Source organism: Salmo salar, chromosome ssa20, assembly GCF_905237065.1.
Source record: "Salmo salar chromosome ssa20, Ssal_v3.1, whole genome shotgun sequence".
Classification (NCBI taxonomy): domain Eukaryota; kingdom Metazoa; phylum Chordata; class Actinopteri; order Salmoniformes; family Salmonidae; genus Salmo; species Salmo salar.
This window is the reverse complement of record NC_059461.1, coordinates 52,481,589-52,728,616: the sequence shown is the minus strand read 5'-3', so window position 1 is coordinate 52,728,616 and position 247,028 is coordinate 52,481,589. Positions and strand designations below refer to the sequence as shown.

The following is a 247,028-nucleotide window of genomic DNA, read 5'->3' as shown; positions in this document are numbered from 1 at the left end:
CCATTAACAACCTGTGTTTACTCGTGTTGGTCTGATGGAACAGGTTAGTAGCAACCCCAGCAAGTCAAACCAGTGGCTCAGCCTTCAATAAGCTAAAACAAGACTACAGCAACACAAAGAATCCATCCATTCCAGACCTACCTTATTCCACTATCAAGGTCAGGTCAGGAGCAACATGAAACTGTGGATGCTACTATTGTCAACCACCTATGCTAACTTCATCTCGCTGTACGTCAGAGGAGGCTGGTGGGAGGAGCTATAGGAGGACAGGCTCGTATTAATGGCTGGAATGGAATTAAACACATCAAACATATGGAAACCACATTTGACTCCATTCCATTTACCCCTTTTCAACAATTCTAATGAGCCTGTCTTCCTATAGCTCCTCCCACTAGTCTCCACTGCTGTACTTGTGTAACACCCTATTACCATAATGATTTTAGATGAGAGTTGAAAACATGCATTGTTACAGTATTATGCTTTTCACTTGAATGTTAATGTTTACTTGAATTACCCCACAGCTATTAATCCCCAGTGATCAAGCAATTATCAAAAATGCATAAATGTTTTTTTGGGGGGATCACGTTGTTCTTTTTTTAGGTATCACTTCAAGTGTTCTGCAACAGAAACATCCAGTTCTCACTCCAACTCTCTTAGTAGGTGTGTTGACGACACCCAAGACTAAATCGTTTGAATTGGGCAACTGAGATCGGGTGTAGTAGTAAAATGTAATAGCCTGTCCTCTGGTGGAGACTCGAGACTCAGCAGCATTACTTTATAATGAAACACCTCCTTTATCAGTAAAGGCCCTTTTTCTTTTTGGAAAGTTGCCAGCCCTTACAGACATGATTAATGTAATGTTGCCAGCTATTACAGACATGATTAATGTAATGTTGCCAGCCCTTACAGACATGATTAATGTAATGTTGCCAGCCCTTACGGACATGATTAATGTAATGTTGCCAGCCCTTACAGACATGATTAATGTAATGTTGCCAGCCCTTACAGACATGATTAATGTAATGTTGCCAGCCCTTACAGACATGATTAATGTAATGTTGCCAGCCCTTACAGACATGATTAATGTAATGTTGCCAGCTATTACAGACATGATTAATGTAATGTTGCCAGCCCTTACAGACATGATTAATGTAATGTTGCCAGCCATTACAGACATGATTAATGTAATGTTGCCAGCCCTTACGGACATGATTAATGTAATGTTGCCAGCTATTACAGACATGATTAATGTAATGTTGCCAGCCCTTACAGACATGATTAATGTAATGTTGCCAGCTATTACAGACATGATTAATGTAATGTTGCCAGCTATTACAGACATGATTAATGTAATGTTGCCAGCCCTTACAGACATGATTAATGTAATGTTGCCAGCTATTACAGACATGATTAATGTAATGTTGCCAGCCCTTACAGACATGATTAATGTAATGTTGCCAGCCCTTACGGACATGATTAATGTAATGTTGCCAGCCCTTACAGACATGATTAATGTAATGTTGCCAGCCCTTACAGACATGATTAATGTAATGTTGCCAGCCCTTACAGACATGATTAATGTAATGTTGCCAGCCCTTACAGACATGATTAATGTAATGTTGCCAGCCCTTACAGACATGATTAATGTAATGTTGCCAGCTATTACAGACATGATTAATGTAATGTTGCCAGCCCTTACAGACATGATTAATGTAATGTTGCCAGCCCTTACAGACATGATTAATGTAATGTTGCCAGCCCTTACAGACATGATTAATGTAATGTTGCCAGCTATTACAGACATGATTAATGTAATGTTGCCAGCCCTTACAGACATGATTAATGTAATGTTGCCAGCCATTACAGACATGATTAATGTAATGTTGCCAGCCCTTACAGACATGATTAATGTAATGTTGCCAGCCCTTACAGACATGATTAATGTAATGTTGCCAGCTATTACAGACATGATTAATGTAATGTTGCCAGCCCTTACAGACATGATTAATGTAATGTTGCCAGCCATTACAGACATGATTAATGTAATGTTGCCAGCCCTTACGGACATGATTAATGTAATGTTGCCAGCCCTTACAGACATGATTAATGTAATGTTGCCAGCCCTTACGGACACGATTAATGTAATGTTGCCAGCCCTTACAGACATGATTAATGTAATGTTGCCAGCTATTACAGACATGATTAATATAATGTTGCCAGCCCTTACGGACATGATTAATGTAATGTTGCCAGCTATTACAGACATGATTAATGTAATGTTGCCAGCCCTTACAGACATGATTAATGTAATGTTGCCAGCCCTTACGGACATGATGAATGTAATGTTGCCAGCCATTACAGACATGATTAATGTAATGTTGCCAGCTATTACAGACATGATTAATGTAATGTTGCCAGCTATTACAGACATGATTAATGTAATGTTGCCAGCCCTTACGGACATGATTAATGTAATGTTGCCAGCTATTACAGACATGATTAATGTAATGTTGCCAGCCCTTACAGACATGATTAATGTAATGTTGCCAGCCCTTACGGACATGATGAATGTAATGTTGCCAGCCATTACAGACATGATTAATGTAATGTTGCCAGCTATTACAGACATGATTAATGTAATGTTGCCAGCCCTTACGGACATGATTAATGTAATGTTGCCAGCTATTACAGACATGATTAATGTAATGTTGCCAGCCCTTACAGACATGATTAATGTAATGTTGCCAGCCATTACAGACACGATTAATGTAATGTTGCCAGCCCTTACAGACATGATTCATGTAATGTTGCCAGCCATTACAGACATGATTAATGTAATGTTGCCAGCCCTTACAGACATGATTAATGTAATGTTGCCAGCCATTACAGACATGATTAATGTAATGTTGCCAGCCCTTACGGACATGATTAATGTAATGTTGCCAGCCCTTACAGACATGATTAATGTAATGTTGCCAGCCTTTACGGACATGATTAATGTAATGTTGCCAGCCATTACGGACATGATTAATGTAATGTTGCCAGCCCTTACGGACATGATTAATGTAATGTTGCCAGCCCTTACGGACATGATTAATGTAATGTTGCCAGCCATTACAGACATGATTAATGTAATGTTGCCAGCCATTACAGACATGATTAATGTAATGTTGCCAGCTATTACAGACATGATTAATGTAATGTTGCCAGCCCTTACGGACATGATTAATGTAATGTTGCCAGCTATTACAGACATGATTAATGTAATGTTGCCAGCTATTACGGACATTATTAATGTAATGTTGCCAGCCATTACAGACATGATTAATGTAATGTTGCCAGCTATTACAGACATGATTAATGTAATGTTGCCAGCCCTTACAGACATGATTAATGTAATGTTGCCAGCTATTACAGACATGATTAATGTAATGTTGCCAGCCCTTACAGACATGATTAATGTAATGTTGCCAGCCCTTACGGACATGATTAATGTAATGTTGCCAGCCCTTACAGACATGATTAATGTAATGTTGCCAGCCCTTACAGACATGATTAATGTAATGTTGCCAGCCCTTACAGACATGATTAATGTAATGTTGCCAGCCCTTACAGACATGATTAATGTAATGTTGCCAGCCCTTACAGACATGATTAATGTAATGTTGCCAGCTATTACAGACATGATTAATGTAATGTTGCCAGCCCTTACAGACATGATTAATGTAATGTTGCCAGCCCTTACAGACATGATTAATGTAATGTTGCCAGCCCTTACAGACATGATTAATGTAATGTTGCCAGCTATTACAGACATGATTAATGTAATGTTGCCAGCCCTTACAGACATGATTAATGTAATGTTGCCAGCCATTACAGACATGATTAATGTAATGTTGCCAGCCCTTACAGACATGATTAATGTAATGTTGCCAGCCCTTACAGACATGATTAATGTAATGTTGCCAGCTATTACAGACATGATTAATGTAATGTTGCCAGCCCTTACAGACATGATTAATGTAATGTTGCCAGCCATTACAGACATGATTAATGTAATGTTGCCAGCCCTTACGGACATGATTAATGTAATGTTGCCAGCCCTTACAGACATGATTAATGTAATGTTGCCAGCCCTTACGGACATGATTAATGTAATGTTGCCAGCCCTTACAGACATGATTAATGTAATGTTGCCAGCTATTACAGACATGATTAATATAATGTTGCCAGCCCTTACGGACATGATTAATGTAATGTTGCCAGCTATTACAGACATGATTAATGTAATGTTGCCAGCCCTTACAGACATGATTAATGTAATGTTGCCAGCCCTTACGGACATGATGAATGTAATGTTGCCAGCCATTACAGACATGATTAATGTAATGTTGCCAGCTATTACAGACATGATTAATGTAATGTTGCCAGCTATTACAGACATGATTAATGTAATGTTGCCAGCCCTTACGGACATGATTAATGTAATGTTGCCAGCTATTACAGACATGATTAATGTAATGTTGCCAGCCCTTACAGACATGATTAATGTAATGTTGCCAGCCCTTACGGACATGATGAATGTAATGTTGCCAGCCATTACAGACATGATTAATGTAATGTTGCCAGCTATTACAGACATGATTAATGTAATGTTGCCAGCCCTTACGGACATGATTAATGTAATGTTGCCAGCTATTACAGACATGATTAATGTAATGTTGCCAGCCCTTACAGACATGATTAATGTAATGTTGCCAGCCATTACAGACATGATTAATGTAATGTTGCCAGCCCTTACAGACATGATTCATGTAATGTTGCCAGCCATTACAGACATGATTAATGTAATGTTGCCAGCCCTTACAGACATGATTAATGTAATGTTGCCAGCCATTACAGACATGATTAATGTAATGTTGCCAGCCCTTACGGACATGATTAATGTAATGTTGCCAGCCCTTACAGACATGATTAATGTAATGTTGCCAGCCATTACGGACATGATTAATGTAATGTTGCCAGCCATTACGGACATGATTAATGTAATGTTGCCAGCCCTTACGGACATGATTAATGTAATGTTGCCAGCCCTTACAGACATGATTAATGTAATGTTGCCAGCCCTTACGGACATGATTAATGTAATGTTGCCAGCCATTACAGACATGATTAATGTAATGTTTCCAGCCATTACAGACATGATTAATGTAATGTTGCCAGCTATTACAGACATGATTAATGTAATGTTGCCAGCCCTTACGGACATGATTAATGTAATGTTGCCAGCCCTTACAGACATGATTAATGTAATGTTGCCAGCCCTTACGGACATGATTAATGTAATGTTGCCAGCCATTACAGACATGATTCATGTAATGTTGCCAGCCATTACAGACATGATTAATGTAATGTTGCCAGCCATTACGGACATGATTAATGTAATGTTGCCAGCCCTTACAGACATGATTAATGTAATGTTGCCAGCCCTTACGGACATGATTAATGTAATGTTGCCAGCCATTACAGACATGATTAATGTAATGTTGCCAGCCATTACAGACATGATTAATGTAATGTTGCCAGCTATTACAGACATGATTAATGTAATGTTGCCAGCCATTACAGACATGATTAATGTAATGTTGCCAGCTATTACAGACATGATTAATGTAATGTTGCCAGCCCTTACGGACATGATTAATGTAATGTTGCCAGCTATTACAGACATGATTAATGTAATGTTGCCAGCTATTACGGACATTATTAATGTAATGTTGCCAGCCATTACAGACATGATTAATGTAATGTTGCCAGCTATTACAGACATGATTAATGTAATGTTGCCAGCTATTACAGACATGATTAATGTAATGTTGCCAGCCCTTACGGACATGATTAATGTAATGTTGCCAGCCATTACAGACATGATTAATGTAATGTTGCCAGCCCTTACGGACATGATTAATGTAATGTTGCCAGCCGTTACAGACATGATTAATGTAATGTTGCCAGCTATTACAGACATGATTAATGTAATGTTGCCAGCCCTTACGGACATGATTAATGTAATGTTGCCAGCTATTACAGACATGATTAATGTAATGTTGCCAGCCCTTACGGACATGATTAATGTAACATCCTAGAATCACAAACTTTTACAGATGCACAATCGAGAGCATCCTGTCGGGCTGTATCACTGCCTGGTACGGCAACTGCTCCGCCCACAACCGTAAGGCTTTCCAGAGGGTAGTGAGGTCTGCACAACGCATCACCGGGGGCAAACTACCTGCCCTCCAGGACACCTACACCACCCGATGTCACTTGAAGGCCAAAAACATCATCAAGGACAACAACCACCCAAGCCACTGCCTGTTCACCCCGCTAACATCCAGAAGGCGAGGTCAGTACTGGTGCATCAAAGCTGGAACCGAGAGACTGAAAAACAGCTTCTATCTCAAGGCCATCGGACTGTTAAACAGCCATCACTAACAGAGTGGCTGCTGCCAAAATACAGACTCAAATCTCTGGCCACTTTAATAAATGTAATAAATTGATTTAATAAAGGAATCACTAGTCACTTTAAATAGCGCCACTTTAATAATGTCTACATATCCTACATTACTCATCTCATATGTATATACTATACCATCTACTGCATCTTGCCTATGCCGCACTGCCATCGCTCATCCATATATTGATATGTACATATTCTTATTCATCCCTTTACATTTGTGTGTATTAGGTAGTCGTTGTGAATTTGTTAGCTATTACTTGTTAGATATTGCTGCACTGTCAGGAACTAGAAGCACAAGCATTTTGCTACACTCGCATTAACATCTGCTAACCATGTGTATGTGACCAATAACATTTGATGATTTGATTTGATCCTGACCACAAAAATGTGGCTAATATGAAATCCACAATAGCCTAACCCTGGGAAGTGGGATTTCCCCCTAGGCTGGTTGGATTTAGGAATGAGGTGGCATCTGCAGGCTTCCGCCACTTAAAGCAGACCATCCATGTTTTCTTCTGTCCATTATATTGCATACAGCTGTAACATGGGATATGTCATAATATAGGTTATTTAACACATTTTGCATTAATAGTGATTGACAATCCACCACACTTTGAGGAAACGTGCAAAAACGTCAAACAAGGTCAAATAATTACAAAACGGACACTTTATCTTACAAATTAATCTGTTTCTGTTTATTCTTTCATATATTGATTTTTTTTTCTTCTCATTTAGACAACGACTCAAAATGTCAATAACAATGGCTATAATGTGATAGAAGACAACAACAAAAATGAGCTCCAATATACAGCATATAGACATTAAATACATATTGAAACAAACACCAAAAAGGAGAATGTAAAACAACAAAATAAACATTTCAGTAAAAAAATAAGGTACAAGTCAGGGAAAAACATTGGTGTTTCAGCTGAAGTTCCCGATCAATGTCTAAAGGTGACACACAATCATTAAAACCTTCTATCCAAAAATCATTGCTCGTCTTTCGTCGTCAGAGAATAAAACAGTCAATCAATCACACTTTACGTCCAAGGGAAGGGGATAGTAGTAAAAAGATGTCACGTCTAGAAAAGAACTACGGTGATGGCATTCTGAGTAGAATGACAGTTTAAGGTATGGCAGTGTAAAAAGTGCTGATTCTCCCATACTGAGGGAATGAAGATCATCCCAACCCCACATTCATTGTGCTGGAGTACAGTATAGCATCATTATCAGAATCCACCTGCAATCTCTAGTCATATGTTCAAGCCACAAGAACCAGTCTATCCAGGGCTATACATGAATTCTCCCCACAAGTCTTTCCTCCTTTTGCAAAATAAATTCATGTAAACGACAAGTAGAGTGATGTTCAATGTAAGGATGTTGAGGATGCCTAGACCTGTTTCTCTATCAGTGTGTGTGTGTGTGTGTGTGTGTAGATCCTTGAAACCAAGAGACCCAAACAGACAGGCCCAAAGAGCAGTAGCAAGGAGCCATTCTACATTGCGGGACAGGGACCTACTGGACAGGGCATACAAGAGGAGAGACTAAGACCACTCAAGGTAAGTAACTTTGACTGAATATAAAAATAACCGTTTCTTGCAGTTCCAATGTCATTTCTCTATGAATAAAAAAACAGACTGGGAATACATTCTATGCTAACATGCAGAACTAGCAAGTGGTGCACTGTCTATGTTATATTTCAGTGCAGGCCATTCAGAATAATAGCAATGAGATCCTGATAAGAGGACTAAGGTGCATATGTGCCATTCAGTTCTCACTTATTTCATTCATGAAGCTTTTGGGGATTCTAGCATTGTCTCTCAGTTCCGTCGCCAGTATGTGAAGGATCTCTTGGGTGGGTGGTTGTGTTTGGGTGAGACTGCAGTAGAGAAACAGGTCAGGATAGTGGTTTGGACATGGATGGATCAACGTGATGGGTCATGATGAGAGAGGGTGGGGCACCAACATCTCAAATCATCTACACACAGAGTGGCAATCTGCTGGTTACATGGCTGTCTTTGGAAGTGCTTCTGTGAGTGACTGAGGAAAAGCAGGTGTCCCGTCCAGTCTAAATACTGCATCGGCGGACGTAGAGCTACACCAATCAAGTTGTCACGCTCTCTCTCTCCGGTATATGTTAATCGCAACAGATCATTCAGGAACATAAAGTCCTGTCATGACCTGCCTGCCCGCCCACCTGGGTCCCACGATCACACTGTTCACAACAGCTGCAAGAATGTGGATTTAGAAACAGATATCATATTCAAGCATCTCTCTGTCTCCCTTTCTGAATCAAAAAGTGAATCAAACTTCAAGTTGGAATTCAATAATTCAAGTAATTTGTCACCACAAAGTGAGGCTTTGTAGGTGAGACCATAGCTAGATTGATAGATAGATGAACTAGTCTACGTTCCTGTCATTGAGAAGCACCTTTGTAATAAACATTGCATTATATCAATCCACATTCTTGCATTGTGTGTCTGTATGTGTGTGGTTGGACAACAGTGTTTGTTCATAGGGTTATGTGTTGCCGGGAAAAGTAGAGGATTGCTCAGCAACTCAGAGAAGTACTTATTGCTACAGCAAATCAGAATTGAAATGCATCAATGTAATTCAGGTAGTGTAGAACAGTGCCATGTAATAAGCCCATAGCAACCACAGTTCACCTTAAACTACACATCTCCTCTCTATCTAAAACCATATCTCGTCAAACCATTTGTACCAAAACACATTTGTCTTGAAACAGAACAAAACCTTGAAGGGTATGTCAGTATCATATTGCAGGTAAAATACAGTTGATAAAACTATTACTTTTTCAATAAGAAATTCATTCTGCACTACAAAGAGGACTGCCAATACAAGACCAGTCAGTGTATCCGGTGAGAGTGATATAGGCCCATGCATTGGAGCTTGATAACCAAGCCTACACTCTTAGAAAACAAATGATTATCATTCTAGAACCTAAAAGGGTTATTCGGCTGTCCAAAAGGGTTCTACCTGGAACCAAAAAGGGTTCTAACCTGGAACCAAAAAGGATTATCTTATGGCGACAGCCGAAGAAGCCTTTTCGAACCCTTTTTTGTAAGAGTGTAGCTGTGCTGTAGCCTATGTTGTTGTGGCACATTATAACTGGTAAGAGGTTTGTTTCAACCTGTGCCATGCTTTTGCTTGACGCACAGCCACTAGCACAGTCACATAGTATTCCCTAGAAGTAAAACGCTGGCCTGCACACTGGAAACCCGTTGGCCTAATCACTTACTCAAATGGGCTCAAAGCACAGCTATCGACTCAGGCTTTTATCTAGAGTGCTGATGTTACAAAAAAACAAGCCTTTGCTTTCTTGTCTCCCTAGAGCTGTTGGAACAGTCTTCAAACGACAGCTTCTCTGTGGCTTTAACCCTCCACGCCTCTGTTGTCTTCAACAACAAAACTCGAAGACTGAGTCACCAGGTTTGGTCTTTGAGACACTGGAAGGAACACTCGCTAGATGAGAAGATTACGTCGACTAGCTTCTGAAGGTTGTATGAGGTTCCATTCTTACCAATTCATTTACAATGATGACTATCCCCAACATTACGGCAACGTTACAGAACCTAATGGGAACGTTATGGCGGTATGAACTCTTAGCACCATTTACTTCTAGTTCAAACCACTTGCGACGATAGAGAGGCATTGGCGTGTAACAACCACGGAGAAAAATACAGACCTATCGCCAATAACGCTCCAATAACGCTCCAATAACGCTCCAATAACGTCCTAATCATAAAACCAGTTCTCAGGGTGTGAAGTAGAGGACCTCCAGTGCAGTATGAAACTAAGTTGAATCAGAATTAGAAAGTGAGGCGATGTCGTTACTGGCATCACTGAAAACACACGTAAAAACACTGGTGGTGGGGGATCATAACTGTGAGGAGGACTTCAACATGGCGTTGAATGCTTGCTTCCTCTCTGGTTCTTTTTGCTGGGCGACACGGAGAACCAGTGTCCTCTTTTTGCACTGACAGGCAGGCAAGAGTGAGCATGGCATCGTTGACAAAAATGAAATAAAAAAAAACAACAGAGAACTGAAAGAAAGGGGAGACTGGAAGGGAGGAGAACGCCGTGAAGATCCTCCTCCCTTTTCTCTCCTTTCTCCTCAGTTCACAGACCAGCGGTTGTCCTTTCTCATTCCAGTTGTGAGAAGATGAACAATGTCCGTTTAGTGGTGTGTCCCTGGGAAAGGAACCGTGGATGTGTGTGTTGTTGCGTTTCTTTCACAGTGTACATAGTCGATGATGTGTTGGGGAGTGTAAAGGTGTGTGTGTGTGTGTGTTTATCATAGTAGTTCTCTGAGATTTGTGATCATATACTGTATGTGTCATGTGTATGTGTGTGTGTGTCATGTGTATGTGTGTGTGTGTGTGCGTGTATGTGTTCGTATGTGTGTCTGTGTCTGTGTGTGAGGGGGGAATGTAAGGGACATGAAGTGTGTGTGTGTGTGTGTGTGTGTGCGCGCGTGTGTGTGTGTGTGTGAGAGAGAGTATCGTCTGAGTGCAAGTGCAGACGGTTAGAGGGACCGGAGTTGGTGGGTGAGGTTGCGATTCATCATACAGTTCAGTCACACCTGTGACCTCTCCCCTCCTCACTCTCTCCGTTCCTCCTTCTCTTTGTTGAAAAAAAAAAAATCTCCGTCCGTCAGTCGGTCTCTCTAGACGAAGGCCTCGGGCGTGCTGCCGTTGTTGATCTGGACGTAGATCTTGGGGTCCTCCTCGCGCTCCTGCTTCTGGCGTTGGAGCTGGCGGCTGTAGCAGAGCAGGTAGAGAGGCAGGCAGAAGCCCAGCACCGTCAGCCCCAGCAGGCCCACGTTGACCTGCGCACAACCACACACAGGAAGTGACGTCATCAGTCAGAAGAAAGGAGCGAACAGCTCTGCTGTTTTCACCACGGGACAGCAGTGTGTGCTATGACACGTACTCAGGGCAGATTACTTTAGAACAAGGTGAAATTTCAACAACAAAAAAGGAAAAAAAGGTTGTGGCTCTCTTACCCATAGGGGGTCTCCCTTCAGAGGGCCCATCATGGCCATGAAGAGGGGCTGCTGCAGCAGGGCAAACAGGGCACTGATGAGGGACTGCATGCCTGTCAGACTGCCAAACTGAGACGACGGGTACCTAAGGAGGACAACCAGCATGAGGAGCATGTGTGGAGGGGACTGTGCGCACACACACACACACACACACACACACACACACACACACACACACACACACACACACACACACACACACACACACACACACACACACACACACACACACACACACACACACACACACACACACACACACACACACACACACACACACTTACACAGCAGCATAGAGCCCTCCAACTGCAGAGTGGATGAATCCTCTCACAATGGTGTGCAGAATAAACGATAGAATCTGAGAGGGCAGAGAAGAAAGGAGAAAGAGAAATAGTTCAACATGATGTGTTGTAGAATCTACAGACCCAGGTCATGCATGGTGCCCTGTCCCTCCATCCTAAAATGGAGTCCATGTTTAATAAATAATGGCTGGACTGAGATGTTCCCAGAACTGGGTTGGAAATAACTTGCATAACTTGAAATGACACTTCTGTCCGCCAGGAGACACTGTTGCATTAAATAACTGCTCAGCTGCAATAACACGTGAGTCACTCTCCCTCTTTCTTTCTCTGCACCAAGATCACTCCCTTTGGGTCTAGGTGGGCTTTACAAAACACTGGGATACACGCAGTGAAATGTGCGCTTCTCCACCGCCCCTGGAGCAAAGAGAGAGAGAGAGAGAGAGACGGAGGAGAGAAAACAGAGGGACGAGTTACCTGGAGAGGGAGGCTGGGGACGAGGCAGGTGACCCCGAAGCCTATCAGTAGCAGGTTGGTGAAGATGAAGGCCCGGGTGGCGTTGGTGATCTTCTGGATCTGTCTGTCCCGACGCTTGGGCTGGGTGAGATCTCTATCAGAGGGGACATCACATGTTACACACAGACTTATACTCTCTGGTTATACAGATTACAGTCTTGTGGATGCTAGAGGAGTATGTGGGAGGCAGGGGAATGCTCTTTTGGAGTGTGTGTGCATGAGTGAGCGTGTGCGTGCGTGCGAGCTTGGGCGCGTTCGAGCGTGCGAAACTCACCTTGTGCCCGGCTTCGCGTTCTCATCCTCGCACTCTTTGAGCTTCCAGTCCATGATGTACCCGATCACAGGAGCGGTCATCAGACAGAGCAGCTGCAGCACTCCGAAAATGGAGGTGTACACACTCACTGTGAACGGCAGGAGAGACAGAGACATGTTATTCCCCAGGACTACTGCCTCCAAAAGCAAAATAGCATGGTGTTTACAGCAAAATGGACAGGGTTGCAGTTTAGGTTATGATTCATGGGGTAGGCCAGAGTCTTGAGTCAAAGTGAATCAGTGTCAGAGGCAGAGAGGGGAATAGATGGGCTGTGCTCATCTAATCTAGCCTGAAGTCTTACCTACTTCCATCTTCTCCTCTGCAGAGGCAGTAAGAAGTCAGTGTGACAGGAAGAGGAAGTGGAAGGGGAAGAGAGACAGACCAAGAAGAATTAGCCGAAGCAATTCAGAGACTGAAATAAGGGCAGTGTGAAACAACTCCAGGGTGGGCGAGATTACAAAGGAGGTTACAAGATTGCAAGAATGACAAAAATCGCAATTATGTGACGAGTCGTGAAGTAAACTACTATATCAACACTACAAAGGATCGATAGCTTTTCATGTCCGTGTTCCAGGCACATTTTCAAGACGCGCACGCACGCACACACCTGTGCTGAAGTCTCTGTCGGACAGCGACTCGAGGATGTTGTTCATGGCTCCCATGTAGAAGATAAGCCTCAGCTGGGTGACACACATGGTGATCAGGCTGAGCATGAAGATAGGACTCAGGATACTCTTCATGAAGGACTGGGCTGTGGACACACAGGAAGAGAGACAGATAAACAACAGCAACAGAACATGGAGGATGACACACAGGACTATTCTAATATTTAGCATCAGATTGGAGTGAGGTTTCACTGTGTGTACTGTACAGGATAGACCTTCTTTTCATTTCCTCCACATGCTGTGACGGAAAACTACCAAGGCAAGCTGCTTCACCTCAGAATCAACATGGAGGTAGGGAAATAGGGAAGCTCGAAGTCTAAATAGTCCACGGGTCCCTGGATGGCAAGGTAACATGTGGGGGCCCGCGCTGTAAGCAAAGGGGCCTGGGGCCATGGTCCGTTAATCATCTACTGATCTCAAAGCTGTAAAAGCTGCGGAAGGGCAGTGGAAAAGTCTTAATGGTCACGCCACGGATGTGTCCGGCGTTTATTACCCAGTGCTGCAGGTATCTCTCCAATGCTCTGGAGACTGGACCATAGTTGACATACCGGCTGGACAAGGGGCTAAGAGGCTGGTACATGAGAGCAGGTGGTTCTAACAGTCTGTCTCCGTCTATAACACTGGGTCTCCCCTGTGTGCTGGACCCAAAATATGTGCAATTCACAAAGGGTCTCAGAGTAGGATCTGGGATCAGTTTGGTCTTGCAGATCGTAATGAATAAGAGGGGGGGATCTGATCGGCACACTACAGTATGTGACCACAGCGGGATCAACAGTCGCATGACACAAAACAGTCTCGTAATGGGTTGGTTGATACAAGAACCAATCCACAAAAAGAAGTCCCTGGCATCATCCTTACAACCAAATAGATCACCACCATCACATACATCAGAATGATGAGTGGGCAAACACAGAGAGAGACAGACAGACAGACAGACAGACAGACAGACAGACAGACAGACAGACAGACAGACAGACAGACAGACAGACAGACAGACAGACAGACAGACAGACAGACAGACAGACAGACAGACAGACAGACAGACAGAGAGAGAGAGACAGAGAGAGAAAGACAGAGAGACAGAGAGACACAGAGAGCGAGACAGAGAGAGAGGGAGAGAGACAAAGAGATGGAGAGAGACAAAGAGAGGGAGAGAGACAAAGAGAGGGAGAGAGAGTGTGACAGACAGACAGACAGACAGACAGACAGACAGACAGACAGACAGACAGACAGACAGACAGACAGACAGACAGACAGACAGACAGACAGACAGACAGACAGACAGACAGACAGACAGACAGACAGACAGACAGACAGACAGACAGACGGAGAGAAAGGGAGAGAAAGGGAGAGAAAGGGAGAGAGAGGGAGACGGGCCCCTTGAAAACCTCCTGATACGTGGAACTTGTCCAGCAGGGTTACAGAACCGCGGGCATCCATCCTGTGTGTATAATGACCCCCCCCAGAACCCTTACTGACTGCTACCTGCCCTCTGGCCCCTCTGGCCCGCCCCACCACCGCCACTTGAGCAGCACTTCTTGGAATGCGGTCCGAATCGATTGCACGGTCCATTTGGTACCAAAGAGAGCCTGCAGAGAACCACAGGGCGCCCCGCTGGGAGTTTGTGACCCGAGGGCCGAGCCCGAGGGGGAGAGGGGGCGTGGAGGGGGCACAGCAGGGGCGTGGAGGGGGCACGTGGCTGATTTGAGGGTGTTTTGGAGATTTGTGGCTAATTGCAGTGTACAAATCTGGGTTAAGGCAAAGTTCACAGCCAGTTGCGCGTTTGCAGGATTTAATTTGGGAGAGGGAGGATGGCCTTGGTGACCTCAGAGCCAATGACAGCACTCCCTCAGACAAGCTGGCGGCTGGGACCTAAACACTGGCTGGTGGACGAGCCCACTCTGAAACATCAACATTGCACCGTTGCAGTTAGAGTCCGTATTTACAAAGAGTTATAGAGTATGGAATAGAATCCATCATAGAGGAACAGTCGACCATATTCTAGATCTGGGCCTGTGTCTAGGATCAGTTGAACCTATTATATTTATGATTATATGAAAAAGTGACCCTAGATCAGTACAAGCTACAGGCCCAGATCTAGCATATGGTCGACTGTTTACCTCTGTTTACCCATAAAGCAGGGCTACAATGATCCATTGTATTGTTGGATCTATTTTTCTCCTATCTAAATTCTACACCATGGCTGGAGCAGGATGTTGTGTTGGACAGTTTTTGTGGGTCTTTTAACATCAGACAGGTTTCTGGCAGACATGTCCTTTGTTGTGTCCAAATGATGTGTAACAATGAAACTGGCAAGATGGCTTTTGGCCTCATGGAGTATGGATTTGTGGAGGTACAGAGCTTGAAACCCATTATGGCAAATCCATTTTGTGAATGAACCCCATCACACTCACAGTGTGCACAGAAAATGCACAGTCATTATTTATTTTCCTACTCTCCATCTGAAAGACATCAAATGCATAGTGTTCTCTGGTCTGGGATGAACAGATGTGGTCTGGCCAGACACTTACATTCCTCCTGGGACTTGCACTGGACCTCCAGGTCAACGGTGGAGAGACACAGCTTGTTGCCCTCCTGTAGGGCCAGCTCCGTGGGGTTTTGCTTCATGCTGTTCCCCACGCTGAGTCGTCTCCCCACCGTGGTCACCTGGCGGTAAAACTGCTTTCCAGTGATCTTATGGTCAAAGCCCAGCCAGCTGAACTTGATCTTCACACTGAGGGAGACAGAGAGACAGAGAGACAGAGAGACAGAGAGACAGAGAGACAGAGAGACAGACAGACAGACAGACAGACAGACAGACAGACAGACAGACAGACAGACAGACAGACAGACAGACAGACAGACAGACAGACAGACAGACAGACAGACAGACAGACAGAGGAGAGAGAGGGAGCAGGGGAAGAGGCCAAAACAGAGGAAAGGATGAGACTAAATCCAGCTGTATGAGAGCAAAGCCAGTTGAACTCCTCATCTCATTAGCTTTCCTGTACACAGGGCCTCAAGCCTTCGCCATGCTGCAGAGGAATGTGTGCTGGGGATGTAATGTACTGAGCTCCAAGGAGAATGGAGACTCTATGGACGGCCTTAATATTCCTACTCCAGCTTAAGTAGATGAACCTCAAGTCCTAGTATTATCCCCTAAACATGTTATTGTTGGCTAATATTAGGTTAGAACTAATGCTATACTGTAACTAATAACATAAGTCATATCACATAATTCATGATATAAGTAGCAAATACTAGTAATACTAAACTAGCATTAGGTTACAGGGATGTCTGCTATTTTTAGGTTACCAGGAATGAAAAAATGCTGTAAAACTAATAATAACTAAATGAACTAATGTTAAGGAGTGTGAAGTTTAGGAGTGTGAAGTTTAGGAGTGTGATGTTTAGGAGTGTCTTACGTGTAGTCCATATCCTCAGGTCCAGGGAAGGGCTCCAGGGGCCAGTTGAAGAAGCAGTTGATGAAGACGAGGCCAGCGCAGGCAGCCCACACCAGCAGGATGGTGATGAAGGTGGCTCCTAGGTCATAGATCACCTGACGAGAGAGGGAGCAGGGACCAACAACCACAACATTAGCCTCTGTGTCCGACCTTCACACTGACATGAGGGAATAGGAAAGTAGAGTCAAACAGGTAACCCTGATAGTAGAAAGCATAGTTAGCCTTGATAGCTAACCTCCATAATGGTGTGCATTCATAATGATGTGCATGAGTGTGTAGACTAGCTAAGTAGATGTGTGTGTGAGTAAGTTACCTTGATCCCAGGGAAGGTGACAGCGGAGGATGCATACGATCCAATCATGAGAGCGATGAAGGTGGAACGAAGGTCACCAAACATATTGGGAAGCTGAGGAGAGAACACAAGAAAGAGACAGGACATAAGATTAGGCCACACTTGAATCAGACCAATGCAGTCACGTGCATAAAGTCTGAGTTTGTCTTCCTAATCTACCTGGCCACAGTACAGTGATCCAATTTCGGAACACTTCCTGAATTCTACTCCATCAGGCATGACTAAATACAGTGTCTAGATGCAGAAACAACAACCCAGGGCTAGTTAATGTTTGGCCAACTCTTTTCTCTCTAGGCCAATCTCAGTTAACCTGAGACATTACCTGTTCCATGAATACTGTCTCTGGATACATCCCAAATGGTACCTGTTCCCTACATAGTGTACTACTTTTGACCAAGTCCCTATGGACCCTGGTCAAAAGTAGTGCACAGTAGGCTTCCCGGGTGGCGCAGTGGTCTAAGGTCTAAGGCTGTGCCACCAGACACTCTTGTCTAAAAACACGTGCATAAAGACTCTTGAGTAAAAACGCATGAATAGCCATAGAGACGCTCAGTCATCGTTTTTCCAAAAATGTAAGGCATGACATTATATTAGGAAATCGTAAAATATGTTTTTGGGAGGTTGTTGACAGAGAATGAGTGATGTGGGTGGAGTCTTGGTGATGCTTTCCCCACACTATTTATGACAGAGTGAGAGAAAGTCCAGAGCAGCTTGCATATGTAGCCCTCTTCTTGAGCTTAAAGCACAGTCTGTTCCCAACTAAACTCCTAACTGTAAACAACTGTCCTTGAGAGAAGGAAGGAGAGAGGGGGAGGGGAGGAAAGGAAGCAGGGAAGGAGTTAGAGGGAGAGAGAGTAAGAAAAATACAATTTTAAAAAACAACATATATCCACTGTGTGTGCACTTGAATCTCCCATGACGGGTCGGGGAAGGGAAAGAGAGGGAGAACAAAAACGCAACTGATAGAAACACCAGCACAGCAACTCCTGAACAGAGCTGTTTCATGGCATATTTGTTGAACTGGGTCATAGTTCAACAGTTCGCCAAGAACTCCTCCGAAACCAATCTCTCCATCCGTCCATCCACCCTCACCACAGGTTTCCTGCTTGTCTGAGCCATGGAGGAAATCTCTCACCTCGTGCCATGGCCTCCTCAGACGGCATTACCCTTGACCACTAATTTGAACAAAGGTTAACGGCAGAATCAAAACGTCCTACATGACAGCTACACTAACAATCACATTCTAGTCCTCCTGGAGAAGTGAAATGAGCTGGGACCATCTCTATTATGACACCTACTTCCTCCTACTGTAAGACTCTACTGCAACTCAGCACTGGTGCCTCGTTGTCAGGACAAGAAGAGGTGTGTGTGTGTTCGTGTGTGTGTGTGTGTGTGTGTGTGTGTGTGTGTGTGTGTGTGTGTGTGTGTGTGTTTTGTTTTACTATCCTTGTGGGGACCAGAAGTGGGGAACATTTCTCCAGTCCCCACAAGGAAGAAGGGTATTTTAGGCTTAGGTGTTAGGGTTACAATTAGGGCTAGGGCTTAGGTTTAGGGGCTTGGGGTTAAGGTTATGGGTAAGGGTTAGGTGTAGGGGTTAGGGAAAATAGGATTTTGAATGGGAATCAACTGTTTGGTCTACACAAGGATAGTGTGTGTGTGTGTGTGTGTGTGTGTGTGTGTGTGTGTGTGTGTGTGTGTGTGTGTGTGTGTGTGTGTGTGTGTGTGTGTGTGTGTGTGTGAGAGATCAGGCTGGCAGATAGAAGAGAGAAACACTGGTCTTATGCAAGGCTACCTCTCCACCATCACTCCAAGCACCCGACCAACCTCCACTTAGCACAGCTTCAATCAGCAGTGTTAGCTGTGACATTGCCCTGGAATAAACTCATATGGAATATGCTGAATAATGTGCTTGAGCGTCATCAGGGATGTGATTTCCATTGCTCTGCTCTCCTCAGTTCCCCTATCTATCTGTCACCACCAGACCATCAGTGTGTCATCAGACTATCACATGACTTTCAATGACCTCACTGAGTCAGTTACAGACAGACAGACAGACAGACAGACAGACAGACAGACAGACAGACAGACAGACAGACAGACAGACAGACAGACAGACAGACAGACAGACAGACAGACAGACAGACAGACAGACAGACAGACAGACAGACAGACAGACAGACAGACAGACAGACAGACAGACAGACCAAAGCAGTCCAAAACAGTTACTAACCCAGGTTTGGATGTAATGGAACGAGTCACACCTGCCTTTGATCAAATTAAGGACATGGGGGGGAAGGAAAAATAATGAATTGTCAACAGAAGGTAGAGCCTAAAACATCAACAGCATCTGAAGGTCCAAACCAGCTCCCAGCTTAAGTGCTGCAATTACTGTAGTTGCCTCATTAGTTTTAGTGGTCTGAAGTCAGTTTGACTGAGAGTTACTGTGGTGGTTCCCAAAACAAACCACCACAGACAAGTTTCTCGTTCACGTTCAGAAATCAAACCACATAATTATGTCGTATAACTCTGACATAATACGAAGGATATCCAACTGTCAATGTAATGAAGGAGGTAGATTTACAGCTTGTGAGAACAGGCAAGATCAGGTTGGGAAACAGGATCTGGGTCACTTAGTTAAAAAGTCCAGGGGCGCTACATTGTAGAACATTCAGATATAAATACTTTATAGGATGTAGAAAAAGGAAATCACGTCAGCACTAATAATGACATTTCTCTCTGCAACGTTGAACAATGTTTGCCTACTGACCCTGGCCCTGATAGCAGTGCAGCCATGAGTTTGTCTTCCTAATCTACCTGGCCACAGTACAGTGATCCAATTTCGGAACACTTCCTGAATTCTACTCCATCAGGCATGACTAAATACAGTGTCTAGATGCAGAAACAACAACCCAGGGCTAGTTAATGATTGGCCAACTCTTTTCTCTCTAGGCCAATCTCAGTTAACCTGAGACATTACCTGTTTCATGAATACTGTCTCTGGATACATCCCAAATGGTACCCTGTTCCCTACATAGTGTACTACTTTTGACCAAGTCCCTATGGACCCTGGTCAAAAGGAGTGCACAGTAGGCCTCCCGGGTGGCGCAGTGGTCTAAGGTCTAAGGCTGTGCCACCAGAGACTATGGGTTCGAGCCCAGGCTCTGTCGCAGCCGGCCGCAACCGGGAGGCCCACGGGGCGGTGCACAATTGGCCTAGTGTCGTCCGAGTTAGGGAGGGCTTGGCCGGCAGGGATATCCTTGTCTCATTGCGCACTAGCGACTCCTGTGGCGGGCCGGGCGCAGTGCACGCTGACCAGGTTGCCAGGTGTACGGTGTTTCCTCCGACACATTGGTGCGGCTGGCTTCCGGGTTGGATGCGCGCTGTGTTAAGAAGCAGTGCGGCTTAGTTGGGTTGTGTTCCGGAGGACGCACGGCTCTCGACCTTCGCCTCTCCCGAGTCCGTGTGGGAGTTGTAGCGATGAGACAAGACAGTAACTACTAACAATTGGATACCACGAAATTAGGGGAAAAAGGGGGGGGAAAAAAACACAGTATAGGGAATGGGGTGCCATTTGGGGCACAGATCCATCTCTGTTAGCTATGCTAGAGCCAGGAAGAAAAGGTCAATACAAATGGTGGACTGTCTGCATTCACCTACCAATCTCTATTTGGCTCCATTTTAGGATCTGAACAGTCATGGAGATAAAAGTCTGTTTGTAGAGTGTTGGACTATGAACAGTGTCTAACTCTATAGGATGTACTGGAAGCTAAACAAGGTTGCTATGTAATCCCATTCTTTTACTTTTAGATTTGTGTATTGTTGTCAATTGTTAGATACTACTGCACTGTTGGAGCTAGGAACACAAGCATTTTGCTACACCCGCAATAACATCTGCTAAACACGTGTATGTGACCAATAACATTTGTTGTGGGGGAGCAACAACATGATGGGCAATCCAGTAGTCTTTAACCGATACGGGCTGATAACTATGGCTCTATATCCTGCAGTCAGTGCCGTGTTTGTGCCCTGAGCAGATAACAAAATGTCTGCAATACACGTTCAGACACTCACAGCGGTGAAACTAGGCTACGTGCAAGTAGATATCACTTGAGAAAATTGAGAAAATCCCTATCTGAAATGCTGAGTGATGTTTGCAGACAGTAAAGAATGCCTGTGGTAGGCAGTTTTCCTCTAAAGCCATTTAAGGACGCAGTCCTATCCTATTCCTATCTAAGTAAATACTACACATTCTACACTTTGCATATCAACATGTTGCTTACAAGGAGAGGTGCATGAGTGTCTCAAATGTGTGCACTGCAGTTCCACTTGAAAAACAAACCCTAGCCAGAAAACAACCCATTGCTTCTGGGTTCATCTGATTATTTTGTGTGACGGCAGCAATGATTGTTATCTTTAGTGCAGCAGACAGAGACAGAAAGAAGTGGGAGAGAAAAGAGGAGAGTGGAAGAGTGGAATAACTAAAAGCCTCTGAGGCACAAAGACCAGAGAGAACAGACAAGGAGGAAATGGGCGGAAGGGGGGAAACAGAGAAGTGAAAGAGAGAAGAGGGACTGCTGTTGCGTAAAAGCTGTAGTGCTTACTGGGCTGGTTCTCAGCAGCCAACGGGAACCAGTACAAACCAGTCCAATCCTGACAGGACACAACTCCATCATAAAATGAGTCAACATGCTGTGTCCCTGACCACCACACGCAGACAACACCGGCCTGAATATCTCCATCTCTGTGCCATCACTCTACCACTCTCTCTCTCCCTCTTTCTGTCTCTCTTTCTCTCTGTCGTCAACACTTTGTTTTGCAGTACTGGCCTTGTTGTGAATCCCAATCCACTCCTACTGGACATTAAACCTAAAGCTGAGTGTTCAGTGAAAGCAAAAACAACAGCATGTGCAGCAGTTGACTGCCTCTACGATCCATCCATGTCCTTTAATAAGGAAATCAATATGACCCTGAGATCAGTTCCTCCACAGTCGAATAGTGTCATCAAGCACCAGTTAGCAAGTCAACATCTGATGCTAGGACATTTTACAGGCAGGGGGGTGTCGGTGTTGGTGGTGGCGACCCTGTCTGAGTAGAGAAGAGCTATTGTTAGTCTAGCATGGTCCAAGATCTGTTTGTGCTTTCCTGGCAAGAGAACGACATATGCAAATGTGGGACTAGCACAAACAGATCTGGGCCCAGGCTATCATTAGTCCACCTCAGCTTCGGCATTCATCTCTCTACCCCTTCCATCGTTCTCTTTCCAAGTGCCAGGAAGTAGTAAATAATCATGTAGGTAAATCGAGCCAGACTGAAACTTAATTCCCCCCGAGGACCTAATGACATAAATCCCAGAGAGGGATTGGGACCAATGAAGAAGTCCTAAAATAGAAAGGATTAGTGTTTCATGCAAAACATGACTCAGAGATAATAGAACCATCTTAACACGTGCTGCAATGTACAAGAGGGGGAGCGCTGCGTGTGTATGCACGTGTGTGCGTGTGTATGCATCTGTGCGTGCGTGTGTATGCATCTGTGCGTGCGTGTGTATGCATCTGTGCGTGCGTGTGTATGCATCTGTGCGTGCGTGTGTATGCATCTGTGCGTGCGTGTGTATGCATCTGTGCGTGCGTGTGTGTGCATCTGTGCGTGGTGTGCGTGTGTGTGTGTGCATCTGTGTGTGTGTGCGTGTGTGTGTGTGTGTGTGGGAAGAGTGCGGAGAGAGGGGCTGGGGGAGGTCTGGTTGAGAGAGAGAGATGGATAGAGAAAGGTTAGGAGAGATATCTGCAGTGGTGATTACTAATACTATGGCTGACTGAGGGAGAGACTGAGTTCAAAGCTATTAAAGAGAAGAGGGAGGGGGGGAAGGAGAAGAGAGAGGGAGAGACTGACAGCCTGCTGCTGGTAACCGGAGAAGGGCTGCGGGCAGACAGAGATCGGCTAGGCACTTTACTGATAGAAAACAGAGGTGTGTAGAGGAGAGCTCTCTTTTACCGCCTTGGGTTCTCCTCCACTTGTTTACTGCAGCTGTACTGCCTGGGACACAGAGTGCTGAGTGTGCAATCATAGGGAGAGGGAGGGAGTGATGGAGGGAAGGAGGGAGGGGGCAAGCTGCCAAACCACCCCCTTTCAGTAAATTAGAAGAACCAGGAAGAAGAAAACACATAGAAACAAAGAAAAAAGGTGATGGAGTTGGGGTATCGCGGTGCATACCTTTCCTTTTGTGTAAACCTACAACCCAGATGACTTCAAAACACAGAATAAACCTAAACATAATCATACCAACTGTCTGTGGGGGACAAACTCAATGAGTTCAGACTGATTGAATGAGTTACAATGTATCCATTTCGTCTTTTGTGGGGAAAAAGGGTACATTTGAATATTTTTTTTGTTTTTTACAAAATCTTCTGTGAAAACCTTTGACCCCCACACCCGGGAGGAGAAGAAGAACGTTCAGAAGAAAAAAGGTCCCGCTGTACAAGAACAACATGAACCCAGACCAGCAGTGTAAAACACACTGTTAGTCAGAGCAAGGAATTACCGCAGTGAGGTTACTGCAACAGAACAGCTGAAACAATGCCAGAGGCCAGTTCTTTGGCACTCACACAAGCACACACACACACGTGAGGGAACTAAACAGCCATAGCAGGACAGGCTGAGACATGCTGGCGTGGGGAATGAATGAAACCAGAGAAAATTAAAACACCTACAGTGTGGGAGTGGGAGTGGGAGTGGGGGGGGGGCAGAAGAAATCAGCTGGGCAGCTTCTGGGTGGTAGTGTGTGAGTGTGCCAGCCAGACAGACAAACAGACAGAGCCCCTCTGAACCCCTGCAGTGGGGGGTGGTGGGGAGGCCAGGGGCAGGAAACTGCCAGGGAGGGGTTGAACGAACCCCAGCAGCGCTAAGTGTGACTGCCTTCCTACTTCCTGTTTGTCAGCTCAGCCCCCCGTGTCTCTTTTCTCTCAAAATTCTTGTGCGTGTGTCATTGTCTGTTTTATCTACGCAGATAAACAATGAAACAATGAAATCACGTTATCTGTAAACACCATTGTGTCAGTGAAAACCCGGCCGGTCCTAAGGCAAGAACAATCAGAACATTTAGTCTAGCTGCCTGTGAACCCTGGCGGTCTGGGCCACCCAATCAAAGGGCTGCGTCCCTGTCAGGAACATGAATAAGTAATGAGGAGGTGTCATTTTTAGGCTCTCAGCTGGACCAGAGCACGGTTGAATAATTGATTTCTAACGCAGGGTCTGTCTCTCTCCCTTTCCTTCTGCACGTGGCCTCCCTGTGATGCAGCACTTTCTCCATGCTGATGACACCCCCATGGAAGGGTTTACGACATGTCCCGCCCGCCCACCCCTCTCTCTTCGCTCCCCTCTCCACTCCGCTCTCCACGCCTCTCTCCTCACCCCTCTTTCTGCTCCCCTGGCTCCCTACTCCACCCTAGCGCTCTCCCCCCTCCTCCGCCACTGTCCCCAACTCTCTCTGCTCACTCTCCTCTCTCCCCTCCCTAGCCTCTCCCTGCAGTACAGGAGAAGACACCACTTACCGTGAGGGAAGTAAAGGTCATGCACATTCCTCCGAATCCGTTCAGTGCCAGAGCAAAGAATATGAGGATGGACAGATCTGTACAGGGAACACACACGTGTTAAGGAGACAGGGTGGAACAGACATACACACTGTACTAGAATAGAACGTTGAGTAAATAAAGAAAGAATGAAGAAATATACATACTCTTGGGGTCGCTCGATCCATAAGCGATCAGGATACATGAGAAGGCAAAGCAGGTGCTGAAATAACAGAACAGGTTGAATATGAGGAAGGCTTTTCATACGAAGACACACCCAAGTCAGAAACAGAACATAAAAACATATGCAGCAGGAAGTTGCGGGGACTAAAAAGTATTAAACCCTGTACTGAGGTTTTTGTGACAATCTCAATAAAACTTTAGAGTGCCGTGTTTGCGGCAAATATATATAGCGAATTTGGGGTCCAGCCCCTGCCGGGACTCAAACCTGGGTACAGAGACTGTCACCCCAACACCTTAGCTTAAATGATAGTGGCCGCAACTGTACATACCACCTTGTCTCTGTTCTCTTACCTGCCGAGCAGCCGGAGCTTGCGGGGGCCATACTTGTCCATGACAATGCCCAGGGGAAGGGTGATGGCACTGAGGAGGAAAGAGCCCACGGTGAAGGCCAAGTTCAGCATCTCATCCTGGTCCTTACAGATGGGCCAGCCATTCATCTGGAGGTACTCCTCCTCCACCACGAGGCTCTGGGTGATCCCCTCTTCATCCCCAACCAGGACTGGCTCAGACTGGTTTTGACTGGTGCTGTTACCTGGAGGCACAAGAGAACTTTATGGAACCTTCAAATTCAACTTCATGATCCCAGAGGGAAATAGATTTAGCATCATACATAGAAGATATCAAAACATACATTAAAAAGAGATTCCTGATGTTTTGGTATAGAAATTAAGCATGATCAGACTATCAAGATGGGATTGGAAAAGACAGTCATGCTCATTTGATCAGAAGACCCACAGACGAAACAATCACTCTAAAGTTCCTTCCAAAACTTCACATTCTAGCTTGATTAGATAGAATGTGCCTATTGGGAGAATGTTATGGGCCATCTGAATGATGAAAACATTCTGAGAGTGCAGATTGTTATAAGGACTGGTTATGAGGCTTGTTACTGTTGTTGTTGAGGAGAGAACAGTAGACAACACACTAGTCTCCATGAGTTTAACTCAGACATAACAGATAAAACAAAAGACTATGATGACAGCCTTGACAGTGACAAGTCTCGTAAAAAAATGATGTTTGGTGGCCTAGGGGAGCTAGTAAGGCATTGAGTAAGGGCCTGGGCGAGGATAGGACGCAAGACAAACTGTTATTTTTTCAGTGTTTTTTTCAGGTGATGTGACTTTGGACAACCTCTCTAAAAACCTTTGGTAACAATATGTTTTTCAAGCAGTCTTGAAAAGCAGGTTGTTGTTTTCTTGAGGATGAGGCTGTGAGTAGACATGGCTGTATTATATAATATGTAGGTTAAAGGTCATGGTAGATGGTAGTTAACACATAGGTTAGCAGAAGGCCAACGGCAGCTGAGCCTGCCTGGCTGGGGGGCTCTTACTGCTGAGTAATCCAGACAATGTGAGCCTGTACTGCTGCTGAGTCAATAAGGGAAGTTCCCTGAGCGATGCAGAGCACAAACACTATGTTAGCGCAACAATGGCCTTATAATGCCTTCAAACAAAACACAGTTCCACTCTCTGTTCTGAGGGTTTACACCGTGATTCTAATGACTCGCAAAGCATCCAGTTTCATTGAAATCATATGACACAAAAATGACTGCGACGTTATTGTTCTGATACTACAGTTCACCTAGCCTAAAATATTAGAATAAAACTTTTTCCGCATTTATCTAGCTGGGGCCTGCAGCTATCTCTAAGGCCAAGCTCCAACAAGATTATTACATCAGCAACATAATGAGAACATAATGTGTTATTTGTCATCTTTAACCTGATCATCCATCAAGGGGAAATGGATGTGTTTCTTACTCATGTCAAAAAAAAAATTGCTTTGTGTAATAATCAACTAATCAATCTTCAACTAATCTATCATTCGATCTGCCCATAGATGCTGTGTCAATCTCAATGCGTCTGACCCGATCACTTATCAGTGATACATGTAAATGACTGACAGAATCAAGCGGACTAGCCTTGTTGCTAGAAAATGGTTGCCATCGGCGTAGAATGTCTGCATTTCCTCACATTGACTCATCGGAGGAAGCCAGAGATAACCAACTGACAGTATTTTCCATCATCATCATCATCAGCATTTAAAGCTCTATCTATTTCAAAGCAGTGAGCAGACAGAAGATTCATCAACTCCAGATAATGTCATCTCTGTCCTCCCTAACACCACAAACATCCCACTGTTACTGAGCGCTAATAACACTGAGACAACACTGATAAAAAATAGTTGGCTGATAAGAGCTGGAAGGAAGCTAGCCTGGTGCCAGATAAAAAAAAGGAAACAATTATGTTTTAATGTCACATACACCGGATAGGTGCAGTGAAATGTGGTGTTTTACAGGGTCAGCCATAGTAGTACGGCACCCCTGGTGTCACGCCCTGACCTTAGAGATCTTATTTATTCTCTATGTTTGGTTAGGTCAGGGTGTGACTCGGGTGGGAATATCTATGTTTTCTATTTCTTTGTTTTTGAGCCGAGTGTGGTTCCCAATCAGAGGCAGCTGTCTATCGTTGTCTCTGATTGGGAATCATACTTAGGCAGCCTGTTTTACACATGAGTTTTGTGGGAGGTTATTTTCTGTTTAGCGTCTGTGCCTGACGGAACAGTGCGTTTTCGCCTTTTGTTATTTTGTTTGAGTGTTTCTTGAAAATAATGAACACTTATCACGCTGCGTTTTGGTCCCCTTCTCATTCTAACGACGAGCGTGACAGAACCTCTCACCAAAAACGGACCAAGCAGCGTGGCCAGGATAGTTGGACATGGGAAGAGATCCTGGACGGCAAAGGACCCTGAACGCGGGTTGAGGAATATCGCTGTCCAAGGGAGGCAGCAAAGGAGGAACGGCGACGCTACGAGGAATTAACACGGTAACAACGGAAGCCCGAGAGGCAGCTCCCCCAAAAAAATGTAAGGGGGGGGGGGGCACACGGGGAGATTGGCGGAGTCAGGGTTGAGACCTGAGCCAACTCCCCGTGCTTTCCATGGGGAGCATGTGACCAGTCAGGCACTGTGTTATGCGGTGATGCGCACTATATCTCCAGTGCGCATTCATAGCCCGGTGCGCTCTGTGCCTGTGCATCGCATTTGCCATGCTAGAGTGGGCATTCAGCCAGGACGGATTGTGCCGGCTCAGCGCTCCTGGTCTCCAGTACGCCTCTTCGGTCCAGGATATCCTGCGCCAGCTCTACGCACTGTGTCGCCAGTGCGCCTTCACAGCCCAGTTCGTCCTGTGCCAGCACCCCGCACTTGCCGGTCTAAAGTGAGCATCCAGCCAGGACGGGTTGTGCCAGCCCAACGCTCCAGACCTCCAGTGCGCCTCCACGGCCCAGTATATCCTGTGCCAGCTCCACGCACCCGGTCTCCTGTGATGATCCATGGCCCGGAGCCTGTAGTGATGATCCATGGCACAAAGCCTGTAGTGATGATCCATGGCACGAAGCCTCCAGTGATAATCCATGGCACGGAGCCTGTAGTGATGATCCATGGCACGAAGCCTCCAGTGATAATCCATGGCCCGGAGCCTCCAGTGACAATCCATGGCGCGGAGCCTGCGGCGACGGTCCCCGGTCCGGAGCCTCTGGCGACTGTCCCCTGTCCGGTTCCTCCGGCGACGTACTGCGGTCCGGATCCACGAAAGTGGGGGGAGCCCCAAGCGGAGGGGGGTCTCCGTCCCGCACCGGAGCCTCCACCAAGAGGAGATGCCCACCCGGACCCTCCCCTATAGGTTCAGGTTTGCGGCCGGAGTCCGCACCTTTGGGGGGGGGGGTACTGTCATGCCCTGACCTTAGAGATCTTATTTATTCTCTGTTTAGTTAGGTCAGGGTGTGACTCAGGTGGGAACATCTATGTTTTCTATTTCTTTGTTTTTGGTTCCCAATCAGAGGCAGCTGTCTATCGTTGTCTCTGATTGGGAATCATACTTAGGCAGCCTGTTTTCCACATGAGTTTTGTGGGAGGTTATTTTCTGTTTAGCGTCTGTGCCTGACGGAACTGTGCATTTTCGCCTTTTGTTATTAAATAATAAATATCATGAACACTTACCACGCTGCGTTTTGGTCCCCTTCTCATTCTAACAACGAGTGTGACACCTGGAGCAAATCAGGGTTAAGTACCTTGTTCAAGGTCTGTTTTTGCTGTCTTGGCAACTCCTATGGGCAAGCCAAACAAAAGTTGTCAAGAAAGCACAAACAGATCTGTGACCAGGCTAGTTTAAGGAAGCCAGTAAGGCTGAGTTCTGTCAGGTAAGTGCTTTGGGTCACAAGGTGGGTGAGGTGAGGGTTAAGCGGGGAGTCCTCTCTACTCTCTCAAGTCTGCTGAAATAACAGGAAGTGCCCTGTCTGACAATTTGTTCTCCTTCTAGGGCATCTCTATCAAAAATACAGCATCTCTGCTGTAACGTGACATTTTCTAAGGCTTCAATTGGCTCTCAGAAGGCACCAGAAAGCGGAATGACGTCTCTGCAGTCTCTGGGCGAAAAAAAGCAGGAGTTTTTGTGAGTGGTGAGGCAGGGAACAATGACAATGGAGTACGCGTGCACGAGACGACTCCATGTTTTTCTTTCAGTCTATGAATGAATATAACGTCGCCCGGTTGGAATATTAGCGCTATTTTACGAGAAAAATAGCATAAAAATTGATTTTAAACAGCGTTTGACATGCTTCGAAGTACAGTAATGGAATATTTGGACATTTTTTTGTCACGAAATGCGCCCGCGCGTCACCGTTCGGATACTGACATGAACGCACGAACAAAACGGAGCTATTTGGATATAACTATGGATTATTTCGAACCAAAACAACATTTGTTGTTGAAGTAGAAGTCCTGGGAGTGCATTCTGACGAAGAACAGCAAAGGTAATCCAATTTTTCTAATAGTAAATCTGAGTTTGGTGAGGGCCAAACTTGGTGGGTGTCAAATTAGCTAGCCATGATGGCCGGGCTATGTACTCAGAATATTGCAAAATGTGCTTTCACCGAAAAGCTATTTTAAAATCTGACACCGCGATTGTATAAAGGAGTTCTGTATCTATAATTCTTAAAATAATTGTTATGTTTTTTGTCAGTGTTTATCGTGAGTAATTGAGTAAATTCACCGGAAGTTTGCGGTGGGTATGCTAGTTCTGAACATCACATGCTAATGTAAAAAGCTGGGTTTTGATATAAATATGAACTTGATTGAACAAAACATGCATGTATTGTATAACATAATGTCCTAGGAGTGTCATCTGATGAAGATCATCAAAGGTTAGTGCTGCATTTATCTGTGGTTTTGGTTTTTGTGACATATATGATTGCTTTGAAAATGGCTGTGTGATTTATTTTTGTCAGGGTACTCTCCTGATATAATCTAATGTTTTGCTTTCGCTGTAAAGCCTTTTTGAAATCGGACAATGTGGTTAGATAAAGGAGAGTCTTGTCTTTAAAATGGTGTAAAATAGTCATATGTTTGAGAAATTGAAGTTATAGCATTTTTGAGGTATTTGTATTTCGCGCCACGCTATACCATTGGATATTGGTGAGGTGTTCCTCTAGCAGAACGTCTGTCCCTAACAGGTTAAAGCAGAGGAGGGGGAGGGGGAAGGGGGTCAAAGACAGGGACACCATTTAAAAATATATATATATTTAACCAGGTAGGCTAGTTGAGAACAAGTTCTCATTTTCAACTGCGACCTGGCCAAGATAAAGCAAAACATAGTGGTGAAATAATTACAATTTAGCAATTAAACACTGGAGTGATAGACGTGCAGGAGATGAATGTGCAAGTAGAGATACTGGGGTGCAAAAGAGAAGAAAAAAAATAACAGTATGGGAATGAGGTAGTTGGATGGGTTATTTACAGATGGGCTATGTACAGGTGCAGTGATCTGTGAGCTGCTCTGACAGCTGGTGCATAAAGTTAGTGAGGGAGATATGAGTCTCCAGCTTCAGTGAGTTTTGCAATTCGTTCCATTCATTGGCAGCAGAGAACTGGAAGGAAAGGCGGCCAAAGGATGAATTGGCTTTGGGGGTGACCAGTGAAATCTACCTGCTGGAGCGCGTGCTACGGGTGGGTGCTGCTATGGTGACCAGTGAGCTGAAATAAGGTGGGGCTTTACCTAGCAAAGACTTATAGATGACCTGGAGCCAGTGGGTTTGGCGACAAATATGAAGCGAGGGCCAGCCAACGAGAGCATACAGGTCACAGTGGTGGGTAGTATATGGGGCTTTGGAGACAAAACGGATGGCACTGTGATAGATTGCATCCAATTTGCTGAGTAGAGTGTTTGAGGCTATTTTGTAAATGACATCACCGAAGTCAAGGATCGGTAGGACAGTCAGTTTTATGAGGGTATGTTTGGCAGCATGAGTGAAGGATGCTTTGTTGCGAAATAGGAAGCCGATTCTAGATTTCATTTTGGATTGGAGATGCTTAATGCGAGTCTGGAAGGAGAGTTTACAGTATAACCAGACACCTAGGTATTTGTAGATGTCCACATATTCGAAGTCAGAACCGTCCAGAGTAGTGATGCTGGACGGGCGGCAGGTGCTGGTAGTGATCGTTTGAAGAACATGCATTTAGTTTTACTTGTGTTTAAGAGCAGTTGGAGGCCTCGGAAGGAGAGTTGTATGGCATTGAAGCTCGTCTGGAGGTTAGTTAACACAGTGTCCAAAGAAGAGCCAAAAGTATACAGAATGGTGTCATCTGCGTAGAGGTGGACCAGAGAATCACCAGCAGCAAGAGTGACATCATTGATGTATACAGAGAAAAGAGTTGACCCGAGAATTGAACCCTGTGGCACCCCCATAGAGACTGCCAGAGGTCTGGACAACAGGCCCTCCGATTTGACACACTGAACTCTGTCTGAGAAGTAGTTGGTGAACCAGGCGAGACAGTAATTTGAGAAACCAAGGCTGTTGAGTCTGCCGATAAGAATGTGGTGATTGACAGAGTCGAAAGCCTTGGCCAGGTCTATGAATAAAGCTGCACAGTATTGTCTCTTATCGATGGAGGTTATGATATCGTTTAGGACCTTAACCATACATGATGAGGAAAGAGTTATGAAAAATGTGCTTTTCCAAGTTCCATTACAGAAAAATAAAGTTGTTCTATTATATTCTATTGTATTGACTGGTATGCTTATTGGTACACTTAAAACCTAATGGGGTATTTGGTGGTAGTTGTATTATTTCTGGCACTGGATGCTTCATACTAAGAATAAAAACAAGAGGCTTGATATTTCCTGTGCAATATGTTCTGTCCACGTTGTCAGTGAACCATGTCTTTAACTAAACTGAGTGTAAACCGAACTAAGGCAACAGTACACACCTTGCAGTGTTAAACTAACAGACTCTACCAAGATAAATGCAATGGGGGCATGGCGACAGGCTAGTTTATGTGACGAAACACAAGAGCTGCCGGAGAGAGAGAGATGAAGGGACTGGGAGTCAACAGTGTTGCATGTAGGAGGAATGCGAGCCTCACAATTCACAGTTTCAGCCTAACCACACACTTTTCCATTAGCAGACCAAAACAGAAGCAGCCCATTGTCCAATCTCAGATCCTTTAAATGGAACCAATGATATGGGGACTAAGGTCACCATGACACCAAACACATAAAGGACTCTCAGCAATCTGTTTAACAGATGCCCTTTGAACACATTCATATTTTAAAACATAAGACAAGAAAAGGATGAAAGAGTGTAGAGACTGACCTGATTTGCATAAATGAAAAGGCCTATTCACATGTTAAATGCTGCCTGGCAAATAGAAAGCATTGTGGCAGATGATCAAAGGACTCTTGAGTCGATCACAGGCCATGATCTATCAATATTATCATGTCATCTAGTCCATCACAGGCCATGTTTTAATGATATTAGGTTACGACCTACCTAATGATGATGTGCTTTATTTGTCCTGTCATCTCAAGGTCTCAGTGATGACACATATTTCTCTCTCTCCCTCTGTCTCCCCCTCCCTCTCCCTCATGCCCACTTCCGGCCCACTGCCTCCCTAAGTGTCTGTGTGTTTGAAAGATGAAAGGAGGACAGATGAGTCATAGACTATGAGAACAGAGCGAGAGAGAGTGAGAGTGAGAGAGAGAGAGAGAGAGAGAGAGAGAGAGAGACAAAAAGAGAGAGAGGGGAGAAAGAACCAAGTCACCGGTTCACTGTAGCATTTGGATGCAAATAAACCAACAAAACAGATACCCTTATGAGCACACAGAAATATACCTGGTACTTTCACCCCAGATCCCTCGCCCACCAACCCCTGGTTTCATCCATCATCTCTGTGATGTGTATGATTTAGTGGAACCATCAAATCCCCACAGAGAGACAGAGACAGAGAGAGAGAGAGAGAGAGAGAGAGGCTCTGAACCATAGCTGCATTAGAGGCTTGTTAAACAGGCTGACCACTATTGACGTGTTCGTTTTTCTCAAAGCTCAACTTTGGCGGAGATGAAAACAACGCAATAGTCTTGGCCAATGATCTAGTAAAACCCCCTCACACACTTTCAACACTAGCCAGGCTGTATAGGTGCATAAGGCCATTCCCTCTCCTTTATGGCAACGTCATCAATAAAACTGCACAACAACCCCAATTTAGGTAATCATCTGCAGCAGTTGTTCTGGGCCTGTACTCACGAAGCATTTCAGAAGTGCTGATCTAGGATCAGCCCCCCCCGTCTATGTAATCTTATTCATGATCTAAAAGGAGAAACTGATGCTATATCAAATCAGGCTTTATTTGTCACATACGTCGAATACAACGAGTGTAGACTTTACCGTAAAATGCTTACTTACAAGCCCTTAACCAACAGTGCAGTTCAAGAAGAAGAAAATATTTACCAAGTAGACTAAAATAAAAAGTAATAATAAAAGTAACACAATAAGAATAACAATAACGAGGCTATATACAGGGGGCACCGGTCAGTGTGCGGGGGCACAGGCTAGTTGAGGTAATCTGTACATGTAGGTGGGGGCGAAGTGACTATGCATAGGTAACAAACAAACAGTGAGCGTACAAAAGGGGGGGGGGGGTCAATGTAAAATGTCCTGTGGCGATTTTATGAATTGTTCAGAAGTCTTATGGCTTGGGGGTAGAAGCTGTTGAGGAGCCTTTTGGTCCTAGACTTGGCGCTCCGGTACCGCTTGCTGTGCGGTAGCAGAGAAAACAGTCTATAACTTGGGTGACTGGAGTCTCTGACAATTTTATGGGCTTTCCTCTGACACCGCCTATTGTATAGTTCCTGGATGGCAGGAAGCTTGGCCCCAGTGATGTACTGGGCCGTACGCACTACCTTCTGTAGCGTCTTACTGTCAGATGCCGAGCAGTCGCCATACCAAGCGGTGATGCAACCGGTCAGGATGCTCTCGATGGTGCAGCTGTAGAACCTTTTGAGGATCTGGGGACCCATGTCAAATCTTTTCAGTCTCCTGAGGGGGAAAAGGTTTTGTCGTGCCCTCTTCATGACTGTCTTGGTATGTTTGGACCATGATAGTTTGTTGGTGATGTGGACACCAAGGAACTTGAAACTCTCGACCCGCTCCACTACAGCTCCGTCGATGTTAATGGGTGCCTGTTCGGCCCGCCTTTTCTTTTCAGCACTCCTACTCTGTGATTCTTTGTGAATGTGGCCCTGATTTCGTTTGCGTTGACCCTCATGGGGGAACTGATCATGTCAAATGTAAGTGGAAACTCATACAATTAATCTGCTCAATGTGATTGGATTAGAAACCCCCATCACTTCATCCCATCCTCGCCCACAGAATATCCATTTGATCTGAACATTCTATCACACCATTCTATTGTAACCCCCAATGAAAGAACTTATGGTATTGTTCTAAAGAGCACTATTGAAGTGTTGGACCGTTCCAACCAACGTGATTGAATTAAAACTACACAGACACATAAAGTCATCTTTGTCTCACAGTAGTGAAATAGAAACACATTTTGTTGCTGAATTAAATAAGCATAATAAGTAGGATTGCTTAGAACACACTTAATACTTGTCAGACCTTCCAAGCCCAAGTGATATCCATTCACATGTCTCACTTGCTGAGTGAGACTGCAATAGTATGATATAGAAAAAATGTCATAAAAACAAATGTTGCTAAATGTCACAATGAAACAAGCCTTTAAAGCAACATAAACCAAGCATTCATTGAAGCAAAAAAACCTTCCATCATTTTCATATGTACAATACTTGTGTAATAACACAAGTATAATACATATAATTATGGCATCCTTTTTGGGGTTTCTTATTCATTGTAGTAAAAACGGTCTACAACATAAAATATATTTTAGCACCTTGAATAGTGTTATACTGTATAAATCCAACCATTTGTCTTCATTTCCCAACCCCCTATATTGAAAAAAACAGGATATGTAACACAGAGCATTATGGGTATTGTAGTGCATCATGCTACACAGCCTTACCAGGTTCTCTGCAGAGGTAGGAGTAGAAGCCTTCAGACTTGAGCATGATGAGCAGGGAGCCCCAGCCCAGCAGCACAGCAGAAAACAGCAGGTTCTCTATGACTGCAGTCACAGCCATCCACCAGCGCCTGGAGAAGGCTGTGGCCAGGGAGGGTGCCATCTTCACAGGTAGAAGAGATGCACAACGGGAACGTAGAACAAAGGAGGGCTGGTGGCCTGGAAGATAAGGTTGATACATGGTAAGGGCCAGGCCTAAGAGTGTGAAGAGACACATTTAGTAGTTGTTTGACATGAGTTGTTGAGGGATACTTCAGAGGTAGCCTATACATAAGGGGGATATACCTACACAAGGATGCAAAACATGAATTTCCATTGCAAATAACAGAACATTACGTCAATTATGGTATGTGTACAGTAGAAGACGAAGCTATCCGTCTTTAAGTCACTGGGCATCCCTCGTCTTTGTCCTGTAGGATAATAATTTTTCACTATTACAAAACAGCTGAGCTCTTACAGGAGCGTGCCTGGACCACAAAACCCCTCCTACTAATGTCCCAAAACCCCGCCCTAGCTCCTTCTGATTGGCAGGTCGTTTTCTGGACCTCTACCATTGGCTGCATATTAACAAAGCTACCAAGAATGACTCCACGTGAGGGCAAGTTCCAGCCGGTTCGAACCAGTGCGGCGCGAGATTCTCAGCGAGGACATCTCCTTTTTTGTTCCCATCGCCATCTTCATCCGACGTAAATACATGCCTATGGGCTAATAATGGAACGTTATATATAATGAGGATCATTTGCCTCTACTATGCCTATGTATCACGAAATGTAGCCTAAAAAGTGTTTACATTTTTTTCAAATTCATTCACAAATAATTGTATGACCAGCGATGAACAACAAACCTTTTATTCATTAACACAAACCCACACTGGCCAATTAACTATTAGACATGCATGGCATTTTATATTAGTCTATGAGGTCGTATTATTTTCTCCTGATTTCACTGTAATTTTATTTTCACTGCATATTTGCTTATGTGTGTTCGTTATTTTATCGATATGTGTGAAGGTCAGGTCCTCGGTACTATGGACAACGTGTATTAAGCCTATATTTTCATTCGCCTTGTCCTTATGGGATTCTTAAACAATAACAGTATGGTGCGGGAAATGAGCAGCTCTGTAAACTGGTCTGAACTGGACTGAAATCATCAGCGGTCTCAATGCGCCTCAGCCTCCTCCTGCACCCCCACCCCAATCTCTTTCTCATGAAGCTCAGCTGTTCAGTATCGTAAACACAGCACGCCGCGCATATGAATAGTCTCACCATACGCACCAAAGCTGCAATTAGCCTACAGCTTCCATGCAATTCCAAAAATCTCTCTGTCCTTTATTGGTGCTGTTTTGGTAGCAACGACATTTAATGGTTTCACTATTAACATGCAGAACATTTCCCCGCAATGTTAATGTTATTATTAAAAGAGGAATACATGGACGCACAAGTAAGACAGTATTACCTAATATGGCTGTACTTCGTTGCAAAGAGCAAATTTCTCTATGGACATTAAAAATATATATTTTTTACTATTATATTCTATTATTCCATTCTAAACTCGTAAACTCAATCTGCAGAGAAGCAAATAAAATGATAACATGACACTGTGAAAACGTCGACATTTAAATACATTTTATAAGTTATCTGCATGCTGTTATTTCCCTATAATAATTGTAACATTTCGAGACGGTGTATAGTCTACTCAAGCAAAACACTATAAACAAAAACATAATTGGGATGGTCATCCCCCTCTAAAATCATGTTGACTACACATCATATAACAGTAAAGTTGCTATAGGGAAAACTAACACCACTGCAATCAACAATAAACACATAATGTGACATCCAATTCATTGTGTAATTGACTCATACTTTCCTTGATCGCCTATACACACACTATCATCTTAAGATAAGTTTCCATTGAAACATTGTTGCATGTTTTGTCTAGGATAATCAGTCTACATCATTTCAGGGTCGGCTACGAAGATATGACAGAATAAAAACAATGTTGCTTTTCTGCACACTCAGTGTAACATAGCTTATATCTTTTTTTTCAGTGATCAATTCTCAATAAATGCAAAAGTAGAGAGTTTACAGATTCCTCCCCGTAGAATAACAGTAGCGCATCCCTGAAGTGCAGTACCATACCTGAGTGTCTGGAACCACGAACAAGGTCGCCTGCCTCTCCACTGACTGGACTCTGTCTTTGACTTAAAATCTGTAGTTGTTATTCTCAAAAAACAAATAACAGCTATATACTGTAGACTTTAGACTATACTCAATCTTTTGTTTCTTTGCATCAACATCTCTCTTCAGCGCAGATTCCTGCTTTTATTTTCGCACCGAAAGCTGCACAAACAAGCCCGGGTCTCCATTGGCCAGGTCCTGAGCTAGAGACGAGCGCAAACCAATCAGAGAGCTCTTAAATGATTAAATTAAATAATTAATTGGTGACAACAGCCAGCTAATGTTTTGACACAAAGACAGGGTGGGGTGGGGTGGGGTGTTATCGTAAATACGATGAACTTAAATAGGGGGGGTTATGACAAATACGATTAACTTGAATAAGGACCGGTGCACTCATTATTTATTTTCAATTACATTTTGAGGTTTGTACATCGCCTAGTCTATTTATAGATAAAACAAAAACAGTAGTAGTTGTTTAATGTTTTTTTTTTTTTTTTTGACAAACTTTTTCCAAAGTGCATAACAAGGGTAATATGAGTTTCTAACTTAACAGGTGAGAAAATCTAGAATTAGATGTGTAGTAATAGTAGCACTGTCCCTCATTAAATAAAATCAAAGAGTGGGCATGAAAAAAAATGACCTTATTATTCAGGTAACGTGACATATTGGGAAACAAAGGATAATGCCATGTCCCTATGGACCAGACTAGGAAGGATGCAAACAAAAACACTGCAAAAATGTGTATATTGAGGGGGACATCTTGTGGTAGAATAAAGAAATACTCTCAACTTCGTTTTTTCACCCTCAACTTCATACATTTCAACATTAATTTTAGGTAGTGAAATTTAGTTGTGTACCAACTAATTATTGTTAACCATTAATGCCCAGCTTTGTTAGAGAGGAAACATGATCATTTCATTTGCACATAGTAGACTATGACCCTAGCCTTCCAGTAGGTAATGTGTATGCAGGTATATTGCTCTCTGCTGGCAATCCATGGAAGTGTTGTTTAAACGTTTAAGCTCTTTACTTGGAGGCATTTCTGACACACAAGAATGCAAACTATTGAAAAACCGTGTAAACCTATTGCAGACGATTTCATTGACCAATGGCTATATTCATTGACCTACTAAAACCTGACAACCAAATGTAAACTCTTAGTTGATTGAACAAAAATAAGAATGAAATACTAATAACATCTTTCATACCACGTATATGTGCAAAAGTACCATACGACACAGATTATAAACTATATCATCCACCAATGATAAAGTACTTGGAGTCTTATCATCAGCAACAGGAAAGGCAGATGAAATCAGATGCACACTTTGATGTCCAGATGAGAGGTGCCCCTGGCGAACTCCTTCAGCTTCCTGACTCCCTCCTTCGACAACTTGTTGTCAAACATCCTGAGCAAAGAGACAAAGTCACAATGAAATGTCAACATATGTAAAAGACTATCTTGTTCAAATAGCAGGAAATTGAGCAGATAACAGTATCAATGCGGAGTAAGCTAAATTACAAATGTTAAGGTTGCAGACGCATACCTCTAGATTAGAATTGGAATGCCTCAATGTTTTATAAGAAATGTATTAATTACAGCATTTACAGTACATGGTGTGTCACTGTGTGTGTGTGTGTACTGCTCACCAGAGATATTCCAGAGTGGTATTCTCAGTCAGTGCTTCCAGGAGGAGTTCTGCTCCCTTATCAGTAATCTGGTTGTCACGGAGCCTGAGCAACACAAAAACAAGTCTGTTGCTAACATTGATTTCTTTGACAAAAAGCCTATGGTCGAGGGTCAATCCAAGACAGATTAACAACCTAGGTACAGCAATAGTGCACATCTGTGTTTGTTTGAACCAAGGCCTTATTCTTGTAAATACCTAGTGTGAACTGACATGAGAATATGAGAGAACTTGACCACAGATGTGTAACTAGGCTGTTTTTAACCGCAAAGTATGATATCTTTCATAGCAGTGCTTTCTCATCTTCACCTGATATCTTTAAGTGTATGATTGGTCCGCAGTAGATCCGCCAGACAGCCCGCTCCCACATCGCCAATGTGATTGATGGCCATCCTTAAACCATGGAATGATTGCAGACAATGATTGGTGAGAGACTGCTTTATAATGAGTTTTATTGACTACCTGTAGCCTATCAGAGCATTGATATCCTGTGTTACCTGAGGTCGACCACTGTGTGGTTGTCTTTCAGTCCTTCTGTAAGCACCTTGAGTCCCTTACAACCCAGTCCTGTTCCCACCACCCTGGAACCAGAACAATTACACAGGGTCGTGTTCATTAGGGCATGCCATGGAAAACATTTCAAACCGCTTTGCAACAGAAAATGATTTTTTTTTGTTTTTTTATTGTGCCATGTAGTCTATGTAGTCCTTCCAAGGTGGTGATGTCATTTAACCCATCCAACTATTCTCTCTGCATCAATTAGCCCTTATACTGTACTCACCACAGTCTCTCGACACGGCAGTCTGGGCTCTGCATGGCACAGGCTAACACAACTGCCCCCTCTGGACCCAGTGGATTCTGCCCTAGCCTTTATGAGGAAAGAATACAGGAGATAAATTCACAGGGTTTTCATTCTCATGTATCAAGAAACAAATACAGTTGGGAAAAAAAAGATAACTTCCTTTTTTGTGTTTGGAATAAGCATGATTTAAGGTGTTACACGTCTTAGCCCACCTGAGGGTGCTGAAGAGAGGGAGTACAGGCAGCAGTCTGCGCAGGCCCTCTGCGTCCAGCCCCTGGGCCTCCAGATTCAGATCCTGCAGGTCTGGGATCAGCTGCAGCAGGAAGGCCAGCTCGCTCCAGTCCCTCTTGGCTGGGCCAGACTGGTCTGGGACCTGTTTTTGGGCCAGGACCTGCAGCCAGCCTTGTAGACGCTGGGCCAGGCCTGGGTCCTGGGCCTCGTACAGGCAGTGGCACACGTTGACCTGCCTCTCTGGACTCAGTCTGCCATATTGGAGCTGGGAGTGGAGCAGGCTCAGAAGAAAGGGAGGGGTGGGAGGAGGAGGAGAAGAGGGAAGGGACAGAGAGGAGGAGGGAGATGGGAGTATTTGTGATCTGCCTCGGAATAGTCCATCCAGGATGACACGGGTTTGAGGTACCAATAAGCCAGATACAAATCTACCCAAGGAGATAAATGCAAAATAATGTACAATTAATGGAGGGAGAAAAATAAATTAACAAAGAGACATTTTCTGAACGTTAATATGGGATGAAGTGAATGAGAAAACACAACACTACTTTTGCCTATGTATTTGTAGATATATATATTTGTATGTACACATTATTTGACCTACCTGCAGAAGAGGTCCATGTGACCAGACTGATGGTGTCCACCCCAGGAGAAAGCCTTCTTGACATATCTGCGCAGGAGCCGTCTGGGCCTCAGCAGCTTATTAGCAGTGGAGGTTAACACTTTGTGCAGGGCGACTGGAAACAGGGCTACACCAACGGCTGACTTGAGCCCTGAGAACGGGTCTGAGCCGGAGAGGGCCTGCAGGACATAGTACAGAGCAGCCAGGAACTCCTGTACACTAGTGTGGATGAAATGGAAGCTCCTCTGGCAGGTGAGCGAGGCCCGGTCCTCTCGGAGGATCTCCACCAGGAAGGTCTTGGACAGCCCACTGCAGTCCAGGGAGAAAGAGCTCAGATCAGCCTGGTCAAAGAGGAAACGTCGCTCCAGCAGGCCCTTGAAGGCAAGGGCTCCCAGGTTTCTCAGCGTGGGCTGCATCTCCCGTAGGACCCGCGGGGCCTCCTGAAGACACTGAGGGCTGCAGCCTTCCTGACTGTGGCCCTCTCCGTGGAACACCAGGATGGACTTGAGAAAGCAACAGTAGATCTCTGTGATGGTGATGGGCTTGACATGGCCGCTCATTAACATCACCCTGGGAACAGTGGAGGAGAAGGTTGAAGGTGTTGGAGTGGCTTCTTCAGCCCTGTTGTTGGAGGCGGAGCTATCACTGGAGCCTGCTGGCGTTGTCCTAGCTGTATTGGGCAGAGTGGTGGTGGTGACTTGGCTAAGGCAGCAGGGGGCTCTATCACAAAGGGCAGTGGAGACGATCCAGCAGAAGGCTGGTATACGACACATGAGCTGGAGGGGCTGGTAGGAGGAAACGTAGCCCCACACGGCAGATGCCACCAGGGGAGAGTTGCAGCTCTGCTCAAAGTAGTGCCTCTGCTGGTCTTTAGAGAAGCCCAGGATGCTGTAGAGCTGGGTCACCAGCAGGGGAGGGACCTTGGAGACGGCGTGGGGCCGCGATGTGACCAGGATGGAGATACCGGGGAGGAGGTGACCCTTGATCAAGTTCACCACCATCTCTCCCATGCCCAGCTTCCGCTCTGGGTCCGAGCACTTGGGGCTCCGCTCAAATTCCAGGGGGAAGCGGAACTCATCGAGCCCGTCCAAGATGAGTAGGATCCGGCCAGGTTGGGAGTCAATGACCCAGGGCAGAACAGGTTTGAGGTGGCTGTAGTGCACCAGGAGAAGCTCCTGCAGGCTCTGAGGCTCACTGAGCAGATTGAGCTCTCTGAAGGATAGGGACAGGACTATCTTCTGGGATCCAGAGTCCTTTGCCCATTCATGAACCAACCGTCTCACCACCGTGGTCTTCCCACTGCCAGCCACCCCCGAGAGCAGACTCACGTCCTCTGCTGGAACAGACAGCAGACTCTGGCAGACATCTTGAAAGGTACAGACCTGGTCCTGGCTCCGGAAGGCGTCACCCACCATGGCTACCTCGTGCTGGTGGTACTGCAGGGGAACAGTGTAGCCCACGCACCTGGACAATGTGATATCTGTAAAGGAACAAGACTCATCACTACTCTCTGAACTACTACACCTAATTGTCCTGATACTAAGGTAATCAACGGGACTGTGCTGCCTGCCTAATATGTCCTTGTGTTTCGTCAAGTGCTCCTGCATGTTGGTTGGACCAGAGCCACTGCTGCTGGGTCCAGAGCCCTCAGGTGGGATAGCTGCCACCATAGACTCAGACTCCTTGTTGGCTCTCTGTGACTGTAGAACATGAAAGAAGGCTCGACAGGCTTCCTCTCCACGCCCGTGTAACACATCCAGCAGATTCCTCATGGAGTCCCTCACCCCCAGGCGACCTCCCCCTCTCACCAGGCTGAGGTCCTCCTCAGTAAGAGCCCCTACCTGGTAAAGAAGCTCCTGGAGGTGGGTGACATTTTGGCTCCAGCTCTCCACCAGTTGCACACGACGCTCCTGTAGTGCTATAGTGCATGGCCCCACCGCCATTGTGGGGACTGGGGAGACTCACTCTTGCGGTGACTGGTTTAACAGAATATATTTGTCTATTGTCCACTTATTCAATAACACACAAGACTCACAAGCAAAGTGGTTTGAATATGGCAGTGGTTTTAATAAGTGGGTGAAGGTCTTCTTTCCCTTTCCTTTCCATAAATTGAGGAATTGTTTTCAGCATAAAGTGGCACAATACAGATCCACATGGCCTAAAACAGGAAATATCATTAAGAAATTCAATTATTATGACTTCAAAACTTGATGTAAGCCTAAAAATAATCATGTGACATTGTAGCTTAAGCTATAAAACAAACTTGTCAACTATAAATGTTGCTGTATGTTATTCTATTCTAATTATTAAGTCAACATAAATAGAAAATAAATAGCATAAATATATTTGTTTATGTGATATTGGGCTTCCCAAAACAAAGCAAGATTCCATAATAACCTACGATGCCACTAAGATCACAAGAACTTAACATGTGTAATTACATGATTATTACAAAACAAAGCATGGCATCAGTGACATTAAGGCAGCACAAAGTGTAAAATGAATGTAAAAATATGTAATGTAAAATATACAAATAAAGAGTCCAAATATAAATATAGAACGATTACTAAAAAGCAACTTACCCCTCCCTTTTGAAAGTGAAACTAACAAGCAAAGACTTGAAAACTTCCCCAAATGATGAACCACTGATATGAACCACTGAGCTAGCTAGCCTATAAGTGAACATTGATTGACTGCCGATGCCACATTTTTAAATAACAGTTCAAAAATATTATTAAAGCCTGGTGTGTTGTTTTTTTATACACCGATAAAGCAGAGAGACTATTCAAACTCATGACTAGAAATGATGTCAACTTCCTCATCAAATCAGAGGATTGCATCACTTCGTACAGTCCCTTGAGATCAAAATCCCATTTCAACATGTTGCAAGATGGTACGTTTCAGCTGTTCTGGCTTGGTACTATAAAGACTGCACAGTAAAAATCAGAGTAGGCCTAACTTTACTTGCATAATCTAGTTAGGGTACATTTCTGATGTGCCAGAAAAGGCTGCATATTCTGTCCAGAGTTTGGATTTAATCAAAACATTGAACTCCTGATTAGGTTTCTATCAAATACACTTAAAGGGATAGTTCCCCCAAATTAGAAAATGACATAAGTTTCCTTACCCTGTAAGCAGTCTCGGGACAACGTATGACAGCAAGCCATGCTTTGGTTGTGTACCTGGTCACTGTTTAAAAAAATGGAACTTTTTAGCATTTGAGGCACAACCCAATGCAAGTAACTGGTACCCATATTAGCAAAACTAACTCATGGATTGCTGTTATACCTTGTCCATTGACTGCTTACACGGTAAAGAAACCAATATGTCATTTTGTAATTTGGATGAACTACCCCATTTAAAATGCACCAAATTATCAAGGAAATACGTTTGTAATGAAGGACCCAGACAGAATCAATAAGTTTATTTTGACATTTTAGTAATTCATCTTTAGTGTGTTGGTCTAATTCTACATGTTTGTGCATACAGTAATTCAGGACTGAACTTGTGTATTGTAAATGATTAAACATGGGGAGACAGGCTTTACAGAGAATCTATGACATTTTAAAGGAGGAATCAGATTTTTGGGTGTATATATACACTTTTTTTACTCTGGAATAAGTGACATCGTCAAGGAGGTATTTGTCACTGAATTTCATACAAAATTGGTTGTATTTCTATTAAACTCAAGGCACATTAGCAACAAAGTTTTTGAAGAAGACAAAATGCATGTTACACTTCTACAAATCCTCACTTGGCTCAAATTTCTTATTAGTGCACAGAACACAATAGTCTGGTCACAGATCTGTTTGTGCCGTCTGGCATTGGAATTGGCAAGCGAGCGCAAACAGATCTGGGACCAGGCTAACCAAACACATCTCCAACCAGGAAAATAACACTTTAATTGACATATAATCATTCAACAGACAATTAACAGACATTGCATCCACTATTGCTTCTTTGTCTAGTGTCAGTGCTGTGGCACACCTTTATTTAGGCATATTGCACCTGTCTTACCGCTCATTCATTGGGTTGTCAGCTGGACACAGTTCAGAGGCTGGGTCATAGAGGGAGGAGGATGGGAGGGGCACTCGAGAGGCAATGCAAAGAAGAAGCAGCACAGAAACGTGAAGAGCGAAACGTAGCTCAGAAAGTCACAGCTGGGGAGAGGTGCGTAGATTCAATCTATGAACTGTAGTGTCACTCACGTGGGTCATACCAATAGACCTCTGGTTTGTTACAAAGATTGATAAGTGTTCCTAAGGATGTTACCATTGATCCATGTGCTTTCTGTGAAGAACACCCTTGGCTATGAGTATAACCTATGATGTAGGTATTAAACACCAGGAAAATACTTAACTGCACTTGAATGCTGTGCCTAGGGCCTCATCGCTCTTGAAGACCTGGGTTTGGAAGTGCCAATCAAAACAATAACCGCATGTTGAGAGGGCTAGGCTGTATTTTGTTGAGACACCAGTATCAGCTTGGCTGTATTATAGCCTAACACTGTGAAAATGCTATATCAAATCTGTAGTGCATTCGTCTTTAGCATTGTCCCTGTCACAAAGCTAGCACAAAAATCCTCATCAGGAAAGTAAAATGGTAAATGTGGTAAAATAAGTAATGGATGTTGTTCTGACTACTACTATATCCTGATGAGCTGCTACACATAACCAGAGTGTGGAAATGGCAGCCTGGGAACCTGACACAATGGAAAGCAAATGGATCATAACATGTTTCCAAAAACCTTTTACTCTACGGGTTTAACTTGGGAGTGAAACGTGTGTGTCTGAAGTATTTTTCGTAGGCCATCCTGAGCGTATACGAGACATATCTGTCTCTAACAACAGTGGACTCAACGTCATCCCCAAAGTGTCATTGTTTAATTGGTGTATCGACATAAATAATCCATTAACAATAACTTAGTAAAGGAGAAAGGCACAATCATTGGGAACAAACAAGCGATAAATGGAAAGACAAAACGGTTTTCTATTCTCCCCCCCCATTTTCATTCTCACACCTTTTTCCTAATTTCTTTCTCACTTTCTTTATCTCTTATATATTGTAAAGGCCATTCACTATGGTGTTTCCATTATAAATCTATTATAAAATCTCATTTCAACATTCTGCTCACCAAAATGCTTTGGTTTCCACTTTCATTTGGGCTACATGACATCTACATCAAAGAACGATTTAGTGATCTATGGCACAGACCAAATTCTGACCACATTCTGGACAGTATGCTCTGGGTCAAAGGTCACACACCCACATGACTTCTCTGTTGATATCCTTCGGTTTCAAAAACCTCAAGAGTATTGCGTCCGAGTCTAAACAAGTTTGAAAAAAATAAACTATTCTTATGAACTTCTCTACCAGATTCCCTGCTCCTCGATAGTTTATAACAAACCTAGCCTACATACCATCAGCCATGTACTGCATCTCAACTTTAACAAAAGCTTCTTCCCCAAACAGTTAACAGAGCAGTATCAGAGAGGGTGTAAAGTCTACACTGCTGAACAGAGAAAATATTGTGAAAAAAGAATGACAGAAAGAAAAAGCAAAGGAGACCCTTGATTGCTTGGTCATGTTCCCAAATTAAGCAAGACAGGCATAAGTAGTGCAGGCAAAAATGCACCAAAACATTGTTATTCCTTGGCTTCATATATAAAATCGTGATATTCAAATAACAAGTATTAATCCCAAAAATATATAAACATAAATATCAATTAGTTTCGCTGGACTTTTTCTTAGTTGGAAGCACATGCCGTTCATGTAGCGAGAGCTGGCATTTGATTGGCTTAGGCAGAGCCTGGTCTGCGGTTGTGATTGGTGAATGGGAGCGTATTCTAGGAAGGACTTCCTTGGCGTGGTCAGATGATCAGTCATGGCTATCATCTTGAGTTCAGTCGAGGGGCAGTCTAAAACAGTTCAGGGAAGACATCAGAGGTAACCCTTACAAAGACGTTACCTTAACCACCCAAGCAATCAATCAATGATTGATTGGTTATCTTTACAATGTAAACATGCAGAACAAATGGTCTCTACCTGAGATAAACTGTACATTGATTTTCATTGTAGGTGTAACAGGGGGCGTTAACAAAACAATCATGTCCTACACTGTTGTATACTTCCCACAACAACAACCAGCTTAAAAAGTAAAGTACAGTTAGCTTATATAAATACTAGTGCAGGACTCCAACAATGAATCAATCAACTCCAATCATGCAGTATTGATGTTCCAACCTACTGTCTTAGTCCTGTAGGGGAGGACTGATGCTTTATATCCCTCCGTTATTCCGACTCACCACTGAGAGGTGGCCATTCTTCGCCTTGGCAACCAGCAGCTCAGAGCCAGAGGTGAAGTCTATGATCCCTTCTTTACCTTGGCCCATGGTGAAAGTTATACTGGGAGAGAGAGAGAGAGAGAGAGGAAGAGATGAGCTGCAGTTCATTTACAGCCCCCCCCCCCCAAAAAAAAACGATAATTAAATGAAACTAATCAGATTGCAGATGGTGATGTATCACTGGTGTCTATGAATTCAGGTCCTGACAACTGATGGTAGTATTCCACGTAAGCCCCTTTAACCCCTTGACGAACCCGTGCGTCATGAGCGTGTTATATATTTATATTAATAAAATCTGAACCGGAAATGTTAGGAACGTACAGCTGTTTTTAAATGAAAGCTGACATTCCGCTGATTAACACGGTATATGGCTTATCTAGTTCCAGGTATCTGTGTCAGGGCAACAACTCACCTTCCCTGGTTGATGTTGATGCTGTTGACCTTGTCAGCACAGATGGCCACTTTGGTCAGGGTCTCGATGATGTGGTCACTCTGTAGCACCACATCTCCCTACAGACCAGAGGAGGCAGGAGAGGAGTTACAGAGATACAGCTTCACTACTAGCCGGTCCCAGGTCGATTTGTGTTTGGCGTGACAATGTCGATATGTGTTGGCAAGACAGCACAAACAGATCTGGGATCAGGCTACTTCACATAACATCGGTTAAGTATGTAATAACCAGTGTGTAATGGGGTTATGACCATGTTATGACTGTGTAAGATAGAGCTGAGGTCAGCCTCACCTTCTGTTTTTTGTCTTCAGTGGGCACATGCAGTACGAAGACGCCATCACTGAGCGAGCTGACTGAAATGCCTGAGGACAAGACAGACCGGGAAGAGAAATAAATGGTCAATGGGAGAACTATGAGCATCACTCAGACCAATTCAGTACGGCCTCTGTAAGGACCCCAGAAAACAACTCCCTTTCAATTCAAGAAGTAAACAAAAATGTCATTTGAAATGCTATTGACCCCCCAAGCATCCTCTCCCCATGACCCTGTGACCGCTGACCTTTGAGGGCGGCGTAGTCGATGCGCTGCTTGAGCTTGGCCTCCTCTACGATGACGGCACTGTTGGAGGTGAGCAGCAGCTGCCTTGGTCGCGCCTTGTAGCCCTTCCTGTCGTACTTGGTCACTGGGACTGCATACTGAGGAGTGGGAAGGGGACATTATTAGTGGGGGTTGTAATATATCTTGAAGGATTTTGTATTTTATTGGACGGAGGAAAGACAGTGTGTCAAAGGCAGTGGGCTGGATTCAAACATTTGAGCTGTAGTCTGCGGCACTAAATAGGCTAGACCAGCCATGATCAGAGTTAAGAATCAATAACACATTAATATACTGTATTGACTATATATTAAGACAAATATCCAACCTTACATAAATCCCAAGTAGAGAATTGAATGGCCATATTAACACGCTAGTACTGTACTGACCTTCATCTTCTCACTGCCAAGTGACTGCAACACCTTGGGGTTAATCTCCTCTCCATCTGAGGAGAGAGAGGCACAGGAAGAACGTTAGGTGTGTGTGTGTGTGTGTGTGTGTGTGTGTGTGTGTGTGCATGAATGCGCGCGCGCGTGTCTGTGTTAATCAAGGCACTTACTGAGTCGTGTGCCCACAAAGAGCTTTGGGACACTTTGGGGGTAGTTGTCCTTCTTGTTTTTGAAGATCTCACTGGCCACCATTTTCTGCTCCAACTTCATTGACAGACAGTGAGAGAACGGACAAACATAGTTTGGAGAAAAGTTGTATTGGTGAAGTAGGAGAAGACCACTCCACATTGACAGTCTTTAAAGTTCTGAACTCTGCGGATTGATGAAGAGCTATGAATACATTTGAAAGATATCAAATGTACTACTATACTATCGTATCCTGTTTACCTGGTGTTTCCACTCTGGGTTGATCCTCTTGCAGTAGCTCCACACCATGTTCTGCATGTACAGTTTACGTAGCTGTTCCGACGCCTATTGGACGGAGAATGACTTGTCACGTACCATTTTAACTACTCAAACATGTCATCAAGAAAAATGCCTTAATTCAGACCATTTCAAATGTAGCCTACAGCAGTGGTTCCCAAACTGTTGGGCGCGAGGGGTCGGCGGGGTCCCCCCCCCCCCAAAATAAAATATTTATATCAGTCCTGCTTTCAACTTACTCTTTAAAGTTATAAGGTGCAATTTAGAAATTGGGTAGTGCACCATCGGTTTTCCTCTTGTCAGTCATTACATACAAGTTATAAATGGCTCTCTAAGGTAAGAAATACCCAGATCAACTAGCCCATGCCAGCTAGCGTTTTTTTAGCTAGGTTTTCTTAGCCCATAGATTTTGTTGTAATGTTTGAGTCAGTCAAATATCACACGAATATACATTAAACATGCAAAATGTTCTCTCCAGCAACAAGAGGGGTGTGAACAGTTTGTGTCATGAAGATTCCTTGTCCCCAGAGAAAGACGTGGCACGCGCAAGGGGGACGCTGGATGTTCCCCAAAGCAGGAAGTAGGGCCTGAGTGCAACTTTACACAGTGTTTCGTGTAAAGTTGCGTTACCTCGATGAGGGCGGTTGGGGGCGTGGGCCAGCTCTTGTCCAGGACTGTCTTGGGGAGGTTCCTGCGCAGCTTCATTAGGAAGGAGTAGCGCACATAATCCAGGAAGTACTCATTCTCAGGACAACGCTCATTATGGCGGTAGATGAAGCCCTTGATGAACCTGAGCGAGAGACAGGCAGACAGAGAGACAGAGAGAAAGACAGGGAGAGACAGAGAAACAGAGAGAGAGCTTTGTAAACACTCCTGCACACATGAATCAACAAATTGATAAGAACTTCTATACAGCCACACACATCACTGCCAAAACCATAGGTGTCCAAAACATGTGTGGATATTGTCTAGGTAAATGATTTCCACTAGTTTCTCCATATGAGTAGAACCCGTATAACTTCAGTAATCCAAGGGAGCCCATTGAGCCGAAAGCAGTGTCACAATAGGCAGTGGTGGATAAAGTACCCAATTTTCATACCCGAGTAAAAGTAAAGATACCCTAAAAGAAAATGACTCAAGTAATAGTAAAAAAAAGTCACCCAGTAAAATACTACACGAGTAAAAGTCTAAAAGTATTTGGTTTTAAATATACTTAAATATCAAAAGTAAAAGTATAAATAACTTAAAATATATATATTAAAATATATTAAGCAAACCACATGACACGATTTTCTTGTTTTTTAAATTTACGGATAGCCAGGGTCACAGTTCAACACTCAGACATAATTTACAAACGAAGCATGTGTGTTTAGTAAGTCCACCAGATCAGAGGCAGTAGGGATGACCAGGGACAATTTTCCTGTCCTGCTAAGCATTCAAAATTTAACAAGTACTTTTGGGTGTCAGGGAAAATCTAAGGAGTAAAAAGTACATTATTTTCTTTGGGAATATAGCTGAGTAAAAGTAAAAGTTGTAAAAAATATAAATAGTCAAGTAAAGTACAGATACCCCAAAAAAACAATTTCAGTACTTAAAAGTATTTTTACTTAAGTACTTTACACCACTGACAATAGGGCAATCTAATGAATAGTCATGAACCTTCTTTCACCATCCTAGTTAAATAAATCTTGTGTCCAGAAGAGCCCCACCTGCGGATGGTGTTGGCCGCCTCCCTTCTACGCTGTGCCCTCCTACAGGCCAGGATGCCCCTCCACCATGCCTGGACCACCACCGCTGGAAAGGGACGCACAATTTATGAATCTACTTGTTATTTAACAAAGTTCATTGAGATCCATTGAAGAGAGAATCGAGACCTACAGTGGGGTAAAAAAGTATTTGATCCCCTGCTGATTTTGTACGTTTGCCCACTTACAAAGAAATGATCAGTCTATAATTTTAATGGTAGGTTTATATGAACAGTGAGAAACAGAATAACAACAACAAAAAATCCAGAAAAACACATGTAAAAAATGTTATAAAATGATTTGCATTTTAATGAGGGAAATAAGTATTTGACCCCTCTGCAAAACATGACTTAGTACTTGGTGGCAAAACCCTTTGTTGGCAATCACAGAGGTCAGACATTTCTTGTAGTTGGCCACCAGGTTTGCACACATCTCAGGAGGGATTTTGTCCAACTCCTCTTTGCAGATCTTCTCCAAGTCATTAAGATTTCGAGGCTGACGTTTGGCAACTTGAACCTTCAGCTCCCTCCACAGATTTTCTATGGGATTAAGGTCTGGAGACTGGCTAGGCCACTCCAGGACCTTAATGTGCTTCTTCTTGAGCCACTCCTTTGTTGCCTTGGCCGTGTGTTTTGGGTCATTGTCATGCTGGAATCCCCATCCACGACCCATTTTCAATGCCCTGGCTGAGGGAAGGAGGTTCTCACCCAAGATTTGACAGTACATTGCCCCGTCAAATGATGCGGTGAAGTTGTCCTATCCCCTTAGCAGAAAAACACCCCCAAAGCATAATGTTTCCACCTCCATGTTTGACGGTGGAGATGGTGTTCTTGGGGTCATAGGCAGCATTCCTCCTCTTCCAAACACGGCGAGTTGAGTTGATGCCAAAGAGCTCCATTTTGGTCTCATCTGACCACAACACTTTCACCAGTTGTCCTCTGAGTCATTCAGATGTTCATTGGCAGACTTCAGACGGGCATGTATATGTATTCTTGAGCAGGGGGACCTTGCGGGTGCTGCAGGACTTCAGTCCTTCACGGCGTAGTGTGTTACCAATTGTTTTCTTGGTGACTATGGTCCCAGCTGCCTTGAGATCATTGACAAGATCCTTCCGTGTAGTTCTGGGCTGATTCCTCACCGTTCTCATGACCATTGCAACTCCACGAGGTGAGATCTTGCATGGAGCCCCAGGCCGAGGGATATTGACAGTTCTTTTGCGTTTCTTCCATTTGCGAATAATCGCACCAAATGTTGTCACCTTCTCATCAAGCTGCTTGGCGATGGTCTTGTAACCCATTCCAGCCTTGTGTAGGTCTACAATCTTGTCCCTGACATCCTTGGAGAGCTCTTTGGTCTTGGCCATGGTGGAGAGTTTGGAATCTGATTGATTGATTGCTTCTGTGGACAGGTGTCTTATATACAGGTAACAAGCTGCGGTTAGGAGCACTCCCTTTAAGAGTGTGCTCCTAATCTCAGCTTGTTACCTGTATAAAAGACACCTGGGAGCCAGAAATCTTTCTGATTGAGAGGGGGTCAAATACTTATTTCCCTCAGTAAAATGCAAATCAATTAATAACATCTTTGACATGCATTTTTCTCAATATTTTTTTGTTATTCTGTCTCTCACTGTTCAAATAAACCTACCATTAAAATTGTAGACTGATCATTTCTTTGTCAGTGGGCAAACATACAAAATCAGCAGGGGATCAAATACTTTTTTCCCCCCACTGTAGGCCTGTATGTATCAAGCGTCTCAGAGAAGCAGTGCTGATTTAGGATCAGGTCCCTTCTGTCAAAGCAATCTTATTCGTTGTGATAACAAATAAAAAAATGCTAAAAACTGATCCGAAGTCAGCACTCCTACTCTGAGACGCTTAATAATCCATCGACCAACTGAACAAGACGAGCGTAATCGAATAGACATGCACGGTGAATATAGAGGAAGTATATGCTTGATGACACATGGGTCTATAGACGTAGGTGAGAAGAGAAGAGAAGCCTTCCTACCTGATGACCTGAGTTTGCGGTATTTGGTCTTCTGGCTGTAGCCCTTCCAGGATGACTGCAGTTTGCTGGCTGAAGAGAGAGAGAGACAAAAGATGTTCAGAGTGTTCAGATACTCTACTTACTGTATCTTCGAGGAGAGACTACAGTCCAGACAGACAGCAGGTGATGGGCGTCAAGTAAGACCACGTGATGTGACTCTCTCTCACCAAGGCTGTGTTTCCTCGTTTCTAGCGCGTCCTCTGTGGCGAACAGGGTCTTTGGAAAACGGATGAAGATTTTGGATCTGGAAAGCAAACGGAGCTCCAGTAAGCTGGCAGTGTGGCTTTATACAACACACAGGGGCAGTCAGAGTGTTCAACACCGGGGGGGATTTAGTTCAGCCCTGACGAGATAATTGACTTTGGTCACTTAAGCCTTCCCCTGAGAGTAGACAAAGTTATGGGATTAGATCAACACTAAGTGGGCACTGAACTTGTTAGGGAGATGGGATGTAGATAAACAAATGGGAGATACATGTACTGTATGTCACTAGAATTAACACGTGTGTGTGTTAGTCTGCATCTGTGTGTTTGCGTACCGCCTTGACTGTTGTCACCGGATAAGGGTCTCACCTGCCCAGCTTGTACTCCTCAGGTTTGTAACCCAGGTGTTTGACCAGTGTGGAGACTCCATCTGCCAGCTTGCCCTGCCAGCTAGGCCAGGTCTCTGGGCACAGGGACTTATACCTGCCAGGGACGGACAAAACAACACACACAGACACTGGTATATTATATGAAAAATATTCAATTTAGGTTATATCATTAACTTTGAATAGTTGTGGAGATTGACTAATCACTTGCAGGTGTATTGATTTTCTAACATAATTCATGAATCTGCCATTGAATAAACCTATAATGTCAGGGAACGACATTCAAGCCTGATAGGGGCAGGACTAGCTCCGAGCCGGGCAGGACTAGCTCCGAGCCGGGCAGGACTAGCTCTGAACCATAGTCACCTCTGGAGGAAGGTCTCATAGTGGCGGCGGTAGGCAAAGCCAGCTCTCCTCACGCGGAGGTTCTCCATCAGACCCAGGTACTTCACCTGATGCCTGATGAGAACCTCGTCGAACCGTCCTGAGACAGAGAAACCACAGCCTGAGTTAGTACATAACTGGTGAGATTGCAATACATTGTTATTGATGTTTTCTGGGGTTTTTTTTGTTAAATGGTTTGGTGTTACAGTTGTTAGCATACTGGAGCAGTAACGCGTGATGCTTATGCAAATGAAAGAAATAAAACACAATTGATTCGACTTATTCCCAGAAAAGTAGACAATGGACAATAAGGAAGGATGGAGTGAGGAGAGAAATAGCAACAGTAGCAAAGACACAGAAGGCCATCTATTGACAAAGGGCAGCTCGATATACTGAGAAACAGTGTGAAGTACAGTGCTGCCATTGATGTTACTGAACACAGTCAAAACACATGGTCAGATTTAAGAATCGTAGATCCAAGACAGACAAGATGTTAGAAAAAGATATAGAACTGGCACAGAAAAACTAAGTGTGATAGCAGTTTTAAAGCTAATTTCCTGCAATTCTACACATTTTGTCATTGGACTGAGAGAAATTGCAGTGTCAAAGCTAAATTTCCTGCAATGGCTTTTTCCGTGTTTTTATGCTATCTGAATTACAGTTGAAGTCGGAAGTTTACATACACTTAGGTTGAAGTCATTGAAGCTCGTTTTTCAACCACTCCACAAACTTCTTGTTGACAAACTATAGTTTTGGCAAATCGGTTAGGACATCTACTTTGTGCATGACAAGTCATTTTTCCAACAATTGTTTACAGACAGATTATTTTACTGTATCACAATTCCAGTGGGTCAGAAGTTTACATACACTAAGTTGACTGCGTTTTTAAACAGCTTGGAAAATTCCAGATAATGATGTCATGGCTTTAGAAGCTTCTGATAGGCTAATTGACATCATTTGAGTCAATTGGAGGTGTACCCGTGGATGTATTTCAAGGCCTACCTTCAAACTCAGTGCCTCTTTGCTTGACATCAAGGGAAAATCCAAAGAAATCAGCCAAGACCTCAGAAAAGATATTGTAGACATCCACAAGAAAAAAATTGTAGACCTCCACAAGTCTGGTTCATCCCTGGGAGCAATTTGCAAACGCTTGAAGGTACCACGTTCATCTGTACAGACAATAGTACGCAAGTATAAACACCATGGGACCACACAGCCGTCATACCGCTCTGGAAGGAGACGCGTTCTGTCTCCTAGAGATGAACGTACTTTGGTGCGAAAAGTGCAAATCAGTCCCAGAACAACAGCAAAGGACCTTGTGAAGATGCTGGAGGAAACAGGTACAAAAGCATCTATGTCCACAGTAAAACGAGTCCTATATCGACATAACCTGAAAGGCCGCTCAGCAAGGAAGAAGTCACTGCTCCAAAACCGCCATAAAAAAGCCAGACTGCGGTTTGCAACTGCACATGGGGACAAAGATCGTACTTTTTGGAGAAATGTCCTCTGGTCTGATGAAACAAAAATAGAACTGTTTGGCCATAATGACAATCCTTATGTTTGGAGGAAAAAGGGAGAGGCTTGCAAGCTGTAGAACACCATCCCAACTGTGAAGCACGGGGGTGGCAGCATCATGATGTGGGAGTGCTTTGCTGCAGGAGGGACTGGTGCACTTCAGAAAAATAGATGGCATCATGAGGAGGAAAATTATGTGGATATATTGAAGCAACATCTCAAGACATCAGTCATGAAGTTAAAGCTTGGTCGCAAATGGGTCTTCCAAATGGACAATGACCCCAAGCATACTTCCAAAGTTGTGGCAAAATGGCTTAAGGACAACAAAGTCAAGTTATTGCAGTGTCCGTCATAAAGCCCTGACCTCAATTCTATAGAAAATTTGTGGGCAGAACAGAAAAAGCGTGAGTGAGCAAGGAGGACTACAAACCTGACTAAATTACACCAGCTCTGTCAGGAGGAATGGGCCAAAATTCACCCAACTTAATGTGGGAAGCTTGTGGAAGGCAACCTAAACGTTTGACCACAATTTAAAGGCAATGCTACCAAATACTCGTTGGTTGTATGTAAACTTCTGACCCACTGGGAATGTGATGAAATAAATAAAATATGAAATAAATAATTCTCTCTACTATTACTCTGACAATTCACATTCTTGAAATAAAGTGGTGATCCTAACTGACCGAAGACAGGGACTTTTTACTGGGATTAAATGTCAGGAATTGTGAAAAACTGAGTTTAAATGTAGTTACCTAAGGTGTATGTAAACTTCTGACTTCAACTGTACTTAAACATAACAAAATCAAATTGGGGGCCCACACACCATGCCATTTTTTTATTCTCCGACTGTCTAGTTTTTATTTTGGTGATTGTTAGTTCTCAGAGATGATCTTATTTAAAAAATATATTGCTACATATTTTCTACATACTTTATATCTGGTTTTAGTTTTAAGTTTAAGCATTTTACATCCCGAAAAAAAAAACACACACACATACATACATACATACATACATACTTTATTTCAACGATTTAACAGCAGCGGTGCGCCACTGCTAAATAGATATAGGGGAAACATTGTATTCATTAGGCACCAAACGGAAGCAAAGGTACTGAAGCAAGGAGGGTCTACCACAACCAAATCAGAAAAGCTCATTTTCGTTCGCTGTCGAACAACGTTTTGAAACATTTTGACCCGGTTGCGCCCTAATGAATACAACCCCGTTGACAGCACGTTATGAGCAAGGCATCGGTTCCATCCTACCTGCTTGCTTGGCATCGTTGGGCTTGATGCAGCGCACATACGACGGCTCCTTGGACATCAGGATCTCCATTAACTTCGCCAGGCTGGTCTTGAACTGGGTCGCTGCCTGGAGGCAGAGACAGAAGGAAAGAAGAAAGAGTGAGCACCGAGCGAGGGATGTAGAGGAGCAGAAAGAGGAGAGGAGCAGGGAGGACGGCTGCTGGCCAGACTGAGGCTGAGACCGGACAGAACACAGGTCCCAGTGTGCTGGTCACATTGCCCAGGCAGTGACAGGGTTGGGGGCAGGGCCGGCGAGAGAGAATGCGTCGTCAACAATGCACACAAACAGCCAATGGACTCGACACCAGCGACCCACGCACCCTCGACCACCGTGCGTGTGTGGAGGGCAACCGAGTGTCAGGGCATTCCTGAGTGTGTGAGCGGGGAGCAGAGATTCCCCTGTCACTCACTTGACCCCACAGTGTGGAGGAAGGAAGATCCACAGAGCGTAAACAAGTGGCTGTTTGTAAGTGTGTATGAGACAGGACATGTATATATGGGTCTGTGATTGTGTATCGGTATACGCGTTGGGATACATTGTATGACCTTTGCACTCCGAGTGGCTGTTCTCACCGTCTCAGGTCTCTTGTTGTCCTTCAGCTCCGCCCGGTCAAAGCACTGGGTCAGAATCTTATTATCAGACATACACATGACCTGTGGATGGACAACACATGGAGAATGAGTACAACTCACTACGACTAGAACTACCACACTGCTCTTCAAACTCACACATTGCGCACACACACACACACACACACACACACACACACACACACACACACACACACGGAGAGAGACAGAGACAGAGAGACAGAGACAGAGAGACAGAGTCTACCACAGTGACACAACATAATCTTAGAGTCTAGTTTCCAATGATATCATCCATCTCCCATCTAAATCATTTTGCCATTGTCCTGAACTCTCTCTCTCTCACCTCTTTCAAGTTCCTGAAGAGGAGGTCATTGTTCTTGTCCAGAAAGCCTAGAGGGGGAAGAGAGAGAGTAAGAGAACATGCACACCAAATATGGTTTGCGGATGAAAATGATTACACACACACACACACACACAGTAAACAGACCACTACAAGAAGTACAGGAATATCCAAGGACAAACGTAACATCCTTCCTCTCCCTCTGGTCATCTCACTCTCGCTTCCCCCTAACAATTGATCCTGCTGCTCCATGCGCGCGCACACACACACACACACACACACCGTTGACGTTGTAGTTGACCTCGCCAGCGTAGTGCAGCAGTCTGAACTCCTCTCGGCCCATCACCTTCCGGGTCTTTCCATCGGCCAGCTTGTGACTACGAGGATTACACAAACATTAAGTGACAAATTATTAGGGCACACCATAGCAAACATTATGCAATGGAAAACCAAAACAAGCTTTTCTTATTAAAACACGTTCAGGTATCCCTCCCTGTTGCAGTCTGTTTTCTTCCATTTGGTACCTAATGAACACAACATAAACTCAGCAAAAAAAGAAACAGCCCTTTTTCAGGACCCTGTCTTTCAAAGATAATTCGTCAAAATCCAAATAACTTCACAGATCTTCATTGTAAAGGGTTTAAACACTGTTTCCCATGCTTGTTCAATGAACCATAAACAATTAATGAACATGCACCTGTGGAACGGTCGTTAAGACACTAACAGCTTACAGACGGTAGGTAATTAAGGTCACAGTTATGAAAAGTTAGGACACTAGAGCGGCCTTCCTACTGACTCTGAAAAACACCAAAAGAAAGATGCCCAGGGTCCCTGCTCATCTGCGTGAACGTGCCTTAGGCATGCTGCAAGGAGGCATGAGGACTGCAGAAGTGGCTAGGGCAATGAATTGCAATGTCCATACTGTGAGACAGCGCTACAGGGAGACAGGACGGACAGTTGATGGTCCTCGCAGTGGCAGACCACGTGTAACAACACCTGCACAGGATCGATACATCCGAACATCACACCTGCGGGACAGGTACAGGATGGCAACAACAACTGCCCGACTTACACCAGGAACACACAATCCCTCCATCAGTACTCAGATTGTCCGCAATAGGCTGAGAGAGGCTGGACTGAGGGCTTGTAGGCCTGTTGTAAGGCAGGTCCTCACCAGACATCACCGGCAACAACGTCGCCTATGGGCACAAACCCACCATCGCTGGACCAGACAGGACTGGCAAAAAGTGCTCTTCACTGACAAGTCGCGGTTTTGTCTCACCAGGGGTGATGGTCGGATTCACGTTTATCGTCGAAGGAATGAGCGTTACACCGAGGCCTGTACTCTGGAGCGGGATCGATTTGGAGGTGGAGAGTCCGTCATGGTCTGGGGCGGTGTGTCACAGGATCATCGGACTGAGCTTGTTGTCATTGCAGGCAATCTCAACGCTGTGTGTTACAGGGAAGACATCCTCTTCCCTCATGTGGTACCCTTCCTGCAGGCTCATCCTGACATGACCCTCCAGCATGACAATGGAACCAGCCATACTGCTCGTTCTGTGCGCAAATTCCTGCCAGATAGGAATGTCAGTGTTCTGCCATGGCCAGCGAAGAGCCCGGATCTCAATCCCATTGAGCACGTCTGGGACCTGTTGGATCGGAGGGTGAGGGCTACGGCCATTCCCCCCAGAAATGTCTGGGAACTTGCAGGTGCCTTGGTGGAAGAGTGGGATAACATCTCACAGCAAGAACTGGCAAATCTGGTGCAGTCCACGAGGAGGAGATGCACTGCAGTACTTAATGCAGCTGGTGGCCACACCAGATACTGACTGTTACTTTTGATTTTGACCCCCCTTTATTCAGGGACACATTATTCAATTTCTGTTAGTCACATGTCTGTGGAACTTGTTCAGTTTATGTCTCAGTTGTTGAATCTTATGTTCATACAAATATTTACATGTTAAGTTTGCTGAAAATGAACGCAGTTGACAGTGAGAGGACGTTTCTTTCTTTGCTGAGTTTATGTTTACATATTTTCTGTTGTGTACAGCTTAAAAGAAAACTCCACCCAAAAACTATTAGTCAATTGTTGACATAAGCAAAACATTTTGGGACAGTCACCAATCAAGTTTTCAAGATATGTAACATTCAACAGAGAAATCATCTCCTTATGATGCAGGGATGATTTCTGTATTTTGAAAGTTTTCCATGAATTCGCATGCATTTTGTTCCAAGTGCATTTTTTACAGCCAGCTCTCACGACAACTTCTGTTGCTAGGTTAGCAGAGGGAGGTTTGGGCGTGTGCGTTTGTATGTGCGTAGACTCACGTTGTCAAGTGGGCGTGGCCTCCCACAGTATTCTCCAGCTTCTCCAGGAAGGTGATGTCACTGGCGTCACCTGGCCTCAGGCACTCCTCATCCTGACAGAGACAGAGAGAGACAGAGAGAGACAGAGAGAGACACAGAGAGACAGAGAGAGACAGAGAGAGACAGAGAGAGACAGAGAGAGACACAGAGAGACAGAGAGAGACAGAGAGAGACACAGAGAGACACAGAGAGACAGAGAGAGACAGAGAGAGACACAGAGAGACAGAGAGAGACAGAGAGAGACAGAGAGAGACAGAGAGAGACAGAGAGAGACACAGAGAGACACAGAGAGACAGAGAGAGACAGAGAGAGACAGAGAGAGACAGAGAGAGACAGAGAGAGACAGAGAGAGACAGAGAGAGACACAGAGAGACAGAGAGAGACAGAGAGAGACACAGAGAGACAGAGAGAGACAGAGAGAGACACAGAGAGACAGAGAGAGACAGAGAGAGACAGAGAGAGACAGAGAGAGACACAGAGAGACAGAGAGAGACAGAGAGAGACAGAGAGAGACACAGAGAGACAGAGAGAGACAGAGAGAGACAGAGAGAGACACAGAGAGACAGAGAGAGACAGAGAGAGACAGAGAGAGACAGAGAGAGACAGAGAGAGACACAGAGAGACAGAGAGAGACAGAGAGAGACACAGAGAGACAGAGAGAGACAGAGAGAGACAGAGAGAGACACAGAGAGACAGAGAGAGACAGAGAGAGACACAGAGAGACAGAGAGAGACAGAGAGAGACAGAGAGAGACAGAGAGAGACAGAGAGAGACACAGAGAGACAGAGAGAGACAGAGAGAGACAGAGAGAGACACAGAGAGACAGAGAGAGACACAGAGAGACACAGAGAGACAGAGAGAGACAGAGAGAGACAGAGAGAGACACAGAGAGACACAGAGAGACAGAGAGAGACAGAGAGAGACAGAGAGAGACAGAGAGAGACACAGAGAGACACAGAGAGACAGAGAGAGACAGAGAGAGACAGAGAGAGACAGAGAGAGACAGAGAGAGACAGAGAGAGACACAGAGAGACAGAGAGAGACAGAGAGAGACAGAGAGAGACAGAGAGAGACAGAGAGAGACAGAGAGAGACAGAGAGACAGAGAGAGACAGAGAGAGACAGAGAGAGACAGAGAGAGACAGAGAGAGACAGAGAGAGACAGAGAGAGACAGAGAGAGACAGAGAGAGACAGAGAGAGACAGAGAGAGACAGAGAGAGACAGAGAGAGACAGAGAGAGACAGAGAGAGACACAGAGAGACAGAGAGAGACAGAGAGAGACACAGAGAGACAGAGAGAGACAGAGAGAGACAGAGAGAGACACAGAGAGACAGAGAGAGACAGAGAGAGACAGAGAGAGACACAGAGAGACAGAGAGAGACAGAGAGAGACACAGAGAGACAGAGAGAGACAGAGAGAGACAGAGAGAGACAGAGAGAGACAGAGAGAGACAGAGAGAGACACAGAGAGACAGAGAGAGACAGAGAGAGACAGAGAGAGACACAGAGAGACAGAGAGAGACAGAGAGAGACAGAGAGAGACAGAGAGAGACAGAGAGAGACACAGAGAGACAGAGAGAGACAGAGAGAGACAGAGAGAGACAGAGAGAGACAGAGAGAGACAGAGAGAGACAGAGAGACAGAGAGAGACAGAGAGAGACAGAGAGAGACAGAGAGAGACAGAGAGAGACACAGAGAGACAGAGAGAGACAGAGAGAGACAGAGAGAGACAGAGAGAGACAGAGAGAGACAGAGAGAGACAGAGAGACACAGAGAGACAGAGAGAGACAGAGAGAGACAGAGAGAGACAGAGAGAGACAGAGAGAGACAGAGAGAGACAGAGAGAGACAGAGAGAGACAGAGAGAGACAGAGAGACAGAGAGAGACAGAGAGAGACAGAGAGAGACAGAGAGAGACAGAGAGAGACAGAGAGAGACAGAGAGAGACAGAGAGACAGAGAGACAGAGAGAGACAGAGAGAGACAGAGAGAGACAGAGAGAGACAGAGAGAGACAGAGAGAGACAGAGAGACAGAGAGAGACAGAGAGAGACAGAGAGAGACAGAGAGAGACAGAGAGAGACAGAGAGAGACAGAGAGAGACAGAGAGAGACAGAGAGAGACAGAGAGAGACAGAGAGACAGAGAGAGACAGAGAGAGACAGAGAGAGACAGAGAGAGACAGAGAGAGACAGAGAGAGACAGAGAGAGACAGAGAGAGACAGAGAGAGACAGAGAGAGACAGAGAGACAGAGAGAATGAAAGAGAGAAATACATTAGCTGGACAGTTGACTATACCAGATGCAGAGGGGCCAAGAGAGAGAAAGGTGAAAGGTCAACTTGAAAAGCTCAGGGTTACATTAAAGACTGACACGGACTCTCACCAGAATGGAGATGATGCCTTTGAACTTCTCCTCCACCAGATCACAGATGATCTTGTTGTTGAAATATTGCACAGGCTCCCACTGCGAGACAGCAAGGAACACAACGGCATCTTTTAATGGCTTGTTTAGAAAACGGAACTGGTGTACATGTTAACGGTTGTAAAAGAAAACATTCACAGAATGCTGAGAATCCAGGACAAGAAGGACATTCTGAACCCACACTTTATGCACATTGTCAATCAAACCTTTATTGACGTTTGCTGCCGCACGCACACACGCAGTTTACCGCCACATTATTATCACAAACACCACAGAACACGGCCCACGTTACACATTGTACAACAATGTCCCCTTTGACGGGTGTCTAACTGGAGGCGAATCTCTCTCCCACGGCCCTCTGCACTCAGCTCCCTCACGGGCTCAGAGTTAGAGTGCTGACGTATGATCAGGTTCACCCTTTTCATATAATCTCAGTCATTATGATCTAAAAGCCAAAACTGATCCTAGATCAGCAGCACTCCTGTTCTGAGATTCTTTGCCAATATGGGCCCTGAACCGTAGTGGAGTGGCCCACCAATCACTGTGTAGAAGGATAGGACCGGACAGAGAAGAAAGAGAGAGGTGGAAAAGGACTAAAAGGAGAGAGAGGGAGAATGAAAAGAGGAAGAAGTGGGAAGAGAGAGAGCGAGAGAAAAGCTAGAGAAATGGAGGAGAGCAGTAGAGGGAGGGTAAGGTCCCTCCAAGATGGATAGAAGCGTCGAGGCAGAGGGCTGAGGGGAGGCAGAGTAAGGAGGAGAAGGAGAAGATGGACTGACAAAACAAAGAGAGCAGTCTCACCGTGATTCCCTCCGCTTCGTACTCATCCTGCTCGGACTTGAGGGTGAGCTCGATGAAGAGCTGCTGCAGCTTCTCGTTGCAGTAGTTAATGCAGAACTGCTCAAAACTGCAACACACACACGATTACAGATTATCTTTTCACGTGACAAGATATTCAACGTAAACTTGACATTAATATATACCGAATCGTAATGACAGTAAATGGTAAACGCTGTCAAAAACACACAGGATTATGGGAAAATGAGTTATATATATATATTCCACTGGTACCTGTTGTGCTGGAAGACTTCAAAACCATAGATATCAAGGAGACCAATGACAGAAGCATTCTTATAAGTCTCATCCTAGATGAAAGAGAACGGTTAACGCTTCATAATAGCTTTCATGAAGAAGCATTCATAAACTGTTTCTAAACAGTGGACAGCCAACAGACTAGGAATAAATGAGCAGGCCATTAATTGTTAACATATATACCTAATAAAGCACGATAAGCACTGTCTAACGATGAACTCACTACAGACATGGACCAGACGCATTACACTATCTCACAGCTCAAACATGCAATAACCTAACCCCTATCAGACAATAGTGTACACAGAAACGCATTGTTGTGGAACCAACAATACTGCTCTGTCAAACACGTAGTATTACAACACATCCACAAGGGGGAGTCCTACCACTGTCTATAAACGGCCAGCTAAGAGGTCAAAAGCGCAGGCTGACAGGAGGGGCAGAAGAATGGGGTAGATATAGGGATATCATGCCAACGAGGGGGATCATCGATCGGTAAGAGGGGAGTTAATGGGGCGTTAGTTAGTTAGGGGCGTGTGGTGTTACCCTGTAAGCCAGGGAGACGTTGATCTTGTTGACGAGCCAGGTGAAGGTACGGCCGTACACGGCCTTGGACAGGGCGTCCCGCGCCGACGCTGCCTGCTCCAGGTTCAGAGGGCTCTTCAGCTAGAGGACAGACACACACAGATCAGACAGAGAGAGAAGAATGGAAACAGTTCTTCTACAATTTCTCAGTTGCCGAGGTACAGAGGAGCCGATTTATGTTGAATATAGAATGTGGAAACGTTCTCATAGAGTTCATTATAAAGAGCATTGACTTAGAGAAGGTTCCAGCCTACCTCTTCCCCTTTGGCGATGATCTTTTTGTGTGTTAGCGCTTCTTTCAGGACCAAACCATCCACACCTAGTAACTGCAACGTCGACAACAAACCTTTAACCCACCTCCAAACTCATTCAACACCAGTATCAAATGTTATTTATCCTATTGAACAGTGATACTACCGAGTTACGAAGAGAGTAATGTGTTATGAGCATCGACAGGGTACATGAGCATCGACAGGGTACATGAGCATCGACAGGGTACATGAGCATCGACAGGGTACATGAGTGACTGAGTGCAGTAAGAGTAGTGTCCCCATGGGTACACTGTAGTCAGGAGGAAGAGGTCCTACCCTAGCCAGGTATTTGATCTGTGTGTCTGTAGTGATGTAGGCATTGCCGCTGTCCTCTCCTCCATACTGAATGTTCCCCAAGTGAAGAACACTGGCAATAATGTTTAACAGCTCCTACACACAGAGACAGAGAGAGAGACACAGAGAGAGAAAAAAAGCCATGTGAACATTAGACATGAGATTAAAGACATTTTATTGTGATGTTCTGAAGATAGTTATCTTGATGACCACAAGTATTAGATTAGGGTATCTTGGACTTGAAGAGTTATAAAATATAATTCAACTAACCATCCTCCCCCACATGCATGCATATACAACATATAGTGAAGTTGGCCTCTTTTTGTGTGTGTGTGTGTCATTGGTGTAGAGTACTTAAGTAAAATACTTTGAAGTACTACTCAAGTAGATGTTTGTGGTATTTGTAATTTACTATTTATATTTTTCACAACTTTTACTTCACTACATTCCTAAAGAAAATAATGTACTTTTTACTCCATACATTTTCCCTGACACCCAAAAGTACTCGTTACATTTTGACAGGAAAATGGTCCAATTCACACACTTATCAAGAGAACATCCCTGGTGATCCGTACTACCTCTGATCTGGCAGACTCGCTAAACACAAATGCTTCGCTTGTAAATTATATCTGAGTGTTGGTGTGTGCCCCTGGCTATCCATAAATACAAATAAAACATAAAAAATTGTGCTGTCTAGTTTGCATAATATAAGGAATGTGAAATGATTTATACTTTTACTTTTGATATTTAAGTATATTTTAGCAATTACATTTACTTTTGATACTTACATATATTTAAAACCAAATACTTTTAGACTTTTACTAGAGTAGTATTTTACTGGGTGACTTTTACTTTCACTTGAGTCATTTTCTATTAAAAAGGTATCTTTACCTTTACTCAAATATGAAAATGTGGTACTTTTTCCCACCACTGAGTACTGTATACATATAACCACCTGCTCTCTCCCTCTTCCCTCACTGAACTGAGAAATACTGAGCTCTGGCCCAAAGCCCAGACTACAGTCATGAAAATGCAAAAGACATCCACACAAAGCACAAATCAGCCCTCTCACCACACACACAAACACACCCTCTCTTCACCCCCTGTCCCAACACACTCACATATAAGATAAGACCACTTTATTGGTCAATATAGACAGTCACACAACCTGCCTATGTACACAAGACTGCAGTGAAGGGGCATACAGCATGCTACTGCACAACTACAATAACAAAACAGAGGGTTGCACCCAAAGCACAGACAGTGATTGGTCAGACAGTCAAAATGGAATAAGTATTCAGTAGTAGTTTTTAAGGTAATCAACAACACACTACCTAAGTGGCTAACATTGTCTGTGTGTCTGTGTTGTAATAACAGGTTCTTACCTCCACCTCGTCCTCGTTGAAGCCGATGACAGACAGGGCTTTCCTCACCACCTTCCAGTCGCTGCGGTCGTTGATGGAGCTCACCTTGGGACAGTTCCCCTGAGAGACCCACACAGACAAAACACTGTTGAAGCCAAAACACCATAATTCTACATTGCAAGTAAAAACATTCCTCAACAAAGCAGCCAACATCTAAATCAGTGTTAGTAAGAAGTACAACAGTAAGGTGTTAGTTAAAATCATCTACCAAGCTGCTCTATGAAGACATGTTCAGACGTTTTTGAAAGATCGGCAGGTTCATGTTTTATCTCTTCCGGCCGTATGCGTACTAATTGTAGGTCCAGCAAACACAGACACGTGCACTCATTTATGCACGCGTGTGCACGTCAGATACTGAACACCCACACATTCATTGGCTGACTAAATAAGTGTTTGTGTGCGTGTTTGCAGAGATATTGTAGGTCTCAGTGGGGGAGTGAGTAGGGAGAGACTCCTTCACCTGAGAACATCTCTATAGCAGCACTAATAACACACTGGGTCCATTAAGCAGGACTCCCACTGGGACAGAGCCAACACACACACACACACACACACACACGAGAGCGAGAGAAGACACACACCTCTTCCTGCTGTAAAAGCAAAAAGGAGAGACTTGGGAATACATCTGAAAAAACACACGATTGCATAACTTTTGACCTGAGCCCCAAACAGCTAGACACATGCTCCGGTCAGAGGTTGGAGACTAGGGAAGTGGCCCATTCCAGACCCAACCACAGAGTGAAAGTCTGCTGCGTCCCACCTTGACGAGGTACTGGTACTGCTGGGGGTTCCTCTCCAGGCCCAGGCGCCGCAGCAGGTCCTCCTCACCCCCCTCAATCAGCTGGTAGAAGATGTGGAAGTTCCTCTCTCCGTGGTTCTGGTGCACCACCCGTGACTTCTCCAGCAGGTAGTTGAGGATGTGGCCCCCTACCGGAGCACCCTGCCGCCAGGAGAGAGGGAACCGGGGAAAGGGGGAGGAGGAGAGGGTGGTGATGCAGGGATACTGAGACAGACAGAGAGCCACATGCAGGTGTACACGCCCCCAGGAAACGAACGCGCCCCGTGGACAGTACAGTAACGTAGGAGTGGAAAAATAAACATATTGTACAAGTTAATATGGAAGGACTGGCAGTGTTTATGTACTGGTTTCCCCCTTATAGGAACATACTCTGTCATTGGTGTGTGTGTGTGTGTGTGTGTGTGTGTGTGTGTGTGTGTGTGTGTGTGTGTGTGTGTGAGTGACCACTCACTCACCTTGAAGTCAAACTGGATGTCCATGTATTTACCGAAGCGGCTGGAGTTGTCGTTGCGTAACGTTTTGGCGTTTCCAAAAGCCTGGGGTCACACATTGGGATGAAGAGGTAGACAGAAGAGGGAGAGGAGTGGGGAGGGTAGACAGGTGTGTTAAAGTGGTGACAGAGGCTCAGGAGGTGTGCTGGGCTGTGACTGTTGCTGAGACACGGGGCTAGATTACAGGGCAGTGGGTCTGTCTGTCTGGACCGCTCTGCTGTGATCCTAACACATCTGCTCCCCATCTGTCTGGACTCCACTAGTCTACAGCCCATCCAGCCAAAACACACCACAGCTCAATACAGTACACCAAATGAGTAGAGAGCCTGCTTACACTCCAGGACGCGCACGCACGCACTCACACATACACACACACGCACAAATATGATGTCTTGTTTTAGACTGGACCGAGCTAGACACATGCAGTGGACGACATGGTATTTCCCCCTCCAGTATTGACCTCTAGGACAGGGTTGGACTGCAGCAGGCGGTCCTTGACCGTCTCCACCTGGTCGCTGGCGGGACAGGTCACGGCGTAGTACTGCAGGATCTTCTTCGAGGCCTCCGTCTTGCCGGCACCGCTCTCCCCTGAGATGAGGATGCACTGGTCCTTACGCTCCGTCCGCATGGACCGGTAGGAGTTGTCAGACACCGCGTAGCTGGGAGGAGGGACAAACAAACAGAGAGAGAAAGAGCATGAGTCAGTGAAGAACTGTAGTGGAGTGGGACAGCTAGCAAACAGAGGCACTTTGTGTCATCCTCATAAACCTTCAATTTGGAGTGGAGGGGATACAGCAGAGGGGATACAGCGGAGCGGATACAGCGGAGGGGATACAGCGGAGGGGATACAGCGGAGGGGATACAGCGGAGCAGAGCGGATACAGCGGAGCGGATACAGCGGAGGGGATACAGCGGAGGGGATACAGCGGAGCAGAGCGGATACAGCGGAGCGGATACAGCGGAGGGGATACAGCAGAGGGGATACAGCGGAGGGGATACAGCGGAGGGGATACAGCGGAGGGGATACAGCGGAGCAGAGCGGATACAGCGGAGCGGATACAGCGGAGGGGATACAGTAGAGTAGATACAGTAGAGTAGAGTGGATACAGTAGAGTAGATACAGTAGAGGGGATACAGTAGAGTAGATACAGTAGAGTAGAGGGGATACAGTAGAGTAGAGGGGATACAGCAGAGGGGATACAGTAGAGCAGAGGGGATACAGCAGAGGGGATACAGTAGAGCAGAGGGGATACAGCGGAGGGGATACAGTAGAGCAGAGGGGATACAGCAGAGGGGATACAGTAGAGCAGAGGGGATACAGCAGAGTGGATACAGTAGAGCAGAGGGGATACAGTAGAGTGGATACAGTAGAGTAGAGGGGATACAGCGGAGGGGATACAGTAGAGCAGAGGGGATACAGTAGAGCAGAGGGGATACAGTAGAGTAGAGGGGATACAGTAGAGTAGAGGGGATACAGTAGAGGGGATACAGTAGAGTAGAGTGGATACAGTAGAGCAGAGGGGATACAGCAGAGGGGATACAGTAGAGCAGAGGGGATACAGTAGAGTGGATACAGTAGAGTAGAGGGGATACAGCGGAGGGGATACAGTAGAGTAGAGGGGATACAGTAGAGTAGAGTGGATACAGTAGAGCAGAGGGGATACAGCAGAGGGGATACAGTAGAGTAGAGGGGATACAGTAGAGTGGATACAGTAGAGTAGAGTGGATACAGTAGAGTAGAGTGGATACAGTAGAGTAGAGTGGATACAGTAGAGTGGATACAGTAGAGTAGAGTGGATACAGTAGAGTAGAGTGGATACAGTAGAGTAGAGTGGATACAGTAGAGGGGATACAGAGTAGAGGGGATACAGAGTCGAGGGGATACAGAGTAGAGGGGATACAGTAGAGTAGAGGTGATACAGTACAGTAGAGGGGATACAGTAGAGTAGATATAGTAGAGGGGATACAGTAGAGTAGATATAGTAGAGGGGATACAGTACAGTAGAGGGGATACAGTAGAGTAGAGGGGATACAGTAGAGTAGATATAGTAGAGGGGATACAGTAGAGTAGAGGGGATACAGTACAGTAGATATAGTAGAGGGGATACAGTAGGGTAGAGGGGATACAGTACAGTAGATATAGTAGAGGGGATACAGTACAGTAGATATAGTAGAGGGGATACAGTACAGTAGATATAGTAGAGGGGATACAGTACAGTAGAGGGGATACAGTACAGTAGAGGGGATATAGTAGAGTAGATATAGTAGAGGGGATACAGTACAGTAGAGGGGATATAGTACAGTAGAGGGGATACAGTACAGTAGAGGGGATACAGTACAGTAGATATAGTAGAGGGGATACAGTACAGTAGAGGGGATACAGTAAAGTAGAGGGGATACAGTAGAGTAGATATAGTAGAGGGGATACAGTACAGTAGAGGGGATACAGTAAAGTAGAGGGGATACAGTAGAGTAGATATAGCAGAGGGGATACAGTAGAGCAGAGGGGATACAGCGGAGGGGATACAGTAGAGCAGAGGGGATACAGCAGAGGGGATACAGTAGAGCAGAGGGGATACAGAAGAGCAGAGGGGATACAGTAGAGGGGATACAGTAGAGTAGAGGGGATACAGTAGAGTGGATACAGTAGAGTAGAGTGGATACAGCGGAGGGGATACAGTAGAGCAGAGGGGATACAGCGGAGGGGATACAGTAGAGCAGAGGGGATACAGTAGAGTAGAGGGGATACAGTAGAGCAGAGGGGATACAGTAGAGCAGAGGGGATACAGTAGAGGGGATACAGTAGAGTAGAGTGGATACAGTAGAGCAGAGGGGATACAGCAGAGGGGATACAGTAGAGTAGAGGGGATACAGTAGAGGGGATACAGTAGAGTAGAGGGGATACAGTAGAGTAGAGGGGATACAGTAGAGTGGATACAGTAGAGGGGAGGGGATACAGTAGAGTGGATACAGTAGAGTAGAGGGGATACAGTAGAGTGGATACAGTAGAGTAGAGGGGATACAGTAGAGTAGAGTGGATACAGTAGAGTGGATACAGTAGAGTGGATACAGTAGAGTGGATACAGAGTAGAGGGGATACAGTAGAGTAGAGGGGATACAGTAGAGTAGAGGGGATACAGTAGAGTAGATATAGTAGAGGGGATACAGTACAGTAGAGGGGATACAGTACAGTAGAGGGGATACAGTAGATATAGTAGAGGGGATACAGTTGAGTAGAGGGGATACAGTAAAGTAGATATAGTAGAGGGGATACAGTACAGTAGAGGGGATACAGTACAGTAGAGGGGATACAGTAGAGTAGATATAGTAGAGGGGATACAGTAGAGTAGATATAGTAGAGGGGATACAGTACAGTAGAGGGGATACAGTAAAGTAGAGGGGATACAGTAGAGTAGATATAGTAGAGGGGATACAGTAGAGTAGATACAGTAGAGGGGATACAGTACAGTAGAGGGGATACAGTACAGTAGATATAGTAGAGGGGATACAGTACAGTAGAGGGGATACAGTACAGTAGAGGGGATACAGTACAGTAGAGGGGATACAGTACAGTAGATATAGTAGAGGGGATACAGTAGAGTAGATATAGTAGAGGGGATACAGTACAGTAGAGGGGATACAGTAAAGTAGAGGGGATACAGTAGAGTAGATATAGTAGAGGGGATACAGTAGAGTAGAGGGGATACAGTAGAGTAGATATAGTAGAGGGGATACAGTACAGTAGAGGGGATACAGTAAAGTAGATATAGTAGAGGGGATACAGTACAGTAGAGGGGATACAGTAAAGTAGAGGGGATACAGTAGAGTAGATATAGTAGAGGGGATACAGTACAGTAGAGGGGATACAGTAGAGTAGATATAGTAGAGGGGATACAGTAGAGTAGATATAGAAGAGGGGATATAGTAGAGTAGATATAGTAGAGGGGATATAGTAGAGTAGATATAGTAGAGGGGATATTACTACACATTTCCACGCAAATCCTGAACTGTTCATTAGTTTATTATATATTACTTATTATGTGTAGTTCTGTTTTGACCATCTCGTATATGGACAATTCCACAAGGACTACCTTAAACAATTTCCACTGCAAATGTAATACCTCTGATAGCACCATCCCCCACCCCATCGCCCATTTGTCTCTGTCCCTCCTCCATATTCCCTCCCTTCCAAAACACATTTAAAATATATATATTATTCAACCTTTATTTAACTAGGCAAGTCAGATAAGAAAAAAATTCTTAGTTTACAATGGCGGCCTACCCCAGCCAAACCCTCCCCTAACCCGGATGACACTGGGCCAATTGTGCGCCGCCCTATTGGACTCCCAATCATGGCTGGTTGTGATACAGCCTGGAATCGAACCTGGGTCTGTAGTGATGCCTCTAGCACCGAGATGCAGCCCCACATCCCTCTTTTCCCCTTCAGACAGACAGAAAACATTTGGCTTCATAGTTGGGTAGAACGGGGGGAAAAAACACGGAGTCTAGGAGCAGCGAAGCCGGGAATGTCGAGCGCATGGCGGAATTTCCATAATACAGTCCATTGTTCGTCCGTGGTCAGAGAGTCAGAGGAACCGGCCAGGAATTCCCTCTTCCCCTAGCAACTCAAAACAAACAGGGCCGACGTAATGTATGCCGAGCAGACACTCAGAAAACCCCCCGTTACATAACTGTTAGTCCACGACTCAGTCAACTGGGATGGGAGAGGAGGGGGACAGATGGTGGGTTGGGACACCCGGGTTCAGGCTACTCACATGTGGGGAGAGACCTCGTAGAAGTTGACACCTCGGTAGCGCTCCATGTGGTTCTTGGTGTAGATCTCCAGATCCTTGTAGGGGTTCACCGACACCAGGACTGAGCCGATGTACGTCTGAGAGAGAGACAAAGACACCATGAACTCTCTCTCTCTAAGGTGACAACACAGTGGGGGAATGCATCTACATACAAATAGTGTCTCTTCAGCAGGCACAAATTCATGAGGGCAGCAACATGTTACGCAACGGAAAAACAAGCGTTGTTTATTGGACAAGTTCAGGTAGTCCTTCCTCTTTTTGCTTTTGTTTGCTACCTAATGAACATGACCCAGGAGGTGAGTGTAATTGGGGTACGAGTCTTACATAGATGAGGTTCTCCTTGAAGCGCTTGCGGAGGTTCTCCATGAAGGCTGCCTCGCTGGTGTGGTTCTCCAGCAGGACGAAGTCCTGTACACCCACCCGGTCCCTGGCCGTCAGGGCACTCTCCATGGTGATCCGCACCCCGTCACTCCCCAACGTCTGGAGGAGAGAGAAGAGGAGCAGAGGGAGGTCAGCAATAGGAACCATAAAAATAAGGCAGGAGAGAGAAGCAAAAAAAGACCAAAAGACAGAAGAGACATTCTAAGCAGACTCTGGTTAAGTTAGATCATCGTTGCGTGCGAGTATCCATCTCTCAGTGTTCATTTATGCCTGACAAGTAAGCGCTCATCACGGCCCCAGAATCTAGCTACAGGACCCCGGAATCTAGCTACAGTACCCCAGAATCTAGCTACAGTACCCCAGAATCTAGCTACAGTACCCCGGAATCTAGCTACAGTACCCCAGAATCTAGCTACAGTACCCCGGAATCTAGCTACAGTACCCCGGAATCTAGCTACAGTACGTACTTCAACACACACTATGGACACAACGCTTCACAAAAAGGTACCCATTTCCATCAAACTATGACAAAGAATAGTTAGCACAAGCGCTCCCTCTCCCACATTCAATAACATACACGGACAGAAAGATATTGTAGAAAGTGGAGTTTTGCAGTGTTCCATACCAAGGAGCTCTCCTTAGAAAACAGCTCACTTCGTAATCTTGTGCATGCTAGAACTAGAAGCGGAGGAACACCCAACCCGAAATAAAAAAAGTTTGCACTTCCACCAAAGTCTTACGGGCTCCATCCAACGGGCTCCATCCAAGCTAGAATCCCGATCTTAAAAAAATAAAACGTGCATTCAAACACTTAACTTACATCCTTCAGCTCGTCAATGCGTTTGCCCAGGAACCTGTTTTCTACGATGGAGGCTTGAGTTTTACGCACCAGACCGCAAATGTTACCCAGATCCATGGCTTGCTATACAGTAGTCACTATCACTACACAGATCTGTCACTACGCTCTGGAGGGATGCACAGATGATTATGCCAGCACACACACGGGTCCACACACATACACACACTGACTGCACGCACGTTTATTGTTCATTGTCCATGTTCATTACCACACACACTGTACAGAGCAGCTGCATATGTTGTTGTTTTGTTATTGACAGGGTAGGGCCCTGCCCAGGGGAAGGAGAGAGAGAGGTGCTCCTCCTCCTAATTAAGGGCTGCAGTAGGTGAGGCAGCTGTTGACAATGCAGCTTGTATCACAGAGGAGAAAAACAGAGAGAGAGGAGGGATGAAGCAGACAGAACGCGTGAGTGTAGCTGAGGAGAGGAGACGGGAGAGAAACGTGTGCCAGTGTGTGTGTTGCCAGGAAGTGATTCCATTCCTTATCCAGCATCATCACTGTACTCAACGTTCCAAAAACAACTCCCTGCTTCACACAGTACCCTACCCTGCTACCTCTCTCTCTCCCCCTCTCCCTAAAGCAACAGTGAGTTATAATGAGAGATGACAGGAGAGATAGTGAAGTAGTCGCAATAGATATGTCCCAAATGGCACCCAACTCCCTATATAGTGCACTACTTTTGACCAGGTCCCTTAAGGGCTCTGGTTAAAAGTATTGCACTATGTAGGGAATTGGGTGCCAATTGTGACGACCCGTGGTTGTTAAGAGCTCTACACAGTCTACGCAAACTAGGTCGACGGAGGTTCCAAAAAAAATCAGCCGTACATTTGAGCGCAACAGAGACTGACCTTCGCCGGCCCCGTTTGTGAAGACTGCGTAGCGTCCTTTAGACTTTAAACCTAATGAATTGCCTCTGCTTGAGGAGTCTCCACACACCAACACCTAATAGCACCATTTAATGTACTTCAGCGTTAGGACTTAATGGCGGGCGAGTTGTTCCAGCTTAATGATTCCTACAGGAAGTAGGATCTCACTGAGATCACCCTGTTGTAGGAGAACCTTCCTGTAATGCAGTGTATTTGAGGTTCAAAAAGGCTTCTGAAGTTTGGAATTTCCACTTCGAAATTTCAGACTTGATTTTCCCTTACAAAAAAATGTATCAACCCTTAGAAAAAAAGTCATTAATTATAATCCACATTACCGGTTGCTGCAAGTTTATTTTCATGCTGTAGCAAACTGGCTCAGATGAAGATTCATGGGGTGATGACTCAAGCTTTCACTCCAGCCTTTTTAACTCACTTCATTCACACTGCATCCCTCCGAGGGTCTTTAGGTACCCCTCCATCTCCTTTCTCTCCTCCATCATCCCCCCTTCAAGTCGCAGGCCCGTATTCACAGTCTCCGAGTAGGAGGGCTGATCTGGAATACTTTCTGCCTTTTCAGATCATACTGAAATACGATGATATGGAGAGGCGTGACCTGATCCTAGATCAGCACTTCGACGCCGAAAGGCTTTTGGAATACGGGCCCTGAGCCTTGGTGAGCCATCGTTTCACATGGCCCGGGGGAACACAAAGAGCCTGCAGTTCCTGAGGAAAAAGTGATCCGTCTCGGGCCGGTGCTGCGCTGAGAGAAGTTCTCTCCCAGGGTCCGTTGGGCTCCTTAGTGAGAAGTCCGTTATCTGGGCATCTAATTGCGCCGACATCCAGGGGAAAGCCATAGAAATAGAATTACTAGAATGGACATCCCCACCTAAATTAATGATGCCATGTGTGGACCATTCTACTGATTATATTTCTATGGGGAAACATTTCAAGAAATGATGGAACAGTGCCAACATTCTTCTCTTTCTTTTTAACACAGGGAGGGAGTTCGCTCTCTGACAGGAAGAGGAATCTCCTTTCTCACAGGGCTCGTTGGGCTCATTAGTGAGAAGCCTGTTATCTGGACATCTAATCCAGGGATGAGCAACTTTGAGGGGGTGAGGGCCACAACAAATCTGAACTCATCATGAGGGGCCATAGTTGCTTGCGGGTCTGCATACCCACATCCATGAAACTGACTAACAAAATCAATGGGGTGCACCCGACTGGTAATTCGACCACGATAACAAGTTCAGATAGCTGGCTAATTCAGCAACCTAAAACATTTTAGCTGACATGGGCTAATTGACTGACTATCAGTAACTGACATAAGACAGGGGAAAGCCATAGAAATATAATTACTAGAACGGACATCCCCATCCAAGTTAATGAGGCCACAATGGGTGGGTGGACCGTTCTATTGATTCTATTTCTATGGCGAAACCATTTCAAGAAACAATGGAACAGTGCCAACATTCTTCTTAACACAGGGAGGGAGTTCTCTCTGACAGGGAGAGGATGAGGAACCCCTTTTCTCCCGCTTCAGTTTCCCATTCTCTCAGCGTTCTCCCAACACCACCTCTCTCCATTACTTCATTGTTCCTCAATGGGGCTTTTAGTTATTTTCCTGCCTCCCCACACTCTGCCCCTTCCGACCACAACACACATGCATGCACGCACACGTCCTTGTTGAACACACCAACACTCCTGCACTACCAACTGTACATGCCGTTACTGCCACTACCAGCATGCGGTCACCTTTTCCAAATCCTGTGGAGAAAACAAAGGACCTAGGCCTACTGCTGTGTGCCTGCTCTGGCCACCTCCTCTTTAATCCACTCTCCCACTCTCTCAACACTTCTCATTCCCTCTCTCCCACCCTTTCCCTCTTTCTCCTGCCCTCCGCCTCTTAACCATTCTCTCCTACCCTCCCCCTGTCTTTCACCCAGTAGATATGGGAGTTGATCAAAATTGGGATTGTTTTCAAATTCTTTGTGGATCTGTGTAATCTGAGGGAAATATGAAAATCTAATATGGTCATACATTTGGCAGTTTAGGATGTGTAGCACAGTTTCCACCTCATTTTGTGGGCAGTGTGCACATAGCCTGTCTTCTCTTGAGAGCCAGGTCTGCCTACGGCGTCATTCCTCAGTAGCAAGGCTATGCTCGCCGAGTCTGTACATAGTCAAAGCTTTCCTTTAGTTTGGGTCAGGTATTCTGCTACTGTGTACTCTCTGTTTAGGGCCAAATAGCATTCTAGTTTGCTGTTTTTTTGTTAATTGCTCAACACATTGGAAAGAATTATCTTTTTGTTATCTCATGATTTGGTTGGGTCTAATTGTGTTGCTGTCCTGGGGCTTTGTGGGGTCTGTTTGTATTTGAGAACAGAGCCCCAGGACCAGCTTGCTTAGGGGACTCTTCTCCAGGTTCATCTCTGTAGGTGATGGCTTTGTTATGGAAGGTTTTGTGAATCACTTCCTTTTAGGTGGTTGTAGAATTTAAACGGGTCTTTTCTGGAATTTGATAATTAGCGGGTATCGGTCTAATTCTGCTCTGCATGCATTATTTGGTGTTTTACGTTGTACACAAGATAATTTTGCAGAATTCTGCATGGAGAGTCAATTTGGTGTTCACTCTACCTGCTCTCACAGAGCAGTGAACAACCGGGTGGGGCTAAGGGGAATGAGTGTGTCTGCTGCATAACCACAAAACAATGCTTGCCCTTTGCCTAACCTTAGCATTGCCCTTTGGTTGCTTAAAAAGGTCTATATTGTGATATACAGGATGAACCAAGCAGCTGAAAAGGGTTCATTGGTATTATCAGCATCTTTTTTTTATTTTTTTTTTATTTTAATATTTTATTTTTGCATTTTCCAATTAAGAACATTCAAAACAAAAGTGAAAATATGTTAGACAACAAAGGACAAAGTGACGGTAACAGACGAGCGTAATAAAAAATAAAAATTATATATACGGGCATACATAATACATAAAAAACATACATGATACATAAATCATAATAAAATAAATATTAATAATAATAATGAGACATTGATTCATATGGTCACCTGCTGTAAGCTACATATTATACATTACGTGTGAAACATTATATAAGAATTATATAGAGATTCAATCAATGTGGTGTGGGGGGAGATTCTCCATATAGTCAATAAAAGGTTGCCAAATTCTGTAAAATGTCTTTAACTTATTCCTCAAGCAGTAAGTGATTTTCTCCAGTGGGATACAACTATTAACTTCCGATAGCCACATTGCCACTGGTAGGGGGGAATCCGATTTCCATTTCAAGGCAATACATTTCTTGGCAATCGCTAGCAATATTTCTGTTAGCTTTATAGTATGACTTTGCCTAAGATTGGTGTTAGTATAGTTACCCAGTAGGCAGACCTCGGGGTCTAAAGGGAATGCAACCCCGTGGATTGAGGATATGGTATCGCATACCCCCTGCCAGAAACCATATAGTTTTGAACACTGCCAAGTGGAATGGAGGAATGTTCCTTCATCTGAGCCACATCTAAAACATAGGGAGGAGATATCAGGATTGAACTTGTGCAGTCTAGATGGGGTGATATAGAGCTGATGGAGGAAATTAAACTGGATCAATCTGTATCTGGAGTTCAATGTGGATGTAACACCATCCCTGCATAGGTCACTCCATAGGCCCTCATCAAGATCAATACCCAGATCTTTTTCCCATCTAAGTCGGGGTTTATCTAGCTCAGGCAGTGTTAGTACTGACATTAGAGCATCGTAAACACGGGAAATGGTCTTGAGTAGTGGTTGGTCTGCATGGCAGAATTGTTCAATAGGTGACATCTTAGGTAGGTTCCATTGTCCCTTGAGAGTCACCCTAATTAAGTCTCGTAGTTGTAGGTAGCTAAAGAAGTCCCTGTTAGACAAGTGGTATTTCTGTTTCAGCTGTTCAAAAGACATAAGAACTCCCTCCTCACAACAGTGTTCCAGAAGAGTGATCCCCTTATCAGACCATGGTCTAAAGTTACTATTCTGGAAAAACATAGGGATCAATCTATTGTTCCATAAAGGGGTTTTAGGGGAGAGAAATCCCCCTCGTCCGAACAGCTCATGCAGTTTACACCATGCCAGGACAGAATGTATGATTAAAGGGTTGTCTGATGGTTTTTATAGATTTTCTGTCCCATTTGTAAAACAATTCTGCCCCCGTGTCATCATTCATCTCAAGTTTTTCAATGTTCAACCATGAGGGGGAGGGACCATTGTCAAACCTCTGAGCGAGAAACCTAGACTGAGCAGCCCAGTAGTACATTCTAAAATTGGGGAGGTTTAAGCACCCTTGACCGTAATCCAGGGTCAGTTTGTCCAGGCTAACCCTCTGGGTTTTGCCATGCCAGATAAACCGTCTGGTCAGCTTGTCAAGAGAGGAAAAGAATGCTGCGGGCACAGGGATAGGGAGAGATTGAAACAAATATAGAAATCTGGGCAGGATATTCATTTTAATCACATTGATTCTACCCAGTAGGGTGAGAGGCAAGTCCATCCACCTACACAGGTCACCCTCCACCTTCTGCAACAAGCCGGCCAGATTGAGTTTATAGAGGTTGTTCAGGTTACCATCCACCATTATGCCCAAATATGTGAAGCCCAGAGGCGACCATCGAAAAGGAAACTTGTGCTTGATGGTATGATGGTCAAAGACAGACAGCGGTAAGATTTCGCTTTTATCGAAGTTAACCTTATATCCAGAGAAAGAGCTATAACACTGTAGTAGGATCTGCAAGTGAGAGAGGGAGTGTTCTGGGTTTGTTAGAAATAAGATAAGGTCGTCCGCAAAGAGTGATAGTTTATGGGTATGGGGGCCCACCTCAAAGCCATGTATGTCAGGGCACGATCTAATAGCCTCAGCCAACGGTTCGATGGCGAGGGCAAAGAGGTGGGGGCTAATTGGGCAACCTTGTCTGTTCCCCCTATAGAGAGGGAAAGAGGAGGAAGTAATCCCATTGGTAGCAATCCTAGCTTTAGGAGATTTGTAGAGTGATTTTATCAAATTTACAAAAACGGTACCTAAACCAAACTTTTCCAAGACGCGAAAGAGGTATGGCCATTCAACCCTATCAAAGGCCTTTTCAGCGTCGAGGGAGACTGCGACACTAGGTATTTTGTTTTTGTTAGCAAGGTGAATTATATCAAAGAACCTTCTGAGATTATTGGAGGACAGTCTATTAATTATGAAGCCAGTCTGATCTGGGTTGACCAACAGGGGAAGACATGACTCCAGTCTCTTAGATAGCATCTTGGTGACCAGTTTACAATCTGTGTTAAGGAGAGAGATTGGTCTATAGGAGGCGCACTTTAGCGGGTTTTTCCCTTTCTTGTGGATTACAGTAATCACTGCTTGAGAGAAAGACTCTGGAAAGCAGTCGTCTTCCCCGGCTTTTTTAAGTACCTCCATGAGGTAGGGGACCAACAGCTCCCTAAATTCTTTATAGAACTCTGGAGGGAAGCCATCCTCCCCAGGAGATTTATTAGAAGGTAAGGATTTAATGGCTTCCACCAATTCAGGAACAGAGAAGTTTTCACTCAGGCGCTCTCTGTCTTCCTCTGACAGGCATGGGAGGTTGAGAGAGGAGAGAAAGGAGTCGATCTCCGACAGATCATCGCTTGATTGGGAAGTGTAGAGGTCTTCATAGTATTTCTTAAAGGTATTATTAATTTCGGTAGGGTCGAAAGATATCTCATTAGTAAGGGTTTCTATAGCATTAATTGTCCTCTTACTTTCCTCTGCTTTCAGTTGCCATGCCAGTACTTTGTGAGCTTTCTCTCCAAGCTCGTAATAACGCTGTTTTGATTTAGTGATGGCCCTCTCAGCTTGATATGTGTTCAGAATATTATATTTCAGTTTTTTATTTACCAAAAGCCTATATAGATCTTTAGTCGGGCCTCTTTGGTAGGTTTTCTCCAGCTCAGAGATTTCAGATTCAAGGACATTCAGTTCCGCACCGTATTTTCTCTTCAACCCTTTAGTATAGGAAATGATCTGTCCCCTCAGATAGGCTTTCAATGTGTCCCAAAGAATGAAACTGTCAGGAGCGGAGGGTTTGTTTGTCAAAGTAAAAATATTGATCTGCTCTTTGATAAATGCACAAAATTCTGGTTGCTTTAGGAGTGTAGGATTTAGTCTCCATCTATATGCTCCGTTTACCTTGTTAGGAATGGAGATTGATAATACCAGAGGAGAATGGTCGCTAAGCAATCTGGGGAGATACTCGATATCTAACACTCTATGAAACAGTTGGGTCGATAGTAAAAAGTTATCTATGCGTGTGTGTGTCTTGTGTGGGTGTGAATAAAAAGAGTAGTCCCTATCCTGTGGGTGCAACTGTCTCCAGATGTCTAGTAAATTAAGATCTTTCATGAATGACATGGTGAGCTTGGCGGCTTTGGTAAGAAGGGAGGGTTTATCCGAGGACCTATCAAGGACTGTATCTAAACAAAAATGTAGATCTCCTCCAACCAGTAGCCATCCTGGTGGTGCTTGAGCGACCTGAAGGAAGACATTCTGTATAAACATATGGTCATCGAAGTTAGGAGCATAAATATTCAGCAGGGTCCAAGACTCTGAAAACATATGCCCCTGCACCAAAACAAACCTGCCCGAGGGATCAGAGATGGTGTTGTTGACGCAGAAGGGGATGTGTCTACTTATCAAAATTGCAGTTCCTCTTGCTTTGGAGTTAAAAGAGGACGCAAAAACTTGTCCTACCCATTCCCTCTTCAATTTCTTGTGTTCGCTGGCTGTAAGATGTGTTTCTTGTAGAAACACAATATCGGCCTTTAATTTCTTAAGGCATGTATAGACTCTTTTCCTTTTAATCGGGCTGTTAAGGACTTTTACGTTGAATGTGACATATTTTAGTGGATTAAGCATAGGTTGGGTTTGAAATATGTAACCGAATGGAAATCGCTCATATGTAAATAGTCAGGAAATGTTTCAACTTTGGTTTGAACACAGAAGTGACCTATGTGCCTCTTTAGGAAGGAAACAACAATAAACATGGAAAAAAAGGGGAAAAAAAACCCACCCACCCCGATTGTCAGACTAAAACAACAATCCCAACAATCAAACATGAATACACTTGTAGAGATACGTTGCTGCTCGCTTTCCACCTTACTCTTACTAGCTAAACCTTGGCGTAAACTAAAACCTGCGAGCTCTCTAAATTGAAAACAAACGTTGTGAATAAGCATTTATGGCTGAATAATTACTGCCCACGGTAAGGGCTGCTTGAGTCTCTTTTCGGGAGAGGAGAAACATAAATGGGGGGGAAGCGGTGGGCCTAAACCCACTTATTGCTTCGTCCAGTGGATATTGACTAAACCAAAATATAGTCTCCTGTAAATGTAATAGAACTCACCCCGGGGAAAATCGGTTAGTTGAAAATGTACAAATCAATTATAGCGACCGGATAGCGGGGTAGACGGATCCGATATCAGCAGATCAGTCCAGATAAGAGAAAACAAACAGATTGGATCTTATCCCCCAGAGAGACCGTTTTTCAGTCGCGGTTCGGTTCTTTGAGAAAAGTGAATACTTCTCCCGGTGTGTTGAAGATATGGCATCCGCCTTTGTACTGAACTTTCATCCGCGCAGGGTGGATGAGGTAGCCGGTGATGTTCTTCTCCTTCAGTGCTTTGGCGGCAGGTCTGAACTGCTTGCGACGTCTGGCGAGATCAACACTCATGTCCGGGAAAAGGCTGACCCTATTGCCATCGAAGGTGATGTCCCCTTTGGCTCTTGCGAGTTGCAGTATCTTCTCTCTGTCTTGGAAACGGAGGAACCTGACCAGAACGGTACGTGGGGGCTCCTCTGGCCGGGGTTCCGGCGCTGATGTTCTGTGGGCGCGTTCGATTTCCAGCGGCTTGGTGAAGTTGATTATGCCTAGGACATCCGGGATCCATTGAGTGAAGAAGCGGACCGGGTCACGGCCCTCGCTGTCCTCTTTCAATCCCACCACACGGATATTACTGCGTCTGCTCTGGTTCTCCATCTGGTCTACTTTGTTTTTGAGGTAGGCATTATCCTTCTGCAGTTCTATCAGAACCTGGTCATGTCGAGCGACGGTGTCCTCAACTGTGCTAATGCGCATCTCGGCCTCAGTCGTTCTCAGAAGGAGATCATTCATGGAGGATTTCAGGTCGTCGATGGAAGAATGGAGTTCAGCCGATTTCTTGTCAATTTTCATAGAAAGACCTTTGTTACCATCCTGAATTTCCCGGAGGAGAGTAGCCAGCATGTCTTGCGAGGCTGCCGAGAGCAATAGTCTGGAACCGTCGTCTGAGATATGAGGGCTAATGCTAAACTTGCTAGCTGTGGCGTTATCGTTGTCTTGGGATTCAACGACGTTTTGGTCGTCCTTCTTGCCTCTCGGTCGGAGGTCCATGGCTCTTTGGGAAGGTAAGTATTTGACAATTTATCAGCCGATGTTAGAATATTGTTTGAACGTTGTTATTTAGGTAATAATAGGATAAATTTCAAGAGCTCGGTTTGTCAACGTCTGTTCAGCTCCGCGGCATCACGTGTCTCCTATCAGCATCTTTAAGTCTGCGATGAACAACAGCTGTGACAGACAAGAGATTTAAACATTATCCATTGCAGTTACATTGAGTGATGTGTAAGCAGTGGCGTAAAGTAAAAGCACTTGATAGTACAAAAGTTTTGGGCTATCGGTACTTTACTATTTATATTTGACAACTTTTACTTTGCTACATTCCTAAAGAAAATGTACTTTTACTCCACACATTTTCCCTGACTCCCAAAAGTACTCGTTACATTTTGATCCATAATAAATACAAATGCTTTACAGGACAGGAAAATGGTCCAATTCACACACTTATCAAGAGAACATCCCTGGTCAACTCTACTGCCTCTGATCTGGCGGACTCACTAAACACACGTTTCGTTTATAAATTATGTTGCAGTGTGCCCCTGGCTATCCGTTTGCGAAGGAATTTACATTTATTTATACTTTTGATACTTAAGTAGATTTACTTTTACTCAAGTAGTATTTTACTGGGTAACTTTCACTTTTACTTTAATCGTTTTCTATTAAGGTATCGTTACTTTTACTCAAGTTTGACAGTTGGGTACTTTTTCCACCCCTTATAGGGTTATGTTGCTATAAGGGAATAAACTAAGTGGTCCTTAGCCATGGTATCCTCTCTCCACTGGCTTCCAGTTGAAGCTCGCATCCGCTACAAGACCATGGTGATTGCCTACGGAGCTGTGAAGGGAACGGCACCTCCATACCTTCAGGCTCTGATCAGGCCCTACACCCAAACAAGGGCACTGCGTTCATCCACCACTGGCCTGCTTGCCCCCCTACCTCTGAGGAAGCACAGTTCCCGCTCAGCCCAGTCAAAACTGTTCGCTGCTCTGGCACCCCAATGGTGGAACAAGCTCCCTCACGACGCCAGGACAGCGGAGTCAATCACCACCTTCCGGAGACATCTGAAACCCCACCTCTTTAAGGAATACCTAGGATAGGATAAAGTAATCCTTCTAAACCCCCCCCCTTAAAAGATTTAGATGCACTATTGTAAAGTGGTTGTTCCACTGGATATCATAAGGTGAATGCACCATTTTGTAAGTCGCTCTGGATAAGAGCGTCTGCTAAATGACTTAAATGTAAATGTATCCTGTTATATTATTACATATTGTGACGACCCTGGGTTTATAAGCGCGGAAATCGACTGTGCCGCTCGAGCATGCTTTTGTGGCACAGTCGATAGCGCGCCGGACTTCGGGTTTGAAGGTCGAGGGTTCGAGACCTGCTCCCTGCTGTTTCATTACAATATTATAAACTTGGTGGTTTGAGCCCTGAATGCTGATTGGCTGGCGGACGTGCTATATATCAGACCGTTTACCACAGGTATGACAAAACAGATTTGGACTGTTCTAATTACATTGATAACCAGTTTATAATATCAATAAGGCACCTCTGGGTTTGTGGTATATAGCCAATATACCACGGCTATGGGCTGTATCCAGGCACACCACATTGCATCGTCCATAAGAACAGCCCTTAGCCTGGTATATTGGCCATATACCACAGCCCCGCATGCCTTATTGCTTAATTATAAAAACAGGTGGTTCTAAACCTGAAAGCTGGTTGATTAAAACCGCATTCCAGCCGGTGTCTATTCCACAAGTTACCACTAGCTAAATCTGATTTAAATGCCTATTTACTCTGTTCAATCTGACTGCGTAATCCACCGTCTCATCAGCCCAGCCAGGGAAGTTGTAAACTTGATCTCCACTATAAAAAATATTTAGACATTCTCACATTATTTTAGGCTAACATTTAGTTTTCAACAGCAGAGATGTGTATTAGCCTTGCTGCCTGTCTCTCAGACATTTGCCACATTGTTTCAATATTTAAATCCGATCTCCAGCTGTCCCATAATAATTAACGTGTAGGGGTCGGAAGTCGGGACGAGACAGACAGGCAGGCAGCGTTTCTCAGCCAGTCGAAATCATTAATCAGCTGGCATCATTTTTATGGATATATACAAAGACATGTTTACTTAAAGGTCAAACGAAACGAAGTGCAGCTAGTTTGCAGTCTTTCCAGCTTCAGTTTGAAGTGATTGTGTTTGCTGTGTTGTTGGCTAGCTGCTCTGAACAACAGTGTCCTGACGAGAGAGCCTCAACTCATTTTTAAGGATGTATTCAAGTAAATGTCACTAGAAAACAGCGTAAACAAAAGGATATGCAGCTAATGATGTTATTCTGGCTACACTGTTTGACATGACAGTAAGTTAGCTGTAGTTGGCTAGCTAGCGAGCAAGGGATAAGAACGTAGCCAGCCAGTATGGCAATAGAACATTTAGAATAAACTACTGGGTCGCGTCTGTGGCAACCGAACCGATAGAACAAACGACCAGCCGGCTTGGGTAGCAACCCTAGATTTGTGTGGGGACAATATCTTGTGGATGGATGAAATAATTCCTCAAATAAAGTAATGAAAATATGTAAATTTTTTGTAATGTAAATGATTTGAATATGTTGGTAATCCAATGTATAAAAGTGATAATTCCCTCGAAGCCGATGTTTGGAGGACATATTGTCACGGTTTGCCAACACCCGTGCTAATATATCCTTCAAACACCGGCTTCTCGGGCATTATCACTTAATAAATATCATTTTATGTTATCCTTTTCAGAATGGTGGGGGTTGAATAGTTAAATGAATGAATAAAGGCTGCTTTATAAAGGTCACTAATTGATTAGATTATTTACCTGAGAAAATATTAATAGAAGAGAAAGAAAGACTAATGCTGCATTTAGACGAGGGACGCCAAAACCGTCATAACAGTCGGCATAGCGGGACAAGAAAGCAAGATGGTAACCGTAAAAGCAAGCCATCAAGACTGCGTTGCTATCGTGATTTCAGTAAACAAACAAACAGTGCTACCGCAGACGGCAAACATTTGTAATATTTTAACTCTGGTGGCAAGTTCCGTCCAGTAGCAGAACTAGAGTTTTGTACATGGGGTGGCCAAGGCTACTTCAGGGGGTCCATAGACCATGACAGAAAATGTGTGTGTGTGTGTAACCCGAACCTGGCATCTAAGGCGCATGAATGTATCCTGTTTGGTGATTAGAGGTAGAAGTGATAATCCACTTAACCGGGAGTTCTTCAATGTCGCAGATAGTGTGGTCCAAAAGGGTTACTTCACTAGAATTCTCTAGTCAGTGTCTCTACCTCGGAACTGTAGTTACATTTCTCTCACACACAAGTCACTCTGTTTTCATTAATATATAATCTGGGTCTATAAAAGTGTTGAATATCCCAAATATTTTCAGAAAATAAAGCTCAAGCACCAAGGAGATCAATTGCATAGTTTATTTACAAAAAAAAAAAAAAAATGCAATTTGACAAACCAGGTATCAAGCAGAATTGGACTTGAAAAATACAAATAATTTTGGTGCCCATCAATATTACAAACTACAGTATCATATTTATGCTCATATGTTAACTAATAGCAAAGACATTTTTTGTAATTGGCCTAATCAAGACCAAATTAAATATGTGTGACAAGATACCCTTTAGATGTATCATTTTAGAATGTCAGTGTACTAGCTAGTACACAGTGCATGTTTTACCAGAGGGACCGCCTAAGTGCCAAATTATCCTAGGTAGATTTAAAAACAGCATAATTCTGCAGTTCTGGTGAAAACTGCCAAAATGTTTCACACACTCATCCGTGTTGAGGGCGCATACCCTCCTTGACTCAACCTTGAGAATTCCGAGGTGACAACCTGTCATCAACCACCGATTAAAACCCACCTTAGGACAACAGTTTAAGCCGAGAAGCTTCTTTCGCAAGAAGCACGGCTGACTGGTGTAACAATATAAATCTTACCAAGTCGAAATAACTCATGGGAGACCTCCTTTATAAGGTTCTAGAAACACAACAAAGTCAAGGAGAGTAGACGGTCTGTCCCTTCCACTTTTCTCTCTCCTATCAAGAAGCTGCTTGGTTTGATGACCCTCATGTTTGAGGTCCTCTAAATCTGACTCTAAATGTCTGGGCAAAGGCAAAGGCTCCTCATTCAAGAATGGTGTACTCTGTGGGTTGAGAGACTGGACCCCTTACATTGTCTCGCAATTCTTCTTTGAAAAACACCTCTGCAGCTCAGCTGTGAGACTGTCAAGCACCTGATAAAAGATAGCTCTTTGGAAGCGCTCACCATCACTTTGGTCACTATTTTTCTGTCCAACAGTGCTCAATGAGTCGTGAAATCTTAAGCTTGTTTTAGGCTGTCTTTTACACACTGTTTGTACACTTATTTTGCAGTGCACTGCAATCTCTTCAACCTCTTTCCATAGTTTTCCAAAGTAACCCTCACTTCTGTAGTCCTGTAATGTGTCTGTAAGGGCACCTACTAGATCCACAGCCCTTGCTAGGTCAAGGGAGCTTGATTGGAGCATGTCAGAAATAGATTTGGCATCACCAAGCACTTTACAAAAGGTAACCAAAAGCCCTATGAAATATAAATCTGAGAAAGAAGGCCCCTTGCCTCCACTGATCCATCACCACTATTTTCAAGTGTGATATCCTGTAGCACTCTCAGAACTGCATGCCATGTATCTGCATGCCCACCTTACATCCATAAGTCTCTGTAGTTCCCTGGGCTGCTGCTGTGGATACAGCTCTTTCTGAACTGCAAGCCACTTGAGACGAACGTACGAGCCAGATACAAAAGTTATAAAGCTTCCGCAGGAGAGGAAAAAAGTGAACTGTCTCAGGCACTGATTTTACAGCATCGACAAGAACCAAATTCAAACAATGTGCATAACAGTGCACATGAAATGCAAATCTTGCACTGTTTTTAATCTGTGCAGACACACCAGAATGCTTTCCGCTCATGACGAATGCACCGTCATAGCCTTGCCCCACAAGATTATTTCTGTGGTCCAGACCATGTTTTTTCAAGGCAATCAATTATAATTTTTGTGAGACCTGCTGCAAGCTTTCAGCTGACTGAAAGTGTAAAAAGCTTTCGTGGATGGCCCCGTTGTAATAGTACCTCACAAATAAAAAGACATGTTATTTTTTCTTTAAATCTTTGGTTTCATCTGCAATTACACAAAAAACTTCACTTTCTTTTACTTCTCTTATTATTTCACTTTGTACCGTCTCAGCTCAGCCCTCAAGAACTTCCTTCTGGATTTGGTGGCTTGTGTACTTAGCATTGCCACATGCATTCATCCTTTCCTCTATGAGAGGGTCATGCTTTGCTATTTCTTCTAAGACTGTCAAAGAAATGACCCTTGTTGTAAGAGTCAGATACTCGATGACCTCTCTGCACTATATTTTGAGTGGCAGTTAATAGGAGCACATCTGCAATTGTTTTAATGTAAGTACAGTTTCTCAACTTTCTTTTTCCGGTCCTCATTTATGACATCTAACATTGAGTTGCTGTCAATAACCCTTTTATGCTGATTCCAAGCATACATGGCATTGATATGATGCTCTGCCTTCAAATGGAGCTTAAACCCAGAATCTTTAAACAGTGCCTTTTTCCAGTTACAAAAACCTGACTGTGATGTGAAGGCAGATTCCGGTGTATTGGGCAGAGAAAAATGCCTACAGGCGAAACAATAAGTAGAATCTTGATTTAGAGAATATTAAAGCCATGAATTGTCCTTATACCAGGAGCTGTTGAAAGCCCTTTTCCTAGTACCATGCTGAGTTCTGGGAAATGTTTTCAGACACGGCTGTACAGGACCCCCTTCTCTGGATCTTGAAACGTCTGAAATACACATTAAATAATGTGTCATATCTCTATCAAAATATATAATTAAGAGATCCACAAGATTAGATACTAACAGCTGGTAACTAAAATGTGTAGTTTAAAGTATAGGCCTGGCCTACCATTGTGTCCTTCAGGGACAGAAGTCTGATATCTCTCCCTTTCTTTTCATGTTAATTGACCCTATGCAAAAATAAGACAGTCTATGGTTACATCTAAGCATCCAATTACCCAGATTTTAGTCCAATCTCAATCTTAATTACAAATCACATTATCATAACTGTACCTTAAAATCAACTACCAGCCTAAGTTACTAGTTAGATCATGGCTAGCCCTACTCTGCAGTAAGTAACTTAGCTAGCTATACTTTTTTAGCCTGTTTGCTATCATAAAGGTGTATCTGCAAATTGTGGTAATCTTTTGAGTAACGTTAACAGATTGATAATAACTTAGTTTTGAGTTCAAGTACAAAAATTGCTGAATGTTAACTTGCTGAACACTGACAGCTGTAGCCTACTAGTTACCCCACATTAGCTAAACATTCGTATACTCTAATTTAGGACACTGCACTGTATATGTGTGCCTTACTAGCACAAATGTAAACAATGTTAGGCTAAATTGGGAACCGATCTCCCTTATCTGATTAACTGTCTGTTAATGGAACCAAAGGTCTAACGTTAAGTTGAATCGCTGTGTAAGTTATGTAGAAGTTGCTCAGGAAAACTAAACCCGATGCTAAACCTTAAACTTACTTCAAATATGATGCTTTCGCCAATCGCGAAAAGAGCTTGTGGATCTATGGAAATATTCTCTTCTTCTGTATGTTCTTCTTATTCTTCTGTCTCACAACCAATGTTAATATTCTCTCGTCCTCGATTTGAAAATTGCGCTGCCGAACGTCAAAGTAAATGCTTCTTTCAACAAGAGGTGAAATGAGATGTCAATCAGCATCAAACTGCCAATAGCGAATGACATTTGGGTGGCACATCAGATGTCAGGGGTGTCCAGTGGCCCCCCGGAGACCCCTCTGGCTCCGCCCCTGGTCCCATCTACACCGGCAGCCTGAACGGCGTTCACCGGCAGCCTGAACGGCATTCACCGGCAGCCTGAACGGCATTCACCGGCAGCCTGAACGGCATTCACCGGCAGCCTGAACGGCATTCACCGGCAGCCTGAACGGCATTCACCGGCAGCCTGAACGGCATTCACCGGCAGCCTGAACGGCATTCACCGGCAGCCTGAACGGCATTCACCGGCAGCCTGAACGGCATTCAGCATCGTTCTCTCATTGAAAACAATGACATCCGGTTTGCAGTCTACCTCGGCTCATCCAAAAAGGCAGCATGAGTAAAAATAAGGAGGGATTTATGTCTGTGGGAAAGTGGAGAATATAGGCCTTTCCCCAGTTCTGTTTCAGCCAGCGTAACTAAAAACAAATATGGGTATAATCTGCTTCTACGGAGCGCACGGTTAGCCACTCAAGAGTTTTGCCCTTTTGAAAAATGTTCTACTATGAATCAGTTGTCTGGCTCTCCTCTCTTCTACCTTGTTATTAAAAAAGGGAGTAACACAGAAGGAAAGGGAGTAACACAGATGGATACTTCAGGGATCATACACGTGACTACATACTGGGACTCACTACAGAACTGACAGGGGATAGCGGTCATGTGTCTCTCTCAAGGTTATAGGCTGACTGTGAAGCTTCTGGGTTTTCTATGGCCGCAAGTGAGGTCACACGTGGCCATTTAGGAAGGAAGCAAAATGATTAAAAAAGTCAAGATATGTATCAAAGCACAACAGGGTATCCTGAGCACTTTCACTTTTAAAGCATAATCTTTGAGTATATAGAATGTTTGAACTGCCATTTGTGCATTTATGGTGAGTTAGAATGGATAGCTTGTCATAAATGTTTATAATGCGGGTATTCATAGGAAGTGTTACTGTAGAAATATTTCACATGGAAACATACTGAAGGTGAAATCAATAAGGGTTTACAATGACAGACTTCAGAAGAGCTGTTTCAAAAGAGGTCTAATGATACCATGATATGAATCAGTGGCCTACTTCAAGTTTATAGTAACGTTTTGATGGTGATTGACTGCCATGGAGTCCCCCCTCAAGGCTTGAAAAAGAGGGACGCATGTGAAGCTATCTGTGTGTGTGTGTGTGTGTGTGTGTGTGTGTGTGTGTGTGTGTGTGTGTGTGTGTGTGTGTACGCATGCATAACCGTACACACAGTACATAACCGTTCAAAAGTTCAGGGTCACTTAGAAATGTTTTTTTCGTTTTTTTAAGTAAAGCACATTTTTTGTCCATTAAAATAACATCAAATTGATAAAAAAAAATACAGTGAATACATTGTTAATGTTGTAAATGACTATTGTAGCTGGAAACGGCAGATTGTTTATGGAATATCTACATAGGCGTACAGAGGCCCATTACCAGCAACCATCACTCCTGTGTTCCAATGGCACCTTGTGTTAGCGAATCCAAGTTCCAAGTTTATCATTTTAAAAAAGGCTAATTGATCATTAGAAAACCCTTTTGCAATTATGTTAGCACAGCTGAAAACTGTTGTCCTGATTTAAAGAAGCAATAAAACTGACCTTCTTTAGACTAGTTGAGTATCTGGAGCATCAGCATTTGTGGGTTCGATTACAGGCTCAAAATGGCCAGAAACAAAGACCTTTCTTCTGAAACTCGTCAGTCTATTCTTGTTCTGAGAAATGAAGGCTATTCCATGCGAGAAATTGCCAAGAAACTGAAGATCTCGTACAACGCTGTGTACTACTCCCTTCACAGAACAGCGCTAACTGGCCCCAGTGCACAACTGAGGAAGAGGACAAGTACATTAGAGTGTCTAGTTTGAGAAACAGACGCCTCACAAGTCCTCAACTGGCAGCTTCATTAAATAGTACCCGCAAAACACCAGTCTCAAAGTCAACAGTGCAAAGGCGACTCCGGGATGCTGGCAGAGTTCCTCTGACCAGTGCCTGTGTTCTTTTGCCCATCTTAATATTTTCTTTTGATTGGCCAGTCTGAAATATGGCTTTTTCTTAGCAACTCTGCCTAGAAGACCAGCATCCCGGAGTCACCTCTTCACCGTTGACGTTGAGACTGGTGTTTTGCGGGTACGATTTAATGAAGCTACCAGTTGAGGACTTGTGAGGCGTCTGTTTCTCCAACTAGACACTAATGTATTTGTCCTCTTGCACAGTTGTGCCATTCAGGGTAACACAGTATAACACCAGTATTTTATATTAAAATACAATAACTTTGGTTTGAGTCATTAGAGACAAAAACAAATCTCAAAGGATGAAGTGAAAGATATTTTCATAGATTTTTTCATTTTTTTTTCAGTGTAAGGCAGGATGTTTTTGTAAAAAACTTAACAAATGTTGAGTTGTACCCATGACACATCAAATACGTGGTATTCAAAATAAAAAATGTCATTTTTTCTGGGTAGTTATATTTCTGCCAGTCTAAGCATGGATATATAACCTTGTGATTTTTTTTAACACACTTGTGTTATACTAAATGACATTTTACTAGGGTACATTCATATGAATCACAATAAAAAAAATATTATTGGCTTTATTCTTGCATATAACTAATATAAGGGCATACGTAACACTCCAATGAACATAAACAAGCCTTTTAGGGAATTGTAATTGCGGTTTTATTTTTTGCTACTTTGAAATCATTATACGTCTTTGACCCACATATGTGTATAGGGGAAAGTGGACAGACTAGTGTGACAACAATAGCTCTACATTAGCAGGTGAAAACATTCTCCATCTCCCACTCATACGGGCAGCTGAGGTAGAAAAAATATCCCCCTGAAAAGGACAAGGTATAGGATTCACGTCCGTCCCGAAACACAGACCCAACGTAGGGTTAGAGCATTTCAAGAAGACCAGTCAACAGGTTCAACTCAAATGGCTCGGTTCTCTTTCTTTCTGCCAAACTTTACCTTCACGCAAACTAGACCTTTCCTCACTACAAACAAATCAGCCAATTAAAAGAGAAGAAAAGCAACCGCACGGCCAATAAGAGCCAGCGGCGACTGCACATTCAGTCTCTCAGGGGACACTCAGTGTATTCTGTAATCAGTGCGTGTCTCTCTGTGTACCAGCCCCTCACTGCAGTGTGCCACTAAAATAAACAGCATTTCCTCCCAATGAGATTCTAATCAGGATCTACTGATGGGGAGAGAGAGGGAGGAAATAGTGGAGTCATCTATTGCAGGCTCAAGTATTGTATACAATGTATACTCATATAGTATGAGTAGCTTTGATTGCAGTCTCAGAGAGTGCTGCTTTCATTGAGAGACTAGCAGGACCCAGGAATGACAGGTCATATTGCTGTTGGTCAAAATATTGTATTCATTCCACCTAAACTAGTGTGGACAACTTCTAATGCACTCCTTACGAGACCCTGAGAATCAGGCACCTGGTTTTGCAACAACAACAAAAATATAATTTCTTATTGGACAGTTTTCTTCCATTTGGTGTCTAGTGAATACGACCCTGTTCAAAAAGGTCTGGTCCACGTCTTCCTCATTAGTGCAGTTAGCTGGAGGTCCACAGCAGCCTTGGTTCATACACACTAGCACTACTTGATTACGTACCGTGTCCTTGAAGTCAACAAAACACACAGGAAACGGTGCAAATCATCATATTTGGCCCATCATAACACTGACATACAACCAGGGGTTGAACTGGGTCAATGGTTTTCCATGGGAATTCTTTCAAGTGACCGCACCCCTCAGAGGAGTTTTAAAGTCGGCTGAGGACAACATGCTGGTAGGAGCCAAACACATTGGGGCATGCAGTCCAAAAAAAGATATTATATGAAATGGTGGAAACTTCCTAGCCTAGCCTATGCCTTCACCAATCCAATGGTTTTAAATGTGTGGGTTGAAGTGAACAAGTGCACACTTCAGGAAGAAACAGAGGTTATTGGGATGCACCCACAGTCGTACCTCCCAGACCCCTTCCCCCAGAGAGAGTCGGAGTCACATGTGTGCCCAGGCTGCGGAGGTGACAGTGACAGGAAGACAAGCAGTAGGGTTGGGGAAGACTTGGAGCGCTGTCTCGGTGCTGTGACAGACTGACAGCAGCTTCATTAACATCATCCCTCTCACTCCCAGTCAGCGCCAAAGAATCCAGGCCCAGCCTCATAACACAGGCCTGCCATTGCAACACTGTAGTGGCGCAAACACACCAACACAAACAGATACCTCCACATGGATACCGCATAGAACTGATAGAAGGGTGGTATTCATCACAGAACACCCCCCCCCCCCAGTTACAAGTGATGGATAGAGAGCTAGATATAGGAATTCCATAGATGGATAACTCAGTTGGTGTCAGGTGAAACTGTTGCATTGTGGTCAAAAACCCAGCTACATTCCCCTCTCTCCTGTGTCCTTGCAGTTCAAGAGCACCGACTTTCAAAGCTGTGACGCAATTAATTCACACTGCGAACATTTTCTTAATTAAGTTTCTCCTAGAGAAACCTCCACCGATCAGCTCCCTCTCCCCTAGACAGATGTTTTGCCCTTAAGCACCGCCACAAGTACACAACTTAAACTGAAGCACGCGCACACACACACACACACACACACACAACTCAACATGAAACTTGTACTGTTGTTGCTGAGTGTTGCCTTTGAGCAGAATGAGCAGTGAGCGTGCAGTTCTTTTCTTACCGTGGCTCTGTACTTCATCTCTCTCCTTCCTGTTTATTGGTCGGCTTTAACAATTGTTTATACTACCAGAATGTGAGTCGTCCACGTCAGAGCGATCGTGCAACGTTTGTTTTTATAACTTCTCCGGAGCCATGTGTAGGAGCGACCCAGCTGCCGTCACCTCTCCTCTTACTTATTTTCTCCCTCTCAGTTAGTCACTCTCTCTCTCTCTCTCAACCTTCTCTCTCTTTCTCCCTCCCTCCTTCTACAGAGTAAGCAGTCCCTGTGTAGTGACACTCCACGCTCCTGCTCTCTCTCTCCCTCCCTTTCATTCCCTCTCTCGTTCCGTCTCTCCTCCAGCACAGGGCCCAACAAGGGATTTACAGTGGAAGGTGAAACACTAGCTTTGAACTAGTTCTAGTTTCTCTCTGCCTCCTCTGCTCTTAAAACAAGGCAGATGGGGCATAAAAAAAAATCCCACAAAAACATCTCCAAGCACACATCTGGACTCAACCACCCCTGGAGAGAGAAAAAAGAAGAAATGGAAAATGTGTCCCTCTGTACAAGGAGAGGGGGACCTGTGAGGGGCTATGGGAGAATACAGGACGACTTACACAGAAAGACAAAACGGTAGTTTACTAAAATGTTTTATGAGCTATAGATGAATCATATAGTTTCGCTTCTTCCTTCCTCTCCCTCCCTTCTTTTAGGAGATGGAGATTTAACAGGAACCAAGGCAGGCAGGGAGTGGAACAGTCCATGTTGCGGAGCCGAGCAGCTCCCAGTTTCTTTGCCTCCCTCACCTGAGAAGTCACTAAGTAGGACTGTTATTATGACCATGGCTGTGACCCAAACGCCATCCTATTCCATAGGTCTCTGGTCAAAAGTTGTGCACTATGTAGGGAAAAAGGGTGCCATTTGAGACACTGTAAATTTGTCCAAAGCAGTCTGGCAGTCAGACTGAACACAACACCAGCCACTTCGCTGTGAATCAAAGAAATAAGCACACAATTTTAGCTTGAACATTTTAAGATGCACTATGCGGAAATCGCACCGCCATTTCCTGTTTTTTTTGGGGGGGGGTGCAGGACCGAGTTTGGGAAACCCTGGTGTAGAGAATCATTGTATCATCTAAACTGCTGTGAGATAAAATGTTTCATAACCAAGCAAATTATATTTTCAGCTGATGTACAAAAAGTAAAAGACGCAAAAAAACAAAACTTAAGAACGGGACACATAGAAATAGCGAACATAGAACAGATCTACCGCTTCTTAGACTTGCTTTCAATGAAAATGACCTATAGACACACATTTCTGTGTGAATTTGGTCAGGTCCCCAGAAAAAGGACGTATTGCAGCTTTAAAAAGGGATAGTTCAGCAACAGTACATAGGTTTCCTTACCTAGAAAAAAGGTTATCAGTGTGGAACAACAAGATCAGTGTGGATTGCAGTCTCTTCTTGTCCATATACTGCTTTTAAGGAAACCATCTTGATTTATAATAACCCTTTAACAAGCTCTGATTAAACACAAAAAGGGCCAGTTGACATAAATTAAGCCTAGTCGTGGACTAAAAATGATGCTCCATAGAGAATCTCCATTGAAAGAGTTTAGTCCAGTAGTAGACTTAATCTGTGTCCAGAAGTCTGGCCCAAAGAGTGAAAATGAGGGCAAATAAACTGAAAACTTCAGAAATCCCTAAATCATGACCATGGTGGTGAGCTCCAGAGTTATGGGGTATGATGGCTGTGTACCACAAAGGCCCAGGAAATCCCAACTTTATGAGAGTCATTAGCAGGAGTCAGTGTTTCCTGTCTGTGGAGGTGGTGGTGTCTGGTGGCTGCAGTAAACAGCCAAGCCACATATACCCTTTCCACACTATCGTTCTGACCCGAACCAAATGGAATATCTAGCTCAGATATTTTTTTTCACATTGTCCTTTTCAGCACAGTTCTAGGTGATGCATAACCAGGCCAGCTCAGTACAGCTTGGTTTCAGTTCGGCTCAGTAGTGTGAAAGCCAGATATTCCCTTTCTGTTTGTCAGTTTTCCTCCGTTTCATGCACCCAGGTGAGGATGTTGGGGGTTGGTGGCTCTCTTTCCTGCCCCACCCTGCAGACAGGTCCCAGCCTTCCCCAGGCCAGCCCCTAACACAGCTCAGGTTTAAAAAAAAACTGGCCGTTTTTACACTTGTTGTCTGCAGCCTTGCAGCCGTCCCCGCTTGCTGCTGCTGCTGACAGCGCTCTCCAGCCCCCTCTATTGGACAAGCCTACTGCTCAGCTGGCAGTCGTAGCATGTGACAGAATCTTCACCTCACCTTCACTTTTCAAAACACACTCTATAGCTGTCTGTAATCTCCAATAAACGCTGCAGAACTACGCTCGGGGATTGTAGTTCATACCCGTTTGTCTACCTCTCACCACTGCCAACATTATCAGAGCCCCCGCCTGCAGGAATCTGAGTAATGTTTTCCAGACGGTGTGAGTTTCTCTCGGTCTGTCACGCGCTCTCTCGGTCGCTCACACACACACTCACTCTTTCACTCTCCCTCTCTCACATGGGCACCGCTGGGCATGAGAACAAAACAGAGAATGAAGGAAAAAGAAACAAAGAGAAATGGACAGAGAACAAACAAAAACAAGAAAAATCTGACAGATTTGCAGTGACTTTAGCGTTGGTTAAATCCATGTCAAGTGTATGTTGACAGAATGCTGATGTAGCATATTTGTGCTGAACAGAGAGGGTGGAGGGGGGGGGGGGGGGGGTCTCTGACCACCAGTATGCATCAGGCCTGGTTGTTAACTCTTTCCTCTCCCACATCTCTCAGTCAGGACATCATGCCCTCTAGAGAGACCTTGGTTCAATTACTATTTTAAATTATTTCAAATACTTTAGCTGTGCTTGATTGAGCTTGTCTGGCACCAATAGAAGTCCAAACCCCAACCATCTGGCACCCCAGGCAGGTTAAAGCAAACACTCAAAACGAATTGAAAGATTTCAAATAGTATTTGAACCCAGGTCTGCTGTCTAGGACTAATTCAAATTCAGCCTTTATGGCCCGGCTGTAAATTGCACTGTTGTCAAGGGACTGTAAAGGGGATATAACCTTGGGCAACGCAACAAACATAAACAACGTTATCAAGAGTCAGGAGACTATTTCTTCACATCTGTCTGATATTAAGGCTTATGTTGTATCCTCTTATCTTCCTTTCATTACACTACAGCTTTTATTCTGTTATTCAGTACTCCTCCCTCACACTCCTACTGGATCAAGTCTGAAATTAAAAAGAGAGTTGATGAATTAAAGAGATTCATTTTCAAAGATGGACGATGTGCACCAAGTGTGTCTGAAGTGATGACAACCTGGGTCATTATGAAGTTTAAAAACAGCAGCCAAGCACTGTCTGTCTCAGTTCAACAGTGTTGCCAGGACCTGGGCTGGAGTTAATGTAGCAGAGCCGACACACACACACACACACACACACACACACACACACACACACACACACACACACACACACACACACACACACACACACACACACACACACACACTGCAGGACATACTGTACAGACACACATCTGGGAGAGAGGACGACAGTAGACACACATGATGACTAGGGTCCAGCTCCTCCCTCATTGGTTCCCAGAGTGGAAACACTTCTTGTCCCTAACCACTGGTCACACCACTTTGTGGAAACACTTCTTGTCCCTAACCACTGGTCACACCACTTTATGGAAAACACACCAAACAGAATGCTGAGGGGGAAAACACTGATAGCACACCAAACAGAATGCTGAGGGGAAAAACACTGATAGCACACCAAACAGAATGCTGAGGGGAAAAACACTGATAGCACACCAAACAGAATGCTGAGGGGGAAAAACACTGATAGCACACCAAACAGAATGCTGAGGGGGAAAAACACTGATAGCACACCAAACAGAATGCTGAGGGGGAAAAACACTGATAGCACACCAAACAGAATGCTGAGGGGGAAAAAACACTGATAGCACACCAAACAGAATGCTGAGGGGAAAAAACACTGATAGCACACCAAACAGAATGCTGAGGGGGAAAAACACTGATAGCACACCAAACAGAATGCTGAGGGGAAAAACACTGATAGCACACCAAACAGAATGCTGAGGGGGAAAAACACTGATAGCACACCAAACAGAATGCTGAGGGGGAAAAACACTGATAGCACACCAAACAGAATGCTGAGGGGGAAAAACACTGATAGCACACCAAACAGAATGCTGAGGGGGAAAAACACTGATAGCACACCAAACAGAATGCTGAGGGGGAAAAACACTGATAGCACACCAAACAGAATGCTGAGGGGGAAAAACAGAACCTAATTTTCTTCCCCTCCCCTATTTCTTTATCACTTCCCCTCATCTAGACCCACTATTACTTCCTCCCTCTCTCTGTAGCACTCTTTGCTGCTATAACAGGGACACACATAAACCCATAATTCCCATCCCCTCTCCCCGTTGTCGGGGCAAACCCATATCGCTAGTACGGGAGATAGCTCATTGCGCGACACAAATCTATGACAACCCTCAACTATTGCCGGTGACTCATCAGCTCAATCAACATATGGTTGAAGGACAATATGACGGTGTTGTCTGGTACTGTATATACAGTAAACATGACCCCACCCCTCCGCTGAGCTGGAGCAGCTTAGTTTACAGAGTGAGTCATAGGGAGAGAAATTGCAGCTCTGTGAGAAACACACAGGCACACGTCCTTGCTTGCTTCATCCACCCACAATGTTCTATTCAGCTGGGCCCGGTGCCAACGCACTGCTACTGTCCACCATCCATTACCTTCACATTCACAGAGCAGCACACTACTATTTCAACCCACACTCATTTCCAACATTTTATAGCCCAGGAGACCGGCCCGAGTAGCTACAGACAGCGGCCACGTTCCAGACCGACTAATGGCAGATGAGCTGCATGCAGCCACAATTGAAGCTCTGATATGACATCTGGCAGGCGACTGCATTGTACAGGCTGCCTGGAACGCGACCAGTGTCTTCTGTAGCCTCGGAATGAAAAACAGGAAGACAGGCCTCTTAAATTAAACATTCTAATTAGTCACATATGAAGAATTGTAACACTTAACAAATATTTACGCTCTCAAGTAGTTTCATCTCCCTATCTATCCCATTCTTATTATCTCTCTCTCAGTCTCTTCTTCCCTCTCTCCTCCTGTCCGTCTTGCTGGTCACTAGGGTTCTTTAGATTCTCTGGCTGTTGTGTTGTCATACAGCTCTGCTACACTGAGGAGAATAAATAGACCCAGAACCCTCCTGGCCAGAAACACATCGCAGCCTCTCTGCCATCTTTCAAATCAAATGTTATTGGTCACATACACGTGTTTAGCAGATGTTATTACGGGTGTAGTGAAATACTTGTGGTCCTACCTCCAACAGTGCAGTAGTATCTCACAATTCACAACAATAGACACAATCTAAAAGTAAAAATATGGAATTAGGAAACAAATATTAGAATGAGCAATGTCGGAATGCCATTCACTAAAATACAGTATATAGATATGAAATTAGGAAAGCAGTATGTAAACATTATTAAAGTGACCAGTGATTTCATGTACATAGTCATCGGGTGGTAGCCCGCTAGTGACAGTGACTAAGTTCAGGGCAGTGTACAGGGTGGTAGCCGGCTAGTGACAGTGACTAAGTTCAGGGCAGCGTACAGGGTGGTAGCCGGCTAGTGACAGTGACTAAGTTCAGGGCAGCGTACAGGGTGGTAGCCGGCTAGTGACAGTGACTAAGTTCAGGGCAGCGTACAGGGTGGTAGCCGGCTAGTGACAGTGACTAAGTTCAGGGCAGCGTACAGGGTGGTAGCCGGCTAGTGACAGTGACTAAGTTCAGGGCAGCGTACAGGGTGGAGGACGGCTAGTGACAGTGACTAAGTTCAGGGCAGCGTACAGGGTGGAGGACGGCTAGTGACAGTGACTAAGTTCAGGGCAGCGTACAGGGTGGAGGACGGCTAGTGACAGTGACTAAGTTCAGGGCAGCGTACAGGGTGGAGGACGGCTAGTGACAGTGACTAAGTTCAGGGCAGCGTACAGGGTGGAGGACGGCTAGTGATGGCTATTTAACAGTCTGATGGCCTTGAGATAGCTGGGCCCTGAGCTTGATGATGAGCTTGGAGGGTACTATGGTGTTGAAGGCTGAGCTATAGTCAATGAACAGCATTCTTACATAGGTATTCTTCTTGTCCAGATGGGATAGGGCAGTGTGCGGTGGGATAGGGCAGTGTGCAGTGCAATGGCATCGTCTGTGGATCGATTGGAGCGGTAAGCAAATTGAAGTGGGTCTAGCCTCTCAAAGCACTTCATGATGACAGAAGTGAGTGCTACGGGGTGATAGTTATTTAGTTCAGTTGCCTTTGCTTTCTTGGCTACAGGAACAATGGTGGCCATCTTGAAGCATGTGGGGACAGCAGACTGGGGTAGGGAGAGATTGACTATGTCCATATACACTCCAGTAAGCTGGTCTGCGCATGTTTTGAGGACGCGGTTAGGGATGCAGTCTGGGCCGGAAGCCTTGCGAGGGTTAACATTCTTAATGTCTTACTCACGTTGGCCACTGGAGAACAAGAGCCCAGTCCCTGGGAGCGGGCCGTGTCGGTGTTATCCTCAAAGTGAGCGAAGGTGTTTAGCTTGTTGGGATCAAGACGTCCACTTCGTGGCTGGTTTTCCCTTTCTAATCGTGATTGTCTGTAGATCCTGCCACATACGTCTCGTGTCTGAGCCGTTGAGTTGCGACTCCACTTTGTCTCTGTACTGACGGTTTGCCTGTTTGATTGCCTTGCGGAGGGAATAACTACACTGTTTGTATTCTGCCATATTCCCAGTCAACTTGTCGTAGTTAAATGCGGTGGTTCGCGCTTTCAGTTTTGCGCAAATGTTGCCATCTGTCCAGGGTTTAGGTAGGTTTTAATAGTCACCGTGTTTGTGTATACATCAAAGTTATTCTCAGAGGCTACCCGGAACATATCCCAGTCCGCGTGATCCGAACAACCTTGCAGCATCGATTCGGATTGGTCAGACCAGCGCTGAATAGTACAGGTACTTCCTGTTTGAGTTTCTGCCTATAGGAAGGGAGGAGCAGGATGGAGTCGAGATCTGATTTGCCGAAGGGAGGGCCTTGTAGCCATCCCAGAAGGGAGAGTAACAATGGTTGAGAGTTTTTGATGCGCGAGTATCACAGGCAATATGTTGATAGAATTCAGTAGCTTTTCCCTCCAAATTTGCTTTGTTAAAATCCCCAGCTAAAATAAATGACATTGCCACTGTAGTTTCTATTTAACTAGATACACATCTAAAACGCCATGCAATTGCAAACACAGCCCTCCGCAATGCTACAATGGTCTCCATTAGCTACAGCCATCTTCCCCCACGATGACAGTAACCAGACCGTCTGCCTCCTATTCACTAACCTTACCCTCTGTCTCTGTCTTGTCTCATGGGTTTGCGAGTGTGTGTGGTATGCTTGTGTGTGATAACTGATAGACAGACAAGCTTAAGTTGAAAGAACAGGGAAAGGTGCAGTGAGGTCTATATTGTAATCTATATGATAATATATCTATAGAGGGACGGTAACCTTCCGTTTGCTAAAGAAGCAATGTGAGGAGGCTTGACTGGGAGGGAAAGGGGGACGAAGGAGGAGAAGATGAAAGACCACTATGATGTCAGGTCAGAAGAATGTAAGCCATGTGGGCGGGAAAGAGCCAGTCAAAAAGAGAGAGAAAAAGAGGGAAGAAGACAGAAAAGGAGCGAGGAGGAGAGAACGAGACAGGAGAGCGCAACATAAAGAGGTAAAGAAAAGAAGATGGCAAAAGACAAGAGAGAGCGAGAGAGAGCTGTAGCCTCAGTCGCGCAGCCTCAGAGTGTGGTCAAAGAGGATGCTAATGAGCTCATACTCTGCCATAACATAACGCCGTCTCTTTGGTGACAGTGTTATATTGACATGGGGGGCTTCCCGAGCCATCGATGAACACTCTCAAACTGACCTGTTCTCGCTCTCTCTCATCTGACTCCATTGCTGTGCCCCTCTTCCTCTCTGGGTTTTGTGAATCATTGTGACAGCACCGGGTTGTGAGAGTGTGCTGTCGCCGTCTACTTTCCCATACACAGCCGTTTCCACAGTGAACAGGCCATTAGGCCTGACACAGGGATGAGGGACTATATTACAGAGCATCTGTCCCCATAATACATGGCAGTGAGTGAACTCCATTACATTCCTCTAAAATATAGTACTTATAGGATTCAGAGGGATTAATAGGCACACGTACAGGGTTGCAGGTGTGACTGCAGGGTGAAGTGAAAATCTAACAAGACGAAGTGAAATAAAATAATGAAAATGGTACTAAAAAATTAATTACTGCAGGTCAAGCACACACACACACACACAATAGAACAGGGAGACCAGAGGGGGCTGGTGAGAGGAGCTATAGGAGGACGGGCTCATTGCAATGGCTGGAATGAATCATTGGAATGGTCCCAATCACATCTAACACATGGAAACAGCATGACTCCATTCCACCCATTACAATGAGCCTGTCCTCCTATAGACCCCCCCCCCAGCCTCCTCTGAGGGCGCTCATTATGCACACGGAAAGTATTGGTTAAAGCAGATAAAACATGGAAACAAACACATCATTCAATGAGATCACAAGGCGGGACCCACTGTGCAATAGAACAGACACAAACATGATTCATTTGTACAGCGGTGTAATGCTGCTCATCTGCAGGAAAGAATAAAGCATCCTTGTACATCTTTGCTTTTGGCATCAGCAAGTATAACCACAGTACACATTGGGTCATTTACAATCTCTGGGCCATTTACAGCCCCCAGGTATCTATCTACGCCAACAGCATCAACATTTATCTTGTCACCAAGGAGAGTTAGACAAAGCAATATTACAGCAGTCAGCTTGCAAGGGTAACGGAAGCAAACAGGCTAAAATCGAGTGCTTTCGCTCTCTTACACACACACACACACACACACACACTTAAGTCATTTAGCAGACGCTCTTATCCAGAGCGACTTACAAATTGGTGCATTCACCTTATAATATCCAGTGGAACAACCACTTTACAATAGTGCATCTAAATCTTTTAAGGGGGGGTTAGAAGGATTACTTTATCCTATCCCAGGTATTCCTTAAAGAGGTGGGGTTTCAGGTGTCTCCGGAAGGTGGTGATTGACTCCGCTGTCCTGGCGTCGTGAGGGCAACACATCTGGTTGCCTCTCCTTCTCGCCCAGAGACACACGCTGCCACACACTCCTCTTTTCTGCCTGAGACAGCACTTTGGGCCGAGCAGGCATTTCCTAAAGCGTCTCCAGTGTTGCATAAAGACGTTATCCCAGCCAGCCAGCCAGCCCTGGCTAGCCCTCCTCTCTCTCTCTCTCTCTCTCTCTCTCTCTCCCCCCCATTACCCCAGCAGGAATGAGGAGGAGGAAGAGGTTTGAACACACACACAGAGTCTAAATCAATCAGTGGAGATTCCTCTGTGTGGGCGAGGTGAACTCTAGTCGTCTAGCTCACAATAAGGCTACACCCTGGTCTGGGATCAGCTTTTTATTACTATTCACCATTAGAGGCTCAACTGCTAAACTGACCTTTAGGGACAAGGGATTATCCACCACCTTTCCCCCACCAATCCTCCATCATCCCAGTTGAGATGAGCCTGACCCTGCCCTCAGGGCAACTGGTCCAGTGTGAAGACATGCGAGAGACAGGGCTGTAGGGCAATGGCAATTCCCCCAACAAAGGGAATACACACTCTTTCTCACACACACACACAGAGAGATAGAGAACACAAGCCTTTGGAGTCAACAGGGGCGTGTGGAGACTTGCAGTAGGAGGAACTCCAAACATTTCTCTCATTCCCACCCCCAACACCCCTTCACCTCAACACCCCTTCACCCCAACACCCCTTCACCTCAACACCCCTTCACCCCCAACACCCCTTCACCTCAACACCCCTTCACCTCAACACCCCTTCACCTCAACACCCCTTCACCTCAACACCCCTTCACCCCCAACACCCCTTCACCCCCAACACCCCTTCACCCCCAACACCCCTTCTCCCTCGCTTTCGTCCCCGTCTCAATATCTGGGAGACTGCTGTGCACACCACTGGCTGGCTCCATCCAGCTGGAACTCCTACTTGTACAGTACAAATAGGGCAGCTGGGCCTGTCCTCCCTCCTCCCTCTCTGGTCTCCTCCCCCAGGATAGAGGGGCCCTCTCAGGCTTATTTATACCCACACAGCCTTATATGGGCAGCTCCCGCTGCAGGCAGCAGGCTGAGGGGTATAGAGTACAGTCTACAGAGTCTTCCCGCTGCAGGCAGCAGGCTGAGGGGTATAGAGTACAGTCTACAGAGTCTTCCCGCTGCAGGCAGCAGGCTGAGGGGTATAGAGTACAGTCTACAGAGTCTTCCCGCTGCAGGCAGCAGGCTGAGGGGTATAGAGTACAGTCTACAGAGTCTTCCCGCTGCAGGCAGCAGGCTGAGGGGTATAGAGTACAGTCTACAGAGTCTTCCCGCTGAAATACTCTCCACCTCCTATCCTCTCAGCTCCCTGTCCTATATTGAGATGGAAGACCAATACTGGCCACACAAACTTTCCTCCCTTCCTCCGGCAGCTCTGGTGAAAGGTAGTGTGCTGTCGGTCGGCCGGCGGAGTCACTTTGTTTTGTTGACGTTAATCCTTTGCTTACTATCACAGACCCAGTGTAAATGGATTGAATCAGAAGCTCTTGCACGAGTTGCCAAAATGTCGAACGCGGCCTTTCCTGTTCCCAGTATGGTTTCTGGAGTGCCGATTCCACATCAATAACGACTACACCGCTGCCCGACACAAAGGACTAAATAATGGATTTTGCATTCTGCTGCCAAAAATCCTCTATCCAACTCCCTCTAGTCCTCTCCATCTATCCGACAGCATATCAAATGATGTAACCAGTTCTCCCATCCCATATATCTGCCATTTCTCCTCACTGCTCTAACCAAAACGTTGTTACAACATCCCGCATTGACTCCCAACAGCAGACAGAGTGCCAGACATGCAGCACACCCGGCCACACCCAGACACACAGGCTCCGATTGTCGTTTGGGGTGCTCAGCTGCTCACAGGAACATATAGGACAGCAGTTTACGGACAAGGGGACAGGAGCCCAACAGAGCAGGGTCCGTACTCATCCAGCATCTCAGAGTAAGAGTGCAGACCTAGGATCAGGTCCCCTCTCATTCATTACGATTTGAAAGGAAAAACTGATCGTAGAGCAACCCTCCTACTCAGAGCTGCTTTGCGAATATGGTTAGATACTTGAGCGTCCATATTGTTCAATGCAACGACAGACACCACACACACACACACGTTCACCCATTGGCCGACGCCAGATAAAGAAAGACTGTGCAGGAGTGAGAATTAAACCCACCATACGATGTGAGTTTGTGCGTGGTTCGACGTTATAATAAATTCAGCAGTCTAGGAATGATGAAAGGTGAGGTTTGGATCTGGGCCTAACAGAGCACAATGTAAGCATAGACCTCTTTCCCAACAGAAGATCTCAACAGTCTGGGGACAAACACACTTCACGTTGCAACATCTCAGGAATGTTGTTCCTGACCACCCCGAGGGCAGACTCAGGGGTTAGGGCTGCCTAGCTGGAAAACACACACACACACACACACACCAGTCTCTGTGGCAGGTCATTGGGTAATATTACTACCCACGAATGACCAGACAGCACTGGAATTATTAAAACACAATGGCACACAAACAGACGGACAGACGGGCGCCCTCCCCACCCTCTCATTCTACGCATCACATCCCCCTAATTACTGGATGCCAACTCACCCCCCCACAGAGGACCTGAACACACAGGGCTTAGCTCACAGCTCTCCCAAGGGACCAGTCGGGACGGCGTTATTGGAGGATCAGATGACTGCTGACAGGAGCTTATTGAGAGATACAGGCCTATAGGCAGCAGCGTGCCTAGCTGGTACAGGCCTATAGGCAGCAGCGTGCCTAGCTGGTACAGGCCTATAGGCAGCAGCGTGCCTAGCTGGTACAGGCCTATAGGCAGCAGCGTGCCTAGCTGGTACAGGCCTATAGGCAGCAGCGTGCCTAGCTGGTACAGGCCTATAGGCAGCAGCGTGCCTAGCTGGTACAGGCCTATAGGCAGCAGCGTGCCTAGCTGGTACAGGCCTATAGGCAGCAGCGTGCGAATGGATCCCACCAAAGGGAACAGCTCCGTGCACTAAGCAGGCTATCCATCCAAGCACATAGTTGGACGTAGACTTGGGTGTGGTATGAACGTACCTCGACGTGTCTCAGAGTGAGCTGAGACTAGTGTGTTTGCATGGGAGTTCCGTGTGGACAGAGACAGACACATAGGCCATTGGAGTGAGGGATTCTTCTACATGACGCCAGGTGTCAACTCCATTTTGTTCCACCTCTTATCAAGCCCATCTCCTCGGCAGTGTTTGCATTCCTTCACTCGCTCCGACTTCTCCTCCCATACGGGCCAAGCTCTTATCATGCCCTGCCCCCACACATCGGTTGCAGCTGAATGAAAAGCAAAAACTACTTGAGAGTATGTGATATTACACTGGAATGGAGGTTTTGGGAAGTCTCGTTTGAACAGACAATACGGCAAGTCTAATTACATGTTTCAGAAGAGATAAAAAAGGAGGTCTGTGTTGCTGACAGAGGATCTATGCAATGTCCTTGTCTAATTCAGAGCCCCACATTTAAATTTAGCCGATCAGTGGTTAACTCATTGTGAATTGTTTGGCTAATGGGTTTGCCAATCCAGAGGCTCTACTGTAATTGCATTAACATTCAGCAACAAATTAACTGACAGACACACTTCCTACTATTTTTACTACTACCTCCCTCTACACCGCCACCTGTGGGTGGGTGGCTGGCATTCAGATTGAACTATATGACTTAGAACAAACATGCTACACTGGTGGATCGCGCGCTAGCTCAATGCCGCGGCCAGTCCTCGTGACCAGGCTGCAACCATGCTTCTCTGACATGTAGCAGATAGAATCGGGGCAGCTTTATTTGTGACCGTTATCTGCAACATTCCACAACGTTGTGTCCTGCTGAACGCAGCCCTGTTCCGATCCATCCGCCCCGAATAGTTTTTTCCCCTTTGACCCATACACTCCCTTCTCCCTTCCTACCCTTCCTCTACCACGCTGAGTCATTGACAGTACAGGGCTGGGACAACACAAGGACACACCTGGTTGGGATTGCTGTCAGCTTACGGCCCAGGCAGTCATGGAGTAGACCTGGGTAAAGGTTAGGGCTGGCCAATCAGGAAGAGGGGGGGGGCAGGCAGGCACAGTGCTGCTGGCCAAGGTCCCAGCACTGACAACCACTGAAAGGAACAAAGTTTATATATACACACAGTCACTGTATCCAAATTGTAATGCTAACCTGGTCCCAGATCCGTTTGTGCGGTCTTGCCAAACGTGACATGACAACACAAACAATCTGGAACCAGGCTATATCCATGCCAGGTTAACTTCTCAGGAGGACCACAATACAAACTACAGGAAGGTGAACAAGTAGGGCTCTAGCTGGTACAAAGAGTGTATGGGAACCAACACAAACAGTGGGTCACAACAGGTGGGTGTGCCAGCAGAGAGAGAGAGTGAATGGGCCATTTACAGACAGTCTCAGGGTATGGTGTGGTAAAGTCACATTCAATGGGTAAAGGGGTATGGCCGGGACAATACCAGTACCGCGATACTTGTTAGTATGGTGGTAAGAAAAAAACGAAACAAAGAGTTGCCTGCATCGTATTTCCATTTTTGCCACGGACAACAACAAGAAATGTGAATCTGGTATTGTCACAGCCCTATAAAAGGAGGTGCAGGTCCACAGAGATAGGTCCATAAGGCTACAGGTCATCTACCACAGAAAGGGGCCATTTTTTTAGTGAGCACATACCTCGTTCATCGGAGTAGAGCAGGAGGGCTGGAATACAACGAGCCACAAGTTAATGAAAAGTCGTTATAAAGTCTCATACATGCTTATAGCAAGGCATAAAGCAATGTACGTGCAGGCTTTAAGTAAAGTGTTACTGAAAGCAGTACTGAAACTACAGGAGTCTCCAGTCTGGATAGAAGGCATTGCGTCCAAGTGTTGCCCATTTGTTAGAGAAGGCGTGGTGGTTATCGTGATACAAGGATGCATGCACAAACCATCACTAAAATGCTTTTACTTTGTACTTCAGTCAGTGAGGTCAAAGTTAAACATGAACAAAATGTTCATTCATAAAGGCTTTATAAACCCCTACGTCACAATAATACCACAATTCAAGTCATGGCATCATGAATGCTATAGGCTTATTAAGTCAATGGATACCAATTCCTGTGTTCACTTTAATGGAGCAGAAAAACACAAAGTAAAGGATTAGCGATGGAAAGAGGATCTCTAAGCCCCACCCCCTTTCCTTTCCCACAGCCCTTCACTCTACCCCTGACTGTCTGTCCTGACGGTGAAGGCCACGGGGAATGAGAGACAGAGGATTAACCAAATATCTCACACCATCAGGTTAATCAGTGTGAGTCACGGTGTGTGTGTGAGGCAAAACAGGGTCTGACATCTAAAACATGCACAGTCCGCACAGTGCCTGGGCTTAAACAGGCAAACACAGACGAGTGACAGTAGTCTGATAACAGACAATGTCAAGGTAGGCTAGAGGCTAACTTTTCAGGCAACCACGAAGGTCGTGAATTCTGAGACATCTTACCTCAACTAGTCATGGTCACTAGGCACGAAACGGAAGAAAACTGACCGAAACAGGAAGGTACTACCTGAAACTGTATTAATAACAAAAAGGCCATTTTTCATTTTCTGTTCCACATCGTTTTGAAAGGTTTTGTTACTGTGCCTTAAAATGAACACAACCCAGGTTTGCCTGAGCCAGATGGGTTTCCCAGTCGGACAGTAGTTTGATCCTGATAGGAAGCAGCAACGAGGGATGGGCTCTCTCCTCGAAGGCCAGGACATTTCTGGTGGAAAAGCCACAACTATGAGACATCCTCCAGATCGTCCAACCAGCTCAGTTCATGACTCACCGGCGTACATGCAGCACTCTACATTGACTCACTACCAGACACGCATTCTACCAGACTGACTCACTCCATACATATACCTCTCTAACCAGTGCTTGACTTGGACTGAAATAGGTGCCGGTACTCATTTTAGGTGCCGGTACTCCACGTTGCATCGTGCATAAGAACATCCCTTTGCCGTGGTACATTGACCATATACCACACCTCCTCGGGACTTATTGCTCAAGCAGGCTATGGATCCCAGATTCCATACCCTCCTCCACTTCTACCAGGTTGTGAAACACATCAGTTTGGCCTCACTATCTATCACAGTATTTGGTATGTAATTAGGATCCCCATTAGCTGGTGCAAAAGCAGCAGCTAATCTTCCTGGGGTCCACACACACACACACACAACATGATATAATACAGAACATTAATTAGACAAGAACAGAAGTACGTCAATGTGGCTGTTATCAGGGCAGCTTGACCCAGACATGACCTCGCTCGCTGCTGCTTGGGTTTCAAACTCTGGGCACCAAGAGCATGTTCAAAATAGTCACGGTCAGGGAGTGTGACACGTCACACCTGTGAAACCATAGCAACTGAGAATGTACAGTACTTTTGCAAGCAGTCCCGAGGTCCACCAATTCACAAGGCCTGGATGAATGTTGTCAAGACCATACATTATTTGACCTAGCATGTTCCTGTTTCTACATCCTCATCATCTCCCTTCTCCATCACTGTTCATTAGTCTCTAGTACAAATCCAACCGTTCATCTGTTCCAAATAACAAGGTAATCCAACAAACTACAGTGTTGGTGGCAAGTGTTTAGTGGGGGTGTCGTCAGAGGGTGACGAAATGGTTTAGATCAGTAGTTCCCAAACTTTTTATAGTCCCGTACCCCTTCAAACATTCAACCTCCAGCTGCGTACCCCCTCTAGCACCAGGGTCAGCGTACTCTCAAATGTTGTTTTTTTGCCATCATTGTAACCCTGCCTCACACACTACACGATATGTTTAATAAACAGAAGAATGAGTGTGAGTTTTCCCATGAGCCTGGTTGTGACAGTGACAGAGAGCTCTTACAGACCCTCTTTATCTAGCCATCTTACATATAAAACCTTATTTGTTCATCTAAAATGGTGAATAACTCACCACAGGTTAATGAGAAGGGTGTGCTTGAATGGATGCACATAACTCTGCACTGTTGGGTTGTATTGGAGAGAGTCTCAGTCTTAAATTCTTTTCCACACAGTCTGTGCCTGTATTTCGTTCATGCTAGTGAGGGCCAAGAATCCACTCTCACATAGGTATGTGGTTGAAAAGTGCATCAGTGTCTTAACAGTGTGATTTACCAAGGCAGTGGCTTCTGATTAAATTATATTTTCACAGAACCGCTTGTTGCAATTTCAAAGAGGCTCTCTTGTTCAGATATCGGTAAGTGGACTGGAGGCAGAGCATGGAAGAGATAAGGAATCCAGTTTGTGTCATCCGTTTCGGGAAAGTACCTGCGTAATTGTGCACCCAACTCACTCAGGTGCTTCACTATATCACATTTGACATTGTCCGTAAGCTTGAGTTCATTTGCACAAAAAAAAAAAAAAAATTCATACAATGATGGAAAGACCTGTGTTGTCCTTGTTAATGCAGACAGAGAAGAGCTCCAACTTCTTAATCATAGCCTCAATTTTGTCCCGCACATTGAATATAGTTGCGGAGAGTCCCTGTAATCCTAGATTCTGATCATTCAGGCGAGGAAAAACATCACCCAGATAGGCCAGTCGTGTGAGAAACCCTTCATCATGCAAGCGGTCAGACAAGTGAAAATTAAGGTCAGTAAATAAAACTTTAAGCTCGTCTCTCAATAAAAAAAAAAAACGTGTCAATACTTTTCTCCTTGATAACCAGCGCACTTCTGTATGTTATAAAAGTGTTACATGGTCGCTGCCCATATCATTGCATAGTGCAGAAAATAGGAGAGTTCAGGGGCCTCGCTTTCACAAAGTTAACCATTTTCACTGTAGTGTCCAAAACGTCTTTCAAGCTGTCAGGCATTCCCTTGGCAGCTAGAGCCTCTCGGTGGATGCTGCAGTGTACCCGAGTGACATCGAGAGCAACTGCTTGCACGCGCATTACCACTTCACTATGTCTCCCTGTCATGGGTTTGCGCCATCAGTACAGATACCAACATGAGCAGCAGCTACGTTTGGCTACTTACGGACCGTTAGCGGAATTCCCGCAAGAGAGTAACGGTTCATGTGATTGGATGTTCATTATTTGACCAGGCTACCGGTATTTGACATTGTGTCGTTATTTCTCTGAACACTAGATGGTTTAATTTTATTTTTGGTAGTGAAACGAGGCTACTCAGGCGAGAAAAAAACCTCACCCAAATGTTTAACCCCGTTGGAAAATATAAATCGACTGTTTGAAAATGTGAAGATTAAAAATATATATATTTAAAAACCACACACACACACACGTTCAAAAGTTTGGGGACACTTAAAAATGTCCTTGTTTTTCAAAGAAAAGCAAATTTTTTGTCCATTAAAATAACATCAAATTGATCAGAAATACAGTGTAGACATTGGTAATGTTGTAAATGACTATTGTAGCTGGAAACGGCTGATTTTTTTATGGAATATCTACATAGGCGTACAGAGGCCCATTATCAGCAACCATCACTCCTGTGTTCCAATGGCACGTTGTGTTAGCGAATCCAAGTTTATCATTTTAAAAAGGCTGTTTGATCATTAGAAAACCCTTTTGCAATTATGCTAGCACAGCTGAAAACTGAAGTGCGGATTAAAGAAGCAACAAAACTTGCCTTCTTTAGACCAGTTGAGTATCTGGAGCATCAGCATTTGTGGGTTCAATTACAGGCTCAAAATGGCCAGAAACAAAGACCTTTCTTCTGAAACTCGTCAGTCTATTCTTGTTCTGAGAAATGAAGGCTATTCCATGCTAGAAATTGCCAAGAAACTGAAGATCTCGTTCAACGCTGTGTACTACTCCCTTCACAGAACAGCGCAAATTGGCTCTAACCAGAATAGAAAGAGGAGTGGGAGGCCCCTGTGCACAACTGAGCAAGAGGACAAGTACATTAGAGTGTCTAGTTTGAGAAACAGACGCCTCACAAATCAACTGCCAGCTTCATTAAATAGTACCCGCAAAACACCAGTCTCAACGTAACAGTGAAGAGGAGACTCCGGGATGCTGGCCTTCTAAATCAAATCAAATCTTATTGGTCACATACACATTTAGCAGATGTTATTGCGAGTGTAGTGAAATGCTTGTGCTTCTAGTTCCGACTGTGCAGTAATATCTAACCATTTCACAACAACTACCTTATACAAACACAAGTGTAAAGGAATGAATAAGAACATGTACATATAAATATATGGATGAGCGATGGCTGTGTGCGGCATAGGCAAGATGCAGTAGATGGTATAGAGTACAGTATATACATATGAGATGAGTAATGTAGGGTATGTAAACATTATATATAGAGGCATTGTTTAAAGTGACTAGTGATACATTTATTGCATCAATTTTTAATTATTAAAGTGGCTAGAGATTTGAGTCAGTATGTTGGCAGCAGCCACTCAATGTTAGTGATGGCTGTTTAACAGTCTGATGGCCTTGAGATAGAAGCTGTTTTTCATTCTCTCAGCCCCAGCTTTGATGCACCTGTACTGACCTCACCCTCTGGATGATAGCGGGGTGAACAGGCAGTGGATTGGGTGGTTGTTGTCCTTGATGATCTTTTTGGCCTTCATGTGACATCGGGCGGTGTAGGTGTCCTGGAGGGCAGGTAGTTTGCCCCCGGTGATGCGTTGTGCAGACCTCACTACCCTCTGGAGAGCCTTACGGTTATGGGCGGAGCAGTTGCCGTACCAGGCGATGATACAGCCCGACAGGATGCTCTCGATTGTGCATCTGTAAAAGTTTGTGAGTGTTTTTGGTGACAAGCCAAATTTCTTCAGCCTCCTTAGGTTGAAGAAGCGCTGTTGCACAGGGCGGGGTCGAGACCCAGTTTCTGTCTATAGGCTGGGAGCAACAAAATGGAGTCGTGGTCAGATTTGCCAAAAGGAGGGCGAGGGAGGGCTTTGTACGCGTCACGGGCGTTAGAGTAGCAATGATCCAGAACGCTGCAAGCCCAGGTTGCGCATTCGATATGCTGCTAAAATTTAGGGAGCCTTGTTTTCAGATTACCTTTGTTAAAATCCCCAGCTACAATAAATGCAGCCTCGGGATATATGGTTTCCAGTTTACATAGAGTCCAATGAAGTTCTTTCAGGGCGGTCGAGGTATCTGCTTGGGGGGGGGGATATACACGGCTGTGATTATAATCGAAGAGAATTCTCTTGGTAGATAATGCGGTCGGCATTTGATTGGAAGGAATTCTAGGTCAGGTGAACAAAAGGACTTGAGCTATTGTATGTTGTTATGATCACACCACGACTCGTTAATCATAAGGCATACAACCCCGCCCTTCTTCTTACCAGAGAGATGTTTGTTTCTGTCGGTGCGATGCGTGAAGAAACCAGGTGGCTGTACTGACTCTGATAACGTATCCCGAGTGAGCCATGTTTCCGTGAAACAGAGAATGTTACAATCTCTGATGTCTCTCTGGAAGACAACCCTTGCTCGAATTCCGTCTACCTTGTTGTCAAGAGACTGGACATTGGCGAGTAGTATACTCGGGAGCAGTGAGTGATGTGCCCGTCTACGGAGCCTGACCAGAAGACCGCTCCATCTGCCCCTTCTGCGGCGCCGTTGTTTTGAGTCGCCTACTGGGATCCGATCCATTGTCCTGGGTGGTGGTCCAAACAGAGGATCCTAGGCAGAGTTCCTCTGTCCAGTGTGTGTTATTTTGCCCATCCTAATCTTTTATTGGCCAGTCTGAGATATGGCTTTTTCTTTGCAACTCTGCCTAGAAGGCCAGCATCCCGGAATCGGAATGAATATATCTTTTTTTAAATGATCAGTTTCCAGCTACAATAGTCATTTACAACATTAATATCTACACTGCATTCCTGATCAATGATGTTATTTTAATAGACAAAAACTGTGCTTCTTTCAAAAACAAGGATATTTCTAAATGACACCAAGCTTTTGAACGGTAGTGTATGCATGTATGCATGTAAATACACACAGTTGAAGTCGGAAGTTTACATACACTTAGGTTGGAGTCATTAAAACTTGTTTTTCAACCACTCCACAAATTTCTTGTTAACAAACTATAGTTTTGGCAAGTCAGTTAGGACATCTACTTTGCGCATGACACAAGTAACTTTTCCAACAATTGTTTACAGACAGATTATTTCACTGTATCACAATTCCAGTGGGTCAGAAGTTTACATACACTAAGTTGACTTTGCCTTTAAACAGCTTGAAAAATTCCAGAAAATGATTAAATGGCTTTAGAAGCTTCTGATTGACTCAACTGATATCAATTAGCCTATTGGAGGTGTACCTGTGGATGTATTTCAATGCCTACCTTCAAACTCAGTGCCTCTTTGCTTGACATCATGGGAAAATCAAAAGAAATCAGCCAAGACATCAGAAAAAAGAGAGGCCTCCACAAGTCTGGTTCATCCTTGGGAGCAATTTCCAAACGCCTGAAGGTACCACATTCATCTGTACAAACAATAGCATGCAAGTATAAACACCATGGGACCATGCAGCCGTCATACCGCTCAGGGGGGGAGACACGTTCTGTCTCCTAGAGATGAACGTACTTTGGTGCGAAAAGTGCAAATCAATCCCAGAACAACAGCAAAGGACCTTGTGAAGATGCTGGAGGAAACAGGTACAAAAGTATCTTTTTCCAGATTAAAACGAGTCCTTTTTTGACATAACTTGAAAGGCCACTCAGCAAGGAAGAAGCCACTGCGCCAAAACTGCCTTAAAAAAAGCCAGACTACGGTTTGCAACTGCACATGGGGACAAAGATCTTCTCACGAATCTCCAGCCTCCTCGTACTTTTTGGAGAAATGTCCTCTGGTCTGATGAAACAAAAATAGAACTGTTTGGCCATAAAGACCATCGTTATGTTTGGAGGAAAAAGGGGGAGGCTTACAAGCCGAAGAACACCATCCCAACCGTGAAGCACGGGGGTGGCAGCATCATGTTGCGGGGGTGCTTTGCTGCAGGAGGGACTGGTGCACTACACAAAATAGATGGCATCATGAGGCAGGAAAATTATGTGGATATATTGAAGCAACATCTCACGACATCAGTCAGGAAGTTAATGCTTGGTCGCAAATGGGTCTTCCAAATGAACAATGGCCCCAAGCATACTTCCAAAGTTGTGGCAAAATGGCTTAAGGACAACAAAGTCAAGGTACTGGAGTGGCCATCACAAAGCCCTGACCTCAATCCTATAGAAAATTTGTGGGCAGAACAGAAAAAGCGTGTGCGAGCAAGGAGGCCTACAAACCTGACTCAGTTACACCAGCTCTGTCAGGAGGAATGGGCCAAAATTCACCCAACTTATTGTGGGAAGCTTTTGGAAGGCTACCTGAAACGTTTGACCCAAGTTAAACAATTTAAAGGCAATGCTACCAAATACTAATTGAGTGGATGTAAACTTCTGACCCACTGGGAATGTGATGCAAGAAATAAAAGCTAAAATAAATCATTCTCCCTACTATTATTCTGATGTTTCATATTCTTAAAATAAAGTGGTGATCCTAACTGACCTAAGACAGAGAATTTTTACTAGGATTAAATGTCAGGAATTGTGAAAACTGAGTTTAAATGTATTTGGCTAAGGTGTATGTAAACTTCAGACTTCAACTGTATATATTTTTTTTAAACGTGAATCACATTTTTATTTGGCGTACCCCGACGGCATTGCGCATACCCCTGGGGGTAGTTTGGGAATACCTAGTTTAGAGCAATCAGCCAGGCAGCCATGTTGGCCAAGTTTGAGTGGTAAGCCCTGAGAGTTTCCTGTTAGAGGTGGAAGATGCCGAGGCAGGTGTATCCTATTAAGTCTCCTGGGGTAAGGCTATGCAGCATTGACAGTTGGCTCTATGACAAGAGGGCCACAACAAGACAAGGTCTTCAGAGCAGCCCATGTCACCACCATTCTGTTCACACACACACACACACACACACACACACACACACACACACACACACACACACACACACACACACACACACACACACACACACACACACACACGTAGCAGCAGATGACAAAGACGGGAGGACGGGAGCTTTAAATAACAAACACAATTGCCCAATGACAAAGCAATATATGCAAAAATGATATTATGCAAACAACTTGGTGGGGTCAAGCAGTGGGTTATATTTGGCTATGTGAATGCCACTCTTAAGCTTTGTGAGACAGAGCTGGGAGATGCCTAACTGTCTGTAGAGCGCAGACAGCCGAGAAAAAGCTCAATCCCCAAATGATTCTGCTGTGGGCTAAAACTGGAATCCTTGTTGTGATGACTTTTTTTTTTTGGAGGGGGGGGAATCATAGCATCCCTCTGAGCTAGTCTAATGGAAAGTCTTAGTTAGTTAAACAGCAGACAAAAAAAACCAAGAAGTTCTGTTGTGGGAAACAGTATTGACAACCCCATGGATTGGTTTTAGTGCTTGCCTAATAGAACAATTGATAAAGAAAAACACTATTTTATTACTGTATCTACACATACAGCCACAAGATCTGAGTGGAGAGCCATGACACATCTCAACCCTATATCCAGTTGGGGTTGGACACTCACAGTCTTGTTGACATAACCACAGGTCACCCAAGAAGACACACTCACACAGCTAGCTCACATAAATCAGGGTTAGGGCATGGGATTGGCAGCTGTTCAGGTGGTTAAGTTGTTACATCATACATGTCATTGCTTCCCTGACTGACAGCCGCTCCTAATAGTCTCAGGATCCCATACATTGACGAATTAAAACATGTATGGTAGTAGTTACCACAAGATAAGTATCACTAAATAGGGTAACAACCTAACTGGACTAAGCTGCCTGGTGGTGTGCGAGTAAGCCTATCTATTAAAACAGTTTTAAGCCACTATTTAATGTTAGGCTACAACAGGTGTCTTGAGTTCATTTCATTCACCTTGGTTGATCAGACAAACTCGAAGGTTAGTGATTGTTTTCACAGACTTGTTTGCATGTACGACACCTGATTTCAACCCAGCGTGCGACTCGTCGCCGACATGCTACATTGTCACATATACGACGCACGCAACCTTCCTCCCGCTACAAAATAACTTCGTAACAGCCTGTTTAGGAAACGGAGGAGAAACAAGGTACCTAAAGATATACCTACCTTCAATGAGTCGAAGTCAATGCGACACAGTAGGCTTCTTCGCCCTGATGTCTCGTCACCGGCAGGCTACAAAAAGACAGCAAACTGCTCTCTCTCGTTAGACCAGCACAATAGTGAAAAGCCCCAGATTCAACTCTGTCTCTATGTTGACCAATCCTGTTAGCGGTTCCTCGTTACTGATCTCACAAGCAACTCCAATCTGGGGCTGTAATTCTACAGTGAAGGTTTCTTCTCTCAAATACAATAGGCTAACTCTGTCCACAGCCTTTGTAGCCTACAATATCCACCACTATTCATCTATTTTAAATTAATTTACACTTCTTTTTTTAAGTGTAACGATGTTCATCAAATATACTTATATTATACAACAGTAATTTCAAGTCATAAAAAAATATATATATATGATTACATTATTCTGAGCCACTCAGTATTTCAGTCCCCTGGTGAGTCGTGGAACAAATGTCAGTAATTTCCCCTCCCTCTTTCAAACACGCAACAGCGCTTATGCTGCGTTCATAACCAATTGGGAAGGTGGTAATTACCTGTTCTGTAGTCGTAAATAATGTTGGATGACTTCAAGTGCTTTGAACTCGTTGAGAAACGCCGATTGGCTAATGATCAACAAGGTGTATTAACCATAAACTAAAAAAACAGCTACCATGCTTGTAAAAGCAACGCGAATCCTAAATGCCAGTGAAGCCTATGTATTTTTGTATAAATGTGTATACCCCTGTGTATAAAGTTTGTCTGTGTTATTTGGTATATTGTGTTATATTTGTTGTTAATAAAAAAAATATGGTTGTAAACAAATTATAGCGTTGAAAAACTATATGAATAGATTGCTTTTTATAAATATATGTGGCATTCATATGCTAGTTGGATCTCAGAAATTGTTCCGGTTATAGTTATACACGTGCCGCGTTCAACTAGCTAGCAAGTCAGACATTTCGGAGTTTCCTAGTTCCGACTAGCACTTGACTGCGACAATAGAAGAGTCCCACGTGTAATTACGTGTTGGAGGGGAGTTCAAGTGGATTTTTACCAGTTGTATATTGTAAATACCACCTTCACACTTGGTTATGAACGTATCATTGATACCAGGAAGTTCTCGAGACCCATCCCACAGATTTAAGGTGGGATATTGTTTGTTTTACATCATGCTGTCACAACTTTCCTTTAAAACAGTTTTCAACAGGTGTAACACTTAATAGGCTATATGGGGACTAGCATATGCAACGTTTGCATTTGATAGCCATGTGTGAACCTAATTTTGCACTGTAGAGCACACGTCCTTGCTTTGATTCGCCTATTTTATGTGTGTCTATATGGAATGTATGCCTTTAGGAGTGTATGCCTATAGCTCCTACCCTAAGAACAACAAGGGTTGAGTGTCTGTAAATATTGTTGTACTGGTGAGAATATGCAGTTGAAAATTAACCTGAACGAGGAAAAAACAACCGCCGACGGTATTCAACTCACTTTCCCTTCGCTGACTTCGTAGTAGTGTTCTTCTACCCTCTACTGTCAATAGACCTGTCACTACACTAGTCCGCGTTCTGCCATGCGTTGCATGGTTCTTGAAAAGGGTGTGGCCACATGCGCGAATTCAACAATTTGCTATTGCTATAAATGTAAATCTTATTCAAGTCTATTATACACATTCTACTGTCATAGTAGACTATAGGTCTGAGGCATGTACACTGTACCAAAAGTCCACTGTCAGCATTGCCTTATTATTGTCAGCATTTGTATTGGTGCATATTACACGCCCTCTTCCCATGTGAAGGTGACCTTTGCAGTTCAATTGCCTGCCTGTATGTGATAATGGACTGCAATAGCACCGCTACCATAGTGATCGATTCATTACTATAGCCCACCTCCCCGCTCTCTCTTTCTCTCTCTCTCAATTTTTCAATTTGATGGCTTTATTGGCATGGGGAACATATGTTTACATTGCCAAAGCAGGTGAAATAGATAATAAACAAAGGTGAAATAAACAATAGAAAATGTACAGGAAACATTACACTCACAAAAGTTCCAAAAGAATAAAGACATTTCAAATGTCATATGTCTATATACAGTGTTGTAAGGATGTACAAAAGAGAAAATAAATAAACAGGTTGTATTTACAAATGTGTTTGTTCTTCACTTACATTTTAGTCATTTAGCAGACACTCTTATCCAGAGCGACTTACAGTAGTGAATGCATACATTTCATACATTTTTTTCTCCGTACTGGTCCCCCGTGGGAATCGAACCCACAACCCTGGCGTTGCAAACACCATGCTCTACCAACTGAGCCACACTGGTTGCCCTTTTCTTGTGGCAACAGGTCACAAATCTTGCTGGTGTGATGGGACACTGGTATTTCACCCAATAGATACAGGAGTTTATCAAAATTGGATTTGTTTTTCGATATCTTTGTGGGTCTGTGTAATCTGAGGGAAATATGTCTCTCTCTCTCTCACACACACATACACCCCCCCCCCCCTCCCACCACCCAAACACACTCTCTCTCTCTGACAAACACACACACACACTCTCTTAAAAAACACACCACCCAACTGTGCTATCTCTCCTCACTCTGCTTTAACTATGCTGGGAGGAAAGCTTGTATCCTGTTGACAAGGCCCTGTTCAATGGTAAGACAGACTGTACTCCAGGGAGTGTCTCTGTCTTTCACCACAGAATCTTTGTGAAACTTGAAGAGGGCATTGTTCCTCGAATAAGGAATTAGAAAATAGCGCATATGCCTACTTATTAACTCGCACACTACACGTGCCTTCAGTTCACAAGTCCACATGTTCAATCACACACACACACACACACACACACACACGCACCCAAAATCAGAGGCACGCGAGGGTGATGTGACCGTGGCGGAATGTTGGGATGTATGGGAAACGCATGTGCTGTTCCGGAATTTCTCTGTCTTTTCCTCACCTACATTCCATACCGTTCCCGTCATTAGCCACTCCTGCTCACTGAATTAACATAAGGCTCAAACTAAACGTATAAAGTAAACAGCGTCTCACTGGTTGTACACTATAGATTTCTATTCATTCTTAAGATCCAAGTTGGTCAAATTTGGTTTGTGTACTAGTTGAACATTCCATTAACCTGCACTGCTTTCTATGGCACGGCCTGTTATTTCACCATATGCTGTCTGATTTAAAGCCCCACACCCTGCATTCCTTAGATTGCGTGAACTGGAGAACCAGTCCCACCCACTCTCACATTCACCAGGAACTTGTGCAACAGAGATGGACAAAATGTCTTGGCAGAGAATAATGCTCTCCCCATTCCATAGAGAAACATGTAACCCTTCTTTAACTTGATCATACGTTATGTTAATATCATTATTGAGGTGGCAATCAACCATTCAGTTGGTTTGGATTTTCTTATTGTTTATAATTAGTTTATTCAAATGACGCCCTCTATCTTGAAGTGAAGACAGTGCCTCTCCACCGTTCAATTTTGTCTTGTATACTTTTCTGAATCTGCATTTACATTGGATGAACTTTTCACACCTCTTCACACACTGAAGTAGCCAGCACATTATAAGCCACATGTAACTTTTTTCACTTGGCACTCTGCTGAACCAGTATGCATAATCAACATCAATAGCCTAGCACTGAGTGGAAAAATCGAATGAGGATGGTATTGATTGCACTCTGTAAGCCGCTTGGAGGCTGCTGAGGGGAGGACGGCTCATAATAATGGCTGGAACGGAGCGAACGGAATGGCATCTAACCACGTGTTGGATTTATTTAATACCATTCCACCTATTTCGCTCCAGCTATTACCACGGGCCTGTCCTCCCCAATTAAGGTGCCACCAACCTCCTGTGGTCAAGCGAAAAAACAGTGTGGGCAGCCACGGTAAACAACTTTTTCCCCCGTGCCCAGTGAACCTCTAAAATGATACACCAGCTCTACTTCCACACAGCCAGATTCTAGCCTGGTCCCAGACATGTTTGTGCTGTCTCGCCAAAGTTAGCAAGACAGCACGAACAGATCTAGGACCAGGCTAGGGAAATCCTACTCTAGGATAGCTAGTTATTTCAAGTGTATGAGGAGTCAGCAGGTTGAATGGATGGACTCACCTTGGTGCAGCTGTGGCAGTAGCTCTCTCCATTCTTCCCAGGGGACAGGATGATCTCACCTGTAGGGATCAACTGGATCCTCAGCTCCATCATGGTCGCTCTCTCTTTCCTTTTCTCTTTCTCAATCCCTTTCTCTCTGTCTCTCTCTGTCCTCCGCCCACTTACTCGGTCCTTCTGACGGCGTCGCAATGAATTCACCCCTCGCACGTTTGTACAAATTCCTCCCCTTAACGTCTGCGAGAGGAATATGGCACTTTCTGTTACACTGTCAATAGAAAGAAGGAAAGGAAAACTAAAGTAGAAAAACAGATATTTTACTGGCAGCACATACAGTCATTTACATGTATGCTTCTTTTCTCAGTTATCTAACGAGGCCAAGACAGTCAAAGCACAAGGATGTTTCCTGCTTCTGTGCAGAGTGCTCTAGTGCGAATTTTCCCTTAGCAGGCAAAGGATATGTGTAGATAGTTAGTGTCAGGCTCTCTTTCCACAGCTGGCCCAGCAGTATAATTGATGTCCCCTGCACACCAGATCGCTGTGGCGCAGTGCACTCTGGGTTAGCCCGGGTATCAGGGTTTCCTCCTGGACCCATGCATCCTGTCTCGGACGTTCTCAACATTCACAGGGTAAACACCGGAGGAACCCACTCTGCTTCCCCACATTTCCCCTGGATATACAACTGGGAGGCACGCGTACACACCACATGCCTCCCCCACCTCTCCAGAAATAAATAAGGGACTTGTGCCTCTTGTGTTTCTAGTGTCTTCTGTTTCCTCTCCCCAAGGGGCGCACTAATTCATGTAGACAGGCAGATGGGCAGAGGGGAGTAGGCCAGGGGGTATCAGACAGAGGCTGGAGCAGCGACATTGTGACCATATCACTGTCTGCGGTGACAGAATGGTGTAAACACACACACACACACACACACAGATTGATGACCCCGTTGATCTTTGCTGTGACACTGACTGCCCTCAGTGCCTTGTGACCCCTCCCAAGGTTCCTGTTTGTTCCCTCGACCAGCATCATCTCAGCATCCTCTCAGAATCAAACCCTTTAAAAGCTGCCCTCCCTGGACCACTGACATCTAGCGATCTCAGCAATGCCACCACAAAATGTTAATTATCAACACTGATATGGATTGAATATCAACGATAGATTGTGTTTTGCTGAGTCTGGAGTTACAGCATGGTTTTGGGTGTATGATTGGCGAAGGAACAATGGCTCTATATTACTGTATGTTTTTGGTCATCAATATGGTCAGTCAGTGGTGGGATATGTGGTGAGGGTGACTGAGAATAAGTATAGAAACTGATTGTGGTTGTGTTGAGTAGTGTTTTGGGGAAAGTGTTTGCGCTATAGTGGGCTGTGGGCAGTGTCTCTTCTGTAACTTCTATGTTATTGTTCCTTCTTATCCTCAATCACAGTGTTCCCTAGATGTGTGTGTTCATTACAGCCTTGTGTACGGCCTTGTGAACATGCAGATATGTGTGTGAGAGCACGGCTATTTGTACATGTGGTGGTAGTGGGCCATTGGTGTGTGCCTTCCTACAGTGTCTGGGGGGCTGCTGAGAGGGGAAGTGACAGTGACACACATCCTTTGACCCGCGCTCAAGGTATTCCTGATTGCTGGGCATCAACAGGAAACAGTGGAGTTGACGCAGCAAGTCCTCAGGCCGGGCTCAGCCTAGCAGACTGTTATGGATGAGAAGAGAGAGAGAACACACACAGACATCCCTGAAACATACTGGGAAGAACAAGAACTGTTACAGAAGGCAACTATGAATTGCCCTATAAAGCCTTTATACGGTAGTGTGTGTCAAGGTGAGCCAGGCGCAGTGGGAGAACTCCTACACGAGGGGCCAGTGTTCCTGAACTAGGCGCGGACACAACTTGTCACTGACAGAGAAGTCTGTAAGGATGTAGAGAGGGAATTGCATCCTGTTTGTGTGAGAGAGAGAGTTATGGGCCAATCTGTGAGTAAATGGCACGTGGCCACGGCAACGAGAAAGGGCAGGGAGTGGTAGGGCAGAGGTTCAAGAACATACTGTGTACTGAAGTTAACAAACTGGGATAGGCTGGTGCTATATCACAGTGTTGACTGGAAATAGCCATGTCTACTTTTAACCCTAAAAAGGAAATCCCTAATATTTCCATGCCGTTTGTTCCTTGTCTGCTCAAAAGCCGTTATCAGCCTCCGACAACGCAGGATTCAGCAGGGCCGTTTCCACAGGAAAGCACGGGACGCCGATTAGGCTACCACTCAAACACCAGCCCAAAGAACTGTTCTCACACTACAGCGTAGACTTCACTCTTATTTCCCCAGAAATGTTCTGATTGTACTTGTCCAAAAGATGAATAAAATATGAATTTTAATTAGATTACACTGTATTTTGGTACTCTATTTTCTTCTTACATTTCCCCTACGGTAGGTTATATTTGCCATAAAAACTTTGAATGGGGCCAAACTCGTGCCGATTTGAGCTAATCTTTTTTTTTTATCTAGCTCTAGCAATTGCTGCCCTCTTGTGGTTTCAGATAAAAACACAGCTTGAGTCACACGATGAGTCTCACAATGAATGTTGGAATTAATTATGGTGTCATGGTAAATCTATTGTGCACACAAATCTGAAGCCTCCACTGAAGATAGAATGAAATCACACTCCAGCAGTTGAGACCAGAACCCACCAATGTATAGTTAAAGAAGACTACAAGCAACTATAGGCCTAATCCAAACAGTTAGTAGCTAGGTGATTAGTCTCCATACTCACTAGGTAAGCAACACATTCAGAAGAAAAAACAGTGTTTATAATGAGAAGGACTGAAGTATGAATGCTGAGAAAATCAATTAAAAAAAAAAAGCGAAAGAAACTTTTCGAAAAGGCATGTTTTAGTTCTGCAGTATACCAGGTAATGATTCTATGAAAGAACAGCGTTCCCTTTTGGCCCAATGCATAAATGTTGCCAGCACTGAAGATCCCGGTCTTTGAGTGTTCCTCTGTATCATGAAAGTCATATTGAAGAGGGAAAAAGTGCAAAAAGGTGAGTGAAGTACCTCTTAATCACGCTCCATTCAAATGTCTTTTCTGTTTGCTCCATAGGACATTAGAGGAATCACTCACGTATTGACCATACACATCAGATACATACACTGAGTTGTACAAAACATTAGGAACACCTTCCTTATATTGAGTTTCACCCCATTTTACTCTCAGAACAGCCTCAATTCGTCAGGCATGGACTCTACAAGGTGTCTAAAGCCCATGCCGGCCCATGTTGATTCCAATGCTTCCCACAGTTGTGTCAAGTTGGCTGGATGTCCTTTGGGTGGTGGACCATTCTTGATGCACTTAAATCTTTTGTCTTGCCCATTCACCCTCTGAACGGCACACACATAATCCATGTCTCAATTGTCTCAAGGCTTAAAAATCTTTCTTCAACCTGTCTCCTTCCCTTCCCCTCATCTACACTGATTTAAGAGGTGACGTCATAATGTTTTGATAAACTCGGTGTACAACATGACTAATGATAAAATCCATCTCCTATTTTACATGTCAACTATCATCTACAGCCATCCTAGATCTGATGGACAGATCTCAGCTGGAAGGGGGAGTGGGAAAATGAAGAGGAAAATAGAGTGTGAGGAGAAGGAAAGGATTCTGCCTGTCAGTCCATCGATATTTGACCCCCAGGTAAGGTCAGACCTATTCCAAGCTTGGGATCCTCATAATTACAAAATATTTCCACAAATGTCAGATTTTCACAAATGCCTTACCTGTTTTCTATTTCTGACAACGTAATATAGGTACAGTCAACAGATCAGCTTTGATCTCTTCTCTCAAATATCGAATGTAGTTTTAGCTGAGTTTCAGTGGAAGCAGCCTCTGTATGTACACGTCTTGTTCTCCTGGGGGTGCTAAAGAAGCTGCTCTTGTGTCACCCTGTAACTAGTGAGGCGGGAGAGGAGAGTCTGGACAGCATACGCACACAGTTGTATGAGTTGGACAATGCTGTAAGACTGCCTTATTATACATTGAATACTCACTGAAGAGTTGGCACTGTCTGTCTTTAACAATACTGACAATCACATTCATCCAATAACAGAGAGGTAAACACCAACCAATGGAGGCAAGGCTGTGTCCATCCAAAACGATACGTCGATTTGACCTGCCAATCGACTTCAGACAGCTGGAGAGTGGCTTGGATGGATATGCCACAGATCAATTCAGAATGTGAGATCTGTCATTCATTCATTTGGTGGAAGTGACACGATTTTGGAGGTCATTCTCATCTTTCTCTGTGTCCCAGCCAGGCCTCTCTCCACGGGGCTATCTCTGCAGGTTCTGTCGGAGTGTGTAAGCGAAGAAGCAACCTCTACAGGAGAGTCTTTGAGAAGTTTGATAAGGACAGAGATGGACTGCTTTCTCTCAAGGTAAATCCAAATCAAATGGCATCATGTAACGTGGCTCCCCCCACCACAGCGGATGGTCTGAGAGGAACCCTCACCAGCAGGCGCCTACCCAGCAGAAACAATAGACTGACTAGTTTATGGATGAAATGTGAGAATCTTAATCCGTTTAAAATGTATAATCCTGTTACAAAATACTATGTGCAAAACAGCAGCTGTGGACAAATCTATATCGAATCACAATTTACAAACCACGTACAATGGGTTGTCTCTCTGTATTGCAGGAAATGGAACGTGGCATATGCGACCTGTACATGGCCAATGTCACCGCAAGGCAGCTCCAGCGGCTGGTGGTATTGATTGACGCAGATGAAAAATCACACTTTGATTGTGTGTCATTCTGCGCAACATGTGCCCTGCCTGAAAGATTATTTCACTCCGCGTTAATGTAAGTCAGTCTTATGATTGACACATAACCAACTGTCAAATGACAAAATAAACACACCAGGTGTACTCATATGAATGAGATGAACTCACTCACTTTCACATAAAGAATAAACAATCAAGAAAAGACCAGCAAATATAAATCCTTATATTCTTGAAAGTTATTACTATTAACACTGGGTTAAATCAACACTTGAAATATCAACATCTGGAGAAAAAAAAAAAAAAAGTGAAAATGCCCGTTTGGAAGAGGCAGACTTCAGCTCACTGATGGGGAAGCTCTGCTACTCCTACATTTCATCAACGACTAGACTTTTGTTAATGATTTCAAGACTTAACGTGTTCAAACAAACCTAGACCAGCACCTAGGGCTTTCTTTATAGACACTGTGGCTGTTGAGACTAGGGCCCCTGTAACCTAGTTAGGGTCTTAGTCACCTGTCACCGGAGTGTCACGGTGACAATTTATATAAGCGTTTTGTAGGATTATTTGTCCCTTTTCATTTGAATAACTTGTCAAAGCCAACATTCTTGTAATGTAGGCCTACTTATTTCCCTGCCATACATGCTTAACTGATATACAAGTAAAGCACTTTATGTATGACAAGTGCTAGCAAATAAATGAAATCCATCATTAAAATTGTTTTAACTTAATCTTCAACAAAAAAACTCCCAATTAGAGATTTAGTGTAGGGGCCAACCAACCATGAGGTCTGTGGTGGTGTTCGAAACCACCTTGTCCATCTCCAACCTTCCTCCGGTGCATCTCAAACGACAGTGACTTAACATGGCCTACCGAAAGTAGGCAAGTACCATTTCGTGAGTAATTTCTAATCCACGTTTAAAACACCCAATTCCATGTCTTTACGCCTACCATAAACATTCAGTCAAAAATCGAGTAGCACGAATTAAATCGTTTGATGAAATCAACACCAGACGTTTAGGTATGTTTAATTTAGATTGTTTAATGTTAATTCCATGCTGTGTTTCAGTAAGAACAATACAGGTGCTCTATCTGTGGCTCCAGTCAGATATCCAGTAGTACAAATTAGCTTTAAGTTACACATAATGCAGCAAAAAGAAAAGAAAAACATGAACAACGTAAAGGAGGGGAAAGAGGCAGAAAAACTATTCATTAACTCATGCAGGCTTGAAGTCATCTATTTAGAACCCTGTCATTTTGCAACAGAAGCCAATCGAGAGCCGTTTCTTCACTAAACGCAACAATGCTCCCTTGGAGTTTTAAAACCGCTACCAGCCACCATCTGAAATCAGCAAGTACGCACAATACAGTATTTTAGCACAAAGTACAATCCAAAACATCACAATAGAATCACTATGGTGTAAAAGTTAAGCATTTTGCTCCACGTGGATATCAAGAATTTTGCCGACTTCCTCTGAAAAACTAAGTTAAGAAGAGCACTTTGTTTAGACTTGCCCTTAGAAGGTTTAATGATTTGCATCTTTCACTAACACAGAAATATTACAGCTCCCACAACTAATAGACATATCAGTAATAAAAGTTAATTTCTGTAATTACATTAAGAAAAAAAATTCTCAAAATACATCCAGCAACTGATAAAATATTGAGGAAAGAGCAAAAACAAAAAATACAATAATGAAGATAAAAATCAGAAATGCTTGTACCAAGAAAAATAAAATTATCCAGGGACTCTGTCTTTCCAAAATTGTATGTCGTCTCAATTAAGTGGTATTTATATTTGAATTGAATTTAAGGGGAAAAAAATAAAATGTTAATGAAGAGAACTGATTATCTCTAGAGAGCCGCTGTCACTTGGGCGTGGTGGCTCCTGTTGGGACTCTGGTTTGTTTTCATTTTGGGGGAGGGGTGAGTGTGGAGGCGGGGGTCTCAAGTTGGCTGTGAGGTCTTACTGGGGCTCGTTCTCCACATCTTGCAGCGCCTCTTTGTTCTGTTGTTCTTCACCTGCTTGAAAACAAGAGACAATGGACGGTGAGGGCTGGGCTTTCAGGTTATTTACAAGAGAGACAACCCTCAGTCTAGGTGATCAGAATCAGTGTCCAAACAGAGATGCTGTGGAAGTATTGCATTACTCCTGTGACAGTTTTAAATTAAGTCTCCGAAGTTGCAGGTGGACAAGCCGAAGTGAGCCCAGCGGTGGTTTCATTCAGCGTGCCACGTCACATCTTAGCACATGCAGTGAAACTTCAACCACTAACTACGACCTCGTAGAGCATATCAAAACGCACCAGTGTGGTGCTTCAAATAAAAAAAGGACATCTCAGAGTAACTAAAAAGCTTTCGAACGAAAAGTCCTATTTGGGCCATACTTGACAACCTAATAGATGACTTCCGTTTATAATTGAGAAGCAAGTTTGATTGGTGAATTTCTCCTTAGCCATCTAGCTAATGCAGTAACATAGAATATTTGGATAGATCTGCCCAAGACTCTACACCCAAGTATTATATTCCCAACATTAGCCACTATATTGTGCTGGTGTTCCGTTGCTAGTGAGACAACTGTCTATTTGTGTCATGCTTCAGGACGCCAGGCAGACAGAATGACACAGCGATTACGAGACTGGATGTAGATAAATGTCACCTAGTCAAAGACAGACAGGATATCACATACAGCTTGCTCAACAACTGGTGCCATGCTGTTAGTCCTCTTACAATAGCTACGGAGACCAGGCAGGCAACTTCAGAGCGTCAGACTCTACACACAAACCAAAGTTGGAACTTGGTGAAACACCTTGCAGCCCCACAGAGAAAGATGGTCACCTTGTACCTACAGAGCTGTCCTACAGAACCCAATAATCTGTCAGCTGTCCATCAGAACATGAAAAAGACAGTTGCTCTAACTAAATGCATTACTGATACAGCGGTGATTTAAAAACAATCACTACGTAGAAGGACGATTCATAAGACACAGTGTGAACATACAACTTTCCCCATGACACAAACCGATGACAGGTGAGTGGCGTTGCAGTGACTTAGTAGTGAAGGTGGACAGAACACAAACGAGTCAAACTAAATGCAGAAAACACTTACAAAGTACAGATTATGGGAAATAAACGGCTGTTTTGTTCCTTTAGGATTCTACACAAACGGAAGGAGAGAGGAGAGATGAGTCGGACGTTAAGATGAAGGTTGAAGAAGCTACAACTCTAGAGGGCAGAGAGAGGGGGGAGAAGACCACTAAGCAATGCAGAAGGAACTGCAAGGTGAAAGGCACAAGGTTGGGTTAGAGACGGATGGAGAAGGGAGACGTTCGGGTTAGCGTAATGATCCACGTCAGCAGCTTAGAAAAGAGCCGAATAACCAACAGCACAACTCAACAAGATTGAGTGCTACACTCTTCTGGTAGGATAGCATCTGTTTACAAACATATTGTAATGGATTAACTGACAAAAAAATGGCAAAGGCTAACTGCTGTAATATTGCAAGCATAACTCAGACTGGAAGAAATGGCAGAATTGAGCATGCTCTCAAATCTATTTCCCCCCCTTCATAATATGACCAACTTCCTCCATACATTCTAAAAGTCCAAGTGGGGGACCTCTCACTCACGCTTACCATCTCCCTGCATGTCTGAAGTCCATAGTGTCAGGTTGTCGCGTAACAACTGCATGATTAGTGTGGAGTCCTTGTAGCTTTCTTCGCTCAGCGTGTCCAGCTCTGCGATGGCGTCATCGAACGCAGCCTTCGCCAACCTGCAGTACAAACACGGGATTATGTCACACTTGTATCAAGAGAATAGGTCACCGTATTGAATCAACATAAAAATGTGATATTTTAAGTTAGAAGTCTATCAAGGGAGAGCTATGCGAGGTACTTGCCTGCAGGCGCGGTCGGGCGAGTTGAGGATTTCATAGTAAAATACGGAGAAGTTAAGAGCGAGGCCTAGGCGAATGGGGTGTGTAGGTGGCAGTTCGATCATGGCGATGTCGCTCGCAGCTTTGTAGGCGACCAAACTGTTCTCTGCAGCCTCCTTCCTGTCGTTCCCGGTGGCAAACTCAGCCAGATACCTGTGGTAGTCGCCTTTCCTGAGGGAAGAGCAAGACAGAGAAGCATCAGTGGGTCACCGTGGTGTAAAAGATAAGGCTCCATGCAAACACGGGTCCATGGGAAACAACTACGTTCCTATCCCAGGGACGGGAACAGGACAACCTGAAGAAAATCTAGGGGATAGGTCCGTTTCGATGAGCAACAAATGGAGGAGAAATGTCAAAGCAGGAATTCCTGATTTAGCTGGAGGAATCACAATCCCTGCTCTACGCTTTATTCTAGAGCCATTAAGAGTTTTTCGGATGGGGAGTTAAACGGGTGTCCTGACTCTCCGTGGTCACTAAAAAAGCCCATGGCACTTAAGAGTAGGGGTATGAACCCCGGTGTCCTGGCTAAATTCCCAATCTGGCCTTCATAACATCATGGCCACCTAATCATGCCCCGGTTTACAACTGGCTCATTCATCCCCCCTCATCTCCCCTGTAACTATTCCCTAGGTGTGTTCTGTCAACTTACTGGGTAAAATAAGGGTTAAATTAAATAAATACAAATGGTTGTGGAATACTATTCTAACAGGGTCATAAAACCCCCCCACCAATAACCATCTATCAAGCATCTATTCCCAAACAAGTGAAGAGGCTCGTACATTTTGTAGTAGAAGACCTTGGACTCTCCCGTGTTGGCAGCTGGAATAAGATGCTTGTCCAGTACATCCAAAATGTCATTACAGATTGACTTCAGCTCGTTCTCAACCTGCAGGAGAAAATGACTCAATGAATGACCAGCCACTGGCACAATGTTAGGCACAACAAGCAACACTCAACAATACACAAATGTTATCATTCAGGTGAATTGCCTAAATTATTTTATATCGTTCACAATTGTCTCCAGTAGAAATGCGACCATATTGATTTAAGAGTGCTGCAGGTCAAATGCTTCTCCCATCATGTCAGATCTCTCTCGCACCAGTTCTACACGAATGCACTCAGTGACTCATACTTCTGGGCTTACTCACTGTTTGCCTGTATTCCCGGATCATTTTCAATTTGTCTTCTCCACCCTTGTTTTCTTCCCTTTGTTCAATACTGCTGATTATCCTCCATGATGCTCTCCTCGCCCCAATGACATTTTTGTAGGCCACTGATAGTAGGTTTCGCTCCTCGACTGTTAGTTCCACATCCAACCCGGCCACTCTTTTCATGGACTCCACCATTTCTGTGGGGAGCAGAGAGGAAGTCGTAAGTAATTGGGGCTGAAAGATCATAAAATAAAACCACGGGACAAAGTTTGACTTCAGAGATTTTTTTCTTCCTTTTTCTTATGATGAAGTTACAGATTTGAATTTCTCAACCTAACAATACAATCCCAATCATATAAAGTCCTATTTACAAGTGTCTCTGTCCCTAAACCTGGGCCTGTATTCACAGAGTCTCAGAGTAGATCTATGATCAATTTTGCCTAATCAACCATAATGAATATGAATAAGGACAGGTGAGACCTGATTCTAGATCAGTATGCCTACTCTGATCTGCCGGATAAATACAGGTTCTTGATCAAACGATCTTGGAAGGTAGTATCTGCTGCAACATTTAGGCTTAATTCAGTCATGCCGAGGCATTAATTCTACAAGACTACATCTATACCCAATCAACGTATACCCAGTGACAAGGTACATAACCATACCTTTCAGAAACAGATAGTTACATCAGTGTCAAGAATGAGAGCAGCATGTCTGTGAATAATCGCATTTGATTTGAGGGTGAAATGAAGCAGCTCAACTGGTTTTACTTCGGGGCAAATCAAAGCTGCGTGTGGCCAGCCAGACAGGCGTGACCATGCCCTGTAATAACACATCTAAAAACAGCTTCTGCTTCATGCCAATTGACAGGCACGTTAGCTAGCTTGCTAACTTAGCTACCTACGTCAAAATTTCTTATCATTGGGGTAGGTTTTGTTTCAGGTCAGTCTTCGATACGTCACACCCAGATAGCAGGCTATGGCTAACGTTGGACCACGAGAAGTTTAGTAAACTAGGGTAGGGTATTTGGCAGGCCAACAGATTTACATATTTCGATTGCCATCTAGTACTGTAGTATATGTTCACATTGGCTGACATCATTGTTTGGGAAAAGTAACCCCCACGTAGCTAGCACATATAACGTTAGTTGGCTATCGTGTTAACTAACTACCACCCCACTTGCTTGCTAACGTTAGCCACCTAGCTCTCGCACCATCAATAATCCGCCATTTTGTATTCTCTTTAAATTATCCATATATTTAAACAAATCTGGTTAAGTGGCTATCGTATTGGCTAATTAATGTTAGCTACACAGCTAGCTAGTTAAGCTAATGCGTTAGCGCACTGACTTCACCGTCCTCGCTAGAGGCCCCCTGCAAGAGGGAGTGAGGATGAGTGAGTGCAAGTGTTAGCTATGTTGGTAGCTACTAGCTAGCTAACGTTAGCTAACTGGTGAAGAAAAATCCCCAGCAACGAACATGTCCCTCCATCGAATAATACAATTGTCTCTTACCGTCATATCTCTCAGCCTGTTCGGCGAGTTTTGCCTGATATACTAAATCATCCCGATCGCCCATTTTGTTCCGAGTGTCGAATAGTCTAGTTTAACTGACAAATTGCTAAAAAAGGCTCGACAGTAGCTGCTACTAGGTCAATCTGTCGGTGGTTCCTGGAAAATCAACGGATAGATCAGTGGCGTTTCCACCCCACCGGTTGTACTGGAGTAAAAAAAAAAAAATGGCGAAAATCTACATCCGGGAACCTTTCACACCACACACGCATCACCTCCATTGAGGATCCCCGCCTGGCTCAGAAACCCCCCCTCCCATTTTAGCACGGCTTGGCAACCACTGACTCGGGATTCCAGACATTTCCATTTCCACCCACAGTAACCATGATCATGATGAGCATGATCACATTCATTTTTTTTTTTTTAAAGCCTGATAAGGCTTTCTCAATCTTTCTTCTTAACCAGAACACGTGAAACAGGCTGGCTGTGACATCTTTAACAAATCTGGGACCAAGTTTTGGTGGACAGGCCTGCAATAATAATCAGCTGTCTGGATATTTAAATACAAATAAACACCCAAGTAGGCCAACTGGCGTATGTATGACAAGTGAGAGAAATTATGAATGAAAAAAGGCGTTGCTGTTTGATCTCACATTTATGACAATCCACAAGATCGATAGGGTACAGTATTTTCATTTGCCAATCCTTTGACTTTATTTACTATGTATATCTTAACACATTACATGCTACAGAAAATAAATGGTCACTTCAATTGTCTTGAAAGAATATAGTGTTATAATACAATGGCACATTTTGATATCATCACAATTTCCATTTGCGGTTGCCAACCAAGCCCCCTTATGAAAGGTAATGACTTCCACAGGGTTACAAAAATACAATACTTTAAAATATTTATAGGCCTGATTGACAAAACAAAATCATAAAAAATAAGGGCAGATTACATAAACAGGCATGCATTGAGAGAATGAATGAAAAAGCAGACATGATTTAACAGATGTTAATACCGGAGTAACTGATTACAAAGAAACTAACTGTAATCAGTTACATTACCAGCTAAAATATTTTAACCAGATTAGTTACTTTTGAAAAACTATATTACTTCTAAATTCAGAAAGGACGTTTGCGGAAAAAATACATTGACACCTTTCTGTTTTCTCAATGACATTCATTTTCGCATTGAAAAAAGGTGCAAGTTTAGATTTGTTATACCTGACCGGGTCTGACCACAAGTCAGAGACCACTATGACACCCCAAATGTGTTTGATGGTACCTTTTCATGCTTATGAAGGGGAAAGTAATCAGATTATGTTACTGAGTTTGGGTAATGCAAAAGTTATTACTGATTACAATTTTGGACAGGTAACTAGTAACTGATTACATTTAGAAAGTAACCTACCCAACCGTGCCCTTAAACATAGATTGTGGCATAAATTGGCTATAAAACAGTTTGTCAGTTGGTCCGAAAGCTACAATTATACAGAGAAATGGTACAAGTTTGAGGACAATGGAAAACCCTTGTGGTTTGAGGACAATCCAATTGTCAAAAGGTTATATATTCTATTCCTCTGGACTCTGCAGCATCTACTACCCAGAACCTACATCTATGGACAGCAGATGGTGTATTTTGGATGAGGTACTACATAATTGGAGTTTAACTTGTATAACCATACTCAAGTCTTCACACCCTGACAATGCATGCATTTGGATTTTCCACAGCTGCGTCATAAATTTGGGGCTAAATTACCTTCGATTATATATACAAATTAAAAAAAGCCAGCACAAGTTCTGCCACAGACAATGAACACAGCAGAAAAGGCAAGAAACGCAATTGAAAGGGAGGGGCCTGAACTGGCAAGTAATTGTAAGAAATGATTGATTAAAGTGCATTCTGAAAATAAAACATTTCACCTCCAGCATCCTCAACACAGACAACTGTATTGATCAACATGGGCTAAAGCTAGGAGGCAGACGAGCACGTTGGTTCACCCAGCACCTCTCTGCCTAATGCTGTTGCAGTGCACCCTAGTGGCCAGTTCCACTGAAGACGAGGTAACCCATTTCTCAAGTCACCTCTGCCTTAATCTATGGGAAACCACTCTAGGAGGTGATGTTATCCAAGTGAATTTCATGGGCGCATTCAGTGGGGTGCAAAGTGTAAGAATGCTCAGATACAGGTTTCATTTATAGTGGAACAGAGATACGAATCTGCAGTGTACAGTTTAGGACATATATGTAACATGTATGATGCTGTGCCAGGGAGCAAACGTAGCCAGTATCCTACATGATAGGAATGGAAAGATTATTGTTATGTGTCAACAGCTGGACTTAACTGTGATCTCTTATCAACAGAGGACACCTATTCAAAGTTGACAGTCTAAGTAATAGTGTGGTGGTTTGTGGATGCATGCAAATTAAAGGGTGTTTTGCTCGCTCTATTACACTAATGAATAGGGACAGACATCAATTCTCAAAAGGTAGTGGATGACAGGAATCTAGAACGGAAAAGTGAGAACTCGGTGTCAATGCAGTGCCTTGACTTTGTAACCAACGTGTACAGGAGAACAAGTACTACAGTAACCAGTTTAGAATCTAACAGCTTCCAAGGAGAAAGCCAATTCATGTTACCATTGAGCTTAAGTCATACAAAAAAATGTCATTTTAACAGTCTATCCTTGGCTATGGTATGATATGGCAGAACGTTTCCACGACCCTGGCTGATCATACACAAAAGGCATCTCCAATGTTTAGAACAAGTTAACAGCCGTGTGTGGGGGAAAAAAAACAAAGTCTCAGTGATTCGGAGTAGGAGTGGAGCAGACAAAGGCTTGTCAAAGAGCACAGACAAGCAAGACAGACACAAACAAGTAAGACAGAGAGGGTTAGCGCCTGACAATACCGCAAGCTCACAACATAGCCGACACATTTGATGAGATCTCCGCAATAGTGGTGGACTGGTAATCTCACTTCTCAGAAAAACGAGGCAAAAAAAGAGAAAAAAACGACATGATTTTAGCCTGTAATGGTTCTCAACAATTTCATAACGATATGTTATTTTTCTTCCCTTACAAAAAGACTAGTTACTTGGTCGTGGATTTGTAGTAAGGATGATAGTTTTGTGTACAGTGTAGTGTCATTCTGACGGCTCTCTTCGACAGCCAGAGGAAAGTGTTTCTCCATGGATCTCTGTGTGTACGATTCCTGTTGGTATTGTCCTCATCCCATCAGACAAGGCCTGAGTCTTTCTTCTTTAGAAGGGGAACGTGTGTGTTTTGATAGAGCTGGCCATGGTGCTGAAGTGGTATAAATAATGGTGGTGTGTGTGAGACGAAGACACAGCGTAATGATTATCTAACAGGGCCAACTGAGGGAGAGGAAGTGGTGTGTGTGTGTGTGTGTGTCTGAGTGTGGCCATGCGGAGGCTGCTGATTGGCACAGGGGCGATGGTGGCATGTGAGGGAGTGAGTGTTTGTGTGTGTAAGGGCAGGGTGAGGGATGGGAGAAGGTCAAGGAGCCCAGTGTCCACTCTCAGCTCACGTCTTCCTCAGGGCTGTTATGGTCCAGCAGCTTAACATGGGTGAAGGGGAAGTGGCCTCGTTTGCCCTTGCACTCGCCTTCCCACTGGCCGTTCACGTTGATCTTTGTCACCTTCACCATGTCGCCCACCTGCAGGAGGAGAAGGACTCGTCAGACAGACAGACCTGGCTCATGTTCATTAGGGCACGCGACGGAAAACATTTCAAAACACTTCAACGGAACACAAAAATGCGCGTTTCTAACTGGACAAGTCCAGGGAGACGCTCCCCGTTTCAGTCCGTTTGCTGCCCAATGAACACTGTGTTCACCCTGTAATGACCTTGTTGCAGTAGTTGCAGCTTGATAGCCACGTGTGAAACTTTGTCTATGTATCGCAGCGGTTCATTTGGCCTCGCAAACACACAAATCGCAGCGCAACTAAACACAAACCAGTACTCCTGAGGTTAATTTGTTGGTTCACCCTGTAGGCCCTCTTCTTTACAGTTGGACCATTCTTCTACAGAGTGAAGTTCTCTCATCGACTAAGATGTGACCAGGAAGTATGTGCAGGGGCTAATCATTAAACCTATATACCTCCTGAGTCATACCACTGGCAAACACCTTTATAGAGGGTAAATATCCTGTTTGTTATCATTGGAGCGCTGTGCTGACTGATTCTTGGGTGGATAGAAAATTTAACCTGTCTGGGACCAAAAAGTATATAAACTTTAGGCAACATTTTAACACAAGTCTTTGACATTAATTTTCGTCCTTGTAAGCACGAAGCCTAACACTTTGGTATTCCAAAAGACAGAGGACAAACAGACTACTTCCACCCTGTAGCTCATTCCATCAAGACAGAAAGTCCAGAAAGTGAACATTGTGTATCTGTTTCAGTGTTACTGTTCCTTCTCTCCCTTCTTCCCTCTCTCCAAGCAGGTTAGGAGGAGAGGGGGGAAAGCTGAGACTAAGACCGCTGGCTTGTTGCCCAGAGGCCGCTCTGGCTCAGAGTAATGTCCTCATAGAAATGAAAGGAAATGTTCCTCTACACAAAGTATTTCCTTCCCACAACGACCTCCGCTTTGGAAGCCCTCTTTCCCCTTCCGGACAGTTAGTTAAGACAGTCAGGGAGGGAGCCTCTGGCAGCATTCTCTAATGAGCTTTAGAGCAGTTGGCCATTGAGTTCAGACTGACTGACCACCACCCTGTATGCACTGGGTCATATTCATTAGGGCAAAACGTTTTGCTTATAGGACAAGATCAGGAAAATCCCCCCCCCCGTTTCAGTCAATTTTCTGTTTGGTGACTCATGGACACGACCCGGACTACCTTGTTTAACAAACCTAGCGGCTGGGACACTGAGGGGCATGCAACTGGTTAAGAAGCTGAGGAGGAAGTCACAGACAACGAGTCACAGAGGCCACATACCAACTCCTTCATTCCTTCCAGCAGTGAGTGGAAAGTAAGACATAACTTGGAATGACCCACTGGGAAGGAACCTAGGGGTAACTTGGAATGACCCACTGGGAAGGAACCTAGGGGTAACTTGGAATGACCCACTGGGAAGGAACCTAGGGGTAAAAGGTGGAATGACCCACTGGGAAGGAACCTAGGGGTAACTTGGAATGACCCACTGGGAAGGAACCTAGGGGTAACTTGGAATGACCCACTGGGAAGGAACCTAGGGGTAACTTGGAATGACCCACTGGGAAGGAACCTAGGGGTAACTTGGAATGACCCACTGGGAAGGAACCTAGGGGTAACTTGGAATGACCCACTGGGAAGGAACCTAGGGGTGTAACTTGGAATGACCCACTGGGAAGGAACCTAGGGGTGTAACTTGGAATGACCCACTGGGAAGGAACCTAGGGGTGTAACTTGGAATGACCCACTGGGAAGGAACCTAGGGGTGTAACTTGGAATGACCCACTGGGAAGGAACCTAGGGGTAACTTGGAATGACCCACTGGGAAGGAACCTAGGGGTAACTTGGAATGACCCACTGGGAAGGAACCTAGGGGTAACTTGGAATGACCCACTGGGAAGGAACCTAGGGGTAACTTGGAATGACCCACTGGGAAGGAACCTAGGGGTAACTTGGAATGACCCACTGGGAAGGAACCTAGGGTCTTCTTCAGATTATGACTTTCCAACAGATGAAACCAGTCCCAGTAGCGAGGATTACCAATTAGACACTGATATTGGCATTACAAATATAACAGTACAGACAACCATTCAAAAATGTCATTAATTCAATATCATTCTAAAATCATAGTTTTTTTTTTAATGGCATAAAAAAATAAATAAATAAGTGATTTGATTCTCTGGCCTCAATCTTAACATAATGCCAAAGAAAATATATGTTGAACAAGACCAGTCATTATTAGCTTCATGGCACTGAAGGCTGAGGACAAAGGAAAATCCATGACAAAATGAGGAGGATCAAAGAATCTGAGAGAGGGATGATGAATAAAGGGAAAGAGGAGATGAGAGAACGAGAGAGCACAGCTAGGTAGGTACCTCTAAGGCAAGGGCGGTCTTGTCGTAGGCATTGGGCACCCTCTTCTGGATGGCCCTGGCAAAGACGGGTCCGTTCTGCAGGTTGGGCAGAGGTGTGGGCTGGGCGTACTGGCTCGGGTCTAGCAGAGGTGGTCCCTGAGCACTTGAGCCGTCTACCGAGCCCACCCCACCTGGACCCCCTGTTCCAGAGCCCCCCGAGGTGGGAGAGGCCGGTCGGTACTTCTCCACGTAGGGCACAGGGATCATCCCGGCACGCCCCTCTAAATTCTTGGCATTCCACCACTGCTCCTCAGGCTTCTCCAGGACCCGCAGGATGTCGCCCTTTCTGAAAGGCAGATCCTCATCGTCGTTGCCCGGGAAGTCGAAGAGGGCACGGACCATCTCGTCTTCCTGCCGCTGCGACGGGCCTCCAGCACCTGCGTTGACACCGACCAAGGGAGAGTGTTTGGCCTTGTTGATGGGCTCTATCAGTGTGGTGGTGTCCAGGTAGTGGATCTTGTAAAACTCCAGCAGGGAATGGAGGGCGTCAAACTCCTGGTCACCTATGCGGAACCGTGGAGGCGCCTGGCCTGGGAAAGGAGGGTGGGGAAAGAGGGATGAGTAGAAAAGAAGGAAAGAACAACCGAAACCATTTCACTGGCAAAGGTATTAGGCCTTATTAACCGGCATGTGAATTACCACATTTCTGGCGCATTAAAAGGCAGCGGACTACATATTTGACGTCTGGTTGAACCAAATGTCACTGTTTGTTTGATTCACTCGTAGGAAGTTCATCTTAAATTATTTTCCAAATAAAGCCAAATGAACGTGGAGTGGCTTGCCCCAAACCATGTCTCTCTTACCTGAGCCAGACTGCCGGTTGTTGCTGATGCTGTTGATTATGTAATGCGAGACTTTGGAATTCTCTGAAACGGACAGGACGTAGTCGCCAGGGCTTGTAATAGAGTCTCTCACCAAAAACACTCCGTGTCTCTGTCCTTGTAAAAGTGAAACTGCCTCCTGTCTACTTAATCTTCCCCAGTACCAACTTGCACGATCCTCTGCGTCAAAATTTCCGGCCATGACTCCCACTCCAAAGCCGAGGCTTCACGGGCCTTCCCTTTGAATCCCCTTATCCACAACCAGCATTCAACTCATACAAAAACTTTAGCGCGTAGAACACATTTGGAAAATAGGCGACATCCGCAACTTGCCTATGCCCATCAATTTAAAATGCAAAAGTCGGTCCTCGTACAAAACGTGTCTGATCGCCCGATTAAAATATGTCGATTAGAACTTACCCAACCCAGTTGTAAAACAATACAATTTTGAATCAAATCTTGTAACTTGTCACAAGTAACTTCAAAAAATGAAATGGCGGATCCGGGGAAACAAAACGGACCCCATTAGCCGGATATGACGTTTATATGAATTACGTAGAAACGTGTCAGATGAGGGTGTCCATGTTGATAAGGTCAAACATGATTTATGATAGGATAGCAACAGTACACACTGTATACATTAATCCAACCCATGGATTATCTAAATGGTGATATATTTGATGGCCCGTCATTGTAAATAAGAATTTGTTCTTAACTGACTTGCCCAGTAAAATAAAGGTTAAATAAAACATTTAAAAAACGGAATGGGGGCAGCACATATAACACACAAATAGTAAAACAATATCCTACAAACAACAGTCAAAATACACATAATGCACAATCAGTAAAACAGTCAGTAAAACATTCAGCAATAGGCAGCATTTAAGAGGCAGGGGGGAAACACATGCAGTTATCAGTTAAAGCTGCAATGTGTAACTTTTTGGGCGACCCGACCTAATTCAAATAGAAATGTGAGTTATAGATCTGTCATTCAAATTGAAAACAAGTCTAACAATCCGTATATATGTTCTATGTGGCTATTTCTATGCTTGATGTTCTTAAGTTTCATTTTTGCGTCTTTTACTTTTGGTTTTGTACACCCGTTTCAAATGGCTGAAAATACAATATTTTGGGCAATGGAAAATATATTTCACAGCGGTTTAGATGGTACAATGATTCTCTACAGTATACTTGGTTGTTTTGTCACATTAACTGAAATAGGCGATCTATTAGAATTTGTTTTACCAATGGACACAAAACAGCTTAGTTTCAGTTTTTTTTAAGGATGGTCCAGTCTCTAGCAGCGGGAGAATTGAAAATCAGTTTCACCAAAGAAACTGAGTGACGTGAGGATTGCCAGGTTTGTGTAATTGCTGGATCTGAGGTTGCTGTTGGTGGTGGGGAGTCTTCGTAGTGAGCTGAGATAAAGGGGGGTCTTGCTGAGAAGGGATTTGTATATGAATATGAGCCTGTGGGTTTGACGTCATACGTGTAGGGATGGCCAGTCAATGGATTAATATGTCACAGTGATGGGTTTTGTTAAAATGGGCATCTTCAGTTAGCTATTCTAGCACATTCTAGCTGTGTTTTATTTGTCAGGCAGCTCAGTCCCCATTCAGAAGGTCCTACACTTATTTGCGTTCTTATTGGTCAAGGTCACACCAATTATTATTACATTTACATTTTAGTCATCTAGCAGACACTCTTATCCAGAGCAACGTACAGTAGTGAATGCATACATTTCATACATTTCTTCTCAGTACTGGTCCCCCGTGGAAATTGAACCCACAACCCTGGCGTTGCAAACACCATGCTCTACCAACTGAGCTACACGGGACTTATTATTATGTTAGCCTATCAGCAGCCTAGATTGCCGTGACATTCAGGCAAGACCCCAGCACAGACAGGGCAGAAACTTGCTTTTCCTATCCAGACGAGCACTACGTATCCCCTCCTGCTACTCGTCCTCCTGCATGAGGTCACATGCCTTTTGCTGTTCTGATGATTTATTGTTCGTGCAGCTAAACAACCATAATCTGTCAGTTTCAAGTGTGGTCAGACCTGTGTGTGTGTGGATAATTTCTTTCCATTAAAACCCCTTAAACTGGAATACCTCGTTGTTCTAACCTGACAGTTTGTAGTGGTTACTACGTGACAGTTTGTAGTGGTTACTACGTGACAGTTTGTAGTGGTTACTATGTGACAGTTTGTAGTGGTTACTACATGACAGTTTGTAGTGGTTACTACGTGACAGTTTGTAGTGGTTACTACGTGGAGTCCCTCACAGCAGGGCTACAGCTTTCTCCAGAGCCAGAGGAGCTATCAGAGCTCACTCTGGGAGAGAACCACACCACTGTGCTCCAACCGTTCAGATCCAGCCTGCTCCGTCCATGGAACTCAAGTTAGTATTGGGGTCTACTACACCAGCTCCTGCCACAGAGCCTCAGCTCGCCACTCCCACCTCTGTGCTTCAACCAGCTCCTGCCACAGAGCCTCAACTCACCACTCCCACCGCTGTGCTTCAACCAGCTCCTGCCATGGAGTCTCAACTGGTCTACACAGCGGTTTTACAGTCTTCTCAAGGAACAGAGGAGCTACCTGACCTCACCCTGGGGGAGCACCCCACTGTTTTCCAACCAGATCCTGTTGCAGTCGCATCTGATTCCCACAGTTGTGCCATCACCATGTCCAGTGAAAGATTTTCTGCCAACCCCTGTTCTCGACCCAAGATCAATCCTCTCCTCCCTGCCTGTTCGTAAGCAGGAAGACCTATATCCTTCTCCAGGGACAGAGGAGCTACCTGACCTCACCCTGAGGGTGTACCATACAACTGTGCTCCAGCTGTCTCCCACTGTTACGTCCCTCACAGTGGTTCCAGTGCCTTCTCCAGGATCGGAAGAGCTGCCAGAGCTCACCTTGAGGGAGAAGTCTACCCCTACTCCAGCCGACACCTCAGAATGTCAGTTGGTCCATAATGTGGGAGCCGTGCCTCCAGCAGCAGCAGCAAGTCCTGCCACTCAGACCTGACCTGACAGCTCCAGAAGGTCCATAGCATCTTAGCCCTCAGTTCCCCGATCATCTGGTGGATTCACAGTATCCTGCTAAGCTTAGGTCCCCAGTTTCCTAACTCAGTAGGCACAGAGCTCTCTGTCCCAATAGGTCTAACTTCCCCTAGCTCACAGTCTGTAGCCCCATCAGGCCCCAAGTTACTACCTCTGTCAGGCCCCATATCAACTGGTCTGGGCACTCAGTTTCTCCTGGACCAACGATCCAGCTCTCTCCCACCTTTGAGTCTTTATCTCCCTCTTTTTCAGGTGTGCAGCTATCTCCTGTCGTTGCTGTGGGGATCCAGCTGATCTTATCACCTGAACCGCGGCCCTCTTCTGTCACTGACATGGGGGTCCGGACGTCTGCTGTTCTGAGATCTTAGCCCGCCACTGCAGTAGAGATCTAGCCAACCTTAGCTCCTGTCCTGGGTCCGCTCCTGTCGCTGATGGGGCGGCCTCGCCGTCTTCACTCCATAGGCCCTCTTCGAGCTCTGCTGCTGCGGCCATGCGGTCTCCAGGCCTTCATTGAGACCTGCGGCTGATCCTCCGCCGCCTGCCATGCTGAGACCTTCTGATCCGGGGCCTTCACCTGGTCCCTCTGCCTGGGTCCGGTCTGTCCTTCAGCCACCGCCCGTTGCTGCTTCGTGGGTCCAGCCACCAAAGTATCATGACCCAGGGACCGATCTCTGCCACTGCGGCCATGATGTCTCCAGTCCTGGTGTACCCATCTGACACCACTATGTATCACAAACTGTTTAAACACACACACACACACACACACACACACACACACACACACACACACACACACACACACACACACATATATATATATAGCGTGATTGAAAGAAATCATGTATGTTCTTTCAACTATGGTTGACTATATTACTTATATGACCTCAGCTTTCTACTCATTATTCCTTATTAATTAAACAAACATGTATGCTTCAATTGATTGAAATAACTGGACACTGCATCCTGTTGGTCTCCTGACTCCTGCTCCTTACCTGGGGATCTTACAAGCCCTCAATGCTAAGGGTCCTCCTGTTGGCTGTTCCTGGGCAGAGGGGGTGACTGCCACCGGATCCACCACTGCTGGCTCCCCTCGTCCAGAACAGCCTTAAAGCCTCCACTGGCCCCCACCACGTCAAACACCCTGGTCTGGTGACCTCAAGTAACTTCATGACATGGTGGCCAGGTGCACCACGGGATAGGTCTTCTGTTGGACCAGTTTCCCATCTGGTCTATGTCTCTGCCTCGCTGGATGACCACAAGTATTCATGTCATCCCTCTCAGTGACTGTCTGCCCTTGCTGCCATTTGTTGTTGATTTCAAATCGGTACAACACATCTGTTAAGACGGGCAGCTTCAGTCAGCTGTTCTAGCATGCTCTACTGGTGTTTTTTAGTCAGGCAGCTCAGCCCCATTCAGAAGGTCCTAAACTTATTTTAGTTCCTATTGGTCAAGGTCACATATCTTTGCTGTTCTGATGATTTTTTGTTCGTGCAGCTAAACAACCATAGTCTGTTAGTTTCAAGAGTGGTCAGACCTGTGTGTGTGTGGATACTTTCTGTCCATTAAAACCCCTTAAACTGGAATACCTCGTTCTAACCTGACATTTTGTAGTGGTTACTACCGGCCTAAAACCAGCACCTACATTTTTCCTCCTATTTGAATGGTCCTTTGATTCTACAATCTACCCATATTTTTCAGGTTTGGAATGGATCGCTAGTGATAAAGCGTATGGCAGAGTGATAAAGTACGTCCAGTTTAAAGGAGGGCGGACTTGGGGCCATCCTGTAGATGACATCCCTATAATCCAGCATGGGAGTAGTGTCAATTAAACCAGCGTGTGTTTAGCAGGGTGTGAATGAAGATTTGAAGAGAAAGCCTATTCTGAATTTGACCTTTGCTTGAGGATTATTGGTATGAGTGGAATTACAGTGCCGTGTCCAGCCAGATACCCAGGGATTTGTATGAGCTGACAGATTCCAGGGCAGACCCATCTAGTGAGGTTAATTGGCTCTAAAACGTCTCAATCACCAAGGTAATGGGCTTGTTTGAGTGGTAAGGCAGAAGTAATCGACTGCAGATGAAATTCGAGGAGTGAAGTCAGGGGAGGTGCATCTGTGACAGCCGAAAGACGGACACTGATGTGGCTTGCCATCAGTAAGGCTCAATGTAACACGGCAGGGTTGCCATTGTTTATAAAAGTTTTTCTTTGTAATGTCTCCAACCTCCCATATCACACACACACACAATGTAGCCTAAATACAGTATATGTCTGAACATTGTACTATCAATTGGTGAGAGAGAGCCTCAAATATCACAAATTAATTTGTACATATCCACTGTAAACATGAATGCGCAAAGTTTGTTCTTGTTTCGGTCACGTCTTTGCTCACGTCCTCGTGGGTCAAACAAAAACACGCTAATGATTGGTTGACAATAGAGCCTTCCACAAGGCAGGTGATGACTCGGTTGGTAGAGCATGACACTTGCAATGCCAGGGTTGTTGTGGGTTCAATTCCAACAGGGGACCAGTGTGAAAACGTATGCTCTCTCTACTGTAAGTCACTCTGGATAAGAGCATCTGCTAAATGACTGAAATGTAATGGCTGCAAGTTGCAGCTGGGGATGAGCAAACGCAGTTGACTGAAGTTGAAATTTCATGACCTTCGATCACATGGTTGTTGGAAAGTTCATGTAGGTGCAATTCAGACAGTTTTCTATCCCTATAATGCATCACACTTTGAAAGGCGTTGGTCACCGACTCGACAAAAGTGATCCGCTCTAATGAGCCCATAAAGAACTGGAGACTGTGTCCAAGATGTCTGACCTTTGTTTGTATACGCCGATTCATGGACGTCTATATCTGTCTACTAGCACTCAGTGCGCACAGGAAGCAGCGTGAGCAGCGACGACGTCATCACGTAATCCGAAAACATGGCAGACATTGGATTAATGTGAAATGTCAATGGCCGTGTTCGAGAGCATCAAAACCATGATGTATCATGGGTAAATTGTGACCAACTGATTTACAAATAATAATGAGTCGTTATTTACCGTAATTTCCGGACTATTAAGCGCACCTGAATAAAAGCCGCACTCAATGAATTAAAAAATATATATTATTTTGAACATAAATAAGCCACACATGTCTATAAGCCGCAGGTGCCTACCGGTACATTGAAACAAATGAACTTTACACAGGCTTTAACGAAACATGGCTTGTAACAAAAATAAATAGGCTTTAACGAAACACGGCTTGTAACAAAAAATAAAAAATTAGCAGTAAGCTTTAGTTGTCTTTTTGCACTGAGTCAATTCCTCACGCTGCTGTTTCCAACGTCTTATCATCGACTCATTAAGACCAAGCTCCCGTGCAGCAGCTCTATTTCCTTTTCCAACAGCCAGATCAATCGCCTTCAACTTGAAAGCTGCATCATATGCATTTCTCCGTGTCTTTGCCATGATGAGGGTGACAAAATGACTACCGTAATCAGAATGATGGGAAGTTTGAGAGCACTCGATTTAATCTAAACAGTAAACAAAAAAGTTGTTTGACCTTAACCCGTTCGGCAATTTCATTGGTCTAATGAAAGCTTCATGCCGGCAAAAAACTAAGCACGTCACAGAATGTGTTTTTTTGGAAAAAAAAAATTGAAAGCGGGAAAAATCCATATATTAGCCGCGTCATTGTTTAAGCCGCGAGGTTCAAAGCGTGGGGAAAAAGTTGCGGCTTGTAGTCCGGAATTTACGGTATGATGCAAGGATATTCGTAGATCAGTCAGTTGTTGGCAGTTGCTTGCACTGTCGAACAAGGCCTCTATCTTCGGCTGTGAGTGATGGAAAAAAACATTGGCATAGGCAATAATTATTTGAATAATTCAATGGAAGTTTTGTGCACAAAGATGATGACTAAAGTGTCTTATTAGGAATTTTCAAATCTGACTTCTTTATGTGGCCGTATATGGAAATTGTCTTTCTGGGCCAGGGCGTCAGTTAAACTGCAGTACCGAAGCAAGTCTGTAGGAGCAGTCGAAACCTTCTAGACCAGAACTCTGGCCCCCTTGGTCTCAATTGACTTCCTGATATGGCTTGGCCATTAAGAAATGCAGCGGCCATTGTAAAGAAGAAAGAGTTGTCTTGGGGAGAGGGTTAATGTGGGTGTCTCTTTTGTGTTTGTTCGCACTTGGCAAGCAGTCTTTGGTTTGTTCATTCACTCTGCCAAAACAGTACACAGTTACAGTCACCCTTCTCGATAACTTGAAACAGTCTAACCAGGTCTTGTGTCTTGAACTTCTTTCGCCAATTAGCTTCAACTAGCTGGTGTGCGACTGTGGCAAAGTTAGTTTGACATTGGATAGCGGGGGTAATTATGGAACGTCAATGTAAATGGGACAATATTTTCATGTTGCACATATTAAATGCTTTCAATATTTGTATATGAATTTCTACAATTTATAGTTGGTTTAATGTTTTTAAGTCATTGAAATCTACACGTATTGACATTTTTAAATATTGTCCAATGTACATTGTGTAATTTACTGATGGTCTCTGTCCCCCATAGGGAGATCATCAAATGTCAAACCAAATTGACCATGGGCATTACAATCAGGTCCCATGCAGAGCTAGAATAAATTTGTTTCTGACTCATATCGATGCCACATAGGTTATTTTCAAAACAAGAATTTGCTTTTTATTGGCAGTCGCTCTGTTTTCACTTTTAGGATGTTTCCAAAAGTGACCACCAGATGTCAATCTAATATCAGGGACCCAAAAGTTCCAAAAATGTGTTTTCAATGTCATTTTCTGGGCATCATACCACAGGTATCATTATCAATATTGGATCTGGCGTAGTTCAGTTGGAGCAGTTTGCTTCATAGCAAGTGGCACTCACAAATTTCCCTTAAAGTATCCACTTTAAGTAAAAAAATAATAATATATTCTTTCCTCCATTAAGAAGGCATTTGGGGTTTTCCCAAATATATGTCTTAGGCATCTGGAGTTTTCCTGAATTTGTATATCTGAACTGATGTGAAGGAAACTAGCTACGTTTATTGTGGCCACCTAGTGTGTGATGACCCAGACTGCCTCACAAAACCCTGACTCTGAAGCACTGTGTCACATCCTCTGGACTAGATGGATAGTGCAGAGAATCCCAGAACAACTGGTCTGCTCGGGGGTCAGCAGAGCAGCACCTCCAACTCGGTTACCAACTAAATACTATACGTCTAAGTCTTTGCTCATTGTCTGTGTGAGTGGGAAAGACAGACTGCTCTAGTTATTTATCCAAGAAACAGCACTGAAACAAAATATATGTGAAGTTATTCTGGTAAAAGTGCTTTGGAGGAAATCTGGAGCTGAAGTCCAGGGCAGCGTTCCTAAATATTTTCAGGCAGAGAATTAGGGATTATTTGCTGCAGCTCATTTTCTTCATAATCGGTTACAATGCAATGAAACCAAGAAGAGGGGAAAAGACTGATATTATAATAAAGAAAACATGCAGAAAAAGAAGGAGCAGGAATGTTTTCCAGAATACAGTATTTATTGTTTTTATTTCATGGCATTGGCAAGACAGCAAGTCACTTGATTTTCCTTTTCAATTCATCACCTAAACTGTGTGTGTGTGTGTTTGAGAGCAAAGAACTCAAAGTTTCATACAGACATGCTTTTAGAATCGTACAACCCTTTTCCCTTTCAGAGACAGAGAGACAGAGAGAGACAGTCAGTGAGAGAGACAGAGAGAGAGAGAGACAGAGAGAGAGAAAGACAGAGACAGAGAACAGAGACAGAGAGAGAGAGAGAGAGAGAGAGAGAGAACGAGACAGAGAGAGAGAGAGAGAGAGAGACAGAGACAGAGAATCCTTGAACTGTGGATGATCCTTATGAATACACGATATACTCAATATCATAATAGCGAAATTCAAGTACACATTCATATAGAAATTCCAGTACACACCATTTGTTTATTTGTATTTTTTAACCGTTTGGTTTGCTCCATTAACTCAGGCACATTTTGCTTATTTTGTTTTAATATTCCACTAATAATCATTCACTGGTTTGGGAGGGGAAATTGCAGTGCTGTGGGCAGTGACGAGAGAGGTGCCAGAGATGACCAAACATTCAAGTATACAAAGAAACAAACTGCATTGTCACATCTCAATATGACAGATATGGACCGAGTTCCAGTGAAACTTCCTCCAGTTGAGTCTTTCGTCCCAAAACCAGCCATCGATACACAAGAGACTGCACCCAGACAGACAAAGCACTCTCACAGAGAAATCCATCAGAGACACAGTGGTACACCATGCAAATACAGACAGTGTACTCGTCTATTACATCTCCTATAGACCCACATACACACAACGCTGTGTTCAACTGGACCGTCTCCGGACGAAGAAAAACTTGAATGAACAAGACATGTCTCAGATAGGAGTAGACCTGAGAACAGAATACACGCTTCAGGAAGTGCTTGCGAGTCAACAGTGTGCAATGGTGGATCGAGTTCTGGACATGATGAGACCCTGGAAATGGCGGTTCTAATTGCTCTGTTAAAATACAGTATATCTTCAGTCTTCTCATTTGAATACAGTATAACAGCCACATTATCAGCACAAACATCTATCTTTGTTTGGGGGGGGGATCATAATAGTGTTGAGGAATTACACTTCTGAGAACTGACGTTGAACATCTGGACCCTATTGCAATCCCCTCAGCTGACACATAACCCCATGTCAATGCCCTTAAAGGCATAAGGTACCTCATATACACAATTAACAAAGAAGATGAAGCACATAATCCTAATTCTTAAAGCGATTGATTAGACCGTTGTTACAAATGGGAAATAGGGAAAAAGCGAGGCTACTAAAGATGGGTTGTTATTCAGCACTTTGCTCTGAACTACTATCGAACTACTATCGTGATTGAATTATTCTATTCACTACAACGGTCGCCGTAGCTCCTGACGCCGTAGCTCCTGTCGCCGTAGCTCCTGTCACCGTAGCTCCTGTCACCGTAGCGCTTAAGCCCTTTTCCTTAGCCTAAACACTGCTTTAGCTCACAGCAACAGACTCCCCCCTCACATGCTTTACAATCATGAGCCTTATAGTCAGCATCTTTCCCTTTCATATTCAACCTTACAACCATTCTTTTTTTGGTTTCCGTCAATTCTTTCCGCCAATAGCACTTGTTTGAAGGGACTCTCAGTGCACTCACACATCACATCGGAAATCGACCCACTGAAGCATGCATATGCATTAAAAAAAATAATGGGTAGGTGGGATTGGTGAAGAGAGCGCTGGTCAGAGATACAGAAGCAGACATGCTGTCGTATCAGAGAGAAAGATGCAATCTTGTTCACACACCAAATCAGTCTGTGTCTACTGCTCTTCTTCTGTCTTTCTACATACCCGTCTGTCTGTCTACCCGTCTGTCTGTCTTTCTACCTACCCGTCTGTCTGTCTGTCTGTCTTTCTACCTACCCGTCTGTCTGTCTGTCTGTCTGTCTGTCTGTCTGTCTGTCTGTCTGTCTACCTACCCGTCCGTCTGTCTGTCTTTCTACCTACCCGTCCGTCTGTCTGTCTTTCTACCTACCCGTCCGTCTGTCTGTCTTTCTACCTACCCGTCCGTCTGTCTGTCTTTCTACCTACCCGTCCGTCTGTCTGTCTTTCTACCTACCCGTCCGTCTGTCTGTCTTTCTACCTACCCGTCCGTCTGTCTGTCTTTCTACCTACCCGTCCGTCTGTCTGTCTTTCTACCTACCCGTCCGTCTGTCTGTCTTTCTACCTACCCGTCCGTCTGTCTGTCTTTCTACCTACCCGTCCGTCTGTCTGTCTTTCTACCTACCCGTCCGTCTGTCTGTCTTTCTACCTACCCGTCCGTCTGTCTGTCTTTCTACCTACCCGTCCGTCTGTCTGTCTTTCTACCTACCCGTCCGTCTGTCTGTCTTTCTACCTACCCGTCCGTCTGTCTGTCTCTGTCTTTCTACCTACCCGTCCGTCTGTCTGTCTCTGTCTTTCTACCTACCCGTCCGTCTGTCTGTCTCTGTCTTTCTACCTACCCGTCCGTCTGTCTGTCCCTGTCTTTCTACCTACCCGTCCGTCTGTCTGTCCCTGTCTTTCTACCTACCCGTCTGCCTACCTACCCGTCCGTCTGTCTGTCCCTGTCTTTCTACCTACCCGTCCGCCTACCTACCCGTCCGTCTGTCTGTCCGTCCGTCTGTCTCTGTCTTTCTACCTCCCCGTCCGTCTGTCTCTACCTACCTCCCCGTCCGTCTGTCTCTACCTACCTCCCCGTCCGTCTGTCTCTACCTACCTACCCGTCCGTCTGTCTCTACCTACCTACCCGTCCGTCTGTCTCTACCTACCTACCCGTCCGTCTGTCTCTACCTACCTACCCGTCCGTCTGTCTCTACCTACCTACCCGTCCGTCTGTCGCTACCTACCTACCCGTCCGTCTGTCGCTACCTACCTACCCGTCCGTCTGTCGCTACCTACCTACCCGTCCGTCTGTCGCTACCAACCTACCCGTCCGTCTGTCTCTACCTACCTACCCGTCCGTCTGTCTCTACCTACCTACCTACCCGTCCGTCCGTCTGTCTCTACCTACCTACCCGTCCGTCTGTCTCTACCTACCTACCCGTCCGTCCACCTACCCGTCCGTCCACCTACCCGTCCGTCCAGCTACCCGTCCGTCCACCTACCCGTCCGTCCAGCTACCCGTCCGTCCAGCTACCCGTCCGTCCAGCTACCCATCCGTCCACCTACCTACCTACCCGTCCGTCCACCTACCTACCTACCTACCTACCCGTCCGTCCGTCCGCCCGCCCGTCCGTCCGTCCGCCTACCCGCCTACCCGTCCGTCCTTCCGTCCGTCCGTCTGCCTACCCGTCCGTCCGTCCGTCCGTCCGCCTACCCGTCCGTCCGCCTACCCGTCCGTCCGTCCGTCCGCCCGCCTACCCGTCCGTCCGTCCGTCCGTCCGCCTGCCTACCCGTCCGTCCGTCCGCCTGCCAACCCGTCCGTCCGTCCGTCCGTCCGCCTGCCAACCCGTCCGTCCGTCCGTCCGTCCGTCCGCCTGCCTACCCGTCCGTCCGTCCGCCTGCCAACCCGTCCGTCCGTCCGTCCGTCCGCCTGCCAACCCGTCCGTCCGTCCGTCCGTCCGCCTACCCGTCCGTCCGTCCGTCCGCCTACCCGTCCGTCCGTCCGTCCGCCTACCCGTCCGTCCGTCCGCCCGCCTACCCGTCCGTCCGTCCGTCCGTCCGCCCGCCTACCCGTCCGTCCGTCCGCCCGCCTACCCGTCCGTCCGTCCGTCCGCCCGCCTACCTGTCCGTCCGTCCGCCCGCCTACCTGTCCGTCCGTCCGTCCGCCTACCTGTCCGTCCGTCCGCCCGCCTACCTGTCCGTCCGTCCGTCCGCCTACCCGTCCGTCCGTCCACCCGTCCGCCTGTCCGTCCGTCCGTCCACCTACCCGTCCGTCCGTCCGTCTACCTACCCGTCCGTCCGTCCGTCATACACAGTCTCTCCACCAAGGGGGGAACAAGTGACAGGCACATAGGCATTCATCCATCTATAGGACAGGATGAGCAGGGAGTAAAACCTGAATGAAACATCTCATACATGCCAGCTTTGACATACTCACATGTACATTAGAAAATGTATATGTTTTCTACATTTGATATATAATATATCTATTACTCTTTACTACAGAGGATTATAATCCTAATTCATAATGAAACAACAATAAGAGTTATCACAAACGTCCTCCTCTTTCAACCTGGATTGTCATCTCCCTAAACTGTACATCTATGGACAAACAGTCCACCCAGATCAGTTGGTTATTCCGGATCCATTCCAGTAGGTTGAGATGACAGAGTCCCTGCCCCAGATGTCCAACCCAGAAAACAAGTTCCGGTTACCTATGCATTCCAATAACGTTATCTAACGTTATAACAACGTTCACTGTTTGCTGGTACTGCTCTCTTCTCCTTCTAGACAAAATGTGGGAAGGGAAGTTACAAGCAGAGTGGACTGGGGTTCTTGCTCAGGTTAGGTGGTCTAAGTGATCAGTCCCCTCCTCTCCTTCATCCTCCATCAGCTCAACCACTCCAGAGGAATGCTGCGACTGGCTGGAGCACGACAAGTGGGAGGACTCACTCCGTGTGTCTTCCTCCTCTAGCTCTGCCCTCTCCACCATCTTCCTAATTCCCTGTCCCCGTGTCTCCTCCCTCCTCTTTCCCTCCCTCCTCTGCTCCCCCATTGTCCACATGCTGTCCTCTATCTCGTCCTCCTTCCCCTGCACCTCCAGGTCAAAGTCCAGCAACTCTTCCATCATCTCCTCAATCTCCGTCTCTCCGTCCATCTCCCCCTCCATCTCCGACCTCAGTTCATCCATGCTCACTGTCCTGTTGGTGTCATCCCTGTCATCGTCATCCCCCACCCTCCCCTCGGGCTCGCTGGCCTGGCTCTCACCAAACTCCAGGATGGTGGGCAGGTTGCCCTGCTTGGGGCAGCGCTTCCTCAGACTCACCAGGAAGGGCTTGGGCAGGGAGAAGATGTCCACGTTGTTGCCCAGGTCGATCCACGTGACACTGGGGAAGCTCGCCGGATCCTTCAGGCTGTCCGTCAGCTCCTTGAGGACGGCACGGGTCAGCCGGTTGCCGTTGAGGGCCAGGGTCTCCAGGCGGGGCAGGGCGGCTAGCGTGGGCAGGAGAAGGAGGAAGGCATCGTCGGTGAGCTCGGTGAAGCCCAGCTCCAGGCTGCAGATGATGGGCGCGTGGCGCTGCAGGTAGGCACACAGGCGCTCCATGTCACGCACCGTCAGGGGGATGCCCGACAGGTCCAGCGCCCCGTTAGGGGGAGGGGTCGACAGCATCACCTTAAGACTGGGGGGGAGACGTAATCAGTTACATGTCAGGATGCGTGCGTTAACCAAATTGTAGGTAAATCTGTATATCTCCAATCCAAAATATGTATGCAAATTGTATTTTTCCCTAGCATGAAACATGGCAAAGGTCCATATATCATATAGTCAATAAAACTATAAGGGTGATGCATTGAGCTTTCAATGAGAAACATCCCCCTGACAGAAGGGTATTACACAACTACCCCATTATAAGAGCCTGTGATGAGACAAGGACAGCGATGACAGACAGCAGGAGCCCCAGGCATAGCGACAGGTAGGTAGACCAATTACATTACTATCTGTAATACTGTTGTTGTCACCATTTCCTGACACTTCATGTGCTGAGGGGCAGAGAGGTGAGAAATGGGTTCACCCGCTTACATGGAAAGGTTTGCACAGAGATAATTAGAGGAGAGTTGGGGAGAGTGACAGAGAGAGATGTTTTAGTTTCTACATAATTAGCAGTCTGCCAGTCTGTGTTGCGTTTCCGTTTGCAAATCTGTCCATATGATCCACACAAACAAATGCGATGAGAGTGAACAGGGAGATTCTCTGTGGACCTCATCGAACCAAACAAGTGGGTCTACGTGTCAGAGCTAAAGTGTTCACGCGTTTTGGCATAAGCTTGTGTCTTAATACTGTGGGTGACACCCAGGTGTGGAGTGTCTTTCAATTTGGTCATTATGAGTCATAATAACATAATGATTCCAGCGATGTGAGTTCGGATGACTTCAGAGGAGATACACAATGGTCTTTTTGCCGTCAGTCAAAACACAGTAAACAACTCAGCAGCCTTGTGGTTAGAGTGTTTGCCCTGAGATTGAAAGGTTGAAAGTTCGATGCCCAGAGACAGATTGAGGGTAAGGCCCTGCGATAGACTAGCGCACTGCCCAGGGGGGTGTACTTGTACATCAAGCTGCCTCATGCTATAGAAACAGGAAATAGGCTCCCACTCCTATGAGCTGTTATGGGTTTCCCAAGGCTACTTACTTTACAACAAGCAGTAAAACGCTGATTGGAAATGAGGTAATGTTGTTTGCTCAGAACAGTATCTGTGTAGTTTGGTGTGTAGGATGTGTAAACAAACACTCTAAACCTAACAATGACCACAGAATAAAAGGAGAACTAGAAAGAAAGTGGGGATAGATACAAAGAAAGAAGCACGTCCGGATAATCCAGACCTCAGGGGGTAGAAGACAAACAAATGTTCCAAAGTGAAAATGTTAGACACGCATTCACAACACATGCTGAAAAGAAGCACAGCAGGAGTCTAGTGCTTGGCAGTGAATGAACTGAACTGAATGAAGGCCTGCTCTGCATTTTATCCCAATAAAAGGAAAAGTGAGATCAGACTTGAACGCCTTCCAGGTACAAATGAAAACAACGCAATGCATTTGAGGCACAATGAGGTCCGGACCCCAATTATTACTCAAGAACACCCCCCAAAATGTACCATAACAATAGTAAATCTCCCTCCCAATAGCTGTGTAGTGCCAGGATGTGAGCCAAAGCAGAGACTCATTTATTAGTTGGTCCAGGCATAGAATTACTAGAAGGAGACTTATCACAGAACGTTGACATGAACGTGAATGTCCATTATAATTATATGGGTCAAGCACTCTGCTCTAATCCGTCAACAACATTGAGACATGGTGCAGTCCCACATATGCTGCTAAATCATTCCAGATTTTGTTTTGTTATTAATATTAACTACTTTAAAAAAAAGTTCTCTCTAGCTAATGACTTTTTATGGGAATTGGGTCAAAGCAAACAAATGGAATTACTAGAACGGGAAAATCCTTCAGACGGTGTACATTTGATAGTACAGTCACATGGCTGACGGCCCACCCAACACGGAATGTTGACTTAAATATCCGCTCTAGTAATTCTTGGTCTATGGGTCGAAGTCAATGGTCCCTGGGTTATGACCTCATGATGAATCCCTGGCTCCCTCTCAGGATTCCCCCTGTGACTTCTCCCCTGATAGTTTTAACAAACAAATCTAAAAAGCAGAGCAGAACCTAAACAAAAACAGAGGAAACGTCATACAGGACATCAATCCCACACTTTCAGATTGGCTTCCAACCAGAATCCCACGCTTTAGACTAGACAAACGCTGAGCCCGAGTCCTGTCTCTCTCAGACACAGGAGTCAGGACCTTAGGGGCATAGATACTACATACCACATGGGGACCGATCTAGAGTAGATTGACTAACATACATTAAAGCTAAGTTACACCCATTTGATAGGCAGTTTTATGTTAAACGGATGTGTGGGGTGTGCAAAAGAACGACAGTACTATAAGTTTTCATCTTCTACTGAGTGTTATGATTAGCATGCTAACTGCTAGCTGTCATTAGCATGCAGAAAGCTAGCTGTGTTGGAACAGAGGCTATTTAAGGGGGACACCAGTGACTTGGCTGTGAGGTCATCATCATGCAATACCATCGATGCGGGTGAGACAAATATCAAGCCAAGGCCCTGCATACAAATATTCCACAAGAAATTAAACCTAAACAATACCTGTGTAATGTCCATGAGGCCACAAGAATTAGACTTTACATGATAAAAAAAAACCATCCAGAGCGACTTACAGTAATAATCGCATACATTTTCATACTGGTCCACTGTGGGAATCAAACCCACAACCCTGGTGTTGCAAGCACCCCGCTCCACCAACGTTTTACATTCACTGAGTTCCTAATGTAAAAAACATTCAACCCCAATAACAAATACATGATATCACATCCATGTGTGTTAATGATAATAACAGAGTAAATCAAAACAGTTGTATTAAACTGTTTCCTTGCAATGAAACTGGAGACAAAGTGAAAGCTTCTAAAGAATTTAGAAGTGAACATGCTTTCAGTTTTCCCTGTATTTAATGAACGACATCCAAAATGATTACATATATAAACAGACAAGCACACTTGAGGTTCAACAAGGTTGTTTGCCCTGGCCATCCCTTTTCTGATAGAGGCCTTAACCTTCTCACCTCCTAGTCACCTCTCATCTAATCACTGATGTCCCTGATATATTTTCCTTCTATCCCTGTACTGGATCTATTCCTCCCTCTCACCTCTTCTTCTCTTCTTCTATTATATTATATTCTATTCCATTTTCTCCCCCCTCTCTCTTTCTTTCTTTCTCTCATCAATTATCACCAACACAGCAGGTGTACACACAGTGGATGACAGTAGCAATTATTTTCTCGCCTCCTCTTTCCTGTGAGAGAGGTGAGAGAGAGCAGACTCTCCCCTCTTCCTCTATGTGCTCACTGTGAAAGAGGTAAGGAGAGCAAGTTGACTTTATTTATGCATTCCGATTCTCGTACCCTTCTCCAGAAGTGTCCACTTGTTCAATCCCCTACGTGCATTTAAAAGCATTGGATTGGTGCGTGAATGGCTGACGGGAGCTTGCACCATATTCCACACAAGTCCATTTGTGAATTCAGCCACAAGTCAGTGCAATGAGACACTGTTGAGTGCCCGGAAGGAAGAAGATCCTCTGAAAAGGAAGCTTGTTTCACCGTTTCCCCTCAAGGATAGACAATAGGTTTCATCTCGTCAATCAATTCATCCGCCTTGCCCTCTCTCTAATCTTGCTTCGCTCAAGTGAAGTATGTGTCGCAGTAGAAGTCTCAGTCATAACTGAATGGTCTCTGAAATCAGTTCAATGTTAAAACAATCTTTCACAATGTTACGGGGGCGTTATAGTCAAATGTCATCCAGAGCGAGAGCAATATATCATTTTACACATCGGTTACTGAACGGTTGGGGACCGTGCCTCACATGATCAACAATATCTGAATAAAAGGTTGCTTTTGCTATCATGTCCCCCATCTACAGCATATCTCTCCTTCGCAAATCCAGTGAGCACAGATGACATATTAGATATGAAAGCATAGGTCTAACGCTCCCAGCCTATCCAGAGTCTTAGGTGTGTAAAAGATAGATCTGATACTGATAGCACACATGCAAATGAGAGGAGCAGACGAGCAATGTTAGCTGGTCTGAAGAGGAAATGGGATAAATAAGGACATAGTGCCAAGCAGTTTATGTCAGAAGGGAGAAGATTGAGAGAGAGAGAGAGACATACAAATTGAGAGAATGAATATTAATGGTGCAAACTCTTTTGCATATCATAACCATTATAATGTGACCCCGTCTTTTTGCTCGCATTGTGCATACCGGTCAAATGAGAAGAGAATAGATTGAGGGAGAAAGGCAGTGAACAAGGACTAACGAATGAGGAGCGAGAGTGAAAGAGCCGTCTGAGACTTAGACACACTGAAAGCTCCTGGTGTCAGGCCAGTCCAGGTTGTTATTGATTAGTATTGTGCAAGGTTCCCAAAATGGTGGCCCGTAGGTGATTTTATTTGCCCCCCCCAACATTTCTGAGCCCCCCACCCCCTAAGAAAATAAATATAAGACATAAACGTCTGTAAAAACACCAGCAAATCTGTTTCAAGTTATTTTAATTTTGGAAATCTGTTCCAAAGTATTCCCAGGCATAATAGAGAGATACAGCATGTGATTGTATGCAAGGTTTGAAATGATTATGTTTTAGTCAAATGTTATATCTGTTGGGCTTCTTGCTGTCAATTTGCAGTAAACAAATTACTTGTAATTATGTTCCAGTCCCCTAACCATCAATCTGCTCAAGAAAGAAAAATCTAGTTGATGATCCCTGGTATGGTGACTCCACTCTGCAGATCCACTATAAAATCCCTGTCAAGTGAGCTTCATACAAATCTCTGACCCTTGGTGACACCATTGTTCAGTGACATAACGCAACCCTAGTGAGAGCAGTGCCATTGCAATATAATGAGTGTGGTATTAGGTGTCAGCTAGTAAATTGACGGCAAAGATGTCACTTTTCCCCTGTTTGTGTGTGTGTTTGTGTGTGTGTGTGTGTGTGGGTGTGTGTGTGTCACCTTGTCCTGGTCATCTGTCTCTATGGGAGACGGGCAGAGCTATGGTTGGCTCCCATTACTGCTCCATTCACTTCATTATCTCTGTCACCACATACTTCTCAGATCATTACAGCCGCCACTCATCGTTTTGTGTAGGCCTGACGTGTAGGCCACACACGCGCAAACACGCGCGCAAACACACACATGCGCTAGTTCTAATTTGACAGTTGTTTACTTGGTGGCCACCAAGCATCTGTTCTCTCTCGGCTTCCAGCGGTCATCACTGTCAGTTCACACAGTCTTGCTGCAGGGACCAGCGCTGTTCCTTTAGTTGGCTGTACAGTAGATCCTCACTCCAATGCAAAGACTGCATAAAGCCTTTAAATTCTAAAGTACGTTATCAGACAACAGCTAGTATATATTTTTATCATCTTTTCTTAAGGACATTATAGTTATTTAGCAGGCGCTCTTATCCAGAGCGACTTACAGTAGTGAATGCATACATTTTGTACTTTTGCGTACTGGTCCCCTGTGGGAATCAAACCCACAAACTTGGTGTTGCAAGCGCCATGCTCTACCAACGGAGCCTCACAGGACCTTAATTTAATCATTTTAAGGTTGGTAACGTACACGTACACGCACAACTTGTTTCTATAAATTATAGTCGTCTTTCAACATTTCATACCTTGACAATCCTAATCCATTCCAGGACAAATTCTAATTCCGTGTTTAAGGCGGAGTCAGCCACTGCCCAACTACAAAACCATCCTCAACATTCATCAAGCCTGCGGTTCAGTATCTAACTAGGGAAAGTTCACTCATTAGGTGTCCCAGTACTTTTTAATCAAGACGCACTTGAACTGGAAATGGAGTTTGGGGGCTGGCACAACTCAGTCGAGCAGTTTCCCCTGGAAGCAGCAGGAGTGTGTGTGTGTGCGTGTGTGTGTTTATGTGTACGGTGCTTGCGTGTGTGTTCATGTCTATACATGCATATGGCCATATGTGTGTGTCCATCCACACGTGTGTGTCCTTGCGTGTGTGCGGTGCGTGCTGGGGTCATGACCAATCCAGAGCTGAGGCAGAGTGTATGAGACAGCAGAGGAGGAGGAGGAGATGAGCCCTCTCCTCCAGGGCTCCTGTCTCCCATGCTAATTAGCTAGCAGCTAATGAAACCCATGGAAAAAGGCATTAAGGGCCCTGACGACTCCACCACAGAGACAGAGGCACGGAGACAAGATTCACGGAGATAAAGCTAAAGTGATCCACAGAACACATTATATGCAGACCTGGGTTCAAATACTATTTGCAATCATTTCAAATACTTTAGCTAGGCTCGCTCTGAGTTTTCCTTGCACAGTAGAGCCAATGGAATAGTCCCATTAGTCCCAAAAGCCCACCCCCTGTCACTCTAGGCAGACTAAAGCAAACAGTTAAAGTATTTGAAAGATTTGAAATAGTATTTGAGAAAAGGTCTGATTATATGCAGAGCACTCCATGTCTGTGAGTGTTAGTCAGTGAGATGGAGATATTGAAGAGGTTTCCTCTAGCTACCTCTGTAATTACCGATGGAATGGTGGCGTCAAGGAGGACCCGGCAGGCATTAACATGCACAGTGTTCCTCTACAATAGAACCCAGGCACTTACTTCAGACTACGTGACAAGACGGAGTTTTCATAACTAGCAAACCGTGTCCCAATAACCTTCTCAAATGACATACTGATGGGTGACACTGAACTGGCCTTAGTTGTCTGCGCAGCACAGCTGTGTACCCATTCCATAACGAACGACATCAGACTCGATCTGACAAACAGCAACACTGACAAATAGAACACATCTCTCCTGAAAGACAGACACACAGACACCGTTCTGAGGGAGGACGCCCACGAGGTAGGTCACAGAAACAGGGTGTTGATCACATTAGCACTGTACGTGGCTCGCAAAGTCCAGTGTGATTACCATAGAAGTATAATTACCAGAACAGTCATCATTTTAATTATATGGTAATCGCACTGGACTGTCAGAGATGTTTAAATATAATTATATTTCTATGGCCAGAGCCGTGTACAGAGCTAATGTGATTAGAACCCTGCTCTGTGGGCTACCGCGTAGGCGTAGTATTGTCCCTTCTAGGAATCCTATTTCTATGGTGATTACACCGTGGAACAATAGCAGGTGATGGGAGAGCTCAGAGCTGTAATGATAAGAAAGACTGGAGACAGAGAGCTGGGGAACATGTGGGCTGTTAATCCCTCTGCTCCCCAGTGTGTGTGTATGTGTGTGTGGCCCTGCGGGAACAGGCTCAAGCTAGAGCTCTGAGGATATAAACACATCACCGCTGGGCTCCTTGTAATAACCACCGCCAGGATCAAAGGACCCATTACATACTATATGGAAACAGTTCCACCATAACACACTTTGGAAGTTGTTACACCAGAACACACACACACACACACACACACCAACTCACACACACAGAAGCACGCCAGCATGCATGCAACAACTCACAAACCCACACAGACACTACTTCACCAGTTGCATGCGGCGCAGCAGCTGCACTGTATAGTGCACAGCCCTGAGAGCTGGAAGATCTGCAGCACTGATGGGGAGCGTGCAGCACACACACCCATCTGTAGGAGCTGTCATTCACTGACTCACTTAGCTGAGTAAATATTACTCCCGTTCATCAATGTAGTCACGGTTAGAGCAGTTAGAGCTAGGGGCAGAGTGAAGGCTGCTGGGAATAGATGATGAATGAAAAGATGAGATAAGGTCTGCGGGTTTCTGTATAGCACTTTGTGACATCGGCTGATGTAAAAAAAACAACTTTAGAAATACATTTGATTGAATTTTATTGATACACAGAATTGTTCTAGATTATATTTATATAGAAACACACACAGTCACACAGTCGGATACACATGCACGCAAAAGTAAAGGCACACACACACACACACACACACAAATAGGATGTCTTGTTTTAGTTGAGTTAGACTGGACTAGGCTAGACACACACCAGATGACGTGGCATTTTCGTGACTTCCTCCGCATCGACCAATGAGGGAGGAACTGGGAAATCAGAGAGGATGCTAGGAGAAACGATGATTCAGTCTGATCTTTCGGCCCAAGATGCCACGTCAAGCCTTTTATTTGCACAAAGTAATCCCATTCACTAACGGAAAATAGGCCTGCCCCGTGCAAGTTTGCCGTTTTTGCATGTAGGCAAAAGAGTGCGCCAGCCAGTCCACTGATCCAGAATTACATTAGGAAATGAGACACAGATTTGAGAAACTTCCGTACAATGATCATAGCTTCTTCTGTGTGTGTATGCTGCCTTTGACCAAACTTTCTCTCTAGCTCTATTGACCCCCCCCACACACACAACGTGTCCCCCGTCTCCTCACCATGCCAGCGGCTTCCTCTTCAGTATGCCCTGCCGTCTCCACTGTGAGTGTGGGCTCAGGTGATAGGTCAGCTGGCGACATACCTTCTCCATGGCACCCAGAGAATCCTCCCCCTGACAGAGACAGAGAGAGAGAGAGAGAGAGACAGAGAGACAGAGACAGAGAGACAGAGAGAGAGAGAGAGAGACAGAGAGAGAGAGACAGAGAGAGAGAGAGAGAGAGAGAGAGAGAGAGAGAGAGAGAAAAAGGGAAAGAGAGAAAAACAGACAGAGTAGGTTAACATTGGCTGACAGGGGACCAGCGGAGATGAGTCGTAGCAAACAAACACATCTTCCTTCGTCTGTGGTGACAGGAGAGGAGCTGAGGAACTAAACACTCTCTCTCCCTCTCCCACTCCTTGCTGGGGAGGGAATGCACTTCCATATTAAAACAGACAGAGTAGGTTAACATTGGCTAACATAAATTCATATTGTGAGTCAAGGTGCTACACTGTGGTCCTCTATGCACCTGTTTCAATCTTCAGAAACACTAAGTATTGACGGCAGGTTTTCACAACGACAACACCAGTAAACACACCCCACTAACATACTGTATATAGTGACATATCAAACAGCGGCTCAGAAAAGACATTTACGGAGAACACGGAATGCTCTTACCATGGCCGTCAGAAGAAAAAAGTGAAGGGTGGCACAGGTCTGGAAAGATATTAATACAGTACATTATTGTCTGTGACACCATATCGACGCCCTATTGGTTAATCTGCTATTCTACACCTGGATCATCGTCCCCAGAAGGCCAGTTGGTGCTCTTGGTGGTAAGATCACTAGAAATGAAATAGAAGCCATTATATCAGGCCACTTGGGTTTGTTATTCAGGGAGAGAGATAATTAATAGTCTCCGGTTCAGACTGGTAAGCGGTTCAATGGTCTGCTCTGCTGTTCCCAGTGTGTGTGTGTGTGTGTGTGTGTGTTGTTCCCAGATCCCTGGCTGTGTCCTCTGGAGGTAAGACATATTACATTATCGATACTGATGTCTCCACTTTCTCCTCCACTCATTCAGCGCGCCCTACTGGCATGGTTACTATAACATAAAACCTGCATGGTTACTATAACATAAAACCTGCATGGTTTCTATAACATAAAACCTGCATGGTTACTATAACATAAAACCTGCATGGTTACTATAACATAAAACCTGCATGGTTACTATAACATAAAACCTGCATGGTTACTATAACATAAAACCTGCATGGTTACTATAACATAAAACCTGCATTACTATAACATAAAACCTGCATGGTTACTATAACATAAAACCTGCATGGTTACTATAACATAAAACCTGCATGGTTACTATAACATAAAACCTGCATGGTTACTATAACATAAAACCTGCATGGTTACTATAACATAAAACCTGCATGGTTACTATAACATAAAACCTGCATGGTTTCTATAACATAAAACCTGCATGGTTTCTATAACATAAAACCTGCATGGTTACTATAACATAAAACCTGCATGGTTACTATAACATAAAACCTGCATGGTTACTATAACATAAAACCTGCATGGTTACTATAACATAAAACCTGCATGGTTACTATAACATAAAACCTGCATGGTTACTATAACATAAAACCTGCATGTGTACCGCCAAACACGTATCTTGTGGATTGTGTGTGTGGATGCCAATAACACAGCAACATACAGGATTTTATAGCTCTTTTCTTTAAAAAAGATGCTTATTTAACTGCAATTTCCTTTGAGCAGATGTGGTCACACCAGTGCTAGCTGTAACAATATTGTTAAACATTTGAATAAAATATGAGATATTTACAGTAATTCGTTATTAGCCGTTCCAAGTATGAATCTATATTAATTTGGCGGTGTAATAAACCTGTTCATGGTGTGGAAAGTGTGGAATTAAAAGCCTCTCTCTGTCTGAACAGTAGTTTGTGGGAGTAGGGGGAACAGGAACATGGAGGTGGGCGGGGTGGTATCGACCAGTCTGTTAGTGACCATCAATACTCTGCACTGGAGCTAACTCTCTGCGTCCCAAATGGCAACCTATTCCCTACACAGTGCACTACCATAAGGCTCTGGTCAAACGTAGTGCACTATGTAGGGAATAGGGTGCCATTTGGGATGTGTCCCCTCTCCACTGTTCTGATACAGGCAGCAGACTAGCAGCATATGCTGGGCTACTGAGGGATTCCTCTCCATGCTGTGTCCACAGGCCTACATATGTCTACAACAACCAGCAGACTCTGTCTCAGACAGCCAGACAGACACGTGTACAGGATTACACTGTACTGTGGAAAGATCCTGTTCTGGTAGCAGGGTAGGCAGTTATACTTTTACTCGGAGCCATCTATTTACATATATATGGGGCTCTGGTTTTCCTTCAATAGTCTAGTTATCTATCAACTGTACAGTACTGTATCAAAAGGAAAAATCACACACACACATACCTTGAGATGCAATCTGTACTGTAAACCTCTCTCAAGTGCTGTTCTATTTGGCTTCCTGACCTTTACAACAAACACGACAAGGACAATGAATTCAATAGCTACCAACTCCCCGCTGTCTCCTCTCCTAAGACCCAATCAAAACTAGCTCAAAGGAAGTGCAGTACGGTCAGCGTGATATGGCTGGCTGTGTGTCGTCACGGGTAGAGCAGAGCTAAGGGCTCAAAGAGTCTGAATACACTATGTATGTATGTATGTATGTATGTATACACACACACACACACACACACACACTGCATTCTGAAAGTATTCAGACCCCTTCCCTTTTTCCACATTTTGTTACGTTACAGACTTATTCTAAAATTGATTGAATTGTTTTTTCCCCCTCATCCATCTACACACAATACCCCATAATGACAAAGCAAAAACAGTTTTTTAGAATTTTTGGTAAATGTATTAAAATTGTTAAACTGAAATATGACATTTACATAAGTATTCAGACCCTTTACTCAGTACTTTGTTGAAGCAGTATTGGCAGCGATTACAGCCTCGAGTCTTCTTGGGTATGACGCTACAAGCTTGGCATATTGTATTTGGGGAGTTTCTCCCATTCTTCTCTGCAGATCCTCTCAAGCTCTGTCAGGTTGGACGGGGAGCGTTGGATGGTGCCAGGGAATTGAACCCTGGTCTTCAGTGGGGAGAGGGGTGACCTGTCTAAGTCAGCTGCGTTAACACCAGTCCAAGGGCCCTGCACGGCTTGCAATCATTTTTATTAAATATATGTTGGTTTAGATTTTTTTTAAATAAATAAATTCAATTCACCCCAGAATAATTTCTTACAATGTGGCTGTGTGGTTGAGTGGGTAAAACGTAAACTAAAAGTACCATCGTACTGCCCCTCCTGATTCTAATCTGTCAAAATAAATCATAAAATAATAAAGTTAAAAAGAATATTCTCCATAGGCCCTTATCAATCAATCAATATTTAGGATATAAACCATTTGAATTTGTAAACCATTGATTGTATGAAAAACAACGTTTTGGTGTTTTGATGCTGCCTTTTACACGCACTGAAACCCCAAAAAGTGTGTTCACAACACTTCCTTAAAAACACCAATATTGAGGTTGAAGAGCCACTTTGGGCGTTTCAGAGTACTACATTTCTGTTTAAAAACTATTTTTGTGTAAGGAAACACTTATATTGGGATTACATTCAAACACACTCCAAACACCAGATCTCAGCTAACCTGCACTACATTTCATGGTTTCACTACACAATCATGGTGTTTTGAGACCTATTTTTACCGTGTACACTAAGACACTCTCTCCCTCCCTCCCTCCTTCTCACCTACTCCCTCTCCTTTTTCCTGCCTTCCGTGCTCGCTTGCTTTTCCTCTCTCTCCCTCTCCACGACATCAACACATAAATCTGTTTCTCTCATCAGCACCCAGAAACAAAATAGTCTCTCCGTGACGCAGGTGGACTAGTAGTTTACCCATGGTGTTATGCGTTGTCATGGTGTTATCAATAACATCCTTCTGTCGCTCATCCTTTCGGGTTACCACAAAGCCTAACTGTGTGAAACACTGCGCACAAGCAGTTCCCTCACAGGAAAAAATACAGTTATTTGAATTAAATGAAATACGTTAAATTGTTACAGGGCTGAAAATGGCAGTAGACTGGGAAAGAAAAAGAGCAGTCGAAAATAAACACCTGGGTTCACAATCTGCCAAGCTATTTTTTTTTTAAAGAACGGGTTCAAATTGTGGCCAAGCAGAGAAGTAACAGGAGGAATGTGGGCTGAATCGGTCTTTCAGAGACATTCCCTATAAGTTTTAAGTTTAAAGTTGTATTGTCACGTGAACAAGTACAGTGAAATACCTTTCTTGCAAATGCATTCCCAACAATGCAGTAATCAATATCAGTAGTACTATTAAAAAAAATTAAACTACTGGTTACTACACAAATATAGATGTTTACTGTCTGTGTCTGTGTGTGTGTGTGTGTGTGTGTGTGTGTGTGTGTGTGTGGTAATAATGTGCTGGACTCGCTCCATTGAGAGCAGCAGCACTGAGGCTGCCAGTATTTTCAGAGTGTGACTCATATAGGAGAACAAGGCACTGCTGGTCTGTCTGTCTGTCGTTCCCCCTGCCGTCCGTCTCTCCCCTCCGTCTCTCCCCTCCGTCTCTCCCCTCCGTCTCTCCCCTCCGTCTCTTGCTATCCCTCTCCCTGCAAGACATGCGTCTCTCCTTCCATAATGACTAGAGAATCTCAGTCTCTTTCCTAGTCGCCACATCCATCTACCCACCGCTAACACTTTTCATCATCTCACTCGGTGAGCAAGACAGAATCACGCCTGTTAGAAAAAGCAAAGGATTAGGCATGGGTGTAATCAAAAGGTCTAATCCTTTATCCATCCTAACTATCTCAATCTAATTGTACATCTATTTAACTAAAACAGATAGAAATCCTTATGAGAGTAGGTCATTTTAATCCTTCTGGGCATGATGATGTTTTTCTAAAAATGCAGAGATTTTATTCATGCCGTGAGGGGTCTTAAGCCAAATCTAATGAATTCTCGGACTTGGGTTGTTAATGAGTGGAAGACTCGCTGAGGAACTGGTGGATGAGAAAGAGAGCATGACCTTCCTCACATCCCTATGGGCATTAATGTGAGTGCATTTCCATTTCAACTACAGCATCCCACCAGCCGATCATCAATACACTGTACTGTAGAGAGAATGACCTCAACCCAGAGTTCTGATAGTCATTAATGTCCTTCCCTCCACTCCCCTGGCTCAAATTGATGCTTGGGTGGTATCTCTCTGTTGCTCTCTCTCTCTCACACACACCGAGGTACACACAAATCCACTCACCATTACATACACAAACACACTCAGAGCACATCTATAACCTAATTTCCGGCCCAAAGACAGGAGGAAAAGAGATGGCCTCATTGCGCTAGCACGCTGAATAAAATACGTCTGAGAGGTAATGTTGTGATGGGGGTGCGTATCTGTGAGGAGCATGTTATAATGGATTAATAACAAATTGCGTTTAAATGCATTTTTTTACTAGGCCTCAATGCACTTTACATTTAACTCATCCCATCCAACAACCACAAATAGCAGCCACCTGTACACGTATTTTGTGTGTGTGTGTGTGTGTGTGTGTGTGTGTGTGTGTGTATGTGCGTGTGTGCATGGAGTGTTCGGTGTCCTACCGGGCCTGTCTTGGGGGGGCACTGGATGTATCTGGCCAGGCTGATGACGAGGTCGTGGGTGATGGGGTCCACCAGGTTCCTGAAGCTGGCGTAACGGTACAGCACGTCATCCAGAGATGTGGACTCCATCCCCAAGTCCTACAGAGACAGAGAGAGAGAGAGAGAGAGAGAGAGAGAGAGAGAGACAGAGACAGAGAGAGACAGAGAGAGAGAGAGAGAGAGAGAGATGTAGAACTGTGTTACATGATTAGAGCCAGCGGTTTTCATGAACCGTGTGACCAGCCCAGGAAAAACTTTAACTCGCCAATAACTCAAGGCCCTGGGTTTTTCTGGGTTATACCACGTTGTCAAGACAACCTCTGGGCCCTACAAAATACACAGAATTCACCTCTGACCCGATATATCAATATTACATTAGTTTATGTGACTGACTGACATACAGGAAACTAGCACACATCCTTATTGACTTGCACTCGGAGGTGGGATTAGCAAAAGTGCAAACACTCACAAATGCACCACTGGTAAAGCAAACTTAACACTGAAACCTGCTGGTCCAGTAGCATTGACTCAAACACTAACAGATAGTAGACTTCAGCACCAGGAAAGGGAGAGTCCTTTCCGCATGTCAGCAGCCCGACCGTCAAAATGAACACGACTTTTCCTTCAGGCACGGGAAGTCTTTGTCAATTCATGCAAAGACCTTGGATTTGCTTACACTCCCTAACGTAGAAACCTGTGGGGAAATAGTGTATTTATCTGAAGCTCAATCCATGGCAGACTATGGATTGTTTTTTTTGTCTTTGCAGCTATTCTGAGGTTAGCTACTGGGTCTGCAAACGTTCTCTCTCTCTCTCTCTCTCAGCTCCCCATTGTGCTGTGTGTCTGAATGAGAATCAGAGCCTTGACACAGGTCACGAACACCCCTCACCTGCATTGTCCTCTGTGAGAGACCAACCACTTCAGAAGAGACAACTCAAGTCGCTACTACACATGTGCTTCACTTCCAGGAATATCAACAGGTGGATCACAGCAGTTTCAATACATACACAACACTGAGTCTTTTTTTGCTTTCTTTGCTTTTTACCCTAGCATCATGAGTAACGTTAGAACTGTGTGGCGTGCGGCCATTTGAGGGGGTGTGTGCGTGTGTATGCATCCATGACAGCTGGATGAGTCACAGGACATGAGGGAGGCAATTCTCCCAGTGCCCGCCGAGCGAAGCGATAAGAAATCAAGCAGCTATGCAAATAGATAACCCCTAAATGGAAATGCATCTGCCATCTCTGGGTGTTATCTTCGGCACAGCACAGCAGGTTTAGGTACCTGCAGTTACAGATTGGCCACAAATTGGTGAGGGGAGAGGGGTGGAAGTGGGTCGATGGGGGCAGTCTGTTGCTCTAGCCAATGTAAAAACAACACGGCAAAGGCAGAATGAGACTTTGAGGTGGAGAGAGAGAAAGGACGGAAAGAAAAAGGACATTTGAGCAGCAATTCCCTCTAGTAAAGAAAAGGCCATGCATTTTTCTTATGTCAATAGTCCGGTATTAAAAATTAATGGCTATGACAACTAAAGCCGCAAATTTATTCGAACTGCAAGGTGGTGGCGGTGGTGGTGGCGTGAGAGGGAGGGTTAGTGGGGGAAGTGAGGACAATAAATTGTCTTTCATTAGAGTATTCCTCCCACATCAATATTAGCCACATTCATCATCAAAGCAGTGGACTCCCTGTAAAAACCCTGCAAACGGACTGAGGAGGAGAAATAGAAATGAAGAGTTTTTCCCGGTACATTAGGTGTTAACAGAGCTGCCCCTTCATTAATCAATTCCAATTTAATGGGAAATTCCATGGTATCCGGGCAACAACGGGGTGCACCTGGTTGCCAGTGAACTGAGATGCTTCTCAGTCTCTCCATCTTTTTTGAAGAACAGGCACTCTCTTTTTTCTCTCCCTATCTAAGTCTCCCTCTCTCTACATCTCTCTCTCTCTTTCGGTCTTCTACCCCCAAATTAACTGGAAAGACAAACAGTAACAGCATCAGAATCAACAGTTTAGTTTCTAATCAACCTGTTGCGGTGTGGACTGAGGGCATGGTGATTATACTATATTACACAACGGGTGGGTCTAATCCTGGATGCTGATTGGATAAAACCGTATTCCAGCCAGTGTCTATTCCAAGCTATGATGTTGAAATGCCTATTTACTCTGTTCCATCTCACTACGCAATCCACTGTCTCATTAGCCCAGCCATACAATTTATAAACTTTATCGCCACTATAACATTTTTACATTTACATTTTAGTCATTTAGCAGACGCTCTGGATAAGAGCGACTTACAGTAGTGAATGCATACATTTCATACATATTTTTCCCATACTGGTCCCCCGTGGGAATCGAACCCACAACCCTGGCGTTGGAAACACTATGCTCTACCAACTGAGCCACACGGGACCTATAAAAAGCATCTAGAAATTATCTCCCATTTCTTTTAGATTAGCATTTGGTTTTCAACTACAGAGATTTGTATAAACCTTGCTGTCTGTCTCTCCGACGTTTGCAACATTGTTTCAATATTAAAATGTTATCTCTAGCTGTCCCATAGTAATGAACGTGTCGGGAGTCATGACGAGGCAGGCAGGCAGCTTTTCTCATGTTGTTGTAAATGACCATCTGTCATCTAAGTTGACCTAATATCCATTTTAATGGATATATACAAAGGAATGTCAATAGAAAACAGGTCAAACTAAATGAAACGCAGCTACTTCGCAGTCTTTCCAGCATCAGTTTGAAGTGATTGTGTTAGCTGTGTTGTTGGCTAGCTCCTCTGAACAAGTGCCCTGACGAGAGAGCGCATTTTCTAAGCCAGGCGAAATCGCGCATCATCAGCTCATTGTTATGGATGTATCCAAATAAATGTCACTAGAAAACAGCTTAAACAAACGCAAATGCAGATACTTCGCTGTTATTCTGGCTACACTGTTTGACATGACAGTAAGTTAACTGTAGATGGCTAGCTAGCGAGCAAGGGATAAGAACATTTAGATTAAACTACTGGGTCGCGTCTGTGGCAACCGAACCGATAGACAAACGACCAGCTGGCTTGGGTAGCAACCCTAGATTTGTTTCGGGACTATATCTTGTGGAAGGATGAAATAGTATGAATACATTTATCAAAATATGTTTTTTTTATGAAAATATGCCAATCATGATTTGAATATGTTGGTAACCCGTTGTATAAAAGTGATAGGGCATTATCATGTAAGTGTAGCTGGTGTATTTTGAAACTGAGGGCCACACCCTTATAAAAAAAGGTGCTATCTAGTACCTAAAAGGCTTTTTCGGCTGTCCCCATAGGAGAACCCTTTTTGGTTCCAGGTAGAACCCTTTTCACCCTAAAGAGTCCTACCTGGAACTAAAAAGGGTTCTCCTATGGAGACAGGCGTTTTGGAACACTTTTTTCTACGAGTGCAGAGCCAGAGCTAGAAGATTGATAATGACATGATAATACACTGTGTGTCCCTCCATGGCTTCATCTCAGCCTGGACCTATATTTACAAAGTGTCTGAGTAAGTGTGCTGATCTAGGATCAGGTTTCCCGTCCTTATAATCTAATTCAGTCTGGTCGACAATACAAAACTGATCCTAAATCAGCATTGCTACTATGAGACGCTTTGTAAACAGAGGCTCTGATCTCTGAACAACAACCAGCAGGGATTTTTTTATTTTTATTGAAGCATAGTGAAGTTCTCATGCTGAGACCACAGTGTCTTTCACAGAGGAGCCCTGCATGAACACATCAACAAACATCAATTACACTATACATATCTATATACACAATTACATAGAAAGCAAACACAAAACACGCAAAGCAAAACACAATCATATGAAACAAGCACATTGTTAAGATTGAAACAAACACATTGTCCCTCTAACATCTGCCTGAATTGCACCAACTTCAAGGAATTCTGGGGATCATTCCACATAAGGCGTAAAAAAAACTCAAAGCAGATTAACTCGGTGGAGATGAAGGGAGTCCGTGTCTGGTCATTTAAACGTCTGAAGGTTAACAATGAGGTAAGGTATGGTGGAAGTTTATTCAAGAGGCAAAAAGAGCGCCATGCATCGATCTACGAGACTTCAAGGAGCACACATTCTGATACATAATGAAATGATGTGTACTGAACCTATTGCCCGTAATAAAGCGCAATGCGCTATGATAAACTGCATTCAATGGCTTCAAAAGAGCGGCAGATGCATTCATATAGGCAATATCGCCAAAGTCATATAGATGACATCACCACAGTCAATAACCAGAATGAATGTTGACTGAATCAGTTGTTTTCTGATATTTAATGAAAGACAAGACCTGTTCCTAAAGAAGTAGCCTATTTTAATTTCTAACTCATAAACATGCTTTTTGAAAGAAAGCTTTTTGTCAATCCAGATGCTGAGATATTTGTAAGCGGGGGAAACGATCAATGAGCGCACCAAAAATGCTTAATGGGTGTGGATTGTCTGACCTCACCAGTTTGATCCACAGGTTAACCCTAAAGCCTTACATTTACACAGCTGGTGCCTTCAACCTGGAACCTCCATCTTCTGAGATAGGATAACACATGGGCTGATTGGTACATAGCCTCTATTTCCAGGCTTCTATTTTGGCAAAGCTCGAAATGTTTACAGGGAAGGCAACAATATGACAGCTACGTGAGACTAATTTGATCGTGTCAAATTATACCTAGTGTTTGAAGTAATGAAAATCAATTGCCCTTGAGGGTGATATCAACAAAAGGAGTGAACCAATCGATGAAATCCTGTCCGATATTCAATATAAAGTGTAAAAGGTCTGGGCCTTAACCACATCGCGAAGTTGGATGCATAGTGAAGTTCTCTTTCTTAACTATGTCTGGAGATAAATGTTATGAGGTAAAAGCACCTTAGTAGGAGAAGCTCTTCTTCCAAATTCTCTCTCTCTCTCTCTCTCTCTCTCTCTCTCTCTCTCTCTCTCTCTCTCTCTCTCTCTCTCTCTCTCTCTCTCTCTCTCTCTCTCTCTCTCTCTCTCTCTCTCTCTCTCTCTCTCTCTCTCTCTCTCTCTCTCTCTCTCTCTCTCTCTCTCTCTCTCTCTCTCTCTCTCTCTCTCTCTCTCTCTCTCTCTCTCTCTCTCTCTCTCTCTCTCTCTCTCTCTCTCTCTCTCTCTCTCTCTCTCTCTCTCTCTCTCTCTCTCTCTCTCTCTCTCTCTCTCTCTCTCTCTCTCTCCTTTCCACTACTTTTCCCACATTTTTTGTGCACTCGACATAGCCTATTCCCCCTCAGAAAACTAAAAAGATTTGGCATGGGTCCTGATATTCTCAAAAGGTTCTACAGCTGCAACATCGAGAGCATCCTGACTGGTTGCATCACTGCCTGGTACGGCAATTGCTCAGCCTCCGACCGCAAGGCACTACAGAGGGTAGTGCGTACGGCCCAGTACATCACTGGGGCAAAGATGCCTGTCATCCAGGACCTCTACACCAGGCGGTGTCAGAGGAAGGCCCTAGAAATTGTCAACGACCCCAGCCACCCCAGTCACAGACTGTTCTCTCTACTACCGCATGGCAAGCGGTACCGGAGTGCCAAGTCTAGGACAAAAAGGCTACTCAACAGTTTTTACCCCCAAGCCATAAGACTATTGAACAGGTAATCAAATGGCTACCCGGACTATCTGCATTGTGTGCCCCCCCTCCCCTCTTTTTACGCTGCTGCTACTCTCTGTTTATCATATATGCATAGTCACTTTAACTATAAATTCATGTGCATACTACCTCAAATTGCCCGACCAACCAGTGCTCCCGCACATTGGCTAACCGTGCTATCTGCATTGTGTCCCGCCACCCACCACTCACCAACCCCTCTTTTTACGCTACTCTCTGTTCATCATATTTGCATAGTCACTTTAACCATATCTGCATGTACATACTACCTCAATCAGCCTGACTAACCAGTGTCTGTATGTAGCCTCGCTACTGTTATTTTTCACTGTTGTTTTTATTTCTTTACTTACCCATTGTTCACCTAATACCTTTTTTTCGCACTATTGGTTAAGTAAGCATTTCATTGTTAGGTCTACACCTGTTGTATTCGGCACACGTGACAAATAAACTTGGATTTGATTTTCTCCACTCCCTCATTTCATACTCTCTCTCCCCCCTTTCTCCCTCCTCTCTCCCTCCTTTCCTCCTCTCTCCCTCCTTTCCTCCTCTCTCTCTCCTTTCCTCCTCTCTCTCTCTCTCTCTCCCTACTTTCCTACCTCTACTTTCCTCTCTCTCTCTCCATCCTCCCACAGGCCGATCGAGCCTGGCTGAATGGCATCACAGTGGGGCCATAAAGTGTGCCACTCCTCTAATTGCATCAGCAGCGAAGGCGAGCCGAGCCTCTGGGCATCTGTTTCAGCAACATGACACAGCCCAGGATGAGTTATGCTCCTCACAAAAACCATTGACAGAGGGGCAAAGGAGGTGCGGGGCTGGAGGCACACGGGAGAGTTGCAGGATGCATCTCATCGGCTTGTTATGGTATCACTACAAGAGCAGATACTGTTGATAGCTGTTGGTGTAAATGACTGTCATCTAAGTTGACCTAATAACCTTAGGTCATTTGACTGTATTCCAATGCTGGGTCATATTCATCAGGGCACAACCGAAGCAAAACATTTCATAACATTGTTCAACGGAAAACGACCGTTTCATATTGGCCAAGTTCAGGTAGCACCTCCCCGTTTCTTTCGTGTCTAGTGAACACGACCCTGGTGTGACATAGAATGGAGGTGTAGTTTGAGTTGGTCTTCCTTAGTATCCACGTCCTCGCCTCACTCAGACAGACAGTCCCTCTAGTTATGCACGTCCCTTAAAGTGAGGTGTGCACACGGTGTCAGCGTGTCCGTGGTAGAGCTAATCACGACTTAACTGAGAGAAAGCACATCCAGCTTTCTAACGATCACACCTCTCTACCTGTATCAGTCCATCTGTCTGCCCTCCTCTGTCCTCTGTAGCTCACCTCCCATCTGTGTATCCCTGGCCTAGTGAAGGACTTTATCAGAGTTGATGTAAGCTAGACTCAGACTAGGATTTGCAGTGAATTGACATGGGATTTGGGGTTATAGTAGATGAAACACACACGTGCATGCACACACACACAGGCAAATACACACACAGGGAAATACACACACATGAACACACGAGCCCAAAGGTGCATAAACACACAGGCGCACACACCGCACCCACATACAAACACACACACACACACACACACACACACAGGAACACACACAGGCACACAGTCAAGGACATACCATAAACACACGTGCGCACACACTTACATATAAACACACACACCTGCCGGAGTGTCTGCAGCATCTCTGTGGCCTTGTCCTGTTTGCCTTGCTTGGCCATCAGCATCATCTCCTGGATCATGCCTATCCGGCGCTGGTAGGGCGGAGGGGTCCCTCCACGACTCAGCCGGTCCCCTGACCTCAACATGAAGGAGGTGAAGATGTCACCCCTCTCCTTGGTAGGGGTTCGTTTCCACCCGTGCTGTGGGCTGGGCCCAGCCTCTTGGCCCCCAACACCTTTGGTCTGTTTGGTGCCCATGTTTGGATGTTAGAATCTGCTGTAAGAAATGACTTGCTCCCCCAGGCAGTCATGCAAGGCTGACTTGCATAAAAATATTTGTTTTTGCACTAAACATTAACCCCCCCCATAAAGGGCTTAAAGTGGATAGGACCTCTGGGTTCCTTCCCCACCTGACTCTTTGGACAACACACCTGTCCCCTCGTGAATGGTACACTGTCCAGCTGTTAGAGTGCAATACCAGTAGGGGAAACAACATCCAACACATTAATTCCGATTTTAATACAATGTTTAACTCACATAATAAGCTTGAGCGAATTGGCTGCGACACGTGCCTTACTATAAACACAAACAGAGAAACACTTAACCCCATAGGCCTACACTATTCAACCCGGGACACACAACCCAAAACTTTTGTTCTGCAATTCACGGAACATTGTCTATAAATAATTAAATGTTTTCCACAGAATTTTGTTAGGATACAAATGTCAGAGCTATGTGAAATATGATCAGCTCTCACTGCGCAGAGTCCTTTAGCAAACGACGAAACAAATACTGCAAAAAAGCCTCGGGAAAAGCCGTCTTCTAGACCACGAAATAATTTTAACGAATTCACTGTTATAACAATCGGCTGGTAAAAGCCCCTCAAGTCGGGAAGAGCTCGGAGGATGCTTCCCGCAGCATGGCCGCAAATACGTGGAGCAGCAGTCCCGCAGATCGCCAGGAAACTCCGATCGGATGCACTCGCTCACAGTGCTATCCTGGAGACGACTTAATTTCTGTCCTTCACATATAAACGGCTATCCTCTGAAGGGCCGCTCCTAAATTGATGTGATTGTCAGTGTCACGAGTGTCTCCTCTCCTCCCGTCCACATTGGAATCCTCTTCCCTTTTAATCAATAATTCCACGTATCCTGCGTCTGTGCAGAAAATGAAAAGGAAGCTAAACGAATGTGGTGGTGGCGATGAAGACAGGGCATCTTTATCTGCTCCGTTTGTTTATACACCTCTGCCTCTCCAAATAATTCACGTTATGTCAACCTTTTCCTTTGCAAGAAATCGGATTCGTTGGTCCTATATTCTATGATTCGTTCTTCGAGGCATGTCCTGTTAGAACGGCCTCGGCAGTAGTCTAGGGTAGAGTCCGGGACCTGGTCGAGGGTGTCTCTTGTCTGGACTGAATTATAGGCTGCGCACTGTCGAAGGAGCGGACCAGAGCAGGCGCCGTGAGTACAGTGCGTGTGAGCGCTTCTCTCCTCAAGTCCTGGCACTGAGGGATGGGTTGGGCAGGCTGCTCCCCACTACAAAGACGTCCTGCCAAGAGGATATTGCAGCTATAGCTAGGCCAACATCCATATCTTTTCCTTTTCTTCTGAACGGTGTCTGGGGATGGGGTGGGCTAATGTAGAGGTACTCTAGTGCCTACAATAACCTATAATAATGAATAACACAGTACTATGACATGGAAATACTTAAACAACATTATGACCTTGGCTTGTACATTAAGCACATTGCAAAGACGACTTCAGAGACTTTTACTCTCGTAATTGCAGACTTTCAAATGACAAATTTGCAGCTTCGGTCTGTTTCCATGAAGTGCAAATCATTGTATTGCGTTATATTGACCTCTGGTGTTGGCTGCGTGGAATTACATATTTATTTTAGGGCCATAGTATTGTTTTATAGAATTATAGTGTAGTATGAAACTATAGAATAGTATAGTAATTTCTCTAAATATGTAAGTAGCCTATTTCTCAGATTTAAAATGAATAGAAATCCCTGCAGCTGATAGATTTGAAATGGGAGTCAAAATTATATTCAGTACGCCATCAAATAACATTTCATGTTCAATAATAAAAAAGGACCTCACAAATCATATGATTTCAAGATGCGCAAGAACCAAATCACAGCTCAGATACAACAGGAAAGATGGGGGCATGTTTGTATGGGTTTTGGTCTAGCAGTGTGCCCTTTGATCATAACTGTTCAGCATAATCTTATATTTACCATTTGTATACTCTAACCTTCCCTCGGAAGGAACTACACTTATAGCAACAGTATATGCTATGTCAGCTGAGCTAGGGGCCCTACTCAAATGCATTAGAAACTATTAAATTCATTTGTCGGCTCATGATGGCTTCAAAAACTCAAATCTGAGTGATTGCCTGTGGTTACCATGGAACTGGTTCTTTCAGTTATGAGGCTTCTAGATGACCAGCAAGACCAGGAGGGGGAGGGGGTGTCCTTTTATGCTGAGTGCGCACAGATCCATTTCTCAGCTGCAGCATCAGCCAAAATGCCCCACTCTCCTGCAAGGATAGACCATCCTTTCCCAAACTCGGTCCAAGGAGTGCACATTTTGGTTTTTGCCTTCACACTACACGGCTGATTCAAATTCTCAAAGCTTGATGATCCATTGAATCCGACTAGGGCAAAAACAAACTAAACGTGCACCACTTGGGGTCCAGAGGACTGTGTTTGAAAAACCCTGGGGTAGACGAACACTGTCCATTTGCTAATCAATACACTAAATACCTGACCATTCCTTTATAATGTACATTTATTTTTCATTACAACTGTCACAGAACATCATTCAACCACTACACAGTCATTTCAACCCACAGAACTGACTCAAAGGGCTGGATACTACAGACTAGAACAGCATAGCAGCCAGTCAGTCTCACAGACACCTCCCTCACCAACACACCACGGCCAAATCACAACAATATGAAACGTTCAGATATAAATACATTGTGTGGAACAGACATGATTCTCCGTCATGTAGAATGAGGAACCATGTCTGCTCTATGCATGATATTTCTACCTGAAACAGAATGCCGGCCCTCATGTCAGACAAACCTACAGTGGGTAACATCAATGGGGGTCACTACGACATCCGTAGCTCACCGACTCCTCCTGTATTCACTTCCTTGTTCCGTTCAATGGCGGCAACCTATTCCCTATATAGTGCACTTTATAGGGAATAGGGTGCCATTTGAGACATAACCAAGGTTCTCTTTCCCTTTTCTAAATGTTTCACCACAGGCCCCATCAGGGAGGCTCAACGTGACAGACAAGCCAAACAGGCACAACAGAGTCATTTGCATAATACTATAGATCAGAGAGCAACATACGGTCTAGACTGGACTGACTGAGGTCTCTTAAAGAGTAGGGCTCCTATTGGACACGTTCTATCTGGCTTCAGTAAAGTCCTTTCAATGGTTTCCCCACCAAGTCCGCTGATTTTAACTATTTAGAAACACCAATAAAATACACCAAGGGAGCCTGGCTTTAGACGTCTACCTCCGGGTCAAGCGACTATGGCTGAGAGAAACAATTGGAATCATTTATTCCCACTCCTCATAATAATAAATGCAAATACCATCAGTGCTCACCGAGCCATTCTGCCTATGCAGAACGATCTCAAGCAACAACCTCTGTGACCGATCGCTCGTCCTTCTCCTTCCCACTAAAAATCAAAAGTTCTCATTAGCTACAAGTGTTGGGAGGACATTTTTGAATCCCTTTTCATTGAACATCGCATTGCAATGTGCTCAAATAAATACGTTTCTTAAAATGTCAACGAGGAAAAAGTATCAGAGGAAGGGTTGATCCGTTCCTAAGGATGGCTTGGCTGTTGGACTGCGCTGAGGGACGTGGCCCTGCTGCTGCGTTGCCTCAGAAGGTGTAGCCAGCAGGAGGAGCCTTGTCGTCCTTGTTGCTCTCCAGGGAGAACGGGGGGATGCGCACATCAAAGTGGGAGCCGTCCGTCCTCTCGATGCGGAACGTCCCCCTGCACACAGAGCATCAGAATCTTGACCATCACACCTCTGCACTAAATGTAAGAAAGGTTGTTGATATTTTTTTTTGACGTCGGAAAGCTTTGAGTTACTCTTGCGTTTAAGATTTTTTACTTGCCTGTAAATCTGTGCAAGAGTCACTCAAACGTCAATCAGTATTTCCTGTTTCCCCAGCTTATTTTTTTACCACAAGGACCAGGTACAAATAGCAAAACCGGTTTAATAAGTCATTCTTAGACCAGGACATCCATGAACCGGCATTACTGGTACAGCGGTGTGTGCTGCTTCTACCGCCTACAGCAAGACGTTTACCACAGCAATACTCGTGTTAATAATGCAGTTCCTTTGTCATGTTACTGTGTGTAGAAGCCAAGGGCAAGCTGGGAAGAACTTACCACATGTGTCCACTGGGTGCTTGAAGGGAAACATGGCTGCTGTACTGGAAGGCTGGCTGCTCTTTGGACAACACTGGTTCCTGGGGACAAAAAACATTGGTTATGAACTCTACTCGGTCGTGGAGGTAACATACTGTATGAGTGGCTGTGTCAAATACATGCTTCCTCTGTCCTTGTTCCCCCTTGAAGCTCATTGGAGGAGGTCACCCGAAAGGAGGGACCTTAGATCCTCTCATCCAATTGGCTTGGAGAGGAATTGAGGAAACAAGGACAGAGGAAGTAAGTATTTTGCCAGCTAATAAAGTTCAGACACAACCATTGAGCGTTTGTAATTCCATAGTGTGGAGGCGGTTGTACTACTGACCCGGCCTACGACCCCGCGTCCTCGGACCGTCTCCAGGGTGCCTGACAGGCTGAAGATCCTCCAGTGTCTCTCCCTCAGTTGCACCACCTCACTGCCCATGTTCTCCAGGCGGATGCAGTACCGCCACTGTGAGAGACACATTTTGGTGAATTTGGTACACATTCTGTCGCCGTTCTTACGGTCTACATTTGTACCCTTGACTGGATATATGAGGCCTACATCATACATTGGTAAAAGTTAAAATTATTTGTCCTTTTTCAGGGAATTGTAAAAATTAACTTACCCAATACACATGAGAATTTTGAGCATCCTGAGAAAGAAAACACTATTTATTCTTTGTGCGCAGGTAGATTCAAGACCATCATAAGAATCACACAGAGTGGGAGGACTCAGGGACGATACTATTTATTTGATAGGAACTGACATAACTGGCTTTCACCAGGTCAGTTCTTTCAGATCAGTGCAATAAAAAGAAGCGGCAATGAGAGGACCGATTTTTTTGTTGAGAAAGAGCCTCACAGTCCCAACAGCGACATCGTCCTTACCCTCATGCCCATGTAGAAGGGGATGACGGTGACCCTGATGTTCTCCGTCGTCTCTCTGTGCACGTCGGACAGCTCCAGCCAGGGATGGTTCTTCTCCTGCCATGCCTTCAGAGTGTCCCTCGCACTGAACGGGGGAGCGGGGGTGGCTGGAGACACACACACACACACACTCGGTTTACAGTCGTATACACACACTTGTGAATGCTCACAAAATAACTGGATATATTGTGTACTATAAATATTGATATACAGTACCTGTGAATGTAAAAATGAAATATTAATAATTTTGAACACTATAGTACTACTGAATGTTTTTTTTTAAACTGAAAAATGGTATACTTCATAGAAGTTAATTTGTGAATATTCCCAAAAATAACTGGAAATGTACACCGAGTTCAGAAAACATTAAGGACTCTTTCCATGACAGACTGAACAGGTGAATCCAGGTGGAAGCTATGATCCCTTATTGATGTCACTTATTAAATCCACTTCAATCTGTGTAGATGAAGGGGGTGAGACAGGTTAAAGGATTTTTAAACTGAGACATGGATTGTGTATGTGTGTCATTCAGGGGGAGAATGGGCAAGACAAAATGTTGAAGTGCCTTTGATCGAGGGATGGTAGTAGGTGCCAGGAGCACCTGTGTGTGTCAAGAACAGCAACGCTGCTGGGTTTTTCACACTCAACAGTTTCCTGTGTGTATCAAGAATGGTCCACCACCCAAAGGACATCCAGCCAACTTCACACAACTGTGGGAAGCATTAGGGTCAACATGGGCCAGCATCCCTGTGGAACGCTTTCGTCACCTTGTAGAGTCCCTGCCCCGACAAATAGGGACTGTTCTGAAGGCAAAGGGGGGGGGGGGGGTGCAGCTCAATATTAGGAAAGTGTTCTTAATTTACATTTTAGTCATTTAGCAGACGCTCTTATCCAGAGCGACTTACAGTAGTGAATGCATACATTTCATTTCATGCATTTTTTTAAATTAATTTTTTTATATTTTAATTTTATTTATTTTTTTGTACTGGCCCCCCGTGGGAATCGAACCCACAACCCTGGCGTTGCACACACCATGCTGGCGTTGCAAACACCATGCTCTACCAACTGAGCCACAGGGAAGACTAATGTTTTGTACTCTGTTTATACTACGCTGTACAATGAGTGGCTGGTTCTTACTTTTGTCAGGGTTGAACATGAGGAAGCGCTCAAACAGCTCGTGCTGGATGGGGACCTGCTCTGTGGAGTTGTAGGGCAGGATGTCTTCATGACTCACATAGTCCAGACCTGAAACACACACAATGACAGCCAGGCAGAATGGCAGTCAGGAGGGAGGCTGGCAAGGACAGAAGTAGTACAAGGAAGTAACTAGGGTAGTAATGCAAAATCACGTGGACGCCAAAATTATACACACACGACAGTGCCATTTGCGTATCAGAACTCAAAGCATTTTTGTGGGATTGAAAAAAACCTCTGATTATTTTTAACAACTCTGCTAGCCAATTGTCCTGTTTGAAACTGAATCAAAACATGTAGCCATTTACTACCCAGGAAGCAGCAGATCATGTGTCGTTTACCTGGGATGGCATAGAGGGCTCTGCTGTCGTCATGGTTTGCCAGGAACGTCACTGCTTCTGTCTGAGACCTCTGAGACTGTCAACACAACAGGAGAAACATCTAGAAGACTGGCAGATGTCATCATTTAGGCCGAGTCAGTATGTACAGTACAGTACGAACATTGCATTGGTAGTGTTCAGCGGAAACGTACTATGTGAGGACAGTCCCGCGTGTCGATGAGGACCTGGTAGTAGGTATGAGTTCTCCCCTTCACCTCCTTTGACCCGTGAGAACCAGGAGGCTCTGGCTTGCTGAGGGAATGAGCACGGGTGTTAATAATAAGACAAATGACCCATTCAAAATCAACATAGAACACACATCAACAAAATCAATAAAATAACTCCTGGCCCTACCGCTGGGAGATGCAATACGTACCTGTCAGACATGGGAGGAATGATATCCCGGTCATAGATACGGGCGTGCCAGGGGAACAACACTATCCCTCTGTAGCCAAACACACTATGAAGGAAGAGCTGAGGAGAGAACATGGAGAAACATAGACTTGAGGTTGGAAAGAACTTTGTGACAAGGGCTACTACAGTATACATACACCGGACCACATAAACCTAGGACTATGGTCCATTCACAGAGGACTGGCTTCCCCAGACACAGATTATGACTAGTCCCGAAATAAAAAGCAAACGCAATGACAAATCTTTTTTTAGTCCAGAATTAGGCATAATCTGTGTCTGGGAATCAAGCCGGCCCCTAATGTTTAGGCCTATGACAGTGAGGCAAAAGATGATTATGAGGGGGGAAGGCCAGGACCAATAGTTCTGGTCTGGGTGGGTAAACTGCACGGCGCTGCCTCTCTTACCTGGCCTGTTTCATATTTGCCGTGCTGCTTCAGCGCCTCAAACACTCCCACCGTCTCCAGAACCTTCCCCTCTGGCCTGTTCCTGCCAAATACAGGCCACACTATGACAAACTGGAGCAAAATCACCTCACACTAGAGGTGTTCACAGGTCCACCCGAACACCTGAGACCCGACCCAGACCCTATTTGTTAACCAGAAGAGCAACTTGGCTGATAAACATTTTTTTTGTCACTCTGGTCCAAATCAAGTCTGGTGTTATTGTATGTTTGTTTATTCCATGTGTAACTCTGTTGTTTGTGTCGCACTGTTTTGCTTCATCTTGGCCAGGTCGCAGTTGTAAATGAGAACTTGTTCTCAACTGGCCTACCTGGTTAAATAAAAAGGTGAAATAAATAAAGTTAGGGTACGGGTCTAGGTCTGGTTGTCATCGGGTCCAGTTGGGTTTGGGTCTGACTGTTCCCCTTTTTTATTTAATTTAAATGATCAGGTCCAGGTCTGATTGTCCTTGGGTCCAACTTTATGGAGCCAAGAAGACCTGTACATCACACTGTAGAACTACATTAGTCTCACATAGCCAAGTGTTGGAGCAGCTTGGAAATGGAACCTAGTACACACAAACCACAACATGAGCACTGAAATGACAGGAACACACAGGTCACCTCCTAGTCAACCCCTTGGACTAAAGCTTCATCTCAATCACAAATCAGACAAGATTGAATAAAACATCTCGATTTATCAAAGTTCAAACAAACAAATACCAAGTCTAATCTCGTCATTCCCTTTGACTCTTCAATGAATTATAATTGTGAACAACAGCTGGTTGTGTTCCAAGTCCCTCATTAATTTATGGATCTATTCTTCAAAACATGGCGGGGAAACATCCATATTATTATCAGATGATACGGAGGTGGAAGAGCTCAGCCCGAAGGCTGGTATGTTCATCAGCTGCCTTGGCGATTACTGGCAGAGGTTGTCCCTTGGATTATTATACTGGTCACTGACAAGAAAGCACGACCAGGCTGGTGAAATGCCAAAACAAATACATTGTTAAAAATGGAGGGTTAGATCGTTAACATGTTTCATCATTTCATGGAGATTTCATCATAACAAAAATAAGTTCTCATTCAGGGAGAAAAGGTGAGAACAGGACAGTAATATCTTACATAAGGGTTACATAAACTAAAGTCAGAATTACAAGCTGGTGCTGGATCGGCCTTCCAATTGCTAACATTCTGGTCTCCATGTCGACGCAAGCCCTCCACCTTTACTCCCTTGGCATGAGGGGCGCAAAGGAAATTGGACCCATTTACTCTGTGCTGGCTCAAGCCAACCTGCTCTCTTATGCAATCAACAGCAGATAGGCCCAAAGCTCTGAGTGGAAGAACGTAGACAAAAAGTGAACTAGCTAATATAGGCCAGATATATGTTGCTAACTTCCTACTACTGTTCCAATGTCAGTTTTTCTAGATAAGTGGCTTAGTGTACATGTAGGTCTACACGAGGTCTTCACGGGTCCACCCGGATACCTGACACCCGAGTGGGCCTGGGCCTGAAATTCTAACTTTTCGCTTGGGTCAGGTCCTGTTTGTCACCGGGTCTCTGGAACTACAGCTGATAGACCCAAGTGGACCCGACCACAGCTCTGTATAGCCCATAGCATATGATTTTATGCTAATAAAGTGCATTTATTGACTTACAGAAGGCCTAGCCAACATATAGAGCTATTCGTTAACCAGAAGAGCAGCTAGGCTGATAAACTAAATGTTGTCACTTGGGTCTGGTCCTAGATCCAGACCCATTAGGATACGGGTTGATTCGGGTTTGAGTGTTCTCTTTTTGGACCCGAGAAGAATTCTATAACACTCCAACTTTGAACTCAGTCTGAAAACAACCACGATTGCAGCTAGGGCTGACCCCATTTAGTCGACTGGTCGATTGTTTGGTCGATAGGCTGTTGGTCGACCGAGATTTCTTTAGTCGAGGAGTAGCAAGGAGAAAAAAAAGTGTGTACAAGACACCTCTGATTCGCATCGGTCTGCGTGGAATAATCATTGTTGAGGCCGTGGGAATGGCACAATCCATCTCTAAGATGTGCCTGTGAAATTGTTTATGGTTATATTACGAAAGAACAATGGTGCAAATAATATTTTATAACAAATGCGCTTTCTCCTGCATTGGATAGCGGTCAATGTCCGTGGTTTGTAAATGATCCATATACATCTACAGATGTGAGACAGGTCCTGTTTCTGTTGCCTGTTTAATAGCCTACTGATTCTGTAAGTGCCAAGACTCAGGCAACCACAAGTCAGATAAACAATTTCACAAATTTGACAGTTTCTCTTTACTGTGCTGTAATAAAACGCCTTACACTTTCAGCCTCTCTGGTATCATTTATTTAGAGTTTTTTACACTTACAAATTATATTCATAATAATAACCCCCCTTTTCTTGATCTCCTTATTGTTATTACTATTATGATCATTATAATAAAAAATGGTTATTATCATTAGTAAGCTTAGTATAGCAGCCTTGTATAACCACCGTTGAGCTGTAGCCCTAAGAGCACATCCTGATTTAGTTTTAATACCATAACTTACAACACTCTACCATAACTTTCAATACTTCTATAGGCTACAGTAGCGTAATCAAAAATGTACTTGGTTCATGTCGTCGCACAGGATACGAGTCACTCATGATTTGAAATGCAATCAAGGATTTTAGTAAAACATTTTTTTTTTAAAGCGACCCTTGAATAATTAGTGTACATAAATAGCCATTCCATTTTGAATGAATGCGACTGCTTTTAGTCTTTGCTGTAATAAAGGCTTTGCAAAAAAAGTGTTACAGAATCTCTGGTATGTTTATAATTTATATAGTGTTGATTATATTGTTCAAAATGGTCAGGAAAATGATATTGTAATCTAACAGCACCTGTTTGGCATACATAATATGCACGCAGCGCTTGCTAGTTAACCTTTTCTTGAGCTCCAGTATTTTCCACAACTAGTCAAATTTATTCCACACATCCGACTTCCCCTTCACCTCCTGAACAACCAGTAAACATTCCCGTTTATTTGTCATGTCCTCTGCATCCATTATGCTGTCACGTGTTACAGTGTTTTGTAGTTTTTCCTTTTCTAACCAATTTATTGGTGCAATTATGATATAGGTCAGGCCCTATTGGTCCTGTGCATTCAATGCATACAGGTGTCATGTGATGAGAGCAAGGGTTGAGGGAAGAGAATGTTTTTCCTAAACAAATGAGGGATTTCGGTAACAGAACTTTTAGAATTTTAGCAGTATAATAAGAGACTGGTAGCAGGAGCCGTTGTGTGTGTGTAGAATGAATGTACAACATACAGTGCATTCAGAAATTATTCAGACCACTTGACTTTTGTTATGTTACAGCCTTATTCTAAAATGGATTAACGACAAAGTGAACCGGTTTAGAAATGTTGGCAAATTTATTTAAAATAAAAAACACAATACTCAGACCCTTTGCTATGGGACTCAGGTGCATCCTGTTTCCATTGATCATCCTTGAGATGTTTCTACAACTTGATTACCTGTGGTAAACTCAATTGATTGAACATGATTTGCAAAGGCACACACCTGTCTATATAAGGTCCCACAGTTGACAGTGCGTTTCAGAGAAAAAAAACCAAGCCATGAGGTCGAAGGAATTGTCCGTAAAAAACGAGACAGGTTTGTGTCGAGGCATAGATCTGGGGAAGGGTACCAAAAAAAAAAATTCTGCAGCATTGAATATCCAAGAACACAGTGGCCTCCATCATTCTTAAATGGAAGAAGTTTGGAACCACCAAGACTCTACCTGGAGCTGGCCGCCCAGCCAAACTGAGCAATCGGGGGGAGAAGGACCTTGGTCAGGGAGGTGACCAAGAACCCGATGGTCACTCTTGACAGAGCTCTAGAATTCCTCTGTATATGGGAGAATCTTCCAAAAGGACAACCGTCACTGTAGCACTCCACCAATCAGGCCTTTATGGTAGAGTGGCCAGATGGAAGCCATGCCTCAGTAAAAGGCTCATGACAGCCCGCTTCGAGTTTGCTAAGAGGCACCTAAAGGACTCGGACGATGAGATACAAGATTCTCTGGTCTGATGAAACCAAGATTGAACTCTTTGGCCTGAATGCCAAGCGTCACGTCTGGAGGAAACCTGACACCATCCCTACGGTGAAGCATGGTGGCAGCATCATGCTGTGCGGATATTTTTCAGCAGCAGGGAAGGGGAGACTAGTCAGGATCGAGGGAAAGATGAATGGAGCAATGTACAGAGAAATCCTTCGTGAAAACCTGCTCCAGAGTGCACAGGACTCAGACTGGGGCAAAGGGTCACCTTCCAACAGGACAATGACCCTAAGCACACAGCCAAGACAATGCAGGAGTGGCTTCGGGACAAGTCTCTGAATGTGCTTGAGTGGCCCGGCCCAGCCAGAGCCAGGACTGGAACAAAATCAAACATATCTGGAGAGACATGATAATAGCTGTGCAGCAACACTCCCCATCCAACCTGACAGAGCTTGAGAGGATCTGCAGAGAAGGATGAGAGAAACTCCCCAAATACTTGTGTGCCAAGCTTGTAGCGTCATACCCAAGAAGACTCAAGGCTATAATCGCTGAAAATGGTGCATCAACAAAGTACTGAGTAAAGGGTTTGAATACTTATGTAAATGTGATATATTTCTTATATACATACACACATTTGCAACAAACAAAAATGTTAAACTGTTTTTGTTTTGTCATTATGGGGTTGTGTCCAGATTGAGGGGGGAAAGAAACAATTTAATACATTTTAGAATAAGTCTGTAACGTAACAAAATGTGGAAAAAGGGAAGGGGTCTGAATACTTTCAGAATGCACTGTGTGTGTGTGTGTGTGTGTGTGTGTATATGAGTGAGTGAATGTGTGCTAAGGTGCAGAGAATCAGAGAAGGTGGTCAGTCCAGTTCAAGTGTTCAGCTGTCTGATGGCTTGTAGATAGAAACTGTCTCGGAGTCTAGTTATGAATACTGAAATATGCACAGCTCTGCTTGCATGTTAAGTTCTATAAGCTGCGTGTGTTATCAAGCGCAACAAAGTGCCAACATATGACACTGTTTGATATGACAGAGTTTGATATGTAAGTTGGGATATACTCAAAACAAATTGATTTGTCTGACAACAGGAGCTTGTGCAATGTGACAATCATTGTTGCTCTAGGCAACATATCTGCCAATCATATATTATAGTTAGGCACTTTCCTGTAAGTTCTGTTGTGCAAGTTTCTATCCAAGCTGACTTCTTGCCAAGTGTTGCGCAATCATGGTTAACTTAATCAGAGCATCCATTTTCCTACATTAGCTAGTGAGATCACACACACAGTCAAAAGTTGACACACCTACTCATTGAAAGATCTTTATTTTTACAATTTAACCGTGTAGAATAGTTTATGTCTTCACTATGAAATAACATATGTTATCATGTAGTAAGCAACAACATAAGTGTTAAACACATCAAAATATGTTTTATATTTGAGATTTGGAATTTCTTTCCTTAATGCGTTTGAGCCAATCAGTTGTGTTGTGACAAGGTAGGGGTGCTATACAGAAGATAGCCCTATTTGGTAAAAGACCAAGTCCATATTATGGCAAGAACATGAAGGTCAGCCAATCTGAAAATGTAAACAACTTTGAACATTTCTTCAAGTGCAGTCAAAAACCATCCAGTGCTTTGATGAAACTAACTCTCATGAGGACCACCACAGGAAAGGAAGACCCAGTGTTACCTCTGCTGCAGAGGATAAGTTCATTAGAGTTACCAGCCTCAAATTGCAGCTCAAATAAATGCTTCAGAGTTCAAGTAACAGACATCTCAAAAGCAACTGTTCAGAGGAGACTGCATGAATCAGGCCTTCATGGTCAAATTGCTGCAAACAAACCACTACTAAAAGGACACCAATATGAAGAAGAGACCTGCTTGGGCCAGGAAACATGAGCAATGGACATTAGACCGGTGGAAAATTGTCCTTTGATCTGATGAGTCCAAATTTGACATTTTTGGTTCCAACCGCCGTGTCTTTGTGAGACACAGAGTAGGTGAATGGATGATCTCCGCATGTGTGGTTCCCACCATGAAGCATGGAGGAGGTGGTGTGATGGTGCTTTGCTGGTGACACTGTCTGATTTATTTAGAATTCAAGTCACACTTAACAAGCATGGCTACCACAGCATTCTGCACCAATACGGCATCCTATCTGGTTTGCGCTTAGTGGGACTATAATCTGTTTTTCAACACTACAATGACCCAACACACCTCCAGACTGTGTAAGGGCTATTTGACCAAGAAGGAGAGTGATGGAGTGCTGCATCAGAATACCTGGCCTCCACAATCACTCCTTCAAGACTGTTGGAAAAGCATTCCAGGTGAAGCTGATTGAGATAATGCCAAGAGTGTGCAATGCTGTCATCAAGGCAAAGGGTGGCTACTTTGAAGAATCCCAAATATAAAATATATATTTGGATTGGTTTAACACTTTTTTTTGGCTACTAATGATTCCATATGTATTATTTCATAGTTGATGTCTTCACTATTATTCTACAATGTAGAAATAGTAATAAAAACCCTTGAGTGAGAAGGTGTCCAAACTTTTGACTGGTACTGTATGAGAGAGAACTGAAGTGCATTGCTTGTACGCTCAACCAGGTAGTTATAACTAGTTAACTAGCTGTCAATCTTATAGTTAGCGACGGCAGCTAAAGTAGTGGAGGCATGGCAGCATCAATGATGCAGCATTCAAGACAGTGGACAAACTTACTAAATTACATTAGCTAGCTAGCTAGGACACATTAGCTTAGAAGGTACCCCTTACCGTGACGACATGAACCTCGTCTGCTGAATGTTGGGCAATCCACATGCTAAACACGGTAACCGGGGTCTCTTCACCTCAAGTCCACTACTCCCTTCAATAACACCCAATATTCTATGTGTGTGTTTCTTGTTGTATTTACTGACAACAGTCAGAAAGCCTCGTCGTATTGCACAAGCAGCCATCTTTCCTACTTCTGCACATGCACGCCGAGGCTCACGTGTATAAAAGCGTGCGAATTTCAAAGTTGATTTAAAGGTACAATGCAGACGTTTTTATCTCAATATCAACTCATTTCTGGGTAACAAAGTGCCTTGCTATCAAAGAGAAATTTCTCAAGCAAGAATTTAACTAGGACTGTCTAGGGGTGTTCTTAGAGTGGAGTGGAAAACGGAAAACTAGCTGTTTTTGGCAAAGAGGTTTGGAAATCTCTCTCTTGTTGGTCTATTAAATAATTTACTGCCAAAACTCCATCCCACCGCAACAGCCCACCACTAAAAGGGCATTATCATAATTGTTCACAATTTCACAGTATTATGCCAACCTTACAGTGTGGAAATATATATATAAAACACAAGAATATCACCTTTTTGACTGCACTGGGCCTTTAAAAAGTTTAATTTTAGCATTGGCACCCGATTTGGGATGGAGGTTTAGGCCGCCACATTACGTCACATAGCGATCTGATTATAATGGACCAATAATCGTTCATCTTGCATTTGCCTATTCATTTTATATTTGCATATGTACCCTCCTACTCTAGAATGAGAGAGGGACTTCTTCTGTCAAAAACACCTCTTGTCCTAAGCTACTAACGTTAGCTGGCTAACAGTACTGTGTGGATATAAAAAATAATGACAGATCTTTTGATTACTCATATTTTCATCTGGACACCATGCAAAGTGAAGCTACAGCTTTCAATAATGTGTTGCCTTGAATTCACCTGGTGCCATCGACGACACAGAGCTCAGTCAAGAAAGTCAGAAAAAAAAAGTTAATGCCGAGTGAGAATGATAGTTTAACTTACTTCCAGTCTTTTGCTGTGAATCATTCATTCATACACAGGTAAAAAGACTAACGTTATATTTCACTGCACCTATCCGCTGTATGTGACACTTTTTTGTTGTTGCTACATTTGCATACATTTTTTGTTCAACTGTATCAAGTTGTTTGCTTTGCTAGCTTTAACGAACATCGTTAGACTCCAGCCACCCAAGCCATAGACCTTTCTCTCTGCTTCCGCACGGCAAGCGGTACCGGTGCATCAAGTCTGACAACAACAGGCTCCTGAACAGCTTCAATCCCCAAGCCATAATACTGCTAAATGGCGAACAAAATGCCTACACAGACCATATGAGTTGACCCTTGTATAAAAAAAATATTAAAAAACACTTTCTATGCACACTCACACTGACACTCCAACACACACATTTATATTGACTCTACACTCACACACAATCTTCATTTACGCTGCTGCTACTGTTTATCATACACCATGCCTAGTCACCTTACCCCTATACATATCTACCTCTATCACTCCAGTCTCCCTGCACATTGTAAATATGGTATAGGAACTGACCCTGTATCATAGCCTCTTACTTTCTCATGTCCATCTTATTTATATTTGTCGTGTTTTTGTTCTACCTTATGTTATTTCAGTACTACGTTGATATTGGATACTGCATTGTTGGGTTTAGAACTAGCAAGAAAAACATTTCACTGTACTTGTGCACGTGACTTTAAAACTTGAAACTTTTTGTTCACCCTCGTTGATTCACAGATGGAGCAGAGGCAGCTTTATAGTTGCATATTATTGGTTAGTTAGCTAGCTGACAGGCAGCTGCATACTATACTGGTTTCCACTAGATAGCACAAACAGTCAAAATTGGCTATAAGAATTCATGAAAACTTAAAATGAATTTAAGGTTAGGCATAAGGTTAGGTTTAAAATAACATTTTAATAAGAACATTTGAAGAAATAGGCAGGGTTTACAGCTGTGGTAACTAGTGACGACCCTGCATACTAGCTAGTTAGCCTTACGTTAGCTGGGTTAATGTTGATTGCTCATGCGTTTGTTACCATCATCTTTGTCATTATTCTCAATGTTTCATAATCAATGTGGTTCGACTGCTAATCGAAACATATACGTCAGTGGTACACACCGGCTGTTATTATTGTAGCTATCTAAATTGGCTACACAGTACGTATAGCTAGGTCGTTGTTTGTACATTCAACTACGTACGATACGTCGTAACACGGAACAAAGTAAAGATTGCGCCAGAAGGGGTCTGTTTTTTCAACTTTTCTCAAATACTATTTGTCCATTGTCTTGTCAATCAAAGTTTGACACTAACAGATTAGTTGTAGGCCCATTCGTTTTCATTGCAGCCCTGTTTGAACACATAGTTACGCTAATGCCGTATTCACGATACTCAGTGAGTCAACTCGCATCCAGCTCCAGTAGCTGGTAATTCTGAAGTTAAATGTTGTTTTTTAATCTAGCTAGTTACCTTGTGTTTGCATTGCTAGTGCTTGGTTTGACTGAAAGCAAGCGGGTTAAGTATTGGGCAGGCAACCTCTGTGACTTGTTTTTTAGCTCGTGAATTCTAATGTAGTTTACGAAAGTTCAATCAGGAAGACTGGTCTGAATGCTCGTTTAACTTTCCCAGCAAAAGGCTACCGGCATATGTCATTAGCATTCATCGGAGATGCCATACCCGATTAAGTCATTTCCATATTGTATTATGTCTCTTGTTAATTCACGTTTTTTATTTTTTATTGATCCTTTATTTAACTTGGCAAGTCAGAAGAACAAATTGTTATTTACAACCACTGCCAAACCCAGACGACGCTGGGCCAATGGTGTGCCTTTGGGACTTCCAATCACGGCTGGATGTGATACAGCCTGGAGTTGAACCAGGGACTGTCGTGTCGCCTCTTGCACTGAGATGCAGTGCCTTAGACCGCTGCGCCACTCGGGATACCAAGCCTGTACTCAATTGAAGTACAGTTGCAGCAGTCAACAGGCAATAACTAGCTATAGGAGATGAATGAATACATGTTTAACTCGAACCTATTTTTCTGGAATTTGTCTTTCAGCATAGAAAGAACCTGCCTCTCCTACACAAGTGAATCAACGAGGATGAACAAGCAGCACTTTAGGTATTTTGTCTTTGAATTGCCTAACCTTATGATAATAGATCGGATTACTGAATTAAATCATCCTGCCTGGTCTAGCTGGTTTGTGACCTCACTACTTACAGGAATACATGATCATACATATTTCAGTTATGGACTATCATATATTACATTGTTACATATTTAAAAAAAATAATAAAAATGGGATTGTAAAATGTAACTTTGTCACCTTGCAAACAGGTTGATAACTGCACAATTTCCTTCCATTCATGATCCCATTTCTTATATATGATAGTTGTCATGCCATGTTACCAAAGGAGTTGGCTAGTATAGCACAAACAGATCAAAGAACAAGCTAACATTTGGCTGATTGTCAGAACAGAAAGAGTGAAACTTCAGTGTACTTGAGGACGACTTGAGAAATTATTTACTTTGTTACAGGGAAGATAGAAAGGAGAACAAGATGTGGTTTGCTTGTTTGTCACCTGAATGCGAGGGCAAGCGGTTGTGTAGGATGTTACGGTTATGATAGTAATGTAGGCTCTAACTTGCACTTTGTTTTAAGGTTTGAATGAAAATATATTTCCCTAACCTTATTCTTTCAATAACGTTATTTTTAATTATTATTATATTACTTGTGTATGTCTGTCCTTATCATATGTAGGACACAATGCTTTCTGTAATTTGTTTCGGTGCAGATATGTGTTTTAATATACTATTTGGATAAGAAAGTTTCTGATCATGGGACATGTCATCGAATTTTCGAAAAGTGCCATCAGTCACTAAAACAGGTGTTATTTTGTAAGGATCAGAATATAAATACCTTTTACTGTGAACAAGTTATACCTTCCACAGCTTGAGTTCTAAAACAATAACTTGAAAAGATACCCAGCTAGCAGATTTGATTCAGTTGGTCAATTTCTTCAACAGATGATCAGGTCTATATAATTATCAAACGTATATATTGGTAGTAGAAAGGAAACACAGACTCTGAAGTATTAAGATTCTCCTTTAGTAATACAACTGCTGGTACAGAGTACCGTATATGATCGCTCTCCCCAGGTTCTGCGAGGTGTCTAAGACATCCTGCAGCTTATATAGGTATAGGTTCATAACAAGGTGACATTTCACAACAGATAAGTCTAAGCATCTTCTGCCAGGTGGTGGGTTCCATCAAGCCTGCCTTGGCCTTGTATTCTCAGAACCTCAGACAGTCATAGTGGCACCCAGACAGGAGGAGTATGAGCGTAGGCGGTTTCTGCCTTCTTATAGTGTCTACAGGGCACATCACTCAAAACTTGTGTAAACACACAAACACACACACACACACACACACACACACACACACACACACACACACACACACACACACAGAGGTCTCCTAAGAGAAGACCTTACAGTTTATCATAACACAATTTATTAACCCTTTAAAAGGTATGAGGCCTTGGTTTAACCCCTTCAATTCCTTGGAAGTTGTGGGAATGTACGTTTTTCATTTCCAATTGGTTCTGGGAACGAAGCCATAAGTTTCCTGACAGGTAAAACTGAACGTTTTTTAAATGTTCTGAGAACGGAAGTGAACATTTCGCCTGTTCTGGTAATGTTTATTTTTAGGTTGCAGGGAGGTTGTGAGAATGTTTTACTCTGGTTCTATTAAAGTTTTCCTGGGAGGTTTTATTAACACGGAGAACAGAAATTATAGGTTATTTGGAGTTTTTGAATAATTTCTTAACTTACACTGAATGTTTCAATAACACTTTTAATAACAGTGCTAGCTTATTTTGGGTTAACTTTTTTGAACTCCAAGCACATATAGGACACATGGAAATTCGTTTGCTTAGGCGTGAATCATGCAAACACATTTTGTATTGTGACAGCATCAGTGAGATTTGAACCTATAGTAAAGTACAGATACCCCCCAAAATGACTTATGTAGTACTTTAAAGTATTTTTACTTAAGTACTTTACACTACTGGGAATTAGTCCACTGCGCCACCAATATTGAGCTAACATGCCTTATTTCTTTACCCATACAAAGTTGTTCATTTTAGTCTGTCCAAACAAACCTAATTTCAAAGAAAACTAGAACTTATTAAGATCAGGTGTGGCCATTTAGTGGGTGAGGCCAACACACCTGAAACCACTTAACAAGATACAGAATGTTTTGTTGATGCTGAGAATGGAATGTATATGTTTTTAAATAACATTTTAAGAATGTTCACTGAACTTAACCAACGTTTTCTTAACAGTCTGAGGACAGAATGTATGTTTTTAAATAACATTCTTAGAAAGTACCACCCTGCATCCCACTGCTGGCTTGCCTGTGAAACTAAGCAGGGTTAGTCCCTGGATGGGAGACCAGATGCTGTTGGAGTGCCAATAGGAGGCCCTCTTTCCTCCTGGTCTAAAATAAAAAAATATCCCAATGACCCAGGGCAGTGATTGGGGACATTGCTCTGTGTAGAGTCCCGTCTTTCCGATGGAAGGATAAACGAGTATCCTGACTCCCTGTGGACTCTAGTGGTGTTAACCCTGGTGTCCTGGCTAAATTCCCAATTTGGCCCTCATACCATCATGGCCACCTAATCATCCCCAGCATCCAATTGGCTCATTCATCCCCCTGTAACTATTCCCTAGGTTGTTGCTGAAAATGAGAATGTGTTCTCAGTTATCTTACCTGGTAAAATAAATAAATGCAATGTACAGTAGTATAAATAATAGCATGAGCTATGTTAAGTATACAGTTTTCAAATACGCAGTACCAAAACACCATGGCAAATTGGATAGAATTGCAGGAAGTTAGTTTCCGGACCACAATCCGTAATAAAAATATATACTGTGCCTTCGTAAAGTATTCAGACCCCTTGATTTTTTTCCCCCACATTTTTTTAGGTTACAGCTTTATTCTGAAATGGATTAAATAGTTTTTCCCCCTCACCAATCTACACACAATACCCCATAATGACAAGGCAAAAGTTATATTTTTTCAAATTTATAAAAAATAAAATAATGAAATATCAAATTTACATAAGTATTCAGACCCTTTACTCAGTACTTTGTTGAAGCACATTTGGCAGTGATTACAGTCTTGAGTCTTGGGTATGATGCTACAAGCTTGGCACACCTGTATTTGTGGAGTTTCTCTCATCCTTTCTCTGCAGATTCTCTCAAGCTCTATCAGGTTGGATGGGGAGTATTGCTGAACAGCTATTTTCATGTCTCTCCAGAGATGTTCGATCAGGTTGAAGTTCAGGCTCTGGCTGGGCCACTGCATTGTCCAATGGGCTCCCGAGTGGCACAGAGGTTTAAGGCACTGCATCTCAGTGCTAGAGGTGTCACTACAGACACCCTGGTTCAAATCCAGTCTGTATCACAACCGGTCGTGATTGGGAGTCCCATAGTGTGGCGCACATTTGACCCAGCATTGTACGGGTTTTGCCGGTGTAGGCCGTCATTGTAAATAAGAATTTGTTCTTAACTGACTTGCCTAGTTAAATAAAGTTTGAATAAAAAATATATAAACAAATTGACTTGGCTGTGTGCTTACGGTCATTGTCCTGTTGGAAGGTGAACCTCAAATCAAATTGGTCACATACACATGGTTAGCAGATGTTATTGCGAGTGTAGCGAAATGCTTGTGCTTCTAGTTCCGACAGTGCAGAAAAATCAACAAGTAATCTAACAATTCCACAACAACTACAGTGGGGGAAAAAAGTATTTGATCCCCTGCTGATTTTGTACGTTTGCCCACTGACAAAGAAATGATCAGTCTATAATTTTAAAGGTAGGTTTATTTGAACAGTGAGAGACAGAATAATATCAAAAATATCCAGAAAACGCATGTCAGAAATGTTATAAATTGATTTGCATTTTAATGAGGGAAATAAGTATTTGACCCCCTCTCAATCAAAAAGATGTCTGGCTCCCAGGTGTCTTTTATACAGGTAACGAGCTGAGATTAGGAGCACACTCTTAAAGGGAGTGCTCCTAACCGCAGCTTGTTACCTGTAAAAAAGACACCTGTCCACAGAAGCAATCAATCAATCAGATTCCAAACTCTCCACCATGGCCAAGACCAAAGAGCTCTCCAAGAATGTCAGGGAGAAGATTGTAGACCTACACAAGGCTGGAATGGGTTACAAGACCATCGCCAAGCAGCTTGGTGAGAAGGTGACAACATTTGGTGCGATTATTCGCAAATGGAAGAAACACAAAAGAACTGTCAATCTCCCTCGGCCTGGGGCTCCGTGCAAGATCTCACCTCGTGGAATTGCAATGATCATGAGAACGGTGAGGAATCAGCCCAGAACTACACGGGAGGATCTTGTCAATGATCTCAAGGCAGCTGGGACCATAGTCACCAAGAAAACAATTGGTAACACACTACGCCGTGAAGGACTGAAATCCTGCAGCGCCCGCAAGGTCCCCCTGCTCAAGAATACATATACATGCCCATCTGAAATTTGCCAATGAACATCTGAATGACTCAGAGGACAACTGGTGAAAGTGTTGTGGTCAGATGAGACCAAAATGGAGCTCTTTGACGTCAACTCAACTCACCGTGTTTGGAGGAGGAGGAATGCTGCCTATGACCCCAAGAACACCATCCCCACCATCAAACATGGAGGTGGAAACATTATGCTTTGGGGGTGTTTTTCTGCTAAGGGGACAGGACAACTTCACCACATCATTTGACGGGGCCATGTACTGTCAAATCTTGGGTGAGAACCTCCTTCCCTCAGCCAGGGCATTGAAAATGGGTCGTGGATGGGGATTCCAGCATGACAATGACCCAAAACACACGGCCAAGGCAACAAAGGAGTGGCTCAAGAAGAAGCACATTAAGGTCCTGGAGTGGCCTTGCCAGTCTCCAGACCTTCATCCCATAGAAAATCTGTGGAGGGAGCTGAAGGTTCGAGTTGCCAAACGTCAGTCTCAAAACCTTAATGACTTGGAGAAGATCTGCAAAGAGGAGTGGGACGAAATCCCTCCTGAGATGTGTGCAAACCTGGTGGCCAACTACAAGAAACGTCTGACCTCTGTGATTGCCAACAAGAGTTTTGCCACCAAGTACTAAGGCATGTTTTGCAGAGGGGTCAAATACTTATTTCCCTCATTAAAATGCGTTTTTCTGGATTTTTTTGGTTGTTATTCTGTCTCTCACTGTTCAAATAAACCTAGCATTAAAATTATAGACTGATAATTTCTTTGTAAGTGGGCAAACGTACAAAATCAGCAGGGGATCAAATACTTTTTTCCCCCACTGTACCTAATACACACAAATCTAAAGGGATGGAATAAGAATATGTACATATAAATCTATGGATGACCCAGTGGCATAGACAAGATGCCACCACCATGCTTCACCGTAGGAATGGTGCCAGGTTTCCTCCAGACGTGACGCTTGGCATTCAGGCCAAAGAGTTCAATCTTGGTTACATCAGACCAGAGAATCTTGTTTCTCATGGTTTGAGAGTCCTTTAGGTGCCTTTTGGCAAACTCCAAGCAGGCTGCCGTGCCTTTTACTGAGGAGTGGCTTCCGTTTGCCTGCTCTACCATAAAGTCCTGATTGGTGGAGTGCTGCAGAGATGGTTGTCCTTCTGGAAGGTTCTCCCATCTCCACAGAGGAACTCTAGAGCTCTGTCAGATGACCATCGGGTTCTTGGTCACCTCCCTGACCAAGGTCCTTCTCCCCCGAATGCTCAGTTTGGCCAGGCGGCCAGCTCTAGGAAGAGTCTTGGTGCTTCCAAATTTATTCCATTTAAGAATGATGGAGGCCACTGTGTTTTTGGGGACCTTCAATGCTGCAGACACTTTTTGGTACCCTTCCCCAGATCTGTGCCTCGACACAATCCTGTCTCTGAGCTCTACGGACAATTCCTTCGACCTCATGGCTTGGTTTTTACTCTGACATGCATTGTCAACTGTGGGACCTTATATAGACAGCTGTGTGCCTTTTCAAATCATGTCCAATCAATTGAATTTACCACAGGTGGACTCCATTCAAGTTGTAGAAACATCTCAAGGATGATCAATGGAAACAGGAGCTCAATTTACAGTCTCATAGCAAAGGGTATGAATACTTAAGTAAATAAGGTAAAAACCTGTTTTCACTTTGCCATTGTGGGGTATTGTGTGAAGATTGCTGACGATTTTTATTTAATGAATCCATTTTAGAATAAGGCTGTAACGTAACAAAATGTGGAAAAAGTCAAGGGGTCTGAATACTTTATGAAGGCGCTGTGTGTATGTGAATGGTGAATATAAAATGTCTGTACAGCAATAGTTATATAGGATGATCCATGACAAGAATACAGTATATACATGTAAAGTGGGTAAAACTGTATGTAAACATTATTAAAATGACCAGTGTTCAATGACTATGTACAGTTGAAGTCAGATGTTTACATACACTTAGGTTGGAGTCATTAAAACTCGTGTTTCAACCACTCCACAAATTTCTTGTTAACAAACTATAGTTTTGGCAAGTCGGTTAGGACATCTATTTTCTGCATGACACAAGTAATTTTTCCAACAATTGTTTACAGAGTATTTCACTTATAATTAATTGTATCACAATTCCAGTGAGTCAGAAGTTTACATACATGAAGTTGACTGCCTTTAAACAGCTTGGAAAATTCCAGAAAATTATGTAATGGCTTTAGAAGCTTCTGATAGGCTAGTTGACATAATTTGAGTCAATTGGAGGTGTACCTGTGGATGTATTTCAATGCCTACCTTCAAACTCAGTGCCTCTTTGCTTGACATCATGGGAAAATCAAAATAAATCAACCAAGACCTCAGAAAAAGAATTGTAGACCTCCACAAGTCTGGTTCATCCTTGGGAGCAATTTCCAAAGGCCTGACGGTACCACATTCATCTGCACAGACAATAGTACGCAAGTATAGACACCATGGGACCACGCAGCGTCATACCGCTCAGGAAGGAGACGCGTTCTGTCTCCTAGAGATGAACGTACTTTGGTGCGAAAAGTGCAAATCAATCCCAGAACAACAGCAAAGGATCTTGTGAAGATGCTGGAGGAAACAGGTACAAAAGTATCTATATCCACAGTGAAACGAGTCCTATATCGACATAACCTGAAAGGCCGCTCAGCAAGGAAGAAGCCACTGCTTCAAAACCGCTATAAAAAAGCAAGACTACGGTTTGCAACTGCACATGGGGACAAAGATCATACTTTTTGGAGAAATGTCCTCTGGTCTGATGAAACAAAAATAGAACTGTTTGGCCATAATGACCATCGTTATGTTTGGAGGAAAAGGGGGGAAGCTTGCAAGCCGAAGAACACCATCCCAACCGTGAAGCACGGGGGTGGCAGCATCATGTTGTGGGGGTGCTTTGCTGCAGGAGGGACTGGTGCACTTCACAAAATGGATGGCATTATGAGGAAGGAAAATTGTGTAGATATATTGAAGCAACATCTCAAAACATCAGTCAGGAAGTTAATGCTTGGTCGCAAATGGGTCTTCCAAACTGACAATGACCCCAGCATACTTCCAAAGTTGGGCGTGACCCTGGACAACACCTTGTCGTTCTCCACTAAAATCAAGGCGGTCACCCGATCCTGTAGGTTCATGCTCTACAACATTCGCAGAGTACGACCCTGCCTCACACAGGAAGCGGCGCAGGTCCTAATCCATGTACTTGTCATCTCCCGTCTGGATTACTGCAACTCGCTGTTGGCTGGGCTCCCTGCCTGTGCCATTAAACCCCTACAACTCATCCAGAACGCCGCAGCCCGTCTGGTGTTCAACCTTCCCAAGTTCTCTCACGTCACTCCGCTCCTCCGCTTTCTCCACTGGCTTCCAGTTGAAGCTCGCATCCGCTACAAGACCATGGTGCTTGCCTACGGAGCTGTGAGGGGAACGGCACCACCGTACCTTCAGGCTCTGATCAGGCTCTACACCCAAACAAGGGCACTGTGTTCATCCACCTCTGGCCTGCTCGCCTCCCTACCTCTGAGGAAGCACAGTTCCCGCTCAGCCCAGTCAAAACTGTTCGCTGCTCTGGCACCCCTATGGTGGAACAAGCTACCTCACGACGCCAGGACAGCGGAGTCAATCACCACCTTCCGGAGACACCTGAAACCCCACCTCTTTAAGGAATACCTAGGATAGGATAAAGTAATCCTTCTAAACCCCCCCCCCTTAAAAGATTTAGATGCACTATTGTAAAGTGGTTGTTCCACTGGATATCATAAGGTGAATGCACCAATTTGTAAGTCGCTCTGGATAAGAGCGTCTGCTAAATGACTTAAATGTAAATGTAAAATAGCTTAAGGACAACAAAGTCAAGGTATTGGAGTGGCCATCACAAAGCCCTGACCTCAATCCAAAAGAAAAGTTGTGGGCAGAACTGAAAAAGTGTGTGAGCAAGGAGGCCTACAAACCTGACTCAGTTACACCAGCTCTGTCAAGAGGAATGGTCCAAAATTCACCCAACTTATTGTGGGAAGCTTGTGGAGGGCTACCCGAAAAGTTTGACCCAAGTTAAACAATTTAAAGGCAATGCTACCAAATACTAATTGAGTGTATGTTAACTTCTGACCCACTGGAAATGTGATGAAAGAAATAAAAGCTGAAATAAATATTATTCTGACATTTCACATTCTTAAAATAAAGTGGTGATCCTAACTGACCTAAGACAGGGAATTTTTTACTAGGATTAAATGTAAGGAATTGTGAAAAACTGAGTTTAAATGTATTTGGCTAAGGTGTATGTAAACTTCTGACTTCAATTGTACATAGGGCAGCAGTTTCTCAGGTGCAGGGTTGAGTACCGGGTGGTAGCTGGCTTGTCTAAGATTCAGGGCAGGGTACTGATGACTGTTTAACAGTCTGATGGCCTGGAAATACAAGCGGTGTATCAGTTTCTTGGTTCCAGTTTTGATGCACCTGTGCTGTCTCTGCTTGTAGATGGTAGCGGGTTGAACAGGCTGTGGTTGGGGTGGCTGAGCTTCCTTGATGATCTTCTGGGCCTTCCTTTGACACTGGGTGCTATATATGTCCTGGAGGGCATTCTGGTGACCTATTGAAAATAGTTCAACAATGATATAGCAAATTAAGATGTGTGATTAAGATGTGTGACCACCCCTTAAGATGTGTGACCACCCCTTTTGTTTTGATTAAAAAAACAAAGCAGCACACACACCATGTGCCTTTTGTTCTTTGAAAGGTTAAAGGGGTGGTCTCTAGATACTTCTATCAGCCAATCAGGGCTGTATATGCAAATATATTAACCTTTGTATAGAAAAAGAAAAAGTCATTTTAGCAGACGCTCTTATCCAGAGCGACTTACAGTAGTGAATGCATACATTTCATTTCATTTCATGCATTTAAAAAAAATAAAAATTGTACTGGCCCCCCGTGGGAATCGAACCCACAACCCTGGCGTTGCACACACCATGCCGGCGTTGCAAACACCATGCTCTACCAACTGCCCACACTTTTGGACAGAGCTCAAGGTTATACGTTATGAAAAATATACTTTGTAGTTATATATATATATATTTTTTAAATAACACACACAGTGATTTATAAACATAAAATAATGTTTAAAAAATGTTAACACTACCTGGGGGCTGTAATTATTATGTATTCATTTCAAGGCATTGTCATTGAACTAGCTACATCATTATTTTATTTCCCATGACATTAACCACAATGCAAAGCGGTAAAGAAATATAAATAAATCAATTGAAATAACTATATTTGAAAACGATACTTGTACAAAAATCAACACGATAATAATTTCCACTGTGTACAAATACTGTATATTATTAACTATGTTTGAAAGTACAGTATTTTTGGTATTTATTTTTGAGTGGAAGTAGCTCCCACGTCAGATCCTGTCACAAGGTAAACATAGACGCTTCAAAGACATCTCTGGCTGCTTCCTCTTTCTGTTGTCGTAACTGATAGCTAGTAAAATTAACGAAACCGTCATCATTGTCGAACATCTTAACATGGGTAGTTGATACGATGAATACCAAATGTATCAATTTGTGAAGAATTGGCAATGGATAATCTGTATAAACTGCCAACGTTTCCTCCTGGTCGTGGGTTTGCTAGCTAAAGACGTTAGCTATCCTTGTAGGTTGAGCCTTCTCCGCTTGTAGCTAGCTAGATCAGCTGGCTAACTCAGCTCAGCCAGCTACGGGAGAATAACAATTAGCTAATACAGCCACTTTTCAGCACAGTTCATTGTAGCTAGCTACATAAGTTTGACAGTTAACGTTATCTAAAGAGAATGGCGTCGTCATTTGTGATTGGAAACACATTTCGAGAGAGGGTAAGAGACTTGCTGGAGAACGACGAGGTTTCAGTTCCAACGGAACTACAGAAAGAAGTGGAGGATATTCTTCAACGGGAACAACCATCAACTCTGTCCTTCAGAACTGCAAGAAAACTTAATAAATGTCTGCAAGACAATGGTACCTATAAACAGTTATACAACACAGATCTTACATTTCATGAATTAAGTACTACCCTATGTGTGCTTTTCCTTCTTCTCAGGTCAACCTTTCTACCTTCATGATTTGTTGGAGGACAGCTCATTGCACCTGCCTAAGGTTGAAATGCCCCCCAGAGTAAGTGAGACCTCAATGTATGGTTATTCCTTCAGTCCCTTCATTTGATCTCCATCACGAGGACAGCATTAAAGTCATACACCCTCTTTGTGACAGAACCCTATGCTTGTGGCTCGTCTGGAACGAATCAAAGCCAAGTTGGCCAATGAAGAATACAACAGGATCACACGGAATGTGAACACTCAGGTGAATTGCACAGTGCACACTCAGCATGTAGCCTACTGTATGTATTCGATTAACCAGCCAGCTTAAATGTATGATAGTGTTTAATGTTTGGGTTGTTGTTGATTCATGTGAGTACTTCTCTTCCCCCCCCCAGCACATTAATCGTCGTGAGACACTGGCGGACTTTGGGAGAGAAGGTTGCTATGGTTACAAACGCTTGCATGCAATCTGTCTCTAAGATTCTTACTATCCTCGTCATCTACCTTTTCCTCAACCCTCCCTCTAATGTGTGTGTGTGTGTGTGTGGTCTGTCTAGTGCGCTCAGCCAAAGCTGCTGTTGTGACGGTCTTAAACTTCCTAGTGACAGTGGCGGCGACGTTCGCTTGCTCCTATCTCGGCAGTCAATACCTCTTCACAGAGACAGCGGCGGTAAGAATCCATACAAAGATCCCTCACTCTTACAAGCTGGGCAAGTATAAACCCCTATTGCCTGACGAGATTAATCGTGTCACTTAACCTCGATTGCATGATAAGCAAGGGTTAAGCTAGTACTGCATTGTGTTGTACATGGACAAAAACATTGTTTGAAAATGTAATCAAGAGGTAAGCTTCATTTCAAAACCCTTTAAACCTGTTTAAGAATCAGTATCTTTGTTGACATGTTTGCTTATGTGTTTCAGAGGGTGATATCTGCAGTGATTGCTGCGTCCGTAGTCGGCCTGGCAGAGCTGTATGTTCTGGTACGAACCATGGAGGGAGAGCTAGGAGAACCATAGCACCAGTCAGGGTTCTTTTTATTAACAAAATACTTTCCTGGAGAACAATGCCCTTATCTTACCCACCAGTGGACTTCAAAACAGAAATCAAAGGGGTTGAGTGGAAGTTGATGTACAGCTTTGACATGACCACAAAACTATTGATAAGAATTGTCCCACGTTGTTCGCATATTGAAAACAGATTAGTGTGAAGATCTTGAATGTGACCCAGATGTGAAAGTTGTTTGTGTTTTACCATCACTGCTCTATGATGAAGTTAACTCAATGTTTCACAACTCATTTACTAATGTGGACTAAAAAAGTTGGGATATTTATGTATTTATTTACATCCATTATGCTTTTATAGGGCCTGTTAAATTACCCCCCTTCATAACATTTGTTTGATAATTTCCTACTTAGATGGAACAGGGATTTTTTTTTCATACAATAGCTTATTCATACTGTACTTTCACGGTCCTTCAGTATGTCTGTATAGTCCAGTATTGTCTATTTAATAAAATTAGCGCCCAGGTAATTCAACTCAGTTCAGTTTCATTCAATATACAGTACCAGTCAAATGTTTGGACACACCTACTCATTCAAGGGTTTGCCTTTACTTTGACTATTTTCTACATTGTAGAATAATAGTGAAGACCTCAACTATGAAATGACACATATGGAATCATGTAGTAACCAATTTTTTTTTTTTTTTTAATTGTCGACATTTGAATATAAGGAATTATAGGTTAGGTGAACAGAAGGACTTGAGTTCCTGTATGTTATGGTTACACCATGAGTCATGGAGCATACACCCCCGCACTTCTTCCCAGAGAGATGTTTGTTTCTGTCGGAGCGAAGCATTAAGAAACCCAGTGGCTATACCGACTCCGATAACATATCCCGAGAGAGCCATGATTCCGTGAAACAGAAAATGTATTTATATTTTAGATTCTTCAAAGTAGCCACCCTTTGCCTTGATGACAGCTTTGTACACGCTTGGCATTCTCTCAACCAGCTTCATGAGGAATGCTTTTCCAACAGTCTTGAAGGAGTTGCCACATGTTGAGCACATGTTGGCTGCTTTTCCATCAATCTGCGGTCCAACTCATCCCAAACCATCTCATTTGGGTGGAGGCCAGATCATCTGATGCAGCACTCCTTTACTCTCCTTCTTGGTCAAATAGCCCTTACACAGCCTGGAGGTGTGTTGAAAAATAAATGATAGTCCCACTAAGCGCAAACCAGATGGGATGGCGTATCGCTGCAGAATTCTGTGGTAGCCATGCTGGTTAAGTGTGCCTTGAATTCTAGATAAATCACAGACAGTGTCACCAATAAAGCACCATCACACCACCTCCTCCATGCTTCACGGTGGGAACCACACATGCGGAGATCATCCGTTCACCTACTCTGCGTCTCACAAAGACACGGCGGTTGGAACCAAATATCTCAAATTTGTACTCATCAGACCAAAGGATAGATTTCCGCAGGTCTAATGTCCGTCACTCATGTTTCCTGGCCCAAGCAAGTCTCTTCTTATTGTTGTCCTTTAGTAGTGGTTTCTTTGCAGCAATTTGACCATGAAGGCCTGATTCATGCAGTCTCCTCTGAACAGTTGTGTCTGTTACTTTATTTGGGCAGCAATTTCTGAGGCTGGTAACTAATGAATTTATCCTCTGCAGCAGAGGTAAGTCTGGGTCCTCCTTTCCTGTGACGGTCCTCATGAGAGCCAGTTTCATCAGAGCACTGGATGGTACCCAATTTGTTATACTTGAGTAAAAGTAAAGATACCTTAGGAAACCCTGTTCTAGCATACAGCTAGCTACCTGCTGCCAGATGTGGCAGACAATATTGTCTTCGACTGCCGATCGGCATTCATTTGTTTTGAAGTGAATTAAAGGGCAAGATGGATTTTACAGGCCAGAAGCAAACAACCAATTACAGTTGCCCTGTGTAGTACTTAAATCCCTTCCATGACAACACATATCTGTTTTCATGATTCAAAACAACTTTAATACGATATCTGACTATTTGGCTTGTGTTATGACTGCCCCCACCTATACTGTATCTCTGGACAATTTCCTTTCTGTCTTGTCCCTTTATATCAGTTGAGAGATTAAAGGATGTAATTGCATCTGCAATACAAAAACGTATCTGAAAGATCTGAGATTTGACACTGGGATTAAGGGTTTATTGAAAGATTATTTGGGATTAAAGATGATTATGATATGCAGAGATCACTGTGCAGCAGGCCAGGTTGAACTGTCGTAGTGCTCTTGTCATATCTTGACTGTATTACTCACATGTAATACTTCACTGGAGACCTTAAACCCAGCTAGAATTAAAGAGTTTGTAAGCTGGTAGACCCTGAGCTTCAGTTTTAATTTATTTCTTCTTATTATTTTTTTCCTCTATCCTTCCCATATATATGGAGAAAAATATTTTTATTTGGAAAATAATTATATCTGTCGCGGTATCTTGCCACAAGGAATCATTTTAATCAGGATATTTTGAAAGATAATACTCCCGGAAACATGAAACGTTAAATCAAACAGGCCTAGAATGAAGAACAGACCTAATGGATCTATGATAGCTGATTCTATGTCAGGTAGAATACAAATACCTCAGTAAACAACTACTGTATGTAACGTTATACTATGTTATGCATATTTGTCCTCTTGTTCTCATAGCAGAAAACTGCTTGCCCATCAAAGACCCTACAAAACAATTCTGTGAGAGGGCTATCCTATAGGTAACCCCATCTCTGAAACCATATAGTATTATTTGACTGTTTTAACCCTTGTGTTCATGTTCTTGTTATTCACCCACTGTTTGCGGGTTTTTAAAACAATACAGCCGTAACAATTTATGTAAAAATATTTAATGCTTCGATGTTGACTTATAGACAGCATACGTGATTAATATTTGACATTTACCTCTGCTAGATCACATTTATCCAATCTGGGTTCAACACCATCCAGATGACAAACACGTTGTACGCCAAGATGTTTTAGAATATCACAGTGACCAGCGTAGGGTTCTTCTTCTGCAGCTGTAGCCAGTCACCAGCTTGTCGAAATTGTCCACCCCTCTTTTTGTGGCATTGTAATCCATTATGATTTCTGTTTTTTGATGTTCCTGGCCACAGATTCTCCCATCCCTATGCAGCGTACTCATGAGTACCACAGTTTTGCCTGTCTTTGGCATGTAGGACACTAGGGACGTGTCTTAGAGGAATTGATAGGCCTGTTCCGTGTATTCAACAGCTGAGGTGGGATCTCTGGCTTGTTTTTTCATACTGCTCCTACCATCGTCAGGTTTCTCTTAAGGAGCTCCTGTCCCAGCTTGTGCGAAGTAAAAAAGTTATCGCATGTGATGTTGTGGCCACGGAGTTCCTGTGTTACGTCCAGGACATCCCGCATCCCTTGGTTCTTCTCAGGAGGTCCTCCGTCTCATTTCCCTGTATACACTTGCAAGTTCCACGCATATGATGAAGCAGCATCACAGGCAACCCAGATCTTGATTCCATTTTTTTAGACGGTATATACTGCCTGAAGGGGCAGCGGCCCCTAAATGGCATAAGCTGCTCATCAACAGTAACGTTGGGTCCAGGGTTGTAAAACAGGGGAAGGCAGTCCACTCACTTGTCCCACACTGACCTGATTGTAGCTAGCTTGTCTCTCTGGCGCCGAGCTGGTCTGGTGTCTCAGTTATCAACGCGGATAATCCTAGAGATAATGTGGATGTTTTCCAGAGACATTATTGCAATGAAAGGTTTTCTGCCAGTTTCTGCATCCCACAGGGATTCTGTGGATTCCCCATTGGATCTGAAAACACCAGCAAGGATAAGAACCCCAAAGTATGCATGTAAATGAGTCTGGTTCATCTCCTTCCATCTCTCCAAAAAACACGCCTTCCCTCCAAATTAGTGCAGTCCAGAATGATTTTCTGGATGGTGTCTGGGATGAACAGTTCAAAAGAAGACTTTCTGTCCTGCACATGAGTAACCGCCATCCGCGTCAGCCCTGGTTGCATCCTTATCACATTGGCAGCCATGCGAGGTGGCTCATTCATTGGGCAAGAAGACCGTTTCATTTCACAATTTTTTGACATCCGTATTTCCCCTGCAGGCTGCTGATGAGCTGGTTGCTGGCGGGCGGGTCCTGGGGCTGGCTGAGGTTCAATCTCAACCTCTTCTTCCAACTCACTGTCAGACTCTGAATTGACAGAGACATGATCCTCATATTCAGAAAATTCTTCATTTTCCAAAGTGGAAGACGCTACTTCCACGCTAGCTTCTCTCTCTGCAAAAATTATTTTTAAGGCCCTCTGCAAAGATTATTTTTGCCATACTGATTGATTGTGGTAAACCTTTTTGTTTCATTTTTACTTGTTTTCACCTACACACACACTTTTATTACCCTCGGGTCCAGTGGACCCGAACACCACATTTGTAATAGAAATGTGTAGGCAGTGGTGTAAAGTACTTAAGTAAAAATACTTTAAAATACTACTTAAGTCGTTTTTTGGGGTATCTGTAAGGTACTTTACTATTTATATTTATGGAAACTTTTACTTTTAATTCACTAAATTCCTAAAGAAAATAATTAATTTTTTACCCCATACATTTTCGCTGACACCCAAAAGTACTCGGAAATGGTCCAATTCACACACTTATCAAGAGAACATCCCTGGTCATCTCTACTGCCTCTGATCTGGCAGACTCACTAAGCACAAATGCTTCGTTTGTAAACTATGTGTGAGTGTTGGAGTGTGCCCCTAGCTATCCGTAAATAAAATAAAACATGAAACTGTGCTGTCTGGTTTGGTTAATATAAGGAAGTTGAAATGATTTGTACTTTTATTTTTGATACTTAAGTACATTTTAGCAATTCCATTTACTTTTGATAATTAAGTATATTTAAAACCAAATACTTATAGACTTTACCTCAAGTAGTATTTTACTGGGTTACTTTCACTTTTACTTGCATCATTTTCTATGAAGCTATCTTTACTTTTACTCAAGTATGACAATTGACTACTTTTTTTCCACCACTTTGTGTAGGGGGTGCACTGCATGCACTCAATGAAAATGTGTTATTTTACATGTTCTTCACAGAAAATGAGCCAAGGCCTATGAGTGTCTAGTTGGAAAAATTATTAATTGTATCATATTTCTTTTAGTAAACACTGAACATGGGTCCCACAGACCCGAACACCACACAAAGGTTAACAACGTCATATTAAACTTCTAATCAATCATTACCAGGGTGAAATAAATCCATGTATTACTCCTTGGATGAAGTAAACATACATATTACAATTATTCACAAGCTAATGAAAGATGCAAGATCCACACATTTAACAACAAAATAAAAAAAGAAACAAAATGTTACAATTGGTCACAAAACACACGTACAGTGCCTTCAGAAAATATTCACACCCCGTGACCTTTTCCACATTTTGTTGTGTTACAGCCTGAATTTAAAATGGATTACATTGAGATGTATCATTGACCTACACACAATATTCCATAAAGTCAAAGTGTAATTATATTTTTAGACATTTGTACAAAAGCTAAAATGTCTTGAGTCAATAAGTATTTAATCCCTTTGTTATGGCAAGCCTAAATAAGTTCAGGAGTAAAAATATGCTTAACAATTCACAATAAGTTGCATAGACTCACTCTGTGTGCAACAATAGTGTTTAGCATGATTTTTGAATGACTAACTCATCTTTGTACCCCACACATACAATTATCTGTAAGGTCCCTCAGTTGAGCAGTGAATTTCACAAAGACCAAGGAGGTTTTCCAATGCCTCAAAAAGAAGGGTACCTATTGGTAGATGAAAAAGTATGAGAGAGAAAAAAGCAGACACTGAATATCTGTTTGAGCATGGTGAAGTTATTAATTACACTTTCGATGGTGTATCAATAGACTCAGTCACTACAAAGATACAGGCATCCTTCCTAACTCAGTTGACGGAGAGGAAGGAAACTGTTCAGGGATTTCACCATGAGGCAAATGGTGACTTTAAAACAGTTACAGAGTTTAATGGCTGTGATCAGAGAAAACTGATGATGGATCAACAGCCAGGACTCAAACCAGGGTGTCTATAGTGACACCTCTAGCACTGAGAGGCAGTGCCCCAGACCACTGCACCACTCGGGAGCCCAATAACAGAGTGCAAAGAAGGAAGCCAGTACATAATATAAATATTACAAAACATGCATTTGTTTGCAATAAGGCATTCAAGTAAAACTGCAAAAAATGTGGCAAAGAAATGTACTTTATGTCCTGAATACAAAGCGTTATGTTTGGAGCAAATCCAACACAACACATCACTGAGTTCCACTCTTCATATTTTGAAGCATGATGGTGGCTTCATCATGTTATGGGTATACTTGTCATCGGCAAGGACTAGGGAGTTTTTTAGGATAAAAAGAAACAGAATAGAGCTAAGCACAGGCAAAATCCTAAAGGAAAACCTGGTTCAGTCTACTTTCCAACAGACCCTTTCAGCAGGAGAAGGCCAAATATGCACTGGAGTTGCTTACCAAAACGACATTGAATGTTCCTGAGTGGCCTAGTTACAGTTTTGACTTAAATCATCTTGATAATCTATGGCATGACTTGAAAATGTCTGTCTAGCAATGATCAACAACCAACTTAATAGAGTTTGAAGAATGTTAAAAAGAATAATGTGCAAATATTGTACAATCCAGATGTGCAAAACTCATTGAGACTCACAGCTGTAATCACTGCCAAATGTGAGTCTAATATACAGTATATTGACTCAGGGGTGTGAATACTTATGTGAATGTAATATTTCTGTATTTCATTTTCAATAAAATTTCTAAAATGTCTAAAAACATGTTTTCACTTTATCATTATAGGGTATTGCACGTAAGATCATGTAGATGGGTGCGAAAAAAAAGTATTTCATCCATTTTGAATTCAGGCTCTAACACAACAAAATCTGGAAAAGTCAGGCGTGTGAATACTTTCTGAAGGCAATGTATTAGGCAAGCGGTATAGGCTAGTGGTCCCAAATATGTTTGTGTTGTTTTGCCAATACCTGGCAAGACAGCACAATCAGAGTTGGGACCACCAGGCTATACAATAGGTAAGCAGGGGCAGGAAATTAGAACTCCAGGAAGTTGGTGACAATTGCAGCATTATAGATCAGGTCTGAGATGTATCCGATGGAGGTCTGGGGGCCCACCTGAGGATGATGACCCTGTCCTTGAGTCACATCCCAGTACATCTGCTGCGGATGGGAGGGGACAACCTGGTCCACTGAGGTTTGATGATTATATCTTGCCTGTGAGCCAGCTAGAGTCTGTGGCTTTAAGTTCCTATACCCTGAGGTGCCCACGCAGGGCTGGTTGAACCCATCCCGGTATGGCCGCGAGGAGTGTGCTTGCCTTCCAACGGGTGCAGTGGTAGTAGCAAGAGATTCCAGGTGAGATCGGCAGTCTTCCTCCCACAGTAGGGATTCTGCCAGGTTTGGGGAGGCGGGTGTAAACTGATGAGACACAGGGTTGCTGTAGAGACGGATCCAGTCGGAGTAGAACTGCTGACCATCATCACACTGAATCTGGTCTGGTCGGAACATTTCCCCCGTTGTGGTTGGGGTGAAGGAGGGACCAGGGGAGGGGACTATTGGGCGAGGTAGGCATTTTGCACCTCCTTTTCCAGAAGTTGTATTGGTTGATTTGGTGAGTCTTCCACTCTTGATACTTCTTGCCCGTCTGTTTTGGAACCACACCTGTGAACAATGAGTAGAGTCAGGTAAATATGTTGTTGTAGCCTATTTCCGGAAAGTGTAAATATCTACATTTAGTTATTATCACTACACAAACCTGTATCTTGCTTTCAGGTAGATGTGTATGTGCGGCCAAGCGTTCACGGAGAGTGATGTCTGGGTACGGCGTCAGAGCGAAAGCTTGTTCCAACTCAGATAATTGTGCGCGACTGAATATGGTTCTTTTGCGCTTCCTTTGGCCCTCTGTAAACCCGCCTCTCTCAGGTTCGGGTGATGAAACTCCATTGTCATTCCTCACGTCTAAACAACAACAAAAACAACATTTTTGAGAATTGAAAATCGAAATAAAAATTGGGCCAATCATATGGTTCATAGATTATTATTTAAGTAGCCTAAAATATCGGTGTAGCGTTTGAAAATTATTTAAGACAATTGAGGAATTACTAAACGAAGCGTACCATATATTTTCGTTTTGTTTTCATCTGCATTTCTGTTTATATCAATGAATATCTTTCTATATATAATAACCTTATGGTTTTGTTTGTTTGTTTGTGCGCTATTTATTTTCGGCATAATCTAGACAGAATATTGATAATTTAATTAATAAATGCTTGTTATAATAAAATCATCTTAAAGGAAACTATAAAAGACAATAAACAAATATAACTGTCACTAGCCTACCTTTACATTGATCTTGGTCTCCAAAAAGCGCAGTAAAATCCATATATTTATTGTCAGTCAGTCTGTGTGCAGTGAATTCTTGATTGATGAAGAGAGACATAATTCCATGTACCTCTGCGGCTTGGTCTGGTGATGCGTAAATGATGCACTCAGCGCTGGGTAGCGGTGTCCTCTTAAAGCGGGAACTCCCCTTTCAATCCCATGCCGCCCACGGTCTACACCACATTAATCTAGGCACGTTCAGGTGTTATAGGCCTATAGTGGTGCCCAGTGCCCACCTCTCTAATCCTCAATTGCAGATGGTGAGCGGCAAGAAACAGATGAAAGCGGCAATGGTGTATAAACCCGCTGTTTCCGCTGTCGCTATTGTCTGACACTCCCTGGGTCAGACTGTCAGATCTCGTCCCGGGTCAATCGACTGCAAAGAGGATCCCCGTGGAGATTGGAGCGCAGGGCAGGCAGACCTTGTTGGACATACAGAGCAGAGTCAATCTACATAGGCTTACTGTATCCTACCACGTTCGCTGCGAGAGTGATATTTGTTATTCAGCACTCAATTTGCTGTCCTGTCATTTGGCACATGCCTACTTAAATATTAAGTGCCAAATTGTGCTTTATCTTTTTTTCCGCTGTCTTCCCAAATTGACTTGTTGAGTTGGGCCTATAAAAAGGTACTTGCTTACTCTCTCTCTATTCATTACAATATGTTGATATTTTTTTCCGGGGCGATTAGGATGAACGAAAAGTAAACAATAGCCTAACTATTATCTTGTGCAGGAAAAAGCCTGGCAACTTCAAAAGCTTTTTTTCACACTTTCTCTTCCTGTGTATTGAAGTCAATTAGCCTAGTGAACGATTTACATTCCCTTGAACACCCGTAAAATTTCTGAGAGAAGCTCTAAATACACCAACGCACACAGATCCCCGAATTTACATTTCTGAACGAAGCTGGAAGAGTTTAGAGGAATACACATTGTACAAGAACCAACTCTTTAACTTCTCTTTTTTTAATGAGCCAATTAGTAATGATTTATATTGGCCTGCCCTACCCCTTTCCTTTTTTTGTGAATGGATCATGCTAAATAATCATAAGATTTTTGTCCTCAAATGTGTGCATTTATTGCTAAAGTAATCCTGAAGACCATTACATATATAATTAAATAGTGATATCAAACAATAAAAAATGCAATCAAGTGAATTGCAGGATTTGTCGATTAATCGTAAGATTTGTCAATTAATCACGGTTAATCACAAATTCAGATTTGCTCAAATGGAGCTGTAATTTAAGATGTTTTTTTTTAATACAAAAAGTATTACAACCCACTGGGCAAAACCTGGTTGAATCAACATTGTTTCCAAGTAATTTCAACCCCCCAAATCTGTGATGTTGTGGAAATCTGATTGGATTTGCAAAAAGTCATCAATGTAAGGGAATTTCATCATTTTTTCACCCAACTTTTAACCTAAATCCAATGACATGGTGAAATGTTTTGTTGAGTTCACGTTGAATTCACGTTAGTTGATCACTCAACCAAATATAAATCAAAACTACATGTTGATCTGACTTCTGTGCCCAGTGTGAAGGGCTTGATTTTGTCCAAAGCAGTGGTGGATTTAGGTATAGGCAACATGGGCAGCCGCCCAGGGCGGCATCTTGCCGGGGGAGGCAAGATGCCCGCACCAAAACATTTGGAATGGTGACATTTGCGCGATCGGTTTTCTATCGCTCATTTGCACGTCACGTCAATGATATCATGTCACCGTGTGGGACTGTGGGTCAATTAACCTTGTCGGAGTGGGCGCCCTGATTCTAGTTTGTGAGCTAGGAAGTACGAGATGGGGAGGGGGCGTGGGTAAATTGACCTCAGGTCTCCCCACTGGAAGCCGGAGGTAGGGGGAGCGGGGGAATCTATCAAATAGCGCACCTTTTTACATAGTTTTAAATGTTATGAATATTTATTTGTGTTGTTCCAAATGTGTATTTTCAATGCTTTCAGACGATTAATCACATAAAAAAAAAATTGTGCACTAAAATTACAAAAAGTTTACTCGAGTCAAGAATGAACTGACAGGCCGAGTATAAAATAATGACATTCAAAAAAACGAAGGAGTGTGTGAAACAAGTGATAATTTATTGAGGTTTTATTTTTGTCTTTTTTTTTTTGTCTATGAAAATAAAATAAAATCACAACCATAACAAGACCACTATAAGAACATAGGCCGTTTTACCTTTGCATCTGAGTTGATGCATATGTGCAGTTCATCTTTGCAGTTCTAGCTCTTTAAATAGCAAACCATTCAACTTTATAGCGAGTGTACATGGGTTCCTCTGTTCAGCTGATGAAAAAGCTAACTTTGGTATAGCTTTTCTTTTGTGCTGCAATGCAAGGCCTTTTGTGGACACATTCGGGTCTGAGAAACCACAGTGGGACAATAAAGTAAATGAAGCCTGAACAAATGCACATCTAGAAGGAACCAAATGATGATAGCATCCTATTTAGACTGATTTGTGTCAATCCTCAGGATCCTCAGTCCTTTGTCCAGTGTTATAGGCCTACTGTTCAAGTCCTCTTGCAGCTTCTCCAACGGGACTACTTTTTCTCTCCAGCAAAGAGTTGATTCTCCCATTCTCTCAAACAGCAACTGTGCCAATAAAAGCCTTAAAAATATTCGGTCACCAAAAAAAAAAAGGGAGAAAGATCCTTCCCCTCTCTCTGAAATGTAACACAGACTTTCAGGGAATAAAAACCCAGCCATTCATAGACAAACAGGAATAATATAGCCTTTTGTATTTGTGAATAGCTGTGAGCACTCAACATAGCAGAGTGAAACATCTCTCAAACTGAAGAAATACTTGTAATACTCTGTCCATTCCAGCAGGGGGAAGTGTAGTCACTCAGTGTGCATTGCTGCTGTCCCTGAAAGCAAGAGACTGATGGTAGTGGTGGTGGGGCGGTGATGTCGTCGAGTAGCTGCCAGGTCATCGTTCATCACTCAAACTTGCGCAGGTGGTTGTACATGGACTGGACGTAGGTAAAGACACACATGGGGTCCGGCTTGCGCCCCATCACCATCATATCGTCCACCTCGATGAGCCGGTCACAGCCCGCCTTCTCCCTGAATCAGACAGAAGGCACAGTACAAGTCAGGAGGAGTCTAGGCCTATCTATGTCATTCCTTAGTTAAGGGGGCTGAAAGGTCATTAGCCTGATCCCAGATCTGTTTGAACTGTTTTCCAAACTCATATCTATGGTCAATCAATGTTGTTGGCAAGACAGCACAAACAGATCCAGGACCAGGATAATAGATCACATGGAACAATGTGGACTAATTAAGAAATAAGGCCCGAGGGGGTGTGGTATACGTCCAATATACCACGGCTAAGGGTTGTTCTAAACACGACGCAACGCGGAGTGCCTGGACACAGCCCTTAGCCGTGGTATATTGGCCATATACCACAAACACCTAAGGTGCCTAATTACTATTATAAACTGTTTACCAACGTAATTAGAGCAGTAAAAATAAGTGTTTTGTCATACCCGTGGTACACGGTCTGATATACCAAGGCTGCCAGCCAATCAGCATTCAGGGCTCGAACCACCCAGTTTCTAATTTGTGGTATAGTACAGAAGCTCATGCGTTAGAACTATCTCTGTATGTGGTGAGATGCACACGCGGTTTTGATCTTTATTTTGTCGGTGTTCTGCATGTATCCATGTGTCAGGAGGACTTTGGGAGGCTGTGTTGCAGCAGCGGTGTTCTTAGTAGTGAGGTCAGGCTGGAGGAATGTGAGAGGAGTGGATGGAAGCAGAGCAGAGGGAAAGGAAGAGGAGTTTACTCTGGGGACCCGGGGAGAGGAGAGGGTATTCTCTGGCAGCGGCTGCCTCGTTGGCGTAACGTGTGGGCTACAGACACTCTTTACCAAGATGCAACAGAAACATTGTAAGATCATCTCAGTGGTATAATGTTTTATGTATCAACACCATTTATGCAATTTCTATTTGTATGGTGGCCAGGGACACTGTGACTCTAAATGTATTTACGCAGGTAACTTGAGGAGAGCGACATTGGAAGTGCACACGAATAGGCAGATACTTCTCTAGTCTACATAATGAATGGATGAGAGGAGTGCATGGAGAATTTAAGCCATGGAGAATTTAAGCCATTTCTCAGTGTATAATGCTGAGAAGCACTATACAGGATGTATGGATGACGCTTGTTACAATGTAAAAGTCACTTACTCCGCCGTTCCGAAGGCCAGCTCAAAGTTGTGTTTGCGGTCGACAGGCGTCAGCACGTTGTAGTCAAACTCAGTGGGGAAGAAGGAATGGACCAGGGCACAGAAGGCCATGCCGTCACTCCAACTGGACGAGAAGTTCTGGATGTCTATGTTCTGCGGACGGAGAGACAGAGTTAGGAGTGTGTGGTTGCGTGTACGTGCACGCGTGTGTGTCTGGACTCTAAATGTCTCTGAGTGTGTGTGGTGTACTTGCACATGTGTTTAGCGGGAGAATACGGAGACACTGTGAAAGAGACGTAAGAATAAACCAGACATACGAAAAAGACCTATAAAAATGATTGGCTACCTATTCTAACTTTATGACATGACCTCTCCGACAGGTTTCTCTGTCGGTCCCGCTGTCATAACGGGAAAAACAGAACAGGTCTGCTGAATGGGTCTTTATCCTCAATTCCTCTCCCTGCGTTCCTTTCTCTCCAACTGGACATGCTTTCAGAACTGTGTCATTTCACATTTTATTTGGTGTCCTTAGCCTAGCCTATAAAAGCCTCAGCGTGTCAGTGGGAAAATCCAGCTTGTCATGTTTGTCGAGCGCCAGGCGAGTCTCTAGTCTGAGTGTGAGGAGGAGCTGCCTGCGGGAAGCGGCCGGTGCTGCTTGCTCTGCGGGGCCAGGCCTTGGCCCGTGACAGCTCTCTGTTTAACCAGAGCCACATGGACAGACTGGCACAGCTGCTGCTGCAGAGTGAAGCCAACAGCCCTAGCACTGAGCCGTAACTCAAACACTCACGCATGCACAGACAAGGATATGCATGCTCACACACAGACACATATACGCATGCACGCGCGCACACACACGCACACACACACAAATGCACACACAAACATTCAATATAATACAATAATACGCTAAGTTCAGTATGCAGCATAACCATGGCAAGGTGCATCTCATTAGCACATTAACGCTCCGCTACATGCTAATGGTTTAAGCCATGGAGAAACTAGGGGAGTCATTTCACTACGCTGTTCAGGAACTAGCAAAAATAGACATAGACTTCTCCTGTGTAGTGGATCCATTTCAGATGACCAGATGACAGTTCCATATTCATTATCTTTGTTACTGGCTGCTATAGGGCTGTATTCATAACGGGGGACCTGATCCTAGATCAGCCTCTACTCTGAGGTGCTTTGTGAATACGGGCCAGGTCTCTGTTCCGGTGTGTAGCTGTGTTCTGTCACCACAGTCTCACCTGGTATCCTATGGTTTTGGAGCGGCACCACTCCAGAAGAATCTGCTTGATGCTGCTGGCACTGGACACACCAAAGCTCTGAGAACGCTTCAGCTTGGGCTTGGAGTCCATGGGCTTGGGCCTACTGAGAGGAGCGGGGACAGGGGTCAACACGATGAGCCAGAAAACATGACAGAAGTCGCGTCCCCATTCTCTCTTGTTCTCCCCAAGTGTACACATGCACACTCCCTTTGGTTAGGTGGTGGTTTTCCACCATTGTTAAATCCATTATGAGAGAGTGTGCAAGTGTAGAGAATTGTAATGCAAACGAAGTATGAATTTTATTTGTATTTTGTAGTTATTATGGATCCCCATTAGTTCCTGCCTTGGCAGCAGCTATTCTTCCTGGGGTCCAGGAAAATAAAGGCAGTTTATACAATTTTCAAAACATTACAATACATTCACAGATTTCACAACACACTGTGTGCCCTCAGGCCCCTACTCCACCACTACCACATATCTACAGTACTAAATCCATGTGTACGTGTGTGTATAGTGCCTATGTTTGTGTTGCTTCACAGTTCCCGCTGTTCCATAATGTGTATTTTTATCTGTTTTTTAAATCTAATTTTACTGCTTGCGTCAGTTACTTGATGTGGAATAGAGTTCCATTTAGTCATGGCTCTATGTAGTACTGTGCGAGTTAAGAATTACCCAGAAGAAAGGAGGGATAATATAAGGGAAAGAGAGAGGACCTATTGGTTTAGGGATGGATGGCATAGAAAGAGAGATGATGGTGGGAGGAGAGAGGGTGGTACCTGCTGGCTTCAGAATCCAGCTTTTCAAAGATGGACCGGCGGGTCTGAGCGCCAAGGTTGCGCGGCAACGTCTGTGACCTCACCAGCTCCCGCCTCCGCTCCACTCCCCTTCCAAAAGGCATGTCCCCGCCCACATCTTCCACCCTGCAGGTCGGAGAACGGAGGAGTGTCCCACATCAACTTGGGCCACAATGAGGCCATTCGAAATGCCAAGTGGGTTATTGCATGTGGGTTAAAGCAGGGACTATCTCAATTCTCTAGGACTGAGTAAAGAATAGTTCACTCACCGGTCTGTGTTGTGTTGGATGAGGCCAGAGTAAGTCACTGACTTCGGGGGAGCGGACAAGGACTTTTCTGCAAATGACAAATCAAAGAACATATAAGGAAACGGTGGGAATAAAACATTGTGTGAGCCTGGTTAGTTCCAGTTCTAGAAACAAGCCTGACTTGATAGATCCCTCTTACCTGACAGCCGAGGAGAGCCCAGACCTCGGCTGAGACTGGGGGTCCATGTCTTCATCGACGACACTGAACAACAAAAGGACAAATAGTGTAACAAATCAAAGGATATTATGGCTTACGGAGCAGAAGAACCATAGGAAGATATGAAAGTTGAGAGTTCAAATATTTGGTCTGGACAGCTTTCAGCTGATGTCTGGTCCCTCTTACCTGGTTGAATTGGGGATTCTTGGATGGCTTGAGGCTGGTTGTTGGCAGTAGGCTCTGATACAGGCGAGGGCTTAGAGCGTACGGGACTGGTGGGAGATTCGCTCTTCATAACTGAGGGGTCAGCCGTTTTGGTTGTGGCGGTGATGGGTAGGTGTGGCATCCGCATGGCAACAGGAGCCGTGCTTTCATGAGGGACGTTATAATTGGCTGGCGAGCTCGTTCCATGTGACACTGTCAAGTTTTCTGATTGGACAAGCATTGAGAAAATAAATCCCCTCATACAGTACATGGATGGTGTGTATGGTTGTATTTCTACTGTAGCTGAGATGGTAGAGAATAGAACAGGCATTACCTGGGGTAGTAGAGTGTCCATTCTCCAGTCCAGGGGATACAGGGTCTGAATCCACCTCTATTGGCTCCTCACGTTCAATACTCTACAGGAGACAGAGAGAGAATCACATAAACACCTCACCCTACAGTACTCAGGTGTCACAATGTCTTCAACAACAGTATTTTGAAGACAGGCCCTTTAAACATATGAATATCTTTTGGATGACAGAATATGCATGTTATCTGAGACATCATCAGATCAAGTCATTTCAGAGTGCTGACATGTTTCAACTTCCCATTAATGGCATCCATTTTCTCCATTTTTCATCTCATTAGCCATGTTACTACCACACCACATCTATTACGTTCATTAGTAAGCGACTGGGGCTCAGTACACTGTGCCAGACTAATCAGCCAATCCACAGAGGAGCCTTTCAGGAAGACAACCAGGAAGTGACTGAGGGCTGTGTGATTTGTCTGTGGAGGATGTGTCATGTTTCTGTCTTGTTCTTCCTTGCTCTTTCTCTCTCACACATACTCACACATGCACGTATGCACACAAGCACGCACACACGCAAGCACGCACACACACACATGCAATACAAGTTATTATATACAGTTATTATCAAAGAAATTGTACATTCCTCCCAGTGAAAATAAAGTCAGTAATTGAGCTGTAGGGGAGAGAGGAGCCAGGTGACCTCAGCAGGGAGGAATGCTGCTGCTGGGTTGTGTGTGTGTGCGTGTGCGTGCGTGTGTGTGTTACAGCATTAGGAAAGCCAATGGGAGCAGGGAGCTGGGAACAGCTGGCTGTCCCACTGGGAGAAGGTGATGGTGGAGACAAATATCCCCCGCTCAACCATAGAAGCCCCTGAGCCCCGATCAACTCTGATGCTCTGGCTGAAACTCAGAGCTCCTCCTGTCTTGGTGTGTCCCAGCCATGGAAACTTTCTGTACTAAGTCACACTTCTCCTCCTGTCTGAATGGGCCACCAGACACGTGTGTGAGACTGTGGTGCTCTGGGCCTGAAGATAAAAGTAGGTCAATATTTTCGGGTAAAACCGATCGAACGCAGAGTGTACCACCGCCTATGTTTAATCTGATCTTGGATCTCAGAAATAGTTCTGCAGCTAAACTGTATTGAGAATGGAAGGAAGGCACCTTTCAAATCATCTCTATTGTGTTTGTGCATTTCAGACAATGTTAAAACAATGTGGAGCTCAACCCAGTGTGTGTAGTCAGCTCTGCTGTCATGAGCTGCCCAGATACAATGCTATATTAAAGAGGATGACCCGGAATCAAGGCAAACCCCACAGAGCAACACCAACACTCGCACCGATGCACGCACATGCCCAGGCAGGAGCACACAAAAGCCCCTTTCTCCGCCTTCCTGGAACAACAAATCCCCCAACCCTGAGAGTGCGTCATCGAATTATCAGTGGGGAACTATAAAATATTTGGAGGAAATCGTGAAATTAAGTAGAAAATGTGGAAAAGCCCTCAGTCTGCTACACTGATTCATGAGAAAGGGGGGGTGGGGGGTGGGGGGGGGGCAGTCTTAGCCTACAGGGTTGAATCAAAGACGAAACCCCCTGTCCTGTGTGTTTAGTTTCTCAGTTTCTACATTTTTGTTGTCTTAGAAGCAGTGTTACTGGGCACACACCAATGTAGCCATTCTAGGAGCCTCCACTGTTTCTTCTCCCTAGGGAGGCACACCCGACCTGAGAGAGGATAACTACCTTAGAATCTCCCCACTTATCCCCACACAGCAGCACTGTAACCCCACTCCTAAACACTACAATACCTCTGCACCTCCCTCCCTCCCTCCCTCCCTCCCTCCCTCCCTCCCTCCCTCCCTCCCTCCCTCCCTCCCTCCCTCCCTCCCTCCCTGACCTGGTTCAGCAGAGTACAGACTCAAAGCATCAGGGCCAACACAGTATTCAAAGGAATGAAACTAATATAGGCTGTGGTGGTAGAGTGGGGTAGAGTGGGACAGTGGGTTCTCCTAGGCACATGGGTATTTCATAAGGGTGTAAATATCACAGCTGTCCCATGTGACCTTGGCCAAAAATGCCATGGGTGGGAATTTTTCCCACCTGGCAACGTGCCATAGAAATGTTGATGTGCAAACAGAAGATAATCTAAGTGGATTGTTATATTGCGAGTCTTGCAGCGTGTTACAAAGCTGACATGTCATGGCACCTAACTTTGTGACATTTCAATAAAGAGCGTTAGCTAGGTGAACTCCAGTCGGGGTGGAGTTGGAGATTATATGAGAGGATATTCAAGCCTGTTTCTCGGGATGACATTTGACATTCTTGGAACATTGAGTGGTTGTGGAATGGAACGTGAAAACAATGGCGGCATGCTGTGAGAGAACACTGGGCTGGGGAGTTGAGTGGGGGTATAACAGTATGTTGGGCACAGCGCTGGGCACAGAAACAGAGATAGATAGCGATTATGGACAACAACACCACCCTGCCATACAATGAGCCTCACTAGTACGAATTTTCCCATTTTCCATTGATCACACACGAATCCTTTCCAACACAGGACGTTGTTTTATGAACGCTTCACAAATATATTGTGACTAAAAGGTACATTACTCATCCAGGCATGTACAATACATTGTCGCATATTTAACTAACTCCGCACCCCCCTTCTGAAGTCAAATGAACAACACACACACACACACACACACACACACACACACACACACACACACACACACACACACACACACACACACACACACACACACACACACACACACACACAGAGCAAGCATGCAGTACAGTTATAAAGGGGTCTTTGCTCTGTAATTTGCACACAGGAACAGGGAAGTCCTGATGGAGGGAGAGACACATAAAAAAAAACACCTGTTCCTCAAAAGACCCACAAAGCCTGCAATTTAGCAGGGAGACCCAGGCCGGCGCCTTGGTCCTACAGAAATGGAGGGGGCCCTTTAAAACACTTTCTTTACATCACCTGACTACAGGGGCCCCTGCCTTATCTGATGGGTGTGTGTGGGAGCGAGGCTGTTTGGCCGAGCACACACACACACGTGCGCAAGCACTCACGCACTCACACACAGGCCCTTGTATTAAATTCACTGGGCACGCATACCCTTCCTCCTCTGCTCCCCCTCTACACATGCTTTAGGATCTCTCCTCTGTTACTGGGGTTTTCCAGGGTTTCAGTCACAAGGAAGGGACCATAAATGCTGTCAAAGGTTAAGAATAGATATACTCCAATGTCACTGACAAACAGATAAGATAACCTTATGTTCCCGGCTGGATGTCACGGAAGACCATGTACCACTGAGAATGTGTGAACACATTCTGCATTATTTAGATTTGCAGTGAGAGAGTGTGATGATGACTTGAGCAGCCTTCTGTGACACACTGTCTCTCCTGTCCTGTCTGTCCCCCTCTCCATCTCTCTTGTCTGGTCTGTCCCCCTCTCCGTCTCTCCCGTCCTGTCTGTCCCCCTCTCCGTCTCTCCCGTCCTGTCTGTCCCCTTCTCCGTCTCTCCCGTCCTGTCTGTCCCCCTCTCCGTCTCTCCTGCTGGCTACGGAAAGGTCAGGAGATCAGACATAAAGTTTAGACTGCCCTGCGGTAAGGGGATGGGGAGGGAGGGGGTGAGGGAAGGGAGATGGGACCGTCTCCCCGACTCCCCAGGACAGCACAGCAGTTGGCACCTAAGAACTCCAAGATCTGAGAGGTTTAGTAGTCCTCTCTCGGGTTACAAGGCATCAGCTGTGGAAGACATCGGTATACCAGCCTCCCAACACCAAAACAAATCAATAAAACCTGGTGATATGATACGGCTGTCTGATGATTCAATCAGTTAAGTTAGAGGTGATAGGACACATGCTCCGGTCTGACGCTTACCCTCTCTAGTCCATACAGAATGGCTGCATGAAAAGCGTGGAGTCAAACCACTGCACGCAAGTCTAATACAAACCCCTAATTCATACTATACATTTGCTGTTCTTGTCTGTCTGTCTGTTTGTAAAATGTCAAATGTAGAAATAGAATATATATTCTGGGCCCAGGGCCCTCTAGAACGGTGAACGTAGAGGGCGGTGAGGTCATCCACTAAACAGTGAATTATTAACCTGTAACCACGGCGATGGAAATACAGGGCATTGTATGGAAGTAATTAGGAGAGCCAGGGGCAGCCTTGGAGGGGAGCGGCCAGCCAGCCCAGCCCGGCTCGCATGCCTCTCTCAATCCTCCATCACCCCTGACCCTGGCCTCTCTCTCTTTCACTCTCTCGTTCAATCTCTCTCTCTTTTACTCTCTCGTTCAAGCTCTCTCTCGTTCAATCTCTCTCGCTCAAGCTCTCTCTCGTTCAATCTCTCTCTCTCGTTCAATCTCTCTCTCTCGCTCAAGCTCTCTCTCGTTCAATCTCTCTCTCTCGTTCAATCTCTCTCTCTCGTTCAATCTCTCTCTCTCGTTCAAGCTCTCTCTCGCTCAAGCTCTCTCTCGTTCAAGCTCTCTCTCTCGCTCAAGCTCTCTCTCGTTCAAGCTCTCTCTCTCTCCCTCCCTGGGTCTGTCTCTCAGGCTGAGCTCCACTGTATTAATAGCCATGCTGAGGGGTTTGTGCCAGGAATCTGGAGCCCTGGGCTGGATGGCTGGATGGTCTGGCCCAGGCAGGGGACACACAGACAGGCAGAGAATAAAAGACCCTGCTCCATTGTGAGAGAGCTATGAATTTGGGAGGGGAGTCTCTGTGGCTGTGCTGGAAATGTGAAGCGTATTTATCATGGGGATAAACACAGACGCACACACGCGCACCCACACACACAGGCTTGAACGCACACAGACACACACTCAAACACACGCACGCATGCACACACTCACACTCACACACACAAGTGCTCTTGAAAGACTTGTGATGGGAACTTCCAACTCTGGCACGTAAAGTAGAAGGCATACACCGGTCTAATTAAGTTCCCAAGACATTGTCTGAGAATGTGACCATTTTTAATAGTGAAAAGAAGCTGAGGTGGAGCTGTTTGATGTTGCTGAGTTGCTCCCATCATGTTTCTCGCTTTTAAAAGGCCCGAGTGGAGAGATCTGGTGTTGGGGCAAGAAGGGGCCAATGATGCCGGGCAAGATCACATCTCTGAGAAACAGATGATTACACCATGTTGGCCACAGTAGAGGCTGCTGAGGGGAGGATGGCTCATAATAATGCTGGAACGGATTAAATGGAATGGCATCAAACACATGGAAACCAGGTGTTTGATGTATTTGATACCATTCCACTCATTCCACTCCAGCCATTACCACGAGCTCATCCTCCCCAATTAAGGTGCCACCAACCTCCTGTGGTTGGCCAAAGATCTGCATCAGGAGAGGAGTGTGAGGTCAAGATGCATTCCTCTGGGCACCATGGAAGAGAACAGCCTGGCTGGTGGGATAAATGATGATGGAGGACAGAGAACCAGATGGAGCTGATCTGACTCCTGAGGTGTGTGTTGGACCATCCACAAGAGTGATGAAAACAACGGAGAGATCACATTTGCACTGTGTGTGTGTGTGGGGGGGGTTGTGTGTACGTGCGTGTATGCATGCTTGCACAACCTACTAGTGTGTGTGACCACAGGAGGTTGGTGGCACCTTAATTGGGGAGGACGGGCTCGTGGTAATGGCTGGAGTGGCAACTAGCAGCACTGCAGAAACTATTACATTACAACAAAACGACTTGATTAGTGTGGTGTTAGTGTTAGTTAGCCAGCTACATAGTTGTCTTTGCTGTCTCTGTATCTAAGATAATTGTGTAGTTTGAGTAATTATCGAGGTGAGCTAGCCAGCCGCGACGCGGCGCCAGACTTAGTCAACACACCTAGTCATCATTAACCCACTGCTAGCTAGCCAACCGTTACCGACTAGCAGCGCTGTAGATACTAATACTTTACAACGGAACGATTTGACTAGTGCAGTGTTAGCTAGCAAGCTACTTAGTTGTCTTTGTCATAGCTTGATAATTGTGTAGTCTAGTAATTACCGAGGTTAGCTAGCCAGCCATTGAGGTCAGCTAGCCAGCTATTTCCGTCCCCCGCGACGCCATTTTTCCTAACCCAGCCAACTATTACCGACGAGCAGCATTGTAGAAACTAAATACATTACAAGGAACGTCTTGATTAGTGTTATGTTAGCTAGCTATTTACAAAGTTGCTTTGTATCATGACAAGGGGTAGTACTGAAACTATCGAGGTTACCTAGCCAGCTACACGTTCAAAGTCAACAACGCAGCCACTGCTAGCTAGCCTACTCCACCAGCCAGCAGTACTGTATCATTTTCGTCATTTTAGTCAATAAGATTTTTGCAACGTAAGCTTAACTTTCTGAACATTCGAGACGTGTAGTCCACTTGTCATTCCAATCTCCTTTGCATTAGCGTAGCCTCTTCTGTAGCTTGTCTACTATGTGTCTGTCTATCCCTGTTCTCTCCCCTCTGCACAGGCCATACAAACGCTCCACACCGCGTGGCCGCTGCCACTCTAACCTGGCGGTCCCAGCGCGCACGACCCACGTGGAGTTCCAGGTCTCCTGCAGCCTCTGGAACTGCCGGTCTGCGGCCAACAAGGCTGAGTTCATCTCAGCCTATGCTACCCTCCAGTCCCTAGACTTCCTGGCGCTGACGGAAACATGGATTACCACAGAGAACACTGCTACTCCTACTGCTCTCTCCTCGTCTGACCTCACCCTCTCACCTTCCCCCCCTACTCACAAGGCAGGCAATACGCTTGACCTCATCTTTACTAGATGCTGTTCTTCCACTAATCTCATTGCAACTCCCCTCCAAGTCTCTGACCACTACCTTGTATCCTTTTCCCTCTCGCTCTCATCCAACACTTCTCACTCTGCCCCTACTCGGATGGTATTGCGCCGTCCCAACCTTCGCTCTCTCTCTCCCGCTACTCTCTCCTCTTCCATCCTATCATCTCTTCCCTCTGCTCAAACCTTCTCCAACCTATCTCCTGATTCTGCCTCCTCAACCCTCCTCTCCTCCCTCTCTGCATCCTTTGATTTCCTCTGTCCCCTATCCTCCAGGCCGGCTCGGTCCTCCCCTCCTGCTCCATGGCTCGACGACTCACTGCGAGCTCACAGAACAGGGCTCCGGGCAGCCGAGCGGAAATGGAGGAAAACTCGCCTCCCTGCGGACCTGGCATCCTTTCACTCCCTCCTCTCTACATTTTCCTCTTCTGTCTCTGCTGCTAAAGCCACTTTCTACCACTCTAAACTCCAAGCATCTGCCTCTAACCCTAGGAAGCTCTTTGCTACCTTCTCCTCCCTCCTGAATCCTCCTCCCCCCCTCCTCCCTCTCTGCGGATGACTTCGTCAACCATTTTGAAAAGAAGGTTGACGACATCCGATCCTCGTTTGCTAAGTCAAACGACACCGCTGGTCCTGCTCACACTGCCCTACCCTGTGCTTTGACCTCTTTCTCCCCTCTCTCTCCAGATGAAATCTCGCATCTTGTGACGGCCGGCCGCCCAACAACCTGCCCACTTGACCCTATCCCCTCCTCTCTTCTCCAGACCATTTCCGGAGACCTTCTCCCCTACCTCACCTCGCTCGTCAACTCATCCTTGACCGCTGTCTACGTCCCTTCCGTCTTCAAGAGAGCGAGAGTTGCACCCCTTCTGAAAAAACCTACACTCGATCCCTCCGATGTCAACAACTACAGACCAGTATCCCTTCTTTCCTTTCTCTCCAAAACTCTTGAACGTGCCGTCCTTGGCCAGCTCTCTTGCTATCTCTCTCAGAATGACCTTCTTGATCCTAATCAGTCAGGTTTCAAGACTGGGCATTCAACTGAGACTGCTCTTCTCTGTGTCACGGAGGCTCTCCGCACTGCTAAAGCTAACTCTCTCTCCTCTGCTCTCATCCTCCTAGACCTATCTGCTGCCTTTGATACTGTGAACCATCAGATCCTCCTCTCCACCCTCTCCGACCTGGGCATCTCCGGCGCGGCCCACGCTTGGATTGCGTCCTACCTGACAGGTCGGTCCTACCAGGTGGCGTGGCGAGAATCTGTCTCCGCACCACGTGCTCTCACCACTGGTGTCCCCCAGGGCTCTGTTCTAGGCCCTCTCCTATTCTCGCTATACACCAAGTCACTTGGCTCTGTCATATCCTCACATGGTCTCTCATATCATTGCTATGCAGATGACACACAATTAATCTTCTCCTTTCCCCCTTCTGACAACCAGGTGGCGAATCGCATCTCTGCATGTCTGGCAGACATATCAGTGTGGATGACGGATCACCACCTCAAGCTGAACCTCGGCAAGACGGAGCTGCTCTTCCTCCCGGGGAAGGACTGCCCGTTCCATGATCTCGCCATCACGGTTGACAACTCCCTTGTGTCCTCCTCCCAGAGTGCTAAGAGCCTCGGCGTGACCCTGGACAACACCCTGTCGTTCTCCACTAACATCAAGGCGGTGACCCGATCCTGTAGGTTCATGCTCTACAACATTCGCAGAGTACGACCCTGCCTCACACAGGAAGCGGCGCAGGTCCTAATCCAGGCACTTGTCATCTCCCGTCTGGATTACTGCAACTCGTTGTTGGCTGGGCTCCCTGCTTGTGCCATTAAACCCCTACAACTCATCCAGAACGCCGCAGCCCGTCTGGTGTTCAACCTTCCCAAGCTCTCTCACGTCACCCCGCTCCTCCGCTCTCTCCACTGGCTTCCAGTCGAAGCTCGCATCCGCTACAAGACCATGGTGCTTGCCTATGGAGCTGTGAGGGGAACGGCACCTCCGTACCTTCAGGCTCTGATCAGGCCCTACACCCAAACAAGGGCACTGCGTTCATCCACCTCTGGCCTGCTCGCCTCCCTACCTCTGAGGAAGCACAGTTCCCGCTCAGCCCAGTCAAAACTGTTCGCTGCTCTGGCACCCCAATGGTGGAACAAGCTCCCTCACGACGCCAGGACAGCGGAGTCAATCACCACCTTCCGGAGACACCTGAAACCCCACCTCTTTAAGGAATACCTGGGATAGGATAAAGTAATCCTTCTAACCCCCCCTTAAAAGATTTAGATGCACTATTGTAAAGTGGTTGTTCCACTGGATATTATAAGGTGAATGCACCAATTTGTAAGTCGCTCTGGATAAGAGCGTCTGCTAAATGACTTAAAATGTAAATGAAATGTTAAATGAGTGGAATAGGTGGAATGGTATCAAATACATCAAACATGTGGTTTCCATTTTGTTTGATGCCATTCCAGTCGCTCCGTTCCGGCTGTTATTATGAGCCATCCTCCCCTCAGCAGCCTCAGCAGCCTGTGTGTATACAGTGGCAAGAAAAAGTATGTGAACCCTTTGGAATTACCCAGACTTCTGCATAAATTGGTCATAAAATTTGATCTGATTTTCATCTAAGTCACAACAATAGACAAACACAGTCTGCTTAAACTAATAACACACAAACAATTTTACATTTTCATATCTTTATTGAACACACCATGTAAACATTCATAGTGCAGGGTGGAAAAAGTATGTGAACCCTTAGATTTAATAGCTGGTTGACCCTCCTTTGGCAGCATTAACCTCAACCAAATGTTTTCTGTAGTTGCGGAACAGACCTGCACAACGGTCAGGAGGAATTTTGGACCATTCCTCTTTACAAAAGTGTTTCAGTTCAGCAATATTCTTGGGATGTCTGGTGTGAACTGCTCTCTTGAGGTCATGCTACAGCATTTCAATCGGGTTGAGGTCAGGACTCTGACTGGGCCACTCCAGAAGGTGTATTTTCTTCTGTTGAATCCATTCTGTTGTTGATTTACTTCTGTGTTTTGGGTCGTTGTCCTGTTGCATCACCCAACTTCTGTTGAGCTTCAACTGCCGGACAGATAGCCTGACACGGAACCCAAACCGGCTGCGTGCGTACGCCATCGTGCATACATTTATTTTGTCCCCCCACGCCAAACGCGATCACAACACGCAGGTTAAAATATCAAAACAAACTCTGAACCAATTACATGAATTTGGGGACAGGTCAAAAAGCATGAAATATTTATGGCAATTTAGCTAGCTAGCTTGCATTTGCTAGCTAATTTGTCCTATTTAGCTAGCTTGCTGTTGCTAGCTAATTTGTCCGGGGATATAAACATTGAGTTGTTATTTTACCTGAAATGCACAAGGTCCTTTACTCCGACAATTAATCCACACATAAAACGGTCAACCGAATCATTTCTAGTCATCTCTCCTCCTTCCAGACTTTTTCTTCTTTGAACTTATATGGTGATTGGCATCTAAACTTTCATAGTATTACCACGACGACCGGCAACACAGTTCGTCTTTCAATCACCCACGTGGGTATAACCAATGAGGAGATGGCACGTGGGTACCTGCTTCTATAAACCCTTGAGGAGATGGGAGAGGCAGGACTTGCAGCGCGATCTGCGTCACAAATAGAACTGACTTCTATTTTAGCCCTTGGCAACGCAGACGCTCGTTAGCGTGCGCGAGCAGTGTAGGTGCAATAATTGAATAACATAGATTTCTACATTTATTTTGCAGTCAGCCTGTTACATTCTCCAGCAAAATGTCTTGATAAACTTGGGAATTCATTTTCCCGTCGATGATAGCAAGCTGTCCAGGCCCTGAGGCAGCAAAGCAGCCCCAAACCATGATGCTCCCTCCACCATACTTTACAGTTGGGATGAAGTTTTGATGTTGGTGTGCTGTGCCTTTTTTTCTCCACACATAGTGTTGTGTGTTCCTTCCAAACAACTCAACTTTAGTTTCATCTGTCCACAGAATATTTTGCCAGTAGCGCTGTGGAACATCTAGATGCTCTTTTGCGAACTTCAGATGTGCAGCAATGTTTTTTTTTAACAGCATTGGCTTCTTCCGTGGTGTCCTCCCATGAACACTATTCTTGTTTAGTGTTTTACGTATTGTAGACTCGTCAACAGAGATGTTAGCATGTTCCAGAGATTTCTGTAAGTCTTTAGCTGATGCTCTAGGATTCTTCTTAACCCCATTGAGCATTCTGCGCTGTGCTCTTGCAGTCATCTTTGCAGGACGGCCACTCCTAGGGAGAGTAGCAACAGTGCTGAACTTTCTCCATTTGTACGCAATTTGTCTTACCGTGGACTGATGAACACCAAGGCTTTTAGAGAGACTTTTGTAACCCTTTCCAGCTTTATGCAAGTCAACAATTCTTAATCTTGGGTCTTCTGAGATCTCTTTTATTCAAGACATGGTTCACATCGGGCTAGGCTTCTTGTGAATAGCAAACCAAAATTTGGTGTGTTTTTTATAGGGCAGGGCACCTCTAACCAACATCTCCAATCTCGTCTCAATGATTGTACTCCAGGTTAGCTGACTCCTGACTGCAATTAGCTTTTGGAGAAGTCATTACCCTAGGGGTTCACATACTTTTTCCAACCTACACTGTGAATGTTTAAATGCTGTATTCGATATAGACATGAAAAATACAATAATTTGTGTGTTATTAGTTTAAGCAGACTGTGTTTGTCTATTGTTGTGACTTAGATGAAGATCAGATCTAATTTTATAACCCATTTATCCAGAAATTCCAAACGCTTCATATACTTTTTCTTGCCACTGCACGTGCACATCGCGAGCCAATGATCACAAATAGTAATTTGGTTTGGAGCAGAATTAGTACTTTTTCCCCACTTCATACAGTCTATCCATCAGACTATACTAGACTGTGACGAACATGCACCCATGGCACTGCAAGGTAAACCGAGCAGTCTGTTAGTAAATTGCATGTTTGAGCAGCAGTGCAGAAGACAGAGGTTAAGTAATGTTAGTAGTGGGAGTCGGGGTCCTGTATTGTAGGGAGTGGAGAGAGTATATGATGGTGGTGTGTTGTGTGTGTGAGGGATTTTACGTGGTGCAGTGACAGGGAGGATTGGGTGTCAGCTGTCAGCTGATTTTAGGGATCTTGATAATAGGACTTTAGAGTGCTCTGCTCCTCTTTAGAAGTCCTCTCTGGGTGTACTCTATAACAGTATGTGTTTGTATGTGTGAGGTGTGTGTCTGTGTTTGCTCACGGTGACAGTGTGAGCGTGCTCTGACGGAGTTTCCACTGATAACGCCTCATACACACGTCTTATCCCCCCCACCCCTCCCCTCCTGTCGGTACACATGGCCTGGAGATACCTCAGTCTGAGAGAAGACACACACACACACACACACACACACACACACACACACACACACACACACACACACACACACACACACACACACACACACACACACACACACACACACACACACACACACACACACACACACACACACACACACACACACACAGCCCACATGAACACAACCCAGCCCAGGGCAGGGCAGGGACAGGGCAGGACAGTGAGGGACCTAAGGATTCACACTGTGGTCCTGTGTTATGAAGTTACACTAACTGTCAAAGATAACATTGTGACCTGGGTGGAATCTATCCAGTTCGTCTTATAACAGGGCACAGCCGCTCTCTCTTCAACTTGAGTACACTGAGGAACGCAGCAAACGTGAGGTTTGAGGTGTGCAGGTGTGGTCTGTCTGAGAAAGCATGCCTGTGTGTGAATTCTACCGCATGCTACAAGGGAACAGATGCGAAGAGGAGGTCTGTGAGAGGAGGGAATGGAGGAGTGGAAGAGAGGGCCCTGACTCACTCCTGAAGCCCAGAGAAGGAGTGTGGAGTCTGGGGATGACTGGGTCCTGTGTGACCCTCTCCTCTAATCCCCTCCTCAGTCAATGTACTTCAAATGAGGCAGAATGTCGACACAATAGCCCTTTGAGACCGCAGCTATGTTGGAGTAATTGGCAACAGGCAGCATTGTGTGACTCCTCGGCAGAGACCAGACAGACTGACTGACGTAGGTGGCCGTGGAGGATGAGAAGGAGGACGGAGGAGGAGGAAGAGGAGAAGGAAAGGAGGGGGAGGAATAGGGAAGAGTAGGGAGGAGGAGATTGGAGGAAGAGGAGGAGGGGGAGGAGAAGGAGGGAGGAGGAGGTGGTGTAGGATGGGGGAGGAGGAGGATTCCTGTCTAGTATTGTCAGAGCAGCAGCACTGACCAGCACAGTGGTAGAGGCTCCTAGCTTCAACAGATCTCTCTCTGAAGAGGAGTATCAAAAATCCCAGTGAAACCCACTACCTGTCCTCCTCAGACTCTGGGAGAGCTGGTGTGTGCTAGAAGGGACTGAGGGGAACTTGTGATGAACTGTGCTCAGCCAAGAAGACTCAATAAAAACAGGGCCCAGTTTGGACCAGAGGGCTCTATAGAGGCTCTGCTCATGAGAGAGAGGGAGAGAGAGGTGGGGAGTTAAAGAGAGAAAAAAAGAGATAAAGAGATAGAGAGAGAGAGCGAGAGGCTCATATCTGCATCAGAGTGTCAGGAGTCCCCAAGGCACAGTCGAGCACAGGTGGAGACGTACTGTAAGCAACCCTATAGTAAAAGTGCAGGCCCAGGGCAGGCCCGCACACATCCCAATTGGCTGTGCTCTTTCCGTAAGGTGACGCTTAACTCCAGGGCTGCAAAACCATCTTCAGATGTGCCTGGAGGTCCCCAGCACAATCAGCTCCCTCCCTCAGACCTGCTGAAACAGCCCCATCGGACTTGATGAGGTCAGCATACAGTCTCTGTACAGTCTCTATCTCTCGTTGGCTGTGTCTCGACTTGACAGTTCATGCAGATTTTGTATTCTGGTCATGGAGTTCTGGTCATGGAATTCCGAACACGTCTACACCTACATTTAAATGTGTCTACCGTGTCCACATTGTGTCCGGATTCCCTTTCCCCGCACTATATTTAAATGCAGTATGCATTCTGCAAACGGTGGAACGGGCTAAATCTGATAACACAACAACAACAACTTGATGGCGGTAGCCAACTACTGAAGCTAACTAGCCAGCTAACCTCTGAACCTAGCCAGCAAGCTATCTAGCAAAGCTAAAGCGTTTGCTAACATGTTAGCATAACTCTTGCCAAGCTATTTTTTTCCCCTTCTAAATAAGCTAGCTAGCTAGCATTTATGAGGTCAGTAAACTCGTTCCTCACACGCTAGGAATGGATTTCATCCAACGTTTAATGAAAAACGTTGCATTGCACTCCCAAAACACACTTTTCTGGAGACTTGTGGGCGGAGAGCTGATGACGTCGCCCACTGTATGCGCTTTCGGTAGCCTGATTGCGTCCAGACCGAGGACTTTTGTGCGTCTACACCTGTCTTTTCAATGCGATCTTCGTACTCTGATAGCAGAAGTCCTATGTTAGTGTCAAGTGTAGACATGGCCATTGAGGCTGAGAGGTGTAGATGTGGCTGTAGGATAAATCTGAATAGGATAACGTTTCCCTGTTGAATTCCGGATTAGATTTGATTTACTCACACACACACACACACACACACACACACACACACACACACACACACACACACACACACACACACACACACACACACACACACACACACACACACACACACACACACACCAATTAATAGATTTGCGTTGGATCAATAGATGAGGAACTCACATTAGTTTTCTACAGTATTATGATCCAATCTCTGTCTGGTTGTTCGGAAATTTGGAGAATTTGGAGAAAAAAGTTTTGGCCACGAAAGGGGGATCTCCAAGAATCTATTATGAGAAACAAAGGACTTCTGTTTCATACTAACCAACATATTTACATCACATAAGAATCCTCAGATGCTTTACAACATACTTTGTTAAGGTGAGGTATATGACATTAGTCATTTGCATACATGTTTTTGTGTTTCCGTGTGTATGCACCTGCGTATGTGTGTGTGTGTGCGTTTGTTGTGTCTATGGCTGTGTGTGAGCAGTCACAGTTAACAGTCAACATCCGTGCCAGACTGTCAAGGGTCAGTTTGCTACAGAAAGCAGCTGTGAGTTTACTGAGAGGAAAGACTGGGAATCAAATAAAGTGAAAATCGGAATAAAGACCTTATAAAAGATGAACGTAACCATTGTAGTTTCCAAAGCAGCGTAGCCATAGGGCCTTGTGTTGGGATACAGTCAAGAGAAACCTCTGGACTTTTCAAACAGACACCACTGTGCTTTACAATACACCAAGAACTGAGATGATAACTTTCCCAGACTTATAACTGAGTTCCCACCCAAACTTCCTCAACAAGTGTCAAACTGTACTGGACCTTAGAACTGACCAGCTACGGCAGCGTTAGCTTCTCATTAACTGTAACAAAGTACAAGTGTTTGTCTTTCAGTCCCTCACATGTTAGTCAAATGTCCCAATGACAGTCCGGATAGGGATAAGTGACAAACAATGTACTGTGTTTATATTTGTTACTAGTAAAATTGAAGAACACGATTGAATCCATTCTAAAATGTAGCGCAAGCTGTGGTGCCACTCAACAAAGAGTATAGTGGGAGAAGATTCATGAGCAACATGTTGTCAGCAACATGATAGCAGCAGTGGTGTAAAGTACTTAAGTAAAAATAGTTGAAAGTACTACTTAAGTCGTTTTTGGGGGTATCTGTACTTTACAGGCATTTTTTACAACTTTTACTTTTACTTCACTACATTCCTGAAGAAAATAACGTACTTTCTACTCTATACATTTTCCCTGACACCCAAAAGTACACGTTACATTTTGAATACTTAGCAGGTCAGGAAAATGGTCCAATTCACACAGTTATCAAGAGAACATCCCTGGTCATCCATACTGCCTCTGATCTGGTAGACTCACTAAACACAAATGCTTCGTTTGTAAATGATGTCTGAGTGTTGGAGTGTGCTCCATAGCTATCCGTAAATGTAAAAAATAAGATAATGGTGCATTTTAAATTATTTATACTTTTACTTTTGATACTTAAGTATATTTAAAACCAAATACTTTTAGACTTTTACTCAAGTAGGATTTTACTGGGTGAATTTCACTTACTTACTTGAGTGAGTTTCTATTAAGGTATCTTTACTTTTACTCAAGTATGACAATTGAGTACTTTTTCCACCACTGGATAGCAGTATATGAGTGCAAAAGAACCATTCACCGCAGAGAGAGAAAAAGGGAGAGAAAGAAAGAAAGCGAGAGAGAGAGAAAGAAAGAGAGACTCTTCCCATGATCTATCACACTCAGGAAAGAGAGGTCTCATGCCAGGAGAACAGCTTCTTTCTCAGACTGCAGAGGCTGGATGGACATTAGAATAAGCAATTACTTCTACCAAAAATGTTCAGCGATGGGAAATGATCCGGATTGCTTTCTTCTGGTATCTACTCTGCTCACGTGTCTAAATATGAAGTTGAATATGACCGAGTTTCCCCACCGCTGTCAAAGCTCTGACATCATCCCTGTGACATGTTCAAGAAAGTCTGTTCAACCCCCATATCATGATTTAGTTTAGACACACTCTGGATGAATCATTGCACAATCTTGAGAGTCTTTCAGATCCACATACAGTCACCACCACAGAATGAAACACAACACTTTCATTTATCCCTGACCAAGATGGCTGCCATTCTCACACCATTCTAGAGTTTTGTAGGTTCATGACATAGTCTACTGCTCTAATGTATCTATGTTCGCCATAACACCAACCCAGTCTCCCCACTGTATAAGGCTACTCACGTTAGTCTTGCTGGACACAGCGAAGGTAGCTCGGCTGGAGAAGCGGGCGGCAGTGGGGCTGGAGGCTGAGCCCGAGGCTGACCCGGTCAGGGCTCCCATGCTGGGGCCACCAGCAGGGCTGGTAGGGGAGGTGGAGGGGGACCGGGGGCTCGCCCTCTCCTGGCTGCTGCTGTGTGTCTGGGCCTGGATGGATGCTAGCTGGTGCTGGTGGTGGTTGTTGTTGTTGTTAGTCATCAGGGCGCCTCTGTCGCACACTGTCCCAGTGAGGAGCTCTACCTGTCGGGTAAGGGCCTCCAACTGGCTCCGGAGCTGCCGGTTCTCCTGCTGCAGCTGTGCCACAGCCCTGCCTAGGGGGCCCTCGCTGGGGTGGGCCGTCGCCTCCTCCAGACGACGCTCCACACCCTGCTTGAAGGCGCTCACGTCCACGTGGATCTCACACACGGCATCTCTCAGTGTGGCCTCGTAGCGGGCGAGCGCAGCGCACACCGTCTCGCCCTCCGGAGAGGAGCCCTCTCCCTCGGCTGTCAGAGGACCTGCGTCCATCTCTGCTCCACTGCCTCCAGTCCCTGTGTTCCTCACTGGGTCTTATCTGCTCTCTCTGGGGCTGCTTCTTCCACACGATTCCTCCTGTCTGAGTGTCTCAGACACATCCACTTTGAATGGAGATTGGGGAGAAGTCAGTCTTGTTAGCTGCAGCTGAACCTTTCAGATCCCATCTGTCCCAGGAAGTCCTTCAGGGTATCCTCTATCCTGCAGAGTGAAAGCTCACTTTTAAAAGCCTGCTCCGAATGACAGTACTGAGGTCTATCGAAAAGCAAACACCATTCAAACATGACAGACTCTAAAATAAGTGAAGTGAATCAGTAGAAAAGTAAAATGACAATCTGTGTTGAAGCCAGGCATGTGACAAGGCTGTTGTGAATTAAACCAGTGAGGTAATTGTAACTTAGTTTCAGTGAGTGTACAATGTGTGTGTGTGTGTGTGTCAGAGAGAGATAGTAGTAACCCATACCTAAGTTCACCTCTCGAGCTCCAGTTTAGTATTCCCCCTCAGCGCTGGCCAGCTATGAGTGTCTGCTCTTCTCTGCCCGGCACACTGCTTTAAAACACTCCTCTCTCTCACACACTCACACAGGTTAATCTCCCTCTTCTCTACTGGTCAGGGGGAGGGTTGCAGAAATACAGAGGAGGGAGGGAGGGAGGGAGGGAAAGAGGAGGAGAGAGAGAGAGAGAGAGAGAGAGAGAGAGAGAGAGAGAGAGAGAGAGAGAGAGGGAGGCAGAGAGAGGGAGGCAGACTAGATTTCCTCTTTAGTTCAATTCAATTCAATTTAAGGGCTTTCTTGGCATGGGAAACACGTTTACCTTGCCAAAGCAAGTGAAATAGATAATAAACAAAAGTGAAATAAACAATAATAATAAATATGGGTTGTATGTTTGTTCTTTACTGGTTGCCCTTCTCTTGTGGCAACAGGTCACAAATCTTACTGCTGTGATGGCACACTGTGGTATTTCACCCAATAGATATGGAAGTTTATCAAAATTGGGTTTGTTTTCGAATTCTTTGTGGATCTGTGTAATCTGAGGGAAATATGTATCTCTAATATGGTCATACATTTGGCAGTTTAGGAAGTGCAGCTCAGTTTCCACCTCATTTTGTTGGAAGCATGCACATAGCCTGTCTTCTCTTGAGAGCCAGGTCTGCCTACGGCGTCCTTCCTCAATAGCAAGGCTATGCTCACTGAGTCTGTACATAGTCAAAGCTTTCCTTTAGTTTGGGTCAGGTATTCTGCCACTGTGTACTCTCTGTTTAGGGCCAAATAGCATTCTAGTTTGCTCTGTTTTTTGTTGTTGATTCTTTCCAATGTGTCAAGTAATTATCTTTTTGTTTTCTCATGATTTGGTTGGGTCTAATTGTGTTGCTGTCCTGGGGCTCCGTCGGGTCTGTTTGTGTTTGTGAACAGAGCTCTCCCAGCACTCTGTGAACAGTTGAAAGGAATCATCTGTGTTGATGTTGCCTTTCCCCTTCCAACATCTCCTCACTGCACCTCTCTGATTCAGAGGGGTTGTGTTAAATGCTGAAGGCACATTTCAGTTGAAGGCATTCAGTTGTACAACTGACTAGGTATCCCCCTTTCCTTTCCTTTCCTTTCCTTTCCCCTCTTTCTCCTCCTCCTAGTGTATTTGTGTCACTCTCTCACCAAGTGAACTTCTAAAAGCAGGACGTTCAGTCAGCATTCTCTCTCTCTCTCTCCCTCTCTCTCCCTCTCTCTCCCTCTCCCTCTCCCTCTCTCTCTCTCTCTCTCATGTGCTTTATTGTCATGGGAAACATATGTTTACATTGCCAAAGCAAGTGAACTAGATAATAAACAAAAGTGAAATAAACAATACAAATTTACAGTAAACATTACACTCACAAAAGTTCCAAAAGAATAAAGACATTCTTTCTCTCTCCGATCTCATTTCTCTTGGTTCCAAGTCTTGTCAATCACGCTGGCTGTCTTCGTCTTTTAGCAGTGCTGTCATACATCAGGGGGGAAACTGACGCTTTCTTCCTCCCCCATACCTCTCTCTTTTCCCTCTGTCTCTCTTTCTGTAGTTGTATTATTATAGGTGGGCTGACAAGATAAGAGAGATAAGACAAGACAAATAAACTTGTGAGATTACTTTTAATGAGAGAGAGATTTACGGGCAAGATAACGACTGACTTCAGGTAATCTGTGAACAAATCTGTGAAATGTACATTCAAGTAGTGGGAAAGGCCTGTCTCCGTGAGTATTCCATTGTATAGTTGTATTGTAATGTGAATAACTATTGATCAAATTGTATTGTCAAAGTGGGTAGCGATAAAAGCTGGGTTTGAGCCTGGTGAGTGAAGGGTGAAGGGCTGCAACCCTCTTCCTTTCCCCTCCCCCGCGTAACAGGACCCTAGCAGAACAAACATTCCATATCAGATTGGAGAGTGAGTGAGTGGGGGTCTGGCTGGGTTGGGGGGCACAATGCTTGACAGACCAACACTGCCCTGCACCACCATCACAATGAGAGCAGACGGACAGACCCAAATAACTTTACATTCTACCCCACTGTTTATTGTAAACACAGGGGGGTTTGGGTCCACCCTAGATATTCCTCCCTCCCTCCATCCCTAATTCCCTCCCTCCCTCATACCCCAGGCCTTATGTAAGTCTGCCTGGCTGAGACACAACAGCCAGCTACCACAGGGACCACAGTCTACAGTAGCCTGGTTAAACCAGACTGAATGCTGTGCTCACCAGTGTTTCAATTCAAATCAAATCAAATCACATTTTATTTGTCACATGCACACCGAATACAACAGGTGTAGACGTAACCGTGAAATCCTTACTTAACTTCTTTGGGATAGGGGGCAGTATTTTCACGTCCGGATAAAAAACGTACCCGATTTAATCTGGTTACTACTCCTGCTCAGAAACTAGAATATGCATATAATTAGTAGATTTGGATAGAAAACCCTCTAAAGTTTCTAAAACTGTTTGAATGGTGTCTGTGAGTATAACATAACTCATATGGCAGGCCAAAACCTGAGAAGATTCCATACAGGAAGTGCCCTGTCTGACAATTTGTTGTCCTTCTGTTGCATCTCTATCGACGTTACAGCATCTGTGCTGTAACGTGACACTTTCTAAGGCTTCCATTGGCTCTCTAAAGCCGGCAGAAAGTGGAATGGGGTGTCTGCTGTCTCTGGGCAAAGTATAGGAGCAGAGTTTGTAAGTGGTCAGCCTGGGGACAGTGAGACTGGAGATGCGCGGTCACGAGAACTCGCCATGTTTTTCTTTCAGTCTTTGAATGAATACAACGTTGCCCGGTTGGAATATTATCGCTATTTTACGAGAAAAATTGCATAAAAATTGATTTTAAACAGCGTTTGACATGCTTCTAAGTATGGTAATGGAATATTTTTATTTCTTTTGTCACGAAATGCGCTCGCGCGTTACCCTTCGGATAGTGACCTGAACGTACGAACAAAACGGAGGTATTTGGATATAACTATGGATTATTTGGAACCAAAACAACATCTGTTGTTGAAGTAGAAGTCCTGGGAGTGCATTCTGACGAAGAACAGCAAAGGTAATCCAATTCTTCTAATAGTAATTCTGAGTTTAGGTGACCCCGAAGTTGGCGGATGTCAAAATAGCTAGCCGTGATGGCCGAGCTATGTACTCAGAATATTGCAAAATGTGCTTTCGCCGAAAAGCTATTTTAAAATCGGACATAGCGATTGCATAAAGAAGTTCTGTATCTATAATTCTTAAAATAATTGTTATGTATTTTGTCAACGTTTATCATGAGTAATTTAGTAAATTCACCGGAAGTTTTTGGTGGGTATGCTAGTTCTGAACATCACATGCTAATGTAAGAAGCTGGTTTTTGATATAAATATGAACTTGATTGAACAAAACATGCATGTAATGTATAACATAATGTCCTAGGAGTGTCATCTGATGAAGATCATCAAAGGTTAGGGCTGCATTTAGCTGTGGTTTGGGTTTATGTGACATATATGCTTGCTTGGAAAATGGTGTGTGATTATTTGTGTCTATGTACTCTCCTAACATAATCTAATGTTTTGCTTTCGCTGTAAAGCCTTTTTGAAATCGGACAATGTGGTTAGATTAACGAGAGTCTTATCTTTAAAATGGTGTAAAATAGTTAATTGTTTGAGAAAATTGAATTGTGGTATTTTAGTTGGTTTTGTATTTCGCGCCGTGCGATGCCATTGGCTGTTGGCTAGGGGTTCCCGCTAGCGGAACGTCTGTCCTCAACAGGTTAACCAACAATGCAGTTCAATAAATAGAGTTAAGAAAATAATTACCTAATAAATTAAAGTAAAATTTTTTATAAAAAGTAACACAATAAATTTGCAATAACGAGGCTACATAGAGGGGGTACCAGAACCGAGTCAATGTGCGGGAGTACAGGTTAGTCGAGGTAATTTGTACATGCAAGAGGGGGTAAAGTGACTATGCATAGATAATAAACAGCGAGTAGCAGCAGTGTAAAAACAAAGGGGGGGGGGTCAATGTAAATAGTTTGGGTGGCCATTTGATTCATTGTTCAGCAGTCTTATGGCTTGGGGTAGAAGCCATGTGGTAGCAGAGAGAACAGTCTATGACTTGGGTGATGGAGTCTTCCTCTGACACAGGTCTCTGAACTCCTCCCTATAGGCTGTCTCATCATTGTCGGTGATCAGGCCTACCACCGTTGTGTCGTCAGAAAACTTAATGATGGTGTTGGAGTCGTGCTTGGCCACGGAGTCGTGGATGAACAGGGAGTACAGGAGGGGACTAAGCATGCACCCTTGAGGGGTCCCTGTGTTGAGGATCAGCATGGCAGATGTGTTGTTGCCTATCCTTACCACCTGGGGGCGGCCCGTCAGGAAGTCCAGGATCCAGTTGCAGAGGGAGGTGTTTAGTCCCACGGTCCTTAGCTTAGTGATGAGCTTTGTGGGCACTTTGGTGTTGAATGCTGAGCTGTAGTCAATGAACAGCATTCTCACATACGTGTTCCTTTTGTACAGGTGGGAAAGGGCAGTGTGGAGTGCGATTGAGATTGCGTCATCTGAGGATCTGTTGATGCGGTATGTGAATTGGAGTGGGTCTAGGTTTTCCGGGATGATGATGTTGATGTGAGTCATGACCAGCCTTTCAAAGCACATCATAGCTTCCGACGTGAGTGCTACGGGCGGTTGTCATTCAGGCAGGTTACCTTCGCTTTCATGGACACAGGGACTATGATGGTCTGCTTGAAACATGTAAGTATTACAGACTCAGACAGGGAGAGGTTGAAAATGTCAGTGAAGACACTTGCCAGTTGGTCAGCGCATGCTCGGAGTACACGTCCTGGTAATCCGTCTGGCCTTGTGGCCTTGTGAATGTTGACCTGTTTAAAGGTCTTAGTCACATCGGCTGCAGAAAGCGTGATCACACAGTCGTCTGGAACAGCTGGTGCTCTCATGCATGCTTCAGTGTTAAAGCAGCATTCAGACTGCTTTAACCAGGCTAGATCTGCAGGGGTGAGAAGGAAGAGAACTCCCAACAACTCCTATCCTGTCAATGTGTGTTAATTGAATATCTGGATAAATCATGGCAAATACATTTACTTCACCGATACTTAAAAATGTATTAGTGGGCCGGTAATGAGCAAAATCCACTTGCCTTTCTCCAAACAATGTCTCTCACTCCCTGAGTTGCTGGGCCAAGAGCAGCTGTTTCTTTCTGTGTTTTCATAATGAATAAATATGATTGAGCTCCTGGGGTGACGTCAGCCATGTTGCAACACCACTCGACACTTGTAAATGTCGGACATGATTAGGGGGACGAACCAGGGGAGTACATAGACTTTGTTGTGCTCTGCCTATCTACAACAAGTGCTTGTTATTGTACTTGAATCCCTAACCGTCTAACACTCTAGTCTGCTGTGTTTCTGCTTGCTTTCAGCCTTATCAGTGTCGTATGGAGAGAGAGGGGCCCAATGAAGAGTGGTGAATGACGCGTGACGAAATGAACTCACGGATGTTTGTGGTTCGTGGTTCAGCTCTGGACCTCACCGGGCTGCTGAAGAAAGGGCTCTTCTGATGTAAAACTGAGATCCCTGATAGCGACAAGTTAGGTGTTATGTAATCCAGTAGTAGTGAGACAAAAGCAGGAAGTCAGAGAGACAAAGAAAGCATGACGCATGCATAGTCACATGCCTGTTCCTACACTCTGCTCTGGCTTCATTTCAGGGAATTGTGTTGGGCCGCATATGACATGATGACACTTGCTATATAATATGTGTAATACATGACCAACTCTCGTTGATGCTATACAGATAGTGGGATCCAGAGATACTCTTTGTGCTACATCAAGTCTTCACACAGAATTTAAGTTAGCTTTGGAATCCAAACCCGAGTCCACACTATTAGTGAAACAATAGTGAAACGTGGCATGGATTCAGTAGCAGGAGCAGAAATAGTCAAGATTTCGATTCCATGTCAGTCTGGGGATCAGTAAGAGAGGACAGAGGAAAGAGGTTGTGTGTTGTGAGGGGTAAATGGTGACCTCTGACCTCAGAGTACTGGAAGCAGGTCAGTTGCTACAGTACCTTCGCTATTCTATTCTTGACTTCAACACGTCAATATATCAGTCAACATATTATCAAAACGGTTGATTCGTTAAGTTAGTAATAACCTTGGTTAACCCAGAACTGAAGTCTTGCGTAATTGGTCAGCTGCTAAATGAAGTTCTGGGTCCATACGTGTTAAGAGAAGAGATGCTAGAACCAGGAGCGGAACCGTAATGAGGAGCTCCACCCTCTCTCAAGTCTACGGGCCGAATGTCCCCTCCCCTTTCTGAAACTCGGAAGATGCTAACACCTGCGAAGTCGTGATTTGTACAAATAACCAGAGATGAAAAACCCAAGCACCGGATCTATTGCTGCTCGTTAGCTATCAGTGTCCATCGTGTAAAGACAGATCTACGGTACCATTTATGTTTACGTAGTCTGCCCACTAAAGATGAAGTTAGTAAGTATAGTAATCTGCATGTAGGGTCAACATTATTCATCTCTTCAGAGGGTGCCAGGCTAAACCCCATTCCTGTGTCCCCTGTAATTTCTCCTCCAACTAATGGTTTTGAGCTGTGAACATTAACAAGGAGCGCTGAAGCTTTCCCACAGAGCAGGGCTGCATCGCTACACTATTAAAACTGTACACAAACATGTCTGTCCACTCTCTCTCTCTGCACTCAACCTCCCATTAAAACTCCCTGTGTTCACGTGGAGGCTAGCACTAGTCTCTGTACTAAACAAGCCCTCCTCAGCCAGAACAAGTGCCATGCAAACACCTCTTTGTCTTCATGTATTTACGAAGTGTCTAAGAGTAGGAGGACTGATATAGGATCAGGCCCCCCAAATCTTATTCATTATAATTTACAAGGTAAAACAGATCTTAGATCAGCATTCCTACTCTGAGATGCTGTGTGAATACAGGCCCAGAGCTGCATACACTTAGCAGGGCACAACATTGATAAACGTTCAGACCAAAATACTGTATATGAACAAACATGGCTCTCTGATACGTAAGGGATCACGCCAGCTCTATTCATGATATTTCCATTGGCAATGTTCCATAACGTTTGCCTACTGAACGTGCCCCAGACTTCTGACAGAGGGATGGACAGAGCACTCTCACTAGGAGGGAGGAAGAGAGTGAAGGAATGCCCGGCTGCCTCTCCTGTCTCCTGGGGAAAGATAGAATACCTGCTGGCTTTCGTCCAGCGAGACAGCCCGTTGACAAACCTGCCGATCCATCCAAAACAAAAGCCCATTTCTCTCTCTTTACCACGTCAGCTGCGCTGTGGTTTCCAAAAAAACAAGCCTGCATGGATGTGATGACATCAAAGTTTCCATGGGAACCCTGCAGCCCCCCCAGAAATAACAGGCAGCTGATGATGTCATCGTCACTTCAAAGTAAATTTAATGAAGTGCACATGGAGCCAAGAGAGAGAGAGAGAGACAGAGAGACAGAGAGACAGAGAGAGAGAGAGAGAGAGAGAGAGAGAGAGAGAGAGAGAGATGCACTCTTAGAAAAAAGGTGCAATCTAGAACCTTAAAGGGTTCTTCGGCTGTTCCTATAGGAGAACCCTTTTTGGCTCCAGGTAGGGTTCTACCTGGAACCAAAAAGTGTTCTCCTATTAGGACAGCCGAAGAACCAATTTGGAACCCTTTTTTCCTAAAAGAGTGTAGAGAAGAGAGAAAGAGAGAGAGAGAGAGAGGGTGAAGTATGCTAATAAAATTTATTTAATGTTACTAGCATTTTTGGCACGGTTTCTGAGGTACGTGCAGAGACATCCCGTGATGAGGTGGATTGAGAGGTTGGCTCAAGGTGAGAAGGCTGATAATTACCATTTTACGGCAGGGGTTGCATAACTCCAACCCTGCAAAACACTATCTACACTGAACGTACCAGGGATGCAAACTGGTGAGGGCCCAAAAAGTGAGAGCACTGAAACATGCAAAAAATCCCTGCTTGGGGGAAATGCAGGTTTTAACTAATTAAACAGCAAAGAATATGATCGACATGATCAGTCTTTGTGTGTACAATAAAAAGTGGTTAATGTGAACCTAACTCACAGCTAAAAAATGTAAAGAAAGCAATCCAATGTTATTTGTTGCCTAGACTTTACTGCAAATAAAACTCTTGAGAAAAAACAATACACTAATATTTCAGTTAGCCATGACAGCCTTTATAACAGAACGCTTGTGACCACACACATGAATATTGCACTTGGGGAAAAAAACATCTTAAAATAGAAAGAAACAAACAGGAATTCTATTTTTGCTTTAAAATACTGGCTACTATAGACATCGATCAAGTGCACAAGGCTACATGTGTGCAAAAATAACGTTCACTGAGTAAAACATTTAATAATCCCCCTCACTAACACAGGTGTTACTGTCAAATTCATCACAACAAAAGCAATATCTATGGGCTACACTGCACATTATTACATTGTACACTTTCTGCCTGTGGACATCTGTTCTACAATGTGCCAGCAGAGCATGATACCCTTTGTTGGCATAATTGATCTCTTTCAGGTATAGAGTACACCTGGCATACCCCTTTTTCTCCACTGTATTGAAAAAGTGAGAAAGAGGGATAGTGTGTGGTGTTCCTTTCATGTCTGTAGTGGCATCCAGCTAAAGCCAGGCCCAGCTCCAGCTACACTTGATCCCTGAATCACTTGTTTAACAAGCAACGCCTCATTTTCACCTAATTCTCTCATTCTGAAAATG

At 44.4% G+C, this 247,028-nt stretch overlaps 10 protein-coding genes and 1 long non-coding RNA gene across 21 annotated transcripts; 2 read left to right on the top strand and 9 right to left on the bottom strand.

The window, feature by feature from the left end:
* Positions 1 to 7,190: 7,190 nt before the first annotated feature.
* Positions 7,191 to 37,816, bottom strand: LOC106580788 (large neutral amino acids transporter small subunit 4). Of its 2 annotated transcripts, XM_014162202.2 has the most exons (15): positions 37,569 to 37,816; positions 35,371 to 35,586; positions 25,291 to 25,531; positions 24,924 to 24,979; positions 24,739 to 24,815; positions 17,153 to 17,245; positions 16,801 to 16,934; positions 15,907 to 16,109; positions 13,318 to 13,461; positions 13,012 to 13,029; positions 12,672 to 12,798; positions 12,359 to 12,491; positions 11,867 to 11,940; positions 11,544 to 11,667; positions 7,191 to 11,366 (listed from the first exon to the last, which is right to left on the bottom strand). In XM_014162202.2, exons 2-15 carry the CDS (start codon positions 35,528 to 35,530, stop codon positions 11,205 to 11,207), a joined length of 1,746 nt encoding a protein of 581 aa, XP_014017677.1. In that variant the 5' UTR covers positions 35,531 to 35,586; positions 37,569 to 37,816; the 3' UTR covers positions 7,191 to 11,204. The 2 variants fall into 2 exon arrangements, with proteins under 2 accessions (XP_014017677.1, XP_014017678.1); XM_014162203.2 differs by lacking the exon at positions 13,012 to 13,029.
* Positions 37,817 to 37,980: 164 nt separating this feature from the next.
* LOC106580787 (NLR family CARD domain-containing protein 3) lies at positions 37,981 to 44,138 on the bottom strand. 3 transcript variants are annotated; one of them, XM_045703597.1, is made up of 9 exons: positions 43,530 to 44,138; positions 42,789 to 43,105; positions 40,930 to 42,427; positions 40,310 to 40,753; positions 40,077 to 40,163; positions 39,793 to 39,876; positions 39,605 to 39,688; positions 39,258 to 39,341; positions 37,981 to 39,016 (listed from the first exon to the last, which is right to left on the bottom strand). In XM_045703597.1, exons 2-9 carry the CDS (start codon positions 42,874 to 42,876, stop codon positions 38,923 to 38,925), a joined length of 2,463 nt encoding a protein of 820 aa, XP_045559553.1. In that variant the 5' UTR covers positions 42,877 to 43,105; positions 43,530 to 44,138; the 3' UTR covers positions 37,981 to 38,922. The 3 variants fall into 3 exon arrangements, with proteins under 3 accessions (XP_045559553.1, XP_045559554.1, XP_045559552.1); XM_045703598.1 differs by having other exon boundaries at positions 42,789 to 44,138; XM_045703596.1 differs by having other exon boundaries at positions 40,930 to 43,105.
* A 218-nt stretch (positions 44,139 to 44,356) lies between these two features.
* LOC106580786 (unconventional myosin-Ic) lies at positions 44,357 to 122,417 on the bottom strand. 4 transcript variants are annotated; one of them, XM_014162197.2, is made up of 32 exons: positions 121,967 to 122,417; positions 72,636 to 72,791; positions 72,273 to 72,388; positions 67,958 to 68,156; positions 67,462 to 67,542; positions 66,968 to 67,147; positions 66,169 to 66,267; positions 64,766 to 64,879; positions 64,433 to 64,504; positions 64,140 to 64,259; positions 63,573 to 63,646; positions 63,303 to 63,408; positions 62,466 to 62,546; positions 60,048 to 60,139; positions 58,002 to 58,096; positions 57,723 to 57,769; positions 57,362 to 57,442; positions 56,750 to 56,855; positions 53,955 to 54,072; positions 53,572 to 53,685; positions 53,167 to 53,243; positions 52,961 to 53,029; positions 50,918 to 51,002; positions 49,839 to 49,998; positions 49,173 to 49,256; positions 48,896 to 48,989; positions 48,726 to 48,781; positions 48,302 to 48,437; positions 48,034 to 48,104; positions 47,704 to 47,801; positions 47,253 to 47,352; positions 44,357 to 46,865 (listed from the first exon to the last, which is right to left on the bottom strand). In XM_014162197.2, exons 1-32 carry the CDS (start codon positions 122,057 to 122,059, stop codon positions 46,839 to 46,841), a joined length of 3,201 nt encoding a protein of 1,066 aa, XP_014017672.1. In that variant the 5' UTR covers positions 122,060 to 122,417; the 3' UTR covers positions 44,357 to 46,838. The 4 variants fall into 4 exon arrangements, with proteins under 4 accessions (XP_014017672.1, XP_014017671.1, XP_014017674.1 ...); XM_014162196.2 differs by having other exon boundaries at positions 47,195 to 47,352; positions 121,967 to 122,272; XM_014162199.2 differs by lacking the exon at positions 121,967 to 122,417 and adding an exon at positions 117,862 to 118,341 and having other exon boundaries at positions 47,195 to 47,352.
* A 5,342-nt stretch (positions 122,418 to 127,759) lies between these two features.
* Positions 127,760 to 133,633, bottom strand: LOC106580784 (14-3-3 protein epsilon). 4 transcript variants are annotated; one of them, XM_014162194.1, is made up of 7 exons: positions 133,334 to 133,633; positions 131,818 to 132,017; positions 131,449 to 131,555; positions 130,634 to 130,840; positions 130,371 to 130,507; positions 129,846 to 129,893; positions 127,760 to 128,762 (listed from the first exon to the last, which is right to left on the bottom strand). In XM_014162194.1, exons 1-6 carry the CDS (start codon positions 133,395 to 133,397, stop codon positions 129,886 to 129,888), a joined length of 723 nt encoding a protein of 240 aa, XP_014017669.1. In that variant the 5' UTR covers positions 133,398 to 133,633; the 3' UTR covers positions 127,760 to 128,762; positions 129,846 to 129,885. The 4 variants fall into 4 exon arrangements, with proteins under 4 accessions (XP_014017669.1, XP_014017670.1, XP_014017667.1 ...); XM_014162195.1 differs by having other exon boundaries at positions 127,760 to 128,759; XM_014162192.1 differs by lacking the exon at positions 129,846 to 129,893.
* Positions 133,634 to 134,019: 386 nt separating this feature from the next.
* Positions 134,020 to 140,761, bottom strand: LOC106580783 (adapter molecule crk). Its single transcript, XM_014162190.2, has 3 exons — positions 140,226 to 140,761; positions 139,384 to 139,952; positions 134,020 to 137,014 (listed from the first exon to the last, which is right to left on the bottom strand). Exons 1-3 carry the CDS (start codon positions 140,443 to 140,445, stop codon positions 136,877 to 136,879), a joined length of 927 nt encoding a protein of 308 aa, XP_014017665.1. The 5' UTR covers positions 140,446 to 140,761; the 3' UTR covers positions 134,020 to 136,876.
* Positions 140,762 to 141,328: 567 nt separating this feature from the next.
* On the top strand, positions 141,329 to 144,888 carry LOC123729270 (uncharacterized). Its single transcript, XR_006760966.1, has 2 exons — positions 141,329 to 141,603; positions 143,558 to 144,888. It is a non-coding gene; the product is annotated as an uncharacterized lncRNA (long non-coding RNA).
* A 7,793-nt stretch (positions 144,889 to 152,681) lies between these two features.
* On the bottom strand, positions 152,682 to 178,094 carry LOC106580782 (leucine-rich repeat-containing protein 75A). Its single transcript, XM_045703595.1, has 4 exons — positions 175,572 to 178,094; positions 168,205 to 168,342; positions 162,512 to 162,624; positions 152,682 to 154,175 (listed from the first exon to the last, which is right to left on the bottom strand). Exons 1-4 carry the CDS (start codon positions 175,824 to 175,826, stop codon positions 153,335 to 153,337), a joined length of 1,347 nt encoding a protein of 448 aa, XP_045559551.1. The 5' UTR covers positions 175,827 to 178,094; the 3' UTR covers positions 152,682 to 153,334.
* Positions 178,095 to 178,347: 253 nt separating this feature from the next.
* Positions 178,348 to 190,439, bottom strand: LOC106580781 (polymerase delta-interacting protein 2). 2 transcript variants are annotated; one of them, XM_014162187.2, is made up of 11 exons: positions 190,208 to 190,439; positions 183,341 to 183,422; positions 182,899 to 182,996; positions 182,675 to 182,774; positions 182,484 to 182,559; positions 182,086 to 182,193; positions 180,910 to 181,055; positions 180,648 to 180,674; positions 180,365 to 180,490; positions 180,001 to 180,080; positions 178,348 to 179,598 (listed from the first exon to the last, which is right to left on the bottom strand). In XM_014162187.2, exons 1-11 carry the CDS (start codon positions 190,387 to 190,389, stop codon positions 179,484 to 179,486), a joined length of 1,140 nt encoding a protein of 379 aa, XP_014017662.1. In that variant the 5' UTR covers positions 190,390 to 190,439; the 3' UTR covers positions 178,348 to 179,483. The 2 variants fall into 2 exon arrangements, with proteins under 2 accessions (XP_014017662.1, XP_014017663.1); XM_014162188.2 differs by having other exon boundaries at positions 183,341 to 183,416; positions 190,208 to 190,436.
* Positions 190,440 to 203,243: 12,804 nt separating this feature from the next.
* Positions 203,244 to 205,409, top strand: tm199 (Transmembrane protein 199). The gene is made up of 6 exons (NM_001140932.1): positions 203,244 to 203,797; positions 203,880 to 203,953; positions 204,050 to 204,139; positions 204,273 to 204,315; positions 204,435 to 204,547; positions 204,799 to 205,409. The coding sequence occupies exons 1-6, from the start codon at positions 203,614 to 203,616 to the stop codon at positions 204,892 to 204,894; spliced, it is 600 nt and encodes a 199-aa protein (NP_001134404.1). The 5' UTR covers positions 203,244 to 203,613; the 3' UTR covers positions 204,895 to 205,409.
* A 6,330-nt stretch (positions 205,410 to 211,739) lies between these two features.
* Positions 211,740 to 216,307, bottom strand: LOC106580896 (homeobox protein SEBOX). Its single transcript, XM_045703381.1, has 3 exons — positions 216,178 to 216,307; positions 212,740 to 212,942; positions 211,740 to 212,645 (listed from the first exon to the last, which is right to left on the bottom strand). Exons 1-3 carry the CDS (start codon positions 216,305 to 216,307, stop codon positions 212,019 to 212,021), a joined length of 960 nt encoding a protein of 319 aa, XP_045559337.1. The 3' UTR covers positions 211,740 to 212,018.
* On the bottom strand, positions 215,435 to 238,429 carry smtnl (smoothelin, like). Its single transcript, XM_014162186.2, has 10 exons — positions 238,231 to 238,429; positions 237,219 to 237,968; positions 220,629 to 220,710; positions 220,277 to 220,519; positions 220,073 to 220,135; positions 219,895 to 219,961; positions 219,608 to 219,751; positions 218,811 to 218,934; positions 217,565 to 217,716; positions 215,435 to 216,440 (listed from the first exon to the last, which is right to left on the bottom strand). Exons 2-10 carry the CDS (start codon positions 237,759 to 237,761, stop codon positions 216,314 to 216,316), a joined length of 1,545 nt encoding a protein of 514 aa, XP_014017661.2. The 5' UTR covers positions 237,762 to 237,968; positions 238,231 to 238,429; the 3' UTR covers positions 215,435 to 216,313.
* Between the last annotated feature and the right edge of the window lie 8,599 nt (positions 238,430 to 247,028).

Coding starts and splice junctions, on each gene's coding strand:
- LOC106580781 (XM_014162187.2), bottom strand. CDS start 190,389: ATGGCTGCTTGTGCAATACGACGAGGCTTTCTGACTGTTGTCAGTAAA. Junction 182,560..182,674: donor CGCGGGACTGTCCTCACATA/GTACGTTTCCGC, acceptor TTGTGTTGACAG/TCTCAGAGGTCTCAGACAGA. Junction 180,491..180,647: donor AAAATTCTCATGTGTATTGG/GTAAGTTAATTT, acceptor TGTCTCTCACAG/TGGCGGTACTGCATCCGCCT.
- LOC106580786 (XM_014162197.2), bottom strand. CDS start 122,059: ATGATGGAGCTGAGGATCCAGTTGATCCCTACAGGTGAGATCATCCTG. Junction 68,157..72,272: donor TACGAGGTCTCTCCCCACAT/GTGAGTAGCCTG, acceptor CCCTCCTCCCAG/CTACGCGGTGTCTGACAACT. Junction 53,686..53,954: donor TATGAGACCTTCCTCCAGAG/GTGACTATGGTT, acceptor CGTCCCTGGCAG/GTATAAGTCCCTGTGCCCAG.
- LOC106580787 (XM_045703596.1), bottom strand. CDS start 42,890: ATGGCGGTGGGGCCATGCACTATAGCACTACAGGAGCGTCGTGTGCAA. Junction 39,342..39,604: donor CATACACTTAAAGATATCAG/GTGAAGATGAGA, acceptor TGTGTTGCTCAG/GCTCCGTGACAACCAGATTA. Junction 39,017..39,257: donor ACCACTCTGGAATATCTCTG/GTGAGCAGTACA, acceptor CTCTTTGCTCAG/GATGTTTGACAACAAGTTGT.
- LOC106580788 (XM_014162202.2), bottom strand. CDS start 35,530: ATGGCACCCTCCCTGGCCACAGCCTTCTCCAGGCGCTGGTGGATGGCT. Junction 25,532..35,370: donor CTACCTCTGCAGAGAACCTG/GTAAGGCTGTGT, acceptor TTGTGCCTCCAG/GTAACAGCACCAGTCAAAAC. Junction 16,935..17,152: donor TCACCTTCCCTGGGATCAAG/GTAACTTACTCA, acceptor CTCTCTCGTCAG/GTGATCTATGACCTAGGAGC.
- LOC106580782 (XM_045703595.1), bottom strand. CDS start 175,826: ATGGGCACCAAACAGACCAAAGGTGTTGGGGGCCAAGAGGCTGGGCCC. Junction 168,343..175,571: donor TGCTGCAGACACTCCGGCAG/GTGTGTGTGTTT, acceptor CTGTCTCTGTAG/GACTTGGGGATGGAGTCCAC. Junction 162,625..168,204: donor GCCCCCCCAAGACAGGCCCG/GTAGGACACCGA, acceptor TGTCTCTGTCAG/GGGGAGGATTCTCTGGGTGC.
- tm199 (NM_001140932.1), top strand. CDS start 203,614: ATGGCGTCGTCATTTGTGATTGGAAACACATTTCGAGAGAGGGTAAGA. Junction 203,798..203,879: donor TAAATGTCTGCAAGACAATG/GTACCTATAAAC, acceptor CCTTCTTCTCAG/GTCAACCTTTCTACCTTCAT. Junction 204,316..204,434: donor GGCGGACTTTGGGAGAGAAG/GTTGCTATGGTT, acceptor TGGTCTGTCTAG/TGCGCTCAGCCAAAGCTGCT.
- LOC106580783 (XM_014162190.2), bottom strand. CDS start 140,445: ATGGCCGGAAATTTTGACGCAGAGGATCGTGCAAGTTGGTACTGGGGA. Junction 139,953..140,225: donor CAACCGGCAGTCTGGCTCAG/GTAAGAGAGACA, acceptor CTCCTTTCCCAG/GCCAGGCGCCTCCACGGTTC. Junction 137,015..139,383: donor AGACCGCCCTTGCCTTAGAG/GTACCTACCTAG, acceptor CTCCTCCTGCAG/GTGGGCGACATGGTGAAGGT.
- smtnl (XM_014162186.2), bottom strand. CDS start 237,761: ATGGACGCAGGTCCTCTGACAGCCGAGGGAGAGGGCTCCTCTCCGGAG. Junction 219,752..219,894: donor ATCCAACACAACACAGACCG/GTGAGTGAACTA, acceptor TCCGACCTGCAG/GGTGGAAGATGTGGGCGGGG. Junction 217,717..218,810: donor CCAAAACCATAGGATACCAG/GTGAGACTGTGG, acceptor CTCCGTCCGCAG/AACATAGACATCCAGAACTT.
- LOC106580784 (XM_014162192.1), bottom strand. CDS start 133,397: ATGGGCGATCGGGATGATTTAGTATATCAGGCAAAACTCGCCGAACAG. Junction 131,556..131,817: donor TCCGGGAATACAGGCAAACA/GTGAGTAAGCCC, acceptor TTTCTCCTGCAG/GTTGAGAACGAGCTGAAGTC. Junction 130,841..131,448: donor AAGGTCTTCTACTACAAAAT/GTACGAGCCTCT, acceptor CTCTTCCCTCAG/GAAAGGCGACTACCACAGGT.
- LOC106580896 (XM_045703381.1), bottom strand. CDS start 216,307: ATGACCTGGCAGCTACTCGACGACATCACCGCCCCACCACCACTACCA. Junction 212,943..216,177: donor GAATGGACAGAGTATTACAA/GTATTTCTTCAG, acceptor GTTGTTGTTTAG/ACGTGAGGAATGACAATGGA. Junction 212,646..212,739: donor TACCTGAAAGCAAGATACAG/GTTTGTGTAGTG, acceptor CATTGTTCACAG/GTGTGGTTCCAAAACAGACG.